Raw genomic sequence first — 243,793 nt, forward strand, 5'->3', positions numbered from 1 at the left:
AAGTAATTTTCTATCTTTTTCTTACTGACGGTCCCCTAAGTTCTAGGAACTTCAGACTCCATGATACCTGGATGCCCCATGTGAATGAACCTAGAGAAAGAAGCCCACAAATATGGGCTTGTCAAAAGTGGAAGAAAAAATAAGCATGTTGTCTCTGAAATGCAAACCAAAACTACAGGTGCCTCCTCACACTGGTCAAAATGGCCATCACTGAAAAGTCTAGCAAAGATTGAACAAGATGGTGGAGGAGTAGGTGGACATGGACTACATCTCTCTCCACAAATGCATCAGAAATACACCATCAGACACAGAAGTGCTTACAGTACACCAGCCAGGAGCAGACAAGAGTACCTGAACACCAGGAAAGAACATGTAGAACACGACAAACTCGCGATCAAGCCCTGAGCCTTTGGAGTGGGAGCACCGACTCCAAGACCCTAGACTACCAGAGAACTCCTAACCCTAGGGAATATCAAGCAGTGAGAACTCCCACAAGGAAACCACTTCAATACAAGACCTGGCATCACCCAACTACCAGTAGCACCCTGCGCAGGACGCTTCATCCAAACAACAGAAAAGACAAAAATACAAACCCAATCATCAGCAGACAGGATTAGGGAAGCACTCAGCCCTGCCCATCAGAGGGGGGAAAAAAAACTCAGCACAAATCTCACCCTATATAAAGCTTACACAAACCACTGGACCAACCTTAGGAGGGCAGAAACCAAAAGGAAGAAAGAATTCAACCTTGAAGCCAGGAAAAAGGAGACTTCAAAGACACTAAATCTAAAAATAATAGTGAAAAGGCAGAGAAATACTGCACAAATGAAGGAACAAACTAGAAACATAGAAGTCCAAATAAATGGAGAGGAAATAGGCAAACCACCTGAAAAAGAATTGAGAATAATGATAGTAAAGATGATCAAAAACCTTGAAAATAGAATGGAGAAAATGCAAGAATCAATTAACAAAGACCTAGAAAAATTAAAGAATAAACATACAGGGACAAACAACACAACTACTAAAATTAAAAATACTCTAGAATGAATTAATAATGGAATATATGAAGCAGAACAATGGATCAGTGAGCTGGAAGATAAAATGGTGCAGATAACTGCTGAAGAGCAGAATAAAGTAAAATGAAAGAAAAGAACTGAGGATAGTCTCAGAGATTTCTGGGACAATATTAAATGCAACAACATTTGAATTATAGGGTTCCCAGAAGAAGAAGAGAAAAGGGAAGGGTATGGGAAAAATTTTGAAGAGATTATAGTTGAAAATTTCCCCAAGATGGAAAAGGAAATAGTCAATTAAACCCAAGAGGGGCAAAGACTCCCATACATGATAAACCCAAAGAGAAACACATCAAGACACATTCTAATCAAACTAACAAAGATTAAACACAAAGAAAGAATATTAAAAGCAGCAAGAGAAAAGCAACAAGTAACTTACAACAGAAACCCCATACGTTTAACAGCTGATCTTTCAGCAGAAACTCCGCAGGCCAGAAGGGAATTGAAGGATATATTTAAAGTACTGAAAGAGAAAAATCTACAACCAAGATTACTCTACCCAGCAAGGATCTCAAACAAAATTGATGAAGAAATAAAAAGTTTTTCAGATAAGCAAAAGTTAAGAGAATTCAGTACCACCAAACCAGCTTTACAACAAATGTTAAAAGGACTTACATAGTCAGGAAATATAAGAGAAGAAAAAGATCTACAAAAATAAACCCCAAACAATTAAGAAAATGACAATAGGAACACATATTTCAATAATTATTTTAAATGTAAATGGATTAAATGCTCCAACCAAAAGACACAAACTGGCTGAATGAATACAAAAACAAGACCCATATATATGCTGTCTATAAGAAACCCACTTCAGACCTAAAGATGCACATAGACGGAAAGTGAGAGTATGGAAAAACATATTCCCTGCAAATGGAAAGCAAAAGAAAGCTGGAGTAGCAATTCTCATATCAGACAAAGTAGAACTTACAGAATATCACAAGAGATAAGGAAGGACACTACATAATGATCAAGGGATCAATCCAAGAGGAAGACGTAATTGAAATATTTATGCACCCAATATAGGAGCACCTCAATACATAAGACAAACACTAACAGACATAAAAGGAGAAATCGACATTAACACAATAATTGCAGGAGATTTTAGCACCCTAGTTACACCAATTGATAGATTATCAAAACAGGAAATTAATGAGGAAACACAAGTCTTAAATGATACATTAGACAAAATGGGTCTCATTGATATCTTCAGGACATTCCCTCTAAATGCAGAAGAATGCACCTTCTTCTCAAGTGCACATGGAACATTCTCAAGGATAGACCACATATTGGGTCACAAATCAAACCTCAAGAAATTTAAGAAAATTGAAATCGTATCAAGCATCTTTTTCAACCACAACACTACAAGACTAGATATCAAATACAAGAAAAAAAAAACTGTAAAAAACACAAACATGTGGAGATTAAACAATACATTTCTAAATAACGAACAGGTTACTAAAGAAATCAAAAGGGAAATCAAAAATCTCCTAGAAATAAATGACAATGAAAACACTACAACTCAAAACCTATGGGATGCAACAAAAGCAGTTCTAAGAGGGAAGTCTATAGCAATACAATCCTACCTCAAGAAACAAGAAAAACATCGAATAGACAACCTCACTTTATACCTATAACAACTGGAAAAAGAACAAGAAAAACCCCAAAATTAACAGAAGGAAATAAATCATAAAGATCAGAGCAGAAATGAATGGAAAAGAAATGCAAGAAACAATAGTAAAGATTAATAAAACTGAAAGCTGGTTCTTTGAGAAGATAAACAAAATTGACGAACCTCTAGCCAGACTCATCAGGAAAAAAAGAGAGAAGAATCAAATCAAAAAAATTAGAAATGAAAAAGGAGAGGTTACAAAAGAGAATGCAGAAATGCAAAGGATTACAAGAGACTCTTATGAACAACTGTATGGCAATAAAATGGACAGCCTGGAAGAAATGGACAGATTCTTAGAAAAGTTCAATCTTCCAAGACTGAACCAGGAAGAAACAGAAATTATGAAGAACCAAATTACAAGCACTGAAATCGAAACTGTGATAAAAAAAAATCTCCCCCTAAATCTCCCAAAAGCCCAGGACCTGATGGCTTCACAGGAGAATTCTATCAAACATTTAAAGAAATGCTAATGCGTATCCTTCTAAAACTCTTTCAAAAAATTGCAGAAGAAGGAACACTTCCAAACTCATTCTACAAGGCCACCATCACTCTGATACAAAAATCAGATAAAGACAGCACAAAAAAAGAAAACTACAGGCTAATATCACTGATGAACATATATTCAAGAATCCTCAACAAAATTTTAGCAAACAGAATTCAGCAACACGTTAAAAAGCTCATACACCATGATCAAGTTTGGTTATTCCAGGGATGCAAGGATTTTTCAATATATGCAAATCAATCAATGTGATACACTATATTAACAAACTGAAAGATAAAAACCATATGATAATCTCAATAGATATAGAAAAAGCCTTTCACAAAATTCAGCACCCGTTTATGATTAAAACTCTTCAAAAAATGGGCATAGAAGGAACTCTACCTCAACATAGTAAGGCCATATATGATAAGCCCACAGCAAACATTATTCTCAATGTTGAAAAACTGAAAGCATTCCCCCTAAGATCAGGAACAAGACAAGGGTATCCACTCTCACCACTATTATTCAACATAGCATTGGAAGTAATAGCTACAGCAATCAGAGAAGAAAAAGAAATAAAATGAATCCAGATCAGAAAAGAAGTGAAACTCTCACTGTTTGAAGATGAAATGACACTATACATGGAAAACTCTAAAGATAGTATCAGAAAATTACTAGAGCTAATCAGTGAATTTAGCAAAGTCGTAGGATATAAAATTGATACACAGAAATCACTTGCATTTCTATATACTAACAAAGAAAAATCAGAAAGAAAAATTAAGGAATCAATCCTATTCACCATTGCAACAAAAAGAATAAAATATCTAGGAATAAACCTACCTGAGGAGACAAAAAGCTGTATACAGAAAGTTATAAGACTTTGATGAGAGAAATCAAAGATGATACAGACAGATGGAGAGATGTTCCATATTCCTGGGTGCAAGTGTGCAAGTGTCCATCACTCAGTTGTGTCCAATTCTTTGCAACCCCATGGAGGCCAGTTTCCTCTGTCCATGGGATTTCCCAGGCAAGAATACTGGAGTGGGCTGCCATTTCCTTCTCTGGGAGATCATTCCAACCCTGAGATTAAACGTGGTCTCCTGCATTGCAGGCAGATTCTTTACCATTAAGCCACCAGGGAAGGAAGAATCAATATTGTAAAAATGACTAAACTACCAAATGCAATCTACAGATTCAGTGCAATCCCTATCAAAGTACCAATGTCATTTTTCACAGAACTAGAATAACAAATTTCACAATTCATATGGAAATACAAAAGACCCTGAATAGCCAGAGCAGTCTTGAGAAAGAAGAATGGAGCTTGAGGAATCAAACTTCCTAACTTCAGATTATACTACAAAGCTACAGTCATCAAGACAGTATGGAACTGGCACAAAAACAGAAATAAAGACCAATGGAATAAGACATAAAGCCCTGAAATAAATCCATGCAACTATGGGTACCATATTTTTGACAAAGGAGGCAAGTATATACAATGGGGAAAAGACAGCCTCTTCATTAAGTGGTGCCGGGAAAACGGGACAGCTACATATAAAAGAATGAAATTAGAATACTTCCTAACACCACACACAAAGGTAAGCTCAAAATGGATTAAAGACCTAAATGTAAGATCAGAAACTATAAAACTCTTGGAGAAAAACATAGGCAAAACATTCAATGACATAAATTAAAGCAAGATCCTCTATGACCCGCTTCCTAGAGTAATGGAAATAAAAACAAAAATAAACAAGTGGGACCTGATTAAACTTAAAAGCTTTTGCACAGCAAAGGAAACTATAAGGTGAAAAGTGAAAGTGAAGTCACTCAGTCGTGTCCTACTCTTTGCGACCCCATGGACTGTAGCCTACCAGGTTCCACCATACATGGGATTTTCCAGGCAAGAATACTGGAGTGGGTTGCCATTTCCTTCTCCAGGAGATCTTCCCAACCCAGGGATTGAACCCGGGTCTCCCACATGGTAGGCATTGTAGGGAGACACTTTACCATCTGAGCCACCAGGGAAGATCCAAATATTTCTTTGAGCCCCTTTTTTTTGGCGGGGGTAGGGGGCAAGAATACTGGGCCAAAGCCTTTGACTGTGTGGATCACAATAAACTATGGAAAATTCTGAAAGAGATGGGAATACCAGACCACCTGACCTGCCTCTTGAGAAATCTGTATGCAGGTCAGGAAGCAACAGTTAGAACTGCACATGGAACAACAGACTGGTTCCAAATAGGAAAAGGAGTACATTAAGGCTGTATATCGTCACCCTGCTTATTTAACTTCTATGCAGAGTACATCATGAGAAACGCTGGACTGGAAGAAACACAAGCTGGAATCAAGATTGCCGGGAGAAATATCAATCACCTCAGATATGCAGATGACACCACTCTTATGGCAGAAAGTGAAGAGGAACTAAAAAGCCTCTTGATGAAAGTGAAAGAGGAGAGTGAAAAAGTTGGCTTAAAGCTCAACATTCAGATAACAAAGATCATGGCATCTGGTCCCATCACTTGATGGGAAATAGATGGGGAAACAGTGGAAACAGTGTCAGGTTTTATTTTTTTGGCTCCAAAATCACTGCAGATGGTGACTGCAGCCATAAAATTAAAAGACGCTTACACCTTGGAAGAAAAGTTATGACCGACCTAGATAGCATATTCAAAAGCAGAGACATTACTTTGCCGACTCAGGTCTGTCTAGTCAAAGCTATGGTTTTTCCTGTGGTCATGTATGGATGTGAGAGTTGGACTGTGAAGAAGGCTGAGTGCCGAAGAATTGATGCTTTTGAACTGTGGTGTTGGAGAAGACTCTTGAGAGTCCCTTGGACTGCAAGGAGATCCAACCAGTCCATTCTGAAGGAGATCAACCCTGGGGTTTCTTTGGAAGGAATGATGCTAAAGCTGAAACTCCAGTACTTTGGCCACCTCATGGGAAGAGTTGACTCATTGGAAAAGACTCTGATGCTGGGAGGGATTGGGGGCAGGAGGAGAAGGGGACGACAGAGGATGAGATGGCTGGATGGCATCACTGACTCGATGGACGTGAATCTGAGTGAACTCCGGGAGTTGGTAATGGACAGGGAGGCCTGGTGTGCTGCGATTCATGGGGTCGCAAATAGTCAGACATGACTGAGCGACTGAACTGAACTGAACTGAACTGAAGAACACTGGAGTGGGTTGCCATTCCCTTCTCCAGGAGATCTTCCCAACCCAGGAATTGAACCCGGGTCTCCCGCATTGTAGGCAGACGCTTTGCCATCTGAGTCACCAGGGAAGGAAACTATAAGCAAGGTGAAAAGACAACCCTCAGAATAAGAGAAAATAACAGCAAATGAAACAACTGACAAGGATTAATATCCAAAATATACAAGCAGCTCAGATAACTCAATACCAGAAAAACAAACAACCCAATAAAAAAGTGGGAAAAAGACCTAAACAGACATTTCTCCAGAGAAGACACACAGATGGCTAACAAACTCATGAAAAGATGCTCAACATTGCTCATTATTAGAGAAATGCACATCAAAACTACAATGAGATATCATCTCACACTAGTCAGAATGACCCTCATCAAAAAGTCTATAAACAATAAATGCTGGAGAGGATGCGGAAAAAAGGGAACCTTCTTACACTGTTGGTGGGAATGTAAATTGATTCACTATGGAAGACAGTATGGAGATTCCTTAAAAACACTAGAACTAAAACCACCATATGACCCAGAAATCCCACTCCTAGGCATATACCCTGAGGAAAGCAAAATTGAAAAAGACACATGTACCCCCAATGTTCATTGCAGCACTGTTTACAATAGATAGAATATGGAAGCAACCTAGATGTCCATTGACAGATGAATGGATAAAGAAGTTGTTGTACACATACACGATGGAATATTACTCAGCCATAAAAAGGAATGCATTTGAGTCAGTTCCAAGGGGGAGGATGAACCTAGAGCCTATTATACAGAGTGAAGTAAGTCAGAAAGAGAAAGATAAATATCATATACTAATGTACATATACTGCATCTAGAAAGATGGTACCGAATATTTTATTTGCAGGGCAGCAGTGGAGAAACAGACATAGAGAACAGGCTTATGGACACAGGGGGAGGGGAGGAGAGGATGAGATGTATGGAGACAGTAACAGGGAAGCTGACATTACCATGTGTAAAATAGACAGCCAACAGGGATTTGCTATGTGCCTCAGGAAACTCAAGCAGGATCTCTGTATCAACCTAGAGGGGTGGGATGGGGAGAGAGATGTGAGGGAGGTTCAAGAGGGAGGGGATATATGTACACCTATGGCTGATTCATGCTGAAGTTTGACAGAAAACAACAAAATCCTGCAAAGCAATTATCCTTCCATTAAAAATTAAATTAACTTTTTTTAAAAAGTCTACCAATAACAAATGCTGGAGATAGTTTGGAGAAAAGGGAACTCTCCTACACTGTTGGTGGGAATACATTAATAAATTGCTGTAGCAACTATGGAGAATAGTGTGGAGTTTCCTCAAAAAAAAACTAAAAATAGAGTTGCCATATGTTTCTGCAGTCCCACTCCTGGGCATATATCTGGGGAAAAAAATATAATTCAAAGAGATACATGTATCTCAACATTCACAGTAGCGCTATTTGCAATTCACCAATACATGGAAACAACCCAATACCCATCAACAGATGAATGGATAAAGAAAGTATGGTACATGGGTACAGTGGAACATTAGCCATGAAAAGGAACGAATGCCATTTGCAGCATTGGACCTAGGGGCTTCTCAGGTGGTGCTAGTGGTAAAGAACCCAGCTGCCAGTGCAGGAGACAGAAGAGATGTGGGTTCAGTCCCTGGATTGGGAAGATCCCCTGGAGGAGGGCATGGCAACCCACTCCAGTATTCATGCCCAGTGAATCCCAAGGACAGAGGAGTCTGTGGGCTACAGTCCATGGGGTTCCAAAGAGTCAGACACGACTGAAGCAACTTCAGACACATGCACACAGTTGGACCTACAGATGATTATACTAAGGGAAATAAATCAGAAAAAAAGACAAATACCATATGATATCACTTATATGTGGAATCTAAAATATGATGCAAATAAAATTATCTATGAAACAGAAAGAGACCCACTTACACAGAGAACAGACTCGTGGTTGCTATGAGGGAAATGGCTAGGGTGGGGATGGACTGGGAGTCTGGGGTTAGAAGATGCAAGCTATGACATATAGAATGGTTAGACAGCAAGGTCCTACTGTAAAGCACAGAGAACCGTATTCAATATCCTGTGATAAACCACAATGGGAAAGAATACACACACACACACACACACACATATAACTGAGTCACTGAGCAGAAATTAACAGAACACTGGAAAGCAACTATATTTCCATTAAAAAATAAAGAATAAATTTCAAAAATTGTGTTGTCTCTGCAGCTAACACAGGAGAGGACTTGAGGAAGGCAGTGGGCAGCAGTGATTCAGCCCTGAGGAGCTGCAGTCAGCGAGGTCTGACAAGCCCTTTGGTCCCTTGATGGCTTTCAGCACACCCTTAAAGTCAAGAGACAGCTCCTTCTTCTGACTGGAGGGAGTTGCAGGAGGTTGCACTTGGCTGCCTTTACTTCTGAAACCAGGAAAACAGGGCAGGTGCTAGAGGAGGAGACATGGAGGTAGGGGGGTGAGGAGGAGGCAAAGACTCAGGACAACCTTGGGATACAGCGGGAGAGGGCACCGGCGGGGGCCAAAGGACAGAGCTCTGGGGAATTCTGGAAACCGTCACGCCCCTGCGAATAGCACTGAGCTTGATCGCGAGGCGGCTCTCTCCCACCCTGTTCACCTTGATTCTGTGGGGAAAGACTCACTGGGGTGTTTCTCACTCTCAGTTGCTTGGGAGGATTACCGGCTCACCTCCACACCTAGAGATTCTGATTGGATTGTTCTGGGATGAAGTCTGGGCAGTGAGAATGCTTAAAAATTCTCAGACGATTCTCATTTACAGCCAAGATTGAAAACCACTGCCTTAGTAACGTTTAGCACACTTGACAGACATTATACACCAAAAACGTAAGACTCAACAAGACAAGTTTCTCTGTGGTTAATGTCTAGCCTAAGGAAGGGAAATGTTACTGTCCTGCCTAGTATTCGCATGTCTGTCTGGTTTTTCCTTTCCTCTGGATATGTGTTTTCTTTGGAAAAGACATATAGGACGAATCAGCATCTTAGCAGCTAGCTTGTAGGCTTACTGTGTGGCAAACATATGAATTATCAAGTTTCATCTTCAAAACAACTCCATGACGTAGGCACTCACATAATCCCCATTTTACAGATCAGAAAACTGAGCTGCAGAGAGAGGAAATAACTTTTCCATGGCCGTCTAGATAGAGCACCAGAGACAGAATCACGCAGGCACCTTCAAATCCTCTGGGAGGCGACCTCTCCTCTAATCTAAGCGAGACTGACCATACCACTCACTAGAAACTCTCAGCTACCCTTTCCCTGCCTTTTAGAAACTTCAGGATCAAATGCCCTCAGATCTCTTTCTAATGTGTTTACTGCTTGGCTTAATTTGTTGATCCCATGTAGGAGGTGGCAATGGCATTGGCTATAATCCAAAACTGATGCTACAGTTGCCTTGAAAAATGAAAGTGTTAGTAGCTCAGTTGTGTCCAACTCTATGAGATCCCATTGACTGTAGCCTGCCAGGCTCCTCTGTCCATGGAATTCTCCAGGCAAGAATACTGGAGTGGGTTGCCATTCCCTTCTACAGGGGATCTTCAGGATCCAGGGATCAAACCCAGGTCTCCTGCACTGCAGGTGGACTCTTTACCATCTGAGCCACCAAGGAAGCATGGTTGTCTTGCTGCTGCTGCTGCTAAGTCGCTTCAGTCATGTCCGACTCTGTGCAACCCCATAGAAGGCAGCCCATCAGGCTCCCCCGTCCCTGGGATTCTCCAGGCAAGAAGACTGGAGTGGGTTGCCATTTCCTTCTCCAATGCATGAAAGTGAAAAGTGAAAGTGAAATTGCTCAGTCATGTCCGACTCTTAGCGACCCCATGGACTGCAGCCTACCAGGCTCCTCCATCCATGGGATTTTCCAGGCAAGAGTACTGCAGTGGGGTGCCAGTCTTAGATGGATCCAAAATGTTCCTTAAACTTGGTCAGAATACATGTGGCCACTCACAGATGAAGGAGCCTCCTACAAGCCAGAGCATCTTCCCTCAAGGTCAAGGGTATGTTCCCCACTTCTGCAATAGATCATTGTTTCCACAATGAAGTACAGACACTCCATGGGGTGAGACTCTGTAACATTCCCTGAGACAGCTTCTGTTAGCTCCATATTTATAGTCAAATGAAAGTCAGCCTTCTACTATTTCCTTAAACTAGTTATTTTTAGCTGCATACACGAATCTGTGCTCTTGCAAGCAAACTATAAAAAGCTGATCTCTGCATGCTAATACAGTACACAGGAATTTTTTTTTCTAAGCTAAAGATTTTTAAAGGTAAATTCAACCCAAGGAGCAAGGAGTAGTTGGGTTTTCACCACAGACATGGCCTGAATTTCTCTTTTTTTCCAGTGTTTGTCAGTTTTGCTGGATCTTTTTGATGGCTTCCTTCAGCAGCGTAGCCGCTCTTTTCATAGTTCTCAAGTGCTTCTCGCTGAGTGATGGACGTCAATGTGGCTTCTCTATTCTCCGCTCAAAAAGAGCCTGCTGCTTTGAGTGCTTCCAAATCATCAGTAAGGCCAGATTTGTCAAACTGGCACTTGGGCAACCTGCGTGTAAACAAAATACTGGGAGAATGAGGAGGTGAGTCCCACTCGGTACCACTGGGCTCGGGGAGCTTCAGGCTTGGATATCTGCGGATGGCTTCATTATCAAACCAGCTGTTGTCTTCGGTTTGCAGGGGTGTTGGGACAAACATCAGAAAAATATGTTTAGCACTATCAATTTTACCTCCAGGACGTGGGATTAGAGGATGGGAAATGCAGTGGATAGGAAAATTGTTACTGTTTGCTCTAATACACTTTCGTGCCCCTTGAATTTTATTGGTCCTGTATTACTCTTACTATTGAAAAATAAGAAAACAGAAACCAAACCATATCAGAATCATCAAACACAGGAGTGCCGGGAGCCAGTGTGAGGAATCCCGCCCGTGACAAGGTCATGAGGAAGGAAGCTGACATACGCAAGGCGTGCTCAGACTTCAGGGACCCCTCTGGAAATTCCTAAGCATGTATCCCAACAAAAATCTGCCGGCTTTTGTGCTCTGCTTTTCCGCTTTTCTGATATTCTCTGGAAAAAAGTCAATTCAGGGTTTTAGTCTTCTGCATTTGAAAGGGATGTTTCAGTTAAACCCCTCTGATAGCTCTCTAGCCTGCCTAACAGGTTCCCCAGACCTCTTACAGCTTGTGAATTGCTTACAGCCCCCCAACCGCGGGAGGCACAAAGCTTAAAAGCGTCTTAAAGATAACAGAGCCTTTTCTAAAGAGTTAAAAATTATATTGGTAGAGGGTTTTCACTGTTGACTCAATGACGGCTGCCAGGCCTCCATATTCTTTATCTTTTAGGCACCTGGAAGGATGTTAATGTAAGCAGGATGTAGAAAAAGATACATAGTAGTTTTGATGTGAGCAACACTAGACTTTTGAGTTAATTGCTTCTCTTTTGCTGTAAATCACTGTACTCCCTCGACTTGTTATAAGTTGCTGTATCCTTGCTGTGTAAGAATGTAACTTTATTTAGTGCTTTCTGAGAGTGGCACCAGACCTTGGGAAGATCAACACAAATAAGTCTTCTGGTTGACAAACCCTTATCAGAAAAAAGGCTGTAAAATGTTAATTGGCCCTTTTGGCTGGAAGATGATGTAAATTACCTAAGACTTGTGTAAACAATTAGGTATGCAGAGAGAAAAGCCTGGTTTTGATAAGAGTCTGGACTGCTAACGCTGCATAACTTTGTGTTACCCATTGATCTCCATGTTTTATCAAAAGTATAAAAGGCCTATTGAACAATAAAGGATGGGACCAGTTTCTCGGACCAGCTTCTCGGACTAGTCTCGGCCTGGTTTCTTGGGAATCTGGCTCCCCCCGTGTCTCTCTCTCTCTTTTTCTCTCCCTTTCCTTCCCTCTGCTCTTTACTTTAATTTCAGGCTGAATTTCCATCTGGGGCGCGGAGGCTCGCCAGGTCTACTTATTTGCCCTGGCTGTAAAGACCCGCGTGAAAGGGAGCTTAAGGCGAGGCACCCTTAGATATTCAAGTGGGCGCCGGTGGCCCAACGTAGATGGTGCAAATTCCTTGTCTGGAATTTTATTGGTCTTCCACGTAAACCAACCTATTCAGCCCTCTTCCTCCACTTAATCTTCCTACTACACTATAGTTTCTTAATCTAATCTTATATTAATAAATAAACAAGCCTTTCCACACCAACGCCATCCACCCTTCGAATTCCCTGGATCAACCGGGGCTGGACCCCGGCACAGGAGCATCTGAATCCCAATGGTTTGAGTCAAGGACTGGTTTGCCTGTGACCTGAGGAAGACAGGCAATGGTTTTTCCAGGTCATGTATGGAAGTGAGAATTGGACTATAAAGAAAGCTGGGTGCAGAATCGATGCTTTTGAACTGTGGTATTGGAGAAGACTCTTGAGAGTCCCTTAGACTGAAAGGAGATCCAACCAGTCCATCCTAAAGGAGATCAGTTCTGAATATTCATTGGAAGGACTGATGCTGAAGCTGAGTCTCCAATACTTTGGCCACCCGATGCGTAGAACGACTCATTTGTAAAGACCCTGATGCTTGGAAAGATTGAAGGCAGGAGGAGAAGGGGACAACAGAGGATGAGATGGTTGGGTGGCATCATCGACTCAATGGATGTGAGTTTGGGTCAACTCCAGGATTTGGTGATGGACCGGGAGGCCTGGCGTGCTGTGGTTCATGGGGGTCACAAAGAGTCGGACACGACTGAGCGACTGAATGGAACTGAACCGAACTGAAGGAGACAGTCCCTGCAGGGCACAGAGCCGTGGGACAAGCCCAGCCCCGCCCTCAGCCTACCTCTTGACAGGCAAGATGTGTTGCAGCGAGGTGTCCCCTCAGCTTGGGCCCCCACACTTTTCAATGAGCTCTGGAGGTGGGTACTGATTAGTGCCACCTAAAAATGAAATAAAACATCACCTCAAATAAAGCATAAAATAGTATGAAACTCAAAAACAAAATGAAGTAAAATAAAGCACAAGACCAAAATCCATTAAAGACCTTATCCATTAAGACATAAGACATAAAATCAATTAAAGTATAAAACATATAAAAAAATAAAGTATGACAAAATAAAATACAAAACAAAAAAGTCCATTGACATAAAATCAAAAAGACATAAACAAAGCATAAAATAAATACAAAAATAAAAATAAAATACAAGTAAAATAAAAGTATAAAATGAATTCTATTTGGTATAAGCAATATAAAATAAAATCACAACATAAAAGAACAGAACAAAATATGAAATGAACCTAATGTGATAAAACATGTAAAATAAAATGAAATTAAAACAGACTGGAAAAATAATCCTCGAGCCTCCTTCTCCCTCAAAGAATCACTGAGTCTTCAGTCATTGTTACAATTCCTTCTTTGTCCTCTTGCAAAGGTAAGGAAGCTCAAGGTTCACTGACCTTTCTAGAATCACACAGCTCTTGAGCGGCAAAGCTTAGATTAGAACCAAGTCATTAATGTCCATGTCTCTCAAGTTGCAGAGGCACGCGTGCTGTGTCTCTATTTCTAAGGCGTCCATCAGACTGCGTTTATTCCCTCCATGACAGCAGAGCCTCGGGTGACAGGATGTCATACCCGCTTCTAAACTGAGAAGCTGATGTCTCCCAGCAAAGAGGGCAGGAAGGCCTCCCATGTCACAAGGAGGCACCCACACATGAGTTGTTTGGGACTTCGCACAGTTGGACAAAGCCCAAGACAAACTCCTGCAAATACCCACCCTCCAGTCCCTACCATCTGCATCATCATGCGAGGATACAGATTTGGTGCCAGTTGCCCATAAATCTCATCCAACTTGTTCTGACTGCAAGTGAGGGAGTAGGACAGGATACAGGGAAGAATTCTGGCCAAGAGGCACGGTCACAGCACGTTTCACCAGTACTCCAACCTGAGATGGGAGGCTCCAGATTTCTGTCCTGTCTCCCTCATTTCCTAGAAAATCCCTGAAAGCTCTTGCTACTCAAATTATGGTCCCTGCACCAGCAGCATCAACCAGGAGCTTATTTAAAATGAGGACTGTCCACTTTTGCTGCACAGAGAAATGAACAATGTTATAAACTGACTATACTTCAGTGAAATCTTTTTTAAAAAATGCAGACTCTCGGGCCCCAGCTCAGACGCACTGAATCAAAATCCAAAGTTTAACTAGATCCCCAGGAAAAGCATGTGCATGTCAAAATCTGAGAAGCACCGTTGTATAGCAGTGGATTCTGGGTCACCGGACAGAGCAATAACAGTAACTATTCTTTATGCACATACAGCAGTGGTGCTTCCACGCACATATTTGAACATAGGCTTCACAAACAGAGAAGAGATTTTTATCCTCATTCTGGTAAACGACAAAATCAAAAGATTCAGTGGAAACCTGAGGCCTCCCAGCCACCAGACAAGAAGCCAGCACTAAGCTTGGCACCGTGTCAGGGCAACATAGCTTAGGGTTTTCAGGAAGCAGGGTGCTCCCTGGGGTCTCCCCTAGAGGTGGAGACCATGGGGCAGCCTACAGCTCAGCAAGGGTGCAGGCATGGGCACCCACCCACCCATATGCCAGGCTCTGTGCTTGCCTCTTCCCACCTCACCCAGCATCCCCATCTGCTCACTTTTTAAGAGGTTCAGGAAGGCCCACGTGAAGCCCAGGCATAAGCCACCTCCGCCTCTGAGACCCCTTCTAGGCGCAGCAGGTGCTGCTCCAAGGGGGAGCTGGCCACGTGGACCAGGTCTGCCAGCTCACGGGTCCCCACGCCCAGGCCCAAGGCCAACACAAACAGAGTGATGCCCCTGCAGTTGGCCTCCAGGGACAGAGTCCTTAACTTCTCCCAGTCCCAGCTGCTGGTCTCACTGGCCACGATGGCAAAGAGGACCTGCGCCCTCCGGAGCAGCAGGGCAGCCAGAAGCACCTTCTACAGAGTCCACTCCAGGGCATGACCCAGGGCCGGCGCTTCCCACAGCAGGTGGCCCGCAGCCTCGCGGACGCTCCTCTGCATCTGGGTCCGGTGGCCATACGCGTTCAGGTGGAAGCACTCGAACACAGGGGACCGCCCCTCTCCAGGCCAGAAGCCAGGGGCCGTGTGCATCACCAGGGCCATGCGGGCTCCACGGGGAGACATGCTTGGCTGCCTAGCCACCTCCAGCTCATCGAGCAGGGTGTCCACCAGGGTCAAGGCTGTGCAGTAGAGGTTGGCGCCCATGCCCCGGAAGCCATCCACCACGAAGGCAATGTCCGCATCCACTTGCAGAGGCCCAGGCCTGCCCCGCCCGCACTCCAGGGCCGGGAGGCACTGATCTGTGGAGGAGAAGCGGGGTTACCACGTGTCCCTTCCCTTTCCAGGCAGACAAGCTTCCAGGCGCTCAGTAGGGAGAGCCGCTGCTGAAGGCTGCCTGCCTGGGGATGACTTCGGCCAGCAGATGGGCGCTGTAAATAAACACCCCTGGTTTTCAGAAGAAGAGCTGAGAGTATATCTGATTCCACAGTTAATGTTTCTAACCACTAGGCCACATGGCTTCCTAATCCCTCGGTTCAGAGCCCCTCTACTTGGTACAGTCAGGCCAGCCTCTTACTGGGTGTGTGGCCTGGGGCAGATTACTCAGATTTCTCATCTGTCTGATGGAGATAGAACGTGAGAGAGAGAGTGAAGTCGCTCAGTCGAGTCTGACTCTGCGACCCCATGGACTGTAGCCTACCAGACTCCTCATCCATGGGATTTTCCAGGCAAGAGTACTGGAGTGGGTTGCCATTTCCTTCTCCACTGATGGAGATAATGATACTCATAATAATAAACCTGCCTTATGAAGCTGTTTGTGCAGTTTTTAACTTTAAAGTGAGTTAATATATGCAAGTGCTCAGAACAAAGCTCAAGCTCCATAAACCCCAGCTGGGTTTTTGCTTGTGCAGGAGAGGGTAGAGGCCCAGACGGACCACAGCATTAAACAAAATAATGAACGGGAAAGAAGTTCATCAGCTGTAACACGCCCTGTGAACAGCAGTTCCTGTATCTGACCAGGTTTTCAGAGCCATGCCTCTCATGACAGCTTTAGGACTTAGGGTGGATCCAGTAGAGATGGCTGCAGAATTCCCTTTCGCTTTCCTGTCCAGGACTCGGGCTGGCCCCAGGGGAAGGTGGTGTGCAGGACAGCTCTTCACGTGTGGGTGTGCGTGGGTTTCAGCAGCACTGCTTCTTCTGTGCCCAGGCCGGTGTGAGGTGTGGGAAGCTGGGGTCTTTCCGAGACCCTGCTGGTGGCCAATGGCAGTTCCAGGCCGAGAACTCAAGGCTCTTGACCTGAGCTCAGTGGTCTGCCCATCACACTAACGGGCCAATGAGGAAGGGACACGAACCCAGGCATATCCAGGGGCCTTGGCAGGACAGGTAAGGAGGCGGAGGGGCCGGGATGAGAAGCCAGGGAGGGGGAGGGACCGGATGGCGGGGCATTTGCTGACACTTGCTCTCCAAAGGGGGCAGGCACCGGCATCTCTGGCTGACTGTGGCCACAAAGGAATGCTGTGTCTGAGACGCTCCAGCCCATTCTGACTTCCCAAGAAAAACTGATACACATCTGCGGAGCAGAGCTGGCTTGTGGCCACCAGCTAATTCACCCTGCTATGAAGACATCAATCCGACCAGCAGCGCCATCCAGGCTTACCGTAGCAGAGGGTGCAGGGGGCCATGCGTTCCACACACTGCTGGCTCTCCGTCTCCCAGACACACAGATGAAACCTGTTGCTTCCATTCGCCTAGTGCCAATGCATACACGAGGTTATTGTTAGTGGAGCTAAATCTCAGGCCATAGTTTTCATGCACCTTCCAACTCAGGTGAAAAAAACATTAATATGATATTTTTAAAGAACATGTGTAACTCTCTAGGTCTATATAATTTGGCATTTATAGTCCAGCTATTTATAGTCACTTAGTTCTCTAGTCCTAACCTGGAGGCTGGACTATACCATCAGTGCGGGTGCATGAGGTGTGGCCACGTGTATATAACTCAGCTAACGTCAGGTGTATTGGAGTGAGGGTAAGGGAGTTAAGACTTCAGTCATTTATAAATCTGTAAATCTCTAAGGATTGTCCGTGGTGTGTGATGCAGTGTGGTGGGAGTTATTAATCATGAACACGCAGACCCTTCAAGGACATGGTCACAGATCTAGGTCATAAGCCACAAGGATGGAAGGAGGCAGAGATCATCAGAGAGGCCAGAGCTGGTAAGAGGGAGGGGGAATCAGGGAAGGTTTTGTAGGGATGGAAAATCCATTTATTTCCTTCACAGAACCTTTCCTATAATGGTTAATTTAATAACTGATATCCGGTTTAAAAGACAAATTGTATTAACAGTAATGAATCCAGCAAGGTCCGTGTGATAACTGGCTAGATAATCAACAAACTTATTCTCTCTTCTTCTGAAAACCAGACTACATTTCCATCCTTCCCTGCAGTCACTTGGACCATATGACCAGGGTCTAGCCGACAGCACGGAGGTGGAAGCAGTGAATGCCATTTCCAGGGTATGGAAATGCCACCGCCTCCTTTGCCAGCCAGCTGTGGAGGATTCAGAAAAGGCCTTGAGGCCCTAGGGCATGATGGAGTCACTGATAGAAGGAGCCTGGGTCTGATGCAGCAAAGTACCCTTCCTTTCACCCACACCCCGAAGGAACCCGCGTCACCAGTGACAGATGGAGAAATAACACTTTCTGGTGATGAGCCCCTGAGACTGGGGCAGGCATGCTCTGGCTGATGCAGGCTCTTTGCAGGGTTTCCCCCTTGTAATGATTAGGAACACTTTCATATTATCTCTCTCAGGAATTGAGGTGTGGTTTGCAAAGAGCTAGATAGCTAAGCTCAGTCATGGCCATGTGCTTTTCCACCCTGTCAAAGCATGTAGGACCGGGACTTCCCTGGTTGAGAATTTGCCTTCCAGGGCAGGGGACACAGGTTCAACATGCCCATGTGGGGCAGCTAGGCCCGTGTACCACAGCTACTGAGCCTGTGCTCCACAAGAGAAGACCGCACGCTGCAACTAAGGCCCAGCACAGCCAAATAAATATATAAAATAAATTATTTTTTTTAAGCATGTAGGACAGTACTCCCTGGGAGTCAGCCCTGCCCCTTGCATCCCTTTGGCTGGGGCCAAACAGACTCAGCCCTTCCTCTGGTGGCAAGGTGCTCAGCATACAAAGATGTCGTGCCTGTCCTCAGGGAGCGAGACGGGCAGGGCTTACTTTGGAAAAGAACATTCTGGAACACACACTCCTTACAGAGCATTCACTCTTTCTGTTAGGACTGCTGTCTGTCCCCAGCGTGATCTTTCACAGTGAGCTTCCCTGAATGAAAAACGCTTGTGGGGAAAGAAATATCGAGAGTGGAACTTTTGTTTATGCTAATATAACACAAAACAGACGTGAGAACATTCCTAAGTCTTCCATGCTAAAAGCCATCTGAAATGAGGCTTTTTCCTGACTTAGACATTCGAGTCAACCAAGACTGATGAAACGGCTACTAGATGAAAGACATAACAAACCATTTGGAGACGCAAAAATGACAGAGCCACACCTTCAGAGAGCTTAAAACCTAAGTGGAAGGATCAACAAACAATTTTCAAGAAAGAAAGAGACCCCATAACACGTTTTCGTAACACAGGAACCAGAGATGTATTTCAAAGCAGAAGAATAAAGGGAACCTGATGAGGATAGTGACATCTGGCACTTTTGGGAGAATCAGCAGGACCCTTAACTGGCAAAGAAGCATTATGGTGGGAAGAAACAGCATGCACAGGTGCCCAGAGATAAGCAGTGGTTTTCATGATTCTTCTCAGCACCCTCCACCCCCAGAGACTGGAGAAGACACTTTCCAACAGACAGCACATCTGAAACCCTGCAACAACCCAGCCAGATGGAGGGAAGCTGAGATGAGCAGTGAGTGCAGAGCTGCCAACACCCAACATTCAGATCCATTCCACATGATCAGATCTGAGTATCGACCAAACTAAAGTAGACGTAATAAATCACCACTAGAGACAACAGTGGCACATAAACAGCTTTACTAGAAATCACATGAGGCCGTCTGGAAGGCTTCTGAAACCAGGATCCACAGCAGTGTTCCACGAGATATGAGAAGACTGGGGTAACACTGGGAGCGTGGACTTTCCTCCAGGAGTTGTGGGGAAAGGCTTACCTGGTGAATATTATGCTTAAATCGTGGGGAACATGGTTGAAGTGTCTTATAAAATGCAAAATTGATGGGACGTTTAGAGGTAGTATGAAAGACTTCAAATAAATTCAAGCATACCCTCAAGTTTGTATTAATATAAAGGAAAGATTCACAGGAAAACTTCTAGGCAGCACCAATGGAACTAGGTGCCAGGAGCTCAGGTCCTAGTCCTTGGTTTGCCAGAATTGGCTGGGTGGCCTCGGACAAGCCTTTGGCCTATTTCCTCAACAACAGAATTTGGGGTAGGAGTCAAGGCTGCTGAGGTTTCTTCCTGTCTCAACACAGCCTGGTCCTTCATTAGTGTCCTCCGTATCTGCCATGTTTGGAACACGGTGTGAACTTTCTGCTCAGAGCAGCTCAGCTCTTCCATCTGCTGTTCTGCCAGCTGGAGAAAAACCAAATTCAACTGAATTGGAATCACTACAGAATGTTTATTTTATTTTATTTTTTAACTCTGAGGAAGAATACTTTGATGATAACACTTAAAATTTTTTACCATTCTTGCAAAGATCAAATTGTGGGAAGAAGTACACAAAGACGCAGCAGAGGTCTGTGGGGAACACTGATTCACTTTAGACTCAGCCGCATCTAGCTGTTGTTCATTAACATCTCATTACTTTGACTTGGGGCTTGCCAGCACAGTCGCTGATAAGGTAGACAAGATGATTCTGAAGAAGGCTCAAGCAGAGAGATCTTGCGGGAGGGAACTGCAGCGTGAGAAGAGGAGCCCGGCTTCACGATCCCCACTGCAGACGCCCATCCGTGCCAGAGGAGGAAACCTCACCAACAGGGCACCGGAAAGGCAAGCCACATGGCGTGCTGACAGCTCGGAGCTGCACTGCAGTTTGAATCAGCGCCTCTCATGACGCTTTCCCTCTGAGTGTCCAGTTGTTCTCTGATGAGACTGAAGTGCAGTGAAGTGAAGTCGCTCAGTTGTGTCCGACTCTTTGCGACCCCATGGACTGTAACACACTGGGCCTCCTCAGTCGGTAGAATTTTCCAGGCGAGGGCACTGGAGTGGGTTGCCATTTCCTTCTCCAGGGGACCTTAGCTGGGTACTAAAGACGGGTGAACTCCGGGAGTTGGTGATGGACAGGGAGGCCTGGTGTCCATGGGGTCACAAAGAGTTGGACACGACTGACCCGGCTGAACAGAACTGAACTGAAAGACAGAGTGCATGGGGGAGGGGAGGGGAAGGATAAAGCGCAGGGATTTGGATAAACATTCTCTTTTTTTTAAATAGAAGGAAACAGGCAACCTTCAAACCTCAGCACCCAGCATTAAAGAACACCCTGTGGGCCCTGAGCTCAAGAAACCCACAGGGTTCAAATCAATACTTGACTGCTTTTGGGCTGAGTTCCCAGAGGCCACAGGACAGCGCTGTTTCCTGGGGCTGAGCTGGAGGAGGCTCTTGGCTCAGGCAGATGGGAGGGGAGGGGATGGAAGCAAGTACTGAGAAGCAGGAGTAGCCATGGGCCAAGGAAGGGCTGACAGGACCCCAGGGAGGGAGAGTTAGAAACCATCTGGATTCTCGTTCCAGCTCCAGGCAGGAGGCATGGTCCTGCCAGGAACGCCATGAAGCTGCTGGCTCTTCCTGGACTTCCCAGCAAACGCTGGGGGTCGACCTTGGATTGGGGGTGTTGAGTGACAGAGAGGAATTGGGGAATCAGACCTCCAGAGTGCGGATTCAAGACTGCATCATTTAGAACAAGTCAGTTCAGCTCTGACCTTCCTCACTTCCTCTGGAAAATGTTTTATCATAATTAACTTGCATGATTAGTATGAGGATCAGCCCAAGACCCCTCAGACTTTACCACTCATGGGAACCACGTGGGGATCTCATTAACGATGCAGAGCCTGGTGGATTGGGTCAGGGAGAAAGGTTAAGATTTGGCATTTGTCACAAACCTGGGTGAGACTGATGGGTTGCTGGTCCCGTGAGTTGCTGGGTTGCTGGTCCCGTGAGTTGCTGATGGGTTGCTGGTCCCGTGAGTTGCTGCTGGGTTGCTGGTCCCGTGAGTTGCTGATGGGTTGCTGGTCCCGTGAGTCGCTGATGGGTTGCTGGTCCCGTGAGATGCTGATGGGTTGCTGGTCCCATGAACACACCTTGAGGAGTGGGGAGTAATGAAGACAAAGCATGAAAAGCATACAGCATGGTGGCTGGAACGTCACAGGTGCTGTAAATAGATGGAAGCTTTCCACTTTCACAGGTGGTTACGGGGCAAAGGCGCACTAGTGATGCCCTTGAGGAGACAGCAGTAACAGTGGCCTGCACTCTGTGTACACAGAAAGTGTCAGTGGTCCCGGCAAGCACTACCTCCGGTAGCTCTCACAGCAAATCTGTGAGTTTATCCCCATTTCACATGCGACCAAACTGAAGCGCCAGTGACAAATCACATGTCCAGATTACACAAGGGCAAAGCCAGAGTTCAAAGCCTCACTGCCTAATTCCTTTCCTTGGCTTCTGATCCTGGTGGTAGCGATCTAGTCAAAACCAGCAGCCCAACAAGGCCTCAACAGCAGGTCATCTGATGGCCTCTGGGTGTCTGTCTGGACAACCCAGCACATCCTTCAGAAAAAAAGGAAAGTGAATGTCCTCCTGCAACTTTTCTGAATTCTAAATTGTACCATTTTTAAATTCCTCCCCCCAAATCCCTTCGGCCTTCCTGTTAATATTTTCATCTTCCACAGCTAATGGCTTTGTCTCCATGATAGCCAATTCTTAGGATTTTTTTTTAAGAGCAATATACAGAAAGAGAAATAGAGCCAGTTCATAAATCTTTCTCACAGTATTCTTGTATGTGTGTGTGTTAGTCGCTCAGTCGTGTCCGACTCTTTGCGACCCCATGAACTGTAGCCCACCAGGCTCCTTTGTCCATGGGATTCTCCAGGCAAGAATACTGGAGTGGGTTGCCATTTCCTTCTCTTGTATAGAAAAAACTAATTAATACACAGGAGGAGCTGAAAACTTCTTGACTATCTTATTTTCCTATTTTTGACTTTTGAATTAAAATCTCATTGTGAATGGGGATTCCAGACCCTGAGAAACTTATTTTCTTCTCTGTGCCTCAGTTTCATCATCTGAAAAAAATATCAGTCATCTCTTTGAGTTGTTGTAAGGATTAAATGAATCTATACATGAGAAGATCTTTGAATAGCATCTGGATCAATAACTATGAGCTATTTTAAAAGCTATTGTTTCAAAGGAACAAATGCTAGGTTTTTTATAAAGAAAAATGAAATTTAAAATGAGGCACACAAGTTGCATTTTCCCTGTAATGCTCCATTTTTAGACTTTAAAAGCGGATGTAAATTAAGTCATATTTTGGGACACAAGGCAATTGGATATTTCTTAATGGGATTCAGCACAAATAGCCCAAGTGTTATAATATCGCTTTATTTAGAGCTCAGGTTGATAAAATTGATGGCTTAAGAAATCTTTCCAACATGCCCCACAACTTCCAAGCATGTTTAAATAGACTGAGCAATTAGGGCATCAGTTTATACAATCATTTTAAATTGAACAACCATCATTTTTTTGAGAAGCATTAGAATAAAAAGTTTTTCTAAAAAATAAAATAACACAGAGATGAAAGACAAAAAGCCCCACAGATCATCCGATGGAGCCCTCGGGCAGATAATTCAGAAGGAAAATTGCAGGATATTCTCACTCTCCTAACTCAATTCCACACAGGATAAAGCACAGAGCAGGGGAGGGAATGGGATGCAATGTGCCTGGCTGAGAAGAAATGAGGATTTTCTGAAAGGCTCTGAGGATGTGATCGTCCTTTTTATGGTTTATCTCCTTGCCAGTGTCACCAGAAACAAGGTCATTCACTACATTTGAGCTAGCAAGTGCCGCCGAACGTCCTTTCTAAATGTTAAATTTAGGGCCCAGAGCGATCCCTCCACATCTTGGGACAAGAATATGTCTAAGGAATGAAGAGGAGAGTGGAGCAACAACGACAGCAGCGGATGGAACTGAGATGCAAGCACCTTGCAGCTGGCAGGAAACGGAAAAGCTTTCGCGCGGTGATGGAAACTATCGACAGAGATGAAAGGCAGCCTACTGAATGGGAGAATATACCGCACACCGTATATCCAACAAGCATGGAAAGAACGCATACGACTCAGCACTGAAAAAAACCACTGACTACAAAGTGGGCAGAGGACCTGAATGTTTTTCCAAAGATGTACAGATGGGCATATGTCGAAAGCCACGTGAAAAGATGCTCGACATCACTAATCACCAGGGAAAGCAAAGCCACAATAAAACATCATTTCACACCTGTCAGATTGGTTATCATAAAAACAAAGAACAGGTAAAGATGTGGAGAACGGGGGAGCCTCGTGCACTGTTGGTGAGAATGTAAACGGCGCAGCTACTGCGGGACAGTACAGCAGTTCCTCAAAAAACTAAAAATAGAACCAGATGGTCCAGCAACTTGGTATTTACCCAAAGAGAACAAAGTACGCATACAAAAGATATGTGCACACTTGTGTTTGTGGCAGCATTACTTACAACAGCTATGAAATGAAAGCAACCCAAGTGTTCCTCAATAGATGAACGAATAAAAAAGATGTCGTGTGTGTGTGTGTGTGTACACTTCCCCGGTGGCTCAGACAGTAAAGAATCTGCCTGCAATACAGGAAACCCAGGTTCAATCACTGGGTCAGGAAGATCCCTGGAAAAGAGAATGGCTACCCACTCTTGTATTCTTGCCTGGAGACTTCCATGTCCATGAGGTCACAAAGAGTTGGACATGACCGAGTGACTAACACTTTCATTTTCACACTTACACATATATCCACGGACGCAGGGGACTATTTATATATACAGGCTTCCCAGGTGGCACAGAGGTGAAGCATCTGCCTGCCCATGCAGGAGGTGCAAGAAACACGGATTCAATTCCTGGGTTGGGAAGGTTCCCTGGAGTAGGAAATGGCAACCCACTGCAGTATTCTCGGCAGGGAAGCATCATGGACAGAAGAACCTGGTGGGCTACTGTCCATGGTGTCATAAAGAGTAAGACACGACTGAGTGACTAACACATTGCGTGCGCGTGCACGCACACACACATACATGCGCACACACACATAGAGATGTGTATACACACACACGGAATGAAATATTCGCCATAAACAGAATGAAATCTTGCCATACGTGACAACATGGATGGACCATAATAGCTGGTATTATGCTAAGTGAACCAAATCAGATGGAGAAACAAAATTACAACATGATTTCACTCATGTGGAATTGAACAAACGAACAAACGTAACAAAACAGAAATAGACTCGTAGATACAGAAAACAAACAGGTGGTTGCCAGAGAGGGGTGTGTAGGGGGATGAGAGGAGTCGGTGAGGGAGGTTAAGACGTACAGACTTCCCATCACAAAATAAATGACTCACAGGTATGAAGTGTAGAGTTGGGGGGACGTAGTCAATAACTACACAATGTCTTTCACGGTGACGTATCATGACTACACTTACTGTGCTGACCACTCTGTAATGTATAAAAATTGCTTGAATCACTATGTTGTACACACCTGAAGCCAATAAAATATTGTAAGTTAATTATACTTCAATAAAAATAACAAGGCGTAACTTGTGTCTTGGCAAAATTCTGTTAGCCTTTTCCCTCCTTCATTTTGTACTCCAAGGCCAAATTTGCCTGTTACTCCAGGTACCTCTTGACTTTCTACTTTTGCATTCCAATCCTCTATGATGAAAAGGACATATTTTTTGGTGTTAATTATAGAAGGTTTTGGAGAAGGCAATGGCATCCCACTCCAGTACTCTTGCCTGGAAAATCCCGTGGACGGAGGAGCATGGTAGGCTGTAGTCCATGGGGTCGCTGAGGGTTGGACACAACTGAGTGACTTCACTTTCACTTTTCACTTTCATGCATTGGAGAAGGAACTGGCCACCCACTCCAGTATTCTTGCCTGGAGAATCCCAGGGACGGGGGAGCCTCGTGGGCTGCCGTCTATGGGGTCACACAGAGTCGGACACGACTGAAGTGACTTAGGAGCAGCATAGAAGGTTTTGTAGATCTTCATAGAATTGGCCAACTTCAGCTTCTTCAGCATCAGTGGTTGGGGCATAGACTTGCATTACTGTGATGTTGAATGGCTTACTCTGGAAACGAACCAGGATCATTCTGTCTTTTTGAGACTGAACCGAAGCACTGCATTTTGGACTCTGTTGTTGACTGTGAGCGCTACTCCACCTATCCTAAGGGGTTCTTGCCCACAGTAGCAGACATAATGGTCATCTGAATTAAATTCACCCACACTCTTCCACTTTAGTCCTCTGGTTGCTGCAATGACCCCATCAACAGTACAAAAAGGCATTTTAGTTCTCTGATTCCTAAGATGCCGATGCTCACTCTTGCCATATCCAACTTGATCACGTCCAGTTTACCCTGATTCATGGGCCTAACATTCCAGGTTCCTATGCAGTGTTGTTCTTTAGAGCATCAGACTTAAATTTCACCACCAGACACCTCCACAACTGAGCGTCATTTGCTCTTTGACCCAGCGGCTTCATTTTTCCTGGAGCTATTAGTAATTGTCCTCCCCTCTTCCACAGTAGCAGGCTGGGCACCTTCTGACCTGGGGAGTTCTTCTTTTAGTGCCCTATCTTTTCGTCTTTGTGTACTGTTCATGGGGTTCTCGCAGCAAGAACACTGGAGTGATCTGCGTTTCCCTCCTCCAGAGATCGCATTTTGTCAGAATTCTCCACTATGACCCATCCATTTGGGGTGACCCTGAATGGCATCACTCATAGCTTCACCGAATTACGCAAGCCCCCTCACCACTTCAAGGCTGTGATACATGAAGGGGAGAACCACACCAAAAACACACTCTGGTCATAATAAACACCATTTCCCAACAACAACAGACCCTTTCCAACAGTCCCTTTCCCACGTCTTTTTCCAACACAAGAGATGACTCTACACATAGAAATTACCAGATGGTCAATACCAAAATCAGATTAATTATATTCTTTGCAGCCAAAGATGGAGAAACTCTATACAGTCAGCAAAAACAAGACTTGGAGCTGACTGTGGCTCATTTCATGAGCTCCTTATTGCAAAATTCAGGCTTAAATTGAAGAAAGTAAGGAAAACCACCAGGCCATTCATGTATTACCTAAATCAAATCCCTTATGATTATACAATGGAGGTGATAAACAGATTAAAGTGACTAGATCTGGTAGACAGAGTGCCTGAAGAACTATGGAAACAGGTTCCTAACATTGTCCAGGAAGTGGTGACCAAAACCATCCCAAAGAAGAAGAAATGCAAGAAGGCAAAGTGGTTGTCTGAGGAGGTTTTACAAATACCTGAGAAAAGAAGAGAAGCAAAAAGCAAGGAAGAAAAGGAAAGATATACCCAACTGAATGCAGAGTTCCAGAGAATAGCAAAGAGAGATAAAAAGGCATTGTTCAATGAACAGCGCAAATAAATAGAGGAAAACAATAGAATAGAGATCTCTTCAAGAAAATTGGAGATATCAAGGGTACATTTCATGCAAGGATGGGCATGATAAAGGACAAAAACAGTAAAAACCTAACAGAGGCAGAAGAGGTGGCAAAAATACACAGAAGAACAATGCAAAAAAGGTCTGAATGACTGGGATAACCGTGGTGGTATGGTCACTCACCTAGAGCCAGATATCCTGGAGTGTAAAGTCAAGTGGGCCTTATAAAGCATTACTGTGAACAAAGCTAGTAGAGGTGATGGAATCCCAGCTGAGTTATTTAAAATCCTAAAAGATGATGTTGTTAAAGTGCTGCACTCAATATGTCAGCAAATTTAGAAAATTCGGTAGTGTCCACTGGACTGGAAAATGTCAGTTTTCATTCCAGTCTCAAAGAAGGGCAGTGCCAAAGAATATTCAAACTATTGGACAATTGCACTCATTCCCCATGCTAGTAAGGTTTTGTTAAAAATCCTTTAAGCTAAGCTTCAGTAGTATGTATACTAAGAACTTCCAGATATACATGCTCGGTTTAGAAAAGACAAAGGAACCAGAGATCAAATTGCCAATATCTGTTGGATCATGCAGAAAGCAAGGGAATTCCAGAAAAACATCTACTTCTGCTTCATTGACTAAGAGAAAGCCTTTGACTATGTGAATCGCAACAAACTGTGGAAAATTCTTCAGGAGATGGGAATACCAGACCACTTACTTGTCTCTTGAGAAATCTATATGCAGGTCAAGAAGCAACAGTTAGAACTTTACATGGAACAACTGATTGGTTCAAAATTGGGAAAGGAATTTGATAAGGCTGTAGATTATTTAATTTATATACAGAGCACATCACGGGAAATGCTGGGCCACATGAATTACAAGCTGGAATCAAGATTGCTGGGAGAAATATTTACATTAGATATGCAGATGATAACACTCTTACAGCAGAAAGCAAAGAGGAACTAAAGAACCTCCTGATGAGAGGAGTGAAAAAGCTGCCTTAAAACTCAACATTAAAAAATCTAAGATCAAGGCATCTGGTCCCATCTCTTCATGGCAAGTAGAAGGGGAAAATGTGACTGATTTCTTTTCATGGGCTCTAAAATCACTGCAGATGGTGACTGCAGCCATGAAATTAAAAGAAGATTCCTTCTTAGAAGGAACGTTATGACAAACCTAGACAGCATATTGAAAAGCAAAGACATCACTTTGCCAACAAAGGTCCATACAGTCAAAGCTATGGTTTTTAGAGCAGTCATTTATGGATGTGAGAGTTGGACCATAAAGAAGGCTGGGCAACAAAGAATTGATGCTGTTAAATTGTGGTGCTGGAGAAGACTCTCAAGAGTCCCTTGGACTGCAAGGAGATCAACCCAGTCAATCTGAAAGGAAATCAACCCCCAGTGATCATTGGGAGAACTGATGCTGAAGCTCCAATATTTTGTCCATCTGATATGAAGAGCTGACTCATTGGAAAAGACCCTGATGCTGGGAAAGATTGAAGACAAAAGGAAAAGAGGTCGGCAGAGGAAAAGATGGTTGGATGGCGTCACTGAGTCAATGGACGTCAGTTCAGTTCATTCACTCAGTTGTGTCCGACTTTGCAACCTCATGGACTGCAGCATGCCAGGCCTCCCTCTCTATCACCAACTCCTGGAGCCTACCCAAACTCATGTCCTTCTCATCCAACCATCTCATCCTCTGTCATCCCCTTCTCCTCTTGCTCTCAATCTTTTCCAGCATCAGGGTCTTTTCAAATGAGTCAGCTCTTCACATCAGGTGGCCAAAGTACTGGAGTTTCAGCTTCAACATCAGTCCTTCCAATGAACACTCAGGACGTGTCTCCTATAGGATGGACTGGTTGGATCTCCTTGCAGTTCAAGGGACTCTCAAGAGTCTTATCCAACACCACAGTTCAAAAGTATCAATTCTTCAGCGCTCAGCTTTCTTTATAGTCCAACTCTCACATCCATACATGACTACTGGAAAAACCATAGCTTTGACTAAACGGACCTTTGTTTGTAAAGTAATGTCTCTGCTTTTTAATATAGTGTCTCGGTTGGTCATAACTTTCCTTCCAAGGAGCAAGCATCTTTTCATTTCATGGCTGTAATCACCATCTGTAGTGATTTTGGAGCCCCCCAAAATAAAGTCTGTCACTGTTTCCACTGTTCCCACATTTACTTGCCATGAAGTGATGGGACTGGATGCCATAATCTTAGTTTTCTGAATGTTGAGCTTTAAGCCAACTTTTTCACTCTCCTCTTTTACTTTTATCCAGAGTCTCTTTAGTTCCCCTTCACTTTCTGAATGTTAAAGTTGTCTGAATGTTGAGCTTTAAGCCAACTTTTTCACTCTCCTCTTTCACTTTCATCAAAAGGCTCTTTAGTTCTTCTTCACTTTCAATGGACATGAACTTGAGCAAATTCTGAGAGATAGTGGAAGACAGGGAAGCCTGGTGTGCTGCAGTCTACGGGGTAGCAAAGAGTTGGACATGACTTAGTGACTGAACAATAACGATGTGTCTCACTCTGTCCTTACTAATCGATTCAAGGCAGTTACTGAGAGTTGCCACCACCCCCTACCCATTCCTGTCCAGACATCCTGGGAGGCAAGAGGGACTGCTCCTCAGTATCTTAACTTTATTTCTGAAAACTAAAGATATTTTGTCCATCCTTCTCAACAGTTCACAAGCTGTTGCAATTTTACCTATTGATTCCTAGAAGCATATTCACAGCTATGTCAATAAAATCTCTCACCTTCCACACAAACTGTACACCCAGCCTTCAGAGAAAACTAAATCGTCCAGTACAGATGACTTTTTTAGCTATCAGATTGAACCATATGACATTTCCATTTTTGCAGGTCAGAAGCAGTTGAATAATGCCAGTGGAACATAGCTCAATCTGATACGCATCAGCCTCCTGAAATCACTTAAGAAGGAAATCATCTTTCATTCTTATAAATCATCCCAGATGTTCCATAAGAATGTTTTACATGGGTTTTAGTTAGAAAAGTAAAGTTTAGAGACTAGATCGATGAATACATTGTGGTACATGTAGCACACCAACACTTGGTTACCGAAGGGGAAAAAGGAAGGAGGGATAAGTTAGGAGTCTGGGATTAGCATATGCACACTACTATATACAAAACAGATAAACAGTAAAGATCTACTGTATAGCACCGGGAATTATATGCAACACCTTGTGGCAATCTATAATGGAAAAGAATCTGAAAAAGATTCATATATATATGATATGCATATTCATATTCATATATATATATATATATCTGAATCACTGAGCTGTATACCTGAAACACAAAACTATAAATCAACTATATTTCAATTTCAAATAATAAAGTGTGGTATATACATACACTAGAAAACTTTAGTTTTAAAAAATTACTCAATAAAAAATTAAACCATATGGATGAACAAGAGAACAGACAGTAAGTTGAGTGAAAGTAGCCAGATACAAAGAGATACATGCTGTAGGATTCAATTTGCACAAAGGACCAGATCACGTGAAACCATTTGATGGTGACAGAAGCTGGGAAGGTCATATGAGAAAACATACAGAATGCCTGAAGTATTCCATTAGCTTGAACTATGTCTTGGTTATTGGGCTTTAAGCACATATAAAAACCCACCTGGCTGTATCCATAAAATCACTACCCCTTATCCACTTTGTATACGGATTTTATGTATGCGTGTGCTGAGTGCTCAGTCATGTCCAAATCTTTTGAGACCCTGTGGACTGTAGCCCACCAGGCTCCTCTGTCCATGGGATTTCCCAGGAAAGAATACTGGAGTGGGTTGCCCTCCAAGGATGGCCACTGGGCACCAGCAGTTACGCTGGCAGCAGAGTCTGTAATGAGACATCCCCCTAATCCTGCACCTGTCTCCCCCACACACATATACGCCAGTTTCTGGAGAATTCTTCCCCTGACCAGCTCTCACTCCCCACAAGGTAAGCACTAACCCCTGGACCCCTGCCCAGCCTCAGTCCACCACTCACCGGCAGGTCATCCAGGAGGCTGTGGTCCTCCGTGCAGGTGATGACCACAGCAATGATGTCCAGCGCGCTGAGCTCTAGCATGGCGGTGCTGATAGAACCTGCATCCCGGGTCGGGCCCGCCTTGAAGAACACTGTCACCTTCCTCAGGAGGCGGCCCGCACGCACGCGCTTGAATACGTGTCTAGCCACAAACCTCATGGCGTCCCCAAGGCGCCGGCTGAGCAATGACCCTGCCAGCGACAGCCGCCTGACCGCCCGTAGGATTGCGGGCCCCGCCTTGCGGTCAGAGAGGCAAACCAGGTGATCGGTTCCATTGCTCTCGGAGACAATGGCCACCCACGCACCCGCGGGGCAGTTACTCCCACTGATTTCCGTCTTCATCAGAGAGACAGTAAAATGTCTCTCATCCTCTCAAAATCCAACCAGGAGACGTCATCTGACATATCCAAGGCGAAGACCACCTTGGTTGGGAACGCTGGGCTTCTGGAAACATCTAGACATGTGGAGACAGAGTTAGGACTGTCTGCAATGCCTGTACATGGGTAAAGGCCAGAATGGATATTAACAAATGTTGTTTACCTTCTGAACAGGCTGGAAGGGAAATGATTTGGGAGAGAAAAGAGGACATTGTTAATTGACATAGGCAAAGACACGTTTGCCAGCATCAATATGAAAACCATCTCCTCTGAGAAATCCAAGCCTCTGTGACTCCCGCCTGAGTGTGGCAGAGACCTCAGCTTGCTCTCCAATACCCACTGCCCTCTTTTCCCCATAGTAAAAGAACGCCAGTCTCTGATTGGCTGTGTGGCTGCCTGGAACAAAGACTACATTTCTCAGTGGGATAGCATCTTACTCCAAAAGAGTATACTTTTCCTTTCCTTTACCTGCTGGTGCTGAAGCTTGACAGACATCTTGGGTCATAAGGTGATATGGGAAACAGCACCCCCGCCCCAACGCCAGAATAGGAAAATTTATATTATAATACATAATTTATATTATTATATGTTATATAATTAAGAGCCTGTACCCCTGAGCACCACGACAGTCCACCAACTCCAGACTGACTGTCTCAGGCTCTGATTCAAGAACTATGTTTGTGTGCCTGCTTTTGAGCTGAGTCACACTGTACTGAACTTAAATATAATACACTGAGCTACTCGGAAACTATATATACACACACATATGTATATACACACCCATCTTAAACCATATCTATAATAAAACACAATAATATTAGTAATTAAGTATTAATGTTGTGTCTGTTAGCTGCTCAGTCTTTGTGACCCCATGGACTGTAGCTCACCAAGCTCCTCTGTCCATGGAATTCTCCAGGCAAGAATACTGGAGTAGGTTACCATTCCCTTCTCCAGGGGTTCTTCTGACCCAGGAATCGAACCTGGGTCTCCCACGTTGAGGCAAATTCTTTACTCTCTGAGCCACTAGTGAAGCCCAAGTATTAATACTATATTGTTGTTTACTAATTTATGTATTAATATATTATTAATAATTATTAATATGTTGCACATATTATGTATAAATGTGTGTACACAAGCAATATATTTTTATGGAAGATACTAGAAAACAAAAATTAAAATCACCCTTAATTTATCATATACATGTGTATATATGTATAATTTGTTTGGGGGCTGCCATGGTGCCTTAGCAGTGAAGAATCCCCCTGCCAATGCAGGAGACTCGAGTTTGACCCCTGGGTCAGAAAGATCCCTGGAGAAGGAAATGGCAACCCACTCCAGTATTCTTGATTGGGAAATCCCATGGACAGAGAAGCCTGGCAGGCTATAGTCCATGGAGTCGCAAAGGGTCAGACACAATTAAACAACAACAACACATGCTTTGTTTTATTTTATGAGACGTGGAGCTTATGATATGTTCTATACTGAATCTTTTTTCACTTCATATATGATGAACATCTATTCTTTCCATCAGTAAATTTAGAGCAATATCATCTGGAGAACTATGATATCTCATGCCCACATCCCTTTGTGATGAGAATACTTGAACCTTGTGTATCTGTCCAATTACAGCCCCAAATGAGTCTCTACAATTATGGCTCTTGATAAATATATTGTCCAGTGGCTTTTCAGAAAAGTTGTGCCGATAGACATGCCTACATTTCTCAACCTTGGATAGGAACTTTTTTCTCATCTTAAAAATATTTCCAATTTGAAACAAAAAAATATCTTATTTTAATTTGTATTCTTTGACTGCTTATGAAGTCAACCATGGTTACAGGTACATTGTAATTTTTATTTCCTGAATCCTCCACTCATGTGGTTGACCCATTTTCAGTCTAAAAGAGTTTTTTACACTCAGGTTTAGCAAATTATGAAGTGTCTGTTTTTGTAGGTGAAAATGATTGAGTAGCAGTGATTTTATATATTTCAACATGATGGAGTAAGGAAGTTAGGGCGTTTCCCTGGGTTCACGGCTTATATTGCATATGTTTTCCTTTTTTTTTTTTTTTCCTGTTTATTTTTTACTTCACAATGCCTCTGAATGTAAAAGGAGTTTCACGTTTAACTTTGAAACTTTTTTCCTTTGTGGTCAAGATAATGGTATTATTCTTTATGATTTCTAGGAGAAAAAAAATCCAGAATATTTCTGAACAGCAACTGAATGGGAATGGACAGAACGTGGGAGAATTAGTGTAAGAGGGGTGGGACGGTTTTGGAGAAAACCCGAACTAAGCAACTTGCCAAGTTAACGTTCACTTCCTATTGCCGGTGTATATTATAGAGTGCAAATATCCTGGAGCACATGGAAGACAGTCAATGAACTTCAATCTGGGAACATGACAAACATTACTTAAGATCTGATGATTCATAGTTCCATTTTTAAAACACAAACGTCAATTTGAAAGGACACATTAGTTACTGAAGGTTCATTGTTGATCTCCCTTGTTTAATGGACAAAATAAAGGAACAGAGTTTCTCTTTGCCTGTTTTGTGTTAAGAAACACGAAGAAGAGCAGGTGTGCAATTATTATTGTGTGAGGGGCCATGATGTAGTGGAATTTTTCTTCGCTGTTGAGATAGCATGCCTTTTGTCCATTTCATGTGTTTTAACTTCATTTTATTGAAGTATAGTTTATTTATAATGTCATGTTAATTTCAGGTGTACATAAAGTAATTCAGTTATACACACATGTATATATATATATATATATATATTCTTTTTCATATTTTTCCCTTGTAGGTTATTACAAAATATTGAGTATAGTTCCCTGTGTTATATATGGTAGGTCCTTGTTGGTTATCTATTTTATATATAGCAGTATATTAATCCCAAATTCCTAATTTGTTCCTCCCCATTTCCCCTTCAGTTACTGTAAGTTTGTTTCATATGTTTGTGGGTCTATTTTTATTTTATAAATAAGTTCAGTTGAAACTTTTTTTCTTAGATGCCACATATAAGGGATATCATATGAGATTTGTCTTTCTCTGTCTGACTTACTTCCCTTAATATGACCACTTCACTATAATACCACATTTTTTTTTATCCATTCATCTCTCGATGGACATCTAGGTTGCTTCCATGTCTTGACTATTGTAAATAGGGCTGCAATGAACACTGGGGTGCATGTGTCTTTTTAAAGTGTGATTTTCCAGATACACACCCAGGAGTGGGGTTGCAGGATAGTGTGGTGGCCCTGGTTTTAGTTCTTTAAGGAACCTCCATACTGTTCTCCATATCATCCACTTCATTGCTGAGATCATGTTGAAGAAGGTTGCTTACCCAAGCGGGAACTGAGCCGAATATATTATAAATGAGAAGACCCTCCCAGGATGGACCATGCTTCTCCAAATCCCAGGTGACTTACGCTCCCAGAGCATGGTCCATCCCCACTTCACACCGCTGACTCCTTTTGAGGCTTTGTAACAACTTACGGCAATTTTCAGGAGCGAACTTGATGATTTCACAGGGCTGTTAGAAAGATGGTACAATAGAGAGTATTTAATTTGAAGCATATTCCTCCTCAACCTCATGACTTAGAAACCTTATAAGGAATCAGTGCCTATCTGATGCTTTTTAATCCACAACAGAAAACCCAAAATTTGTCACAGCAGATGAAACTTTCCAGAAGTTACATTTCTGGATCCAGTGGACATTTTAAATATTTTATATCTAATACGCTGACCATATTATTACAGATAGAAAGATAAGGGGAACCCTTCTTTTTTTTCTAATCTGCTTAACAAAGGAATGGAATCAAATTTGATTTTGAAGAAGTTTAATCCAGGAATCTCAGCACAAAAAGCAGAGGAATGCCTTCAATCCTTGGGTCTCTACATTAGTGAATGCTGTAACATTTCTTCAGAGTGACAGCCAAGACGCTCCACCCTCAGCACCTCCCCTAGAAACCCTCACTGCTGCCTTGACCCCTTCCTCTCTGCTCTGTCCTCTTCTCCAATCAACCCCGTTACTTTCTGCTCCTCAGTTGCTCCACGCCCTTCCCTACCTCCCACCACTGTACTTTTGTACTTGGGACATGAAAAATAATCATAAGGCTGAAATCCTTTTCAGGTGCTCCGTAAGACACAGTGGCCTGTGCTATATACTATGTGTTGGCTTATAAATACTCTATAAGCAAGCTTTTTCATTAATTTATTTTTTATTGAAGGATAATTGCTTTTCAGAATTTTGCTGTTTGCTGTCAAACCTCAACATGAATCAGCCGTAGGTAGACATATATCCCCTCCCTTTTGAACCTCCCTCCCATCTCCCTCCCCACGCACTTCTCTAGGTTGATACAGAGTCCCGTTTGCAATTTACATACGGTAATGTAAGTTTCCACGTTGCTCTTTCCACACATCTCACCCTCTCCTCCCCTCGCCCCACGTCCGTAAGTCTGTTCTCTACGTCTGTTTCTCCACTGCTGCCCTGTAAATAAATTCTTCAGTGCCATTTTTCTAGATTCCATGTATATGTGTTAGAGAGTGAAGTGAGTCAAAAAGAGGAAGATAAATACTGTATAAGCAATTTTTGAGCTTCACAAAAAAAGCTTGTTTGTTTTTTTGCACAGGGGTGAAAAGTGAAAGAGAGTGAAAGTCTCTCAGTCGTGTCCAACTCTCTGCGACCCCATGGACTATACAGTCCATGAGATTCTCCAGGCCAGAGTATTGGAGTGGGTAGCCTTTCCCTTCTCCAGGGGATCGTCCCAGGTAGACCTCAAAGTCTTCCTTCCGTGCCAACCAGTATTACTCAAAAACATCCAGATTTTAAATATTATTTACTCCTTAAAATATTGTTTAAATATTTAAAATATTATTCTGTTCCTTTTACTTGATTTGGCTATAATCAACTAGAGTAAAATCTATAAACTTTAAAGTATCAGGAGAACTTACAAGAGGAGAAATTAAAGAATCTTTACAGATTTCTATCTTGTGAAGTGGAAATGTTTGTGTTTTAAAAAGAATAAAGTTTAGAATTAAAATCTTCACACCCAGGAGAAACAACAGATTCTGTAGCCATTTCAGATACTGGAATAATCAGATAGAGAATATAAAATAACTATGCTTTGTATGTCTGAAGAAATAAGAAAGATTCTTGAAAATATGAAAAAAAAAAAATCTTCACCTACCATCATATCTACCACACCTTTGGGACCCTTGATGCCCTGGAAAAGACAGAAATGGGTTTCAAATGCAAGATCTTGGAAGCCCAACACATTATTCTGAAGACTTGGCAAGAGAACTTGAGAAAGTTTACCAAGGTACAGAGACCACACTTTGCCTCTCTTTTGGGCCGGAAGTTCTGTCTGGCTCCATAACGAAGGAGGTCAGAGTGCCTAGGAGAGGTGTCCCAGACCTCAGAGTTCAGGGTGCCCAGGGAGATGCTGCAGAAAGACCCTTAAGAGACCAGGTCATTTTGAGACCAGGCCACAGTTGAGGATTAAAATCAGGAAAAGGTCATTCAAAATTCCAGGACCACTGATAGGCAGTGCTAAAGTGGACCCCAGCCCTCCCCTTTCCCTCCCCTGCCACCCACCACCACCCTATCTGTTCTCGAGCACACACAAGTCTCCCCTGGAAACCGTCCCAACAGACTCGCCCAACTCCAGCCACCCTGGGACTCTGAAGACCTCTGTTCTTATTTGGGCTCTGTGAGGCAGTCAGTTGTGACTTCCTGCAGTTCACTATAACCTCCTCAGCCTTTGTTTCTCCATCTGTAAAATGGGCATGGTAGTCCCTCTACTTTTAAGATTTTTTAATCTATGTTTAAGATTTTTGTGCACCTCTCCAGCAAACACTAAACTGCAGTGAAGGCCCCAGGTTCAACCCACTGCTGACTCACTGCGCCTTCCTTCATGGATGAGAGTTTGGCTTCGTAGGATGAAGTGTAAGACAAAATGACAATCACCTCAAGTTTTTTTCTTTCATACCAAGTGACCTGCCAGGGAATTTTATAAATATCTGTGGACCTGTAACATTGTCAGTTCAGGAAAGATTTCATAAATGTCATATTTTGTTAGGATTTCTTTCTGGTTTTTGCATAGATGTTGTCACTCATCTTGTTTACAATGATAAGCTCACTCTCCAGTGAACTTTATGTATTATTTTTGCATTTAGACAGATTCATGAATCTTCAGGCACTCTAACATCTTCCCCACATTTAAGTCAAACTATCTATATTTAATAAATACCATACTGTGTAAGGACTTGAAGCTAACGTCCTCTAATGCAAGTTTGGCCTATTCCCTATAAAGCTCCTCCTGTGCATTTTTTTTAATTTAAATTATTTATTTTAATTGGAGAAGAAATAAACATTTTAAATGCACAGGATGGTGCACTGGGATGACCCTCCTGTGCATTTTAAATGTTTATTTCTTCTTAGAGATGCCTCTAATCAAATCCTTATTCACTTTTATTTTCAAATAAAAGAAAGGAGAAGTCCATGTTACCACTGGTCCTGGAGGGCCGGGGTCACCTGGAGTTCCAGCAAATCCAGGAAGTCCAGCATTACCCTGAAGATGACCAAATCAAAGGAGTAAGCACCCCCCTTGAACACGACTTGATTAAGACCAATAGACCCACTTTGAGATTCCAAGTTGTCCATATATGCGAGGTCCAATGAGTCTGTTGTGGACCAGTTAGTGGAGTGAGACACACAGACTGGGGGGAGGCATCTCTGTGAGAACTACTTGAGTCCCCACCGTACATAACATAACCGCAGTCAATGTGTGTGCATTCACACAAATACTTCCAAACAGAGTCTTAAACTCTGTCTCAGTCCTCAGCTGAGACCCGTCACATAATTAAATGAATGCAGGAAATGAGTCTTGAGGGTCAGGCATCAAGAGAAAGGAAAAGTTCCTATTAGCTTCTGATCTTTAGTGTCTCCGAAGCAGTCTATGCTGTCCATGGACTCGCTGCTCATCTTACAAGTATTTGAACTGATACTGAATTATCTGCGTGTACCTGACACTTTATCTTTTTAAATTTTAAACAGGAGACAGAAGTTTAACTGAGAAAGGTAATATCAGCCAGTATAGTCAAGGCTGTGGTCCTTCCAGCAGTCATGTACAGATGTGAGAGCAGGACCCTAAAGAAGGCAGAGCACTGAAGAATTCATGCTTTTGACTGGACTGTGGTTCTGGAGAAGACTCCTGAGAGTCCCCGGGACAGCAAGGAGATCAAACCAGTCAATCTTAAAGGAAACCAACCCTGAATATTCATAGGAGGGACTGATGCTGAAGTCTGAAGCACTAGTCCCTTGGCCACCTGATGCAAACAGCTGACTCCTTGGGGAAAAAAAAACCCCTGATGCTGGGAAAGATTGAAGGCAGAAGGAGAAGAAGGCAACAGAGGATGAGATGGTTGAGTGGCTTCACCAGCTCAATGGACATGAACTTGGGCGAACTCCAGGAGATGGTGACAGGCAGGGAAGCCTGGAGTGCTGCAGTCCATGTGGTCGTGAAGAGTCAGACATGACTTGGTGACTGAACAATGACAATATTAGCCAATAGCAAGTCAGGTTAGACATAGATCAAATTTTTCTTTATGTCCTTGCCAGTCTATGAAAATGCCAATCATAAAGGGCCCGGACAATACACACTCTCTTTCCATTCTTCCTTTCTACACTGAATCCTAGTCCATGTTTTCCCAAAAGACCTAACTCCCTAATGTGGAAGTCTTAGTCACTCAGTCGTGTCTGACTCTTTACGGCTCCATGGACTGTAGCCTGCCAGGCTCCTCTGTTCCTGGAATTCTCCAGGCAAGAATACTGGAGTGGGTAGCCATTCCCTTCTCCAGGGGATCTTCTCAACCCAAGGATCAATCTCCAAGGATCTGTCTCCCACATCGCAGGCAGATTCTTCACCATCTGGGCCACCAGGGAAGCTAAGCACTACCAAGGTATGTGGTATCCACCAATTACTTTTTCCAAGAAGGGCTGCCAGTGATTGTGGATCTTCAAGATAGAATCTTCCAAACCTGAAGATTTTGATGGTTTTCATGATCAACTCCCTAAAGTACAGTGAAAACATGATTCCAAGTCCACCAAGATGGCAGCCGCATTCTTGAGAGTCTAGTTCTAGAATACCTAAGAGAAAGTCAAGGCTTAGAAGAGTCTTTAAGAAACAGTAATGTTTGTCCTGCGGCTAAACCATCATTTTTTAAATAATGTCTAGATTTACCAAAGACAAGGGTACCCCCGAAGCTGCTCTTTAAAAGGCTGACACTGCATAACTGAAACTCCAGCTTGAATTTTCTGTGTGGTTTGGTGAGCTGCTTCTGCATTCCGATGATAAATGATAATTTATTAATTATCATTAAGTGGGGAGTGGCCAAGAAAGGTGTAGAATATTCTGAGGAGGACATAGGCTTCCTGCTAAAAAAAAACCCATTAACCCAGAAGAAATGGAGTCCTGTGAGTCATGATGTGGCCTCTGTAGATATGGGGAAATTCCTTTGGTTCTTACCCTCTTCCCTTTGATTCCCTTTGCCCCCTTCTCTCCTCGGTGGCCTGGGTCACCATCTTCTCCCTTAATAGAATCAAAAGCAGAACCACGAGTGTAAAGAAAAATAAAGGGCAAACAAATGACACACGCTGCATACCAGATGTCAGGGCCAAAAAGACATCTTCTTACTTGTGCACCAGGGTAGCCAGGAAATCCAGGCTCACGCTAGTGTCAGAAACGAGATAAGGGCTTTGCTTAGTGTCGTGATCAAGGCTTTCTTTGACATTCCTTGGGGGGGAAAGAAGGAACTACAATTTCGAGGAAACAGATTCAGAAACCAGTGCCAGAAAAAACAACGATCGCAACGGCTGTTATCTTCAGCTCCTCCCCAGTGGCCATATTTCCCTTCTACAATTCAGTGCAAAACAATGTGCACAGGATTATTACAGATTCCTCCTCCTTCCATGATGTATTGTGTAATGCAACTTTCTCCTTGTGCATTTTTTATCTATCCGTTTAAGTAACCAGAGGTATGATCCAATGGAAACCAAGGGAAGGGCCACTAAATTGCTGCAGGAAAGAAGGTGATCACTGCCAGACCCAAGACATGCTACTACCAAGCAAGCATTCAGTCAGCGAATATGTATGTAGCAGCTACTGTCTGCCGGACATGTCTCTAGGCATTGGGAATTCCATGGTAAAAAGAACAAAGAGCCTGCCATCAAGGAACTTACCTGCTAGAGAGAGAGGGACATACACTCTGCCAGGATGAGATCGATGCTATTCCGGAAAAAAAGGATTAAGGAATAGACAGTGACATGTAGGGGTGAGGAGTGTTTAACTATTTTATATAAGGGTGTCAGGCAAAACCATTTTGGAGAGGTGGCATCTGGGTAAAGAATTCTTCCATTATTCTTCCAGTAAGAATTATGGAAGCAAGCCAAACAAATGTGCCAAAGAAGAGCATCCAGGCAGAGGAAGGAGTTATGTGAAAACCATAGACAGGAGTATGAAGAGGTGCCAAGTTTGAGGAACAGTGAAACAGAATAGGGGGAAGGGGAGGGTGGGTTTCAGAGAGCCTTGTAGGTCACGGGACAGTGCGGTTAACTCTGAAAGCCATCGGGAGCCACGGCTGGGCTTTGAGTAAAGAGGTGACATGATCTGACTCTGTATCTTAAACGTGGCTCTGGTTCCTTCAAGCAGAGCTAACCAGAAGCGCAGAAGCAGGGAGAACAGTCAGGTGGCGACGACCGCTGTTAAGGTAGTGCAGCGTGCTGGCTTAGCCCCGGGGCGGCACTGGCTGTGGTGAGATGGGATGAAGTCTCATCCCATGCATGGATTTTGAAGATAGACTCACCCTCATGTGCTGGTGGATTGAACGCCGGCAGGGAGGAAAGGAGACTTTGATAAGCACCTGTCTTGAGTAACTGGGAGGAGGCAGTCTCTGCTTCCCATGCTGGGGAAGGCCGGGTGAAGGGCAGGTGGATCAGTTTTGACTGACTGCAAGGATTGAGAGAGAGAACTTTGGCCTGGAGTCCAGGGACCTTTCAGGAGGAGGTGAACATTCTCCCCATGCTTTCCTTAAGCCGTGTGCAACAATGTATCTTGCCCGAGAACTGGACTTTCTTTAGGTCTGGAGTTGATAATTACGGAGTGAGACAGTGTCTTACTCTTAGAAATGCTTTTCTTAGACTCTATGTTAACCATTATAATTGTAACAAAGCTTGCCTGGGAATGGTATCTCAAGACTCGTCCCCCTGATTACACAGCAATGGTATATCTTGGCCCCAGACGTTGCTCAGAAGCTGTTCTCCCTGGCTGGTCTCGCGGGTTATTTTAGGATGTCTGCCTTGGGGGAGAGTTGGGTGGAGCTCTTACAACCTCCAGGTATTCTTTTTCTCTATTCTCAGCCGTCAGCTGAGAAGTATCCAATGCCCTGCTTAAAATAGTGGGGGTGGGTACTCTTTCTACCCCCTTCTGATGTCTGTGCCAGAAACTGTTTTTCACTTTTTCTTTTTTCTTTTTTTTTCACGAAAAGTCAGACATGGCTTTTCACTTTTTCTTTTTCACCTTCACTTTAAATAAAAATCTTTGCTTCACAAAGCTCTTGGTACCTGAGACTGTCTTTGGTCCCGGAGTGAAATTTTATGCTTCAGAGATGGGGAATTTGGCAGCACCATTCACCGTAAGCGATCAGCATCATGGCTCCCCAGGTGGCACTGGTGGCAAAGAACCCGCCTGCCAGTGGCAAGGAAGGAGATGTAAGAGAAACACGGTCCATCTCTGGGTCGGGGAGATCCCCTGGAGAAGGAAATGGCGACCCACTCCGGTACTCTTGCCTGGGAAAATCACAGGGACACAGAAGCCTGGTAGGCTACAGTCCATAGGCCGCAAAGCGTCGGACATGACTGAAGTGACTTAGCGTGCACGCAGGTGTGATGATGGTATTGTACATTTTTAAAGGATATTTAGAGATGCAAGCTGAAATATTTATGCATGAAATATACAGTCCTGAATATTCATTGGAAGGACTGATGCTGAAGGTGAAACTCTAGTACTTTGGCCACCTCATGCAAAGAGTTGACTCATTGGAAAAGACCCTGATGCTGGGAGGGATTGGGGGCAGGAGGAGAAGGGGACGACAGAGGATGAGATGGTTGGTTGGCATCACCGACTCGATGGACGAGTTTGAGCAAGCTCTGGGAGTTGGTGATGGACAGGGAGGCCTGGCGTGCTGCAGTCCATGGGGTCGCAAAAAGTTGGACATGACTGAGCGACTGAACTGAACTCATACACTACCAGGAATTTACTTCAAAATAATTGGGAGGAGGATGAAGAAAAGTGGGTGAGACCACAAATAAAACAAAACTAAACTGGCCAAGTGTTTCTCTTTGTTTGAACTAGGTAATGTGTACATCGGAAGAGGGGTCATCACATTTGCATCTTCACTTATATATATATATGTTTGGATTTTTCCATAATGGAAGATTAGAAAATGAAAAAGGAAGAAAAAGTTGGTTGGGACCTGCCAATTTTCATGTACCTATTAGATAACCAAGGGAAACATATTTGGAACTTAAGAGACTGGTCCAGGCTAGAGAAGTAAAGTGAAGATCGGAGGACGGATGCACTTGACTCCATCAGTCAGGTCATCTCAGGAGTAACTAAAGAGAGAGAGAAACGTGAGGACAGAGTCATCTCGAGTCTCCAGCATTTAATGCTCCAGAACATTGAGAAGGTCCAGGCAAGAGCAGCCAGTGAAAACCAAGGAAGTGGTGTGTGCTGGAAGTTGGGTCGGGGAAGGTTTAAAGATCAAGCCCTTTTGATCATCTCTGCCAAATGCTGCTGAGACGTGCTGCACAATGTGGGCAAAGGACTGACCCAGGACTTAGCACCGCTGTTCCTCAAACGCAGCGCATATTTACCACGACTGACGCAGATGTCGTGGGAGGGGAGGGCCAAGGAGTGAAGGCTCAGTTGTCGTCAGTTGCAGAGAACCAGAGGAAAGAAGGTGGTGTTTCCAAACCGTGGCACTACTGACATTTTAGACCTGATGATTCTTAGCCGTGAAGGGCTATCCTGTGTATCACAGACATAAAACGGCATCTATGGTCTCCAGCTACTAGACGCCAGCAGCATTCCTGCCCCAGTTCAGACAACCAAAACATCTCTAGATATTGCCAGATGCCCCCTGGAGGGTAAATTCACCCCCGCGTAAGAACCACTAGTAGAGACTGCTCCTCCCGAGAGTTTTATAGGAGAGGAATGGGGCAATGGGAGTTGAGCTAAGTGAGGGAGGGGGGGGGTTTTGTTGGTGGTGGTTTTTTGTTTTCGTTTTTGTTTTTTTTTTGGTTTGGGTGTTTTTCTTTAATCTGTTTGTTTGTTTTAGATGAGGGATATTTCCACCTGTTTGTATACTGATGGGAATGGTCTATGGCAAGGGAAGAAAATTTAATGATGCAGGAAAGAAAGGTGACTGTTGCAAGAGCCAGGGCTTTAAGGAAGCCAAAAAAAAAAAAGAAAGAATGGAATTCGGTCCACAGGAGGCAAGCAGGCAGCCTTCACGGTGGGGGATGCACGCAGCGGCTTTCTCCTCACTGATCTACTTACTTAGTGAAATAGGCGGTACAGCCACCTGCTGAAAATGTAGAAGACAAAGCAGGTCTTGGGGGCTTGAGGGGAGAAAGGCGGGTATGAAGTCGTCAGCTTGGAGAGGAGAAGCGTGAACCAGCCAGGAAAAGGCAGTGGGCCAGGCAGCGTAAGAGCCTGAGGGGGACTGCGGCGTCCTGCCAGGAGGAAACGCAGCAAGCGCAAACTGAAGCCCTGTGTCCCACAGCAGTGACTGTATCACAGTGAGCACGGACTGCCCCCGCGCTTAGCTCACGGCTGGCACCTGGCTCCAAACATGCCGCTCTGAATTCCAGCATCCTTTCTATGCAAACTCTAGCTTAGAGAAGAAAGATTTAATTTGCCAAGATGGGGCTCCAAAGGCTAGCTTCTACACTCAGATCTGGCTCAAGCTGTGTGACCTTAGGTAGGTCGCTTCACTTCTCTGAATCTCCATATTCTTATCTGTACACTGACAAGGCTAAACTAGATGTCCCACCATTCCACAGGTATTTACTAAGCACTTAGGGCACTCGGGGCCCTTTTCTGCTCGATAAAATGGCAGTGGTGCCATCTGGCAGCCACGAGGAAACGAGAGAATGGCAGGAAAGTCAGCCCAGAGTCCTGTTCAGCAGCTGAGCACCACTGCACAGCCCAGTGACTTGTTGTTTTGTGAGACAAGAAATGTAACTTGTGGACTGAAGCCCCCAGAATAATTGTAGTGAATGCCATTTGATTCAAGCTTCATGTGGCTTCCAAGCTGCAAAACCTCTGTCACTGAGGTTTTGCTAAAATACCAGATTCTCACAGGAGGAAATATTCACATATACTTATTGAGCACCTATTTTCAGCGCCAGGCTCTGTTCCAGCAATACAAAAATGAATAAAATGTCTAAAAAATGAGACAGATGAATGTATTACCAGAAATAGACTCACAGACACAGGAAACAAACTTACCAACGGGGAAAGGCAGAGTTTGGGATTAACGTTTGTACTCTACTAACATCTATTTCTGCTTTATTGACTATGCCAAAGCCTTTGACTGTGTGGATCACAATAAACTGTGGAAAATTCTTCAAGAGATGGGAACACCAGACCACCTGACCTGCCTCTTGAGAAATCTGTATGCAGGTCAGGAAGCAACAGTTAGAACTGGACATGGAACAACAGACTGGTTCCAAATAGGAAAAGGAGTACGTCAAGGCTGTATATTGTCACCCTGCTTATTTAACTTATATGTAGAGTACATCATGAGAAACGCTGGACTGGAAGAAACACAAGCTGGAATCAAGATTGCTGGGAGAAATATCAATCACCTCAGATATGAAGATGACACCACCCTTATGGCAGAAAGTGAAGAGGAACTAAAAAGCCTCTTGATGAAAGTGAAAGAGCAGAGCGAAAAAATTGGCTTAAAGCTCAACATTCAGAAAAATTCATGGCATCTGGTCCCATCACTTCATGGGAAATAGATGGAGAAACAGTGGAAACAGTGTCAGACTTTATTTTAGGGGGCTCCAAAATCACTGCTGATGGTGACTGCAGCCATGAAATTAAAAGACGCTTACTCTTTGGAAGAAAAGTTATGACCAACCTAGATGGCATATTCAAAAGCAGAGACATTACTTTGCCGACTAACGTCCGTCTAGTCAAGGCTATGGTTTTCCCTGTGGTCATGTATGGATGTGAGAGTTGGACTGTGGAGAAGGCTGAGCGCCGAAGAATTGATGCGTTTGAACTGTGGTGTTGGAGAAGACTCTTGAGAGTCCCTTGGACTGCAAGGAGATCCAACCAGTCCATTCTGAAGGAGATCAGCCCTGGGATTTCTTTGGAAGGAATGATGATAAAGCTGAAACTCCAGTACTTTGGCCACCTCATATGAAGAGTTGACTCATTGGAAAAGACTCTGATGCTGGGAGGGATTGGGGGCAGGAGGAGAAGGGGATGACAGAGGGTGAGATGGCTGGATGGCATCACTGACTCGATGGACGTGAGTCTGAGTGAACTCCGGCAGATGGTGATGGACAGGGAGGCCTGGTGTGCTGCGGTTCATGGGGTTGCAAAGAGTCAGACACAACTGAGCGACTGAACTGAACTGAACTGAAACCTGGGGGCTTTACTGGTGGCTCAGACAGTAAAGAATCTGCCTGCAATGCAAGAGACCCAGGTTCAATCCCTGGGTCAGGAAGATCCCCTGGAGAAGGAAATGGCTACACACTCCAGTATTCTTGCCTGGAGACTTCCATGGACAGAACCTGGCAGGCTACAGTCCATGGGATCTCAAAGAGTCAGACACAACTGGGTGACTAACACACACGGCTAAACGTAAAATAGATGACCAACAAGAGTCTATGGTATAGCACAGAGCACTATACTCAAAAACGTGTAACGAGCTATAACGGAAAAGAATCTGAAAAAGGGCAGATTTAGATAGATAGATGAGCCACTTTGCTGTACACCTGAAACCAACACAGCAGTGTAAATCAACCACACAGCAATCCTTTTAATAGATTAATTTAAAAATAAATAAGTAAAACACTTAACACTTTTAAAAATGAATAAGATGCAAGCCTGCTGGCAAGTTCACAAAATGGAAGTAGCTGCAAGGATAAATGATAATCCAACCTAGATGGGGAACCTGCTGTAGAAACATGAACACTGGGCTTTAGGAACACAGGGCACAGCCCAGTTTCTGTCTGGAGAAGCCCAATAGGGCATCCGCAGAAAGAAGCTGACACTTGAGTCGGTCTAAGAACGTGAGTAAAAACGGTCCAAAAGAAGGAGATGGGGAGGCCATCCCAAACAGAGGCAAGAGCATTTGCAAAGACAAGGAGTTGCAGTGGTCCTGGCATGCACAGAGCTGGGGTGGGGCTAGGAATTTGTTTTTTAAATACGGGAGTGACAAAATCAGCTTTTATTTTTTAAGGAGGAAACTCTGGCAGCTATGATATATGTCATAAAAAAAAAATACACAGAAACCATTTCTGGTACACCACTTGGGTAATAACTCTTATTCTAGTGAAGTAAAATAAAAACTACCATTTTCAGTTGAGAATAATCTGCAAGGTAACCCTCACCTTTGTTCCTTTTCTTCCTGGATGTCCATATCCATCTGGACCAGAAATACCCTAAGAAAAAAATACGTGATGAGTTGTAGGGTCATCCACAACAACACTTGGTGGATAATAGTCTCTGAACTCTTGGACAAACCAGCAGGGCAAGGAGGTAGGGAAGGCAGAGGGGCTTGGCAGAGGTTGGGGGGATTTGGTGGAGATGTCTCCTACCTCTACAGAATAAACACTAGATGTCCTTCACAGGATAAGGAGGGGACAAGGGTTTAAAACTTTAAAAGACCACAAAATAAGTAAGTTTGCGTGTGTGTGTGTGTGTGTTAATTTTTTGACCACCTCTTCATCAAAATTCTGACCTCAGCAAGATGCTATTTTGGTTGTAGGAAGCCAAACCACTGTACAAAGTTCCCCCTTGGGCTAAAGTTGCTTTGTTTGCGGGATAAAATCACAACAGAAGAAGCCTCAGAACTGGTAAGTCTCTAGGGATAAAGACAACCTGGGGAGGAGGGGTGGACAGAGCCAGTGTGGATCATATGATATCCCCAGATAGAGCTGAATGTTTTCCACTTAAAACACTGGTTCTATAAGTGACCTTGGCCAAGTTACTCAACCTCCTCATCTGTTCAGTTCAGTTCAGTTCAGTTCAGTTGCTCAGTCATGTCTGACTCTTTGCAACCCCAGGAATCGCAGCACGCCAGGCCTCCCTGTCCATCACCATCTCCCGGAGTTCACTCAAACTCACGTCCATCGAGTTGGTGATGCCATCCAAGCCATCTCATCCTCTGTCGTCCCCTTCTCCTCCTGCCCCCAATCCCTCCCACCATCAGAGTCTTTTCCAATGAGTCAACTCTTCACATGAGGTGGCCAAAGTACTGGAGTTTCAGCTTTAGCATCATTCCTTCCAGAGAAATCCCAGGGTTGATCTCCTTCAGAATGGACTGGTTGGATCTCCTTGCAGTCCAAGGGACTCTCAAGAGTCTTCTCCAACACCACAGTTCAAAAGCATCAATTCTTTGGTGCTCAGCCTTCTTCACAGTCCAACTCTCACATCCATACATGACTACTGGAAAAACCACACCATGGGGATAATATCATCTACACAGCATGATTTTTCTTTGAAAGGCTAAGGGGAACTGTGCATGGAAAGCACTTAGCGTGGTGCCAAGCACAGGGAAAGTGCTGATTCACGCCTTGTTCTGCTTCTGGTGGCGGCTGTAGCACTGGTGATGCTGGCAGGGGAGCGGTGGTGGCGGTGGCTGTAGCACTGGTGATGCTGGTGGGGAGCGGTGGTGGCAGTGGCTGTAGCTCTGGTGATGCTGGTGGGGAACGGTGATGGTGATGGTGATGGAGATGGTCGAGGTGGCGCTGATCCGTGGTAGCGGTGGTGATGGTGACACTGGTCACGGTGACGACACTGATGACAGGGGAAGCGGTGATGCTGGAATTCCACACGGAGGTGATGACGGCGGCAATTACGAAAATGTTGGTGATTCTACTGGGATCTATACTGTGCATTCAGACGGTGAGCCTCTTGTAATAAAGAGTCAGTTCAGAACTTTCTGTCTATTCTTTGCTGAATGAACAAAGACTGTACCCAAATCAACCAAGAAGATTTTTTTAATTTTAAGCCACAGAAGTTATGGCAATGAACTAAGATGGAAAGTTTGAAATTTTAGGAAAGAAAGAAAAATAATGCAAAAAAAAAATTGCCAGAAATAAATTACTGAAGTGGGGAAAAGATGTGAATGAGGCTCAGCTGCTTTGCTCCAGCTTCGCTCTGCTCAAGGACATACAAGGCCTTCAGCATCTGTAACCCCAGAGGCCCAGACTGTATGTTTCGGAGATGTCCCCTCTGAGGGGACACCTTCAAGAAAGGCACTGCTCTCCAGTGTGGCCTGTTCCAGGGACAGGCCAGCATTATTTCAAGTCAAGATAGTCTAATCAACGGTGTTAACCTTATCATCTAACTTGAGTGTAGATGCATTTGATAGTAATCCTATTTTTTTCCCCTTTCCACATTTAAGTTTAAGCTTCTTAGGCCTATTTTTGTTTCTTCTGCTTGCTAAAAAAAAAATGCAAGTTCAATGCTGAGGGAAAAACAGCAGCCGGTCCTTCCTACTGTAATGAAAGAAATCTCAGAAATATGAGTCGGAAAGACGGCATTACTCTGTAACAGTGAGGTAGCAAATTGAAAATAGTCATGAAATAACTAACTTGCTCTCACCTTCAGAGTAGTGCCTCAGGTAAAAAGGCACAGCACTGCAGATCATCTTTGGTCTCCAAAGATGATGACAGGCTCTGAATAATCAAACACAGACCCCTAAAAGTTTGCAACTCTGATTGGCTGTCTTACTTGTTTTTCTGGGAAGAAAAAAATGTTTCATAACATCTTTGTATTCTCGAAGACTCAAAAGCTTGTAAAATATCTTTGTCGAACAGAAGAGTCTTTTTGGAACCTCCCTCTCCAAGAATAAATCCCAATATATCTTTGGAGTCTTTATTGACATAAGGAGTCTGGGAATCTTTGAACTATGGAGATTTAAAACAGCTCTATTGATGATTCATGTCATATTTGTAACCCCAAGTCTTCATCAGGAATGTTAGAATTTTGTGTGGAGCAAGAACATATGGCATGAAATTCTATCAGGAGTCCAAAACAGAGAAACTAGACTTACAGTTTTCCCTCCTGGTCCTTGTAGACCTGGCGGTCCTCTTTCTCCTACAACACCAAGCTCTCCCTTTTATGCTGCTGCTAAGTCGCTTCAGTCGTGTCCGACTCTGTGCGACCCCATAGACGGCAGCCCACCAGGCTCCCCCATCCCTGGGATTCTCCAGGTAAGAAGTTAATTTTCTAAATTCAATCAATTTTATGTCATTTTCCACAGAGATTTTACATTCCTTTTAAGTCCTCGTGACATCGCCCTGCAGTCTAATGTCAAATCTTCCTCTAGACTTTGCGAAATACCAATAACTTTATTACAGTGAAGATTTTGGCATTGAAAATCAACAAACCAGGTATGCAGCACCAGTTACAGAATTTTATATTACTACAGCTTTTTCTAGGTGTTAGAATGTGAATGGACACTGGTGGGGAGTCTGTGTGTTTACCTAATCATCGACGTGTCCGTGTCTACTGATGTATGTGACCACCTGCCCATCCATCTTTCTATATGGCTGTCTAAGCATCTTACCTTCTTGGTCTCCATCTATCTAACTACAAGGTAATGAAGAGTCGATATCATCACCAAGCACATCAGTCTCTCACACTGGAAATGATCGTGTAAGGAGATATTCACATGAAAGAATCCAGTTGCACGAGGAAGAGTGTGCTTTCTGACACTTACCTTCATTCCCCTTGGGCCATCTTTTCCTTTTGAACCATTTGGGCCTGGAGGCCCAGGATTCCTCTGTAATAAGACCACAACCCAAATCAGCTGTGATGTTTGAGAACAATTAATTTTATCCTCCAAAGTGCATAACATGCACATTTAACCTCTGAGCAGGGGACTGAGGTGAGGGAGCAGGGTGATCGATGCAAGAGGCCACATACTGCAGATACCAAGATTTGGAGGAATCACCTGACTACCAGAGAAAAGCACCATCTGATTAAGAAATTGGGAAGGCAACTTTTACCTACTCCAAACAGAAAATATGATCAAGTGAGAACGAAAATGATATGATCAGTTATAGGCCTTGACCTTTCCCAACCAAGAGAGAGATGGCGTAGGCCATTTTGAATCTCCAGATACTTTCATCCCTGGCCCACATGGTGCTGCTTGGGTTTTATAAGCTGTTCTCAAATGCTCCTTCCACAGCATTCTGACCACCTGTTTCAACCTGATCAGACCCTCCTATGAACCACGCAATAGCGAGGGGAGGAGGCACTAAAGAGGCACTAGAAAGACCCAAGTTGGGGGCCAGTTCAGCCACTTACCATTCAGGTGAAAAGTCGTTAAATCCCTTGGAGCCTCAGTTTTCTCGTCTATAAAACTGGGATGCTTTTAAGTAATGCTTCCTTATATGTTTACGAGGAATAAATCAGTCATTTATGCCCCTTTGATAGTATTATTTCTTGTACCACAGGTAAGTATGAGCTTGTGTTACACACCCTTGTGGCTCAAACGGAATCTACTTCATTGCTGTATTCCCACAATCCTACATACCCTTAGAGTAGAAGGGGTACATAGCTGGCGGTCAGTGTCTATTTCCTCAAATTAACTATTTCTAGAAAGTCCTGATAGCCACAGATCCCAGAACAAACAGTGTATCTTTACATTATTTGTCCAGGGACACACAGGTCTACGAACTGGCCATGGGGAATGAGCAGCTGTGTTGAGCCGTGAGTTTGTCAAACCTACCTGAGCACCCACTAAGCCTTTTTCTCCAAAACTTCCTGGTGGGCCTCGCCTTCCTCTTGGTCCCTGGTCCAGAGATGACATTAAAATTCAACTAGTTTTTATAGAGTTGTTTATTTTCCATGTAACCATAAAATCGCCTTGGATGCCCAGGGAAGCACAAATGAGTGGGGCTCTGACCCACCCCAATCGCACTCATCACACTGGAGTCAAGCAGACACTGCGCCCTGAAGCACCCACAGCTCATTCATTCCACACACCCTCCGTCTAAGCAGTATGTATATTCTTAACCACTTCTCCAGTTGAATGTAATGAACACTAAAATTTAAAAATTGATTTTTTCACTCAACTAATTTTAAATCCTCAACTAAGTTTAAACCTTAAAAGGGAAATGAGAAGAGTGGCTGGGATATTGATCTCCTTTGAAAAATTGACTGTGTCCTTATCCACACAGGGGTTAAGGGATAGAGTTTGCATTCCAGTATTATCAAGAACCCAGACACAGGGCTTCCCTGGTGGCTCAGAAGTTAAAGTATCCACCTGCAATGCGGGAGACCCGGGTTCGATCCCTGGGTTGGGAAGATCCCCTGGAGAAGGAAATGGCAACCCACTCCAGTACTCTTGCCTGGAGAATCCCATGGAGGGAGGAGCCTGGTAGGCTACAGTCCATGGGGTTGCAAAGAGTCGGACACGACTGAGCAACTTCACTTCACTTTCAGACACATTTTAACTGGCTTGATCTCACTGGGCAATTGCCGGGGAGTTCTTCGTTTTCTCTCCAAGCTATTTGGCTTTACTGATTTTGACATTTTAATTTTTCTTTAGCATTCTGAGAAATGCTTTCTCATTAGAAGCATGGATCCTGGCTTCTATACTCCTAAGTGAGGTATTGTAATCATCTGTTTAAACAGACCATCATATCCACACCCCAGTGGGAAGGCGAGAATCAAGGGAGGTTTTCTGGATTATCTTACTCATGATCAGCCCCCCTTATGTTCAGCCATATAATACAGTGAACTTAAAGAGGCAGTCCAGAACACAGCAGAGGTGGGGGAGGTGGGGCCCACATTTGAATTAAGCCAGTGAGAAAAAGGAGATCCAAAAATATTTCTCAGTTGTTTTCCCTTAGGCTCAGACAATACTTCATATTATAAAATACATACAATCTCTAATTACACTTTGGTGACCCATTTCTTTTGTTAGCACCTTAGTCAAGTCAAAAAGACAGCATAAACCTTCTCAAATGACTATCTGCCACTTATACGAGTTTCAAAATTACGGAGATTGATTCAATGTGTTAGTAAAAAATGTTGTTTAAAATTTGTCCTTTTGAGGATCCTTGGAAACAGTTTGGCTTTCCAAAGAAAGATGCAGAAAGTGTTCCAAAGAGGTTTATAGAATGACAGATTTGGATTACACTTTGAAGAGTTCAAAAGAACTGGTTGAAAGTGTAATTTCTGGTTATCACTCAATAGTTTACAATACCCCACTGAACTGGAACTCCTGAATGACTCACACATATCTGTAAAGTTCAGTTCAGTTCAATCGCTCAGTCATGTCTGACTCTTTGCGACCCCATCAATCGCAGCATGCCAGGCCTTCCTGTTCATCACCATCTCCCGGAGTTCACTCAGACTCACGTCCATTGAGTCCGTGATGCCATCCAGCCATCTCATCCTCGGCCGTCCCCTTCTCCTCCTGCCCCCAATCCCTCCCAGCATCAGAGTCTTTCCAATGAGTCAACTCTTCACATGAGGTGGCCAAAGTCCTGGAGTTTCAGCTTTAGCATCATTCCTTCCAAAGAAATCCCAGGGTTGATCTCCTTCAGAATGGACTGGTTGGATCTCCTTGCAGTGCAAGGGACTCTCAAGAGTCTCCTCCAACACCACAGTTCAAAAGCATCAATTCTTCGGTGCTCAGCCTTCTTCACAGTCCAAATCCCACATCCATACATGACCACAGGAAAAACCATAGCCTTGACTAGACGGACCTTAGTCGGCAAAGTAATGTCTCTGCTTTCGAATATGCTATCTAGGTTGGTCATAACTTTTCTTCCAAAGAGTAAGCGTCTTTTAATTTCGTGGCTGCAGTCACCATCTACAGTGATTTTGGAGCCCAAAAAAATAGTCTGACAGTTTCCACTGTTTCGCCATCTATTTCCCATGAAGTGCCATGATCTTCATTTTCTGAATGTTGTGCTTTAAGCCAGTTTTTTCGCTCTCCTCTTTCACTTTCATCAAGAGGCTTTTTAGCTCCTCTTCACTTTCTGCCATAAGGGTGGTGTTATCTGCATATCTGAGGTTATTGATATTTCTCCTGGCAATCTTGATTCCAGCTTGTGTTTCTTCCAGTCCAGCATTTCTCATGATGTACTCTGCATATAAGTTAAATAAGCAGGGTGACAATATACAGCCTTGACATACTCCTTTTCCTATTTGGAACCAGTCTGTTGTTCCATGTCCAGTTCTAACTGTTGCTTCCTGACCTGCATACAGATTTCTCAAGAGGCAGGTCAGGTGGTCTGGTATTCCCATCTCTTTCAGAATTTTCCACAGTTTATTGTGATCCACACAGTCAAAGGCTTTGGCATAGTCAATACAGCAGAAATAGATGTTTTTCTGGAACTCTCTTGCTTTTTCCATGATCCAGCAGATGTTGGCAATTTGATCTCTGGTTCCTCTGCCTTGTCTAAAACCAGCTTGAACATCAGGGAGTTCACGGTTCACATATTGCTGAAGTCTGGCTTGGAGAATTTTGAGCATTACTTTACTAGCATGTGAGATGAGTGCAATTATGCGGTAGTTTGAGCATTCTTTGGCATTGCCTTTCTTTGGAATTGGAATGAAAACTGACCTTTTCCAGTCCTGTGGCCACTGCTGAGTTTTCCAAATTTGCTGGCATAGTGAGTACAGCACTTTCACAGCATCATCTTTCAGGATTCGAAATAGCTCAACTGGAATTCCATCACCTCCACTAGCTTTGTTTGTAGTGATGCTTTCTAAGGCCCACTTGACTTCACTTTCCAAGATGTCTGGTTCTAGATGAATGATCACATCATCAAGATTATCTGGGTCGCAAAGATCTTTTTTGTACAGTTCTTCCGTGTATTCTTGCCACCTCTTCTTAATAAAGTACCCTCTATATACTTAATAATGCTCAATAAACACTTTGCTGATTTTTCCTGAAAAACTGAATCCAATTTTAATGAAGGAAATACTATTTAAGTAATTTGCATACACAGCCTCAGAGGCAGTAGTTAAGAGCATAGATTTGTAACTAGGCTGACTGAATTTCAGTCTCATCTCTGTCGCTTACAACACTATGTGAGCTTGGCCAACTTGCCTAATTTTTCTATCCCCACTCCATTTCTCCCCTGTAAAATGGTCATGATAAAACTTCCCCCACTGAAGGATTAAAGGAGCTAATACAAGTGTTTGGGGCCATACATAGGACCTAGTAATTGCTTAGTAAATATTAGCTACTGCAATTTAATCTGCCCAGAAGAGAGGCTATGAAATTTTCTTTGGGAGGCAGTTTCCTTTGGGAAGGCAGCATCCTAGATCATGCTGATATATGTCAAATCCTATCAAAGAACCTAAGTTAAAATTTCAAGCAAATATTCTTCAGCATTAAAAACAAGTTCAGTGATACAACCTGTGAACCTGGAGACCCAAGCTCTCCTTGGGAACCCTCTTCACCAGATTCTCCACGCACACCCTGTCAAAATGAAAAGAACTTGGCTGAGTTCACCAGGCATCTTCAGTGTTCCTGGAAGGCAGTTTTCCTTGCAAGATGGCACTTGAAAGCAGTAAGAGAAAGACAAAAAGTATCTGTGAGTCTGCGTTCAGTCATCCTAGGATCGGGGTTGAAGAGGAAATGAGGAGGCCCCACCTACTTGTTGGGAAAATGAAAAATCATATTCTTATTGTCTTTCCTAGCCTCCTTCCAACACCTAAGCTAGTGATAGAATAAAAAGCACTTTGTTTAAACGACCCAAACTCCCATTTTACATAATAACTGGTTCTTAAAAGCTCATCCACTCCTTTTAAGGGCTGTGGGCTAAATGCTTACTGGTGTTAAGGATCTTTACCCCATTTGAAGAGACTCAGAATGTTGAGCTCAGCAGCAAGCGTGACATTTTGGAACAAAACACAAAAAAAGCACACCAAAAAAATCTCAAAAAAAACTGGCTTTAAAACCCTACAGAGTCTTATAGCATGAAGCTAGTTTTCCAGGCAAGGGATGATCTGTTAAGATGATTCATCTGGTAACCAACTTAATACCTCCCTCAAATGAATACGCTCATTTCTACAGAGAAGATACACTTTCCACGACTGAGGGTGATAATCTACTTTGTGAATGATGCTGCCTTCTTTCTCACGTTGCTCACAAGTTGCCCAGATTACTGATTACTCATAGATTTACAAACAGAAGAAATCCTATACTCAGAATTAATCCATCCGTGGACCCATGATTTGTGTTTCATCAGTTTTTAGACCATTCAGATAAATGGGAGGCACGTCTGTTAGTCTTTACTGTTGAGTCATTATGTTCTTTAAGAGCTGATGTCTAGATTTATAAATGTGGACCAGGTTTGAAGAGGCATGAAGCTAGCAATGTTGAAACTGGTTGAGAAATGTTGCCTAATCTGCATATCACATTAGTGACATCCATGGTGTAACATGTCAGAAAATGACATGGTTGTAGACAGCAAAGCCTAAACTCTTTTATTGTAACTCCGTGCCTACACACTTTTCAATATTTTTTCATGGAACTGTCGTTAATTTACAATGTGGTGTTAGTTTCAGGTGTGCAGCAAAGTGACCCAGTCATAAACCTTACACGTTTGAGCATATTGGAAGCAATCAGTTTTGTCAAAGAGCTTTATGAGTAACGAGCAATAGGCAAACAGAACACAAAGCAAATGGGGAGAGAGGATGACTCAAGGAAGACCAAAATTAAATAGCCGTAAGTACTATGTATCAGTCACCATCTGAACAGCAAATTGATTGGACCAAAAGTGGAGAAAATACGTATATTGTAAGATGAGGTGGGGGGCGGGGCAGCATACGGAGGAGATGGACAGGTTAAAAAATATTCTTCTCCTCCACTGGAAGAAATCAAAAGGAAAACATCTAAAACTGAAAACCAAGAAATAACAAAGGAAGCATGCTGTTTAGGAAAATGGCAAAAAAAAAAAAAAAAGTACCAAAAGGAACAGCCCCACAGGATGAAAATGAATGCTCCTGAATCCCTGGGAAAAAACAGGCAGGGAGCCATTTTTCACGACCTGCTTGTGAGTGCAATTGGACTTTAAATTTATGCACAGGCTCCGCTCTGGTTTAAATTACATAAAAAGGAAGGATACAGGAGGTTGAGTTTAGTTTAGGGAACCAAAAACCCAAGACCCATCTGAGAAGAAGACCCTCTGTCAATGGCTATTTGGACACCACTGCACATAGCAAACGTATTAAATAACTCAAGAGTCGGAAATTCCTCCCACCAAGTAGAGCCACTGAATTTCTCTGAAACCGAGCCTGGTCAACTCACAGTCTATCTCTTTCTGCCTTGTGGGGGAAAACAAACAATAAGCTAAAATGACAGTCCAAGACATTATTTCTTTCGCAAGTGTTGAAACTGAATTCAAAGCACAGAAACGATCTATTTAAGAATTTATTTCGAGTTTTAAGAGTTTACGAGAAACAATACTTTAGCTGGTGTCAACAAAACTTGTTTGGACATGTGAGGCTTGGGATTTCTCAATAGCGATGCCTTTGCAACATGTGTGATTTGCAGACGCGCAGGCACACTCACTCGCTCACCCATTCCTGATCTCAGAGATGACTGAAATCAGCCTCTGACTTCTCCTTCATCCTCAAACATGAGACTTCTAGAAAAAAAATGCCAGCACAGCATGATCAGAATCTGTTAGAAAGGAGTGTACCTAACAAATCTTACTCCACTTTGTACAAAAATTTCCAAGAGTAGCCTTGATCTTTGGATTTTAATCCAAAGCTATGTGGCCTCTGACAACAACTTCACTTTGCTAAACTGATATTTCCTCTCTTGGCCATAAAAAGTAACTAATGATGCTCATAACTCCTGGGGCTGCAGAAAGGTTTACATGAGGCCATAGAAGTGAAAGTCTAGTGCAGTGAGTGGTACTGGATAAGCGCTCAGTAAAATCACAGAGATATCCCGTTCCACCTGCAAATCATACCATTCCTTCTTTGGAAATAGCAAGATCTCAGTCTTTTACCTTTATTTAGTGACTATGAGATCCCTTTATGCACCCATCGAAATGGAAAAATCATTACTTCAGAGGTAAAAGCAACCCTTTGAGGTATTAGCTTATTTTCCATCTAAATGAGATAGCAGGTTGGAGAGGCAGCAGGGAACCATTTAAACTTTCCTTTCTTCTGGGGAACTTCCCAAGGATGATACAGCCTCCAACAACCCAACCAACATTCCCCTTGACCTCAGAGAGGATTTAGATGAAATAACCATATATGTGGAACAAAAAAAGCAACTCTCCCCAGCAAGCACTGACCTTCAGCCCTGGCAGGCCTTGTCTTCCTCTTGAACCCTAAGGACAGAAGGGAAGCAGAGACCTCAGAGAAGGGAACAAGCCAGTTTTCAGCCCAGCCTACCTTGCTCCTCCACAAAAGCAGATGAAATGCATCCCATGAGCAGCCACACCTACCTGAGGGCCAACATTCCCTATTTCCCCTGGAGGTCCATTAATTCTAGAACTTTCCTGGAAAGCAAAAGGTAAAGGGAGGACTGATTTAGATGTCTGGGTTGACTCTCTAGAAGTGGGCTGTCCCATAAGGAATCCACTAACAAGCCCAATGTGGCTGAAAGTGAACGCTAAAGTCTCTCAGTCGCGACCAACTCTTTGCAACCCCATGGACTGTACAGTCCATGGAATTTTCCAGGCCAGAATACTGGAGTGGGTAGACTTTCCCTTCTCCAGGGGATCTTCTCAACTCAGGGATCAAATCCAGGTCTCCCACACTGCAGGCAGATTCTTTACCAGCTGAGCCACAAGGGAAGCCCAAGAATACTGGAGTGGGTAGCCTATCCCTTCTCCAGTGGGTCTTCCCGACCCAGGAATCGAACCAAGGTCCCTTGCATTGCAGGCAAATTCTTTACCAACTGAGCTCTGAGGGAAGCCCTCAGTAAGAATACGTAAATTGGGAAAGTATATGAAATGCAGAAATGAAAACATTTTATGCAAAGCTGTCCTTCCAACTGTTATTTATAAAAGATGAGCTTCTAAAACAATTTACATATTCCACAATATAGTATAAATGCTTATTGAAATTATGTTTATCAGAAGTTTTTAAGGTAGAAAAAAATGTGCTATCATGTTGTTCTTTTCAAGTATGCTAAATTTTATGAAAAAAGAATTTATTCCAAATAAGGAAAAAGACAAAATGATGATTCCTCACTTTTTATATTGTTTTGGGACATTTTTTAATAAGCTCATGGAATCCTCATCTGACTTTTTCACAGAGAGGAACTTTGCCATCAACACAGATTCAATAGACTGATGGCTTTCTTAGTTACTGGAACTATTGATTTTTTTCTCTATATTTTCCTTTCCTGAATTTCAAAGTATCTCTAATAAGTGTTACTTTTATAACATGAATTTTTAAAATAATAAAGTAGGTCGTATGAGGGAAAAGGCTTTACTAAAGCACTCTCACAATTGCTCTAGATATAATATTCTTTCTTAAACTATCATTTTCTCATTTCAATATTATTTTTTTTGCAGCCAGCATAGTAAAGGAACCATTTGGGCAGATGCTAGAACCATTGGATAAAAGATTGTACAGAAAGAAGAAATACAGAGTCTCAGAGTATCACTTCCCAGGCTGGTTAATCTTGGAAAGAGAGAAAAGCATGTTCACACTGGATAAATCTGGTGAACATTATCTTAATTAAGTGACAAAATTAATGTACCAATAATGAAACAGCCAGTAAAGAATCCACCTGTAATGGGGAAGACACCAGTTCAATTCCTGGGTTGGGAAGATCTCCTGGAGGAGGACGGCAACCCGCTCCAGTATTCTTGCCTGGAGAATTGCACGCACAGAGGAGCCTGCTGGGCTATAGTCCATATGGGGTTGCAAAGAGTCAGACACGACTGAGTGACTAAGCACAGCAATTAGATAAATAACAGTGTCTCTTCTACTGACAGAGAAGGATTCAGGATTAATTAATCTCCTTCCAAAAATGTTTAGCCTGGCTGGCTACAGTCCATGGGATCATAAAGAGTTGGACAGGATTGAGCACACACACAGGTTCATAAGGAAACAATTAGAAAAATCCTTATTGAGGGATATTTAGCAAAATAACTGGTCTGGAATGTCAATGTTGTGTAAATAGACAAATAACTGGGAAACAGTTGTGATTAAGATACCTCGGAGCCAAGACAATGCTTGGCTGGGTCCCAGAATAACAATAAAAACAGCCATAAGGGCATTCCTGGAACAAGTATGGAAATCTGAACAGAGACTATATATTAGAAAATAATTTTGCATCCATATAGACATTTTTTAATGACTCTAAATAGTCATCACAGTGATGACTCTACTGTGCTTATATAGGAGAATGTCCTTGCTCTTGAAAGATACATGCTGAACATTCAGAAGCAAAATGCCGTACTTCCAACTGATCCTCAAATGACTCAGCAGAATATACACATATATTATCTATGTATTTGTACAGAGAGACATTAAGCAAATATGGCTCAATAATAACAATGGGTGTTCACTACGCTATTCTTGAAACTACAACTTTTTTCTGTAGCTTTAAATTTTTTCAAAATTAAAAAACTGGGAAAAAATGAATACAAGTTCATCACAGAATATTTCAACAATTCAGAGAATAAGATTAAGAAAAAGAACTGTATAGCTGCTGGGTGTTTATCCTTCTAGGATAAATAGATACAGATACATTCTACCTATCTGGACACTTTGCTGAACACAGAGTTTTGTAATCTGTTTTTTTTCACTTGAGTATTATACCATGGATGTTTTCCTCATTACGAAATAGTTTTCTAAACTATTTTTCATGGCTTAATAATAGCCTAACATGTGAAGGGTCCCACTGTTTATATGAACAACTTGTCACTGGACTTTCAAGCATCGAAGTGATTAAACGTCTCTACATCGGGCATCCTTGGAGCTAAATCTTGGAGTTGGTGCATAATAAACTTCTGGATAAATTTCTAGAATTGTGAGGACTGGATCCAAGTACACACACACCTTAAGCCATGGCAGACACAACTGTGGCTACACAATGTTCTCTCAACCCTTCCTTCCTCGCTAAGAAAACCTCAGCTTTGTTTGCTGCAACAACACACCAGGTTCCAAGGAGCCAACTTACGACGGGTCTACACCAGTCTTCACGATCTCATGTCCTTTGGCAGAGACTTGCTTTCTCCGGCTCTCTTTAAACGGGGTGAGGGTGGGTGGGGAGCACAGGGCCCAGCCAATGGGCCAAATGAGCTCTAAAGAGAATATCGCTTGTGTACTCTGGTGAGGAAAAGCCCCTTTCCTTCCGGCATCTTACGGGCATCTTATGCAAAGGTGAAGATGAAATGCTTTATAGTGTCAAGCCCAAGAACCACACTGAGGATGGCACTGTGAAAAGAAAGGGGCTGAGTCCCTGAGCACACTGCTGGGTTTTGATGACATCATTGAGCTAGTGTAACAGACCTGGAGTCACCTACCCCTGGACTATCAAACATATTTATTAGCTAAACACTGCCAGTCAGGCTTTCAGTCACTTGCATATTAAAAAAAAAAAAAAATGAAAAACAGCAGTCCTAATGGATGAGTATTATCTGATTGCCTTCCAGAAAAATCATATTGGTTTTTGTTTTCCCCAGAAATGTGAAACCATGACCAGTTTCCCCTTGCTTCCCCAAACACTAGGCGCATGGTAGAGTTTCTCTTTCCAGATTACACTGAATCTGCACTTCACGTCAACTCAGAACTAACACCAAGGAAAGACTGCTCTCCAGAGGGCTCCCTTCTCATAGCAATTCACAGGCTACAATGTCAGCTCAGTTCAGTTCAGTCGCCCAGTCGTGTCCAACTCTGTTTGACCCCATGGACTGCTGCACGCCAGGCCTCCCTGTCCATCACCAACTCCTGAAACTTGCTCAAACTCGTGTCCATTGAGTTGGTGATGCCATCCAACCATCTCATCCACTGTCGTCCCCCTCTCCTCCCAACTTCAATCATTCCCAGCATCAGGGTCTTTTCCAAGGAGTCAGTTTTTCCCATTAGGTGGCCAAAGTATAGGAGTTTCAGCTTCAGCATCAGTCCTTCCAATGAATATGCAGGACTGATTTCCTTTAGGATGGACTGGTTGGATCTCCTTGCAGTCCAAGGGACTCTCAAGAGTCTTCTCCAATACCACAGTTCAAAAACATCAATTCTTTGATGCGCAGTTTTCTTTATAGTCCAACTCTCACATCCATACATGACTACAGGAAAAACCATAGCCTTGACTAGACGGACCTTAGTCGGCAAAGTAATGTCTCTGCTTTTGCATATACTATCTAGGTTGGTCATAACTTTTCTTCCAAGGTGTAAACATCTTTTAATTTCATGGCTGCAGTCACCATCTGCAGTGATTCTAAAGCCCAAGAAAATATTTAAGTCTGTCACTATTTCCATTGTTTCCCCATCTATTTCCCATGAAGTGATGGGACCAGATGCCATGATCTTCGTTTTCTGACTGTTGAGTTTTAAGCCAACTTTTTCACTCTCCTCTTTCACTTTCATCAAGCGGCTCTTTACTTCTTCTCTTTCTGCCATAGGGGTGGTGTCATCTGCATATCTGAGGTTATTGATATTTCTCCCAGCAATCTTCATTCCAGCTTGTGCTTCCTCCAGCCCAGCGTTTCACATGATGTACTCTGCATATAAGTTAAATAAGCAGGATGACAATAAACAGACTTCACACACTCTTTACCCAATTTGGAACCAGTCTGTTGTTTCATGTCTGGTTCTAACTGTTGCTTCTCGACCTGCATACAAATTTCTTAGGAGGCAGGTCAGATGGTCTGGTATTCCCATCTCCTGAAGAATTTTCCACAGTTTATTGTGATCCATGCTGTCAAAAGCTTTAGCATAGTCAAGGAAGCAGAAGTAGATATTTTTCTGGAATTCTCTTGCTTTTTGATGATCCAGTGTATGTTGGCAATTTAATCTCTGGTTCCTCTGACTTTTCTAAATCCAGCTTGAACATCTGGAAGTTCATGGTTCACATACTGTTGAAAGCTGGCTTGGAGAATTTTAAGCCACCAGCTAGCTGCCTGCTTACCTAGCTATAGGGGTGACTTCTGTTATCTGAATCTATTCAAAGAATACGTAGTTAAGATCCTTTTCTGAGCTCTGCATAGTAAAAAGCATAGGGAACCTAGATGCAGTATGTTACGGCATTGCATCAGTTGCAGCTCTTGTTTGCACACACAGTTTGGGGATCTGGTGTTCAAGGTTAATAACCCTCAGCTAAAGTCGGCCATGGAGGCCTCTGAAAGCTGTGAGGAGGCTCTCTGCCTGGCTGTAGTGCTGTGATAGACACACACTACACAGTTTGTACAGGGGCCTGACTTTCTTCCCAGCAGTGAAACAGGAGCAAACCACAGTTTATATGGATCAGGTCCTTTCACCCACTGACTCCTGGAAATTTTGAAATGATTTCTCTAATAGTCCAACTTTGCCCATGAGGAAACCGGGACCCACACGGGTTAAGAGTCATCTCCCTGCTGTTCCCTTAGCTCAACACTATAGCTGATAGAGTGGCTGGCTATTCACAGGGCCTCTGATCTCAACTCACCAAAGAAAATCCTCCCAGCTGGTCCAAAATAGCTGCAATTGACAGAAGCATGGGACGTTCTTGCAGCAAGTCATGACAATTTTCTCACATAGCTACATAATAATGATCTTGTTACAAACTGGATTTTATTCAGTACCTGGATATGTAGCAAAGGGTTGTGAACCAGTCATATTCCAGCAGAGAGACCCACAGTCGTAAGGTTCGTCAAAGGATGCAAACTGGAGTTCAAAGTAGTAGCGGTTCCTCTATGGTTATATAAGCATTTACTATGCAGACTTCATTCCTGGAAACTGGGAATGATGAATTGTGAGGATTGGGTTATTTTTATCTTTCTCCAAGTAATGCCTTTTAATGTCTAGGACATAAAAATCTAAAATTAGCTTCCAACAAATTTAGTGTCTGTCAAGGTCTAAAGTCCTTTTGCTTCTGTGATGATGCCTGTCAGAATGCTTCTAGTATTTAGAAGTAGACAAGGATCTTATCTTTACAAATGACTGGTACCTGATACACATCAGTTAACACAGGCAGTAACAGAAAGCAAGCCAGCAGTGTAAAACCCTGAGCATCGTTCAAATTATAAAATTGGAGAATTTTAAAACTGGAAAGATCTTAGGCATCCTTGAGTCTAATGGTTTCATTTTGGAGATGAAGAAACCAAGGACCCGAAATGTAATTAACTTATATTATTAATGCTGTGTTAAATAAGATTTGTTAAAAAAAATAAAAATAAAAAAAACCTTAGAGGCAAGGATATAGGTGGGGATTAGCATTCAGAGTTCCTGTCTCTGTGGATCATGGAGTCCTACAGGTTTGGTCTCTGGTTCTCTACATTGATCCAGCCTGAATGCCCAAGTCTTCTGCAGCAGCTAGCATCTGCTCCCATGGGTACCAGTATCCCCAGGCAAACAAGAGACTGGCTTACCTGGCGTCCACGCCTTCCTTTTTCTCCCTTAGGGCCTTGGATGGAACTATCAACTCCAGGTTTCCCCTGAGAAAATGACAGTTTCTTAGCTCAACTGGACAGAAAAGACAGGAAAAGAAAGTACAGGAAGAAAGATTGAGGGGGAAAAAAAATAAAAGGTACCAAAGTGGTGTCTTTTCATTGTCTGGATCTGCTCAATCATCCCCAATACCCAATGCAACTAAAATTCCAAGCTCTTTAAGAACCCAGATGTTCTATAAGATGGGTTTTCTCTCAAATCTCTTATTTGTTGCAATACTCAGATAGGCTGAACAGACGCCTCATTAATGAGTAATTCATTGTTCTCTGCTGTTGTGACCAAGAAGAGTTCACAGTCCCTGGATGAAAGCAGCAGAAACCGCTCAACCACCACTCACAGGATCCCCCCTCAGCCCAGGCGCTCCATGCTCTCCACGTTGTCCGGGTGGTCCCGTCAAGCCCTTAAATCACATTAAAAGACAAGTGTCGCTTTTTAAAATCACCTATTGCCTAAAAGGAGAGGAGAAGTGAAACTTAAATTAAAAGAGCAATTTAGGACTTGAACCTTAAAGGATTTGCTGCCAAAGAGGTAAGGAGACACAGAAAAAAAAAAGCATACTTTCATCGGAAATCTGTGACACGCCTGGCCCTAGATGTATATTACCTCATTTAACACTGACAACTCAAGAATTAAACCATCTGTGTATGAGGAACTTGGACCTCATCTCCCCACCTCCAAGTCCCTGGGTCTTTCCATAGCTTCCTGATGCTCCTTCATATACGCACATGTAAGAAAAAAGAAGAAGGCTTTCTTCATCACAGATGTGCACAGCGTTAGCAGAGCAAATGATCTCATGAAAACAAAAAAAAGGAGGAGAAAGAGACAAAAAATGCTTGCAGAGCTCCTAACTGCTGTCAATGGGGAACCAGAGACGGGGAGCCACTTGGCTATGAGACTATGACATAATATGCAAATGGTTGCTTCCCTTAAAATCTGCTGTTAAAGGTACCATCTCTGCGTCCTAGTTCCTACAGAGCCACAGAGTCGGAGCGAGCCGCTCCACTGCAGGAACCTTCCACAGAGTGTGTTACGTACACGGTGATGGACAGGGAGGCCTGGCATGCTGCAGTCCATGGGGTCGCCAAGAGTCAGACACGACTGAGTGACTGAGCTGAGCTAAACTGATGGAGGGTACACACACTCTGGCAATAGTGACGTGGGGCACCCCCTCTGAGATCTGGGTCTCAGGCGCACAGGAAAAGGATATCCTCTGGGCTCTACAAGAAGCCACCACCTCATGTTACTGGAGACCCCTCCTCAACTCGTCCCTGGCCTGATATAGTGATAAGAGGGAGTTCATGACTTTAAATTCCCATCCTGCTGATTAATTTACTAGCAAGGCAAATTTATTGGACTTCTCGAAGACAGTCTTTTCTCTTGTGAAAATGATACACCCATCTTATTAGGGCTGTTACAGGGCGTCAATAGAATAATAAATTAAAATGCTAAGTATAAAATCTGGCGTATGGTTCCCATTTTGTTTTGCCCAACATCTAGCTCCTCCTTTGGCTGACCCAGATACTGGCTTCTAGAGTGATCCTCCACACCGATGGCTTTGAACATGTTCTTCCTTGCCTATAAACCTTCCTGCTGAAAGTTTCTAGGCCAGCTGATAGCCTGGAACACCCTGTATGTACCTCTCATAGAGGTCAGAGTGCAGACTGTCTTGACTTCCCGTGTTCCCTGGAATGCCTGAGTTCTGCCTGCCCTCAGCACATCCTCAGAAGCCCACAGGACATCAGGAGGGAGGTCTGGGCTCGTCCCCTTCCTCCTTCCTCACCATCGGGTTTTACTAATCCTTTAAATTGCCTCCCATCTTCACTTCCTCAATGAAGGCTTCCTGGCTGCACAGGCTGGATCAGATGCCCCTGAAATTTACCTCCTCTTCATGTGCTTATCTCAGCAGTAATCTTACATCTATTTCCATGACTGTTCCATTCATGTCTGTCTTTCCCCATAAAGGCCAGTTCTGAGACACACTTACGAGACATATTTATGACTGAGACATATTTATGATTGAGACATATTTATGACTGAGTGGATGAAGAAGGCCGCTCTCTTTTAGACTCCTCTCCAAGTCACTGCGTGCTCCCATTCTTCTTCATTTGCACCTTTCTTACAGATTTTATTTTATCCTATCTTGTGTTAGAGTTCTTCCTCTACAAATCCAATCTCCTGCACCCAGCTCTTTGTTGGTCATAACCATGGCTTGTTTACCTTTGAACTGTCTCTCTACCAAAATGCCCTGCAGATAGGAAGCACTTGAAGGGCGTTTACTGAGTTGAACAAAATCTGGCGGAAACTGAAGGCTCTCCAGTCTTGAAGGAAGTACGGTGTGCCCCACCTTCTCCATAATTTTGGTCTACAAACTACAGGTTGGAAATTGAACCTCAATAAAAAGCCATGCCTTGTAACTCTCCATTTTACTTATCAGGAAATCAATGCATTATTCTAATTCCATGAGGGTAGGTACAAATAAATAAATAAATTTCACCCCCTTTATCCAATCAACAGAAGCTGATTATGGTGCTGTGCCCTTCAGGCGGGATTCCATAACTGACTAGTGATGTCTGCCAAGGGCACAGGAAGGGGGAGTGGCGATACTTACATGGGTATCTGCCTTCCCTTACACAGAGCAGTAACTTCAAGCAGATAGTGCAAACAGTGCACACGGGAAGAATGTAGAGAAGGGGGAGACCACCAGACTGCCAGGGCCAAGGAGGGTGTCACAAGGCAGAAAGAGAGAAGACGGAAAGTGAAGGAAAAGTGATATTCAAATAAGCACTGAAGATGGAGGCAGGGAGGAGATGGCGGAGGAAGAGAGTGGGAGCCTGGGGTTAGCAGAATGCAAACTGGTATACATGGGATAAACAACAAAGTCCTGCAGGATCGTACAGAGAACACTATATGTGATAAACCAGAAGGGAAAAAATATGAGAAAGAATAAAACACATATGTATAACTGAATCACTCTGCCATACAGCAGAAATTATCACAACATCCCAAATCAATTACACTTCAATAAAGTTTTTAAAAATCTTGTAAAAAGATGGAGGCAGGGAAAGGGCATTCAAGGATGGGGTGCTTGGCGCAGGCTGAGACACAGAGGCAGGGACACAGAAGGAACCTTCAAGAGACAGTAGGAAGTACAGTCTGGCTGGGAAAGACAGGTTCCTGGCCGAGATTAGAGAAGGGTGCGGTTGAAAGGCCTTGGACGTGAGATGAAATCCTTGGTGACGGGAGCCACAGCAAGCTGGTGAGACAGGGAATGACTCGTGTAATAAACCACAAAAGGCAGGCAACTTGGACTACCTATTCTTCTCACTATCAGCAGAGCCAGGCCTTCAGCAAAGATTCCAAATACGCATCTAATATCTATTGCCCTCTAACTCCCAGTCTAGTATAAAGTCACTAGGTGATTCTTTCCCAGAGCTTAAAAATAAGCTGTCAAGGTAAGTTTACGCTGCAGGAATATGAAAAATAGGAGAGAAGGATATCCTCACACTTTACCCTATTTCCTCGATTCCCTTTTTCTCCTGATGACCCTGGGACTCCACGATCACCCTAGGAAAAGAAAAAGAAACACGCAAAGAATTCTCGTTACATTAGCCACACCGGAAACTTTTTCACATGCTTTCACATTCTAGACAAGAGCAGGAAGTTCTAAATCTGACTCTACAACAGACTAGACATCCTGAAAAATCATGCCTTACCTACATCTATGAGCTGATAAAGAAAAAGAGAAATCCTTAGAGTTCATAATAAAGAGAAAGCAGGAATCTGGGGAAGCAATAGCCTTTGGCTTCCCTAAGGACTTCTGATCATTCTGCAAGTATGTGGTGTGAAAACCACATTTATTTTAATGCGCTTCCAGGAGGCAGAGCCACAGAGTGCATGGCAGAAGCACTCCACTCAGGCTTCAGCGACTTCTTGCAGATAAAGTTCCATCAAAAATGAGTTTCAATCAAAAGTCACAACACACTGAGGAAGAAACCAGCAGAACCAACAGACAGCAAATCTGACTTGGAATGACTAGAGATAATCAGAATTACCGCATCTTCAATACATTTACATAACCAAAAAGAAAGAGTAAAACAGCCACTATATTTTTTATTTTTGAAAAAGATCAAGCAGATTGGAGAGAAAACTCAAACAGAACTTCTGGAAGTGAAAATTAGAATAACCAAAATTAAAAATCCAATTGGCAGGTTAAACTGTATGTTAAACACAAATGACAAAAGGATTGATGAGCTAGGAACTGAAGAAATTATTCAGCATCCAGCACAGAAAGACAAAGAAATAGAAAATGGAAAAGAGAGGCCAAGCTATTGAAGAGAAAATGAGAAGGTCCACAAACTTTCAACTAGGCTTCCCGAAGGAGGCCATAGAGAAAATGGGAAAATGAAAACCTCGAAATGATAATCGGCTAAGGCTCTTCCAAAACTTAAGAGAAGGTACCAAAGCTCAGATTCAGAAGCCTAATAAGCCCCATACAGGATGAGTGAAAAGTAACCCACGCCTGGACCCAAGATTGCAGAAACTGGAAACAAATGGGAATCTGTGAAGTAACTGGCATTTTTTAAAGATTGCTGACAAAGGAACAACCATTATTTGATAGATAACCTTTATTTTCCTCCACAAGGACCCTTTAATTAAAGGGTCCAATACTCAAACGATTTAATCAATACATATAAAACAAAAGTGAAAAAGCAAAATAACTGTGGTGAGAGGAGGTTCTTCCAAAAAAACACTCTGTCTTGTCAAGCACCTTGGGAATCTGTCATTTTGGTCACCTGTCCGCTCACACATGGACACTCCCTTTGACCCACCTGTATCCCCAGCTAACTCCAATGTCTCCTCTAGGGAAGGTTCCATGTTAGTCCTGGGCCTTGCTGGGGCCTCACACACTGACCAAAAGGCTAATAGGTGAACAGGTGTGCAACGCGACTCCTGCAAGGAAAGGAAGTGAAGTCGCTCAGTCGTGTCTGACTCATTGTGACCCCATGGACTGTAGCCTGCCAGGCTCCATCCATGAGATTTTCCAGGCAAGAATACTGGAGTGGGTTGCCATTTCCTTCTCCAGAGGATCTTCCCAACCCAGGGATCGAACCCGGGTCTCCCACATTGCAGGCAGATGCTTTACCGTCTGAGCCACAAGGGGAAAGCTACCGCCTGGCTAAGGAGAACTAGGCCGGAGGCAGTCTCCGTGGGGTCTCCGCCCTGCCACCACCAACTGTGAAACACCAGCGGGCTTGGAAAGATCCCTTGGAGAGCTCGGCAGCATCAGATAAAGGAGAGATAGAACTCACGGACAGAAGACAAGCAGCACTGAAAGCAAAGAGCATAGAGCCGTTTCCCTGAAACTTGGTTTTGATAGGAAGACAAGAAAAGCAACTTTCCACCGTACATAAAAGCTTCCCCCACTCAGCTTTGCCTGCCCTGAGCTCCACACTTCCTCAGTCCCTGGGATTCGAACAGCCGGTAGGCACAGCCTAAGGCAGCCACTAGACACCCTCAACAGCTTCTCTTCTCCAAGTTCCACCTGGAGGATGAATTTAGTTTCAAAGTTCCTTTTAAACCTTTTCACACATGCAAATGTAAAGCTATAGTTTCAGCTCTTAAAACGTGGACATCCACCCCGTTCTTCTGTTCTGTTGGAACAGAGGCAGAGAAGCTAAAAATGGGGAGCAGTCTTTCCAAAGATGAGTTGAAGGAATGCACTGAAATGAGACGTTGTTTAGGAAGATTACTTCCCTGGTGGCTCAGGTGGTAAAGCCCCTGTCTGCAATGAGGGAGACCTCGGTTCGATCTCTGGGTCAGGAAGATCCCCTGGAGAAGGAAATCGCAACCCCCTCCAGTATCCTTGCCTGGAGAATCCCATGGACAGAGGGGCCTGGTAGGTTACAGTCCATAGAGTCACAAAGAGTCAGACATGACTGAGCAACTTCACTTTCTTTCACTTTCTTTAGGAGGATTAGTAAAGACCCTAAATAGACTGTGCACATTTATAAGAAAAGTCATTCTAATTCAGCCAGACAGAGCCAGTGGCATAGCATGTTGTTACTGTTCAGTGGCTCAGTCGTGCCCGACTTTTTGCAACTTCATGGGCTGCAGTATACCAGGCTTCCCTGTCCTTCACTATTTCCCAGAGTCTGCACAAACTCATGTCCATTGAATCAGTGATGCCATCCAGCCATATCATCCTCTGTCATCCCCTTCTCCTGCCCTCAGACTTTCCCAGCATCAGGGTCTTTTCCAATGAGTCAGCTCTTCATATCAGGTGGCCAAAGCATTGGAGCTTCAGCTTAAGCATCAGTCCTTCCAATGAATGTATGCTCAGTCCTTTGTCTGAGTCTTTGCAACCCCATGAACTGTAGCCCACTGGGTTCCTCCGTCCATGGGATTTTTCAGGCAAGAATATTCCAATGAATATTCAGGGTTGATTTCCTTTAGGATTGACTGATTTGATCTCCTTGCATCAAGGGACTCTCAAGAGTCTTCTCCAACACCACAGCTCAAAAGTATCAGTTCTTTGGTGCTCAGCTTTCTTTATAGTCCAACTCTTATATCCATACATGAGTACCGGAAAAACCATAGCTTTGACGACAGACCTCTGCCTTTTCACATGCTGTCTAGGTTTGTCATAGCTTTTCTTCCAAGGAGCAAGCATCTTTGAATTTTGTGGTTGCAGTCACCAACCACAGTGATACTGGAGCCCAAGAAAATAAAGTCTGCAACTTTTTCCCCATCTATTTGCCATGAAGAGATGGGACCGGATGCCATGATCTTAGTTTTCTGAATGCTGGGCTTTAAGCCAGCTTTTTCCCTCTCCTCTTTCACTTTCATGAAGAGGCTCCTTAGTTTCTCTTCTCTTTCTGCCATTCAGTTTAGTTCAGTTCAGTCACTCAGTTGAGTCCAACTCTTTGCAACCCCATGGACTGCAGCACACCAGCCTTCCCTGTCTATCATTAACTCCTGGAGCTTGCTCAAACTCATGTCGGTGATGCCATCCAACCATCTCATCATCTCTTGTCCCCTTCTCCTCCTACCTTCAATCTTTCCCAGCATCAGGGTCTTTTCCAGGGAGTCAATTCTTCATCAGGGTTCAGCTTCAGCTTCAGCATCAGTCCTTCCAATGAATACTCAAGACTGATTTCCTTTAGGATGGACTGGTTTGGTTTTCTTGATGTCCAAGGGACTCTCAAGAGTTTTCTCCAACACCACAATTCAAAAGCATCAATTCTTCAGCACTCAGCCTTGTTTATAGTCCAACTCTCACATCTATATATAGCTACGGAAAAACCATAGCTTTGACTAGATTAGAGTAGTATCATCTGCATATCTGAGGTTGTTAATATTTCTCCCAGCAATCTTGATTTCAATTCTAAAATTAGCAAATGTCATTCGTCTAAACCTTACTACAATCTGACTGCAGTTAACACTACCTCAGACTAACTTAAACCCACGAGTAGGGCTGCATGTAGGAAAATGAAGGGGAGCTAGGGGGAAGGCGGAGGAGTCACGCAGCCAGACCCCCGAGACGCAGAGTACACTGCTGGTGGGCCTCTGGGGGGGGGCGGGGATGGGTGTCTGCAGAGAAACGTCTGCAGCTCAGAGTGATTTGAATATTTCCCCCCATTCAGATGAGTCCCACAGTCCTTTAAGTTATTATCTTGATGGATAGAATAAAATATATCCAGATTCTGAATTTTTTTATATCTAAAGTCAGGCCATAGAATTCTTCAGTAGCTTGGGCACCCATTTTCTCTACCACATCATCATCAAACAAAAGCTAGAAGCCATGACTTTTCACCACAGTAAAATGGACATAAAGCCACGATTAGGAGCGCTGTCCCAGTGGACCGACTGCCAGCACAACCAGGGCGTACACGCAGGCCAGATGCTCCATGTCACTGCAGGCGTTGGAGAGCTGCAGTCCCAGCAGGAAGACCACCTGCTAAGATCGTTTGGTGTACGTGGAGCTGCTCCACGTACTTGTACCGCTCGACGTGCAAGGCCAAAGTCATGGGCAGCTTTCTGACGCGCATCCTTTGCTGGGCCTGCAACCTGCTGCATGACAAAATTCCTGTCCACAACAGTGCTTCTGTGTTGCTGAAGTCTCTCAGACAGGCAGCAATAGATATATTCTGCTCCACATGGACACAAAGGTCAAGAAAATCTTCATCTTTTGCTACAAACAGTTTCACAGCTCGAGCATCAAGTTTCATGGGTGAGTGCTCCCTGAGAAATCTCATGGACACAAGTGAGTTCTGGTTTATCATTCTCTGCTGGTAGGCTGAGAATGGGGTCGCTGAGAGTCGGATACGACTAAGCGACTTCACTTTCACTTTTCACGTTCACGCATTGGAGAAGGAAATGGCAACCCACTCCAGTGTCCTTGCCTGGAGAATCCCAGGGACCGGGGAGCCTGGTGGGCTGCCGTCTGTGGGGTCGCACAGAGTCGGACACGACTGAAGCGACTCAGCAGCAGCAGCAGCCGCAGTTCCTTCACACGGCCATTTTTTATCCTCTCATTTAGTTTCTTCTCTCCCTGCAGGATGTTCCCGTTCAGCAAATGATTTAAACGTTCATGAGCATCCTGCTGCCTGTAATTGTCTAAGAGATCGCTTTCGTGTCTCAACCTCGAAATGCACTTCTTTGGTGGGGTCACATTAACCTTCTCCAGAGTGGCAATGCTGTGGAAACGGTCTCCCAGACAGGTCAACAAGTTTTCCTTCTTTCTGGGTTGGGCCTTGTATGCCAGGACATCCTCCCAGAACCTCCGGTGGGAGTTCAAGGCTGCAGCACGGAATCACAGCAGCATGTGTTTCTGAAGTTGATCAATTCAAAGCATTGTTCATTGATCGGAAACTGCACTGAATCAATGTCTTTTTCCAGAGTAGAGGCATTGGGTGCCCTTTGAGGCACCACTCAAAATATTTGAGAAGGAGGAACACAGGTGTCCTTCTCTGTCAAATCATCACAGAATACTGCAAGCATATTATAGGTGGAGGCAATGTTTCAGACAGCCATTAGTCTAAAGGTTACAGTGATCCCACACCACCGTCTTTATAAGGTGAAAACAGGACTGGCCACAGTGGAGTGTTCAAGGGGAGGCCAGGCATGGTGGTCCTGGCAGTGGGGAGGTGAGCTAGGGTTAAGCTTTCAGCTTGATGGATAACTTCTTAACAGCAAAAGCGAAGGAGAGAAGACAATAGAAGCCCAGGCGAATACAAAAATCACATTTCCAAGGTCTGAGAGGAAATAGTTTACCAAAGAACAATCTTTCAAGTAAAAGTGTGAAATCATGAAATTATTTTTTTCAGATTAAAAAACAACCAAGGAGGTTTACAAGCTTTATTAAAGAAAAACTCCAAAAGGTGTACCTTAAGCAAAAGAAACACCATCTTTTCATGTTCCTTTGAAGGTATCAGTGATAGCAACAGAAATGAGGGTAAAGCCAGATAAGGATCAACTAAATAAAACCATAATTATAACAAAGTCTCATTTAGTAGAAATTAACAAAATAAAAAGACAGAACTAAAATCCTGGACAATAATATGTGAAATGGGAGTTAAGTTTCTAAGGCCCTTGTGTTTTGAAGATAATAGCAAATATGTAAAGTAACTTTCAACATTGTTAAGCATGCGTCTTTCCTTACATTTCCAGACCAATCGCGACAACCGTAGAGACTATTAATGCCACACTAGTGGGGGCAGAGAGGGGCTGGGGACACAGAATGAAGGCTTCGTGTACCTGGTCTCCATGCAAGCCATCAGCACCCTCCTCACCAGGGTTGCCCTGCGGTGCAAAGAAAGAAGAGAACATTAGGCAAAGAGGACCAGGGTACGTGTTCTTGTTCTGATGTTAATTTCTTTGCTAAGTTTGTTCTCAGTTGGTACAAGAATCTAGACCTCCTGAAACAACGTTTATATACTGCATTCAAGCATTAAAAAGCAGTAATTATTTTCTTCCTGAGGTGGATAGTAGCTCTATGTACTGTTTTTCCTGACAGCTCAGCTGTTAAAGAAAAGGAACTCAGATTTTGAATGGACAGAAAGACTTCCTTTAAAATTTTTACGCTGGAACAAGTACTGTAACTCCCTCACAAGACTGAATGAAACATTCCTCACAGGTTGTCTACATGCTAACATTGGTCCTTTTGCCATTGGGTATCTTTTTTTTTTTCATAGTTTTACATTCTTTTATTCTGAAGCTAAGGCACACAAAAGCATCCTGAGAATATGCCACTGACTATTTTTTTAGTTTAAAAAGACTGGAAAATATCCCTGAATTAATCTGCATAATTGAAACTTGGATGATTTCAGAAGAATTAGGAATTAAATGAGCGTGTATGCATTTTGAAAGACTTAAAAAAAAAAACTTCTTTAGAAAAGAACTGAAACACTGGGGCTAATTAGTGATGAAAGTAAAAACTGGCAACTGTATTGTGATGGTTCATCAAGCATTCCATCACTTTCAAATTATGGATCCTTCATTTTGCCAACTATCTCAGTGAATGAAGTCGCTCAGTCATGTCCAACTCTTTGCGACCCCATGGACTGTAGCCTACCAGGCTCCTCCATCCTTGGGGTTTTCCAAGCAAGAGTTCTGGAGTGGGTTGCCATTTCCTTCTCCAGGGGATCTTCCCAATCCAGGGATTGAACCCAGGTCTCCTGCATTGTAGGCAGACGCTTTACCATCTGAGCCACCAGGGAAACTCTTTTGAAGAAAAGAGTTTATAAAGCATCTTTTGAAGAAAAATATTTGAAGTTCTGCAAGCAGAATAAGATGCATGTCACATATGTGGGATGGTTGGTTGATTTACTCCTACTGGCCACACAAGGAAATCAAGTTTCAGGCATTTTTTTAGCAAACATATGGCTGAGTTAGAGAATGAATATGAGCACACGAAACTGCTGGGCTAAAATTACATGCTGTGTTGGGCACAGGCTATAGGGGTGGATCAGAACCAGGAGATCTGAGTAAAGGAGTTCTATCAATGGCAATGCACTCCAGTACTCTTGCCTGGAAAGTCCCATGGACGGAGCAGCCTGGTGGGCTGCAGTCCATGGGGTCACTAAGAGTCAGACATGACTGAGCGACTTTACTTTCACTTTCCACTTTCCTGCATTGGAGAAGGAAATGGCAACCCACTCCAGTGTTCTTGCCTGGAGAATCCCAGGGATGGGGGAGCCTGGTGGGCTGCCGTCTATGGGGTGGCACAGAGTCGAACACGACTGAAGCGACTTAGCAGCAGCAGCAGTAGCAGTCCCTTCCATCTCACTTCTCCACGTCTCACACTCCACTACCAGAGTTTACTTTGGTCCCCTCCCAACAAACTATTTACATTGGATTTCTTTGCTCAGGCTCTACTTCTACTTTCAGGAAACCCTCCCTGTGAGAAAGAGTGAAAACACCACAGCTATGTTGAAGAATTAAGATTTTCCTTAAATTCAAGGGATAAAACAGAGGCAAGGAAAGAATGCTGCAGCTCAAGTTCACACTCACCTTGGGACCTCGTGCACCCCAGCAATCTTCCTCACCTCGGGGTCCAGAAAGCCCTCAGGGGCCTCTTTCTCCCTGTGGAATAATGACACACACAGAGACAACCCAGCAGCTATCTCAGCCACCCCCCAATCGGCTCCAACTAGCGATAACGGCCATCCGAATGACTAAAATACGACAGGATCCTTACAAGTCCTTTCACGTCCTCTAAGACCCGACTGGATCACCTGCAAGGCAATCAGAATGTTCATCCAGCAACGGCCCACACTGCTGACTCCAAAGCATGCAAATCCAAGATATCTAGATTTTTAATCCATTCAGTCAAGCCACACTGGGAAAACTTAAGCACTCAAACAAAACAGAAGGTGTGCTTGAACATTTCCTCCAGGCAGCTGAAACCAGATGAGTGTTTCCCTGTGCTCCACAGAGAATAAATCACAGTGTGACTCTCTCCTCTTGGTGAAATCCCGCTCACCCCTAAGGTGCAGACCATATATCACCTCTTCTCCTGAGAGGCTGTTTCTGCTATACTGTGTCGCTATCTGTTTTCTGTGTTATATTCCGGCTGTAGTAGGAGTTCTTAGAGACAGGGACAACGTCTCACTTCTTCGTCTCTGGGTTTCCAGCCATAAGCATACTGCCTGGCACACAGGATCATTCAATCAAGACTTTTTGAATCCTGCTAACTAACTAACTAATACTAACTAATATGATTTGATTTAATACTGGAGGCAAAGGGGGATGGTAAATATCATGCCTTTTGCCAAACTGATTCAAGGTAAAGTAGCAAGAGGTGTATATCCCATGAGGCTTTCATCAAAAGAGGGTCTGCAAACATGAACAGCTGACTTTGACTTAATGAGGCCAGATAACTTCCCTACATACACTGCCCAGGACAGTACAAGGGAACATGGGTCAGTGAGAGGTGCTCTGGGTCTAGAATGAAAGGACCTGGGATTGGGTCCTATTGTAATGAGAACAAACTTTGTATTCTGTTACAAGTATAGGGCTTTCCAGGTGGCGCTAGTGGTAAAGAACCTGCCTGCCAATCCAGGAGATAGAGAGATGCAGGTTCGATCCCTGGGTCTGGAAGATCCCCTGGAGGAGGGAAAGGCAGCCCACTTGGCATTCTTGCCTGGAGACTCCCATGGACAGAGGAGCCCAGCGGGTGGGCTATAGTCTATAAGGCTGCAAAGAGTCAGACCTGACTGAAGTGGCCTAACACATACCCCCATACAGACAAGTAAATCGCTAAAGGATGTCACCTATAAATTGGACATAGCAGCCTCTCTCAGGGAACCCTACCTCCCATGCCTGTGTATGCATGCTCAGTTGCGTCTGACTCTGCAATCCCATGGACTATAGCCCGCCAGGCTCCTCTGTCCATGGGATTTCCCAGGCAAGAGTACTGGAGTGGGTTTGCCATTTCTTCCTCCAGGGACCTTTCTAACCCAGGGATCTAACCCAGGTCTCTGTGTCTCCTGCACAAACCACAAATGTCAGATTTTTTCCCCTTCTCTATACAAAATTAAAAGGTTCCTTTTAAATCTTGTGCTGTCATGATGACACCTGGTTCTGCCTAAACTTAACTTTTCTCAAACCATTAGCTAACCAATGCATTTTTCTTATGGAAATGTTCTTCTTAAGCTATGTTAGCAAACTATGTATTTGCCTTGGAATCTGCCTTTCTTCGAGTAGGTTCTGCCTAAGACCCAAAGCTTCAACAGATAATGGCTCAACAAACCAGTACATCTTACTCATGGAAATGTTCTCTTAAGCTATGTTAATGAAACAATCCATTTGCTTGGAAATCTGCCTTTCTTTAAGATTCATGTCAACTGTTCTGTGGCCAGGGATGACTCACCTTGTGCCAATGCCATCTCAAAATGCATGTTGTGGGAGAGGCGCCTGATGCATCTCTCTCAGTTTTGAGGTGATTCTTTAACAGATACATAACTCCTTGATAAAAACTAGCAAGAGGGCACTCTTTTTGCCCCCTTCTTATGCCTATGTCAGAAGCTTCCTCTATCCTTTATATTTTAATAAAACTTTATTACACAAATGGAAAAAATGCAAGCTGGAATCAAGATTGCCAGGAGAAATATCAATAACCTCAGATATGCAGATGACACCACCCTTATGGCAGAAAGTGAAGAGGAGCTAAAAAGCCTCTTGATGAAAGTAAAAAAGAAGAGCGGAAAAGTTGGCTTAAAGCTCAACATTCAGAAAATGAAGATCATGGCATCCGGTCCCATCACTCCATGGGAAATAGATGGAGAAACAGTGGAAACAGTGTCAGACTTTATTTTGGGGGGCTCCAAAATCACTGTAGATGGTGATTGCAGCCATGAAATTAAAAGACACTTACTCCTTGGAAGAAAAGTTATGACCAACCTAGATAGCATGTTCAAAAGCAGAGCCATTACTTTGCTGACTAAGATCTGTCTAGTCAAGGCTATGGTTTTTCCTGTGGTCATGTATGGATGTGAGAATTCGACTGTGAAGAAGGCTAGGTGCCAAAGAATTGATGCTTTTGAACTATGGTGTTGGGGAAGACTCTTGAGAGTCCCTTGGACTGCAAGGAGATCCAACCAGTCCATTCTGAAGGAGATCAACCCTGGGATTTCTTTGGAAGGAATGATGCTAAAGCTGAGACTCCAGTACTTTGGCCACCTCATGCGAAGAACTGACCCATTGAGAAGACTCTGATGCTGGGAGGGATTGGGGGCAGGAGGAGAAGGGGACGACCGAGGATGAGACGGCTGGATGGCATCACCGACTCGATGGACGTGAGTCTGAGTGAGATGGTGATGAACAGGGAGGCCTGGCGTGCTGCGGTTCATGGGGTCGCAGAGAGTCGGGCACGACTGAGCGACTGAGCTGAACTGAACACAAAAGTTTCAAGTGATCAAGCCTCATCTCTGACCCCAGATCAAAATCCTCTCCTCCAGAGGTCAAGAATCCTGGCATGGCTCACAGCTCACGGCTGCAACCTTTCAACAGGAAACCTCCTGACCAGGCTCACCTGTGGGTGACTGCAGGAGGAATAAGCTAACACTTCCCCTCTAGAAGCTGACAGGAACCTGGAGGTGTTTGACTTTAATCCTTCCCCTTTCAGCATAAAAGAGGCCAGAATTCTACCTCAGGCAAGACAGTTCTTTGGGAGATGAGTCCACTCTCTTCTCGGTCTGCCAGCTATACAAATAAAGTTGCTATTCCTTGCCCCAACAACTCATCTCTGAATTTATGGGCCTGTCATGAGGTGAGCAGCATAAGCTTGGACTCAGTAACACCAATTCTGCTTGTTTTGTGAGTACATTACTCTGTAAATTAGTTTCCTCCTCTGATAAAATTTGATGAATCTGGGTAATAGTGATTCTTCTGATTCTTTGAATCATTTGTAGGATTGCTGCAATGAATACATGAAATGCTACCTTGGAAGTACTCCTCAAATTGCATGGAGAAGGCAAATGAGGTGTTTTACACCTAACAGACAGCAAGAGATAATAAGACAAGCACAGGTTCTGGCTTCAGACAGATGTCGGTTCCGGTACACCTCCAACCCTTTGAGGAGTTCAGGATTTGGGGGTCCTGAGCCACTTGTCTTCTTGGAGGGCCTTGAAATAAAGCTTTCTCTGCTCCAAGCTGGGTTTTGGTTTGTTTGGCCTCACTGTGCATTGGGCACACAGACTTACATTCAGTAACAATTACGCTGGGTGAAATAAGACAAAAACACGGTATGATTCTGTTTAATGAGGCACTTAGGGTAGTCAGCTTCAGAGAGACAGAGAGGAATAGTGGCTGCCAGGGGCTGAGCAGAGAGGAGATAGGGAGTTAGCATTTAATAGGTACAGAGTTCCAGCTTGCAAAATGGAAAGCTTTCCGGACAAGGACAGTGGGGATGACTCCACAGCATGGGGGCACTCACCCCCACTGAGCTGAACGTTTAAAAGTGGCGGCGATATAAGGTTGATATGTGTGTTTCATCACAGCTGAAAATTAGAAAGAAGAGTGTGAAGGAAAAGACCCCCCACTCCTATGACTTCTATTTTTAGTTTGTAAAGTTCCACTTGATGTACAGATAGGATTGTGTGGGGCTTTTTCTTTTTTTAAAATTAGTCCTCAGAAAAGAGTATTCCCAAATTTGAATCTTCCAAAGTCTTTACAAAGTTTCTCATATTTGGAAGACCCTCTCCATTACTTAACTTTGAGCAGCATTGTATTGACACCCAGCATTGTATTGACACCCAGTCAGAGAGTTAATCTGAGACATTTATGGGGTGTTTGGAGAAGGCAATGGCACCCCACTCCAGTACTCTTGCCTGGAAAATCCCATGGACGGAGGAGCCTGGTGGGCTGCAGTCCATGGGGTCGCACAGAGTTGGACATGACTGAGCGACTTCACTTTCACTTTTCACTTTCCTGCATTGGAGAAGGAAATGGCAACCCACTCCAGTGTTCTTGCCTGGAGAATCCCAGGGATGGGAGAGCCTGGTGGGTTGCCATCTATAGGGTCACACAGAGTCGGACACGACTAAAGCAGCTTAGCAGCAGCAGCATAGGGTGTTTATGGAGGTCACCCAGCAGATGAGTTTAAAAAGGAACAAAAAGGGCTGGGGAGTTTGGTGGTAAGGAACTCTAACAGACATTATTACAATTTAAAATGTTAGCTACCATGAAACAGTGGCACTAATGGTAAAGAACCTGCCGGCCAGGGCAGGAGACATGAGAGACAAGAGTTTAATCCCTGGGATGGGAAGCTCCCCTGGAGGAGGGCGTGGCACCCACTCCAGTATTATTGCCTGAGAATCCCCATGGACAGAGGAGCCTGGAGGGCTACAGTCCCCAGGGTCGCAAGGAGTTAAACATGACTGAAGCACTTGAGCACACACCTTGAAATAAGACTTGTAACAATCACTTTTACAAACAATAAATTTGTGATTACACAGTGGAAATCATAAAGATATTCTTAGAAGAAAAGTGATCAAAGGGTTTTTGAAGCTGAACGTAAAATGTGCAAGGACAGTCTTCAACAACAGACTTAAAAGTGAATACAATATACTCTAGAAAGCCAGGTGACTTGCTTCCACGAAGTGGCTTCAATAAAGCTAAAGTAACTGACAGAGAAACTATATGGGAAGAATTTTTAATAAAATGGTTTGATAAAACATGGGAAAGAGAAAAAAGAGTAATTTCTAATTTAGTATACTTTTTACATAATGAAAGACTTTAAAATGTTTATGTGTAATTAAGTTAAATATTATAAGTAGACATTGGTCTCATTCACCTACATCTCTGGAAGTTCATTTTTTCGAACTGGGCAAAACAATTTTAGGATGTTCTCATGAGAAAAGAACAACTTCCCTGGTGGCTCAGATGGAAAAGGGTCTGCGTACAATGCAGGAGAAAATAGGAATTGTCTTAAAATGGGCATATATGTTAAATTGTTAAATTGTTTTGAGAACAAAATTCGGGCTTACTGAATTTCTTATTCAGAGTTTAGTTCTATCCTGTTTAAAAATCGGTGTTCTATTGCTCACAGCAGTTGCTTTATTAAAGCTAACAATTATAGTCATGACTTAATGGAAAAAAGTACATCACTAAAAGCTGTTCAAATGTTGGACTGGTGCAAGTTATTACATGAGAAATGGAATTAGAAGAAGAAAAGTATCTTTATGTTGCAAATGAAAAGAAAAAATGTATATACAACGGATAGTGTGGTGCCTCTGGCAGGTAGGAAGCTCTTGACAAATGTTACCTGTTTTTGTTACTATGGAAGTGATGTAACTATGTTTTGTGACTTTAGATAATATGACTGATTTGACATAAACAAAGACTTGATCAGTGCCTAGTAAACCACCATCTCATTATGGGATGTTCAGTCACTGAGTCGTGTCCAACTCTTTGCTACCACGTGGACTGCAGCACGCCAGGCTTTCCTGTCCTCACTGTCACCTGAAGTTGCTCAAACTCATGTCCACTGAGTAGACGATGCCATCCAACCATTTCATCATCTATCACCCCCTCTCCTCCTACCCTCCATCCCTCCCAGCATCAGAGTCTTTTCCAATGAGTCAACTCTTCTCATGAGGTGGCCAAAGTACTGGAGCTTCAGCTTTATCATCATTCCTTCCAAAGAAATCCCAGGGCTGATCTCCTTCAGAATGGACTGGTTGGATCTCCTTGCAGTCCAAGGGTCTCTCAATAGTCTTCTCCAACACCACAGTTCAAAAGCATCAATTCTTCAGTGCTCAGCCTTCTTCACAGTCCAACTCTCACATCCATACATGACCACAGGAAAAACCATAGCCTTGACTAGATGGACCTTAGTCAGCAAAGTAATGTCTCTGCTTTTGAATATGCTATCTAGGTTGGTCATAACTTTTCTTCCAAGGAGTAAGTGTCTTTTAATTTCATGGCTGCAGTCACCATCTGCAGTGATTTTGGAGCCCCCAAAAATAAAGTCTGACACTGTTTCTACTGTTTCCCCATCTATTTCCCATGAAGTGATGGGACCAGATGCCATGATCTTCGTTTTCTGAATGTTGAGCTTTATTTAAGCCAACTTTTTCGCTCTCCTTTTTCACTTTCATCAAGAGGCTTTTTAGTTCCTCTTCACTTTTTGCCATAAGGGTGGTATCATCTGCGTATCTGAGGTGATTGATATTTCTCCCAGCAATCTTGATTCCAGCTTGTGCTTCTTCCAGCCCAGCATTTCTCATGATGTACTCTACATAGAAGTTAAATAAGCAGGGTGACAATATACAGCCTTGACATACTCCTTTTCCTATTTGGAACCAGTCTGTTGTTCCACGTCCAGTTCTAACTTTTACTTCCTGACCTGCATATAGGTTTCTCAAGTGGCAGGTCAGGTGGTTTGGTATTCCCATCTCTCTCAGAATTTTCCACAGTTTATTGTGATCCACACAGTCAAAGGCTTTGGCATAGTCAATAAAGCATAAGTAGATATTTTTCTGGAACTCTCTTGCTTTTTCAATGATCCAGCAGATGTTGGCAATTTGATCTCTGGTTCCTCTGCCTTGTCTAAAACCAGCTTGAACATCAGGAAGTTCATGGTTCACGTATTGCTGAAGCCTGGCTTGGAGAATTTTGAGCATTACTTTACTAGTGTGTGAGATGAGTGCAATTGTGCGGTCTTTGGCATTGCCTTTTTTGGGATTGGAATGAAAACTGACCTTTTCCAGTCCTGTGGCCACTGCTGAGTTTTCCAAATTTGCTGGCATAGTGAGTGCAGCACTTTCAGAGCATCGTCTTTCAGGATCTGAAACATCTCAACTGGAATGCCATCACCTCCACTAGCTTTGTTCATAGTGATGCTTTCTAAGGCCCACTTGACTTCACATTCCAAGATGTCTGGCTCTAGATTAGTTATCACACCATCGTGATTATCTAGGTCGTGAAGATCTTTTTTATACAGTTCTTCTGTGTATTCTGGCCACCTCTTCTTAATATCTTCTGCTTCTGTTAGGTCCATACCATTTCTGTCCTTTATCGAGCCCATCTTTGCATGAAATGTTCCCTTGGTATCTCTAATTTTCTTGAAGAGATCTCTAGTCTTTCCCACTCTGTTGTTTTCCTCTATTTCTTTGCATTGATCGCTGAAGAAGGCTTTCTTGTCTCTTCTTGCTATTCTTTGGAACTCTGCATTCAGATGCTTATATCTTTCCTTTTCTCCTTTGCTTTTTGCTTCTCTTCTTTTCACAGCTATTTGTAAGGCCTCCCCAGAGAGCCATTTTGCCTTTTTTGCATTTCTTTTCCATGGGGATGGTCTTGATCCCTGTCTCCTGTACAATGTCATGAACCTCATTCCATAGTTCATCAGGCACTCTATCTATCATATCTAGGCCCTTCAATCTATTTCTCACTTCCACTGTATAATCATAAGGGATTTGATTTAGGTCATACCTGAATGGTCTAGTGGTTTTCCCTACTTTCTTTAATTTCAGTCTGAATTTGGCAATAAGAAGTTCATGATCTGAGCCACAGTCAGTTCCCAGTCTTGTTTTTGTTGACTGTATAGAGCTTCTCCATCTTTGGCTGCATAAAATATAATCAATCTGATTTCGGTGTTGACCATCTGGTGATGTCCATGTGTAGAGTCTTCTCTTGTGTTGTTGGAAGAGGGTGTTTGCTATGACCAGTGCATTTTCTTGGCAAAACTCGATTAGTCTTTGCCCTGCTTCATTCCACATTCCAAGGCCAAATTTGCCTGTTACTCCAGGTGTTTCTTGACTTCCTACTTTAGCATTCCAGTCCCCTAGAATGAAAAGGACATCTTTTTTGGGTGTTAGTTCTAAAAGGTCTTGTAGGTCTTCATAAAACCATTCAACTTCAGTTTCTTCAGCGTTACTGGTTGGGGCATAGACTTGGATAACTGTGATATTGAATGGTTTGCCTTGGAAACGAACAGAGATCATTCTGTCGTTTTTGGCATTGCATCCAAGTACCGCATTTCGGAGTCTTTTGTTGACCATGATGGCTACTCCATTTCTTCTAAGGGATTCCTGCCCGCAGTAGTAGATATAATGGTCATCTGAGTTAAATTCACCCATTCCAGTCCATTTTAGTTCGTGGATTCCTAGAATGTCAACTTTCACTCTTGCCATCTCTTGTTTGGCCACTTCCAATTTGCCTTGATTCATGGACCTAACATTCCAGATTCCTATGCAATATTGCTCTTTACAGCATCGGACCTTGCTTCAGTCACCAGTCACAGCTGGGTATTGTTTTTGTTTTGGCTCCACCCTTTCATTCCTTCTGGAGTTATTTCTCCACTGATCTCCAGTAGCGTATTGGGCACCTACTGACCTGGGGAGTTCCTCTTTCAGTATCCTATCATTTTGCCTTTTCATACTGTTCATGGGGTTCTCAAGGCAAGAATACTGAAGTGGTTTGCCATTCCCTTCTCCAGTGGACCACATTCTGTCAGGCCCACTGGTCTTGGGTTGCCCTGCAGGCATGACTTGGTTTCATTGAGTTAGACAAGGCTGTGGTCCTAGTGTGATTAGATTGACTAGTTTTCTGCGAGTATGGTTTCAGTGTGTCTGCCCTCCACTATTAATGTACCAGCTAACATAGAACTGGAGATAACTACAAATCCTAATTTATTAAATGGCTCAAAATGACCTGAGAAGACAAGCTGGAATCCTGTACCTCTGCTCTTCTCCAGGATAATCACAGACAATAAAAATTTAACAGAACAAACAACAAACAAGCAAAAATAAATAGGACTTTGGTTCCTGAAGAACTGAACTGCTTAAGGACATTCCATAATCCATGCTTATTTTAAAAAGATAATTCTATACAAGTACTCTTTTCAATTGATTTCTTTTCAACATTTACTTATTTGGCAAGGCCAGGTCTCAGCTGTGGCTTGAGAACTCTTAGGTGTGGCATACGGGATCTACTTCCTCACCAGGGATCAAACCCTGGATCTTCTACACTGGGAGTATGGAGTCTTAACCACAGACCACCAGGGAAGTCCCTCAGTTGATTTCTGAATTACCAAAGGCACTGAAAAGTAGTGATATTCTTGAGATTTGTTGTTGTTCAGTTGCTAAGTCATGTCAGACTCTGCAGCTCCATGGGCGATAGCATGCCGGCAGAGAAGGCAATGGCAGCCCACTCCAGTGTTCCGGCCTGGAGAATCTCAGGGATGCGGGAGCCTGTTGGGCTGCCGTCTATGGGGTCACACAGAGTCAGACACGACTGAAGCGACTTAGCAGCAGCAGCAGCAGCAGCAGCATAGCATGCCAGACTCTCCTGTCCTTTACTGTCTCCCAGAGTTTGCTGATTCATGTCCACTGACTCAGTGATGTTATCTAACCATCTCATCCTCTGTCATCCCCTTCTCCTTTGCCTTCCATCTTTTCCAGCATCAGGGTCTTTTCCAATGAGTCAGCTGTTCACATCAGGTGGCCAAAGTACTGGAGCTTCAGCTTCAGCATCAGTCCTTCCAATGAATATTCATGGTTGATTTCCTTTAGGATTGATTCTTGAGATAGTAGAATCAAAAATGTTCATTTAATACTCTAAAAAATTGGCTCTGTCTTTGACACCAATCTGCTGGGAAGTTCAAACTCTGCCTCCATTATTTCCCATCTGTGCTTCATAACCTCTCTCTTATTTTTCTCCCCTGGAAACTAAGTATCATAATGAGAGGGCAACAGGTAGGAAGGCTGCTGCTGCTGCTAAGTCACTTCAGTCGTGTCCGACTCTGTGCGACCCCATAGATGGCAGCCCACCAGGCTCCCACGTCCCTGGGATTCTCAAGGCAAGAACACTGGAGTGGGTTGCCATTTCCTTCTCCAATGCATGAGAGTGAAAAGTGAAAGTGAAGTCACTCAGTCGTGTCCAACTCCTAGCGACCGCATGGACTGTAGCCCACCAGGCTCCTCCGTCCATGAGATTTTCCAGGCAAGAGTACTGGAGTGGGGTGCCATTGCCTTCTCTGGTAGGAAGGCTAGGGCTCCCCAACTGGAGGAAATAATCTGTAAGGGGCAGACTTTTTTTCTCTTTCTCTATGCAAAATTAAAAGGAGGTTTCTTTTAAATTCTTTGTTGCCATGAGGACACCTAGTTCTGCCTGAACTTAACTTTCTTCAAACCTTGAGCCTACCAAAGTGTTTTTCTTATGGAAATGTTTTTCTTAAGCTATGTTAATGAATTATGTATTTGCCTTGGAATCTGCCTTTCTTCAAATCTGTGCCACCTAAGACTCAAACCTTGAACCAATAACAGCTCAACAAACCAGTACATCTTACTCATGGGACTGTTCTCTTAAGCTATGTTAATGAAACTATGCATTTGCTTGGAAATCTGCCTTTCTTTAAGATTCATGTCAATTGTTTTATGACTGGGGATGACGTACCTTCTGCCAATACTATCTCAAAATGCATATTGTGGGAGAGGCGCCTGATGCAATTCTCTCAGTTTCGAGGTGCTTCTTTATCTGATTAGCAACTTGATAACAGATATATAACTCCTTGCTAAAAACTAGCAAGGGGGCACTCTTACTGCCCTCTTCTGATGTCTGTGTCAGGAGCTTCCTCTATCCTTTTCATACTTTAATAAAATTTTATTACACAAATGATTCCAGCCTCATCTCTCAGATCAAAATCCTCTCCTCCGGAGGTCACACATCCTGATGTAGCTCACAGCACACAGTCGCAACCTTTCAATAACAGCATCTGCTCCACATGGGGTTGATGTAGGATGGTTGGGCTTTATGCATTTCGATTTTTAGAGCCCAAGAAGAGGGAATCTGTCTATACTTCCACCTTTTCCCCTTCTATTTGCCATGAAGTAATAAGGCTGGATGCCATGATCCTAGTTTTTTAAATATTTAGTCTTAAGCTGGCTCTTACACTCTCCTCTCTCCTCCTTCACCCTCATCAAGAAGCTCTTTAGTTCCTCTTCGCTTCCTGCCATTAGCGTGGTATCATCTGCCTATCTGAGCTTGTTGATGTTTCTCCCATCTATCTTGATTCCAGCTTGTAACTCATGCAGTCTGGTTTTTCTCATGATGTGCTCAGGGTATCAGTTAACCAAACAGGGTGACAGCAGACAGCCCTGTCGTACTCCTTTCTCAACCATGAATCAATCAGTTGTTCCATACAGGGTTCTAACTGTTGTTTGTTGACCCTCATACAGCTTTCTTAGAAGACAGGTAAGATGGTCTGGTATTCCCATCTCTTTACGAGCTTTCCACAATTTGTCATGATCCACACAGTCAAAGGCTTTAGCGTAGTTGATTAAACAGAGGTAGATTCTTTTCTGGAATTTCCTTGCTTTCTCTTTGATCCAGCAAATGTTGGGAATTAAATCTTTGGCTTCTCTGCCTTTCCTAAACCCAGCTTGGACATCTGGAAATTCTTGGTTCTCATAATGCTGAAGCCTAGCATGTAAGATTTTAAGCATGACCTTTCTAGCATGGGAGATGAGTAGAATTGTCCGATGGTTAGAACATTCTTTCTGGCTTCCCTGATAGCTCAGTTGGTAAAGAATCCGCCTGCAATGCTAGAGACCCAGGTTTGATTCCTGGGTCGGGAAGATCTGCTGGAGAAGGGATAGGCTACCCACCAATGTATTCTTGGCCTTCCCCTGTGGCTCAGCTGGTAAAGAATCCGCCTGCAATGCAGGAGACCTGGATTTGATCCCTGGGTTGTGAAGATCCCCTGGAGAAGGGAAAGCCTACCCACTCCAGTATTCTGGCCTGGAAAATTCCATAGACTGTACAGTCCATGGGGTCACAAAGAGTCAGACACGACTGAGACTTTCACTTCACTGGAACATTCTTTAGTAGTACCCTTCTTGGGAATTGGGGCAATTGACCTTTTCCAGTCCTGTGGCCACTGCTGGGTCTTCCAGACCACTGCCTTGTCATGGTGATGGGGCTCGCGTAACTCAGTGAAGCTATGAACCATGCTGTGTAGGGCCACCCAAGACAGACAAGTCATACTGGAGAGTTCTGACAAAACATGACCCACCGGAGGAGGGAATGGCAAACCACCCCAGTGTACTTGCAGGGAGAACCTCATGAACTGTATTAAAAAGACAAAAAGACTAAAAAATAAAGAACAAAACTAGACACACAATTAATTCTAATTATTTCTAAATGCCATGAACTGATATCAGACATCTGTGGGCTACATTCATCTCACACCCTGCCAGGTCTGAGCCACTAGTTTCTGCTTGCTTTACCCCTTCCCGTCATTCCAGGGCGTCTCACCAAGGAGAGGGGCAAATACTGACCCCTGGGACACAGTGGTGAGCAAAAACAGACACCACCTCCTGTCATGAGGCTGCAAAAATGCCAGTTCCCCCAAACTCCTGGCGTATCCCTTAAGATGAGTAGATACACACTACTATGCATAAAATAGACAACCAACAAGAATATGCTACATAGCACAGGGAACTGTATTCAATATCACGTAATAAACTATACGGGGAAAGAATCTGAAGAAGCATATACATGTATATGCACGAAAAGCACTTGGCCGCACACCTGAAATTAACACAGCATTGTAAATCGACTCTCCTTCAATAAAAAAAGAAAATAAAAATATTAATAATTTACTTAAATTTGTCATCAATAAACAAAACCTCAGTGTGATGGCAGTTTCCTCATACCTACATTAATGAGAGAATTTTCTAGAATTGGAGAAAGCGTGCCTACAGACTTTGCTCTGGAACTGTCAGTCTGCCAGTCTTGAATCCTTGCAAGCCACGTGGCAGAGACTGGGTGACAAAGAGGGGCCAAGAGTTCTTACCCAAGAGCTGTGCTGTGCTCAGTCCATCAGTCGTGTTCAGCTCTTTGCAACTCCATGAACTGTAGCCCGTCAGGCTCCTCTGTCCATGGGGATTTGCCAGGTGAGAATACTGGAGTGGGCTGCCATGCCCTCCTCCAGGGGATTTTCCCAACCCAAGGACCGAACCCAGGTCTCCTGCACTGCAGGCAGATACTTTACCGTCTGAGTCACCAGGGAAGCCCAAGAATACTGGACTGGGTAGCCTAGCCCTTCGCCAGGGGATCTTCCTGATCCAGGAGTCAAACTGGGGTCTCCTGCAGTGCAGGCAGATTCTTTACCAGCTGAGCCACCAGGGAAGCCCACAAAAGAGCTAAGTACCCCTTAATCACATCTCACCACCGCAGGTGGGTGTGAAGTTGATAAAGGAAAAAGTGCACAAAGTTAGAGATCAACTAAACCCCACGGTGTTGGTGGTATGGCCACCCGTTCACTAGGACTAGATCAGGAGAGTTTGGAACTAAAAAATCTAAATTAGTACCCACTGGAATGACTAAAATTAATAAGGCTGACAATATGAAGTGTCAGTGAGAATTTGGAGCAACTGGAACCTACATGTAGCTGGTGGGAGTGTAAATTACTATAATCATCTTAAAAAGCTGTCTTTAAAACTGATCATATGCATATCTTCTGATTCAGCAATCCCCTTCCCAGATATCTACCCAGGAGAAAGGAGTGCTTGTGTCCACTAACAGCCAGGTATAAAAAACATGTACTTAGCAACTTTATTCATCACAGCTCAAAACTGGAAACAACCAAATGTCTACTAAGATGAGAGTTCCCTGGTGGTCCACTGGTTAGGCAGGCCTTCCCCAGTGGCTCAGCAGTAAAGAATCTGCCTGCAACGCAGGAGACCCCGGTTTAATCCCTGGCTTGGGAAGATCCCCTGGAGAAGGAGATGGCAAGCCACTCCACTATTCTTGCCTGGAGAATCCCACGGACAGAGAAGCCTGGTGGGCTACAGTCCATGGGGTCGCAAGAGTCGGACGTAATTGAGTGACTAAACCACCACCAGCACCAGCGGTTTAGGGCTGAGTGCTTTCACTGCCAGGGCCTTGGTTCAGTCCCAGGTCAGGCAACTGAGATCCCATAAGCTGGGAGGCACAGCACCAAGAATGGAGTGATAAATTATCCCATATGCACACAAATGAATATCATAGTTTCAAAAGCTAAACCAAAACTATGGATAAATCTCTAACATACAATGATGAGTTAAAGAAACCGGACTAAAAGAGCACGCAACTGCATGAACTCAAATAACAGGTAAAACTAATTTACAGCGAATGAAGTTAGAACAGCTGTCACTTCTGGGAGAAGGGAGATACTGCCTAAGCAGTGACACGGGGGAGTCTTCTAGGATGTAGGAGATGTTTTCTATTTTAAATTGGGTGCAGTTAAGTGGGCACACAAATGGAAGCATTTATTAAGGTATACACATTAAGACTGGTGCACTTTTCTAAAGGATTATTGTAACTAAATTTTTAAAGATTGAGAATCCTTATGGCATATGTAATTTGGAGCTGGATAGACTAGCAAAATAGTGACTATTACTAAATTTTATAAGAAATTGTTCAGGCCATTGACTCCTATAGCAATCCCTAGAACGTGAGGGAGGGGACTTTGGGAAGTGATACATATATATTAATATTTATTTGTTGCATCTGTATGTTAATTGCTCAGTTGTGTCCAACTCTTCGCGATCCCACAGACTGTAACCCGCCAGGTTCCTCTGTCCATGGAATTCTCCAGACATGAATACTGGATTGGGTAGCCATTCTCTTCTCCAGGGGATCTTCCTGACCCTGGGATTGAACCCAGGTCTCACGCGTTGCAGGCAGATTCTTTGCAGTCTGAATCATAGTATATCACTTTCCAAGGGATTATGAATATTCTTTGTATATCACTTTCCAAGGGATTATGAATATTCTTTGAACATCACTTTCCAAGGGATTATGAATATTCTTTGAACATCACTTTCCAAGGCATGTGTGTGCATGTTTCATTTTTTAGAAAAACAAACATAATTCGGCAAACACAGGGGTAGTCTGCTCAGAGCTCCAAGAAAGAACTCAATGCCCAGCTATGGCTAGCCACTGACCTCCAGATGTTAACCCCTTCACATCTGCTTCAGTTCTCAGCAGAGAGCATGCTTATCTCCGAAAAGCCCCCAGCCAATAACCTAGCAAGGCAGCAATACCAGGCATGGCCACGTGTGCCCAAAGCGGGAGACACCCCCAGGGCAGTGCTTGCTGGGAGTCCCCGTGAGACTGAACAGCTATTGTCAGGCCTGCATGGCAGGCAGACAGCTCTCCTTCCCAGGCTTTATTCCTCCCACTCTCTCTCACTAACTTTCCAAGTAAGGTTCCTTTTTGTCCATTTCAACCTCTCATTTTTTCATTTATCTTTAATGAGAGGATAATTGCTTTACAATGTGGAGTTGGTTTCTGCCGCACAGCTACATGGTGAATCAGCCATAGCGTTAGTAGCTCAGTCGTGTCCGACTCTTTGCGACCCCATGGACTGTAGCCCTCCAGCTCTTTTGTCCACGGGATTCTCCAGGCAAGAATACTGGAGTGGGTCACCATTCCCTTCTCCAGGGGATCTTCCTGACCCAGGGATCGAACAAGGGTCTCCTGCGTGGCAGGCAGATTCTCTACTGTCTGAGCCACCAGGGAATCAGCCGTAGGCACACATATATCCCTTCCCTCCTGAGCCTCCCTCCTGCCTCCCCATCCCACCCCTGCAGGTCATCACAGAGCCCGGGCTGAGCCCCCCATGCTGCACAGCAGCTCCCCACAAGCTGTCTCGCTCACACATGGCATCGCATACACTTCAATGCTGGTCTCTCAATCTGACCCACCCTCTCCTTTCCCGAGATTCCCTGAGAACCCAACATGTGACATACGAACAGAACACCGCCAACATACTGCTTGAGAAGCAAATGTTCCAGTCTGAAATGCACTGATGGAAAGTCTTAGGATAATGCTGCCAACAAAAATATATTAGCCGTGTCGATGGAAATAATCAGTAAGCAATCTAACAGGAAAGGAAAAGAGTTATTTATGCACCAAACTGAGAACTGCTGCCCTGGGATGCAGCCTCTCAGATAACTCTGAGGAACTGCTCCAGAGAAGTATGGTATATCTTGTCAGAAAAACAACATCAAACAAGTCAAGGATACCTTCCTTAGGTTTAAAAAAAAAAACAGACTGGCTGCACCCAGAGAGTCAGCATGACCTTGGTACCTGGGAAGGGAGTCTTATCATCAAAGGAAGACCAGCATTGTATCCCAGGAAGGGAGGCATTTAATCTGTTCTTTATTTCTGGTCAGTGTTCAATCTTCTTTAATAATTAAATCAGCAAAAATAATCAAGTGGCCAAATTATTATAACTGCTAAAATCCCCAGATTGTGTGTGTGTGTGCGCATGCACGCACATGTTTGACTCTCTGCAACCACATGAATTCTGTAGTCAAGTCCAAATTTAACTGGCTTGAAAGAGATTATTCAGAAAATGATTAGTTGTCACAACAGGAAGCAGTATCATTTTCTCTTTTTCTACCTGACTGCTATCACTTTTCCCAAGAAGAGTAAATTTTCATTCCTCTAAGTCAGTTATTTAATCTGAACCTCCCTATCAATTTCTACCATGTTCTATGAACATCAATTATTTTCCTTACTGCTGCAGGAAAAAAAAATCCTTTAAGTCTGAATTTATTGTATATTCCCCAAATTTACTGTATCTCTTTTCAAGAGAAAGTTCTTGTTCTCAAATAACAATTTCTTCAAAATTCATATAATTTTTATGCTTTTGGCTAGTTTTATTTTTTGAACTAATTTTTTAGAGTATAGTTACTTTACAATGTTGTCTTATTTCTACTGAATGCATGCAATTTTAGTGTTATTATTTATGCTATTATGCCTTTGAATAAATAAATGAGTGAATAAAAAAGTTAAAGCAGATGTGTAATGTATGTTTCATAGGCCACAAACAGCCTGCTCAAGTTAGCATAAAATTTTAGTTAAATCATATATAAACCAAAATGACTTCCTCGTACCTCAAAGTGTAAAAATTTATTTCATCAGCCACATGCGTAATTCTAAATTTTCTAGTAAGCATAATGTTCCATAGAACAAATATTTTAAAAAGAAACAAAACCGGTGAAGCTGGATTTTTAAATATATTTTATTGAATCCAATATATTTAGCATGTTATCATTTCAACAGGTAATCAGTAGAAAAATAATGAGATATCTTGCTTTCTCTTTTGTGCTGTCTTTGAGATACGGTGTAAACTGTATGATTCAGCACGTCTCAGTCTGGACTAGGCACACTTCAAGTGCTTCCAAAGAGGAGACATCTGCCCCAAACCGAGACTGGGGAGTGTTGGTGACGAAGGGAAAGCGTGGAAATCACAGAATCAATCAACAGAACTGCTTCCTTCTGAAGGTCTGATGAAGGAGCCTCACCACACCGGCCCTTCTCTGTTTCACTTCTGTGGGGTAAATCATTGTGCATGCCGCTTCAGTCGTGTTCAACTCTGTGACCCCACGGACTATAGCTCTCCAGGCTCCTCTGTCCGTGGGGTTCTCCAGGCAAGAACACTGGAGTAGGTGGCCACGTCCTCCCCCAGGGGATCTTCCCGACCCCGGGACCCAACCCGAGTCTCTTACGTCTCCTGCATCGGCAGGCGGGTTCTTTACCACTAGCACCACCTGGGCAGCCCTTATCCCATAGGCAGATCATTATCAGATATCAAACTTGGGCTTGCTTCCTCAGACTCACGACGGTGCGGCCACTTGACACGCCATTGTCCTTTTCATTTCTACTTCCGTCACCAGGCAGAACCATCAGTGACATTGTTGCCTACATGGGTAACCCAGCCGTTGTGCTCTGAGGGCGGCCGAATGCTGTCCAGCGGGAGGAGGTGGTCGTGGACCTCTTTGGGGATCTCGAAAATTATGGACTGTATTTCAGGGAAAATAAAAGTCAACAGAATTTTGCATCTAATTGCATGGTATTCACAATACTCCTGAAGCAGTATATGCCCTCTAGAAAGTGAAAGAAAGTGAAGTCGCTCAGTTGTGTCGGACTCTTTGCTACCCCATGGACTGTAACCTATCAGGCTCCTCTGTCCATGGGATTTTGCAGGCAATAGCACTGGAGTGGATTGCCATTTCCTTCTCCAGCGGATCTTCCCGACCCAGGGATCGAACCCAGGTCTCAGATCATCTATTTAGTCTCCAGTTTAGGTAGCGCTTGTGGTAAAGAACCCAGTCTGTCAGTGCAGGAGACTGGGGTTTGATCCTTGGGTCAGGAAGATCCCCTGCAGGAGGGCATAGAAACCAACTTTAGTATTCTTGTCTGGAGAGTTCCCTGGACAGAGGAGCCTGGCGGGCTACAGTCCGTACAGTCGCAAAGAGTCAGACACAACTGAAGCACACACGCAGTCTTTAGTTTATTATTTCTTCCATAGAACGAAGTCCAGTTACCGTTAAATACCAAGCAAGGTCTCCCATGATCCAGTCCCTGCCACTGGCCTTGTCTCCTGCTGCTTGTCCACTGTTCACAGGCGTCCCTGCATTCGTTTGAAATGACGTTGACTCGCTTCGCTGTTTCTCTCTGCATTCACACATTTTGTTCTCTCCACTAAAAGCCCTTTCTCGCTTCCCAGGTGCATCCCTCTGCAGCTCAAACATCACCTCTGAAAACCTCCCCTGACTCATCTTCTTACCATCATTAAGTCAGTAACTTCTGCTATGCATACGCTCCCATGCAATACTTCTAACCTCACATTTGGTACTCTTTGATACAACCGTTTGCTTAAATGTCTGTCTGCTTCCACAAAACCGTGAGCATCTTTAGAGTAGAGCCTGTGTTTTCCACACTGTATTCCTCTCACCTTGCATAGTATCTGGAATCAACTGATGTTGATAAAATATTGTGTACAAAAATAGAATTATCTAACCTTCAGAAACAGCTTAAACAGTGAGATGCTGGCAGATATGTACAAATTTCACATATTCATCTTATACCAAGGATATTTGCTTCGGTCTTGAAGAAAGCTTGATTTCCCAGAAAGTTTAAATGTGAGAAGAAAAAAAGCATTTTTCTCTGCCTATTCTTTCCCTTTTATTTAGAAGTGAATTTTGGATGGTTCTTTAAAAAAAAAATCAAGTCAACAAATATTAAAGGAACACCACCTCTGTTGAGAGCACAGTTTCCTCTGTTATCTGGTTCCTTCCTGAAAAGCCGTGTACAAGTCCACAGCCATGTGATGTACCAGGACACGGGGAGACAGGAAAAAAAAAAAAAAGGAAATGCTCAGTAACCTAGGAGCTAGCTGATGACTCACTGAGATGGAGAATTTTGTTAACATGTCAAAGGCAGGCAATCTTGTCCACATTAGGTGTCCTCATTGCTGTGTGATTAGAAATTACATTATTCCATAGTTAAAATCATAAACTGATAAATTTTGTTACTTTTAAAAATTTTATTTTATTGAAGCATAGTTGACTTACAATGTTGTATTTATTTCTGTCATACAACAAAGTGATTCATATATACACACATACATTCTTTTTCATATTCTTTTCTATTATGGTTTATCACAGGATACAGAATATAGTTCTCTGTGCTATACAATACAGCATTGCTGTTTATTCATCCTATATATAATAGTTTGTGTCTGCTAAACCCAAACCCCCAATCCTTCCCCATATCTTCCCCCTTAGCAACCACAAATCTGTCCGTGAGTCTCTCTTTCATACCTGAGTTCACTGCATCATATTTTAGATGCAACATTTAAGTGATGTCATATGTCTGTCTCTTTCTGACTTACTTCACTTAGTGTGATAATCTCCAGGTTTTACACATGTTGCTGCACATGGCGTTATTTCATTCCTTTTTATGTCTGAGTAGTATTCCACTATGTAGCCATTCATCTGTGGATGGACACTTAGGTTGCTTCCATGTCTAGGCTATCGTAAATAGTGTTGTTACCGACACCGCTAGGTGGTGTTTCGAGGACAGCGGGACTTTGATGAGCTCCAGTCTCAGTGCAGAAAGAGTTTGCCAAGACGCAAAGTGATAGATAAGTGGTTTATTAGACGAGGATGCTTGTGGGACATGCAAGTGGGCGTAAAAGAGGGGAACACACCTGAGAACTTAGTGGGCTACAGTTTTAAAGTCCAAGGAAAAGTAGGCTGGGGGAAAGACCACCTTCTTCCTCACCTTGAGTAGAACATCATGATTCTATTGTCAGCTCTTCCTCCACGTCAAGCTGGGGAGTTTTCTTGTCCCCATGTAATCAAGTGTGGACTGTCATGGCACAGAGAAATGAACAAAAAGGCAGTAACATATACTACAAATGGTAAACCATCTCACGTTTTAGTATAATCTCACCCTTTGCTTACACTTTTGTTTTTAATGCATGCAGAGAACCGTGCCCTGGGAATCACTAACTTACTGAGCTCACTGCGAACGATGTGGGTCTCAGGCTGCTGTCGCTTCATGTTTGGGGCATGTTTCAAGCTTCTGTTGTGTGGTTTTGCTGCTGAGCAAATCTGCTTGGTTTTGTGGCTAAGCAAGCCTGCTTCCTTGGGTAATCATTAACTTACAGGGTTTCCCCACTTTTTCTTTCCTTACAACCCCCAGTGGGATTAACTATTAAATCACCCACACCGTCCCTTTATTCTGTCTCTATCACTGTGAACATTGGGGTGCATGTATTTTTTTAATTATAATTTTGTATAAATGTTACCAAGTCCAAGCTTGCTCTGCTCGCCACATGACAGGTCTATGAATCTGAGAGATGAGCGTTGAGGCAAGGAAAAGGGCTCTATTTCAAAAGCCAGCTGACTAAGAAGACATCATCCTAGTGTCTCAAAACAACCACCTTGTTGGGGTCTGGATGCCAGGTTCTTTTATAGAGTCAAAGAAAGAGAAGCAATGAGGGATTAAAATCAAAAGGCAGAACACAGAGGGAGAGGCGGTGAGGAAGTAAAGGGAAAAGGGTCTTCAGTCTCGCAAAACATCTCTGGGAAGGGCCAAGATTTGGCAGGCTTTCTTACCTCTCCTTGCTATTCTTTGGAACTCTGCATTCAAATGGGTATGTCTTTGCTTTTCACTTCTCTTCTTTCCACAGATATTTGTAAGGCCTCATCAGACAGCCATTTTGCCTTTTTGCAGATCTTTTTCTTGGGGATGGTCTTGATCCCTGCCTCCTATACAGTGTCACAAACCTCCTTCCATACTTCTTCAGGCACTCTGTCTATTGGATCTAGTCCCTTAAATCTATTTCTCACTTCCACTGTATAATCAATCGTAAGGGATTTGATTTAGGTCATACCTGAATGGTCTAGTGGTTTTCCCTACTTTCTTAAATTTAAGACTGAATTTGGCAATAAGGAGTTCATGATCTGAGCCACAGTCAGCTCCCAGTCTTGTTTTGCTGACTGTATAGAGCTTCTTCATCTTTGGCTGCAAATTACAGATACCAAGGGAACATTTCATGCAAAGATGGGCTCGACAAAGGACAGAAATGGTATGGACCTCACAGAAGAAGAAGATATTAAGAAGAGGTGGCAAGAATACACGGAAGAATTGTACAAAAAAATCTTCACGACCCAGATAATCACGAAGGTGTGGTCACTCACCTAGAGCCAGACATCCTGGAATGTGAAGTCAAGTGGGCCTTAGGAAGCATCATTATGAACAAAGCTAGAGGAGGTGACGGAATTCCAGTTGAGCTATTTCAAATCCTAAGAGATGATGTTGTGAAAGTGCTGCACTCAATATGCCAGCAAATTTGGAAAACCCCACAGTGGCCACAGGACTGGAAAAGACCAGTTTTCATTTCAATCCCAAAAAAGGCAATGCTAAAGGATGTTCAAACTACTGTACAATTGCACTTATCTCACATGCTAGCAAACTAATGCTCAAAATTCTCCAAGCCAGGCTTCAACAGTACATGAACCATGAACTTCCAGATGTTCAAGCTGGATTTAGAAAAGGCAGAGGAACCAGAGATCAAACTGCCAACATCCGCTGGATCATGGAAAAAGCAAGAGAGTTCCAGAAAAACATCTATTTCTGCTTTATTGACTATGCCAAGGCCTTTGACTGTGTGGATCACAATAAACTGTGGAAAATTCTGAAAGAGATGGGAATACTAGACCACCTGACCTGCCTCTTGAGAAACCTGTATGCAGGTCAGGAAGCAACAGTTAGAACTGGACATGGAACAACAGACTGGTTCCAAATAGGAAAAGGAGTACATCAAGGCTGTATATTGTCACCCTGCTTATTTAACTTCTATGCAGAGTACATCATGAGAAACGCTGGACTGGATGAAGCACAAGCTGGAATCAAGATTGCCGGGAGAAATATCAATCACCTCAGATATGCAGATGACACCACCCTTATGGCAGAAAGTGAAGAGGAGCTAAAAAGCCTCTCGATGAAAGTGAAAGTGAAAGTGGAGAGTGAAAAAGTTGGCTTAAAACTCAACCAGAAAACTAAGATCATGGCATTTGGTCCCATCACTTCATGGTAAATAGATGGGGAAACAAGGGAAGTAGTGACTTTATTTGGGGGGCTCCAAAATCACTGCAGATGGTGACTGCAGCTGTGAAATCAAAAGATAATTGCTCCTTGGAAGAAAAGTCATGACCAACCTAGACAGCATATTGAAAAGCAGAATATTACTTTGCCAACAAAGGTCCATCTAGTCAAAGCTATGGTTTTTCCAATATTCATGTATGGATGTGAGAGTTGGACTATAAGGAAAGCTGAACACCAAAGAAGTGATGCTTTTGAATTGTGGTGTTGGAGAAGACTCTTGAGGGTCCCTTGGACTGCAAGGAGATCCAACCTAAAGGAAATCAGTCCTGATTATTGATTGGAAGGACTGATGCTGAAGCTGAAACTCCAATACCTTGGTCACCTGATGTAAAGAACACACTCATTGGAAAAGACCCTGATGCTGGGAAAGATTGAAGGTGGGAAGAGAAGGGGAAGACAGAGGGTGAGATGAGTCTGAGTAAACTCCAGGACATGGTGATGGACAGAGAGGCCTGGTGTACTGCAATCCATGGAGTTGCAAAGAGTCGAAACGAATTGAGTGACTGACTGAATTGAACTGAGGCTTTGGAAGGGGTGTGTTAATCTCTTCTCTATCTGTAGCCATTCACAGGTGAGCAGGGTTAAATTACTTCACTATGAGTCAAACAAAGGCACTTTAGGTTCACAGTCAGGCAGAGGGGCACAATCCTTTCCTTGTTGTTCAGTCACTCAGTCATGTCCTACTCTTTGTGACCCCACAGACGGCAGCACGCCAGGCTCCCCTTTTCTTCACAATCTCCAGAGTTTGCTCAAACTCATGTCCACTGAGTTGGTGATGCTGTCCAAATCCAACCATCTCATCCTCTGTTACCCCCCTCTTTTAAACTTTAAATATAAAGTTATTTATTTTAATCGGAGGCTAATTACTTTACAATATTGTATTGGTTTTGCCATACATCAACATGAATCCGCCACGGGGGTACACGTGTTCCCCATCCTGAACCCCCCTACCACCTCCCTCCCCGTACCATCCCTCTGGGTCATCCCAGTGTTACCCCCTTCTTATCCTGCCCTCAATCTTTCCCAGCATCAGGGTCTTTTCAAATAAATCGGCTCTTTGAATCAGGTGAAAATATTGCAGCTTCAGCTACAGCATCAGTCTGTTGCTGCTGCTGCTGCTAAATCACGTCAGTCGTGTCCGACTCCGTGCGACCCCATAGACGGCAGCCCACCAGCCTCCCCTGTCCCTGGGATTCTCTAGTGAAAAACACTGGAGTGGGTTGCCATTTCCTTCTCCAATGCATGTAATTGAAAAGTGAAAGGGAAGTCACTCGTCACGTCTGACTCTTAGCAACCCCATGGACTGCAGCCCACCGGGCTCCTCCGTCCATGGGATTTTCCAGGCAAGAGTACTGGAGTGGGGTGCCATTGCCTTCTCTGCTCAGTATCAGGCTTTCCAATGAATATTCAGGGTTGATTTTCTTAGGTTTGACTGGTTTGATGTCCTTGCAGTCCAAGGAGTATCCCCCAACACTACAGTTCAAAAGCACCGATTCTTCAGTGCTCACCCTTCTTTAAGGTCCAGCTCTCACACCATACGTGACTACTGGAAAAACCATAGCTTTGACTAGACAGACCTTTGTCAGCAAAATGATGTCTCTGCTTTTTAATATGCTGTTTAGGTTTGTCATAGCTTTTCTTCAAAGGAGCATGCGTCTTTTAATTTCATGGCTGCAGTCACCATCTGCAGTGATTTTGGAGCCCAAGAAGATAAAATCTGTCACTTTTTCCACTTTTCCCCCATCTATTTGCCATGAAGTGATGGGCCCAGATGCCTTGGTCTTAGATTTTCGAATGTTGAGTTTCACTCTCCTCTTTCACCCTCATCAGGATGCTCTTTAGCTCCTCTCTGTTTTCTGCCATAACGATGGTGTCCTCTGCATATCTGAGGGTACTGATATTTCTCCTGCAGTCTTGATTTCAGCTTGAACTTCCAGTCCAGCATTTCACATGATGTACTCTGCATATAAGTTAAATAAGCAGGGTGACAGTGTATGGACTTGATTTAGGAATACTCCTTTCCCAATTTTGAGTCAGTTCGTTGTTCCATGTCCAGTTCTAACTGTTGCTTCTTGGCCTGCATGAGGTTTCTAAGGAGACAGGTAAGGTGGTCTGGTATTTCCATCCCTTTAAGAATTTTCCAGTCTGTTGTGATCCACACAGTCAAAGGCTTTAGTGTAGTCAATAAAGCAGAAGTAGATGGTTTTCTGGAATTCCCTGGCTTTTTCTACGATCGAATGCATGTTGACAACTTGATCTCTGGTTCCTTTGCCTTTACTAAATCCAGTGTATACCTCTGGAAGTTCTCAGTTCACATACCGTTAATGCCTAGCTTGAAGGATTTTGAGCATTACTCGCTAAGATGTGAAATGAGCACAACTGGATGTCAGTCTGAGCATCCTTTGGCATTGCCTTTCTTTGGGATTGGAATGAAAACTGGTCTTTTCCAGTTCTGTGGCCACTGATTTTTCCAAATTTGCTGGCATGTTGAGTGCAGCACTTTCACAGCATCATCTTTTAGGATTTGAAATAGCTCAACTGGAATTCCACCACCTCCACTAGTTTTGTTCATAGCAATGATTCCTAAAGCCCACTTGACTCCTCACTCCTGGATGTCTGACTCTAGGTGACTGATCACACCACCGTGGCCATCCAGGTCATTAAGACCTTTTTTATACAGTTCTGTGTATTCTTTTTTCGTTTTCATTTTTTAAATTTATTTATTTATTACCGAAGGATAATTGCTTTACAGAATTTTGCTGTTTTCTGTCAAACCTCAACATGAATCAGCCATAGGTATTCATATATCCCTTTCCTTTTGAAGTTGTGATATATACAGAATGGCATATTACTCAGCCATAAAAATGAACACATTTGAGTCAGTTCTGAAGAAGTGGATGAAACTAGAACCTATTATACAGAGTGAAGTTAGTCAGAAAGAGATCGCTAAATATCATATTCTAACACAAATCTAGAAGAATTGTACTGAAGAATTTATTTACAGGGCAGCAATGGAGAAACAGAAATAGAGAAAAGACTTACGGACATAGGGAGGAGAGGAGAGGGTGAGACGTATGGAAAGAGCAACAGGGAAACTTACATTATCATATGTAAAATAGATAGCCAACGGGAATTTGCTGTATGGCCCAGGAAACTCAAACAGGGGCTCTGTATGAACCTAGAGGGGTGAGATGGGGAGGGAGATGGGAGGGAGGTTCTTCTGTGTATTCTTGCCACCTCTTCTTAATATCTCCTGCTTCTGTTAGGTCCATACTATGTGGACCTAATGATATGTTAGGTATGTTAACAGTATGTTATTGTGCCCATCTTTGCATGAAATTTTCCCTTGGTATCTCTAATTTTCTTGAAGAGATCTCTAGTCTTTCCCATTCTATTGTTTTCCTCTCTTTCTTTACAATGTTCCCTGAAGAAGGCCTCTTACGTCTCCTTGCCACTCTTTGGAACTCTGCATTCAGATGGGTATGTCTTTCCTTTTTTCCTTTGTCTTTCACTCCTCTTCTTTTCCCAGCTATTTGTAAGGCCTCCTCAGACAACCATTTTTCCTTTTTGCATTTCTTTTTCTTAAGAAGAAGAGTCCTCTGAGACAGGTCATTATGTATGATTATAGTAACAACAGCAACGAAAAGCAACTCAAAAGAAACATTTCCCAAGTGGAGTCAGAACTGGTTCTTCTTTGCAGCACAGGTGTGTTAATACACCCAGGAGCGAAACTGCTGGATCATGTTGCAACTCTACTTTCAGTTATTTGAGGAATCTCCATACTATTTTCCATAGAGGCTGCACCAATTTGCATTCCTGTCAAGAGTGTAGGAGGGTTCCCCTCTCTTCACATCCTCTCCAGCACTTGTTATAAAATGTATTACTTCTACTACTATACAGTATGCATTCCTTCTACACATAATACATGTTTCTGGCATTCTGAAAAATTAAGCACTGAAAAATTATGGGGAAAAACATGGCTGTGAGTGGAATACTTAGAACCTAAGCAACTTTGTCACCAAAGCCCTACAAAAGAGATCATTGTTACCTTGAAATAATTACCTTGGCAGTTTTCCTTAATGTCTAGAGGCTGCCTTGGAAGATATTGGTAAATGCACAAACACACCATGTGGGGATTCTGGATGGCATTCTGAGACAAGCAGGGGCTCTGTCCATTGTCTGAGCCAGTGGCTGCTCTTACGTAGGGTCAGCAGAGAAAGAGGTACAGCCATCAAGCAGGGTGCAAGAGAGGCGTTCATTGTCAATTTGCTTCAGATGGAGCTGAAAAGGCTTCCGCCTGGGTAGTAGCCATCTGAGAGCTTCGCCTTTTGTTTCCTGCTGAGGTTTTTAATTCTGCTTATATAACCTGGCTCCCCTTGCCTAGGAAAAATTGTGTATAAACCAACACAATTGCAACCGATTAGACAATAGGAAAATCTGCTATAGCAAAATATAATTGCTCTGGGAAAATGGGGAAACAATCATATTTTCAGTTTCTACTGAATAAGTCAGTTTGAGATCCTGAATTTGATATCACGACACATTTCACATGTGGACAAAGAAGGTCAGCAGCCATGTCAATAAACAAAGGATGCTGAGGCCGTCAAGCCATCAAGCCAGCAGCCACCGTAGCCTGCCCTGACTGTATACCCTGAGAGGATTCAGATTGGAGAAAAGCAGGATACTGGCTCCAGGTAGCTGAGATACATATCAAAAGCTGACTTCAATGAGACCAAACTCCTGCATCTTCACATACATAGGAAAGCACTAAATTCATTAACTTGAAATGTCTGGTTTTTCTTTAATTAATAGTAATCTTTTGATGTTACAACTACCTGAATTTTCTTGCCAAAATCCTATGCATCCTGGCTTCTTCCTTACCTCTTCAGAGCTGTTCCCTCAGAGCCATCTGTGAGACTGTCTCCCAGGCTTAAGTCCTCAAAAAGTCCACCAAATAAAATATAATCTTCAACTTTTAGGTTGCGGTTTGTTTTTAAATCAGCACACCTTTGGGAATTTGTAGAGTGGAGGCACTTTTAAGTGGCTACCCAGAAAGAGATTATGAGTGCTATTTTAGATGTCAGCAAAGTGGATGCCATAATTATGAAAACAATTAGGATCCTATCACCTATCATCTAGTCCCAAGGACTTGTTACTTCCTTTGCTGGAAACAACATAAACAATTCTTTCTTTGTCACAGATCCTACAATCAGTTGGCATACTTAACTACACTGTATAATAAAAAATTTGTTTCAATTATGAGATAAAAGTTACTAGGTGATAGAAAGCATACCAATAATCTGAATAGGAAAATTAAATGTGATGAAATGCTAGCTCTTAATAGATGGTAAAGCACCATCTAAAAAAAAGACAATTTTTAAGGGTTCTCAGTCCTACAGACATAGTGTTAACCAAAAACTGGGTTTGCCTCTTGGTGAGTATCGAGCCAATAGGCACAATCAAACCGAAGAGCAGAAGAAGGAAGAATTTGTTATTAGTTGCAGCAAGTAAGGAGAATAACAAAGATCTTTCCCAAAGCAGTGTCTCCCTGAACAGCAAAACTGGGGAAGTTTTAAGCTCAGGGTATGTGTATATTCACGAAGGGGCTTGGCAGAGGAGAATTCAGCATAGAATTTTGGCAAAGGCTGACAAGAGTCCAGGCTTTAGTTAACTGAAGTAAGGAGGCTCAATGTCATCATTCCATCTTCCACCTGTGTGTGGGGTCTCTGTTTCTGCAATCAAGGATATAGTTTTATGAATATCCTTTGAGGAGGCACTAGGACTCTGATTTATCTCTGTACTATTGTTTGGCTGCCTTTTTTCTGTTCCTGCATGCCTTTGTTCCCTTAAGATCGTTAATTACTGAGATATGTTCAAGGGCAAACAGTGAGGCCAGGCTTTGATTATAAAATGACTTGGGCCAAAAATGACTTCTCTTATGTCAAGAAAACCATTCCTTGTTCTCTTTGTCTGGGGACCCCCTAACCTATCTGCTTATAGTAGCAATTTTGCAGAAAACAGTTACTCGTTCTGTGGCTGAGAGATAGTGAACAAGGACCATCTGAGAAACTTAGGCAAGAGCACAGGCCCTGGAAGGCTGAGCTGCAGGTCTCTTTGCAGACGGTGTGTTTGCACGGGGATCTGCATTCTATCAGAGCAACTTGCTGGAGGGTCTGGGCAGGGACTGGCTCATATGAGAATCCTGTTTCCAGCCATCACAGCATGAGCTTGATCTCGCCATGTACATCAGCTTCAGGTGTGGATGAGACCCTTTGGGTGTAATTCACTGGGTGCTGCTCCTTTAATACGAGTTCTTGAATTAGAGAGCTGTTGACTAAAGAGACAAGTCATCAGCTTCCTTTCCCCTCCCCCATCACACCCAACATACACCCTATACAAGACAGGTATGGGATGGCCACTACAGAAAACCCCATTCAAAAGCAGGTGAGGAAGGGGAGCTACTGCGCACACTTACTCTGAAATCCAGCTGTCTGTGTAAGCAGCTCTTTGCAGGAAACTGCCCTCAGTGGGAGTCTCTTTCCTTCAGCAGAGCTGTATTGTCACTGCTTTCAAACCAGGCACCCCCACGCTCTACGCATCTCTGGCCCACGCACACCCTTCAAATCTTTTAATCACACACTTTGCCTTACTTGCTGGTTCTTTCCATAGATCCAGGAAGTAAAAAGGAAGAATACGTAATTAACAGATGACCAGATCTCTTTCCTTGCTCTCTCTTCGGTGATCTCACAAACGGCATGAACAATATAATATCTCGATGAAGATCACAAGGAGTGGACAAGCCTGCCCAAAGTGGGGCATGGCAACAGCCCTGACCTCCTATCTCAGGGATCAGCCAAGATGGATCTAGGGTGGCCGTTTGAAGCAGGATCTCAGTTCCACCGCCAAGGATTGAATCCAGGCCATGATGGTGAATGCACCAAATCCTAGCCACTGGACCCACCAGGGACAGTTAGCTAGGAGCAGAGCCCGGGCTCTTTGTCTGCTCTGAAGAAGGAATTCAGCAAAGAGAAGGAAAGTAGTGAAATCAGTAAAGTGTTTATCAGGAGAAAAAAGAAGCACCTGCAGATGGACATGCAGGTGAGTTCAGAGAAAGAACCGAGGGCTTATACGGGGGAGGTTCTTCTGGGTTTCCTTTGGCCAGTCACCTTGCTCTGTCTTGCTTTGAGTCCATGTGTGGTCTGGCTCAGGGCCCTCCTCTGTGTGCAGGGGCATCTTTTAGCCAAGATGGATTCCAGATCAAGGGTCTCCGGGAAATTGACCGAACACATTACAGCGCGACGCCCGCTCCCTTCTCTGACCCCTGAGAAACCTTTCTGCACACGTGTAGTGTGGGAGGTCTCCTTGGCCTCAAGGATGAGAAACATGTGGTCTCTTTATCTTTCATCCAAGCAGGACTCGGCTCCTCCTTGCCCCAGCCGCTATCTTTATCGTTAAGTATCTGTCCACAGGAGACAGACTCCAGCTGCTCAGCCTAAGACCCGTCTATCTCTTCTCAAAGGATTATTCTTCTTTTCCCTTTAAAACTTTCAGGTTCAAACAAAATCTTCAGAGGTGGTTTTTGATTACACTGAGTCTACCATCTCTACTCCACTTCCAGCATTCTGGTTAAAAGCAACTTTTCTTTCTACCAACATTTTTCTCTCTCTTGAGCATTGATTTTTGAGTAGCAAGCAACCAGATCTGATTCAGTAACTTCTGGGCCTCCAATTCCTTATCAAGACTCAATCCTACTCTCAGAGGGTTGGGTCCTTTGAATTCCAAATTCTGAAGCACATCTGGCTCCAAGGATGTGGAAAAGGATGGTTGGCCCGCACTCATAGACTGTAAGAAAAGGGCCTGGTAAACACTCACATTCTCTATTAATAATGGAGATTTTTCACGTGCCGCTTCTGTTTCCCCACAGAGATCAGTCTCCAGCAAGTGAGATTCCAAGGAGCTCAGAGGCAAGACTGTTCCAGGACCACACTTTCTGCCTCTGTGCTGACAGATGATTCCCTGAAACAGCCGCAAGAGTAACAAGCTTGCTCAAGTGGAGTACGGCAGAGCCTTGGCAAATGTCTCATATACTCCAGGCGCTGTGCCAAAGGCTTCATCTCATCCAGCCTTCCGGAGGCCTTATGAGGTAGGTGCTAACCTCCCCATCTACGTCGGCCCACTTGTACCCATTTAGACGAGGAAACTGAGGACTACAGATATTGCAGGGTGCTCAGGTCTGCCAACTAGAAAACTGCAATAAACATTGTGACATGACTTTCTCTGTCGATTTTCTGGTCTTTGCTATTCTGGTGGAAATTTAAGATGCTGAACTCTCAACTTTGTTTCATGAAAACTAAACGTGTAAGACTGCTGGACTGTTACAATTTCCTGCTCAGATACTACACAGTAGATTTGCAAGATGCTGCCATTAGGAAAAACCGGGTGAAGGGTATGTGGAATCTTTCTGTATCGTTTCTTACAACACACTAATTTAAAATTATTTCAAAATAAAAGTTTAATTTAAAAACCTGAAACTGTCCTACAAAGATGGCTTCCCTAGACTTCTTTTATACCTTTATGGGAGACAATGCCTTTGGCAAAGCAATGAGAAAACTGAAGGGTGAGGTGATAATGATGATTTATTTCATTATTACTTCATTGATCTATGTAGTCCATCCACCTTCTGTTTTCCTATCTTAGTATTGCTTGAGCACAGATTGGAATTATTAATAATTAAGTTATAGAATGATACAATAGCAAAATATTATAACACAGAGAGAAAGATCCCCAAAGACTGCTTAGATACTAAAAGGTAGCTTTGATCTCTAAAGAGTCCCAATAGACCCATAAGATAATTGCTAAATAGAATGATAGATTTTAGAAAGATACATGCATAGATCAATACATGATAGATAGGAATTTTTTTTTCTTGGTTCCTTGGAACAACTTAATGAAGAAGAAGAAAAGTCAGTGAAATATCAATCCATACAAATAACTGAAATTCCTCGATAAAGCCACTCAGAAACTGAAATTGGGTCTAGTAGCCCGTAACGGTGTCCTGAGGGTGGAGATAGAATCCAAACCCTTAGCTTGGCCAACAAGGCCCCACGTGTCAGCCCCTGATGCTCGCCACCTCCCTGGACTCTCTCCATCGTGACCCTCTCACAGTCTCTGCTCCGGCCTCACTGGCCTGCTCCTCAATCCTGTTCAGTCTTGCCACAGGGTCCCAGTACAAGCTGGTCCCTCTTTCTCGAGGCCCACCAAGCCTGGGTCAGTTTCTTTTTCATAAGCTCTTACAGGATGGAGTTACTACCTTTGGGGTGGTACTCTCCACCTGTAACTGTTGATTCACGAGTGGGTTTGTTTTTTTTTATTGGAGTCCGTCTCCCCTGGGAGGCCAAAGGGCCTGTGAGAGGAGCCCTGATCCCATCCCCACACGTTATTGCATCCACAGCTGACAGCGGTCACCTGCCTCGTCCCTGAGAAGCCTAAAATTATGAACAGGAATAAAGTTCAGGCCAGAGGAACAAAGACGTGGCCCGAGGTAGCTGCCCCTCTCCATTGCTGGCTCATGCCAAGGTCTGTGCTCCTTTAAGGATCAGGGGTCTTTTAATACTCAATTTCGAATTTCTGGCTTCTCTTGTTAAAAGAAAAAAAGTTCTGTGACCATATTCCCTTGAACTGCCTAGAGCTGAGCAGTGACGGCTCTGGTTAGAAAGGGAACCTACTCTCCAACTCAGACGTCCACTCCCAGCCTGCTTGTCCTCTCTCCTTCTTGCCTCACAGATGCAGCTGCAAGCCCCATAGAGCTGCAGGGAGGCTTGGCACTGTGAGTCACTGTGCTCTTCGGGGATCCTGGTCAGCATTTTAAGAGAATGTTGGTTGAAAGAGTAAATCAGGGCTTCCCTGGCGGCTCAGTGGTAAAGAACCCACCTGCCAGTGCAGGAGACAGTGCCGACCCCTGATCCGGGAAGATCCCATGTCCTGTGCAGCAACTAAGGCTGTGAGCCACAGCTACTGAGCCTGTGCTCTGCGCCTGGGAGCCCCAGCTACTGAGGCACGCTCCAGCCTCTGCCAGGCATCGAGAGGGGCGGCCACAGTGAGAAGCCCGCACACCGCAGTTAAGAGACGAGAGAGGCCACCGCAGTGAGAAGCCTGCATACCGCAGTTAGAGACGAGAGAGGCCACCTTAATAAGAAGCCCGCACAGCAACAGACACGTCTCAGCCGAAAATAAATAAAATGATTGTTTAAAAAACGTGGTTAACTGGAGAAGGGAAAGACAAACCATCAGTAGTCTTTCGTCAAGAACCCCGCAAACAGTATGAAAGGCAAAAAGATATGACACCGGAAGATGACCCTGGATCAGCAGGTGTGCAGGCGCTGCTGGGGAAGAGCGGAGAGAGAGCTCCAGGAAGAATGGAGAGGCCGGACCAGAGAAAAACACTCAGTTGCAGACACGTCTCTCGGGGAAAGTATAGTCCGATGCTGTAAAGAACAATATTGCATAGGAACCTGGAATGTTGGATCCATGAATCACGGTAAATTGGACGTGATTAAGCAGGAGATGGCAAGAGTGAACATCGACATCTTAGGAATCAGTGAACTAAAATAGATGGGAATGGGTGGATTTAACTCAGATGGCCACTATACTTACTATGGTGGGTGAGAATCCCTTAGAAGAAGTGGAGTAGCACTCAGTCAACCAAAGAGTCTGAAATGCAGTACTTTGGTGAAATCTCAAAAACAGCAAAATTATCTCAGGTCGTTTCCAAAGCAAACCATTCAGCCTCACAGTAATCCAAGTCTATGCCCCAACCACTGATGCATAAGCTGAAATTGAACAGTTCTATGAAGACCTACAACACATTCTAGCACTAATACCAAAAAAAAAAGATGTCCTTTTCATCATAGAAGTTTGGAATGCAAAAGTGGGAAGTCAAGAGATACCTGGAGTAACAGGCAGGTTTGGTCTTAGAGTACAAAATGAAGCAGGGCAAAGGCTAACAGGGTTTTGTCAAGAGACCACACTGGTCATAGCACACACCCTCTTCCAAAAACACAAGAGAAGACTCTACACATGGACATCACCAGATGGTCAATACCAAAATCAGATTGATTATATTCTTTGCAGCCAAAGATGGAGAAGCTCTATACAGTCAACAAAAACAAGACCAGGAGCTGACTGGGGCTCAGATCATGAGCTCCTTATTGCAAACTTCAGACTTAAATTGAAGAAAGTGGAGAAAACCACTGGGCCATTGAGGTATGATCTAAATTGAATGAAGAATAGATTCAAGAGATTAGATCTGATAGACAAAGTGCCTGAAGAACTGTGGGTGAGGGTTCATAACATTGTATAGGAGGCAGTGACCAAAACCATCCCAAAGAAAACAGAAATGCAAGAAGGCAAAACAGTTGTCTGAGAAGGCTTTACAAATAGCTGCGGAAAGAAGAGAAGCAAAAGGCAAAGGAGGAGGGAAAGGAATATGGAACTGAATGCAGAGTTCAGAGAATAGCAAGGAGAGATAAGAAAGCCTTCTTAACTGAGCAATGCAATGAAAAAGAAGAAAACAACAGAATGGGAAAGACTAGAGATCATTTCAAGAAAATTAGAGATACCAAGAGAACATTTCATGCAAAGATGGGCTCAATAAAGGACAGAAAAGCGAGGACCTAACAGAAGCAGACGATATTAAGAAGAGGAGGCAAGAATACACAGAAGTGCACAAAAAAGGTTTTAATAATTCAGATAACCACAGATAACTGGAGGTTAGTGACATTGTACAGGAGAAAGGGATCGAAACCATCCCCAATAAAAAGAGATGCAAAAAGGCAAAATGGCTGTCGGAGAAGGACTTACAAAAAGCGGTGAAAAGAAGAGAAGTGAAAGGCAAAGGAGAAAAGGAAAGATATACCATTTGAATGCAGAGTTCCAAATAGCAAGGAGAGATAAGAAAGCCTTCCTCAGTGATCAGTGCGAAGAAATAGAGTAAAACAATAGAATGGGAGAGACTAGAGATCATTTCAAGAAAATTAGAGATACCGAGGGAACATTTCATGCAAAGATGGGCTCAATAAGGGACAGAAATGGTAGGGACCTAACAGAAGCAGAAGATATTAAGAGGTGGCAAGAATACACAGGAGAACTATACAAAAAAGATCTTCATGACCCAGATAATCACGATGGTGTGATCACTCACCTAGAGCCAGACATCCTGGAATGTGAAGTCAAGCGGACCTTAGGAAGCATCACTGCGAACAAAGCTAGTGGAGGTGATGGAATTCCAGTTGAGCTGTTTCAAATCCTGAAAGATGATGCTGTGAAAGTGCTGCACTCAATATGCCAGCAAATTTGGAAATCTCAGCAGTAGCCACCGGACTGTAAAAGGTCAGTTTTCATTCCAATCCCAAAGAAAGGCAATGCCAAAGAATGCCCAAAAAGTGAAGAGGAACTAAAGAGCCTCTTGATGAAAGTGAAAGAGGAGAGTGAAAAAGTTGGCTTAAAGCTCAACATTTAAAAAACTAAGATCATGGCATCCGGTCCCATCACTTCATGGGAAATAGATGGGGAAAACAATGAAAGCAGTGACAGACTTTATTTTTGGGCTCCAAAATCACTGCAGATGGTGACTGAAGCCATGAAATTAAAAGAGGCTTACTCCTTGGAAGAGAAGTTATGACCAACCTAGACGGCATATTAAAAAGCATAGACATTACTTTGCCAACAAAGATCCATGTAGTAAAGGCTATGGTTTTTCCTGTAGTCATTTTTGGATGTAAGTTGGACTATAAAGAAGTCTGAGTGCCAAAGAATTGATGCTTTTGAACTGTGGTGTTGGAGAAAACTCTAGAGAGTCCCTTGGAATGCAAGGAGATCCAGCCAGTCCATTCTAAAGGAGATCAGTCCTGAATATGCATTGGAAGGACAGATGCTGAAGCTGAAACTTCAATACTTTGGCCACCTGATGCGAAGAACTAACTCAGTGGAAAAGACCCTAATGCTGGGAAAGATTGAAGGCAGGAGGAGACGGGGACGACAGAAGATGAGATGGTTGGATGGCATCACCGAGTCGATGGACATGAGTTTGAGTAAGCTCCAGGAGTTGGTGATGGACAAGGAAGCCTGGCATGCTGCAGTCCATGGGGTCGCAAAGATTTGGACACGACTGAGTGACTGAACTGAACTAAACTGAACCACAGATAGTGCTGCACTCAATATGCCAGCAAATTTGGAAAACTCAGCAAGCGCCACAGGACTGGAAAAGGTCAATTTTCTTTCCAAAGCCAAAGAAAGGCAATGCCAAAGAATGTTCAAACTAATATCCAATTGTGCTCACTTCACATGCTAGCAAGCTAATGCTCAAAATTCTTCAAGCTAGGCTTCAACGGTATGTGAACCAAGAACTCTCAGATGTCCAAGCTGGATTTAGTAAAGGCAGAGGAACCAGAGATCAAATTGACAATATCCACTGGATCATAAAAAAAGAAAGAGAATTCAAAGAATCCATCATCTATGCTAAAGACTTTCACTGTGTGGATCACAGCAAACTGTGGAAAATTCTTAAAGAGATGGCATTACCAGACCACCTTACCTGTCTTCTTAGAAACCTGTACGCAGGTCAAGAAGCAACAGTTAGAACGAGACGTGGAGTGACAGACTGGTTGAAAATTGGAAAAGGAGTATGTCAAGGCTGTCACGAGTTGACGAGGCTGTCTGTTGTCACCCTGACTATTTAACTTCTATGCAGAGTACCTCATGCGAAATGTTGGGCTGAATGAATCACATGCCGCGATCAAGACTGCAGGGAGAGAAATATCAATAACCTCAGACAGGCAGATGATACCCTTCTAACAGCAGAAAGTGAAGAAGAACAAAAGAGCCTCTTGATGAGAGTGAAAGAGGAGAGTGGAAAAGCTGGCTTAAAATTCAACATTTAAAAATCTGAGATCAAGGCATCTGGGCGCATCATTTCATGGTAAATAAATGGGCGGAAAGTGGAAACAGTGACAGATTTTATCTTCTTGGGCTCCAAAATCACTGCAGACTGTGACTGCAGCCATGAAACTAAGACGCTTGCTCCTTGGAAGAAAAGCCGTGACCAACCTAGACAGCGTATTTAAAAACAGACATTATTTTGTTGACAAAGGTCCATCTAGTCAAAGCTATGGTTTTTCCAGTAGTCATGGATGGATGTGAAAGTTGAACCATAAAGAAGACTGAGCGCCGAAGAACTTTGGTTTCGAATTGTTGTGCTGGAGAAGACTCTTGAGAGTCCCTTGGACTGCAAGGAGATCCAACCAGTCAACCCAAAGGAAATCAACCCTGAATATTCATTGGAAGGACTGATGCTGAAGCTTAAGCTCCAATACTTTGGCCACCTGACTCGAAGATCTGATTCACTGGAAAAGACCCTGATACTGGGAAAGACTGAGGGCAGGAGGAGAGGGGGCGAGAGAGGATGAGACATTTGGACGGCATCACCCGACTCAGTGGACGTGAGCTTGAGCTAACTCTGGAGGTAGTGAAGGTCAAGAAAAGCTGGTGTGCTGCAGTCCATGGAGTCGCAAAGAGTTGGACATGACATGACTTCAAGACTGAACAACACCTACAATAATTTAAAAAAAAAAAGAAAAAAAAGAGTAAATCAGTAACCATAAATATCTGTGTGGTTAACCTTCAAACAGCTGCAGTGCCATATGAAAACACACGGGGGCAGTGTGGTCTTATAAATTCACAAATCCATCGTGGCCGGTAATGCTTTGCGATTAACAGGATAAATTGTCCTACAAACCCTTCTTGTTTGGTTTTTGGCTTTCAGTTCTTAATGAACTTGTTTGTTTGGTGAGATGGCAATGTACTGCTGTGTCCACATAAGCCCTTTCTCAATTTTCATTACCAACCAGACTTCAAATTCAGGATCATCTGAGTGTATGTGCATGTAATTAGGATGTGTATAATATTAAGATGATCTAAAACTAGGAGATATGAGGGCATGTATATATAGTTAGGATAGATCTTAAAATTAGAATAAAGAAAAAATTAGAGGACAGAATTAGGATATCTGTATATTTCTGTGTACATGTATATATATATATACGTATTCTAATTTTGTCTTTCTTCTAATTGTGTGTAATAGATGTATAGCTTCTAATTTTAGATATATATTTTATTAGAATATATAATTAAGATATAAAATATATTACATATAATATGCAAATTACATATATACTCCACTAATATATAATTAACTTAGGTTATATAAAAAATTAAGATATGGGTATATAATTGGAATATATTTAAGATATGTAATTGAATTATATGGATATAACTGAGCTATATATACATTTGGGGATATAAAAATAATTAGAATATGTATGTATAATCAGGTTGAACTATAGGAAATTGAAGATTTCAGCAGATATTCAACTGTTTTTGACCTACAAAAATGGCAATTTTATATGCTCAAGCTTAATATTTCAAATGGACCAAAGTAATCACATTTGTCGTGTATGTGATTGTACAATCACATTTTGTACAATTTTCCCCTGGAATCTTTTGTTCTCTTTTCTAGCTCCAGTGTCCTCAATCTGTCAGTGATTTGAAAAACTGGTCCGTGATCATGTTGTGTGCAACTCTAGCCGGGAAACAGGAGCCAGTGATGGTTTTGCTCTTCCTCTGTGGGAGGTCACAGGGTGCTGTTTGTAGGAAAGGACATTACTTCATTTTTCCAATATAGGTAGACCTCATTTCATTACACTTCACAGATAGTGGGTTTTTTTTTTTTTTAACAAATTGAAGGTTTGTGACAACCCTGCATTGAGCGAGTCCATCAGCACCGTTTCTCCATCAGCATCTGCTCACTCGGCGTCTCTGTCACATTCTGGTAATTCTCCCAATATTATGAACTTTCTCATTATGATATCTGTCACAGTGACCTGTGATCAGTGATCTTTGATGTTACTATTGTAATTTCGGGGGTGCCGAGAACTGTGCCCGTATAAGGTGGTGAGCTTAACCCATTAATCTGTTATGTTCTGACTGCTCTCTCCTCCTCTCCTGAGGCCTCAACAGTATTGAAACTAAGCCAGATAACAGCCCTGCAATGGCCTCTAAGTGTTCAAGTAAAAGGAAGAGTCGCATGTCTTCATTTTAAATCAAATGCTAGAAATGATTCAGCTCACTGAGGAAAGCATGTCAACAGCCCAGACTGGCCAAAGCCTCCCTGGTAGCTCAGATGGTAAAGAGTCGGCCTGCAACATAGGAGACCAGGGTTTGATCCCTGGGTCGGGAAGTTCCCCTGGAGAAGGAAATGGCAATCCACTCCAGTATTCTTACCTGGAAAATCCCATGGATGGAGGAGCCTGACAGGCTTGGCGGGCTACAGTCCATGGGGTCACAAAGAGTCATACACGACTCAGCGACTAATACTTTCACTTTCATGGAGCCAAACAGTTAACCAAGCTGTGCATGAATACAAACGGAAAGTGCTTGAAGGAAATGGAAAGTGCTGCACCAGTGAACACACCAATGATAAGAAAACGAAACAGCCTTATTGCTGGTATGGAGAAAAAGTCTGAGTGGTCCGGATAGATCAAACCAGCCACCATATTCCCTTAAGCCAAAGCCTGATCCAGAGCAGGACCCCAACTCTCTTCAATTCTGGGAAGGCTGAGAGAGGCAAGGAGGCTGCAGAAGATAAGTTTGAAGTTAGCAGAGGTTTGTTCATGAGGTTTAAGGAAGGAAGCTGTCTGTCTCCACAATATAAAAGTGCAAGAAGCAGCAGCAAGAGCTGATGTAGAAACTGCAGCAAGTTATCTAGAAGACCCAGCGAAGGCATGCACGGAGGTGGCCACCCTAAACAAACCCCAGATAAACTCTATTCTCAGTCACAGCCTGCTGCTTTTTCAGTTAACAAACTCCAGCACCCCTCCCTCTGGGACATGGTGCGAGGGCCCCTGGGCAGATTTGAGTGCTGCTGCTCTGGGCCTCCTAGCCCCCAACTCACCCCACTCTCAGCAGTTACTAAAGGCTGTGTGAACTGTCTACACACAGGGTAGGCTGTCTGAGCCATTTTGTTTTTACCCCGGTGTGTGGCCAACAGAATCCTTACTATTTGTTGACTGAAGTAATACGTTACCATTACTGAGCGGGCAGCTTTAAAAAGAGCAATAGCATGCTATCACCGCTGCTGCTGCTGCTAATATTACACTTTCACTACTACGTTACTCCGTCTTCTACAGCAGCTCAGATGGTGATGTTTCCAAAAGCCTCTGCAAGCCTGGATTTCACAAGAATGCTTCCACCTGTGAAGTGTGTGTAGGAAGGGAGCCAGGGATTCAACAACAGCATGGGCTTCCTGAGCAGGGTTGTGACCAGTCTTCTGGAGCTCACCCCTCTCTCTGGGTCTCTCCCAGCTCTAGGGCGGAGGTGGGGACTCCCACTGCAGGGTGAGCGCATTTTGACCAAGAACTACTGAGTGCTTCAGTTCAGTTCAGTTCAGTTCAGTCGCTCAGTTGTGTCCAACTCTTTGTGACCCCATGAATCGCAGCACACCAGGCCTCCCTGTCCATCATCAACTCCCGGAGTTCACTCAGACTCACGTCCATCGAGTCCGTGATGCCATCCAGCCATCTCATCCTGGGTTGTCCCCTTCTCCTCCTGCCCCCAATCCCTCCCAGCATCAGAGTCTTTTCCAATGAGTCAACTCTTCGCATGAGGTGGCCAAAGTACTGGTGTTTCCGCTTCAGCATCATTCCTTCCAAAGAACACCCAGGGCTGATCTTAATGTTGAACAAATTCTGCCCTGGTAAATGTCACAGACAGACCTGATGGAGCACGTGGAAGTAACAGAGGGCATCCCGGGAGATGTTCCCTGAAGGCAGCTGTGATGAGGCTCCACCACCGCACTCTAGACAATCCAAGATTGCAGAACATAAGGCGGGCGTAAAAATATCAACTCTTTCCCTATATACTGGCAAAAACAATCGGAAATTGAAACTTAAAAAGGCATTTAAAATAGCATTAGAAATATGAAATGCTTAGAGGGAAACCTGTCCAAAGATGGATACGTAAGACCTGTGCCCTATGGAACACCGCTGAGAACAGTAAGAGATGACCTGAATACACAGAGAGGTTTACCATGTTCATAGATTGGAAGTCTAAGTGGGGCTAAAGACTGCAGATGCTTTGAAGCTTTGACTCCCTTTTACCCAGCTCTGTCTTACTCTCTCTCACTGTCTCTTGTCTCTTCATTGTGTCACTCCGTGCCTGGCATCAAGCAGGTGTTCAGCGTTCAGTGAATAAATCAACAAGGAATAAGGGAGTAAATGAGAGGGTACCAAGAGGGGTCACAACTGCCCAGGAAAGCTAGAAAAGCCCCCTACAAGGTGAGCTGGAGTTCCGCAAGCTGAGATGAGGGGCTGGGGACTAGACACAGAAGTCCTCTTACGAGCAGTTAAAACTGTCATCTGCTGTAGCTTGGGGATCCGTTTCTACCAGGGCTGCAGATACCTTGGAACACACTCCGAGCTCCTGTTCTGAAGGCCCTTCTACCCTCTGTTAAGGAATTTCTATATCATTGTTCAAACTCAAGATGGGAAAGGGCACATTGAGTATATTTAGTAGGGGAGTTCATTCAGTCAACATTTTGAAATACTTATTTAGCACTTGCACCAGACAAAAGCTTGGACTTAATTCTGGGATAAAGCTGGTGAAGATAGAAACCATCCCTGCTCAGTTATAAAACTGTTATAGCTAATGATAGGAACCATCTTTGTGCCAAGCAGAGTCGAATTCTCCACCTGTGCTGTTTACAACAGTCTGATAAAATAGTTATTATTCTTAACTTCAGTAAACATGAAGGGACAGCTAAAACACACATTTAGAATGCACAGTGTGATCGATTTTGACATCACCCACCAATAAGACATAAAACATTTCCATCATATCCAAAGTTTCCCTTATCCCTTCTCAGTCATTGATGTGATTTTGTCACTGGATGGGACCTCTCTGAGGGCCTGAGAGTGGGCCCTTGTCGAACACTCAAACGAATTGTCCAAGGAGCTACGGTACTGACAAAGCAAAAGACTTTATTGAAAAGTGGCGCTGGAGCGGAGAGCAGCATGAAGGAGACCAGGAGAGCTGCTCTGCCTTGTGGTCCGCAGCCTCAGGTTTTCTGGTGGGTGGGGTTAGGTGAGCTGGGATTGTCTCTGGCCAGTCATCTTGCTCATGCCCTCATTCAGTCTGACGCAGGGCCCTTCCTGATGGCACGTGCATCCCTCAATCAAAATGATTTCCAGCATGAGAGAGTCTGGGAGGTTGGCAAGAGATTTTATGGACTGGTCTCTTCTCCCCTTCTTTGGAGGAGGAAATGGCAAACCACTCCAGTATTCTCGCCTGGAGAATCCCATGGACAGAAGAGCCTGGCAGGCTACAGTCCAAGGGGTCACAAAGTCAGATGCAACTGAAGCGACCAACACACACTTCTCCCCTTTTCGGCCCCTCCTGGGTTTTCCCCAGGTTGGTTTTGGGCCGTTCTTTGGCTTTATGTTCTTTGAAGCATCCTGAGATAGGAGACTTAAGGTGTTATTATGGTGCCCAGTCACGGCAGGCAGTGTTGGTCAACTGTTCCCTAACAACTTCTCACATTATTGGTAAGATTTGTCTTTGCCGGTGTTCCTTGCAAACAAAGTAATGCAGTCTGTTCTCTCACATCTTGCTTCTTTGACTTACAGTGAATTTTGAGTTTTGTTCACATCACGGTGTCTTTCGTTTTTGTTGTTATTTATCTGTTTTTTGGCTGCACTGCGTCTTTGTTGCTTCGCAGGAATGTTCTCTAGTTGCAGTGAGCAGGGGCTACTCTCCAGCTGCCGTGCTAGGGCTTCTCATTCTGGTGGCTTCTCTTGCTGTGGAGTACAGACTCTAGACACCACCTGGGTTTCAGTAGTTGTGGCACACCAGCTTAGTTGCTCCCCAGAACGTGGGGTCTTTCCCGACCAGTGTTATTGAAGGAGGAGAGAAACAGGCCATGCTGACTCCATCTTGAAAAAGAAGGAACCTCCTCCATCTTGCACTTTCAGTGAGCTTTGGACTATGTGCCTGGTAGCCACGGGCATAACATACCTACGGCTGAACCGGCCTCCCGGACTGATAAACACCAGATTCCATACTAAAATTCCCCACCACCAAAAAGAATGTAATAATCCCCTATGTAGTCAATAACCTTTATAATCTTTATGGCACGCACTGGTATAGGCTACAATGTATAACCAGCTGACCCTTCTGATTGTGAATCATGGCTGTGACCTGACTGTATCTCCCTTTAACACTTTTCAGGCTAGGTTTAACGACTCTGGGGATGTGGGCTTGAGCAATACACCTAAGGTATATAAGGTTTTCACAAAAGTCGCTCGGGGTTCTTGGCTAAGAGGAGACTCTGCCTTGGGCCCACTGGTGTGATAAACTGCACTCCACTATCTGCACTGTCCTTCTGGGTGAGTCTGTTTCCTGGAACGCGAGGCTACAACAATACACCCTGTGTCCCCTGCACTGGCAGGCAGATTCTTATCCACTCCACCAAATAGGAAGTTCCTTTATTAGTATTGCTGAAGTCAGAGCTTTAAGAGAGAAAGAAATTAATCAGATAATCACCTGTGTCATGACAACAGCATTAAAGTTAACCTAAGGATAAGAACACAAGAAAACGTATTACCTTGCTTGACAATTCACTCAATACCATACACTCGGGGAGGTACACAAGATTAAGACTCACATGATTAGAAACCTTATAAAAGTATAACATAAGGACCCTTTGTCCTTACTTCACTTCCCTCATTTAAAAAAGTCAACTCAGATGAGGGCGGGAAGCGCAGCTCATCTTCCCTGGATACTAAGTAGGAATGATGCTAAAGCTGAAACTCCAATACTTTGGCCACCTCATGCGAAGAGTTGACTCATTGGAAAAGACTCTGAGGCTGGGAGGGATTGGGGGCAGGAGGAGAAGGGGACGACAGAGGATGAGATGGCTGGATGGCGTCACTGGCTCGATGGACATGAGTCTGAGTGAACTCCAGGAGTTGGTGATAGACAGGGAGCCCTGGCATGTTGCGATTCATGGGGTCGCAGAGTCGGACACGACTGAGCGACTCAACTGGAGACCAGGCTCCCTGAGGCGCATGCGCGCCCGCTCCAAGTCTGGCCAGCAACAGTCCTCACTCGCACAGTTCCGTCAAGAGGTCGGTGAAGCTCGCGGCGGTGCCTACGTGGCGCCGCTTGGGCCTGCCCAATCCCCGGAGCCCTGGTGGTCACGTGCACACGGCGCGGCGCATCCGGGCCCCGCCCACCGCCCGCGCCCTCCGCCGAGCCGGGGCCTCCCTCAGTCGCCTTGGCTCCCAGAACACCTGCGCGGGCCCGGCTGCGCCTGCGCATTGTGGCCGGTGGGCCGGTCGGGGAGCGCGGCGGCGGCGGCGCGAGGGTGCCGGTGGGCTGGGAGCCCGGGGTGGGCTGTTGGCCGTCCTCCCTCAGTCGGCGGAAGTGAGCTCCGGCTCGCCTTCTGCGCGACCCGGGACCTCTCGCGGCCCCTGGTCGAGCGGCGGTCGGCGACGCAAGGAGGGTTCCGGCGCGGGGTGGCCATGGACTCGGCGGCGCTGGAGCGGGACGCGGTACAGTTCGCGCGGCTGGCGGTGCAGCGCGACCAGGAGGGCCGCTACGCGGAGGCCGTGTTTTACTACAAGGTGGGCCGGGGGCGGGGCCGGGGCTGGGGGCGGGGCCGGGGGCGGGCCACCTCGGGCCGGGGGCGGGGCTGAGGCGCCAGCCCGTCGGGGGCTCGGTCGCGGCGGCGGAGGCGATCTCCGGGCTCGACGCTCCTGAGGGCGACGGCGGGGCCGGGCGCTCGGCTCCACAGACGTGCGCTCGCCGCCACGGACGGGCCGGAAGCACGCGGGAGAGCGCCGCGAGTCAGTGAAGAGGAAAGCATTGCGCGTCCTGGTGCATGACTTCCACACGTCTCCATCCCCCCCAGTGTCTGTGTACACATCCTTTTTAAAAAAGAAACTGGGGTCAGATTGTCTGTGCTTTTTTTAAAGCTGTTCATTTCATTTGAACTTTTAAGAAAATTACGAATTTTTTAAAAGTTTCCGGATATGACTTTGTTATCAATGATAATATTAAGGGCTAGATGCATGGTATCCCATTATGTGGGTATGCCGTCGTTTCTTTACAGACTCTCCTGGCCATTTTAATGTGCATTCTGTTTCTTCAGCATCGTAATATCCTTGTAGCTAATGCTTTACACGTTTCTGTGATATTTCTTTTGGATAAATGGCTGAGGCCAGAATTAGAGCCCGCCCCCTCCCCCCGGTCCACTGTCTGCTCCCCAGTTCTGAGGATTTGCAGACGCACACTTCTCCAGCCCCAGTCGTGGCCCATCCCCACTCCGGTGGAGGGAGCTGTATCCTCTAAAGACCGTCTCCTTTTCTTTTAGGAAGAATGTCAGGCTTTGAAAATACAGTGGTAGTCATTTTTCTTCTATAAACCTGTATGCTACCAATAATGTGTAATTTTCTTTTCTCAGATTAATGTTTGATTGCCTTCATTTTACAACCTGTGTTTAAAGACTTCTGTTGTGTTTCAGAGCCATTCTTTTTGAACTTTTCTTTACAATTTCATAATGGTGGTATTTCTTTAAAAGTAGGACTGTGTTGTATTAGTTTTGTGAAATAGTGACAAATGTTCCTAAGTAAACATAGTGCCATATGAAATAGCTTTTTCTAAAGTGAAAGGAAATCCTGTGCAGTGCCTTCTGTTTTGCTGTAGAATTACGTACATGTTGTTATGAAGAGTTTCTTTTCCTGGAGAGAATCAGCAGAGTGATGGTGTTTCTATTCGTGTAAACTGTTTCAGATATTTAGTGTTTTCGGTCTTCATGCTGTTCTCTTTGGGATTCCTTGTTAATCACTTTCAAGTGTAAATGAAATGAGCAAAGTAAAGTTGATACCAACAGTTACAAAAACTGGCTACAGTATTTACATATACAGTTATATTTTCCTCCCTTGAAATATCTGAATTGCAGGATCTGAGGAGAACATATCTTTTCTACCCCCAATTTCCATTTGGATCAAAATTGTACTCTTCTTATTGATTTTGTAGGTTCAGAGAAACGATTCCTCCAGTAACTGGATTCAAAAAGGGATGGCTTCTTTGGATCCAGATATTGAGGCATGAGGTTCCTTGAAATGTGTCCATTTAGATGACTGCAGGGAAGGAGGTGGTGCTGAGGGGAGTCTCTCTGTGGTAGTGCTGGTCACCCTCCTGGAATGGTGATGGCGAGAACGGAGACTTTTCCTCACTAGCACAGCCTGACTGGCCAAGGAGGTCATGGAATAACTGGAAAATGGATCCAGGTGTTCTTAATTAAAGTTTCTTTCATTCAGCTGAAATCTGCCTTAAAATGTCTCCCTCTTTGACAATGTTTTCTTTGGAGAAAAAACTTTGCTTGCCATAGTGAGACAATTAACGTTTATAATCGTTTGTTGATATTTATGAGTATTGTCTGTTCTGATGTTTTCAGGACTCAGATCACCTTTTCACAGTATGTAGTTTCATCTGACCTACTGCATTGAGAAGAAGGAAAACAACGTAAATCACAGTTATTCTAAGATGTTTAAAATCAGCCCCTTCTATTTGACTTTGTAAAGTTTCAACAGTCTGAGAAAATTGGGAGCATTGAGAACTGAAAGAAGTAGTAAAGGACTATATTATTCATTTACTTTATGAAAAAATTTTCTCGTATCTTAAAGACATTCTTGTTTTATCATTCCTAGAAACCAACCGTGAGTTAGAAAGTGGTAAAGAAAACTCAAATTGTAATTCATCTGTTAGAGTCCTTTGAATTCTTTTTTTTATTTTTAGGAAGCTGCACAAGCTTTAATTTATGCTGAGATGGCAGGATCAAGCCTAGAACATATTCAAGAAAAAATAAACGAGTATTTGGAAAGAGTGCAGGCCTTACATTCAGCAGGTTGGTAAAGACTGCTAACCATGTCACTATTTTTTTTTTCTTCTTTCCTATCCCATCTTACTCTTCCCTTATGTTTCTCTTTCCTTTTTGTTTTCATCTTTGATTCTTGATCTTCACTTGTTTGCTGCTCATTCCTCTTCTGGTAATCACATCTTTGAAAATCGTAATATGAAAATAAGTGATAGATCTGTGAAGAGGAACCTCAGAGATCATGTCATGTGATATCCTAATTTCCCAGAAATGGACATGAATCATCTGCATTCAAACAGTGTATCATTGGCAAAATCGGGATTAGAATCCTGTTAAAATCTGCCTTTAAATATCTGTCACATGCCCTCTCCTGTTATTAAAATAAAATGACTCTCTCTTCAGTGTCTAAAGACATCAGCAGTGGGTTCACAGTCTTTACTGCATCAGTATCCTCAACCTCAAGACCTTAGCTAAACTCTTATTTTAGAGAGTTTGCCAACATATCTTGGGAAAGTGACATGTAAGCAGAAACCTGGAACAACCTGTTTGTTTTTGTAAGCCTCATGGCAAATGCTGTGGCACAAGTTCCCAGGCTTAATGTTCATAGTTCTGTTAGAAGTAAAAGGGTTCTTGGCAAAATCTGTTGTTTACATGGTAGGAAAGAAAATGATCATCTGTTGATATTTTGTTTCAAGAATATATTCATGTCACTGAGGACTCTTTTTTGACCTTTTTTTCCCTGTGGCTGTCTAATAAAGCCACAAACTTAGAGAGGTCTTAGTCAGCATTCTCTGACAGACTTTGTGCTACTTTCTACCACTTACTCTGAACAGATAGTAGAAGTTATAACCAGCTTATAGTTAAGATAAAGTAGATTTAATTGTTGGGTTTCTTATTATGACAATCCCCTTACAGACACAGTATTTCCTTTTAAGACAGTGCCCAGAAACTGCATGCATTGACAGGTGAACTATTTGTGTCAAGCTCTCACTTGATACAAATTTATACTGATGCATATATTCAAAATACCATGGAATTCAGAGACACTTCATTTTCCTTGCTAAGTAAATGAAGTTTTTAAATTTATAAATGTGATGTTTATATGATACTCAGATGCAGAATGAGATAGCCCTAATCTCTTGAAAAATGAAAACTTGTCAGTAAAACAGAAGTAAAGGATTTTTAGAGTGTAACATACCTTAAATGTTTTGCCAACTTTTTGACCCATTTTGTTCAGCAAGTGAAAAATAATCTGTAGGGAATTAAATGATTGACTTAGTTATCATTTCATGCAGAAGAGTTCTTTATCAAATAAAAATCTTGTTCTTAATCCCAGTTTTTAAAACAGATAGAATCTGCTGACAGTCAAGAAACTTTGAGAGATGACATGACTTTGTGGGTAGGGAAGGTAACCCAGTTTGAATTTCACTAGTGAAGTATAAAAAACTCAAGACTTGGAATTAAAAGATCTAAGTTGAGTCCTTGCCCTTCCACTTATAGCTGTGAAACCATAGGCTGGATAGTCATTCTCAACTAGAATCAGTTTTGCCTCTCAGGAGACATTTTACATTGTCTGAAGAGATCTTTGTTGTTTATATTAGGGGTCAGGGTGTAGTATGCTGCTAACATCTGGAGGGCAGGGACAGTGCTACAGGGAAAATTCTAAAATGCATAGGACCGTCCACAGCAAAGAATTATCCAGGAGAAAATGTCAGTAGGGCCAAGGCTGACATTCAAACCTTAAGCTGAATATTTTAACATTCATTTAATAAATGGGATTAGTATAATACATGGCTTAAAGAGATATTACTGAGGATTATAGTTTTTTTAAAAGATCAAGCACAATTTTGAGACAAAATTTAAAGCTTTTTTTAAAAACATTTATTGAGATATAATTCACATACCATAAAATTCAACTTTTTATAGTATACAGTTAAGTGGTTTTTAGTGTATTCCCAGAATTGTACAGCCATCACCACTATCTATCTGCAGACATTCTCATCACCCTAGAAGAAACCTCTTAACCGTTAGTAGTCACGCCCCATTCCTCCCATCCCCTTGGTGTTACTAAATTTGTCAGTCGTATCCAACTCTTTGCAACCCTGTGGACAGCAGCATGCTAGGCATCCCTGTCTTTCACTATCTCCTGGAGTTTTCAACTTCATGTTTATTGAGTCAGTGATGCTATCTAACCATCTGTCTCCCCCTAGGCCCTCAGTTCAGTTCAGTCGCTCAGTCGTGTCTGATTCTTTACAACCCCAGGAATCGCAGCACACCAGGCCTCCCTGTCTATCATCAACTCCCGGGGTTCACTCAAACTCATGTCCATCAAATCGGTGATGTCATCCAGCCATCTCATCCTCTGTCGTCCCCTTCTCCTCCTGCCCTCAATCCCTCCCAGCATCAGAGTCTTTTCCAATAAGTCAGCTCTTCGCATGAGGTAGCCAAAGTACTGGAGTTTCAGCTTTAGCATCATTCCTTCCAAAGAAATCCCAGGACTAATCTCCTTTAGAATGGACTGGTTGGATCTCCTTGCAGCCCAATGGACTCTCAAGAGTCTTCTCCAACACCACAGTTCAAAAGCATCAATTCTTCGGCTCTCAGCTTTCTTCACAGTCCATCTCTCACATCCATACATGACCACTGGAAGAACCATAGCCTTGACTTGACGGACCTTTCTTGGCAAAGTAATGTCTCTGCTTTTCAACATGCTGTCTAGGTTGGTCGTAACTTTCCTTCCAAGGAGTAAGCATCTTTTAATTTCATGGCTGCAGTCACCATCTGCAGTGATTTTGGAGCCCAAAAAAGTAAAGTCAGCCACTGTTTCCACTGTTTCCACATCTATTTCCCATGAAGTGATGGGACCAGATGCCATGATCTTCGTTTTCTGAATGTTGAGCTTTAAGCCAAGTTTTTCGCTCTCCTCTTTCACTTTCATCAAGAGGCTTTTTAGCTCCTCTTCACTTTCTGCCATAAGGGTGGTGTCATCTGCATATCTGAGGTTATTGATACTTCTCCTGGCAACCTTGATTCCAGCTTGTGCCCAGGTTTCTCATGATGTACTCCGCATATAAGTTAAATAAGCAGGGTGACAATATACAGCCTTGGCGTATTCCTTTTCCTATTTGGAACCAGTCTGTTGTTCCATGTCCAGTTCTAACTGTTGCTTCCTGACCTGCATACAAATTTCTCAAGAGGCAGGTCAGGTAGTCTGGTATTCCCGTCTTTTTCAGAATTTTCCACAGTTTGTTGTGATCCACACAGTCAAAGGCTTTGGCATAGTCCATAAAGCAGAAATAGATGTTTTTCTGGAACTCTCTTGCTTTTTCCATGATCCGGCGGATGTTGGCAATTTGATCTCTGGTTCTTCTGCCTTTTCTAAAACCAGCTTGAACATCTGGAAGTTCACAGTTCACGTATTGCTGAAGCCTGGCTTGGAGAATTTTGAGCATTACTTTACTAGCGTGTGAGATGAGTGCAGTTGTGTGGTAGTTTGAGCATTCTTTGGCATTGCCTTTCTTTGGGATTGGAATGAAACTGACCTTTTTCAGTCCTGTGGCTACTGCTGAGTTTTCCAAATTTGTTGGCATATTGAGTGCAGCACTTTCACAGCATCATCTTTCAGGATTTGAAATAGCTCAACTGGAATTCCATCACCCCCACTAGCTTTGTTCATAGTGATGCTTTCTAAGGCCCACTTGACCTCACATTCCAGGATGTCTGGCTCTAGGTGAGTGATCACACCATCGTGATTATCTTGGTTGTGAAGATCTTTTTTGTACAGTTCCTCTGTGTATTCTTACCACCTCTTCTAATATCTTCTGCTTCTGTTAGGTCCAGACCATTTCTGTCCTTTATCGAGCCCATCTTTGCATGAAATGTTCCTTGGTATCTCTAATTTTCTTGAAGAGATCTCTAGTCTTTCCCATTCTGTTGTTTTCTTCTATTTCCTTGCATTGCTTGCTGAGGAAGACTTTCTTATCTCTCCTTGCTATTCTTTGGAACTCTGTGTTCAGATGCTTATACCTTTCCTTTTCTCCTTTGATTTTTGCTTCTCTTCTTTTCACAACTATTTGTAAGGCCTCCTCAGACAGCCTTTCCTTTCCTTGGGGTTGGTCTTGATCCCTGTCTCCTGTACAGTGTCACGAACCTCCGTCCATAGTTCATCAGGCACTCTATCAGATCTAAGCTCTTAAATCTGTTCCTCACTTCCACTGTATAATCATAAGGGATTTGATTTAGGTCATACCTGAATGGTCTAGTGGTTTTCCCTACTTTCTTCAATTTCAGTCTGAATTTGGTAATAAGGAGTTCATGATCTGAGCCGTAGTCAGCTTCCGCTCTTGTTTTTGGTGACTGTATAGGGCTTCTCCATCTTTGGCTGCAAAGAATGTAATCAATCTGATTTTGTTATTGACCATCTGGTGATGTCCATGTGTAGAGTCTTCTCTTGTGTTGTTGAAAGAGGGTGTTTGCTGTGACCAGTGCATTCTCTTGGCAAAACTCTATTAGCCTTTGCCCTGCTTCATTCCGTATTCCAAGGCCAAATTTGCCAGTTACCCCAGGTGTTTCTTGACTTCCTGCTTTTGCATTCCAGTCCCCTAGAATGAAAAGGACATCTTTTTTGGGTGTTAGTTCTAGAAGGTCTTGTAGGTCTTCATAGAACTGTTCAACTTCAGCTTCTTCAGTGTTACTGGTTGGGGCATAGACTTGGATTTCTAAGGTATTGAATGGTTTGCCTTGGAAACAGAGATCATTCTGTCGTTTTTGAGATTGCATCCAAGTGCATTTCGGACTCTTTGTTGACTATGATGGCTACTCCATTTCTTCAACGGGATTCCTGCCCGCAGTAGTAGATATAATGGTCATCTGAGTTAAATTCACCCATTCCAGTGCATTTTAGTTCGCGGATTCCTAGAATGTCGACGTTCACCCTTGCCATCTCTTGTTTGACCACTTCCAATTTGCCTTGATTCATGGACCTGACATTCCAGGTTCCTATGCAATGTTGCTCTTTACAGCATCGGATCTTGCTTCTATCACCAGTCACATCCACAACTGGGTATTGTTTTTGCTTTGGCTCCATCCCTTCATTCTTTCTGGAGTTATTTCTCCACTGATCTCCAGTAGCATATTGGGCGCTTACTGACCTGGGGAGTTCCTCTTTGAGTAGCCTATCATTTTGCCCTTTGATACTGTTCATGGGGTTCTCAAGGCAAGAATACTGAAGTGGTTTGCCATTCCCTTCTCCAGTGGACCACATTCTGTCCACTGTCCCTAGGCCCTAGCAGCTACTAATCCTGCTAATCTTTAATCCTAATAATCTATTTTCTGTTTCCATGGATTTGTCAGTTCTAGATATTTGTTGTAAATGGAGTCATCCAGTACGTGGCCTTTTGTATCTGACTTCTTTTATTTAGCATAGTATTTTTAGCATTTGTCCTTGTGGTAGCATGTCTCATTTCTTTTTATGGTTGAATAATATTTCATTGTGTTAATATACCACATTTTATTTATCTGTTCATCAGTTGGTGGACGTTGGCTTGGTTCCACCTTTTGTCTGTTGTGAGTAATGCTGTTTTTGTGTGGACATATTTTTTCAGTTCTCTTGAAACCGAGAAGTAGAATTACTAGGTCATATGGTACCTTTGAGCATATCAGTGGCTCAATGGTAAGGAATCCACCAGCACTGCAGGAAACTCGGGTTTGATCCCTGGGTCGGGAAGATCCCCTGGAAGTGGGCATGGCAACCCACTCCAGTATTCTTGCCTGGAGAATACCGTGGACAGAGGAGCCTGGCAGGTTACAGTGTATAAGGTTGCAAAGAGTTGTACCTGACTGAAGCGACTGAGCACGCATGCACACACGTGGTCGCTTTATGTCTAACTCTGAGGAACCGCTAAACTGCTTTCCACAGCAGCTATACCATTATACAATTATACCAGCAATGTTCTTTTTCCTTCACAGCCTTATCAACACTTGTTATTTTCTGTCTTATTTTAGCCATCTTTCTGGGGATAAAATGGCATCTTACTGTGGTTTTGATATTCATTTCCCTGATGAGCATCTTTTCATGTGCCAGTTGGCTATTTGAATATCTGCTTTGGAGAAATGACTATACAGATTCTTTCCCCATGATATAAGTCAGGGTTCTCCAGAGAAACAGAACCAGTAGGGTGTACATAAAGAGATTTATCACGAGCAATTGTCTCATGCAGTTATGGAGGCTAAGACGTCCCACTGTCTGCCCTCTGCGAGTTGGAGACCCAGGAAAGCCAGTGGTGTGGTTCAGTCTAAGTCCAAAGGCCTGAGAAGCAGGGGACCTGATGGTGTGAGGTGCAGTCCAGGGCCAGGGAAGACCCATGTGCCAGCTCCCACAGTCCTGCAGTAGGCAGGTTCTCCCCCTCTGCCTTCTGCTCCGTTCAGGCCCACAGTGGGCTGGATGATGCCCACCCCCGTTGGGGAGGGCACTCTGCTTTCAATACCAACTCTAAATGCTAATTTCATTCAGAAGTGTCCCCATAGGCTCCCCAGAAATCTTGTTTAGCTAAACAACTGGGTAACCTGTGAGCCAATCGAATTGACACAGGTTGATGAGATAATCACCACACCCGTTTTAAACTGGATTTGTCTTTTTGTTGTTGAGTTATAAGAGATATTTACATATTCTAGATGAAAGTCTCTTATGGATATGTATCTTTATATTAAAAACAGAAGCACTTATGTCTAACAGCAATAAAAATATAGCTTACTCTGGACCCTGATGAATAGGAAACAGCATGAATTTTATTATCAAGGCCTAGTAGATTATATAATTATTGCCTGTACTAAAAAAAATTTAGAACATGATTGAGTTTATTTAGATCTAGTGTTTTCTAAGTTTAGTCTTGTTTTTTGTGGGGAGAACGCTAATGTTCATTTTACTTTTTTAAATGATGAAAAGTGTTAGTAGGGACAGAGAAGAGTTCAGGGAAAATTTAAAGATTTCTTGCTAAGTTTTTTACATGAAGGATTACAGAATTTTGGTAGAGTGTATTAAAATGACATGTTGTTCCCTGGATGTATATGTAGGTATGTGGCTTTTTTCTGATCCTAGTGCAGTCAAAGAGTGCAGATCCTTTGAAATCAAAACATCAGTTGGACTTAGAGCGTGCCCATTTCCTCGTGACACAAGCTTTTGACGAAGATGAAAAAGGGAATGTTGAAGATGCTATAGAACTGTATACAGAAGCTGTAGATCTCTGTCTGAAAACCGTATGTATAATAATACTTACAGTTTAAGTTTGGTGGAATTGTCCTAAGAAATTTCTCCTTACTAGTGCATTTTATGTAACAATTCATTTAAAAAAAATCCTATTATTATAGATATAACTTAAGTTATATCTTCATTAAAAGATAATGGGATATGTATATATGTGGCTGAGTCCCATGACTTTTCCATGAAACTATCACAACGCTGTTAATTGTCTATACCCCAATACAAAAATAAGTTTTTAAAAAAAGCTAATGAAGAGTAGAATTAATAATGGATTTTTAACACCTTATAAGAATTTGACAGGGTTAATTGAATCACTTGGCAATTGTTTTTTTAAATTACAGGTAGCATTTTTGACCATCTTACACTCCTGTAACTAAAATTAACTTATTACAGGAAGAATTCATCACAATCTGTGAATTTAAAATAAAGTTCCTGTGAGAGGGATGAATTAGGAGTTTGGGATTAACATATACACACTACTGTATATGAGATAGATAAACACCAAAGACCTACGGTGTCACACAGGGAACTAGACTCAATATCTTAACAATAATCTATAGTGGAAAAGAATTTGAAAAAGAATGAATGTGTGTATGTATATAACTGAATCAGCCTATTCTACACCTGAAACTATCGTAAATCAACTATACTTCAACTTTTTTAAAAAAGGGAAAAAAATTGGGTTCGTCATAATAAAAAAAATAAAGCTCTTCCCCCTTTTATTCAGTTTGATACACTAAGAAATCAGTTAGTGGTTTTGGAGAGCTGTATTAATTTACAGTATGGAGTCTGCGTGCTGAGTGGTTTTATTCTTTCCTGAGGAGAAGCAGTCAGCTCTGAGAGGCATCTGGTGTGTAAGAGTGAGCAGTGCACTGATAGGAGGGTGTGAGGCAGGAGAGAGTGGGGTTGTCAGTATTCCGAGGGCCAGCTGTTTGTCCCAGGTCTCTTATCCAGAAGAACCGTCTAGCCTCATTTCTGTAGGTACCTGAGACTGCTGGTAAGTGCTGGGGGTTTCCGTCTTAGTTACCTACAGTGCAGCATTATAATTCGACGTCTGCACGCGCAGCAAAGTGATAACCACCGCAGGTCTGGTTACCTTCCATCCCATGCACTTGACCCCCTTCGCCCATTTTGCCCGTCCCCAGCCCCTTCCCCTCTGGAATCCACTAATCTGTTCTCTGTGTCTGTGCATTTGGTTTATTTTGTTTATCTGTTTTGCTTTCAGACTCCACGTATAAGTGGAGCTCTGAGGTCTTCTGACCTTTCACTTAGTGCGGTAACCCCGCTCTGCTGGGGCTCCCGCCGCCCAGCCTTCTGCAGCACCGTGATTTTTCAGTTGTGTCCCACTTACCGCTCGTCCACATTAAGTGGTCTTAGGGTTTACCTCAGTGATGAGTTTCAACACAGTTTTAAGTGATACCTTTAAGGATAAAAATAAAGTGTCTTGGTTTATTCTCATAATGTTTACAAGTGTAATGTGCATTGTAAGTTTCTTATTCTTAGAAATATCATGGATCAAGCAGATTAATATGCTTCAGAATGTCTCTCTCTCTTTTTCTTAAGTCTTATGAAACTGCTGATAAAACTCTGCAAAATAAGCTGAAGCAGCTGGCTCGGCAGGCACTAGACAGGTGAGTTTGGCTCCTCAGCTTTGGTCCCTGCAGCGTACAGTGTGACGCGTTTATCCGAATGTATGGGGGAGCTCGTGGTAACAAACCTGACATCCAGAGCAAGTCTCCCTTCTTTCTCTGCGTGAATTTGCTCCTCCCTAATTCCCTGCTGCTTTTTTTCCCTGTGTCATTTTGCCTTATTGGATGGCAAACTCCCTAGGGGAACCGAGCTAATTCATCGCTGTGTTCTCATCCCTCCTCTAAACTCAGAAAGTAACAAATCAGTCAAGAAATGTTTCACTTAGTTTTTGCGGTGTCTAAAACAAAAACGGTTATGGTATTTAAAATGGAAGACTTCCCTTGTGTTGTGTAATATGAGACTTCCGAAGAGAAAGCTTGAAGAGAGCCTTCCAGAGCCACTACGAGAAATGGAGACGTTGAGAATGAGCCAGCCATTCACATACTGCACATCGCATATGCGTGAAGCTCCCTTAACTCTTTGCTGGAATGTGGGCTTTTCACTAAGGCCTGTGCTCACCATTCTGTTTAAAATTGAAATCTCCTCTGGTACTTCCATCCTGTTCGCTCTGTTGGAATATTCTTTCCCATAACTCTTTACTGTTTTCTAAGGTATATAAAATTGATCAGTTTGTCATATTTGTTATCAGTATGTGTGTCTTTTCTAACCCCTGCCCTCCAAATATAAGCTCTGTGAGGGCAGAGAATTTCGTCTTTGTCCATTGCTGTAACGAAGCACCTAGCAGAGTGCCAGACATCCAGTATGTGCTCAGTAAATATTGGTTGAGATAATGAGTATGTTTGCACAAGAGAATTATACCTCTTGTACAGACAAAGCATCATAGAGGAAAAGAGTGGAATGGCATTCATAGCTACAGCCTGAGTTAGTACAGTACCTCCTTCTGAGGCTCAGACTGGGGAGCTGTGCTACCCCCAGCCCTTCTTTTGCGTTGAGATATAGGGCTCACCCCTCCTTTTCATACTGTCGTCTAGCATCATTTGTTTCTCCAAATTCATGGAGCTGTGGGCACTTGACATACCGTCAGCTTCTCCCTTTTGATGTCTGTCACCAGTCAGAATCACGGATGGCCCCTGCTACCTGTGTGGGTAATTCATCTCGTATTCTCTGGGTGCGCCCTCAGCACAGGGACACGGGCCAGTCACGAACGCTTCCTGTGAGGATTAGTTCAGAAGAATGGATACACTCTAGGGAGAAGATAGCATGACGTTTTTATTTGCATACAGTTTCAGAGTGTTAACAAAACTGCTAAATCGCACATAAGGACCTCAGATTAAAAACTTCCGTCTTTTAGCTTGTTAGTTCTTTGACAGGACAAAGTCCAAAAGCCTTTAAACGCCAAGTGAGGTCTTCCGTGCTCCAGTCCCTGCCCCGGCCTCGTCTCCTGCTGCCTCGCTTGTGCACTGTTCACAGGGGCTCCCTGTGTTCTCTTGAAATCAGTGTACCCCGCTCCACTGTTTCACAGATCTGCGCATTTGCTCATGCTCTTCTCTCTACTCAGAACCCTTCCCAGCTCCCCAGGTCAGAGTTTTACCGCCGAGTGCAGCCCAAACGTCAGTTTGGAAAAACACTCCCTGACTTGCCCTCTTCCCATCATTAAGTTAGTAACTTCTGCTGTGCACTCGCTGGCGTGGAGCGCCTCCAGCCTCACGTCCCACTTCTGATGCAACTGTCTTTCCCTGCAAACCTAGGGGTGCCTTGAGAGTAGGGATTGTGTTCTATACATTCTTATATCCCCCTTACCTTTCATAGGATCTGATAATGCTCTAAGTGCTTAATTACGGTTGTCAATAAAATGCTTGCAAAAATACCTTACCTCTGGGAGTAGCTTAAGTAGTGAACTATTGACTAGAATGTAAGAATTTTAGATGGTAATTACCTTAGGGATGCCTGACTGTTCTCAGAGTAAATACTGTGTTCTGAAAAGCTTAAATGTGAGGAGAAAAACTAGAGTGGTGTTTTTGTGCCTCTATTACAGAGCAGAAGCATTGAGCGAGCCTTTAACGAAGCCGTCATGCAAAATCAAGGCAGCAAATACAAAGCCAAAGCCACCTCCGACGAGAGCACACTTTCCACTGGGAACTAATCCCTTCCTTGAAAGACCTCAGCCATTCATAAGTCCTCAGTCATGTGACGCACAGGGACAGAGATACACAGCAGAAGAAATAGAAGTTCTCAGGTGAATCGGTTTATGATTTGGTGTAATGACCAACTTTGTTAACATCAGTGCAGATAACATTATGCTCTTTGGGTTTGATGAGTCATACATCTTTGTTGTAATATGTCATGCTATTATCATGTAATTGTAAACTCACACAGTCACAACTTGAAATGTTCTTTTATATTTTAGTATTTGCATTTCCTCTAGATGTTTTTTTTTTTCCCTGAAAATCTTAACACTCTTCAGAGTTGAATAATTTTATGGGGCAGAGTAGAACTGTGGCAGCCCTTTCATCACCTCTGCAGCCTTGTGACCAGAGCCCTAATTGCTACCTTGATACAGCAGTCTAGGCCGGTCAGCAAAGGGCAGCCGTACGCTTTGAATGCCTTCATATATTTCTTAAAAGGGTTGCAAAAAAGAAAGCAAAAAGAGCCAGGATATGTGACAGAGACCTCATTGCAAAGCCAAAACTGTATACTTTCTGGCCCTTAACAGAAAAAGTTTGCCGTCACCTGGGCTGGGAAGCCAACTCAGTTCTGGAAGCAGCTCCAGGCGATACTAAAAATGCAAAAGAACGAGATTGTGGAAACCTTTGATCGCATCCTGAGGCGGTGCGGCGGCTCCTCTCCTGGGCTCTGAGCATCAGCCAGCTTAGAGCTGCGTGTATCGTCAAGTTGCTCTTTCTTCTTTTTTTTTTTTTTTAATTTTAAAATCTTTAATTCTTACATGTGTTCCCAAACATGAACCCCCCTCCCACCTCCCTCCGCATAACATCTCAGTGGGTCATCCCCATGCACCAACCCCAAGCATGCTGTATCCTGCATCAGACGTAGACTGGCGATTCAATTCTTACATGATAGTATACATGATAGAATGCCATTCTCCAAAGTCATCCCACCCTCAAGTTGCTCTTTCTGTTAGTCTCCTGCAGTTGTGCTGGAACGGTTCCTTCCTCTGCAGCAGCCACCTGAGGGCATTTTTCCCTTTTCCTGCTGAAGATTTTACTTCTGCTCCTAGAAAAAATGGTGCTGTCTGCCTAGAAAAAATCGCTTTTGAAACTAACTACACAACACAAAGCGGGACAAAAAGAGTGGTTTTGGACCTGAGACACAAGTTAATAACTGTCCAGCGCTTTGGCTACCCAGTCCACGTGCTCCCTTCTGCACACGTTTGAAATTCCACACTACTACAGAACAGCTCTGAGTTTGTACCTAACAGGACGCAGCTGTCCTCCACGCAAGTGCAAAGCTCTCCCCATCTCAGGATGAGGATACACACAAATGTTACATTCGTGTGTTAACTAGCCCTCAAATTCAGTCATAGTCTCACTGCATATTGTTACCTGGAGGCTAACTTGTGAAGTTACTCTGCAACGCCTCCTAAATAAAATGCGGGGAAGGAACAGAAGGAAATAGCTAATATGTACAAATAAACATGTGACCCAAAACAGGGAGAGAATATACAAAGCTCCTACAAGCCACGCTTAAATTTGTCAAGAGGCCGTAACTCTTATCTGTGCCTCTTTCTTCGTCACTACCCATTCCTTAGTCTCATAACCAGAACATATAAAGAATTTATTTCCAAGAATCCTTTGAATCCTCAAAGCAACCAGGCAATTGCTTTCTTTCTCTAGGCTGAGGATACAATTCACTTTGTGTCCTGGGGACAATTTCATTGCCTCTGGTGTAAGCCTATTTTGAGATAGTTGTTTTGTTGTAAAGGATGGTAGTCTCAAAAGAATAACTTTGGGATTAAATTGGAGTAATTGTTTTTTGGTATTCAACTATTTCATGAAAATTTTGTTCAAATAAAGTTACCAACATTACATGAGATTATCAGTTTAATTTTATTACAATGCCATACCTTAAATTTTAATAAGTTTAAATAAAATTGATGATTAATGTTGACATTTACTTTAGATTTTTTATTATTTTTTAATAGGACAACATCAAAAATAAATGGTATTGAATATGTTCCTTTCATGAGCATTGATCTGAGGGAACGTTTTGCTTATCCAATGCCTTTCTGGTAAGTAAGCACTATTGCAATTCTTACTTTCAAAATTGTTATAATTTTTCAGTACTTTTCCCATCTGCTGAAGTCCAATTAAATCCATAGCCTTGAAATTAAAATTTATAATAAAAATTCTGAGTGGAAAAGAGTCAAGGCTGAGGGAAGGAAGCAGGACCACATGGCAGGAGTGCCTCTGGCCTTTTCCTGGTGACAGGACTGTGGGTCTTCTTTAGGCTAGGTTATGTCTAACATAGATCCTAGTATAAGAGAAGTGAGCAGTGAATAAATATTTGTCTAATTTGTCTTGGACCACAACAAAAATGCAAGTCAGCCACGGCATTGCAATGGAAAGGTGGGGAGAAATGACAAGGTTGTTGTTTACTAAGAAGATCCAGTTCAGAAACAGGGTTCATTATGAAGGTGTTAGCATAGCCTTCCAGAACAGTGGCAGCTTATGTCAGGAACCTTAAAATCATTGTTTCAGGACTCCCAGGTTCTAGTCATCCTAAGGAAATCAAAATTGGGCCAAAGATGTCTATCATAAGAGCGCTTATCAGAGTGTTTGTTACAGCAAAAAATTATCAAAACAAACTTGGTATCCAGAGTGCTTGAACAATAGCATGTTCATATTATTCTGCTACATATTATGTTATCTACAAAAAAAATAACTCTTTGAACAATATAGGGGAAATGTTTGTAATATATAAATTTTAAAAGATGGAAAATTATGAATATATAATATCCAAATTTTATTCTTTTTCATGTATTATAGACATACAGAATGAAATGATGTAAGGTGATAGGTCAAAATGTTTACAGTGGTTATCTCTGCTGCTGCTAAGTTGCTTCAGTCATGTCCAACTCTGTGCGACCCCATAGATGGCAGCCCACCAGGCTCCCCTGTCCCTGGGATTCTCCAGGCGAGAACACGGAGTGGGTTGCCATTGCCTTCTCCAATGCATGAAAGTGAAGGCGCTCAGTCGTGTCCAACTCTTAGCGACCCCATGGACAACTCTTAGCGACCCCATGGACTGCAGCCCACCAGGCTCCTCAGTCTATGGGATTCTCCAGGCAAGAGTACTGGAGTGGGGTGCCATAGCCTTCTCCGGTGGTTATCTCTAAGCAGCAAAATTAGGTGATATACTTCGTAAACCATTTTTATTTTTTAAAATTTCTGCCATTAGCCTATTTATTATCAGAAAGCATCAGGGAATTGAATGCTTATTGTGCACAGAATACATAAAGACTATAGAAACAAGGCCTGATCTCACACATCCGGTGCTTGTCGTTCTTGGAGGGGCAGAAGGTAGACGTCTCAAGGCCAGAAGTTACCAGCATGAGGTTTTCACTCAGGCACCTGTGTGATACTGGTGGTTGATCTGGATCTAGGAAATGCTTGTTGGCGCCCCACTCCAGTCCTCTTGCCTGGAAAATCCCATGGATGGAGGAGCCTGGTGGGCTGCCGTCCATGGGGTCACGAAGAGTCAGACACGACTGAGTGACTTCACTTTCACTTTTCACCTTCATGCATTGGAGAAGGAAATGACAACCCACTCCAGTGTTCTCGCCTGGAGAATCCCAGGGACGGGGGAGCCTGGTGGGCTGCCGTCTATGGGGTCGCACAGAGTGGGACATGACTGAAGCGACTTAGCAGCAAGACACTTTCAGCACTAACATCAAGGGCACAGATCCCAGACCCATGCTTTCCAGCGTCATAGCCTCTGTGACACCATGCAAGCTTTTCAGTCTGCTTCAGACTTTAATAATAGAATCCACCTTCTGGTGTTACTGTGATGATTAAACGAGTTAATAAATGTAAAGCACTTATAGTGGTGCTTGTTCTATAGAAAGCACTTTGTAATAAGAATAAACTGTTAGGAAATAACTGTCTTGCTGAATACTAAATTATATAATTTAGCTGTACATTTCAAATACTTTAAAAATGTTTGACCAGTGATTTCACTTCAAGAAACCAATTCTACTTATGAAAATGTGAATCAATTATTCTAGGATGCTCTTAAATGGTAATATCCAAGTAGAGATATAAGCTTGTAGTTCCAATCTTTGTGTAACAGGTGAAGATAAATCATGTTTTTAGTGCTCATACAACAGAATGTCCCTGGAAAGAATTGTATACACTCATGAATAATCAAGTTTTCAAGAAATTAAGTAACACAGGAAAATCCTTACACTGTAATTAAAAATATAACTGTCTTATAACTATCAAAAATATAACTGTCTTACAACAGTTGTTAAAATGTAACTCCCCTAATTACCTGGAAAATGCCATGGACAGAGGATCTTGGTAGGCTACAGTCCATGTGTTTGCAAAGAGTCGGACACGACTGAGCAACATCACTGCCAGAGCTGGGATTGTGTGTGACCCCTTGCTCTCTGCTTGTCCTGCACGTAGGAACCTGAGCTCCATGAGGACAGAGAGTGTTTGCCTACACGGTGTCCCACGAGGCAGGTGCTCAGTGAATGCTTACCAAGGTAGTTAAATTTTAAGAAAAATCAAGTAAAATTAAATGCTCTAACTGGCAAGATTTTTCCTTTCTTGTTTTATGGATTATTTCACAGAATAATCAGAAGAAATAGTAACAGTAAACATTTTAAAATTCAAAGAAAGAAAAAAAATTAAAAAAATAAAATTCAAAGATAGCAGACTGATGGCAAAAGCTCCCCAGAGTATGAATCTTTGGTTAGAAAGATTCAGTTCAGTTCAGTGCAGTCGCTCAGTCGTGTCCAACTCTTTGTGACCCCATGAACCGCAGCACGCCAGGCCTCCCTGTCCATCACCAACTCCCGGAGTCCACCCAAACCCATGTCCATTGAGTCGGTGATGCCATCCACCATCTCATCCTCTGTCATCCGCTTCTCCTCCTGCCCTCAATCTTTCCCAGCATCAGGGTCTTTTCCAATGAGTCAGCTCTTGGCATCAGGTGGCCAAAGTACTGGAGTTTCAGCTTCAACATATTCCTTCCAGTGAACACCCAGGACTGATCTCCTTTAGGATGGACTGGTTGGATCTCCTTGCAGTCCAAGGGACTCTCAGGAGTTTTCTCCAATACCACACTTCAAAAGCATCAATTATTCGGCACTCAGCTTTCTTCATAGTCCAACTCTCACATCCATACGTGACTACTGGAAAAACCATAGCCTTGACTAGATGGACCTTTGTTGACAAAGTAATGTCTCTGCTTTTGAATATGCTATCTAGGTTGGTCATAACTTTCCTTCCAAGGAGTAAGTGTCTTTTAATTTCATGGCTGCAATCACCATCTGCAGTGATTTTGGAGCCCCCAAAAATAAAGTCAGCCATCATTTCCACTGTTTCGCCATCTATTTGCCATGAAGTGATGGGACTGGATGCCATGATCTTAGTTTTCTGAATGTTGAGCTTTATCTAATCTTTTTTAGAAAGATTGGTTGACTAATTTTTTTCTTTTCTGGCCATGTATTATAAATTATAAAGTATTTTAAATATTTCAAAGTTTTAAGAAAAATTTAGTAATTCAGTGGTGACTTTTGAGAGAACAAGTATTAAGGAGTCTGGGATTTACTGAATTGTAGTTCATATGGCAGGGTAATAATATTGAGTAATTTGATTATAGATGTGAGTCAGCCTTATTTTTTCTCCTCAAACTTTTGTGATGGCGGTTCTTGAATTCTTCTAAATTCATTCAGCTCACTGTATGTTACCAGTCAGGTCCCGACACTACACGGGTACAAATTGCTGCCTGGAATGCTAGTGGTTCTATGAGATGTATGAGGTGATCATCAAAAAAGTTTGAGAAGTGTTATATACCATATTATGCTCTAAGAGATTTCCAGCAAATACTGGCTTACTAAAGGTTTAGAGGTGTCCTTCCAATGGAAAAAAAGAAAAAATACTTCAGCCAGGAGTTTTCAGATCACACATCACCGCAAAACCCTCTTTTTCCTAATGTCTGTCAACATTCTGCTTTTAAAAAAAACATTTTTTTTCAGGTTGCGTGGCATTCACCTTATATCATCCTATAAATCTTTCAAAACCAGGCTTGTTGCCCTTGCTCTGGAAGCACTTTGAAGAACGGCAGACTTAAACTTTTGTGCTGTACATTAATTATAGAGAGATACTTCACGTGGATTCTGGTCCCATCACTTCATGGGAAATAGACGGGGAAACAGTAGAAACAGTGTCATACTTTATTTTTGGGGGGCTCCAAAATCACTGCAGATGGTGACTGCAGCCATGAAATTAAAAGACGCTTACTCCTTGGAAGAAAACTTATGACCAACCTAGATAGCATATTCAAAAGCAGAGACATTACTTTGCCGACTAAGGTCTGTCTAGTCAAGGCTATGGTTTTTCCTGTGGTCATGTATGGATGTGAGAGTTCGACTATGAAGAAGGCTGAGTGCCGAAGAATTGATGCTTTTAAAGTGTGGTGTTGGAGAAGACTCTTGAGAGTCCCTTGGACTGCAAGGAGATCCAACCAGTCCATTCTGAAGGAGATCAACCCTGGGATTTCTTTGGAAGGAATGATGCTAAAGCTGAAGCTCCAGTACTTTGGCCACCTCATGCGAAGAGTTGACTCATTGGAAAAGACTGATGCTGGGAGGGATTGGGGGCAGGAGGAGAAGGGGATGACCCAGGATGAGATGGCTGGATGGCATCACGGACTCGATGGACGTGAGTCTGAGTGAACTCTGGGAGTTGGTGATGGACAGGGAGGCCTGGCGTGCTGCGATTCATGGGGTCGCAAAGAGTCGGACACGACTGAGCGACTGAACTGAACTGACTTCGCATGTATTCCCTACACATTTTGAGTAGAGAGTAATGGATAAGATGCTGGGTTTGGTACCAAAGACCTGGGTATCTGATACCCTTCCTTCTATGTCTTAGCTCAGCAGTGTCACAGATTGATCACTTAAAACTTTTTCTAAAAAATTTGCTCTAATAAAATGTTTTGAAGGTCAAATGAATAAGATATGTAAAATATTTTGTGTGATGCCCAGCACATGTTTAGTCTGTGGGTACGTGCTCAGTCGTGTCTGACTCTTTGTGACCCCATGGATTGTAGCCTGCCAGGCCCCTCTGTCCATGAAATGCTCTGGGCAGGAATACTGGAGTGGGTTGCCATTTCTTACTCCAGGGGATATTCTTGACCCAGGTATCAAACCCACGTCTCTTGCATCTCCTGCATTGGCAGGCGGATTCTTTACCACGGTTGCCACCTGTGTATTACTCAGTAGCTAGGTATTCTCATTATTAGTCCTGCAGAGATGCGTTTGTCAAGAGCCGACATAAAGATCTGTAGCTTCCTTGCTTTTCTTGAATGAATCAAATGGCTCCATTTTATTGAAACTGAATTTCTTGAATATAACCGTGCTAAATTTAACTTTTAAGGTATATTCTTAAGATAAATATAAAAGTGTTTAATTGCTCTTCTGTTGTCAGTTGTCTGTGTACCTTTTTTTTAAATTGAGGTGGATGATCAGATTGGATTCAAAGTCAAATATAAAAAGCCAAATTTGACCAGAGAGTTTTTTTAGAATTCACTGTATAGCTGTGATCACTATACCAAAAAAAATTCTCTGGGAAATTTAATCTTGTTTTTAAGTCATTTTTTAAGGTTAATTTTATTATTAAATTTTTATTATCACCTCAGTGATAGATGTGGCAAGTTACCATTATCACCTAAACAAAAAGCTACATTTTCTAAATGGGTACGACCAGAAGACCTCACCAACAATCCTACGATGATTTATACTGTGTCTAGTTTCAGCATAAAGCAGGTAAACATTTATTTTGTATAATTTTATGTGAAAAGCTAACATTTTAAAGTAATTTGAATATACATTTGCCCTTTTTTTTAGATTTTTATTTATTCAGATTCATTAGTATGATTGGAAAAATTATTCATTTTGCATTTGACTTAGACATACTGAGATGTAATAACTCTTGAACAGTTAAATAGATTTTTGTGCACCCTATTGATATATGCTTGCAGATGAGAATAATTGAGAATCTGAATTTTATGCTTGATGAGAGAATAAATAGAAAAGATAAAAAGGTATTGGGCTTATTTAAAACACTTCAGTGGCAGAACAACTCTGTGACTTGATTGTAAACTTTATTAATGACACATTAGCCCTGAAGTCATAGATTTTTTTCACATTAGTATGAAAATAATGCTCCTAAAATACTGTGATTCAAATTTTTTGATGTGCGTATTGATTTTAATTTGTCATATTGTAATTAACCAACTTTTTAAATGCTTATAATTTTTTATTAACCAATTTTTAAAAAATGCTTATAATTGTTTGTCATTAAAAAGTGTAATTCAATTGAATATGCTTTTATTCATTAAAAATACATCATGCATATTTAATTATTCTAAAGTAACTTAATTGAAATACTTGTTTTTCCAGGGATTTGTACAAACAAAATATGTATTAGTCGGCACTATGGCATTTCTATTTATTATTTTGCTATTCAAGCAGCACTCAAGATATTTAGTATAAAAGGCTCTAGATGCAATCCTTAAATATTGTGGTAATGTTGAAATTGCATGAGTAAATGGATGTATTAATAATTCTTATTAACAGACAATAGTATCAGATTGTTCTTTCGTGGCATCACTGGCTATCAGTGCAGCTTATGAGAGACGATTTAATAAGAAGTTGATTACAAGGTAAGATTTTATATTTGTCCCTTTACCCCTTTTCATGGAATTGTCTCTTACTTGGAAATAGAAGCTTAGGTTTTGTCTGCACAGAAAGGGCATATCACTTAGCACTGTTACGGCCTTTGTGTGTCAAGCAGATGGTTTGGGAGTGTGGAGGGATTTGCTAAGACAATCTAAGAACATATGCACATATAGTTAAAATAATATAAATGAAATAAATGAGATTGGTCAAATTAAAACCGTATCATATTTATAATTTGACTGTACTATATAGTAGCCACAAGTCACATGTGGATATTACACACTTGAAGTGAGCTAGTCTGAATTTGGACAGGCTATAAGTGTGAAATGGATCAGAGTTTGAAAACTTAACACAGAAAAGAAATCTATTGAAAAATGTCTCAAATTTTTACATCATTTATTGAGATAATGTTTTTAATGGGTTACATAAGACATTAATATAAAACATATAATACAACATATAGGTCTGTAATATAGTATAACATAATATATATATAACATTTTTGTTGGCTAGAACAATGTACTGAAATGTTACTATGAAATACTTTTTCTTTCAATTTTTGGAAGTTTTATTAGCTTAAAATTATTCATTATAAAAATTAAGCATTATAATTTTTTTGTACAGCTTTTCCTGAGTTGTTTTTGTTATGTTAAGTCCTGAAAGAACAAAGGTAAATAGATACAGACCTTAGTTTCAAGTCATTTGCCATCTTGGATAAACAGAGCTTGTAAATAAATCTTACGCAGTTTGAGAAAGAAAATTGATATTGATAGTTTCTATGAGTATCTTACTAGATAATTTTATCTGTCTATTTATCTAACTTTATCTGTCAGAGTTATAGTTTCTTTAGTTGTGGTTAACTGAAATGGTCTCTTTATGTTTTAGAGCCAATAGTAGATTATTTTAACTAGTTTAAAGTATATCCACTTACTAGAAAATTTATTAGAGGATATAATTAAAAAGAGCATTTTTCAGAATATTATGAAATGTATGATCTCGTAAGATACTGTCTTCATTTATTTATATTAAATAAAAACTTTGAGGTGAAATTCTTTTTCCATTACAGGTCTATTATAGACAAATATTCTTACATTTATTTTTGTAAAATTACTAAGACAATAGCATATGTCTAAATAAAATTAATATTCTGCATAGTTTATATTGAATATTAATGTTGGTATTTCACCATTTCTTTCCCTTACTAAAGCATAATTTACCCTCAGAATAAGGATGGTGAGCCAGAGTACAATCCTTGTGGAAAGTATATGGTAAAACTTCACCTCAATGGTGTCCCCAGAAAGGTGAATAACGTTTCTCTCCATATCAACCCCTTCTCTCTTCCCTACCTTTGAATCTTGAGTACAGTCATTAAGAAATGTTATTTATGTAAACATTTAAAAAGTCAGTTTAGTTTATTTTGACTCTGTGATATTATACATATTACTACCAATAACATCATCAATAATAATTAAAAATAAAAAATTGTGGCAGGCATAAAGTCTTTTAAAAAATGAGTTTGGAAAAATTTATAGAAAGCTCCAAGAAGTAGCATTGAGCTAATGATTGCTTATGCTTAAAATGAATTTTAATCTGGTGGTCATTAATTACCTTTTTGATTAAAAAGATATCAGACACAGTGTGTCCATTAGACAGTCCATTAGAACAGTTTGTGTGTGTAAATCGAGATGTTAAGACACTTTTAATATTGTTTTCCTTTGTGAAATATGTACATAGTTTTAAATTGCAAATCTTTCTTTAAGGATTCTGAACCATGTTGTAAGGGCCTTGTATTGTTAGGATTCTCTAGCTCCTGTCAACTCATTAAGTCCAAGGATCAACATTAGTATCACTTGGGAATTTTGTGGGGCTTCCCAGGTGGTGCTAGAGGTAAAGAACTCACCTGCCAATTTAGGAGACATAAGAGACATGGGTTTGATTATCTGGGTCGGGAAGATCCGTGGAGGAGAGCATGGCAACCCATTCAATTATTTTTGCCTGAAGAGTCCCATGGACAGAGGAGCCCAGGGGGGCTACAGTCCATAGCATTGCAAAGAGTCGGACACGACTGAAGTGACTTAGCATTCATGCACAAAGGAATTTGTTAGAATTTCTGAACTTGGCCCTCATCCTGGACCTGCTGAATCAGAATACACATTTAAACAAGATTCCATACTGATTTTAGTGTGGGAAGCTTAGAAGTTACTCTCTAGTTGAATAAGAATCAAACTTTAGGGTGCACTGAATCATTTGCAGTGCTTGTTAAAAAAGATTCTTGGGCTCTACCCCCAAAGCATCTGATTCAGTAGGTCTGCAGAAGGGCTAGAATTTGCATATCTAACAGGTTTCTAGGTGATGCTGTCTGAGAACAACCTTTCAGAATGACTGCTCTAGCTAATTTCTGAAGGACTAAACAGAATTATTGAGAATGGTTTTTCTGAACTATAATTTGTAAATAATCTCTGGTTTAAAGAATCTTTCAAAATGCAGTTGCATAGTTTTTCTATTAATAAATCAAAATTCTTTTTATCCTCTTAATTCCCAAATCACTTTATAATGTGAATTAGAGGCTGCATGTTTGTGGTGATTACTTCTATGCTTCTGTATTATTTAAATGTATTAGTTAGCCATAATGTTTTACTACTAAGTATAGCATGAATCTTTTTGCAGATTTAGGGTACTATTTTTATTTACCTTAATAGTAAGAGGCCCTTTTGTAAATTATTTTAGATATAAAGTACATTTCTAGAATCTGTAATAATTTTGTTGGTAGATCCATAACATTTTCCAACCAATTAGCTCCAAGTTAATACCTGAGAGGGAGATTAAATTGTAAACCTTAAGAAAGGCATCACAAAACATTTTATAATTGATCAGTTTCCAGAAATATGAAACTACCATTATCTTAGTAATTGACATAGCATGCCTTTTATTTTATCAGTATAAGAGGTATGGAAGTTTTTTGATAAAAAAGGGTTTAAGATATTTTGTACCACCCAAGGAAACTAATGTTCTCTTTCTCCAGGTGATAATTGATGACCAGTTACCTGTTGATCACAAAGGAGAATTGCTCTGTTCCTATTCTAACAACAAAAGTGAATTATGGGTTTCTCTCATAGAAAAGGCATACATGAAGGTCATGGGAGGGTATGATTTCCCAGGATCCAATTCAGTAAGTAAGAAGGTGATCCAGACACGGGCTTATGCTACCTAATATGATTATTCTCAGTTTGAAAGATTGTAGATGATGTATTTGGCTTAAATGAAAACATTATCAGCCCCTGAAAAATATTGATCAGTAGTTATTATGGGAGTGCATGTTTTGTTTTACAAGATTATTTGCATGTTGTATAGATTTAGTATTCAGGAAAGCCTAAAGTGTATGTGTCTACTGTTCTGGTTGGATACAGGGCCACATAAATGTAGTGTACCTTTCCAGAGAACCCTCTGCAAATCTAAGGGATGAGTCATATTGTCATCCTTCTGTGTTTTGTTTTTTTTTTTTTTAATAAATTCAGGCTCAAGGACTTTGGGGTTAGTTTATCCCAACCTTAGCACAACTTTATCTGTAGTGTTCACTACAGTGTCCTTTAGTTGTCAACTACAGCCTTACACGAGAAATTATTCAGACTAGCATGACTTTAAATTATAACGCTAATCAGCCTATAGCCTTAGAAAAGGTGTTTACCCTTTCTTAGCTTCTTTGCTTGTCTGTAACATGAGGATAATACCCACCTCTCAAAAACTGTAAAGGTTAAATAAGGTAAATATATGCAAATCACCTGTTACTCATACCTGGTTAGTATACTAGCCCAGTGCCTGGCCTCCTGCTGCTGCTGCTACTTATAATGCTAGTCAAAGAATGTATAGGTCATAGTTAAAGGTTCAGTTCAGTTCAGTTGCTCAGTCGTGTCCGACTCTTTGTGACCCCATGAATCACAGCACGCCAGGCCTCCCTGTCCATCACCAACTCCTGGAATTCACTCAGACTCACGTCCATCGAGTCCGTGATGCCATCCAGCCATCTCATCCTCTGTCATCCCCTTCTCCTCCTGCCCCCGATCCCTCCCAGCATCAGAGTCTTTTCCAATGAGTCAACTCTTCGCATTAGGTGGCCAAAGTATTGGAGTTTCAGCTTTAGTATCATTCCTTCCAAAGAATACCCAGGACTGGTCTCCTTTAGAGTGGACTGGTTGGATCTCCTTGCAGTCCAAGGGACTCTCAAAAGTCTTCTCCAACACCACAGTTCAAAAACATCAATTCTTTGGCACTCAGCTTTCTTCACAGTCCAACTCTCACATCCATACATGACCACTGGAAAAACCATAGCCTTAAAGGTAGAAGGATGTTAAAAAATTTCTTCCCAGTCTCCATGTTCAATTGCTCTGTCCTTCAAATGCTTCCCTGGTGGCTCAGATGGTAAAGCATCTGCCTACAAGGCGGGAGACCCGGGTTCAATCCCTAGGTTGGGAAGATCCCCTGGAGAAGGAAATGGCAACCCACTCCAGTGTTCTTGCCTGAAGAATCCCATGGATGGAGGAGCCTGGTGGGCTACAGTCCATGGGGTCACAAAGAGTCGGACACGACTGAGCGACTTCACTTTCGCTTTCAAATATTTTTAGTTTAGCTTTCTAATCCATTGCCTGTTGATTTACAGAATCAGCTTAGAGAGGGAATGAGCATAAATGCAACTGTCATCATCATCATCAAAGCAGTTTTTTCTATTAAATGTTTTGAGTTTTCATCAGATATATCAGTAAATGTATTCTGGAAAAGCAGCGGAGAGTGTGAGGAAATGACAGGTTTGTGCTTAAATCCAGGTGGGAATTTGAGTTAAGTAAGAGGTTTATTTTTCTGAAGAGGAAAATGCAACGCACCCAATAGTAAAAGATTTATTATCCCTGGAGAGGGAAATAGCAACCCACTCCAGTATTTTTGCCTGGAAAATCCCATGGACCAAGGAGCCTGGCGGGCTACAGTCCGCAGGGTCGCAAAGAGTCGGACACGTCTGAGCACAAACATACAAGAGATTCATACAGATAGAAAAAACTTACTCCCTTCTGAATTATTCCTATCAGAATCATCGTATCAGATCAGTGAGATTTAATAGCGTACCCTGGGGACTTATATTTAAGATCCTGAAAACCACAGTGACAGTCCTGACTGGGTTTATGTTGCAGAACATTGATCTTCATGCCCTGACTGGGTGGATACCAGAAAGGATTGCCATGCATTCAGACAGCCAGACTTTCAGCAAGGATAATTCTTTCCGAATGCTTTACCAAAGGTAAACACTTCTCTCTCTCTCTCTCTTTTGTACTAAAAGAGGCCATTTAAAAACTTCATGTCTTGTTGAGAATGGATACTGCAGAGGCTGTCCTTCTCAGTTATTAGGGAAGTTGTGTTTTTAGAATATTCACTTGATGCACTCGCTCCAGCCAGCCCTCGGTGATGCTTGCGGTTAATCCAGATGGTAGATAATCCAGAACATTTGGATAAAGGAATATTGGAAAGACTATTTTGTACTTCCTGAGTACTTACCAATTTGAAGGAAGGTGGGAAAAGAGGAGGGTGAGAACATAAAGATAGCTTAAGCCTTAAATGGATCATCCATGTGAAGAGCTGGAAAACTGTCTGTACAGTAATACACATTCAGTCTTGAAACCAGAAAGCTCAGTGATTTGACGAATAAAATTACACAGCTTTGGGAAAAATGCATTTGGTATTTTCCGTCTTCACCTTTGTTTGTAAGTCATTTGAAAATTTAGCATTTATTTTTCTTCAATGATAGGTTTCTGAGAATTAGTTTGTCTAAACCTGAGAGGGAAAAGAAATAAATGTGATAGTTTTTTCTGATTTGCTATAAAATAAAACTGTACTTCTCTGGTGGGTGTTGAAAATAGCCTGTTTTAGAAAAGATTTCCACTTGGTGGAAATTTTGATGTAAACCACAAGATGAAAGGAAAGATGGTGTAATCTGAGGTCCGGATGTGTTCACCTCTGGTTGTTGATCTGTTGGGCTCATTCCAGATTTCACAAAGGAGATGTCCTCATCACTGCGTCCACTGGAGTAATGACCGAGGCTGAAGGCGAGAAGTGGGGCCTGGTCCCCACACACGCATACGCTGTGCTGGACATCAGAGAATTCAAGGTTCCGCCTCACGTTTCATTTCCCTTGCTTTTCTTGTTTGCTAGTAAGACATTGGAAGCATTCCAAATAACATATGAGCTTTTTAAATACTGAGAAGTCAAGATTTAGACCGAGTTTGAAAACCATTCTGCCTATTACATTAAGCTTGACCTCTGCCTCTCCCATTGGAGACGATGAATAAAAAGGTGGGAAATGGAAAGACAGTGGCAGTACAGACGTTGACAGTGGGACGGGAACGCTGTACGCCTCTTTTTTTAGGGTTGAGGTGAACACATGTCCCTCGAGGCTCTGGGCTGTCTGTTGGCTTTGGTGCTCAGACACAGTGTCAGACGGTAGAGCCTTCAGTGAATACTTGTGCTCGGACGAAAAATAAGAGGATACCTATGAATAAGGAACATGCCAGTGGGTTTGCAAGTGTCTTCCTAGCAGCCCTTGCTCTAGGAGGCCTTTTTCAGACCCTTTCTCTGTGTTCTGATATTGGCACATTGACTTTATTACTTCTCGTGTTATTGGTTAGTTTTTTTCATTGAAAAATATGTCTGTACGATAGATTAGAAAATATAAACCTCATTAAGGAAAGAGCTCTCTTTCCCTGATGGTATAGAAACTAAGCTGTCTAGTTACTGAAAAGTTTAACTAGCTGTATAGTCAGTTTTCCTGCTTAAACTTACAGAAAGAAGTAGTGATCAATCACCAAGAACAGGGTACTACTGTGTTTTTAAATTGATTTTCTCATGTGGCACATGGAACTATATGAATCATCAAGGCAGTAGAGATGTGCTGCAGCATTTAAAAATTTATGGTCTTAAAGCCACTGCTGTACCACTAACCATCCTGTATAGAATTGTCTCTCCCTTTAAAAGTGGTGTAAAAATTGACTGCATAACGAAAAAAAATTTTTTAATTTATGTGAAATAAACTGAAATATCTGTGTTTGTTTAGGAATGTATCTTGCCACAAAAACCAAGTAAAACATTGGGAATAACAGTTGCTATTATTTAATAATAATTTTACTGTTAGAATATCCTTTGAAATAGATGTTAATGAATGTATCTGGCAAGAGATTTAAATTTAGACAATGAAACAGTATGAAAGTAAGCTTGAATGTGAGAAAAATTTCTGTAAAGATACATCATTTACTTCAAGCAATAAGTATTTGTTCTGATTGTTTAGGAGAAACTGGGAAAATAACATATTTAAGAGAAAAACAGGTACCTGTGGTTTGACTTGAAAACAAAGCATTAAAAAGTTATTGAATCTCGGTGAAGTAAGCTTCTCAAATAATAGCCTTGTTAAGAATCAGTAGCATTATTCACACAGTATCAATTTGGCGTGTCGGTTATTGTATAATGATAAAGGTTGCTTGTGTTTTTTATACTTTATTTTAAATCGAGGTGTGATAGATGTGCAGCCCTGGGTGGTGGAGAGCACGGTGATGTGATGGTTCCGTACATCACAAAACAGTCGCCACAGTCAGTCACCATCTGTCCCCATGCGAAGTCATCACGGTGTTATTGACTGTAGCCCCGGCGCTGAACATTTCCTCCCCACAGCCTGTTTATTTTGTAGCTGGCCGTTTGTGCCTCTTTGTCTGCCTCGCCTGCTTTACTCACGGCCCCCTCTCCCCATCCCACTCAGGCAGCCGCCCGTTTTTCTCCTGTATCTGTGAATCTGTTTCTATACTCTTTGCTCACTGGCTTTGTTTTTTAGATTCTACACATAAGTGAAATCATACGGTATTTTTCTTTCTCTAACAGTTTCACTTAGCATAATACCCCCAAGATCCAAGACAAACGGCAAGATTTCATTCTTTTTTAATGGCTAACATTTCATTGTGTATATGTCTACCAGTTCTTTTTCTTTATCCATTCATCCATCAGTGGACACAAGTTGCTTCCGTATCTTGGCTCTTGTATATAATGTTGCAGTGAACGTTGGTGTGCATTTGTGTTTTTCAGATTAGTGTTTTTATTTTCTATGGACAAATGCCCAGAAGTGAAATTGCTTGATCATATGGCAGTTCTGTTTTTAATTTTTGGGGGGTCCCCATACTGTTTTCATAATGCCTACACCCATTTCACATTCCCACCGAAAGTGCATTTCTTTACATCCTTGCCAACGTTTGTTATCTGTTGTCTTTTTTGCTGTAGCTGTTCTGACAGGTATAAAATGATACCCCATTGTGGATTCCGTTTACATTTTCCTGATTAGTGATGTTGAGTATCCTTTCATATATGTGTTGGCCATCTGTGTATCTTCTTTGGAAAAAATGAATGAGCAAGTCCTTTGCCCATATTTAAAATTAGGTTCTATTTTTCTCATGTTGAGCTGTATGAATTCTTTGTATGCTTTGGATATTATCCCCTTATCAGATACATTATTTGCAAATATTTTCTCCCATTCAGTCGGTGGCCTTTTCATTTTGTTGATAATTTCCTTCACCTTGCAAAGTTTTGTAGTTTGATATAACATTATTTGTTTGTTTTTGCTTTTGTTTCCCTTGTCTGAGGACACAGATATAAAAATACTTCCAAGGACCATACTGCTTATGTCTTCCTCTAGGAGTTTAATGGTTTTAGGACTTAGGTTGAAGTCTTTAAATCCATTTTGAGTTTATTTTTGTATATGGTGTAAGATATTGTTCCTGCTTCTTTTTTTTAACATGTAACTGTCCAGGTTTCCTAACACTATTTATTGAAGAAACTTTCTTTACCTCTGTGTATTTTTGACTCCTTTGTCATAAGTTAGTTATAAGTGTGGGTTTATCTCTGGGCTCGGTACTGTTGCACTGATATATGTGCCTGTTTTTGTGCTTGTACCATATTGTTTGGAGTACTGTAGCTTTGTAGTACGGTTTGAAATCAGAGAATTGTGAGACTTCATAGCTTTGTTTTTCTTTCTCAAGATTGTTTTGGCTCTTTGGGGTCTCTTGTGTTTCTGCACCAGTTTTAGTTATTTGTTCTAGTTCTGGGGGAATTGTCATTGGTATTTCAGCAGGGATTGTAGTGAATCTGTAGGCTGCCTTGGGTTGTGTGGGCACTTTAACAACATTAGTTCTTCAGTCTGAGCATGATGTCGCCTCCCATTTGTTTGTGTCATCTTTCATTTCTTGCATCCGTGTCTCACAGTTTTCAGAGTGTAGGTCTTTCCCTTCCGTTTTGTTCCTTAATACTTTATTATTTTTCTTGCGATTGGAAATGAAGCTATTTTCTTAATTTCCCTGATTGTTGTTAGTGTATAGAAGCATAACAGATTACTGTATATTAATTTTGTATCCTATAGCTTTACCAAATTCACTTAGTAGTTCTAATAGCTTTTTGGTGGCATCTTCAGGATTTTCTGTGTATAGTATCATGTCTTGTGCAAACAGTGACAGTTCTGTTTCTTACTTAACAATTTGGGTTCCCTTTCTTTATTTTGCTTGTCTAGTTGCTGTGGCTAGGACTCTGAATAAAAGTGGCAGGAGTGGACATCTTATCTTGTTCCTGATCTTAGAGGCGATGTTTTCAGTTTTTCACTGTTCAGTATGAAGTTAGCTGTAGGCTTGTCATATATGGCCTTTATTATGTTATGGTCCCTCTGTACCCACTTTGTTGAGAGTTTTTATCATAAACAGATGTTGAATTTTGTTAAAGCTTCTTCTGCCTTTATAGGAATGACCATATGATTTTTATTCTTCAGTTTGCTTATGTGATGTTACCCCTTGATTGATTTGCAAATGTTGAATTGTCCTTGCATCCATGGGATAAATCCCACTTGATCGTGGTGTGTGACCTTTTAATGTATTGTTGGGTTTGGTCTGCTAATATTTTGTTGAGGATTTTTGCATCTTATATTCATCAGTGATACTGGCCTGTGGTTTTCTTTTCGTATGGTATTTTTAGTTTTCGTATCTGAAATGCTGGTCTTTGAGAATGAGTTTGGAAGCATTCCTTCATTTTCAGCTCTTTGGAATACTTTGAGAAAGATAGATGTTAATTCTTCTTTAAACATTCAATAGAATTCACCCATAAAACTATCTGGTCCTGGACTTTGTTTGTTGAGAGTTTGTAAATTACTGGTTCAGCTTCATCACTGGTAGTTGATTGGTTCATGTCTTAATGTTTCTTGCTGATTCCATTTTGAGAGATCGTATGTTTCTAGGAATTTATCCATTTCTTCCAGGTTGTCCATTTCACTGCTGTCTAATTGTTTGTAGTAACTTCTTATGATCATTTGTGCTTCTGTGATGTCAGTTGTAACTTCTTTCTTATTTCTTATTTGACTTATTTGGGCTGTCTTCCTTGATTAGCTTAATTAAAAATTTGTCAATTTTGTTTATATTTTCAACAAACCAGGTCTTAGTTTCACTTTTCTTTCTTTCTTTTTTTTTTAGTTTCTATTTCATTTATTTCTGCTCTCTTCTGTATGATTTCTTTCCTTCTACTAACTTACGGGTTTTGTTGGTTTTTTTTTTTCTAGTTCCTTTAGGTATAAAGTTAGGTGTTTGAGGTTTTTCTTTATTTCTGAGGTAGTCTTATATCACTATAAACTTCCCTTTTAGAATTGCTTTTGCTGATTGTGATTGTTGTGTTTCCATTTTTATTTATCTCAAGATGTTTTTAAATTTCATCTTTGACTTCTTCAGTGACCTATTAGTTGCTTAGCTCCTATATGTTTGTGGTTTTTGCAGTTCTTTCTTGTGGTTGATTTCTAGTCTTGGATTCTTGTGGTCAGAAAAGATGTTTGATGTGGTTTCAGTCTTTTTAAATTTTTTGAGACTTGTTTTGAGGCCTGATGCGTGATTTGTCTTGGAGAATGTTCTATGTGCCCTTGGAAAGGATGTGTATTCTGCTGTTTGGGAATGGGATGTTCTGTAGATATCTATTAAGTCCATTGGGTCTAATGTGTAAGATAAGTGGTTTTCTTAATGATGATTTTTCTGCCTAGGTGATTTATCCATTGATACAAGTGGCGTGTTACTACCTCCTAGTAATATTGTGTTACTGTTCATTTTTCCCATTATGTCTGTTAATATTTGCTTTATGTATTTGGGTGCTCTTATGTTGGATGCATATGTATTTAAAATTGTATCTTTTCTTGGATTGATCCATTGTCTCTTGTTACAGTCTTTGTTTTAAACTCTATTTTGTCTGATACAAAGTATCGCTATCCCAGCTTTCTTTTTGTTTCCATTTACATGGAATACCTTTTTCCATACCCTCACTTGGAGTCTGTGTGTGTCTTTAGATCTGAACTGAGTCTCTATAGGCAGCATTTATATGGGTCTTGTTTTCTTTATTTTTTTATTATTTATTTTTATTTCCTTTATTCACTGTATGTCTTCTGATTTAGTCTGTTTACATTTAAAGTAATTATTCATAGGTATTTGGTCATCGTTTAGGGTTATTTTTATAGTTTTCTTTGGTTCCTTTCTTCTTTTGTTCTCTTTCATTATAATTGATGACTATCTTTAGTGGATTCCTTCCTTGTCTTTTCTCTGTGTGTCTATTAGAGATTTTTGACTTGTGGTTACCATGAGGTTTGTGTGCTCTATGCTGGGCTCACTCAGTCATGTCTGACTCTCTGTGACCCCATGGACTGTAGCCTGCCAGGCTCCTCTGTCCGTGGGATTCTCCTGGCAGGAATCCCATAGTGGGGTGCCGTTTCCTCCTCCAGGGGATCTTCCTGACCTAGGGATTGAACCCATGTCTCTTATGTCTCCTGAATTGACAAGCAGATTCTTCACTACTAGTGCCACCTGGGAAGCCCCGAGGTGTGCGTATAACAATGCATATGTATCATGCGTGTGTGCATATGCATACATTTACACATGATTGTTTTAAGTTCATGTCCTTTTAAGTTCAGATGCGTTCTGACAACTATGCGTTCTTACTGACACTGTCCACATTCCATGTTTCTGGCATCGCATTTTACATCTTTTTGTTTTATGTGTCCCTTCAGTTCAGTTCAGTTGCTCAGTTGTGTCTGACTCTTTGTGACCCCATGGACTGCAGCACACCAGACTTCCCTGTCCATCACCAACTCCCAGAGCTTGCTCAAACTCATGACCATCGAGTCAGTGACGCCATCCAGTCATCTCGACCTCTGTCATCCCCTTCTCCTCCCGCCTTCAGTGTCCCAGCATCAGGATCTTTTCTAGTGAGTCAGTTCTTCGCATCAGGTGGCCAAAGTATTGGAGTTTCAGCTTTGGAATCAGTCCTTCCAGTGAATATTCAGGACTGATCTCCTTTAGGATGGACTGGCTAGATCTCCTTGCAGTCCAAGGGACTCTCAAGAGTTTTCTCCAACACCACAGTTCAGAAGCATCAATTCTTCGGCACTCAGCTTTCTTTATAGTCCAACTCTCACATCCATACATGACTACTGAAAAAAAAACATAGCTTTGACTAGACAAACCTTTGTTGGCATGTATGTATCTCTTACCATACTTTTAAGTTATGTATGTATCCCTTAACCATACATAGTGTGGATATAGATGATTTTGCTGCTTTTATTTATTAACCTTTCTACTAGCTTTATAAGTAATTTATCTACTGGCTTTACTCTGTGTAGTGTTTGTGTGTGTGTGTGTGTGTGTGTGTGTGTGTGTGTGTGTTTGTGTGTGTGAATTATTCAGTCATGTCCGACTCTTTGTGACCCCATGGACTGTAGCCCACTGGGCTCCCATGTCCATGGGATTCTCCAGGCAGGGCTGCTGGAGTAAGTTGCCATTTCCTTCTCCTGGGGGATCTTCCCAACCCAGGGATCGAACCCTGGTCTCCTGCATTGCAGGCAGATTCTTTCCCATCTGAGCCACCAGGGAAGCCCCCTTTATTGTACGCCTACGTTTACCAATAAGATTTTTCCTTTTGTAATTTTCTGGTTATGGCCTTTTCTTTTTCACTCAGAGATGTGCCTAGAGATGTAAAGTGGGTTTAGTAGGGCTGAACTCTTAGCTTTTGTTTATCTGTGAAACTGTCTTACCTTTTTCTCAAATCTAAATGATAACCTTACTTGGTAGAGTATTCTTGGCTGTAGGCTTTTTTTTCTTTCAGTACTTTTAATATGTTGTGCCTTTCCCTTCTGACCTGCAAGGTTTATGCTACAAGTCGGCTGATGGTCATATGGGAATTTCCTTGCTCTTCTCTTGCTGATTTTAAGATTTTCTCTTTGCCAGTAATGTGTCCTATTTTAATTGCAGTGTATCTTGGTGTGGACCTTTAAGTTCTCTACCCCTTTCTCTCTTCTCCTTCTCAGACCCCTGTGATAGGAATGATAGGTCAATATGCTTGATGTTGTCCCAGAAGTCTCTTAAAGTATCCTCATTTTTAAAAATGCTTTTCTTTCTCCAGCTAGGGCAGTTCCCGCTTCTCTGTCTCCCATCTCAGTGATCCATTCCTCTGTACCATCTGATCCAGCACTGATTCCTTCTAGTATGTGCTTTTTATTCCCACTATTGTATTCCTCAGCTGCTTGTTTCTTTTTTGTATTCTCTAACTATTTATTAAACATCTCACTGTGTTCATGCATTCTTCTGAATTCACTGAACATCTTAATGATCATTACCTTGAACTCTTTATCAGGTCGATTGCTTAGTTCTTCTTCTGGGGTTTCTTTCTTCCTTCACTGGGGACATTTTCTTCTTTTGCCTCTTTCTGCCTCGTTTTGTTTTTGTTTTTATGTGTTAACTATGTCACTTGGGTTTCTTGGTCTTGGAGAAGTGGAGACGTCCCTGTGGAGGAGACGTTCTGGGGGCCCGGTGGCACGCCCCTCCGCTCAGCCAAGCTCGGTGCCCGAGCAGTGCCCTCTACGGGTTGCATGGGCCCCTCTGAGGGGCTGACTACCACGAGCCCAGTTGGATGCCAGGCCCTGCCTCACACACAGGCTGCCAGCCACAGGTGGGCACAGTCAGGTCCCAGAGCAGCTGTCTGAGCAGCCCGGGGGGTGCCTAGAGCTGGTGCTGGCGTGTTGATGGGTCAGGCTGTGTCCCATGATTAAGGCACTTTGGAGCGTGTGAAGACGGAGTGAAGTGTGGCCTGGTGATGGGTTTCTTTACCGTGATAACACTCACATTCACGTCAAAATGCTATGAAAGTTACTGAGCAGAAACACAACCAGCCTGAGCAGGCTTCTCACATGATGGAATTGGCTCCGGTTTCCTTTTGAAAGGTTGCTGCTGTGAGCCCCATGTTATGCCGGAATTCATGATCTCTGGAGGAGAGGATTTCAATCCGAGTTCAGAGATGAAGCATGACTACTTGGAGCTTTTGGTATAGCGAAGTTTTATTAAAGTATATAGCTTCTGACAGACATCAGAAGGGGACAGAAAGAGTGCTGGTTTTTAGCAACCTGTTTTATGTCTCTTAGCAAGCCGTTAATCAGACAAGAGACTTCTCGAGGCTGAGAGAGTTTCACCAGGCCCCTCTCCCACAATACGCATTTTTGAGATAGGATGGCAGAGGTGTGTCATCCCCTGGCCATAAATCAATGGACAGGAATGCTGGTTTATTGAGCCATCATCAGTCCAAGGTTTGAGAAAAGGAAAAAAGTTAGTCTTAGGTGGAACTATCTTGAAGAAAGGCAGTTTCCAAAGCAAACACACAGCTTCATGAATAGCTTAAAAACATTTCCGTGAGAAAAACATTGGTTAGCTCAAGGCGGAACCAGGTGCCCTCAGCACAGAATTAGAAGACGCCTCTTGATTTTGTGCAGAGAAGGAGAAGAACTCTGCCCCTCGCAGTTTGCTTCCTCCGGCCGCCGGGGCCCCGGCCTCCCTGCCTGTCGCCCTCTCCTTTGTCTATGTGGTCTCTTTGTAGTCAGGGTTGATCTCTTCCGAAAGGCTTCATCATCTGTGTTCGCATTTACGGGCCTTTCTTTATGATCTTTGGGTACAGATTGAAAGAATTCCCTGGGTTCATCATTTTTATGTGATTTGTGCTATCAGTTTTGAGATACCTTTTCTATTTCAAAATCCTTCCCTATTGATCCATTCAGGCTTTTTTCTCCAGAACTCCTTCATGCCGATTTGCCTCCTCTTTGACTAAAGCTGCTCCCAATGTTACATCATTTGTGACTTTCTTTACTTAGTGATATTTTCATATTAATACTTGAGTGAAAGTGTTATCCTTTTGTTTGACTGCCTCAAACCTCTTATGTATTTTACGATCTTCACTGTAGTCTCAGTTATCCTTGTTTGAGTAATATTTTTGTCTCCTTGGGGTAATATTCCATAGTCTGTTTTGATGGTACATCTCCATTTTAAGCTGCTGTCTTTAAACTCAGACAGATCTTCTGAAGGGATCCCTGAGGCTTTTCCTTTGCTGCCACTTGGAAATACCTGGACATGGAATGTTTCATCATAAACCTGATTACTTTCTTAGTTCTCTAGCATTTTATTCCCCCATTCAGGTTCCTCTGAATTGCTGGTTTTCTATCCAAACAAAATTTGCAGCTGTGCCTTCGTGCCCTTGAATGTCAGTGATACCTGGGACCTTCCTCTGAAGCTTAGCAGCAATTCCTGTTTATACTTTTTACTCCTTAATACTCCTTACGTTAAAGAGTGATGAAGTCCTGGAATAAAGAGATGTCCTGCTCATGTAGAAATAGGTTTCTTGCGTCAGAAAGGAGTTCAGCATTTGTTGGCTGATGTGTGGCAGGGGCAGGTGAGGCACAAATGATACAGAAGAGACTAAGAACAGAAATTGTGCTGCTGAGCTTCCCGGGAATGCGGCCTTAGAGAAATTAGTTTGATTTATGTCCAAAAATCACATCTATCCCAGGCCATGATTTGCCACGTTTAAAATGGCAAAGAAATGTGTGTATGTGTGTGTGTTTTTAAATATCTTCCAAATTGTTTGGTTTGTGACATCATTAGAAAAAGAATGCAAGTTTCTAAGTTGACTCCTTGAAATAAGACAGATCTTTTGGATTTACACGCTCTTTTGTTCTTCTGAGTCAATATGATCAACTCTGTAGACACACCCAGTATTTATTGAGCGTATATGGTGTTCTGTAAACTCAGTAGAGACTTCTGAAACAGGATAATAACGTTAACCATTTCAAGGATTTTTTATAGTTGCATTGGGGAGACGAGACTCCTGCATTAGAAGTAGGAAATGATGCAAGATAGGATATTGTTTGTTGTAAACTAACGTAATACAGATTGTTAGCCCTGAGAACTTTAAAGGAGAGGTAGCAATTAAAATGAGAAGGGGCTTCCCTGGTGGCCTCAGTGGTACAGAGTCCGCCTGCCAGTGCAGGAGACGCAGGTCTGACCCCTGGTCTGGGGAGAGGCTGCATGCCGCGGGGCAGCTCCTGCGCCGCAGCTACTGCACTTGTGCTGTGGGGCCTGGAAACGCAGCAGCTGAGCCCACACACTGCGACTGCGGAAGCCCCCGCGCTCCAGGGCTCGAGCTCTGCACCAGGAGAAGCCCCCACCGTGAGAGGCTGTGCACTGCGCCTGGAGAGCAGCCCCCCCTTGCCAGAGCCGGAGAAGGCCTGTGTGCAGAGGAGGGTGCTAAAGAGCATCCGAAAGCAGAGCAGTCAGAGGGGACCCGAGGGCCCGCCAGGAGCGGGGCAGCGTGAGCAGAGGCCTTCAGGGTGGGGACCGAGTGCGGGCCGCTGGCGGGGCCGAGAGCAGGGCCGGGGAGGGCCAGGCGTGGGGGCGGGGCGGGCCAGGCGTGGGGGCGGGGCCCTGGGAACCTGCAGGCCAGAGCAGAGGAGGCCTTGAGAGGACAGGAGACACCTCACGCTCTAGGGCAGCCTGGCCCAGAGGCACTTCCTGCCCGGATGAAACATTCTGTGCCCGTGCAGTGTGATACCTAGCTCCCAGGACGCTTGGTCCTTGAGCTCTTACTGTGACTACTGTGACTAAGGAGCTGATTTGTAAACTTAATCATCTCTGACCACGAGTGAGTAGTGATTAGGGACAGATAGCGTACCTCTAGAGATAGGTAGCCGTTTACAGCTTCTGATCGGATATGGGACTCAGTCAAGTGCTGATTAAAGAATAGTAATTTCAGATTCAAACTGCATCCTCACTTGGAGAATGATATACCTAATAAAAATAGGGTAAAACTGTTTTATAACTTTGTTATCTCCTGGCTTTTTTAATAGGGGCTTCGATTTATCCAACTGAAAAATCCTTGGAGTCATTTACGTTGGAAAGGAAGATACAGTGAAAATGATGTGAAAAACTGGACCCCAGAATTGCAAAAGTACTTAAACTTTGATCCTCGAACAGCTCAGAAAATAGACAATGGTAAATAACTTTTTAGTCTAATAATACGTGTTTAACATGCTTTAACAGTGTAAAATGTACTCAGCTGACGAGTCAGTCAGGTCTTTTCAGACTAACAAAGACATCTAATTTTTAGGGATATTTTGGATTTCGTGGGATGATCTCTGCCAGTATTATGATGTAATTTACTTGAGTTGGAATCCAGGTCTTTTTAAAGAATCAACATGTATTCACAGGTAACTTTTTTGCACATTTCAAAATATGCTTCATAGTAGTGTCCCTTTTTTCATTTAAAATGAAATTATTTGGGAAGACTAGTATTCTCGTTTTATCACGCCCACAGAGGGCTTCCCTAGTAGCTGAGCTAGCAAAGAACCTGCCTGCCATGCAGGAGACCCCGGTTCATTTCCCGGGTTGGGAAGACCCACTGGAGAAGGGATTGGTTACCCACTCGGGTGTTCCTGGGCTTCCCTGGGGGCTCAGCTGGTAAAGAATCTGCCCGCAATGTGGGAGACCTGGGTTCCATCCCTGGGTTGGGAAGAGCCCCTAGAGGAGGGCATGGCAACCTACTCCAGTGTTCTTGCCTGGGGAATCCCCATGGACAGAGGAGCCTGGCGGGCTGCAGTCCATGGGGTCACAGCGAGTCGGACATGACTGAGTGACTAAGCACACCGCATGCATAGAGAACTGCCATGTAATAGTCACTCTTCGTATGCTTCTTGATTGCGCCAAAAGAAAACAATGAAACCTTATAACCTGATTGTATTTGAAGCAAAACTTTTTAAAATAGCGTCTCAGCTTAGCTCTGTGAGAAGTTTAACTGCGACCTCCTTGCCGATGTTGTCTCTTAGTACTTGGGACGCTAAGCAAGGACCGGTGAAGGACGCCTACAGCCTGGCCAACAACCCCCAGTACAAGTTGGAGGTGCAGTGTCCACAGGGGGGCGCCGCGGTCTGGGTTTTGCTTAGTAGGCACATAACGGACAAGGTACTGGTACCCTCCTTACATCCCACGCAGACATTCTTTCAAACAGTTAGACCAACGTGAGCGAGTTACGCAACTTGGCCACCAGCCTGTTTCCTTTATATGAGTGGCTCAAAAACAGTGTTTCCTTAGATGAATGAACGTTTTCCTCAAAGGAAATTGATAATTTACAATTATACACGTCGAATCTCTTTCAGAAATCATGTATGAAGAACAGCAAGAGGGGGTCTGTGCTTTCTAGTGAGAGTTTTAGTGTTAATTATATACACTTTAGATCTTAAGAATATTAACATAGAAATATGCTAAAGGGGTTTTGGAAATGCTGATGCATTAGGCCTGGTTTTATAAAGGGTAACCATAATTTTAATGGTTTTTAGAGTGTTTTTGTAGTACATTGCTTCATACAGCATGCTCATATACTGAAATTACAGTTTAATTGACATATTTTATAACACTAAACGGAAATGCTCTTAAACTTAGAAATAATCTCCTCCTCACCTACACACACACACACAGGAACATAGTGAGTCGATTTTCCTAACCATATTGAATTCTTTGTGCTTTTAGGATGATTTTGCAAATAATCGAGAATTTATCACAATGGTTGTATACAAGACTGATGGGAAAAAAGTTTATTACCCAGGTATGTTTAGTAAACAGACATTCAAACAAACACTAAAATTCTATTTGTGTGGTTAATTTGAAAAATGACAAATTTTGTGTAGGTAATACAAATAAATTAATAATTATGCTGATAAGACTAATAGAAACCGCTCACACAGATGTGTGGCTATTTATACTACTTGTGTGTGTTATTTTTTTAAATTTAGAGACCTCAGGAATTTGGAATTTCTGCACTCTCGTCGCACATTGCTGTCAGAGCTTTATTTCTAAAATGTAAATCCTATCTTTTTCTCTGATCAGAAAATCTGTGGTTTTCTGTGGACTCTTGGATAAGGTCCAGGCTCTTGAGTGAGATGTCTGAGGCTTTTTATACTCCGGCCTTCTCCTTAAGGCACCCTCGGCGCAGGTCTGGCTGCTCCTGAACACATCACGCCCGTGTTGCCCTCTTCTCTCTCAGTTCTTCCACCAAGAGTCTCTTCTCCCTGGCCTCTTCCCGCATATTCCTTTTCCTCTATTCTTTATAATGAATGTGGTTAAGATCCAGTTTATGTTATTTCCTCTGTGATAACCTTCCTGCCAGATACAGTGAATCTTCCCCTAAGGCATTGACTTACTGTGTTGAGACCATTTTGCTTTCACGTCAAAAGAAAATTTTTTATCATTTACTGCGTGGTAGGAACTACTGGTTTATATTCTAGTTTAGGAGACAGAAAAAAGCTTAATACTGACACCTGTGTAGAAAGAAGTAACATAGGGTGTTCATGACTGCTTGTTCACTTTGGTTGGGTGGCCGTGGAAGGCCTTTTGAGAAGGAGGAAGAGAAACTCTGAATGACGAACAGGAGTCATTTGTGCAAAGACAGAGGTAAGAGCATCGCAAGCAGAGGAAACAGCCAGTGCAAGGACCCTAACATGGGCCAAGCATGGATGTTTTCTGGGAAGAGAAGGAAGACTCGGAGGCCTGGGCAGTGTGGTGTCAGAAGTGGTCAGATGTATGCAGGCCTAGATCACGTGAGGTTCCGTCCGCCCAGCCCAGGAAAGGGTCGGAATTTTGCTCCAAGCATGATGGAAATCTTTGGAGGGTCTCAGGAAAATGACATTATCTCATGTGTGTATGTGTTTTCTTTTTAAGAAAATTCTTTGTAGAATATATTTGAGGGGACAAAAAATGGAAGCAGAGAACCCAATTAGGTGATTTTTATTTCTGTGAGAAGCGACGGTGGTTTGAACTTGTGGTGGTAAAGTGGGGATGAGGAGGGGATAGGTTTGCATTTGGTTAGGATTGTCAGGACTTGCTGGGTTAGTGGGGAGTGGCAGGAGTCCAGGACGACGCCTGTATTTTTGGCCTGAGAAGCAGAAAGGTGTAACGCTGACTGCGATGCGGTAGCCAGGCAGGGAGCAGATCTGCCGTGGAGTGGAGCAGAAGTTAACTTTGGGTCTCGTTAGATTTGAGATCCCTGTTAGCTCTCCCGTTGCTGTAACCTACTGAGATTAGATTAGAGACAGGTGGGCTTAGCGGCCCGGCAGCATCTTTGACCTTGACAGGGACAGAGTGGCCACAGGTGGGCTGGGATCCCAGGGGAAAGGATCGGGCGGGCCTGAGGTGAGGCTCTCTCAAGAAGGCCATGTGGAGGAGCAGGCGCGGATGGCTAAGGTGGGGTCAGAAGTGGAGGAGCAGGCGCAGATGGCTAACGTGGGGTCAGAAGTGGAGGAGCAGGCACGGATGGCTAAGGTGGGGTCAGAAGTGGTTTTGTTGAGTTTCATTTTGCTTGATCTTAGGAAAAGGTGGCCTTCTTCCCCCCCTGCACCGAGGGTATCCTGAGGTTCTCTGGGGTGGGCACGACACACAGTCGGTCCAGTGATAAACATCAAGTTAAACAAGCCACATTTTCCATGTTGGTCATTATACATCCAAAACACAAAGGTTGTGAGTTACGATCCTAGCGTTAACGTGTTACACGGCTTTGAAATTTCAAAGAACTTGTTACTCTTTGTGCTTGGATTTTTAAAAAAACAGTTTCCTTCCTCTCTTATACAGAACGACTTTGCCACTCCAGGGCACTTTCTGGTTTACAGTTTTATTTTGATCACGATACTTGGAAGTAAATTGGACTGTTCTCCACCCGACAGAAAAGTAAATTGAGACATAGGTCAGACTGTTCTGGATCACAGACGTGCCAGTCCTTTTCCCCCTCACACTAGACCGCACCACCTCTAAGCACAAGAGACTTACTATGTTTGAGATACTAAAATTTTTTCTACAAGTTACATTATCAATATTCAGTGTTTCTAAATAATATCAGCAATATAGCATTGATCTTAAATGACTTAATTGAGATGCATGAAATGACTTTATTCTATCAGCCTTGACTCATGAGCCTGTCAAAGAATATCTCAGGCAGCATTGCCTGTAGCAGCAAAATCCTGGAAATAAACCAGATCTCCACATCATCTGGACACCTAGATGGGGAAGCATAGACACAGTGTGTCCGCCTCACATGATGGCGTGTGCTGTTGCACATGCAGATTTGAAAGGAGTGAACCTGTGTAGACCAACACGGATCCCAAAAGCCTGAGTGAGAAATGAGGTGCAGAACAGGACACACACCGCTTGTTTCTTTAGTCACGAGTGTGTGTGTGTGTCTCTGTGTGTGTAAAAGTCCGCAAAGATGCCCATCAAATCCATCAGCGTGGAATGGAATAAGACTTAATGGTGGTGGTTAAAGGAACTGTTTTACAAAGAAACTAGTGTGACAAAAAAGGATAATTGAATCCTGAGTGCTAGAGGATATAGATAACGTGTTTATATACTTCTTTGTGTCTTTTTAAAAAATTTTCTCAAAAGGAAAAAAGAAGTTAATGTTGATTTTAAAATCCTCTGCCAGGAGAGAAAAATAAGACACAGGCAAATAGCAGGGATTATCATATACCTCGTTGAATGTGTTCCAAAAAGATTGCTTTCTGTGTATTAGAAATTATTTAATTTTCAAGTTTTAAGTTGTTTAAAGTTTTAAATTGAAATTGTAATTCTTTAATACCATTGTATTTTAAACACAGAATTAAGGGGATGTCCATCCATTTAATTATTTTTCCTACCGTCAACCATAAAACTTAAAAACTACAGAGAGTAAAGTCCCATCTTCTGTAAACCCACTTGTTTATTCGCAGCTGACCCACCTCCATACATTGATGGGATTCGGATTAACAGCCCTCACTATCTGACTAAGATAAAGCTGACCACTCCGGGGACCCACACCTTTACGCTAGTGGTTTCCCAGTATGAAAAGCAGAACACCATCCATTACACAGTACGGGTAAGTAAGCCAGCTCGACAGAGTGGTGATAGAGAGCAGTAGCGCCTCTGCTTGTGAGGTTACCTACAAAAGGCTTATTTATGAAGATTGACCTTTATACACTGCTGAGTGTGTATTTATCTGTATAACAGTTTTGTTAAATTATGACGGTGATTCATGCAGAAAATAATGTTTTTGAACAGTAACAAAATGTTTTTATTTTGAATGACATTTTGAATGAATATTTTAGGTTTTAGAGTAGTGGTTTACTCCCGAGGCAGTGTGGTATATTGGACCAGTAAACTCACAGAGCAATAAAATCTCCTTTAGTCTTCATAATACTTTTATTGACTTAAAAAAGAAAACCTTGAACTTAGTGAAAGGAAATTTACTGCCTATAAACATATTGCTCTCATGTAACTGGGAAGGTCATTGTAATTATCTTCTTCATAGATTTGTTTGCCGTAACTTAGTAAAGAAGCTCAAAGGAATAGATTCTTAGTGATGAAAGGGACACTGGGGAGCTGCTTTCTTAAGATGCAGAAGCCAAGGCCTGGGGGGTTGTGGTGTGTCCCGAGCCTCGGTTGGTGGCAGCGGAGCCAAGATAAGCACCCTGGCCACCCACCTGCAGTCCTGATACAGGAGGCCCACAGAATTGGGGCTGTCAACTACCCCAGCTGATTTCTTAGTCTTCCAGAACATTCTAAAATGTAAGTATACATTGTATCACTATAATAATTTTTTTTTTTCACTCTAGGTATACTCAGCATGCAGCTTTACTTTTTCAAAGATTCCTTCCCCGTACACTGTATCAAAACAGGTAAAAGAGATTTTTTTCCTTGGGTCACAGTCTCATTGAAGTCTTAGAAGTCCCTTTTTTTTCTTTCACATTTAACAGTTTCTTACAAAGTAAAAACATTGTAGGATTTGACTGTAAGTATAGTCTCCAGTCCGGGTTGGGACACACGAACTTCAGTGAGCTCAGAGTGATCCTGTGGGGAAAAGCTGAATTCAGAGAAAGAAGATGCGTGCAGACCTTGGTCAGCAGGGACGGCGGCGTGCAGGAACCTTTTACGCAGCATTTGAGACTGATTCTACAGGGTGGGCTGGACGTGGGCAAGAGGATTTGAGGGGGAATCCTTGGCAGGGAGGACTGGAAGACGGGGGGTGGAGACAGGGCTGAGACAGCAAGGTGGTCGGGCTGATTGGAGAGTCACACTGAAGAGACAGACGATGGAACCTCCTTGGAGAGCTGCCTTTTTTCTTTTTAAAGGCGCAGAGGAATTTTATTGTCTTTAAAGCAGAATTCTAGAATGTGAAGTTTTGTTAATACGAAGGCTTTGTTTTATTAGATTAATGGAAAGTGGAGTGGTCAGAGTGCCGGAGGATGTGGAAATTTCCAAGAGACTCACAAAAATAACCCCATTTACCAATTCCATATAGAAAAGACGGGGCCGCTACTGATCGAGCTAAGAGGACCAAGGTTTGTGATAAAGTTAACTTTCTTAAATTAATGATACTGTGCTAAAAATGAGCTTAGTGGAACAGAATAGGGTTTTGAAACATATTTGTATGGACACTTCACCTGTGATTAAAGACAGTATAGTGAGGAAGATGTGCTGGAATAATTAATATCCATGTACAAGAAAGGTGATCAGGCCTCTGACTCACATCCTGTCTAAAATTCAGTTCCAGGTATCTTACTGAAAATAGGAGATAATAGCCTCAGGATAAGGAAAGACATCTCAAGACAACAAGCACATGAAAAGATTTGTAAATATCCTACATTAGTAAGAAAAAAGTCTGTAGGTTTTAAAAAATAACAAAAATAAAACCTTTTAACAGGCATGTCATAAGAGAAACAATCCAAACAGCCAATAGATTGTAAGAGCCAAAATTTAGAAGAGCCAGTGTTCATCAGTGGCTTTTAAAAGACTATAAAATAGTCATGCGGTAGAGTCCTACATAGGAGAAGGCAATGGCGTCCCACTCCAGTACTCTTGCCTGGAAAATCCCATGGACGGAGGAGCCTGGTAGGCTGCAGTCCATGGGGTCACTGAGAGTTGGACACGACTCAGCGACTTCACTTTCACTTTTTACTTTCATGCATTGGAGAAGGAAATGGCAACCCACTCCAGTGTCCTTGCCTGGAGAATCCCAGGGACGGGAGCCTGGTGGGCTGCCGTCTATGGGGTCGCACAGAGTCGGACACGACTGAAGCGACTTAGCAGCAGTAGCAGCAGCAGAGTCCTACACAACAGTAAAAATAAAGAACAGCTCCCCACAACAGGCTGGGTGGGTCTCAGGACGGAGGCTGAGCTGAGCGACGGAAGCCACACAACCGTGTGTACTGTGCTCCCACTTGCACGAAGCCAAGAGCAGGTGGAGCTGCACTGCCACGGAGGATGCGCTCAGGCCGCCACGCCGCGGGCAGGGCGGGAGGGCAGCAGTAGACGAGCTTGCACTGGGACAGAAGCCATGACCAGAGGGCCGCACGGGGGCTCTCCTCAGGGTGCTGCCGCGGGGACAACTGGGCGTCTGTTCACTTCTGCTAAGCTACATATGTTTCACGTGCACTGTTATATTTCTTGTGTGTTGTGCTGTATTTCCCAGTTTTAAAAGGTTTAAAAAAGAGAATACAAATAAAAATAGTACCAGCTTCTAAATAAAACTAGGCTTTATTTTGCCTGCCGGTAATTACAAACTGTTTTGAAAGAAACTAATAATCCTTTAGATAGGACTAAGCTATTTTTCTACAATCATTTTCAAAAATGTTACCAGTTTGATAGGCAAAACAAGGTACGTAGTTGCCTTTTTGTATTTCATTTCTAGGAAGCTTGAATATGGAAGAATGTTTATTGACTGTGTATTTTTTCTCTCTTCATATATTTATTCATATCTTTTGCCCATTTTTCTGTTGCACTGGTCATGTTTTTAATTGGAAGCATGAATAGGGTATGTATGTAGAATATTAACTCGTTCACATATTTGCAGGCATTTTTCCCAGATTTTTTCCCACATAACAAAAAATTTTTTTTCATTATAATCAAACCTGTTTCTTTTGGTTTATTTTGCTGTGGCCAGGAAGTCTTGCCCTAATATCAGTTTCACTGTGCTTTCTTCTAGTTCTTCTGTGGTTTTTATTCTTTTTTAAATACATATGGATTGTGTTTTATATTTGGTGTGAAATACAGTGTAACAATTTTTTTTTCTAAGTTTTTGTCATCACCACCTGCGTAAATAATCCTTTCCCTACTGATTTGGAACGTCACGTCTACCATAGGCTAATTCTTCTATAAATTTAGATTTTATTTCAGGGTTCTCTCCTTTTCCTTTTTTTTTCTTTTTTTTTTTTTTGCCTAATACATTATTTTAACATTATTCTCTGAGAGCCTGTGATAAAAATACAGTCTTTTCTAAAGTAAATTTCGTAAAATGTCCACCTTTATGGCTTCAACTTATAAATGACATTTTCTGTAATTAAGAGTAAAAATGGTATGCATGTGCCTCAGAGTGCTGTTTCCTCCTACTGAAGCTTTAGAAACCTGTACTTAATAGTCTATCTGCACTTTAGGTATAGTGATTTTGGGTCTATGTGTGGGACGACTTAATAACAGCAGTGATGTACTCTTTTTTTACTGCTAGGCAGTACAGTGTTGGATTTGAAGTTGTAACAGTTTCTGTGGTGGGAGACCCTGGTCCCCATGGGTTCCAGAGGAAGTCCAGTGGTGACTACAGGTAATGCTGGCTTTTTGATTGCTGATTCACACTCTGCCTTCTGGGGCATCATCACTTAAGAACCTTGGTTCTCGTTTTCCCTGAACACAGGTGTGGGTTTTGCTACCTGGAACTGGAAAACATACCTGCTGGGATCTACAATATCATTCCCAGTACTTTCCTGCCCAAACAAGAAGGACCCTTTTTCTTGGACTTTAATAGTATTATCCCCATCAAGACGACACAGCTGCAGTGACAGAAGCCGCAGCGATCGCTGGGTCTTACGCTCACCAGACATCAGCTCTCGAGGACACTGTAACGCAGCAGTCAGAACAGAGCGGAATCTTCAAAACGCTCCTGGGGAATCTGGCGCTGAAGTCAGGCTGTGTGGTGAGAACTGTATGTAGTCAGAATTACCCTCTGTCGCTCAGCAGTACTGTTTACGTGGTTGTGTGTGTACACAGGGTGGGCTTGCACTTTGGGGCCGTGTTACATGAAAGCGTGTAGACGATCGTAAAGGTTAGACGCAGTCAAGCACTGAGATGGACGCCCGTACCAAGACCGCATGAGGGAAGTGCAGGCTCACGGAGCAGAACGGCGGCAGGGATGCTTCTCTGGAGAACTTACTTACGCTGTGTTTGTCTTTTGGCAGCACATGTTGTAAGGTAAACCTGCTTGTGTTGTTAACTCTCCTGTGTGTCCTGGGCAACAAATGACCAAATGAATTGTGTTACCATGAGATTTTAGTTCTGTGTTATTTATGACTTTAAGTGTTTACTGTTGCCCAGAGGTCATGAAAGGATAGAGTTTAAGAAACACAGTTGACTTTATAGCGTGGAGATGCTCCTGCTTAAGAGTGACGGTTGCTGAGGCTGGACACCTGTCTCCCATTGACTCACTGAAGAGGACTAAGGTATAGTCATCAGTGCCGTTTTATCAGGTTGAGGAAAGCAGTAGTCTGAGACACTGAAGACATCACAATTTAGTTTGGATAGCCTTCCTTTAAATTGCTCCATATAGTTCAGTGTTCTTACGGTAAGAGCACTCTAAAAAAACATGATTAAGAATTTAATACATGGTGATTGGGTCGCAAGATACTGTTATGTGTAAATTCCCCATTGTTTACATAAAAATCCATTAGAGTAGAATGATGCTCAGTCAAGATTTTAAAGATCTAAAAATAGTGGAATTTTTCATCTCTATTAAAACTTTTGTATTTCTATTACCTTTAATCGAAATAAAATGTTTATACTTATGGAAACTGCATAGTTTAACCTAGAGAAATTATTGAAGAACTTCATGTGGTATGTTCCATCTAAAACAGAACTCATGACTTGCATGAAAATTCACATTTTTTACCAAAAAAAAAAGTATTCTTCATTCAAGCTAGTGGCAGATTGTTGTGTTAGTGAGATTTCATTTTGGTAAATACTTCAGTGCTTTCACTTTTAACATACTTTAGGTGGACTAATTTTCCGTGACTTTAAAGAAGAATCTAAAGTATAACAGGTGTATTTATTATAGGCATGATTTGAGCCTTGTGTGTTAAAGATCTTATCTTAGATGCAAACTGTGACCTAATCCCTGCCTTCAAAACCCAATGGGGGAGACCTGTATAAACAGTTACGGTATTGCAGTGTGAATTCTGTAGAGAGTTCTAAACAGAGCGCACGATGACTAACTTTGGTTGGACCGATACAGAAAGAGAATAGAATCAGCTGGGGAGCTTTTCAAAGCCCAGTGCCCAGGGCTGCCCACATCACTCACCAGCCCCTGCGGCTGAGACCTGGAGACGCCCAGGCCTCCAGCCTAAGCGCTTGTCTTTGTTTCGAGCCCACCGTGTCTCCATACTGCTCAGCTTCAGTAGCAGCAGAAGTGGAATTCCAATTCACACCTGCTAATCAGGGCGTACACTGTTAGGACCCAGGACCTTAAGTGAAAATAAGAACAGGTGACCAGTGCACACATGCTCCTCATGCCAAGAGGGCTGCCTCGGACAGAAGATTCGGGCAGTATCAGGATTCCTTATCTGAAGTCACAAAAAGACATTTTCTTAAGCCATTTTTATTACACTCAAGGTATTAAGACAAGTACAAAATAACCTTGTAATTAGGATACTGTATCAGTCATTAAAAAGAGGACAGTGTGAAGAGATTTACAAATGACATATATATATATATATAAGTTGACAGACGTGAATGGGTTTTTTTTTTCCTTTTAGAAATGCTGTTTTCTTAACAAAAAAGGACAAAATACAATATTCTAAATATGGGTAGCCATGGAAACAAGAAAAGCAGTGCTACAACACTGAACACTGTTAGCATAACAGACACGATCGCTTCTATCAACAGCCTCTGCCACCCTGTGCCCCCTCCCTTTCCTAGCTGTAAGGGACAGTTTCCGCTTAAGAAATACTAGTGCAGCATAACCCTTAAATAACTGTTTATTTTTAAAAGTTACAGCCTACAGAGAAACCAACACCTCGTCGACCTAGAACAACACTGGCCACCATTGCTCATGCACGGGCCTTAGAATAAGTCCCCTTGGCTGGTGGGGTGAGGCTTACGTGACAGGACTCCTCCCCGCCCGCAGCCACAGGCTCCCATCCGTGACAGGCCCCTGCCCGAGTCCCCCCATCCCCACGCGGCATTCACTCTTCCCACCCCAAAAAGTGCAGCTCATGGCAACCTTCGACAAACAAAAGTATTTTAACGGGCGTCCCAGCAAACACATTTTAAACGCCCCCGTCTGAAAACCAGAGATGATGAAAATGAATTCTGTTCTTGGATTTTTTTTTTTTTAAAGCCTTCACTGGATCAGAAAGCGTTGTTGCAAATATTTGAGTTTCATTTGCGTGCACTTGTTTTCCTTTAGATACCACCCCCCCCCCACCCCGCCCCGGGATCTAAAGGAGAGAACAAGGCCGTTTTCCCAAATAAGTGGGCCCTTGAGTCTGCTGGGGGCTCAGCTCCCCGGGCCCTCGGCTGGCTCAGGGTCTTTTCTGGGAACAGGTTACTGCTTGCATGACACCGTGACAGGGACCATTCCAACAAAGGCCGTGGACCCGGTCACAGCCCGCCCGCAACTGACTGCACGGGAAAACACGCCAGCCCAGGAGCACTCACCCCGCAGACAGACCTCCAGCCCTCAAGCCCACTGAGGCCTCACTCGTGCGGTTTAGAGGAAAGGGCTGGGATTTGGCATATATTTTGTGATTATTGGCACAATGTCCTCCGTCCGGTTCGTGTATAAACACTGGCCCGCGCCAGGGCCAGGGCGCGTCAGCCGATCTGCACCACGTGTGTGTCCGTGAGGCCCGCACGCCTGGGGCCCCGCAGGGACAGCTGCCGCACCCCGTCCTCCAGGGCCTGGCCCGCGGGCTTCGGGGGGCTCCTGCTGCCGTCGCCGCTGCTGCTGCCTAGCCTCCGGTGGCTACCCACCTTGTCACCCATCTTATTCTCTGCCCCCTCTGCTCTGTCCCCTGTGGAAACAGAAAGACCCTGCAGTGAGTCCTGACAGTCCCAGGGGTCACCCGGGCCCCCCCACAGCCAACCAACCAGCTGCACCTCCAGACGCCCAGGGGGCACAGAAGCACCTCCGCCACAGCATTGCCTCCACCACAGCAGCGCCTCCTGCTTTCCCTCCCTGAGAAGCTGTAGACGTCCCTGACCCTCGGAGATGAGACCTGTCCTACACTAACAGCCGGGAAACAGAAGCCTCTCCAGCGGGGGTGCCTGTCCAGAGGACTGTTGTCATGAGAGAGCGAATCACGTCGGGAGCCACACTGCGGCGCGTTCAGAGAGGCCCTGATCACAACATCCAGCCTGGGGTGGTTCCTGCCTCCCCCCCAACCCAGGGGGCTGCACTCACCTCGCTCCACCTCGCACTCGGGGGATGAGGCCCCGCTGCACTCGCTGCGGGGGCCCAGCCCCGGGAACAGCACCCCGAACTCTGACAGGGACACCGGGCTGGGCAGGTCCAGGCTGGCGGGCCGCATAGCCGCAGGGAACTGCTCAGGCATCTCTGACGGGCTCGTGGGCCCCGAGCTGAAGCTGGACAGGGACTGGGTTTCCGAGTCATCCTCAGACACAAAGGCGCTACAGTTGTCATCTTCGAAGGCCTCGGAGGCCACTGGGAGCGGGGAGAGAGAAGAGCCATCACTCAGGTCTGACTGAGGGCCACCCAGTCCCTGACACACCCTCCAGGCATCCCCACTGCAGAGACAGGGCCAGGCAGCTGCAGGACCCGGCCACCGGACCCCAGAGAAAAGGGCCATGGCCGCCTCAGCTCGCGAGACCAGACTCCAGAGCACCCTGAAGGGAGGAGGCTGGACCCACCAACGGCCAGGGTCCTTAACGTCACTCTGCAGCCCCTGTCCCAGAAGTCACCATCACCAGACACTGCCTGAGGTGGAATGGAAGGCGAATTCAGCCTCAGGTCCGGTTTTTCTCCACCCCGGGCCCCAGAACGGACCCCCATGGGCACAGGAGGAGGGCAGGCCTGCGTGACGTGTCCTAATGGAGCCAGCCAGGCCTCGGAGCTGCCTCCTCCCACGGAAGGAGCTGCGGGAGCTCTGACGGATAGTCCTGCATGGGGTCTCTGCTAGGACCTCGGTCACCTTCTGAGTAGCTTGCCATCTCATGAGTCCACGGAGATCACCGTTTGCCACAAAGGAACACAGTTCCCTTGCAGGCCTCTGTAGCCTGTGCCTCACTCGGTCTGTGGGCCGTTCTGAGGCCAGAGACAGCTTGCAAGTCACCTCAGCTCTGAACAACATCCCAGTCCCGTTTCCTCCTCCCCTGGCTTTAAAGACAGTCTGAAGCGTCCCATGGAAGTACTATTAATGCTGGGCACACAGAATGGGCTCAGACCTGAGTTCACATCCCATCTTTGCTGCTTGCTTGGTACCCTTGGTTAAGTTACTGAACATCTCTGAGCTTCATGTCCCTCTCCACACAGGGTTTACGAGATGAGGTACACTAAAGGACTCATCCCTGCTGTTCAAATTACAGTTTTCTTTGACCTGGGCCCTCACACTTGAATGTTTGTTGCCTGAATTAAGGCACTGGGCTGGATGAAGCACAAGCTGGAATCAAGATTGCCAGGAGAAATATCAATAACCTCAGATAGGCAGATGACACCACCCTTATGGCAGAAAGTGAAGAACTAAAGAGCCTCTTGATGAAAGTGAAACAGGAGAGTGAAAAAGCTGGCTTAAAGCTCAATATTCAGAAAACTAAGATCATGGCGGCCAGTCCCACCACTTCATGGCAAAGTAGATAGGGAAACAGAGGCTGACTTTCATTTTGGGGGGCTCCAAAATCACTGCAGATGGTGACTGCAGCCGTAAAATTAAAAGACGCTTACTCCTTGGAAGGAAAATTATGACCAACCTAGACAGCATATTCAAAAGCAGAGACATTACTTTGTCAACAAAGGTCCGTCTAGTCAAGGCTATGGTTTTCCCAGTAGTCATGTATGGATGTGAGAGTTGGACTGTGAAGAAGGCTGAGCGCCGAAGAATTGATGCTTTTGAACTGTGGTGTTGGAGAAGACTCCTGAGAGTCCCTTGGACTCAAGGAGATCCAACCAGTCCATCCTAAAGGAAATCAGTCCTGAGTGGTCATTGGAAGGATTGATGCTGAAGCTGAAACTCCAATACTTTGGCCACCTGATGCAAAGAACTGACTCATTTGAAAAGGCCCTGATGAGGGCAGGAGAAGAGGGAAACAGAGGATGAGATGGTTGGATGGCATCACCAACTCAATGGACATGAGTTTGAGCAAACTCCGGGAGTTGGTGATGGACAGGGAGGCCTGGTATGCTGCAGTCCATGGGGTCCCGAAGAGTTGGACACAACTGAGCAACTGAACCGAACTGAGGAAGGATCATGGGGAAAAGCCAACAGCCAGTATTCCTCAGAAAAAGCAAAGCCGGGCATGCAGACAGACAGGGTTGGGGCGGTAGGGTGGGTTTCCGAACTGACGTGGAAGGAACTACAGCAGCCCTCTGTATCCACTTCCCAGGGGTGGCCCTGGGAATAGGTCCCCGCGCTCAGACTCCACGTGTGGAGTGACCCCAGGGGCCAGCGTGCCTTCAGTCAGTCCTGACCACCCCTCTCTCTAGCAGATAGCCAGGACCATCACATGCCCCACTTTACAGGGGAAGGAATGGGAAGTCAGGCCTTGGCCCACGTCGTGGCAGGACGGCCAGGACTCGAATCAGAGCCGTCCCCCAAGTCCCTGTGCCCCGACGGCGCTCCTTCCCTGCAGGGCTTCTCAGAGCCTCGGATGCCGTAGTAAGTGCTTGGAATCTCGGGGGTGAAAGCGCGTCACTTCCCAAACTTACCTAAGCGCAGCACGCTGACTCAGGATGCTAGCAGCGCCCCAGTGAACGGGCGCCGGAGCAGGGGACACAGGCCCCAGACTCACCGGAAACGGCGTCGGCTTCGGGCTTGCGCCCAGACAGGCCCTCGGCGGGCACAGCTCCGCCCTCGGCGCCGACGCCGCGCCCACGGGGCCCCATGGCGCCGGAGCGCCGCCGCTCGTGGATCTCGTCTGAGATGGTCTCCAGGTTCCGCAGCGCTGTCTTGTACTCGCCCTTGGCCAGGGCCAGCTTGGCCTGCAGCTCGTCCACCGTCTTCTTCAGCTGCTGCTCGAGAGACGCGGGGGGTGGGGGGTGAGCGAGGCCGCGCCCCCGCCGGCTCCGGGGTGACGGGGTCCCTCACCCCTCAGGACGCGGCCGGGGACCTGGCCCCCCTTCCGCAGGGCGCTATGCACCAGCGCTCAGCCTCCAGTCTGGTGACCACCCTGGCTCTACGCCCAGAAACGACCCGGGCCCCCGCTCCCCGCCGCCAGAGGCAGCGGTGGGGGTCGGGCCGCCTGAGCCCCGAGCCATGGACCTCACGCTGCGCGGCGTCGGAAGCCCCCGGCGGGCGTGTGGAAAGCCGGAGGGCTGGGCCCGCCCGCGGAGCCTCGGTTCGGTTGGTCTAGGGTGGCCCGGGGAATCCGTCCCGGCGCTGGCAAGCTCCCTGGGGCCGTGCGGAGGACCACAGACCGAGGACGCTTCGGCCGGAGGCATGCAGAGGCTCCGTGGGCTGCAGAGAGCACCGCGCCAGCAGCCGAAGCCTCGGTCAAGAACGTGTCTCCTGACCTGGCGGCCGTGGGGCCGTGTGAAGGCCCACTATAGAAAGGGGGGACTCGGAGGACAGACATCGCCTACCCACCCGCTTCAAAGCCAAAGGCCACACGTACCTCAAGCTGCAGGTAGTACTTCGCCTTGAGTTCAAAGTAAGGCCTGCGGGAGGCAGACAGAAGGAAACCCGTGAGAGCTTGGTCAGCAGTGACCCCCATGCGCGGGGTGTCCGGGGCAGCGACTGAGCCGCCCACCAGCGTTTACTCGGCTTCAGCGGGGCCGTGAGGGCAGCGGGGAGAGATCCAGCTCCCGGGCCTGACCCATAACAGACGCTCACCCAGGGCAGAGGCGCCAGAAGGCCGGTCTCCAGACACAGGAGCCCCGCACGCGGGCCGGGGCCCCCCCCCGGCCGGGGTGCTAAGGCCACAGGGGGCGCCCAGCAGCGAGGGGGGCCCCAGCTCCGCCGAGCTCACTCGGGGAGAGGTACCGAGACTCACTGGGCACAGCGGGGCCTCCACCAGCGGCGGGGGGGGGCTCGGTTGGCCTCCGGGACTCCGGGTAGGACTAGCGGATCGCACGCAGAACCCCCAGGCCACATGCCAGGAGAGCGTGGGAGAGGCCAGCACGCCCTGGGCTCTGGGCCAGCCGGCGGGGACACACCGGCTCCGTTCAGGGGCTTGGGGGTCGGCGGAACGTGAGGAGGCGAGCACTTTATTCTTGAGCCCCTCAACCACCGCGAAGCTTGGGGGTCTGTGGCTGAGCAATCGAGGCCATTCCAGGTCTCTGCTTGGAGGCCCAGCAATTGTGAGGAACGCAGGGAGCCTTCCCCAAGGTCATTGTCAGATAATACACAGGAGTGGTGATGAGAAGAGCTGGAGAAAAGCTCCACTGAAACCGGTCTTCACAACATTGTAAATCAACTAACAACAGTTCAAATAAATAAATACACACAGACCTACACACACATTAAAAGAAAATTATTCCTTTGGGCCCATCTGTGTATGCATGTAATTTGTGTCTGACGAATTGTGCTTTCAATGTCTTTTGTGGCCTGCCTTTATTACATATAAATGTGATGAACATATTCATATACTAATGAAGACAGAACCCATGTCATCATGATTTTAACTGCTAGAAACTAGTCTGATGTGTGGAAGTGTCAGGGCTTATTTAACCAAAGACCCTACTGTCGGACAAGTTTAACTGTTCCTAATCTTTAATACTGTAAGAAACTTTGGAAATACACATCCTGTCGCCAAAAAAAAAAAAAAGAAAGGAAACCAGTCTTGGGCCGTTTCATCAGCTCTGGGTCTCTGAAGGATGTGTAGTATCTACAAAGCTCACCCGCACTGTGCGGACAGGTAAAACTGAGGGGAAGGATCGTGTCCACACCGTCAGCCACAGAGCCAAGGGCACACAGCCCTGAGTTCCCCAAAATGCAAGTGCAGCCCAGGGCCCAGGTAACGCCCTGCCCTTGAAGATTCATTCCTGTGTGCTCCCAGGGGGTCACGCCGGGAGGAGCCCGGGGGATGCAGAGAACGCAGTGGGAGCCGGGGCAGGCACTGCTGGGGCCACGGGAAAGGCTGAGACGTGCGGGAGGAGAGCAGCCCAGCCCAGGGGCCCGCCCTCCCGGCTCACTTGGACTTGTTGATGGCCCGCTTGAGCTTCTTCTCCAGCTGCCGCATGCGGCCCATGGCCGCGTTGTAGCGCGCCGCCGTCTCCTTGTGCACCAGCTCGCTCCTCGCCTTGGTCTGCTCCGCCTCCATGACCTGAGGGCCACAGCAGAGGGGGCGGGGTCAGCGCGCCACACCCAGAACGGCCCCCCGCGGCAGGATCACTTACTCTCTGTGTTTAAAAAGGTGAGGAATCTGGGATTAACATATACACGCTACTATATGTAAAGGACATCAGCCACAAGGACCTCTGTATAGCATACGGAACACTACCCCATATCTTGTAATAACCTATAATAGAAAAGAATCTGAATATACATACATACAAACATACATATCCATGTATATGTATACAACTGAATCACTGTGCTGTATAACGGAAACTGACACATTATAAATCAACTGTACTTCTGGTTTTTTTTAATAAAGAAAAATGTAAAAGTTAAATGAGGAAATTAGTGGGGAGACAAAGATTAAACAAATTTGCAAAGAAAAGAGGGTTGCCCTTCCCGACTCATCCATTCTGGAAAAGTCATTTCAGACAAGATTAAACAGCCCAATCGGCTGAGGCGACGAGCAGGAAAAGGACAGAACACCATGAAGCACCCTCTGAGCCAGTGGGTGTCCACTTCCGCAGAGTGGCCACCCTGGGCTCCTCCTGTCCCACCGCAGGTCAGGAGCCGACGGGCGGGCAGGTGACATGAGAGGGACTCGGACATCAGGGGCCTGGGAGCCCTCCAGAGCCAGGTGTGTGCATCAGGACAGCGGGAGAGTGAGGACCTCAGCCGTCTGGCCCCTTCCCAAACGTTCCGACTTAGCTGGTGGACGCCGAAGAATCCAGGATCCAGAAGGATTAAGCAGAAACAGATTCTGAGGTTCACACAGTTTTTTGTGGCCAGAAAACTCGTCAGCTAGAACGCTGGGGGGAACATTTTCAAAATGAATTCAAAACCCAACAGTCCAGGGCCCTCTGTGGGGGCCCAAAGGCACGTTCCCAGAAGCAGGGACCGTGTCGGTTCTCTCCCCACTGACCTAGAAACGCATCAGAACAAAGCTGGCTGGGAGGAGAGAGGATGCAGGAGAGAAAAAGCAGTTTGGACCACGGAAATGGCTGCAACTTCCTTCCCACCTTCTACTTACAACTCACCCAAGTACGGGGTGAACTAGAAAAGCAGTAGCAAGGGGGGGGATAAAGGGCCAGCTTTTTATTTTACCCAAAGAGCAGCCAGGAGGAGCCCAGAGGGCCCTCAGATCGCTGGTCCACCCTCTCAGACCCCGCAGGACAGTTTCAGGAGGACACCACCCAGGAGGCAGCCAGCAGTCCGTTACCTGCCCCGGGAAACAGCCATAGTCAGCTCAGGGTAGTTTCCTCATGCACTTAAAATTAGGTTTTTTTAAGAATCAGGAGAAACTCTGACATGAGCAGAAAACATCAAGGCATCCTGTCTATTGCCCTCTTCTCCAGATTATCCCTGCTTTTCGTTGTCTTGGAGCTGTTTCATGACCCTACAAGTTGTGGGAAACTGATAGTAATACAAATGATTCTTATCCCTAGAAATCAAGAGGAACTGTGTGGAGATGCATTTGCTTATTGCTTGCCCTGTAAATACTGACAAATTCTGTATCTGCCTGTTAATTCACTTTGGCACTCTTGAACTTAAGCGTGAGTGTTTTTCTTCTGAATTCTCCTTTCAGAGAGCTGTAACATCAGATTAGTTCCATCCTTAATTAATGCGTTAAATAAAATATTTTATAAGAGAACACTTCATACATATCAGAATTAAAGCTTTACCTTCTTTTAATATATATATATATATATATATATATATGATTTTAACAATGGTTTTAATGCTTGAGATACTTTTACAAACAGAATTAGAACAAAGTCAGAGAGGGAAATAGGGAACCAAGACAAGCTTGCTAAAATGACCTCTCAATCAAGATCAAGGGGCTTGGGAAACCCTTCCGCTTGGCTTCTCACATCAAAGACATCACAGAGACATCAGAGGCGCACAGAACCTCACCAGCTTGGTCACTTAAGAGAAACAGCAGTAACTCTTCAGTCTAAAGCTGTAAGGATTTACTGCTGTAACCTTTATGAAGACGCGAAACCCAAGCCTATCAGACAGGTGAAGACATGCTGTGGAGACCGGCTCTACTACAAGAGGATTCAGTGCAGGGTTCACCTTTAAGGACCCGTCTGAAAGCATAACGATTTTTTTAATAGTTTTTTGATATGGACTGTTTTTAAAGTCTTTATTGGATCTGTATGATAGTGCTTCTGTTTTATGCTTTGGTTTCTGGCCGCGAGGCATGTGGGATCTTAGGTCCCCAACCAGGGATGGATCCTGCACCCGCTGCCCTGGAAGGTGAAGTTCTAAACACTAGGCCGCCGGGGAAATCCCTGAAAGCATTTTAAAGAGAGACCTACAAAAGCTGAGATTTGAGGCTACGGTGAAGAGCACCCGCTGCAAGAAGCAGGGATCCCACCAACTTTGCCTTCGTTTTTCCTTGGTCCTTGGTCTGCAAAAGAGCTTTCTAAAGTTAAGCCCTTGGAAGAACCCAAGCACTTGGCAACGTTGCCAGCTCAGACTGAGGCGGCAGCAAGCACCCAAGCTCCTGCCTCAGCCCCACCGGCCGCGCCTACTACCCCCGCCCCAACTTCCAGACCCCACATGCACCCAAGCTCCTGCCTCAGCCCCACCGGCCGCACCTACCACCTCGCCCCAACTCCCAGACCCCATGTGCACCAGCTCCTGCTATTAGAGGAGAGCCCCGCACTGTGCTTCCTGCCTCCAGGCAGAAAGTCGCCAAGCGGTTCACCTTGGTTACGTCTCCTCGGCAACTCAGCAGCCCCTACAGCCTGGAATCGGGTGTGAACTGTGCGCCCAGGGATGAGAAAGCGGCGGGCAGATGCTGGGAAGGTGGAGACCGCGAAAGGAAGCGAAATGCAGAGGTCCCTGCAGGCCTTGAGGTGCCCAGACACACATGCAACCCAGACCCGAGGAGCCAGCGCAGTGCCCAGACCTCCATGAAGACCAGGCTACTGGGCCTGGACTGCGGGCCCTGCTCCCAGCTCTGCACCATGCTCTTCAGTTTACCACCAACAAATTCAACTCAGAGCCAAGTACACTGAGGAAGCACATCCTGTGTGCCCGGAGCACGCTGGAGACCAAGCCCTGGACCGCCAGCCTCACGGTGCAGACACACAGCAGCACCACGCCCCTCAGGCGGCTGGGATCCAAGTTGTTGGGGCTACCTCGGGTCGGGGTGGGGGGCAGGGAGGGGGCAGCAGCAGAGGCTGCGCAGGGGGTCTCAGTGCAGGGTGCTGGGGGGGTGGGCTCGGTGCAGGGTGCTGGTGGAAAGGCATGAGTGAGGAAGCCCTTAGGGGGGTTTAGCACAGCCAAGCATCCACTCTCCACGGGAAGCATGCAGCTGCCCGCCTCCTTCCCAGAGCTGACAGCCTCCCAGAGAAACCACTGTTTTCTGGCTCCCCACGTCCCCTTAGGGGACTGTGTTACTGGGCTGACCCCTGGGAGCACCAACCTCTGTGGATTCTGACAACGAAGAAGTCAGCCTCCCTGGGGTTCCCCCAAACCCACAGACACGCACTCCTGCCCCCTACAGGTTGGTTCCAGATGCCCAACAACCGACCACCCGCCACTGCCCAGTGGGAGGGTTTGGGGCCCAAGTGGCTGGAAGAGCCGCAGCCCCGGGCCCGGCGGCCAGCGGGCAGTGAGGGGGACCTGGAGGGCACGCCACGCAGCCGCCCCCAGTGCTCAGGGGCCCGAGGACATGGAGAGTGGGCGCCAAGCAGGCGCCCTACCGGGAGCACAGGGCAGCCCAGGCCCTCTGCCCACAGAGACACAGACTCTGCTCACACAGACCCTGCCTGCCAGGACACCAGCGGGCACCGAACGGCTGTGTCAGCTGGGCTGGGGGCCCTGCCGGCAGAACGACCCAAACTGGGCTCCTCGCCTCGCTGTCCACCTCGCCCAACCCTCTCCCAACCACACACCCTCAACCCGAGCATCCCAGATCCAAGAGCAGGGGCCACTGCTCCCAGGAAAGCAGCATTGTGGTCCCCTCAGCCTGTTCATTCCACCTTCTGATTCTTCCTGCGGGCCTGGACGCGTGGGCCCAAGGAGGTGGCATCTCAGGGCCTTGTGGGACAGATGGTACCCGCCCACCAGCACAGGAAAGCGGGCCTGACAGCTCATGTGCCTCCCAGGGTGCAGGACACACCCCAGACCTCTCCTCCCAGCAGCTGCTGCTTCCTAACAGTTCACGCCCCACCCACGACAAGCCACGTGCTCCTCCTCCTCTCTGGCCTCTCTGCACAGACATCAGGAGGGCCGACGGCTCCCTCCTGAGGGTGGAAAGCTATCACCCCCCTCTTAGGGCTGCTGCTCAGCCATACCAGGTGGAGCTGGGGGAGCAGCCAGCATCGGCTGCCTAAAGTCTGAGTGGGAGCAGCAGGGACTGCTCACCCCCAGGGAGGCCCCTCAAGTGCACTGCAGAGCTCAGCTGACCCCAGCACTGAGCGCAGGACCGCTCCTTGGTCCCCGCCTGGGGCCCTGCACGTGGCCAAGCAATACAGACCCCGGGGCTCCCACAGCGACCACAGCAGGGGCCGTCACTCAAAGTCTGGAGGAACAGAAGGGACACCCAGCGGACCCTGGGGAAGGGGGTGTAGGGACCGCAGGGTCCTTCCACCATGCCTGGGGTGGGGGCCACCCCGCCCAAAGCAGGGCCACTTTCTCAAAATGGCCTGGACCCTTCTGAGCTCCATATCCTTCTCTGGACGCTTCTGTGGCACTTTGTTCAGCAGAAGAGGTCCTTTCTCCTGAAGAAGCAGGCTTCCTGGAGGACCCAGGAGTCAGCTGAGGCCGGGGACATATTCTAAACCTTTCGCTTTGTCCACCAGCACTCAAGAAGCCCAGCTGTGCCAGGGCCCTGGGAGGGCAGCTCACAGCAGAGCCACCAGCGGGCGTTTCTGCCCCACCCGCCACAGCCACAGAGCGTGCCCCCTCCCGGCTGGGCTCAGGAATACGGGAACACGGTCCCAGACAGCTCTGCCGTGCGCTCTGTCTCTTGCTGGTGCCACTCTCCAGCCCTCCTTCTCCCTCCTCAAGTCAAGGAGCAGCAATCTAAGCCCCATAAAACTGGGGAGGATCGAGGGAAGAGGGCCAGGAGCCCCAGGGTGGAAATCCTGGCCGGTGACCCAGGAAGTCTGCTCATCTGCAGAGGTCATCCCCACAACCAAGAAATCGTCAGCGGCCTCAGTGAGAGGACACATCAGATGACCCTCCCAGGGCCCTCGGAGGCCCCATGTGATGCCAGGAGGCCCAGGGCCGTCTTGGACAGCTCCCTGGGTTGCGCACTGCACAACCCCAGGGAGCACCATTTACAAAGACAGGCGTGAAAGGTGTTCTTGGCCATCAAGGCCTAACCATCACCATCTACTATGGCCCTAGGACTTAACAAGTAGGAGAAAAAGCAGAAATATGTTCCATTATTTTTGTAAAGAACACATCAAGTGATTTCTGTGATGAGTCCTAAGTAGCTGATATGGATCTTGGTTGGCGTAGAAGGGAGGGCGGGAAGAAAAGGCAGCCCTTCCATGAAGTTCCTGGAAGGAGTTTCTTTTCCCCCATCCTTTTCGCTCTGTCAAGCTACTTGTAAATTTCCAACACTCCCGACCTCCCTTTGGCGTTCCCCAGCGGACCCAGGAAAGCTGTCCCGGCCTGCATCTGGCTTCCCAGGCCTTGTGCCCACCAGGAGGCAGGAGGCTCCAGGCCACACAAGCCCAGTCAGGGGTCTGGGCTTTAGGGGGGCAGCAGTAGTGGAGTCAATGTGAATTTGACACCAAGTCCCAGCCCTTTTGTGAGTCAGGCGTTCCATTTAGGGAAGCTCAAGGCCATCTCTAATTATGTCCTGCAGGACCTGAGCCCACAGCGGCAGGTGAAACTGGAAAAGTTCTGTTCTAGCCCTGCAGGCAGCCTCTCGGGGAGTCCAGACCCGGCCTGCACCCCCACCCCTAAGTCACCCCACATCCAAGGCCTCAGTTGAAACTACTGAAGCCACCGCTGTCGCCTCAGCCAGCTCCCCAAGCAAACCAGCCAGAGGAGGGGGAGGAACACTGAACATCCCGCTGGACCCTTTGGAGCCTGGGCAAGTCAGGAAGAGGCGGTAAGTCCAGCGACACCCATCACTGCTGATACTCAGCCCTGTGGTCAGAGAGCAGGTCCCAGAGCTGCTGAATGATGCCCCATGATGACCTCAAACCCAGCAGGCACAGCCAGTGGCCCACAGCCTGCAGAGCCCGCTTCCCACAGGCACCCTGGTTCCCCAGACCGCACCCAGCAGGCACCCCGGGGGTTCAGGCCTCAGCCGCCACGGCCTGCCTCTCACTGAGGGCACACAGGCCCCAAGACCAGTCCTGCAGGTCATCCAGATCATCCACGCAGAGCTCCAAACCCTGACAGACCCTGGGACTCAGAGGGAGGAGGCCCTGGAGGAGGACCGGGGATCCCCTGGGGAAGCCCACACTGGTCAGGACCGTCAAGGATGATCTGAACCAGAGGGACCTCAGATGACAAGGACGCGGCCGCTACGGCTGGCACCAGGGGGCTGTCACCGGGGAGGACGGCTTAGTTCCAGGGCTGCGGAGTCCCCCGGGACATGACCACTTGTGGGCGAACAACATACCTGCTTGCTCTGCTCCAGGAAACCAGTGAGGAATCCGGGGGCTGAGAGGCACGCACACCCCGGGGACACAGGAACCCGAGGCGGGGGCAAGCCCAGCCCCCTCCGCGCCGCGCGCCCACCCTGCCCGCCCACACGCAGATGCAACGCAGGCCCACACGCGTGTGCACGTGCACAGGCGCGCCCCATGGAGACTCATACCCTCTGGGTGGCATGGTTCAGCATCTCCTGCCAGGCTGAGTCGAACTGCCTCTTGTCGTCCTCCAGCAGCCGCTGCTCGGCCAGGGAGATGGTCTCCTTGGCGGCACGGAGCACCTCGGTGGCCCTCTGGAAGTCCTGCGTGGCTCGCTGAGCCTCCAGCTGCGCCTGCGCAGGAGAGACCTCGTGAGACCGCGGACCCGGACCCATTATAACTCCCCGCCCCGGAAGGCGGGCGTCCCGAGGGTCTGCACGGGCGCGGTCCTTCTCTGCCCGTGCAGCCGGCGGACAGGCCGGGCACCCACAGGCACGTGCAGACGCCGGATGGGGCGCGTGGAGGGTCTTCACAGCCTGGGACCCAGCGGACCCAGACGCACCGGCCGGCTCTCGATCCGAGTTAGAGACAGCAGAGTGGCCCACGTGCGGCAGGTGAGCCCAACCGCGGGCCTTCACAGAGATGCCCTATCTGCCCAGGGGGCCAAGGGCAGTGTCCCCAACTCTGGGAGTTGGTGATGGAAAGGGAGGCCTGGCGTGCTGCGATTCATGGGGTCGCAAAGAGTCGGACACGACTGAGCGACTGAACTGAACTGAAGGCGGCCTTCATTAGATACTGGCTCCGCCAGCTTGGAAACTGCCCATTCCCACGGTCTTGGAAACAAGGCCGGGGGAGCCCCTGCCGAGGCCGCCCCATACCAGCCCACAGCTGGGCACCAGATGTTCGTGCTGGGTGCAACAGAGGCGAAGCTGGTACACAGGCCATCAGCTCAACCCTTCATTAAAAAAAGAGAAAAAAACAGGGCCGGAAGAAGCACAGCCACGTGTTAAATGTCACAGAGCTCCTTGGGAGCCGGCCAGGAGACCAGAGCCCCCGACCCCCTGGCAGGGCTGTTTGCATTCTACCACGAGGTGTCTGCTCCCTGGGTAGTGTTACCAATGGCACGATCGCAGGCAACCGGACAGTCTATCCATGAATCACAGACAGTCAGAGGGGCCGGTGAGGACCAAAGACCGCACGGGAGCCCCCACCCGGGATGCCCACCAGCCAGTCAGCTGCAGAAACTGTAGATGTCCAGGGGTCTTGACCATCCAATGCCCGTGCTCCCACTGGGGGCGGCTCCAGATCACAGAGAGAGCCCGCGGGACGAGACTGGCCCAGTACCTGACTGCCCACAAACGCTCCATGTGGGTTCAGATGGCTGGGAGGAAGATCACAGCAGCTACTGTTGGAGCGTCCACTAGGAGTCAGATGGTATACGATGAGCTGTTCTGGGCCAGGCCACACTAGGATCTCAGAATTACCCTGGGAGTGAGTCCAAGTGGCATCCTGCCTTGTGAAGGAGACCAGCTCAGAAAGGTTAAAGAAACTGCCCAGGGCCACACAGAGAGCAAGGGTGGGTCTAGAGTCAAGCCCTGACCCAGGGCTTAGTGCAAAACTTCTAAAAAAATGCCACCCGCTGGGCTACACACTGCTGAGCCAGCGCTGCTCCAGCGAGGCCCCTCTTGCTGCTTCTTATCCCGGGGCCACACTGGCCACTGCCGAATAGACGAGGATGAGTAGGGCGCAGGGGAGGGTTGCAGGGAGAAAAGATGTTAGCCCCCAAGGACAGTGCATTTCCCTGCCACAAAGTGGGGGTGCGGGGGTGCAGGACCCCCATGTAAGAGCTCAGCTCCTTCTCAGTCAGGAACCAGAGGAGCCGAAGGTGGGGTCTTCAGAGGCTGAGGCTGCATGCTCTTGAGCGGGACCTCTCCTGCACCCCAACACTGCTCCCTCCCCTTGGACCCCACTCCCAAGGGAGCGTGGGCCATCACCACTTCATACCCGCTCCCCTCACAGGCCTCCAGACGGCTTTCCCTATCCCTGTCTAAGAGCCTGTAGCACTTGAAACCCAAAGGGATGCTCCAGGTTTAGTGAAGGAATGAGTGGGCTCCATCTGCATACACCTCCCAGCACGCAATGGCAGCAATCACGGATCCACAAGACTCTGGTGTGAAATGGACACAGGGCGCCCACGGCCTCTCAGAGAGGCCTGGAACGTCCCTGACCCGGGCAGGCAGCACTGGCCCTTTGCTGGCCGTGGGGCCTCCGGGAGACACTGCAGGGAGGCCTGGCTTCTGCAGCCCGAGGGCTCCAGCTGGGACAGCTCCCGCTCCATGGGACTCAGGACAAGGGCCAGGTGCCTACTGCACCAGGCACCTGGTGGGGAGAAGCCCCCATCTTTGCTTTGTTTTTTTAAGGTACAATTTTGTCCTTGTCTCTTAAAAAAAAAAAAATTATTCATTTGGCTGCACCTGGCCTCAGTGGTGGCACATGGGGTCGAGTTCCCAGACCAGGGGTTGAACCCAGGCCCCCTGCCCTGGGAGCGCGGCAGAGTCCTAAGCCACTGGAGCACCAGGAACGGCCTTGGCCTTGCCTCCTCACGGGGACTGTGACATGTGCTGCTGGGAGAATTCAGCCCCCAGCTAGAGGCTTGTGGACAGAACCCCAGAGGCTTCTCTAAGCCACCCGAGGAAGAGGCCAGGCCCTCAGAGGGAGGGACGTCCGGGGGAAGATCAAAGCGGGCAGGAGGCAGGGCAGCTGCTCTAGGTTTCACTCAAGCCCCAGTCGTCCATTCTGAGTCATCCTAGGGATGGGCAGTCACCAGAGCCTAGGACGTTCGGTTCCAGAAACTTCCCCCTTCCACGCCCTTCCAGATGTATCTGAGGTTAATGGAAGAGTGGACAGAGAGGGGCAGCAGCCACTTTGACCCTGAGGATGTTCTGGACACAAACACTGTAATCAGAAGCATCTTCTAGACAGAGTGCCGTGCAGCCCTTTCAGTTGCTTGATCATTTCATACCCAGTGTTCCTAACTTTTTTCATGTGTATTTAGTCAAAATCATTTTCACTTGGATCAGTTCTTTCCAATTTCAAATCAACCTGAACCATTCAGCAGGTTCATCGACAAACTTTACTCATTACAGCCCATGCCATGAGTTCTCCATTATTTCTGTCAAACAATTCTCCTGGAATAATTTTTTTACAGATCTAAGAATTGGTTGAACATATGGGACATCAATTTTTAATCAGTCCCAAATGTTAGCATGTATAGTTTGAGCCATAATCAGTTAATATTAAACTGTATAATATAAAACATATTAAACAGTATTATTACAAATTAAATAAAAGATCTGTGGTTTGTATTTCTCATTACAGAAATATGAGAAAGCCTTGAGTAGTCTTAAGAGACATCATTCGGGGCCTGCAGCTGGTTTAATGGAAGGCCCCAAAGCTCTTCAATAAATGGCAAAAAAGCCACAAGGGATGAAAAAAAATCAAGGTCAAATAGTTTTATTCTATCCTGGGGTTAAAGATGAGTTGTTTAAAAACGAAAATTCAAAAGCTATTATCTGCTTCAAAGTAACACAGAAGTGAGAGCTAAGGGGTGGGGTGGGGGGAGGTAAGGGTGAAATATTGGCCAATGGATTAGTTTTTACAGAAGCTGGAGAAAGGGTATATGTGGCCCCACTACTCAATATTTATGTGAAATTTTCTATAATAAAAAGTAAGTAAAGCTATTCTCAGTGGCAATTACCTACTTACTGTTCTCTGGAACGGCAGTGTCAGGAGCCACTGGTCACAAGTGGCTACTTGCATTAAATTACAATGAAATAAATAAAGTTTTCCATTTTCCCGGTTGCGTCAGCCACACTGAGGCGACCCAGGCTGGTGAGTGCTCGTGAGTCACACATGGCTATTGTCCCACACTGGCCAGCGCAGACTCAGAACACTTCCAGCATCACAGGAAGTTCCACTGCCCAGGCTGACCTAGACACGGGCCCACCATGAAGGAAAGCTGGTGGAAGGTCTCAGCTACCATCCACCAGCTCTGGTCTGTGTTCATTGAAACAGCATCTTCGCGCTCATCACCACTAACTGTTAGAGAAAAGCAGATCAAACCTACAAGGAGGCAGCACCTCCCATGGGTGAGAATGGCCATCGTTAAAAAGTCCACAAATTTGTGCTGGAGAGGGTGTGGAGGGAGGGGAGCCTCCACACTGTCGGGGAGCATGTAGATCGGGGCAGCCACGCGGAGAGGCGTGTGCACGCTCAGTCGTGTCCGACTCTTTGTGACCCTGTGGACGGCAGCCTCCCAGGCTCCCCTGTCCATATTTTCAGTCAGGAATACTGGAATAGGTTGCCATTTTCTCCTCCAGTGGAGAATAGTATGGAGGCCCCTTTAAAAAACCCCAAAATAGAGCTGCCGTAAGATCCAGCAATTCCATTCCTGGGCATATATTCAGAAATGAAAGTTGCTCAGTCATGTCCAACTCTTTGCGACCCCATGGACCATACAGTTCATGGAATTCTCTGGGCCAGAGGACTGGAGTGGGTAGCCTTTCCCTTCTCCAAGGGATCTTCCCAACCCCGGGATCAAACCCAGGCCTCCCGCATTGCAGGCAGATTCTTTACCAGCTGACCCATCAGGGAAGCCTGGGCATCTATCCAGAGAAAACTCTTAAGTCCCAAGGATACATGCTCCCCTATGGTCACCCAGCACTATCCACAACCTAATCGCTGTTCAGGAAGCAACCGAAGTGTCCGTGGACAGATACACAGATAACGAGGTATATATGCACAATGGAGTATCGCTCGGCAGTCAGAAAGGGTGAAATAATGCCATTGGCAGCAACATGGATGGGCCTGGAGAGTGTCATACTAAGCAAAGTCAGAAAGACAAATAGCACGTGACACACTTATCTGTGGGATCTACAATATGATACAAATGAACGTAGTTACAAAACAGAAACAGACTCCCATACGGAAGGGGAAGGGGTTGGGGAGAAGTGGAGTGGGAATCTGGGATTAGCGGAGGCGGACTATGAATATTACATTATCGACAGCACAGATGGGCCAGGTCCTCCTGTATGGCACAGGGAACTGTATTCCAGACCCTGTAATAAACCACAATAGAAAGGAATACAGGAAAGGACGGATGTATCATCTCGCTGCACAGCAGAAGTTAACAAGGGGCTTCCCAGGTGGCACAGTGGTAGAGAATCCAGCTGCCAACACAGGAGACCCAAGGGACGCAGGTTTGATCCTTGGGTCAGGAAGATCCCGTGGAGAAGGAAATGGCCACCCACTCCAGAATTCTTGTCAGGAAAATTCCGTGGACAGAGGAACCTGGCAGGCTGCAGTCCGTGGGGTTGCAAAGAGTCAGACATGACTGAGCACACACAGACATTAACAAACACTGTAAACCAGCTATACTTCAATAAAATAAAAATCCCCAAAGCAGCATTTTCATCCTTGCTTTGTATTATACACAATCACACAGTTAAAAACCTGTAATAAGGGAACCCTGGGATACACCGTGTTGAGACCCTGGGTGTGGGGAAGGCCCAGCCACCCGGTAGGGAGCTATGGCCCAGTTTCTGGCAAGACGATGCCCGCCTCCACTGGTCATCCAGGGCTCCAGACTGACCAGGGCTAGGTCTGACTCCAATTCAGCTAGGAGCTTCGGGGAAGTTCACCTAGGATGGAGCCCAGCGCCTTCTTTCCTGGGCCACGTGTGGGCCTGCTCTTGACCCCTGGGACCAGCACGCCCCTCTACAACTGCCCCACTCAGGGGCCGCTTGCCCCGGGCCACCGGTGGGCACCACCTGCCTCCCTACAGGAGGCCTGCAGTCCAGCCAAGAAGTGCCGGTAGGAGGGGGCACGGGGTCTTAGGCCAAGTCAGCAGGTCGAGCAGGTCAGCTGCAGCGTCTGTGACCTTCACACCCTGCCCCCCCGCGTGACCACAGCAGATTCACACAGGCTGCCAGCCACACAGGCCCCCAGAGCAAAGCCTCGCTGCTGCTACAGGGACCAACAGACGCCGAGCCTCTCCCCCACCACCCCAGCCAGGAGGGCGCCCCCCAACATACCCTACCCCCACCCCAGGGCTTCCTCTGCCTCCCACGCTCCAAGCTGGTCAGGCTCCAAGCCGGCAAGAGTCAACCCAGGTCAGGCCCGGGCAGGAGACGGTGCCCGAGGCCAAGGCCCCGTGGCCCACCACTGTCGCACCCAGACCCCCGGCCCAGGGCGCTCAGACCACCAAGTCTTCGGGTTCAGCGAGACAGAAACGATGCAAGCATTTTCGTTTTACAGAAGAGAAATCCAGCGCCTAAGAGCACCGAAGAACTGATGCTTCAGAACTGTGGTGCCGCAGAAGACTCTCGAGAGTGCCCTGGACTGCAAGGAGAGCCAACCAGTCCATCCTAAAGGAGACCAGTCTTGGGTGTTCATTGGAAGGACTGATGCTGAGGCTGAAACTCCAATACTTTGGCCACCTGATGCGAAGAGCTGACTCACTGGAAAAGACCCTGATGCTGGGAAAGATTGAGGGTGGGAGGAGAAGGGGATGACAGTGGATGAGATGGCTGGATGGCATCACTGACTTAATGGATGAGTAAACTCTAGGAGCTGGTGATGGACAGGGAGGCCCGGCGTGCTGCGGTCCGTGGGGTTGCAAAGAGTCGGATGCGACTGAGCGACTGAACTGAACTGAAGACGTGAATTGGCCTGCTCAAAGGGACAAGTCACGTGCCGCCTCTAACTCCTGCAAACGTGCGCTAACTCAGGGAGCCTCTCTGCTGTGGAGGGGCTCCCAGACTCAGCAGGGCTGTACCGTCCTCCCACCGATGTCCATCTCTGCCTCCCCTGTCACACCCGTCAGCCCCAGAACTCAAGAAGCACAGCACCTCCAAGCCTCAAGGTCAGGGAAGCTTCCCGGGGAAACCCAGCACAGAGCCAGACACGACAGGGGGCCTGGTCACGCTGAGGATGTTGGGGGGTTGCTGCTGAGTGTGGGCCCCCCGCTCTGCAATGACAGCCCTTCGAGCTCATCAATATGCTGCTGGCTTCCCAGGGGGAGGAGGGTGCATGGGAGCCGGGAGGAGCCTGGATAAAGCACGGGGTGCTAGGGTGAGATCCACACTCCCTCAGCTCAGCCACGGTCGGTCATATCCCCGCGACTGCAGAGGCCTTGGCAAAGCGCTGCCCCTGCCGGCACCCCCTACCCTCTCCTTCCTCCCCGACGGGGGCCAGCCAGCCCTCTGGGGGCACACAGTCCTCTTCCACCTGGGGGCTGTGAGCATAGATGCCAACCTTGCCAGGGCCTGCTCTCCAGAAGGTGGTCCCACCAGGAACGTGCACAAACAGGGCCCCTCGTGGCTCTCCAAGCCAAGGGACCCCAGCTCTTCATAGACCACAGTGCCAACAAAAGAAACCTTTCTGCCCTGCACCGAAGAGGCACTGACCGCCCGCACAGCGGTCAGTGAGGCAGCGTCCTGCACCCGAAGAGTGGGGAGCAGCAGGCCTCAACAGTGACCACGGACGCAGGCCTTGGACCTCGAAGAGGTCACTGGACTTCTCAGACCGGAACACCGAGGCCGCTGCTCACTCCCAGGGAGCCTGGTTCCACCCAAGAACTGAAGACTCGCAGTTACAGCGGGAATTTTTGAGGCCAGGGTCTGGAATGCGGTTTTCTGTCTTAAAAACCATGGACAAATGGTCCAGCAGAAGGGGAGCTTACCCCTGAGCTATTGTGCTTTCGCTGCCATCTCTACTGTCTACACTGGCAAATTTTCCATAATAAAAAGCTTATAAAATTGCTTATTGACGCACTTCTTAACCAGCCGTTGCTTCGTTATTTATCGACCACACAGTTCTCTCCTTACACTCAGAGTATGTCACTGGTTGAGTAACAGCATCACATGAGGGAAAAAGGGGGGGCCCACACCATTTATCAAATGAAAAACATAACTGCCATTTCCAGTCAAATGTTTTAAACCAATCATGAGAAAAGACATTGTTCAAACAGCCAGGGAAATCTGAAAAAGAACTGGGTATGAGATGGTACAAAAAGAACTTTTATCCATTTTGTTAGATGTAAAAATGTGATACTTTTAAGGTTTCTTATCTGTTAGAGATAAACACTTAAGTATTTATGGGTAAAGTGATACAGTATCTGTGAAGAGCTTTAAAATAAAAACTGGGGAGTCTAAGGAACACAGTGATTTCAAGATATTAACCATTGCTGACGCTGGTGAGAGGCACTTGGGTTCACTGATATATTTACTTTTGTGTATACCTCAAGCATTCCATAACAGAAAGGGGTAAAGTATTTTTTGAAGCCTTTGGTCCATCAGTTACCATTTTTGCTATTTACCTGCCAAGTAGTTTTTTTTCCAGTAGTCATGTATGGATGTGAGAGTTGGACTATAAAGAAAGCTGAGCACTGAAGAATTGATGCTTTTGAACTGTGGTGCTGGAGAAGACCCTTGAGAGTCCCTTGGACTGCAAGGAGATCCAACCAGCCCATCCTAAAAGAGATCAATCCTGAATATTCATTGGAAGGACTGATGCTGAAGCTGAAACTCCAATACTTTGGCCACCTGATGCAAAGAACCAACTCATTTGAAAAGACCCTGATGCTGGGCAAGATTGAAGGCAGGAGAAGGGGAAGACAGAGGATGAGATGGTTGGATGGCATCACCGACTCAATGGACATGAGTTTGAGTAAACTCTGGGAACTGGTGATGGACAGGGAGGCCTGGCGTGCTGCAGTCCATGGGGTCACAAAGAGTCAGACACGACTGAGCGAATGATCTGAACCTGCCAAGTAATTATAAAACTCCAGAAACACTGCTCACTATTAAAAAGAAATTTGGGAAACCAAATGTATTTTGTCAAGGGTAGTCCTCATGAAAGACAAAATTTAAATAAATAAATATTAGAAAAATAAAACACCTGTAGGACTGCCAATGAGGGGAAGTAAAGGGCCAATTAAGAGATATACAACACTGAGGGGATCTGGATCCCTCAAACCAACCCCCTCCTACCCTGTGCAATCTTGAAATACAATGTATCAAAACTGTAGAGAGTCCTACACTAGCCCCAGATATCCTGTGAGTGGCCAAACCACTGCAGCCATGCAGAATTTCTCATCTCCAATCTCGATCTCATCGGCTGTGACTGAAAACCTCAGCTCTCTCTCTCTCTCTCTCCCCCGGGGCAGAGGCGGGCGGGGGAGGAAAACACCCACCTACAATGACAAAGCACACTGTCAGCACAAAGTGCTTCCAAGCAGGGCAGCAATCAAGCCTGCCCCGCCCTGCACCTCACTCCTGTTGCCAGGAGGATAAAAGGAACCAAGACAAGAGTGATTTCAGACCTCTGCGGGACCAAGATTCACTTACAGAATCCAGCCTACAGCCCTGTTGCTAAGTGTTGCTATATCCATTTGACACCCAAAGAAACAGAGGTTAAGGAACTGATCCAAGGTCACACAGCTAGGAAGGAGACTGCAGCAACCTCAATGTTCATCAAGTGATGAACAGATAAAGAAAATGTGGTGTAGATATGCAATGGAATATTACTCAGCCATAAAAAGAATGAAATAATGCCATTCGTAGCAATATGTGTGGACCAAGAGATTATCACACTAAGCGAAGTCAGAGAGAGGAATAAGACATAATATCACTTACACGTGGAATCTAAAAAATTATACAAACGGACTTATTTACAAAGCAGAAACACACACAAAGACACAGAAAACAAATTTATGGTTACCAAAGGGGGTTACACCCTTTGGTAAATTTATGGTTACACTTCCCGCTCTGTACCAAGGGCCAAATGGGCTCCACAGACGTTTCCAGCATCTACACAATGAAAAGAAACGGGTTCAAGAACATGTCTCCTGCCTCCGAGATGAGAAAGACTCAGAAGCTGCTGAGGGGAGTAACTGTGGACGGCCCCTTCTCTGCCAGGCTGGGATCCACAGCTAGGGAGGGGGAGGAAGGGACAGATTAAGAGTTTGGGATTAACAGATAAAGACTACACATGTAGCCGATAAACAAGGACCCACTGAAGAGCACAGGGAACTATATTCAATCCCTTCTAATAATAAGGGAAAAGAATCTCAAAAAGAATATATACATATACACACTACACGCACACACACACATATGCATTAACTGAACCTCTGCGCTCTACACCTGGAAGTAACACGATACTGAAAATCAGCTACACAGGTCCCAGGACTGCAGGGTCCCGGAGAGGAAAATCACCAGCCGAAGCCATGCACTGCTCCACCTCTCCGGCAGGGGGCTCACGAGACCCTGATGAGAAACCCCAGAAGCCACCGGCCGCCCTCAGCTGGACACACGGCCTCCACAGGGCCATCTGCACACCCAGCTCTCTGACCAAGACGTTCTCTCCATCGAGTATCCAAAGCTGGACGAGTCCTGGCAGACCGGCCCACCTCCAGCTCTGTACCAAGGACCAAATGGGCTCCACAGACATTTCCAGCATCTACATGATGAAAAGCAACGGGTTCAAGAACATGTCTCCTGCCTCCGAGATGAGAAATACTCAGAAGCTGTTGAGGGGAGTATCTGTGGACAGCCCCTTCTCTGCCAGGCTGGGATCCACAGAGGGGCTCATCACCTGGGCAGCTTCCTGCCTCCAGCAGTCCGTGTCCCCCTCACACAGCTGCCTGGTTCCACTCCCAACGGGCAGGGGACACACCCAGTCCAGACAAAGTGACTTCCTTTAACTCACTGGGCAACGAGGGAAGGATGGTTGGGAAGCCTTCTCAAAGCTTTTTACCCTTGACCTAAAAGCCTGGAAGACACGCACAGAGGGGCCCTGAAGGGAGGGGAGGAGGAGGGCGAACAGCAGGATGCTCAAGCCCTGGACCACCAACACAGGCTGGGCGGCCAGACACCCGGGCAGCTCTCCAGGCCGAGGGCCCACGGAGCTGGTGCTGCAGCGTTAAGTAAGCTCACAGGGAGCTGCGGGATCTCTCTACAGAGCATCACCCAGCGACCCGGGGAGCCTCAGTGATGGAGAGACCATTACTGAACGTTTCATTCCCCAAGCCCAGCCAACGTACACTGCAGATGCCTAAGAAATGTCTGTTTATTACTCAGCCACAGAAAAGAACAAAATCGCGTCATTTGTAAGCAATGTGGATGAACCTAGAGTCTGTCACCCGAGGGAAGGAAGTCAGAAAGAGAAAAATACTAGGTATCAACGCATGTATTTGGAATCTAGAAAAATGGCGCTGATAAAGCTGCTTGCAGGGCAGGAAGAGAGATGCAGACACAGAGAACAGACTTGCGGGCACAGCGGGGGAAGGAGTTCAGTTCAGTCGCTCAGTCGTGTCCGACTCTTTGTGACACCATGGACTGCAGCACGCCAGGCCTCCTTGTCTATCACCAACTCCCGGAGTTCACTCAGACTCACGTCCATCGAGTCGGTGATGCCATCCAACCATCCCATCCTCTGTCGTCCCCTTCTCCTCCTGCCCCCAATCTCTCCCAGCATCAGAGTCTTTTCTAATGAGACAGCTCTTCACATCAGGTGGCCAAAGGATTGGAGCTTCAGCTTCAGCATCAGTCCTTCCAATGAACACCCAGGACTGATTTCCTTTAGGATGGATTGGTTGGATCTCCTTGCCGTCCAAGGGACTCTCAAGAGTCTTCTCCAACACCACAGTTTAAAAGCATCAATTCTTCGGTGCTCAGCTTTCTTTATGATCCAACTCTCACATCCATACATGACCACTGGGAAAACCGTAGCCTTGACTAGACGGACCTTTGTTGGCAAAGTAATGTCTCTGCTTTTTAACAAGCTGTCTAGGTTGGTCATTACGTTTGTTCCAAGGAGCAAGCGTCCTTTTATTTCATGGCTGCAGTCACCATCTGCAGTGATTTTGGAGCCCCCAAAAATAAAGTCTGTCACCGTTTCCCCACCTATTTGCCATGAAGTAAAGGGGTAGGAGAGGGTGGGACAGACTGGGAGACCAGCAGGTATACACGACCGCAGACAGACGGCTCGTGGGAGGCTGCTGTCTAGCACAGGGGACTCGGCTCAGTGCTCGGTGATGACCTGGGGAGGGGGATGGATATGGATAATACAGCTGACTGCTGTACAGCAGAAACACAACAGTGCAAAGCAGCCACCCTCCATACTGAAAAATGTAATGCCTGCTTACACCAGGTACCAATGATAAGCCACGAACGACTTCCTGGTGGTCGGCCATCCTAACGCACCTTGTGATTTTCTTCTGTGGCTCCCACAATTAAATCAACGTCTCTCTGGGCGCACATATGCTCAGAAGTGTCCGTTCACATGACGTGAAAACTCACCTGAATAAGGACCTCACTGCACATACTAAATCATGAGGCGGGAACGCCATTCTCTCAGGATCTAAATAGTTCTCCTTCCACTGGACCTCACCTCCTCCAAGCTGAACAATATATAATGCAGGTCCCAGTGGGTCTTTGGGAAATTCCTTCCTGGGAACTCACGGGACCGAATTTCTGTACTTCTAATTACAGCATTTTGCCATGTTATAAGACAGTATAGGTGGAAAAACACTTTGGAAATTTCCCAAATATACTGCCAGCACATCTTGAATGATTTTATCCTTCACTTGGCCTTCTTGACCAGACAGCCAACTCCATGAAGGCAAGGATGCTTTCTGTACATCCGTGAGTCCCTGCCAGCAGGACAGTGAGGTGGAAACGGTGCTGTTCCCAGCCCTTCGTCAGTCAGGGACCTTGGCTGCCCCCTTCCCGCTTTCTCCAGGCCTCGGGCTGCCCCGGATGGTATGGCACCAGAGCTTGCCAGGGACACTTAAGCACAGCCAAAGGAGTAACTGATTCACTCAGAGGTCATCCCCTCCCCACCAAGCCCTCTTCTACCTCCGAGTTGGTGTGACTTGGCTCAGTTTTAACTACCAGCTCAAGATGAACCCAAAAAGGACTCAAGGTCAGGGGGACACAGATGAAAATGAACGGTAAATAAGGAAGGAAGTGAAAGTAAACACACACACCCCTCCTAGCTGGCTCAGTATGCGGGAGAGCCAGCTGCCCCTGGCCAGAGGAGGCCATCGCCAGAACAGGACCCGGGCACACACACGCTCAGAGCCCACGCCGCTTGGAGCACCTGGAGAGCTCTGGGGCAGACAGGAGCGGCCTTGGGACAGGGCGCGGCGGGGCCTCTGGCTCAGGAGGGCCAGCTGGGCCCCGGCTGGCTTTCTACTGGGGACTGCCAGGCGAAGCTGGTCTCAGGGACTCGGGGCCTCTCCCAGCCCTAAGCGCTTGGGAACAAATCACAGCCAGTGGAAAGGAGAGAGAAAAGACACACAGCAGGAAAATCCAAGGTCTCGGGGCTGAGACTGCTCTACCTGAAGCCGCTGTGTGACTGCAGCAGCCGCAGGGCCCCCTTCCCGCAGCACCCGTCTACCCTCGACGGAACCCCAGGCACCGCAGGGAGGCAAGATGCAATCTGAGGCCTGAGGAGCTCATATTTGGGGGCAGGCGGGTTTCTCAGTCCTGTCAGAAAGGTTAGGAGCCCCCGATGCAGAGCTCAGGCTGCCTGGGTCAAACCCCGGCCAGGCCACTTGCTAGCGAGGGACCCTGAGCATCTGAACGCCCTGTGCCTTGGTTTCCTCAGCTGCATAACGTGGACAACAGAAGCCACCTCGTGGGGTTGCTCTGAGAGGCAAGGGAGTTAAAACATGCGAAGGAAATAAAACCACCACCACCATCACCACCGTGTAGAACACAGAACAGGCAGACATGAGCAGGACAGAAGTGTCAGCTTTTTATACCAGCAAGCAGGTCTCACGCTGCAGTATTAGCTTATCGTGTGGGTTATCATTAACCCACGGGACAGGGCTGACCCTCAAGGGGAGCTGATGATTACACCTTGAAATGCTGTTTATGATGTACACACCCAGGTGCATATGTGTGTTCTCAGAGAATGACATCCACACTTTCAGGAAATTCTCAAAGCAAAGCTGAAGGAGACCTCAGCTCCCTCAGCACGAGGGAGCCTGCAGAAGTCTCCAGAAGGTGCACTGACCGGTGCCTTCATTACATCAGGCCATCAGGCAAAGGGTGAAAGCTTCCGGCAGAACTGTCCACAATGATGGAAGTGCCCTCTGTCTGCAACGTCCCCAAATAGCCACCGTCAGCAACCTGTGTTGAGTGAGCATCTGATGTGTGGCTGGTGAAACTGAAGGACCGACCTTTGAGTTGCATTTCATTTTATGATTTATATTTAAGGGGCTACTGGCCACTGTTCTGAACCTCGCAGAGCTAGTCAGTATGGCAGGAAAACATCCCAGGCAACGAGAACAGGGTGTGCATGGATGCAAAACCCCTTGATGGACCCCGAGGTTGTGAGCAAAGCAACACAATGCGGCCGGCAGCTAAGAGTGGTGGCTGGGGCAGGGGGTGGGCACACACGGGCTCAGCACGCGCAGGAGCAGACGTGGAGGGTGGAGGGGCTACGAAAAGCCTTGCGTGCTCTGGTCAGATCTGGGCTTCACACAGAGATGGAAGAAGCGCTGTGTCAGGCAGCTTTCTCTGGAGAAACAGAACCAATGGGCCGCGTAGACACCGCTGGTCCTCGACTCATGACGGTTCAACTTATGATTACCCACTTCACGAAGGGGCAATCGTGATACCCAGTCAGTACACTTACTCTGAAGGTGGGCCTTTCTCGGGGCGAGAGATGTGAACCACGACCCTCTCTCTAATCCTACGCAGGGCAGATACGGCCCCGAGATCACAAGGGTGAACAACCCGCACTCTGACAACCACCTGCGCCCAACACTCCGTTCAGTTTTTCCGTTCCAGTACAGTGTTCCATAAATTCTGTGAGACAGTCAACCCTTTATGATAAACTAGGCCTTGAAGACTCTTGAGAGTCCCTTGGACTGCAAGGACAGCCAACCAGTCCATCCTAAAGGAAATCAGTCCTGAATATTCACTGGAAGGACCGATGCTGAAGCTGAAACTGCAGTCTCTCGGCCACTTGATGGGAAGAGCTGATTCATTTGAAAAGACCCTGATGCTGGGAAAGATTGAAGGTGGGAGGAGAAAGGGAAGACAGAGGATGAGATGGCTGGATGGTATCACCAACTCAATGGACATGAGTTTGAGTAAACTCCAGGAGTTGGTGATGGACAGGGAGGCCTGGCGTGCTGCGGTCCATGGGGTCGTAAAGAGTCAGACACGACTGAGCGACTGAACTGCCTGCCTGACTGAGGCCTTGTGTTAGAGGGTCCTGCCCACCTGCAGACTAGTGTGTGTGCTCTGAGCACACGTCGGGGGCTGGGCTGAGCAAGGATGTGCGGGAGGCTGGGCATGTTAAGTGCACTTGCAACTGATGATATTTTCAGCTGATGACGGATTTATCAGGATGTCATCTCGCTGTAAACTAAGGAAGATTTGTGCATAGAAAGAGATTTATTTTAAGGAACTGGCTCACATGATGATGGAGGTTAGAGGTTCAAAATCTGCAAGCTGGACCAACAGGCTGGAGACCCAGGAAAAGGCTGATATTGCAGGTCAAGTCCTCAGGCCTCTGCTGCACAAATCCCCCTTGTTCACGGGGAGGGGGCTTCCGCTCTAGTCCAGGCCTTCAGCTGATTGGGTGAGGCCCACCATACCATGGACGACAATCTGCTTACTGAAATTCCATGGGTTTAAGTGTGAATCTTATCCAGTAAATCCCCTCACAGAAAACTTCAGAATAATGTCTGACCATCTGGGCACTGCAGTCCAGCCAAGTTGACACATAAAAGTAACCATCACATCCGCTATAGTTTTTGAGCAAGATTATCAGCAGAACTGTCTCTGTCAAGAGTCAGTCAAGAGGTTAGGGAGGGACAAGTGGAGAAGGGGGCACCGGGAGGCAGGAATATCAAATGAAAGGCAGTTTCAAGAATCCAGGCAAGACACGAGGGCTTCCAGCAAAGAAGTGACAGTGGTTAATGAGTCATTTTAATTTGTATGTACTCAAAGGAAGTATGAATGGGTTCTGTGACTCAACAAAACCACACACACACACACCCCTTTATGAAAAGCTGGCATTTCCTCCCAGGACTCCAGCATAAAACAAAAGGAAGGAAGCTTTCTGCAGAGCAGAAAGGGATGGAAATGATGGAGCAGAGAGATACAGGGCATGCGGCATTTCCCGCCTCAGAGCAGTCCTGCGCTGACTCTGGGTTACCTTCACCCACTTCAAACCCTTTCCAACCCAGAGCCTCTCTAGGAGATAAATAAACCACAGCACAGATGTGGCAGAGTTGGTTAGCTGCCTCCCAAGACCCACGCTTCCCTCCGCCCTTAGAAACAAGCTGCTAGCTAAAACCCTCCAAGCCAAGCCTTTTTGCAGTCCCCACGGCTGTGCCCAGGCTCAGTGGGAAAACACCTCTCGGCCTTCTCTGTTCAAAGGGAACCTCTGCTTGGCTGGCTTGAGCCTGAGATCAAGAGACTTAAGTTCAAAGAATGAGCGGACGTGCAATGAAAGGGAAGCAGCGTGGTTCTCTGGGACTTTCAGGCAGACTCTTAGGTTAGAAGGGGCATCCCTCCCTTCCCCTTCCTCTCCTCCAGTCTGAAACACAGAATGTGACGGCTGGAGCTATCTGGACCATGAAGGGACTTTTGAGGATAGGACTCACGTGCTAGGATTGAGCAATAAAGATGAGGCTGGATCTCAGATGACCCTGGACTCACAGCAAGAGTCGAGATTGCCTCATTCAGGCCTTTTTTCATGTGGGGGAAAAAAAAGGATTCTTGTGTGTTTTGGCCACTGTTTTTAAGTCCTCTGTTGCTTGCAGCAAAATGCGGTTTCCATTTGATAGAGTATGAGGCCATCATTTTGTGCATGGTTCAGTTCAGTTGCTCAGCCGTGTCCGACTCTTTGCGACTCCATGAATCACAGCACACCAGGCCTCCCTGTCCATCACCATCTCCCGGAGTTCACTCAGACTCACGTCCATCGAGTCAGTGATGCCATCTAGCCATTTCATCCTCGGTCATCCCCTTCTCCTCCTGCCCCCAATCCCTCCCAGCATCAGAGTCTTTTCCAATGAGTCAACTCTTTGCATGAGGTGGCCAAAGTCCTGGAGTTTCAGCTTTTATAAATTTCAGAACTGTAGGCTGTAGAGGTTAATCTATGTATTTTCTTACAGGCTTGGGATGGAGATGGGGCCAGACTGAAGAGGACCCTATATAAACTAATACAGTACACTTAATTTCCTTCCAACCACCACCCTCAAGAGAGCCCGCTACACATGCCTGCAGCTGCCCTGCTTGAGGGCCCAGGCCAGTATGAAAACACCCCCCAGCTGTCTCTGTACCAAGAGAGCTGGCTTCAGCCTGAGATCAAGAGACCTAAATTCAAAGAAATGAGAGAACCTTGGAAGACACAGCATGATTTTTAGAAATAAAAAAGGCCTGGCGCCATCTCTGCCGTATTGCTTTGCCAAGAGGCTGAGGAAGACACTTGAGACGTAACAAATCGTTGAACAGGTGGTATTTTTGTTTTTCACTTCCATTTAAACCGTTAATACGTCTCTGAAGTGAGGCTTCCTAAGTCAGCCAATCACCACCTTGAAAGTGAAAGTGTTAGTCGCTCAGTCGTGTCTGACTCTCTGCGACCCCATGGACTATAGCCTGCCAGGCTCCGCTGTCCATGGGATTCTCCAGGCGAGAAGTCTGGAGTGGGTTGCCATTCCCTTCTTCAGGGGATCTTCCCAACCCAAGGATCAAACCTGGGTCTCCTGCACTGCAGGCGGATTCTTTACCAGGTGAGTCCCCCTGGAAGCCCCAGATCATTTCTTTAGTTGAAGCAAAGAGGCACTCTTTCCTCTATGAGAATGCACGCATTCCCAAGGGCCTAAGTAAGTTCTAAATAGAAACATGAATAAACAAGCTAATGAATAAATGATTAAACTAACAAATAAAGGCACTCAAGACAGGGAAGGGGAGCAAGACAGGGAAGGGGAGCAAGCCGGAGGGAGGCTGACCACGGACAGTGGCTGGGGAAGTCGGAGGAAGAACAGCTGGAAGCCCACCTTCTGGAACATCCCTCAGAGAAACCCAGCGGGTGTGGCCTCCCACGAACCCCCATGAAAGGCAGCAATCAAGCCAGGGAGGGTCAGGAGGAGACAGAGGGGCTTCCCTGGAGGGTCCAGGGGCTAACACTCCACACTCTCACTGCCTGGGGGACAAGTTTGGTCCCTGGTCAGGGAACTAAGATTCTGCATGCCTCGTGGTGCAACCGTAAAACAAGAATTCAATATGAAAAAGTAAATATTAATAAATTTAAAAGAAAATTTTAAGGACAGAAAAAAATCTCAGACTCAGGCAGCTATCTGAGAAACCCCATTTCCTCCTAGAAGCACCAAAGGCTGGGCATGTTTTAGTTATTTGGAATCCTAACACGTCAGCCTGCCGGGTGGCAAGGTGGGGACAAGCCTCCACGGCTGTGAGCGCTGTGACTGCGGGGGCCCCAAGAACAGAGGCTGACTCTGAAACTACTCTATCCATCTGGCCGATGACTCAAACCACAACTCGCCTCCTCGGCAGGGCTGCCAGATTTAGCAAATAAAAACACTGAACTTCGAGGTCCACCTGAATTCCAGGTAAACAATCTGTTTCAATGAAATGTGTCCCAAGTATTGCATCGGACAGAAAGATGCTTAAAAAACGAACAAGGATTAGGAACTCAAACTGACCTGGGTGTCCTGTGTTCTTTCTGCTGACCCTACCCCTTTAGGGCTTAAACTTCACTAGAACCTTCCGCCACGCATGAGAGGAAACTCGCCTGTGGCCTAGACACCTCACCATCTCCTTCTCACTGTGACGGGGGTGGTTCCTTCACACACGTTTTAAGAAGCTCCCACTGTGTGATGAGCCCCGAGCTGGGACTCAGCCGCACCACCAGGCCCAAAGCAGAGCATCCCAAGCCATGCGGGTGTTTCTAAGCAGAAGGACTTGAACATCCAAAGACCGTAAACCTCGAAACCTCGTCAGTCATCAACTTCTCAGTGTGAATAAGCCCATCAGAGCCTTAGACGGGAAGTCTTCCTAGAAGGGAAGCGCGGACATGAGGTCTTACTGGGAGGGGGGCAAGGGGAGAGGAAAGGAGCACAGAAGGGCAGGCAGGGGGCATCCCCAGGTGAGGAAAGGTCAGTCAAAATGCTCTAGAGGAACGCTACCATTGGCTGGGGACCAAATCCTGTTGCCTGGCAACATAAAAGGCCTACTCACGTTGACAAAACTGGTAGCAAGAATACTCTGCTACCCATCAACTGAGAAGCCAGTCACCCTGCTGCTGCCTCCGAGGGAAGGCCCATGATTTACAGGAGGGGGCAGAGAAGACAGATGAGAAAAAGAGAACCGTTCAAGGAGGCTCGTGGTTTCAGATTCAGCGCAGAACTCCACCCCCGCTGGTCTGCGGTGACAAACCGCAGCTGTCAGCTTTGAGCAGCACTTACGGGAAGCGGGCAGACCTCAGTGAAAGGCCACTAGAGGAAAAGGGACAGTCCCCAGGAAGACCCCCGACCGACCAGGCGTTAGGAGACAGTGCTCTGGGATCACAGCTTGCCACCAGCCCCGATCCTGGCTTCCTGCTGCCCTACCAGGCAGGAAACAGTCAAACGCAGGTAAAGATGGTCCTCGAACCACAGGAGAGAAAACCTCAGGTCAGCCCCCTCCCTCCCAGCCATCAGCCAGGGGAGAACGTCCATCCGTCCATCCGACCGAGGCACGGCCAGGTCAGCAGGAGGGAGGGCGGCTCCAAGGGGAGTGGAGGGCATAGACCCTTCCCAAGGGAGCCTGGAGACCCTCTGTCCATCAGGAGTCTTCACCCTGGGTCAGGGGGGCCACTCCTCCTCCCCCCGCCCCCCAAACCCCATCCCGACAGGAGAGTCAAGGCTTCCCAAACACAGCTGCTCCTTCCCCGGAATCAGCCACCAGGACTGCAAGGCAGGACCCGGTCCTGCGGGCCCGGGAAGGTCAACAGCACACCCCCCACCTGCTGTAAATCCCCAGCCCCATCACCCAGCCCTCAGCCCGGGCGCCCGGGGGACGCGGTTCCCAGGACCCGGGCTGCAGCCACCCCATGGGAATGTGGCCAAGGACGTCAGTGACCCAGACCTCCTCACCCGGGCCCCCGGGGAGCGCTGCCCACCCCGGACAGACATGGGCTCAGCAGAAACACAAGCGAAGAGGACCCAGGGAGGCAGGACGGAAGGACACTGGGGTCCCAGTGGGGGAGGGAGTTTCACAGGGCCCAGTGGTTGGCAAGGGCCCCCCAGTTACCCCAGGGCAGCAAAGGCAGCCCTGCAAGTCGATGGCTTCTCTTACCTGCTCCCCCTGGGACATGCCAGGCTGTGCTCAGGCCTGCCGACCGCCCCTAAATGCTGTTGAAGCGTCAGCAGTGGCCTGCCACCAAGAGGAGGGAGACGAGGGTTCAAACCTTGGCTCCTCTCCATGGGACCTGTGGTCCAGACACTCTCCTTACCTCCCAGAGCCTCAGTCCCTGTCCCCTTCGCTGCCTGGCAAACCTGTGTAGCAGCTATGGGTTCATGCCCATAAGGGACCCACCCCTGGAGGCCTGGGAGCCCCACAGATCCTAATAAAGGGGGGCTAAGGGAGCCCTTGATTCACCCAACTTCTCTAAGCCTCAGTTTTCTCCTCTGCAAAATATGTTTTTTAAACGTGCTACCTGGAGCTTGCACAGCATTTGAGAAAGGGCCTGGGGTACAAAGCGTTGCAACTCTCCTTCCCCTCCTCCCGCCGTCCTTGACCTCTGACCACACACCGTCCTCCAGGTAAGTGTCCCCTCCATGCTGCTGACACCCAGCCCCCACCATCCAGCCATCTCATCCTCTGTCATCCCCTTCTCCTCCTGCCCTCAATCTTTCCCAGCATCAGGTTCTTTTCCAATGAGTCAGTTCTTCAAATCAGGTGGCCAAAGTACTGGAGTTTCAGCTTCAGCATCAGTCTTTCCAATGGATATTCAGGACTGATCTCCTTTAGGATGGACTGGTTGGATCTCTTCACTGTCCAAGGGACTCTCAAGAATCTTCTCCAACAACACAGTTCAAAAGCATCAATTCTTCGGTGCTCAGCTTTCTTCATAGTCCAACTCTCACATCCATACATGACCACTGGAAAAACCATAGCCTTGACTAGATGGACCTTTGTTGACAAAGTAATGTCTCTGCTTTTTAATATGCTGTCTAGATTGGTCATAACTTTCCTTCCAAGGAGCAAGCGTCTTTTAATTTCATGGCTGCAGTCACCATCTACAGTGATTTTGGAGCCCCAAAAAATAAAGTCAGCCACTGTTTCAACTGTTTCCCCATCCATTTGCCATGAAGTGATGGGACCAGATGCCATGATCTTCGTTTTCTGAATGTTGAGCTTTAAGCCAACCTTTTCACTCTCCTCTTTCACTTCCATCAAGAAGCTCTTTAGTTCCTCTTCATTTTCTGCCTTAAGGGTGGTGTCATCTGCATATCTGAGGTTATTGATATTTCTCCTGGCAATCTTGATTCCAGCTTGTGCTTCTTTCAGCCCAGCGTTTCTCATAATGTACTCTGCATATAAGTTAAATAAGCAGGGTGACAATATACAGCCTTGATGTACTCCTTTTCCTATTTGGAACCAGTCTGTTGTTCCCTGTCCAGTTCTAACTGTTGCTTCCTGACCTGCATACAGGTTTCTCAAGAGGTAATTCTCCACCTAGGGAAGGTCTTCTGCAAACAAAGCCAATGTCCAGATTTCCCAATAAAGAAGACTACATTGGGGATTAACATGGGAATTGAGGGTACTTGGCAGTTTCCCCTCATTGAAAACGTGATTTCCCTGCCGTTCAAGGTCCCAGCACTCGCCCATCCTTTTGGGCTTGGAGGGCTTTCCATCAGGAACAGGTAAGGCAGCTGCCCTCTTCTTGCTCTCTGCCAGATTGTATCTTCACAAGCAACTGAGTTCTTACCTGCCCTGCCTGACGTCGCCCTTCTATCAGCATCTTCCACATCCCCTGCCAATTAGCGGAGGACTGTTTGCCCCCACTGGGCATTTTTGAGGGTGGTGGTGGTGTTTTAGTTTTGTTTTTTAATGTAGCAGATTCACCTTAGAAAGGTATTCTTTGATGGCAAAATACATCTGGGGCAATAACTTACATTCTTTTCCTTTCATCCAGTGCTTTACAGGAACTAACTTACAATCATCGTGCTAAACTGCAAAAATGGCCGTAACCCTTCGCAGGTGCCTTGCAGATGGAGTTTGTCTTTTCCCCCCCTCTTGCATTTGGACGGGCCATGTGACTTACTCTGGCTAACAGTACATTAACAGATGCGATGCAAGCAGAGGCCTGAAAAGGGGCTGCCCTTTCTGCTCCTGGGGTCTCAAAGAGTTGGACCCGACTGAGCGACTTTCACTCACACTCACTCCCTTTCTGTTCCTAGAATCCCAGCACCATATGAAGAAGCCTGCACTAGCCTGTTGGATAAGGTGCCTGTCAGCCAGCTACCCAATACCTCAGCTGAAAACCAGCCAACTCCGTGACAGATAAAGCCATCCCAGGGGCCTCCCTGATGGTCCAGCAGCTAAGCATCTCCCTTGCAATGCAAGGGACACTGGTTCAATCTCCGGCCCGGGAAGATCCCACATGCTGCAGCGCAAGTAAGCCCGTGTGCCGCAGCTCCTGAGCCTGCATTCTAGAGCCCGTCCTCCGCAACAAGAGGGGCCACGGCTGTGAGGCGCTCTTACACTGCAAAGAAGAGCAGCCACCACTGGCCACAACTGGAGAAAGCCCGCCTGCAGCGCAACCCAGCACAGCCAAAAAGTAAAGAAACCTTTTACAGAGCAACCAACCCCCGGCCAACCCATCGGCTCACTGTATACTCATGGGATCAGCCAAAGGCTGAGATCAGAAAACTGCCCAGCAAAACCATCAGATAAATAAATGTACAAAGCCACTGAGTTTGGTTTGTTTCACAGCAAAAGCTAACTGATACACAACTCCATTTTTCTTTTTTCTTTTGACCACGCTGTACACCATGCAGGGTCTTAGTTCCACGACTGGGAGCAAACCCAAGCCACCTCCACTGGCAGCTGGGAGTCTTAAGCAGTGGACCCCCAGAGAAGTCCCTACAGCTCCATTTTAGAGATGAAGACACTGAGGCACCAACATTAGGCAGCCTGCCCAGGTCCCACAGCTATTACGTGGTAAGCTGGGATTCAAAGCCAGGCAGTCTGGCTCGGAGGCCAAGCTTTGCCAGCTGTCCTACAGTTAAGTCAGCTAAGCTTCAAACATTTCCCCTCCCACCACCTCCCCAAAGAAGGTTAAAGGACTGGACGTGGGCCCCGTAAATACAAAACGGGCAACTGTCAGCACTGAATAACCCTGACTACTTTGCATTTGTGCTGCACTTCAGAGTTGCAAAGTCTCCTGACACACTCGAACCATTTTAAAAATAACAAAGGTGGCCTGAAGGTTTGCGATCACAGGACTCGATCTGACTCACAGGAGGGAGATGAGCTGAATGACTATCACAGTGTGGTCTACACAAGCAGTGGGAACACCATTCAGCCTTAAAAAGGGGATGAAATTCCAACACAGCCACCATGGGTAAGCCGTGAAGACACGATGCTTAAGTGAAAAAACGCCAGTCACAGAAGGCCGAACTCTGCACCAGTCTTCTTTCCTGGGGTACTTGGAGGAGTCACGACCACAGGCACAGAAAGCAGAATGGTGGTCGTCAAAGGCTGGGGCAAGGGTGTGGTGGGGAGACTGTTTACAAAGTGCAGGCTACACCTCGGGAAGATGATAAAGTTCTAAAGATGGACGGTGCTGAGCGCTGCCCAACAGGAAGAATGTACTTAATGTTACTGAATTGTGCACGTGAAAATAGTTAAAACGGTAAAACCTATGCTAAATGCAGTTTACCGTAATTTTTCAAGAAGGAAAGCTATAACAAGGGTTGGGACGGGCAGTGACGATATGATAGGCTTGGGGCCACTGTTAGACTATTTAGAGCCCGAGGAGCAGCAGAAGCACGAAAGTGTCGTTCAGGGCCGAGTCACAGGGCTCCACCCCCTCGTCAGAACGTCCCGGTCACACACAGGCTAGACGGGCTGGCAGATATGTCAAAGCCACCTTAAAGACAAGCTCTGGCTCACAGACAAAAACCCTCAAATAAATCAAAGTCTGTTTCCTGCCCCGGCTCAACCCAGGGGAAAAAAAAAAAAAGTGTCCTGCTTCCTCTTAGCAGAACTCAGATTAGGTTCTCAAGATCACAGGGCTGGATCTGACTCATGGTAGGAAAATGAGTTGACATCAGGAACAATAAAGTCAGTGCAAATTACTGATGAGCAGACACAATTTCTAATGGCCCAACAACCACAGATCTTTGCAAACTCTTTTTGGAAAACCAAGCTGTATATAAGTCTTACCCTTTATAAATCTCCGTTGTTCCCCTGAGACTATGGATAGACGGATGATACAAGCATTCCAGACATCATGAAACCATAAACAGTATTATCTCTTTTTTATTTTCAAGAAAAATTGTGTGTATGTGTTAGTCACTCGGTCATGTCCGACTCTGCGAACCCACGGTCGCCAGGGTCCTCTGTCCATGGGATTCTCCACGCAAGACAAAGGACATATATAAATATTAACAGGAGGTATGGGGGCTTATTTTCTTCTGAATTTTCTAAAAAAAAAATTTTCTTAATGAAGTCTAAGGTCACATGGGGGCTCCCTGGGTGGCTTAGTGGGGTAAAGAACCCGCCTGCAATGCAGGAGATACGGGTTTGATCACTGGGTTGGGAAGATCCCCTGGAGAAGGAAACGGCAACCCACTCCAGCACTCTTGCCTGGGAAATCCCATGGACAGAGGAGCCTGGTGGGCTACAGTCCATCGGTTTGCAAAAGAGTTGGACACAACTTAGGGACTAAACAACAATAACAAGGTCATATAGGGATTCCGTCATCAAATATTATCTTATTTAAGTCATGAGAGGGGCTTCGCTCGTAGCTCAGCTGGTAAAGAATCTGCCTGCAATGCAGGAGACCCCGGTTTGATTCTTGGGTCAGGAAGATACCCTGGAGAAGGGATAGGCCACCCACTCCAGTATTCTTGCCTGGATAGTCCATGGGGTCTCAAAGAGTCAGAGATGACTGAGCAACTTTCACTTCATTAAAGCCAAAGGACACCTCCTAACTCTCATGGTCTGTGACCATCACTGTTTCACTGTATTCAGATCACTGTTCCCACAGCGATGAGGATGCTGAGGCTCTGAAGGTGCCTTATAACACACTTGGAGGAGATGCTCTGAAGGCATCTCTGACACCATTGCCGCTACACACAGTCAGAGGGGCTTGCAAATATATGCAGGGGCGGAGGTAAGAGCAGAGGGGGAGAACAGGGAGCCCCACTTCGCAGCAGCTGGAGGCAGGCCTGCCCCCTTCGCCACCAGGAAGGTCTGAGGACACGGACGCACAGACAGACCCGGCCACCTGGCCAAGCCCAGATGGCCCACTGTCCACAGAGATGAAAGAAGGCACATCCGCGCCCAGCCTTGGCCTTCGAGGGCCATTCCAGTTCCTCGGCCAGAGACCAAGGTCCCCGGAAGCTGAGGTGCAGGGGAGACGTTGAGCCTTCTCTGCCCTTCTTACTGCCCACTTGTAAGGAGGAAGGAACTTGCGGAGGGGGTGGTTTGCAGGCATAAAGCTGGGCAGGATTCCCCGACATTCATCTTGGGCTCTGCCAGCTGATGGAGAGCGCTCAGCCCCAGGGTCTGTACCACGTCATGAGGCCTGACGACTGCGCGGCTTGCCCGCGGGACTCGGTCACCGCGTGACCACGGCTCTCACCGGCCAAGAGATGAGAGGGAAACACAAAGCCACGATTCACGACTGGCCAGCAGGAGTGCCCGCCCAACCCAGCTCCCCGCTATCTTCCATCTAAGAGGACTGGGTGCAGAGAAAAGGGAGTGGTGTGAAATCTATTCCAGGTGTGTCAAAGCCAACTGGGGACTCACCCACCAAATCAGATTTGAATCAGCCCAACCCAGATGGAGCCGGATTTGCCAGTCGGCTCACCTAGCCACACGGCAGGGGAGAAGCTGCAAGGAATGCAACAGTGAAAAAGGAAAGCTCGGCATGCCAAGGGAGGGCTGGGAGGAACATCTGGTCAACCACTCATTCACTTACTGGCTCATTTGCTCCTTCTGAATGCTGGCACTGCCGACATGGAAATGACCCAAGCAGACCAAATTCTCTAAGTCTGGAAATTTCTCTAAGACCAAATTCTCTAAGTCTGGTAGTGGGATTTCACTACCATAAATAAGTGGATGGTAAGAGGTCACAGGCTGAGAACTGCTATGGAGAAAAGGCCTATCAAGGAACGGGGTTTGGGGTGATGGAGATGGTGGGCTGGCGGTTATCATTCCAGTGTGAGCCCAGAAAGGCCTCATTGATTAAAAAGAAAAGAAAGTGAAGTCACTCAGTTGTGTCCAACTCTTTGCGATCCCGTGGACTGTAGCCTACCAGACTCCTCCATCCATGAGATTCTCCAGGCAAGAGTACTGGACTGCGTTGCCACTTCCTTCTCCAGGGGATCTTCCCGACCCAGAGATCAAACCCGGGTCTCCCACGTTGCTAGCGGATTCTTTACCCTCTGAGCCACCATGAAGTGTCACCTGAACAGAAGCCTGAAGGAGATGGGATGGACCAGGCAAATCCTGCCGTTAAGACAACACACAGAGGGACAGAGGGACGCGCAAGTTCAAAGACTCTGAGACAGGATGAGGTTTGGCACCAGCTCAGCCAGAGGAGGTCACCGCCCATCAGCCAGGGCTGACAACCTGACGGGCCCACCTCAGAGGCCACTGAACACAGAGGTCCCTTCAGCAGTTCTGCTCCAAAATCTCAGTGCTGGGGACCCAGTGGGGAAACTCCCAGTGGGGATGCCACTACCAAGGGTCCAAGGGGATGCTTTCACAGGCCGCTGCAAAGTCCCCCGACGGCACAAAGACCTCTGGGGCCTCAAAAGGCCCAAGGATTCAAGTGATGGAACCTTTCAGAACAGGGGATTTCGTGCCCTCCTCAGGACTGACCCAATGTTTATAGTATCAGAAACGTCTCCTCCAATTTAAACAGAACCCTTCACACTACGAGGTCAAGACCACTACCACCCTGGGACATGGTGGGTGAGACCCGTCTCCCAATAGGGGGCACCTTGAAGGCTGTGACACAGGGCACCCTGGAGGGGGGGTGCCTCAGGGTCAGGGGCTTCTGGGGACTGGTGAGCACCTTCTGGAGAAGGACTTCTCCCTGGAAAGCTGAGAGCCCGGGTGGAGCGCAGAGGGAGGGGGAGAGCAGAGTGGCTGAGATGCAGGCTTCTCGCAGGCCAAGGCGCCCGGGCCCTGTGACGTCACACAGCCCAGGGCAGCAGGCCAGGGAAGGGCGGGTTTCAGGCCGCTCCGTCCAGGAGCCAAGGCAGCGTCTGCGTCAGGTTCCAAGCAGAAAGCTCAGCTCAAGGTGCAGAGCTGCAAAACCCAAGCCTGCAGCGAGGATCTGGGCAGAACCACCAAACATCCAAGGGCTCCCCGCTGAGACGTCTGCGGGGCACCCGGAGCAGGGCCAGGGAGAGGAATGCCCACGTCCTGGCCCCGGGTCCTCCGTGGCTCGTCTTACTGCATTCCTGGGGCTCCCCTTCCCAAGGGCTCCCCTTCGCCTGCTGCCTCCCCACCTCCGGGCCCAACAACACGCGTTGCACACGCAGAGGGGGCTCACAGGGGCACCCGCCCTCGCCGAGCGTCGGGTTACAGGCAGAGACTCGGGGAGGCAGCATCTTCCATCACCAAACGCACGGCAGGGACAGGACCTCACTATGGACCAACTCCTGAGCCCTGGGGGTGAGCCGGCCGGCTCTGCCGTGTTGAGAGCTCTCTTCCTTCCTATTCCTGGAGCCTCGACCTGACCCCAGGAGGCCCTCACACCATGACGATCCGCAAGGACGCCCTCTGAAGCCGGCACCCCCAGCGGCCGCCCCCTTTTCTGGTCTCGGGGCCTCTGTCGCCTGTCTGTGCTCTCGGGCCAAAGAAACAACGTTTCAAGAGAGGGAAACGGTCAGCTCCTCCCGAACCTGGAAGGAGAATTCGACGGAAGGAGCGTTCTTCCTGGGGCTGACAGGCAGTCACTAGGGAAGCAAAGGACAAGCCAGATGTTCTAATCATAGCCTCCCATCCACGTGAGCTGGCCTGGCAGCCTGGGAAGTGGACCAGGTACCAACTCCAGCAGCGAGGCACTGCCCAGTGACCCTGCTCAGTTGTGTGACTCTTTGCGATCCCGTGGACTGTAGCCTACCAGGCTCCTCCATCCATGGGATTTTCTAGGCAAGAGTACTGCAGTGGGTTGCCATTTCCTTCTCCAGAGAAAAGAGCTTTACCATCTGAGCCACCAGGGACGTAATATTACATTGTTAAAAGCTCAGTCACGTCCAACTCTTTCATACTGGAGTGGGTAGCCTATCCCTTCTCCAGGGGATCTTCCCAAGCCAGGAATCGAACCAGGGTCTCCTGCATTGCAGGCGGATTCTTTACCAACTCAGCTATCAGGGAAGCCACTGGTGGCGACATCCAAACGCCAGCACCCACATGGCATTAACAGCACTGAGAGCAGGAATGAAGGCAGGCTGTGGGGTGAGAAAACAAGGCACCATCTCCAAACGCGCCTCCTGACGAAGTCACGGCTCTCCTGTGCCCTGGCCTTCAGCAGCAGGGCCTAGAGGTCAGAGGTGCCCACAGCACCGGGCAGGGCAACAGGCAGACCGGGCGCTTACCTGCCTCGCCACCCTCCGAGCCTCCCAGTAGGGCTTCGAGTCCTCCACGGCCTTGCCGATCTTCTTCACCAGCTCATCCAGCTTCACCGTCGCTTCCACCAGGACAGAGCGGAACTTCTGACGGATGTCCTGCAGACAGGAAATTGAGGACAGAGTTCAGGCTTCAGGAGCCTGCAGAAATCCACTCAACTTCCCCAGAAGGATCCGGAAGGGCCTCCACTCGACCAGGAAGCCTGTGCGTACAAGCCCGTATCAACAACAACAACAGCCCCCGAGAGAATCTGGTGTGATACTGCCAGCATCCCAGCACCTGTGCCGGCTGGTATGGCAGCCCCCCAGCTGTACGTGGCTACTGAGCACTTGACTCTGGCTAGCGAGACGGACAGAAGGAGCTTTTCACTTAGGTCATTTTATTTAGATATGCTTAAACAATCAATGAGGCCATGACCACCGTATCAGACAGAGCAGGTTAGACCGCAAGGCTCCGTCCAGGGGAAGATGCCTAACCCGGTCACCCCGGCAGTTTCAGCCCAAGATGATGGCAGCATTCGTCACGCGCCCATGATGTCCCCAGTCCTGTGACACGGTCAACACTCAACAGTGCGTGCCAATTTCGGGCAGGCCAGATCCCGCGCTCTGCCTCGGGCTTGGCCTCTGCCTTCAGGATGCCTCCTGCGCGGGGGGTGAGATGGGGATAAACACAGCCCACCCCCAGAGAGTGTGCGAGGATGGGACCGGCACAGCTGGCGTGGGCCCCAGGACCCAGAGCCTCAGCAGGCCAGGTAAGGGGGTGGGAGACTCGCCCTTAGAGGGGACTCATGGGGAGCTCCCAGGCATACCATCTGCACGGAGGCCTGAGCACGGATGGGAGGAGAGAAACAGAGTCCAGAGCAGCAGCATAGCCATGCCCACAGCGGAGGGGAGGGGTCGGGCTGGCATTTTCCAGAGACTGCAGGAAGCTGGACGTCCAGAGTGTGGGGAACGGCCAGAGATGAGGGTGGCCACCCCCTCCGGAGACGCCACAAGCCATGCGGGCCTGGACAGGCATCTGGGAGAGGGGAACGGGGGGGCGGGCGGCACCAGGCTTCACCGCACCATCGAAGTCAGGAAACCAGGTCCACGGATGCCCCGAAGAGGAGAAGAATCACAAAGACAGTCTGGTTCCAGCTCTAGGAAGACACTGGAAGGGTCAGCTGGGGCTTCAGAGACCCAGTCCCCTCCACCCTTCCTCCCCCAGGGAGCTGGCCTGGCACGGCCACAGCCTGGGGAGTCTGCGTGCATCAGAGGGGCAACGTCCCAGTCCCCTCCACCCTTCCTCCCCCAGGGAGCTGGCCTGGCACGGCCACAGCCTGGGGAGTCTGCGTGCATCAGAGGGGCGACGTCCCAGTCCCCTCCACCCTTCCTCCCCCAGGGAGCTGGCCTGGCACGGCCACAGCCTGGGGAGTCTGCGTGCATCAGAGGGGCAACGTCCCAGTCCCCTCCACCCTTCCTCCCCCAGGGAGCTGGCCTGGCACGGCCACAGCCTGGGGAGTCTGCGTGCATCAGAGGGGCGAAGTGGGTGCTGGGAGAGGAGGAACAGCACATGCTCACCAGCCGCGGGGGGCCCCCAAGAGCAGCCGGCCACCCCGCTGGTACACACGTGTGCGTCACTGGCTGCAAAGGGGCTGCCTCACTATCTGAAGACTGCTTCTAAGCAGAAGATTATATGGACCTCGTGGGTCACTGGGATAGCTCACGGGGGGTCAGGAAGGCCCTGATCACGCCTAACTTGCTCTCCCCGCATCATTTCGCGCTTGAGCTTTCTAGGTGGGTTTGAAACATACGAACGTGGCCTTTGTCTTACACGAGCATCTCAGCCCCTGGGCACCCCCATCCTGTACGCGGGGTCCCTCCCCCCAGTCCTGTGTCATCATCGGAAGCTGCTCCGCCTCCCCTCTTCTCTGACCAGGTCTGCAGTCACGTGCTTCAGCTACAGCTGCTGAGGACAGAACAAGCTAGACTTGTCCTCCAGAGGACACACCGCGCACGCGCTCGCGGGCAGCCCTGCTGAGCTGCTGTCGGGCTTGACTTGCAGTCCGTGGGAGGCAACGTGTTGGCTGCAGCTCCAGACTTTCAGCAGAGAGACAGAGCTAAACCGGGTTAAACCTCTTTCTGCAAGCTCCGATCAAGTCACTTCTTTACGCATCGTTTTTATTACCTATAAAATGGTTCTTTTCCATCTCATAGGGAGGGCTGTTAGCTCCTAAGAGCTAACACCTAGATCGGGCAACACAGGGCCCCCATTCCTACCTGGCAACCAGAGGCTAGAAGTAGAGGAGAAAGCACCCCTTAGAGACGGTCCTTTCCAGCCCCGTGCCCTGTGCCTGAGCCACGACCAGCCTGATTCACCCGCTGACCTCCCCTCCCAGCCCTCGGAGACTTCTGACTGCCCAGAGCTACTCCTGGCACCAGTGACTGTAAGAGCTGGGTGCCTAACAGCTAGCTCCTGGGCACACAGTAGGTACTCAATAAATGCACACAATGTTTTTTTCCCCCCCGGCATAAAGAGACCCATGATTCTACAAGGGGGTGGCTCTGAGGGGCAGCTGACCCAGGAGAAGAAAACCTGCTTCGCAGACACATCCACACACACAACTGCATTTCCAGGCCACAGGCAGGAAAACCGGGGCCCAAATCAGTCGGCACGTAACCGGGGGTGGGTGAGAGATGGCGGGTCACACCATCTCTCTCCATCCTCTCTGGGAACTGAGAGTCGGGCCCCAAACCAGGAGCCCACGGACCCACAGGCTTTGTGCCCTTGGCTGTATGCTATATACTAAATGGAAAATTTACATAATTTATCCGTTTCAGGAAAACTCATATAATTTTATTTTAATTTAGATTCCAAAGTCCTCATAAAAAAACAAAATTTTTATTTTTTTTAAATCAGATGATCAGGCAACACTGGGCCCCCATTCCTACCTGGCAACCACTGGTTAAAAGTGGAGAAGACACCACTTAGAGACGGTCCTTTCCGGTCCCCAGGTCCTGTGCCTGAGCCATGCCCAGTCCACTTCACCCACTGACCTCCCCTTCCCAGCCCTCAGACTTCAGATTTGCCCAGAGCTACTCCAGGCACCAGCGACTATAATATAAGCCACCTACCTGCGTGAAAGGGCATGCAGGGAACAGATAGCCAGTCTCCCATGGGGCAGACACAGATGCTTTTACCCACCGTGTGTGTGCAGTCACTAACAACCTTACCAGCTAAGGTGCTTCGGTCGCTCTTTCTTTTTAATTGAAGGACAGCTGACTTTCAGGGTTGTGCTAGCTTCAGGTATACAGCACAGAGATCGAGTTGTACCCACCTATCTCTTCTTCCCAGACCCTTCTCCATTCTAGGTTACTACACGATACTGAGTACAGTTCCCCGTGAGGGCCATGGGCGTGATCCACACTGTACCAAGAGGGAAACTGAGGCGCAGCATGACCAGGGAACCTGCCCAAGCTCACAAAGCTGGGAAATGGCGGCGCTAAGATTTGACTCTAGACTTCCTCAAGTGGTAAATAAATAAGCACCACCTAGCGTGATAGGTACTAAAGACCTTGGGCTACACGCTGCAGCAGACACACCCAGGACGGCCACACCCAGAGAGAGTCATCCCAGCCAGGGCTTGGAGAGAGGGGGATTTCACCAGAGAGAGAAGGGGGCATCGCAGCTGAAGGACCAGCAGAGTCAAGGGCAGCAGACGGGAGGGCTGGCGGGAGGAAGGCCACGGGAGCCGCTCCCAGGCTCTGACCTCGATCCCACGTGCATGGGGAGACAGGGTACGTTTCTCGAGTGAGCCTCCGTTTACCCACCAAGCGCCTGCCGTCAGTGATGCCTGAACACCACTCTGCCTCTTCCCTGGGGGGCCCGTGGTTAAGAATCCACACTTACATCACAGGGAGGGCAACCTGCGATCCCTGGTCGGGGAACTGAGATCCCACAGGCTGTAAGACCAATAAATAAATAAATGGATACGGACAGAAAGGAGTTTTTTTTGTTTTTTTTTGTTTTAAAGAAAAGTAAACCTCGGGACCCTGAACAGAACTTTCCAGGTCGCAACAATGTACACGCTGAAGGCTGATTGCAACTTGGTCCTGCGGGGAGGAAGGGGGGCGGGGCAGAGGAGGAAGGAGACTGGAGCCTCCTCTTCCACTGCGGCATGGTGGGGTAAGAACTGAAACGAAAACATCAAGAAGCAGCCACACAAAGCCTGCTGTTTAGAATGACGGAAGTGAATACCTAAATTACCAGCTAAAATACATTAAATGGATCAACTGAATTGCCTCTATGAGAGGGAAACACGAGGCTGGGGTGGGAGGATCGGATCCTAGTTGGGAGGGGTTGTTTTGTCTTGTTCTTTGCCCTTTTAAAAATTTGCAGGAAATTATCACAGTGTATTTGTAAGCAGAACCATCCGCAAATCAGATCTGGGTTGGGGTCCCCACGTGAATCTGGCAGGCAGATTCAGGGACCACCAGCCTGGTCGAGCGTGTGACCATCAAAGGCTGCTGAGTCCAAGAGATATCATTTGACATTAGCGTCTCCCTCCATCAAAGAGGCTGTGCTGCCAGGGATGACGACGCAGGGTTGGCTAGCAGCCAAACAACAACAACTATTCATCCAAGACGTGTTGTGTTAAGCGCTCAACACAAAGCCAGCCTTCTCCCTGATGAAAGAGAGCGGGCCTAGTTCTTCCACCATTCCAGAGGGGCACAGCTGTCCGAGTAATAATTCACCATAAAATCCTGAGGTGTGGGAGCCCACAAAACCAACATCTTCCCTGCTTACCCAGCATAACCGCCCTGATTTTACTGGACCGCACCCTGGTCTCAGAACTGATCCCATGCCTGGCCATCGGTACAGGATACTCCTAGCTTCAGTGATTGTTCAGGGAGGGCACGGGATCCATCAGAATCAGTAAGGTTTCATTCTGGGATTTTTCTGAAACTCTTAAGAGGAAACTTTTTGTACTGAGATGGCTGAGAAGATGGAATAAAAGCTGGAGCAGATGGCAGCCATCCCGGCACCATGAGGGGAGAGCCCACCAGAGGTAGGGAGGGAAGGAGTCCTAGCGAAAGTGAGCTTTTGGACCTAGCAATGCTTTATAGTCTAACCCTAAACTCCACTTCCCCCGAGCCAAAATGGTACACACAGACACACACAATCGTCACCCCTGTTTCATGTTTCCAGCTAGTTGGAACTGGATCTCTGTCCCTTGCAACTGAACTAAGTCTCTTAAAAAAAAATACTGAAAACTACTGTATGCCTTAAGGTAGCCATGCTAATGTACTCAGGGAGGGGAAGGTCAATCACAGTCTATAAGCGGCAAAGTTCTGTAACTAAATACAGGTAATTGCTGGAGGGCTTCTGCCCCAGACAGTAAAGCCACACGCACAAGGACCTTCTGGGGAACTTAATTCAACCCATTCTGTAGAAAGAATTTCTCTCTCTCGCTCTTTTTTTCCCCCCAATTCATCTTAAAGCCAGCTGGCCACAACTGAACTTGTACTTTTTGCCTTACTTCCTAGTTCGAGAAAGGACTCCACCGTGGTTCTCTGTCATCGACAATTACAAGCAATGTGTCTCCCAAGATCAGAGTTGGGGCTGCTTCCCGGGGTGTCCAGGGAGGAGAGCCAACTGTTTTCCCTGCGCTAAGTGACCCACGGATAAGTTCAGATGACATCTCTGGAGAATGAGCAGACCTTTCACCAGTCAAGAAACATGAGCCACACACCGGCCAGGGGTGTTTACCAGCGGGTTCTTTTTTAGATCAGCATTTGAAGGAGTTCTGAGCCATCCCTTGGCTTGGATCAGACCTCAGAGCTTCCGGTCTGAAAACTGTGCCACGTCCATTAGGTGACTCAGACTGAGGGCAGTTTATCCAAGCAAAGAACTGCTGAGGGTGGCACAGTCTCCCCGTGTGAACATGTCAGTGTGTCAGAAGCACGGCCCTGGACCAGACAAGAAACTCTGCCACACGAAGCCTGCACCACGGCGCCTGGGAAGCGGCGGGCAGGGTGGTCACACCAGGGACAAGCCCTTTTTTCTGGCCAACCCAGCCACCTAAGCCTCAATGATCTCGCCTGGAAGCTGAGAAGGGCAGCCTCTTCCCTTCACAAAAGCCTCCCCAGAACCTAGCGAGGTGAGCAAAGGACATCAGGTTTTAAAAATAACTGTCCTACAAACTAAAGTCACCAAACTTCAAAAGGTCCCAAGTCATGCCACTTATAAACACACTGCTCTCTGCTTGTGGAAAGATTTCGCAGGCATGCTCGGAGCCTTACAAAGACCCTGCAGGACAGCATGGCCAGGCTCAGCAAGAAGATCCCCAATCCCTAGATAAGAGACCTCGGCCCGGGAGAAGGGCTGGCCTGGCCCGAGATCTCGCACAGGGAGTGTCAGTCTACAGAGCATCAACAGACCCCACCTGGCTTTCCCTCACCCGAGGTTCTCAAAGTTTGGTCCAGGGAACACAGAGGTAGGGGTCGGGGGTTCCCGGAGACCTTTTCTGGGACTCTGCTCGGTCAAAATCATTTTCCTAATCAAATTCAGTTTAATTTGCCTCTTCCACTTTTGTTCTCTTGTGACTGTTGAGTGGAGTTTTCCAGAGACTGCTTGATATGTGCCATCACGAGAACGAATGAATGCGGGAGCAGAAATGAGAATCCAGCTCTCCTATTAAGCTCAACAGGAAAGAGACTTGCAAAAGCCACAGAATGATGGCTTTCTTTTCACAATTTTTTGGGGGAGGGTTTGGGAAAAGTTATTTTGGTAAGATATACATGCAATAGGTTTATCACTGTCACTTTTAATGAATGAATACAGTTTTAAAAATAAAAATTCATTTTAAAATGAACACAGTTTTTAAAAATGGGTAATAGATGCTACCCATAAAAACAGAATCTCTCTGCAATGCTCAGTGATCACATGGGCACGAAAGGAACCTGGGGCCCAAAAGCGCCAGGTCGGCTGGTGGCACCAAATTACACCCGCCCCACCCACACCCTGGGCCGCCCTGCAGAGACCAGCTGGAGGGGAACACGGGCGTGTGTTCAGGAACAGCGAAGCAGCTATTCCTTCTCAGGCCCTCCTTCACCCCTTCTGATTTCCCCAAGGAGAAAGCCTGCATTTGGAGCCACTCTGCTTCTTCCCATTTGCTCATCTCCCTTCTAAGAAAGGGGGAGGTGGTCAGGCTCAGAGCCTTCCCTGGAAAGGGAATCTGCTAAGAATTTGATAAAGAAACTGATACAATCACTGGAAATAAGAGACTGCTGCTCTCAAAGTCAGCAAGCAGGGCTCATCCACATGACTCTTCGCTGAAAACCTTGCTTGAAACGAAGTTATTGCCCTCTGATGGCTTTTCACTTACAGTCACTGAGTCTCACTTTCAAACAAAGGACAAATGTGAATCCAAGTGGAAAAAAAAAAATACAGAGCAAGAATAAAGCAGAAATTATGACAGAGGCAGAAGAACAAGAGATTTGGGATGTAAAGTCTCTGCAGCAGGAACGCTCCAGAACTCCATAGTGCAAGGCACCATCAGACACGCTCTGACTTCCCAACCAGTTCTAAGGTAACCGACATGGTTTTAATGCTTCTACAGATCATGTTGTTTATTTCCCCCCCCCCCCTCCAATCTGTTCTTTAAGTGCGCTCGTGGCAGCTGCTAAAACACAAAGAAACCACTTTCCTGGGGCTTTGGTGAGAAGGATCAAGCGCCCCCCAGGCTATCTGCAGAGCTTTCTGCAGCACCGGAGAAGCTCTGAGTTTGCGCAGGGCTCGGCAGAGGCCACCGGCCACACGTGGCTAAATGAAAACTTGATGTGTGCCTAGTGCGGCTGACTGGATACTGTACTAAACTGTCATTTTTAAAGTAGAACTCGAGTCGCCCCACAGGGCTGGTGACTGCCATCCTGGGCAGCACAGGTCCGGCTCCTGAACCCGGATTCCGCTCTGTGCTCCACCTGCAGGGATCCGGCCACACTCCTGGGTCCCCTTGCTGCCTGCCCTCCTTGCCTGTCCTGCCCCAGAAGTGGCCATCACAACCCTGGGGGACAGACGGGCAGCCGGGACGATCCGATTTCAGCTCGGGCAATTTGGCACAGAGGCAGAAGCGGAAAGACCGTGCCTGGGGCAGAGCCAGGGTCTGGGGCGCCAAAGCAAGAGGGGCCCGGAGCTGGGAGGAGGGCAGAGAAGGGGTGCGAGGGCAGGAGCCCCCAGGGAGCCAGGCCCAGCCCCACAGGGACCACAGCACCCCTGCCCAGCACCGCACAGGCCCCATCACCCATCAGCAAGTTTCACCCAACCAAGGAGCCTGGGAAGACAGGGGCAAAGGGATGGGAACATACATGAAAAAGAAAAAAAAAGAAAGAAAATGGAGAGAGAGCACCAGGGCCTCCCAGTCAGGAAGCAGCAGAATCACGGCTAGGGCCTGGTGCCCAGCTCCCCGCCTCTACCCACCTTTCTGCCCCACCTTGAACCCCAACTTCTTGGGGCATCTCCCAAACCCACCTTCTTTAGGGACTGTGCCCCGCACGTAAGGAGGATCCTGCTGCCGTGATTCTGACATACGATCCTCTCCCGAGGGCCAGAATGGAAGAAGCCAGAGGAGGGCAAGACAAGGACACAGGTGCCCATGGAGAGAGAAGAGCAGGCGGCAGACGGAGGGTGCAGGAGACGACCTGGGACCCTGAGCCTGACTCTGCAGCCACCCAGCCAGATCCCTTACCAACCCAGCCAAGGCTGCTCTGTAGGGGAGGCCCCCGGCGCAGCAAGTCACCGTGCTGGGCCCACAGGTGCTGGGAGGCTCGGAGCGCCTGCTCAAGGCTCTGCAACGCCCTTCCCTTCTCAGGGGTCCCCCTCCCTTCCGCCTTTCAAAAACCCGTCTTTTATTTAAGCTGCTTGAGTGGTTTGGGGGAAAGTGGAGGGGATTCTAGCCTCAGCTCCAGGCCCAGGGCAGGCCCCAGGCAGCCAGGCGGCTGACAAGGCCAGCCCTGCTTCCTCTTTCCACACCAGCACACCAGCTGTCTGGGTTCTGCACCAGCAAGAACTTCCTCCCACCGAGAGAGGAGAAGAGGAAAGAAGCGGTGCTGGTCAGCATGCTTTCCTGTACAAGCTGGCCTCCTCCGAGGTGTTCAAGCATCTGAAAGCTTTTTTTAGGCCTAAGCAGAACCAAGTTCCTCCCAGGCACAAAGGCTGTGCTCTAGAACTCTGATTCAACTAGAGGAAGTTTCCAAACAAGCAGGTGAGGACCTCTCCCATCCCCAGGACACACAGCCGGCACAGCTACCCTGCCCTGGGACATGCAGCCTTGGCCAAAGTCAAGATGCCACTGCCATTTGCAGGCTGAGTTAAGAGAGTTGGTAGGTCTGGGAATGCAGAAAAGGCTCTTTTTTAAACATTTTTTATTTAAAATAGTTCAGACTTGGGGAAAATGAGGGTAAGATGCAGACATGATGGCCTTTAGCCTGAGACTTTTCAGTGTGTATTTCTTAAAAATGAGGGCATTCTCTTACATAACCAGAATAAGACAATCACAATCAGAAACTTAAAACTGATACACCACCACTAATCTGATCTGTGATTTTGTTCAAATTTTGATGTCCCACCAACATTTCTACAGTGGAAGTGTTAGTCGCTCAGCTGTGTCCAACTCTGCAATCCCATGGACTCTAGCCCGCCAGCTTCCTCTGTCCATCACCAACTCCCAGAGCTTGCTCAAACTCATTTCCATTGAGTCAGTGATGCCATTCAACCCTCTCATCCTCTGTCATCCCCTTCTCCTCCTGCCTTCAATCTTTCCCAGCATCAGGGACTTTTTTAAGGAGTCAGTTCTTCTCATCAGGAGGCCAAGGTATTGGAGCTTCAGCGTCAGTCCTTCCAATGAACATTCAGGGATGATTTCTTTAGGACTGACTGGTTTGATCTCCTTGCTGTCCAAGGGACTCTCACGAGTCTTCTCCAACACCACAGTTCAAAAACATCAATTCTTCGGTGCTCAGCCTTCTTTATGGTCCAGCTCTCACATCAGAGAAGTAGATATTTTTCCAGAATTCTCTTGCTTTTTCTATGAGCCAATGGATGTTGGCAATTTGATCTCTTGGTTCCTTCACCTTTTCTAAGTCCAGCTTGAACATCTGGAATTTCTCAGTTCACGTACTGTTGCAGCCTAGCTTGGAGAATTTTGAGCATTACTTTGCTACCGTGTGAAATGAGTGCAATTGTGTGGTAGTTTGAACTTTCTTTGGCATTGCCTTTCTTTGGCATTGGAATGAAAACTGACCTTTGCCAGTCCTGTGGCCACTGCTGAGTTTTCCCAATTTGCTGGCATATTGAGTGCAGCACTTTCACAGCATCATCTTTCAGGATTTGAAATAGCTCCACTGGAGTTCCATCACCTCCACTAGCTTTGTTCGTGGTGATGCTTCCTAAGGCCCACTTGCCTTCACATTCCAGGATGTCTGGCTCTATCTAGGTGAGTAATCACACCATCGTGATTAACTGAGTCATGAAGATTTTTTTGTATAGTTCATCTGTGTATTCTTGCCAACTCTCCTAATATCTTCAGTTTCTGTTAGGTCCATACCATATCTGTCCTTTATCGAGCCCATCTTTGCCTGAAATGTTCCCTTGGTATCTCTAATTTTCTTGAAGAGATCTCTAGTCTTTCCCACTCTACCCACTGGAGTGGGTAGCCATTCCCTTCTCCAGGGGAATCTTCCCGACCCAGAGATCGAACCTGGGTCTCCTACATTGCAGGAAGACTCTTCACCATCTGAGCCAACATCTTTCACAGCAAAGGAAGAAAAGGTATTTCTCTAGTTTCCCGAATCTGGAAGTGTTCTTCAGTATTTCACGGCCTTGATAGTTTTCAATAATATGAACCAGTTATTTTATAGAATGTCACTTTGGGAAAGACTCACTTTCAAATCATCCTTTTTTGTTGATGTTACACAGGCAGGAGCCACCAGAATGGAATCTAACCAATACAATAAAAAATATGTATGTTTAGGACTTTGCTGGCATTGCAGTGGATAAGAACCCGCCCAGCAATAAAGGGGACATGGGTTCAATCCCTGGCCGGGGAAGAGCCCAAAGCCACCGGGCAACTAAGCCCGAGCGCCTCAACCACTGAGACCGCAAGCTGCAGCTAGGGAAGCCGGCAGTCCTGGAGCCCGCGCTCCCCAACAAGAGACGCCTGCCCACCGCAGAGGAGGCGAGCCGCCGCTCCCGGCAACTGGAGCAAGCCTGCAAGCAGCAAGGAGGGCCGAGCCCAGCCAAGAATAAATAAGTACACTTTTAAACTATTAAAATAAATGTATTTTAAAAACTGTAAACTGTTAAAATATACATATATATATATTTAAATAGCCTAAGGTCCAAAGCACCACAAAGGAGAAAACCCTTTAATCTTCAGGGATAAGGGTCAGTGGTTTGAGGCCTTGGAAGAGGGACAGAAGTTACATAACCACACACACACACGCTCTCGCTCTCTCTCACAAACATACACACACACTCACACACACATACATACACTCACACACACATACACACTCTCACATATACACACACTCTCACACACACACACACAGTGACACACACACTCTCACACAAACATACACACACTCTCACATACATACACACTCTCACATACACACACTCTCAAACATACATATACACTTACACATTTACACACACACTGACACACACACATACACACACTGACACACACACTCTCTCATAAACATACATACACACACGCAATCTCTCTCTCTCACAAACATACACACTCACACACACAAAGCTGAGAAGGCTGACAGGACTTGCTGCTATTTCATTCAGGGCCAAACACATGTTTCTAAACCCACAGGATTCTTTATGTGAGAGGAGGCAGGATTGCTGAAACGGTGGCATTTTACAAGGGTTCAGCCACAAGTGAACTATTTTCCATGTCTACGCTGCGAGGCTTAACATTTCCTCAACCTGAAGCCCTACTTTTGCCCCCACGCTTGCAAATATCGATCTCAGATGGATCATAAAGCTAATTCGCACACTTATCAGGAGTGACGCGTCAGCCACGCACCAGGTGGTCCCGCGTCACAGGTCTGTTTCAGAATGAACACAAGTGTGGGCATCAGGGTGGTGTGGCGAGTTCAGAGCCGGCCTCGGGGGCTCCGGGGACCAGGCAGCACAGCCTCCCTGGAGAGCACGCGCCCCCGCCCAGCACTGCAGGCAAGATGCTGCCCACTCCTCCGGGAGGACCTTCCTCCTGGCACAGCTCACAGAACAGAAGGAAGGGAGGGCGGAGGACGCAAAAGAACCAAAGGTAAAAAACTCTGCTGCTGCTGTGAGAGACACGGAAGGACCCAGAAGAAACGGCTGAAAACGTCAAAAGAGGCTGCTGCTAGCAGATCTGGAAGCGGGAAGGAACGCGGCAGGGGACTTCCATTTTCTCAAGGGCTTTTCTTCGACTGTGCACAAGTGCGGCTTCAATAAGGATCAAGGTTTGGCCGCAGCACAGATTCACCTACGTTTTTTATTTCCCCGTGATCAAGACTGAGGACGACTCAGCCCATCCAGCGTATTGCTAGATTCAAATCAAAATCTGTTCTGCCAGTAAACTGGTACAGCCGCTGTGGAAAAGAGCATGAAAGTTCCTCAGTCAACTAAAAACAGAGCTGCCACCTGACCCAGCAGTCCTACCCCTGGGCATATATCTGGAGAAAACGAAAACTATCATTCAAAAAGATTCATGCGCTCCCTGTGACCACAGCAACGCTATGGCCTGGAAACGACATGAATGCCCTGCAAAGGGGAACGGATAAAAGGACGCGTGTGCAGGTGTTAATGTGGGGGCTTCCCAGGCGGCGCAGTGGCAAATAATCTGCCTGTTTGATCCCTAGGTTGGGAAGATCCCCGGGAGAAGGAAATGGCAATGGACGGAAACGGCTTTCTCTTGTCTGCAAAATCCCATGGACAGAGGAGCCTGGGGGTCACAAAAGAGACAGACGCAACTTGGTGACTAAACAACAATATATATGTGTGTATGTGTGTGTATGCACGTGTATAACGTGTGTTTGTATATATTAATACACACAGTGGAATACTACTCGGCCGTAAAAAAAGAATGAAACCATGCCATCTGCAGCCACATGGGCGGACCTAGAGACGATCGTACTGAGCGAGGTAAACCAGACAGAGACCAACACCATGTGCTATCATTCGTAAGTGCGATCTAAAATATAACACAGGGACTTCCCTGGTGGTCCCGCGGGCAAGACTGCTCTCTCACTGCAGGGGAACTAAGATTCCACATGCCGCACAGTGTGGCCCCCAAATAAAAGAATAAAAAGGACATCCCCGGTGGTCCAGCGGCTAAGATTCCATGCTCCCAAAGCAGGGGGCCAGGGTTGGATCCCCGGCCCAGGGAACTAGAAGCCACATGCAGTAAAGATCCCACATGGCACAGCTAAGACACAGCACAACCGAATAAATATGACAGGAAGGAACTCACCTACACAGAGAAACAGACTCAGAGGCATAGAGAACAGCTCCACGGTTGCCGAGGGGTGGATGGGGTAGAGACGGGATGGAGTTTGGGATTAGCAGGCGCAAACTCTTACATATAATGGATAAGCAGCAAGGTCCTGCTGTGTAGCGCAGGGAATCATATTCAATATCCTGTGATAAACCATAATGGAAACGAATATGAAAAAGAATCTATATATCTGTATAACTGAATCACTTTGTCATGTAGCGGAAATTAACACCACACTGTCAATCAACTATATTTCAATAAAACAAATCATTTTTTAAAGTCTCAGTCATTCACTACCAGGGATGGCAAAGCCTTTGCCCGTCATCTAACTCAGAGGCTGCCATTGCACAGAGCGGGTAACTGAAGCCTTCCCCTCACCACAGATGTATATCTGGCGAGTGTCAGGGCAGAGACTGAACACCTGGTCCCCAAGTCCTAAATCAGCATTCTTCCCCCTCACCAGCCTCGGTGGGGACCTCAGAGGATGCACCCTCGAAACCCACAAACAAACATCTTAAAACTTCAGCGCCTGGGCTCCAGCCTCAGACTCCTGGATTGAAATCCTGGGTCTTCATCCCACTGGCTGGGTGGCCCAGGAGAACTGGCTTGGTCTCTCAGCCCGTGTTCCAGCACCGTCCTCAAGAGCTGCTGTGAGAACTAACCTATATAAAACCACTTAGGACAATGCTTGGAATACAATCAGCTTTTGATAAACAGTAGTGATTTTTATGGAGGTGTTGTTATTCAATAAACAGCAACGGTTAGACAGGAAAGGACCACAGTTGGCTGAACACTTTACACGCTAGGTACAGGGGATACTTTACAATCATCACCTTATTTAATCCTTAACAGCTCTGCAAGATAGGTATTGACCTTCCCCTTCCAAGAGAAGGAAATGAAAAACCTGGAAAAGCTAAAAACCTTGCCAAGACTGCATAGCTTACGAAGAGGCAGGGGGAGGATTCAAATCTGGATTTCCTAAAGGCCCAAGTCCACGCTTTTCCTGTATCAGCTCTAAAACAAGTTTTCTTATGCTTTTTCAATCCCAAGTTTCATAGCATTCAAGTACGATTTGGTTGAACAAGTTCCAACCTGGGCGGGGGGTATGGATCCAATTTCTAGCAAACGCCTACAACACCAGGATCCTATGTCTGCAGTGGGAACGCTAGCAAAATCCAGGGCAGGGGAAGAACGCAGCATGTCAAAAGCTGCCCGAGAGGTTTAAGAACCTTCCCCCTGAATTTATAAAGTGTCTAGCTATTGTACTCCAGGGCCCTGGGCGCCACTAATTTTTTATAATAGGCGTTGAAGCCACGGTGTAATATTCTCTCCGACAAAATTTTAAAGAAATGGGGCAAAGCAGCAAAGAGTCCCTTATGGCAGAAGCTGTGGCACTGCTCAAAATGGCTCGCTGTGGCTTTAATTGCCGCTGGCTGGTTTAAGGTTCACTGAGAGGAACAATCAAAGTCCTTCCTCTGCTGGCTGGTTAACCATTAGAGCTACTCGGCAAGGTCCCACGAGCCGTGGCTGTTCCTGAAGCCGATGGACTTCTGCTGGCTTCGGACTCAGTGTTACCACCCAGAGCATGGACATTCTAAGGGGCTCAAATGCCTTGGCACTGACCCCATCCAGAGATGGAGTTGTAGGCCCGTCCTCCTGAATCTGCTGGGCTCCTGGCTGCCTGGACCAGCAGATCGCCGCGGAAGTGCCGCTGTGGGACCCCCGAGGCTCTAGTGTTTCCACCTGGTCATCCTGAGACACCCACTGGGGGCAGCCAGACACCGCGAGGAGGTCGGAGCACCTGGGACCGCCAGGCTGGGGCAGGAGGATGGAAACAGGGGCCAGCTAAGCCCGCAGCCAAGACGCAGAATCTGCGGCCAGACACCATGGCGGGGGGCTCCTCAGACAACCAGCCCAGCCGGGCCTGCGGATGAGCGCACCCAACTGACATCGTGGCCACAAGTGCAAGAGGCTCCTCCAGCGAGGACCACCCCACGGAGCTCACTCCAAATTCCCGATCCACAAAGCATGGGCAAGAGAAAGCATTTGATTTGGGGTAAAGAAGTTTGGGGGTAATTTGTTAGATACAAACAGGAACTAGGACCATGAGGAAGGACATTTCTTCTTCTTCAAAAAAGCTAAAAACCAGGGAGAAAATGTCAAATCTGCCTGTTTCAAATTTATCAGAATGAAGCTGAAGCTTTTTGTGTGCTAGCAGCAAAAGGGTCAGGTGGACAAAGACACCCGAACTCCGTTCATCACGTTGCGTGTGACTCTGACCCCACACGATAGGCATTTACATTAAGCGGATTCGGCTGCAGTGAGCATACACAGCAGCAGACGTCCCTGTGATTGTCTTCCTGATGGCAATTCCTATCCGTCAGAGCAAACGCTAATGTCTCTTGGATAAGCCAGCAAAACACAGCATAGGAAAAAAAGTCAGGCCAGAAGAGATCAAAATTGTTTTCCATCTTCTTTTAAGGAAATGAAGGAGGCTGATTCTCTGAGCTCTCTAAGAGCACCTTTGCCAATCTGCAAATGACCGTGAGACTCTTGGTTAAGATGTGTTGCATAAAAGGGATACAGCCTCTACTCTAGAAGCATCTATGTGGTGATAGGCAGATGAAGTAACTTTCAGAGACAGAGGGCTGGGTGAAGATACCTGGGATGCCTGCCAAAGGATGAGGTTCAAGAGATGTTTAATTCATCCAGCCAACACACACACACACACACACACACACAAATACACTGCTATGTTAAAAGTCTCTACAATAAATGCTCAGAAGAAAAAACAATAGTTCAACATTAAAAGGCTGTAGCCCACAGGGACCCCTGCTCTCTGGCAACAGGGGGATCTGAAGATTCTCTCAACCGTGGGGACGACAGTGTCGCCAACCCTCAGAGCCCGTCTTCCTTTGAGGTGATGACACCCTAGACACCCTGCAGTCAGAGGGAAGGTACCTGGATAACGCTGGGGACACAGTCGGGTCCCTGTACTGCAGGTCCCCAGGTTCCCACAATGGTGCCAGGAAAGTTCACATACTATCTGCAGAACTGTTTAAAAGGAAGACAGCCGATGTGTTTTCAGACAGCAGACTCCATCTCAACACTGACAGCTATTTCTATATTCTAGCCAACAGCCTGCACTAACATCATTCTCCCTAAGTGACACTACAGTGGCTGACACTGTCCAAGGGCTATATGTACCTGCAAGTCTTTATCCATGCAGAAAGGATGCTACTACTCAAACCCATATACTAAGTTTGAATATCTAAACATTCTTAATACTTGGAATGTTTCCCACTGTTCTATCTTGGGGATTGTTTTGTATTGTTACAAATGAGGGTATCTTGGCTGCAAACAACCCTACAAGGCTTTTAAGGCTCTTTTCAAAGCTCCATGAATTACCACGTTGAGAATTTAACAATACAATAATTCACCAAGCAAACCCACCAACATCAGGACTTATCCACAGTTAGGGCAGGCACTACCAATCTAGAAATTTTTTCCTACCAGCCCTCATCGTTCCTAAAATTCCTTCCATGAAAATTCGTTTGATTCATAAAGATTTCTTTTTATAATAGTGCTACATTCTCCACCCTTATGCCCTGCCTATGAAAATGGTCGTTGCAAATAATGCAGAAGACATTGCGAAATGAAAAAAATAAAATCCTCAGCATTCTTAGCAGTAACCATTAATAACATGTGAGGCTACATGCTTCTGAAACTACGATACTGCTTACCCCAACCCCACCATCAATCAACATGAGTCAAAATTTTTGCAGAATACCATGAACCAGAAAAGTGAAAAGCCACTGGGATGTCACAGCAATGTCAAACGGCAAAAAAGAAAACCTTGTAAAATCGTACTCTCAACTTCTGTGGGCACTTCACCTTAACTGGTAGCAAGAAGAGTCGAGTCCGTGGACCATGCTCTGATTCTCTCTGTTCTAGACCCTTCGTTCCTCATATGCACACGTTCTTGTACTGCAAGTATATATGCTTTCACAGAAACTCTAGCATAGTTTTATACAACCATTTTCCCCACTAGCTTCTTTCCCACTGAATATATGATGGCCATGTGTCCATATCCACACAGCATCCTATTCCAGTGTGAAACACTCTTAAAACTTGAGCATCTCCAAGCAGGGCAGAGTCCTACACCTCCATGAGCTCAGACCTTTGGGACGGAGGGGCTTGGGGGAGGAAGAGGTCACAGGTCGTGCTTTACCAACGCCGCCTCTGTGCCCGGGATCAAGGCTGCCCAGGCACAGCCCAGGGGCCGATGCAGTTCCAGAGCAGGCGCGAGGGAAAAGGGCCCTGCCCGTTCTGCGGGACAGCGTGTGCGGCGGGAGCCACGGCGAGTCCACAGAGAGTCTGGCTCTAACCGTGACTCCAGCCATTCATTCCCCAACTCACTGTGAGCAGGCAGTGTGGGGGATACTGGGGCACAAAGATGGGGAGGCCAAGCCCTTCCTTCCAGGGGCTGAGTCCAGGGCACAGGGAGCCAGGCCGGCACAGAAATGACCAGAAGACAGCCTGAGAGCGAGCGTGAGACCGGTAGCGCTGCTCAGACAGACTTCTGGTGCCAAGCCTCCAGAGACTCTGAGTCAGCAGGTCTGGGTGGGGCCCAGGACCGGGCAATCCCAACTCGGTTCTGCGGTGCAAGGACCACGCCTTGATGGCATTTCTCGAGGGCAGGGGTTCCCCCCCAGGCAACCCCATCCCCTTTTCCCAGGATACTTGCAAGGCTGGAGATGTTCCTGGTGTCACAACTGGGCAGGGGGGCGCAGGAAGTGGTCTCATTTAGTGAGAGGATGCTGTTAAACCTCTTACAATGGACAAGACAGCCCCCCACAGCAAAGAATGTCAGCAAACAGTGTCACTAGCAGAGCTGGGCAATTCCGTGACAGCAAGATACTCAAGGCCTTGGTTTTATCAGCGGAACAGGGAGGATCAGCTTGATCACACACAGTCCTGCTTAGGATTCAGAGATGCAAAGTGCTTAGAACGGGGTCTGGCACACGGGAGGCACTTTTGTTGCCATTATCACTATTATCAGCTCTCGTTGCTACTGAAGAACAGCTAGGGGACAAGGACATTCCAGGAGGGACACAAGCCCTTCCTGCGAGGACCCCACCACGCTACAGCCCTCGCATGCCCTCTCCCAGTAACAGCAGCAACGATATTTACTGACGGCTTACTACACAACCATCAGTGGGATGAGGAGACTGAGGTTCAGAGATGTCGAGTAACTTGCCCCAGGTCACACAGCCATCAAGGGACAGTCTGTCAACATCCATCCACTCGAACATCAAGTGAGCAGCCACTATACACCAGGCAAACCTCAGGAGGAGACACAGCCTAACACAGCGCAGCTCAGGCGGAGAAACAGGTGATTTCCAGAGCCTGTCTCTGACAAAGGGACCTCATGGCAGGGCCCTGGGAAGGAGGGCGGAGCATCTCGCTGGAACCTTCCTTGCATCCATCCTGAACACCCAGCGGGTCCCCAAGCTCCAGGCCAGCCCCGCATGCGGGAAGCCGCGCCCTCCCTGGGGGTGGGCAGCGAGCAAAGCCCTCCCGCACACAACGTCTCCTCCTGCCTCAGGCCCCCCAGAACCCCCAGGCCACTCATGACTCCAATTCACAGACCTGGCGACTCAGGCTCCAAAGCAGCAAGTGCCCCCAAAAGTCAGCGGAGCTCAGGTTCCAGCCACGGCACCTGAAGCCAAGATGTCCCTCCACACACCCCTTTCCCGTGACTCTGGGGTTTTATTTTCCCCCTGTGACTATAAAGGAGTACAAACTCAAAGCAAATAATTCAGAAAACACAGAAAAAATATAAAGAGGATACATCTCACTCATCTCTCCAGCAGATATAATAGCTGGCATGTAATTCTTTCCAGATATGTTTATTCACATAAACATAGTTTTTAGAATAGCATCATGATTCTAAATCACGAACCCATGCTCTTGGAACCTGCTTTTTCCCATTCAGATGCATTTCTTGGATAATAACAAGCTGGTCAACACGTGAAGCCCGGATTCTCTCAACCAGCGCCTGGGCTCGGTATTCATCTGTTTCAGCAACATCCTACTGACAGTTAGGCGGAGTCACAATTCTCCAGCATTTTCAAACAAGGCTGCGGTGAACGCTGCTAGACCTGGATCTGTGCCCAGTTACCCCCTTAGGACAAATTCTTCCAAGTGCAATCGCTGGGTCAAAAGTCACAGACATTCCAGCAGCAACAAGGGGACTGTCACCCAAGCAGGCAGCCCTGAGTCCTACTGATCTGATGGCCAAACTTCGGGTCAGAGCTGGGTGCCCCAGAGGCCCAGAAAAGACGTCACACCCAGCTGGCTACCGAAAGGTCTTCCCCTCCGCAGGCTCCCCTCCCCGCCACGCCATCCAGGCTGCGGGGCGTCTGCACAGCCACTCTCCACCCTCCCCTGCCAGTGGCCGGCCCTCCCGAAAACCCGAGTCCCCAGGCCTCGACGCCAAAGCCCCCGTTACATCAGAGCGCCCCCAACTCCCAAGACCCCGCCCGGGTCCCCCACTCTGTGCCCAAGGCCCCCGGCACAGGGAGGACCCAGCATGAGCCAGAGCCACAGGAGGGCCTCGGGACGGGCTACACGGACGCCTCAAAGGTACTGCGCCCTGCAACCAGATGCCCTCAGAGACAGTCAGCCTCACTGTGCAACACACACACACAGCATACACACACTGACACACACCACACACACAAACAGAGTCATGCAACACACACAACACACAGAGACACACCACACCACACACACAGACGCACACACACAAACACCACACACACATCACACACACCACACATACACACACACCACAGTCATACAACACACACACACACCACACACAGCATACACACACATACTCACACACCACACCACACCCATACACACACAGAGTCATACAACACACACACACCCCACACACACACACACCCCACACACACACACAATCATGCAACACACACCAGACACAAAGACACAGTCATGCAACACACACAGCACACAGAGACACACCACACCACACACACAGCATACACACACATACACACACCACACCACACCCATACACACACAGTCATGCAACACACACAGAGACACACCACACCACACACAGACACACAGACGCACACACACAGACACCACACACACACCACACAGTCATACAACACACACACAACACACACACATACACACACACCATGCACACACACACCACACACACACAGTCATGCAACACACACAACACACAGAGACACACCACACCACACACAGACGCACACACAGACACCACACACACATCACACACACCACACAGTCATACAACACACACACACCACACACACAGCATACACACCCATACACACACACACCACACCACACCCATACACACAGTCATACAACACACACACACACCCCACATACAGTCATGCAACACACACACCCCACACACACACACACCCCACACACACACACAATCATGCAACACACACACCACACACAAAGACAGTCATGCAACACACACAGCACACAGACACACCACACCACACACACCACACATACACACACACACACAGCATACACACACATACACACACATACCACACCCATACACACACAGTCATGCAACACACACAGAGACACACCACACCACACACACAGATGCACACACACAGACACCACACACACATCACACACACCACACATACACACCACACAGTCATACAACACACACACACCACACACACAGCATACACACAGCCATATAACACACACACACCACACACACACAGCATACACACATACACACACACCACACACAGTCATATCACACACACACACACCACATACAGTCATGCAACACACACTACACACACAGAGACACACCACACACAGACGCACACACAGCATACACACACACACCACACCCATACACACAGAGTCACACAACATACACACACCACACACACTCACACAACACACATACACCACACACACACATCTTACAGAAGAAAGTGCTGGGTACAAAGAGATTCCAGCCTCACTCATGCAACACAAACACCCACACACCACACACCACACACACACCACACGCAACACACTCACACCACCCACACACACACTTTATGAAAGTACAAAAAGATTCCAGCCTCACTCATGCAACACACACACACACACACACACACACACACACCCCTTAAAGGAGAAAGTGCTAAGATGTGGCAACACTGTCCTCTGAGAAAAGAATCTCTCTCTCCCCCTGACTTGAGCTAGTAATTCATTAGGAAGAGTCCAGGCTGCTCCCAATTCACCCGCTCTTCTCCCCCACCCCAACCTTCCAAGCTCGGGACAGTTTTTTAAAGAGAAACTGTTTGCTAGTTTTTGGCAAAGGAGAAGGTTGATGCTGGGTGCAGGCCTTCTGTGAGTCTGAGGAACACAGATGTCCAGAATTCGGATGCTTTTTCAAACCGCCTCCACCCAGGCACAGAGGGAAAGAAAGAGCACGGCCATTTACAATGAAGCACCTCTGCCCCCGCTGGGAAGGGCAGGCTGAAAAAGTCAGTGTGCAATGGCTTCCCGAGCCAGAAACATGTGCGTGGGCAACTGGGCCTGGAGAGCCCTTCCTGCTCCTCATCAGCGACCATTTCACCCCAAGACGAGCCCACCTTCCGAGCAGCAGGGTGGGTAAGGAGACACTACGCATGGTGGTGAAAAGCTAAGGAACTGGGCGTGGAATAGTACAAATCCTGATGACAGCCACTTAGAAAGTCCCTGTGCTACCTCTCGTTTCAAACCTTTGAGAACAGGTCGCGGGGTCGGGTACACAGCGTCCAAGTGCATCAGCACGTCTCCCGGCCTGCCGCACCCCGGGGCAAGGCTGCCACAAGCAGAAGGACCACTTATCTTTCTCCAACCAGCTCCCCCCACCCCAGGGCACCGGTGCTCAGCTCAGGAGATGCCCCTCCTTAGCACTGACTGTTCCTCTGGAGGGTCCTTCCCCGCCCCAGGCCCGCCCCCTTCAGACAGGCTTTCAGGGAAGCACACAGTGGGTGCTCAAGAAATACTCCATGAGTTATTTAAAGCTGATTAACCAATGCGCCTGTGGGAAAATACATGTGTTTTCTTTACTTGAAACATCAGGCTCACATTCAAGAGCCTCTCTGATTAAAGGCTGGGCTTCTCTGGTGGCTCAGAGGGTAAAGCATCTGCCTGCAATGCGGGAAACTTCAGTTCAGTCCCTGGGTTGGGAAAATCCCCTGGAGAAAGAAATGGCAACCCACTCCAGTATTCTTGCCTGGAAGATCCTATTGATGGAGGAGCCTGGAGGGCTGCAGTCCATAGGGTTGCAAAGAGTCGGACACAACTGAGCAACTTCACTTTACTTCAGTGTTTCTGCAATTTCAACCTCCTCTTTTGTGAAATGTGCTCTTTAAATAGGGAAGTGTGTCCTTAGAAGTAGTCATGTGTGGATGTGAGAGCTGGACTATAAAGAAAGCTGAGCACTGAATTGATACTTTGAAACTGTGGTGTTCGAGAAGACTCTTGAGAGTCCCTTGGACTGCAAGGAGATCCAACCAGTCCATCCTAAAGGAGATCAATCCTGGGTGTTCACTGGAAGGACTGATGCTAAAGCTGAAACTCCAATACTTCGGCCACCTGATGCAAAGAACCAACTCATTTGAAAAGACCCTGATGCTGGGAAAGATTGAGGGCAGGAGGAGAAGGGGATGACAGAGGATGAAATGGTTGGATGGCATCACCGACTCAATGGACAAGAGTTTGGGTAAACTCCAGGAGATTGTGATGGACAGGCAGGCCTGGCATGTTGTTGTTCATGGGGTCGCAAAGAGTCGGACACAACCAAGTGACTGAACTGAACTTTCTACTTATAGTTAATACAAAATATTGGCTATATTCCCCATATTATACAAACATCCCTGAGGCTACCTTACACCCAATACCCTGTGCTGATAACCACTAGCTTGTCGTCTACACCTGTGAGTCTGCTTCACTTCTGCCATATTCCCCAGTTGGCTGTATTTTTCAGACTCCGCATATAGGCAGTATTACACTGTCTCTGTCTGACTTCTTTCACTTTCGGGTAATGCCCTCCAAGTCCATCCATGTTGCTGCAAATTTCATTTTTCACAGCTGAGTAACATTCCATTATGCATTTATGTACCAAAAACGTTTTGGCTGCACCACGTGCAGGATCTTAGTTCCCCAACCAAGGATCAAATGCAGCGCAAACCTGGATTCGTAACTACTGGGCCACAGGGAGGTCCTGTACCACATCTTTATCCATTCACCCATCAGTGAGCGCATAGGGTTGCTTCCATATTGTGGATGTTGTCAACGGTACATGAGCACCGGGGTCACCAATTCACTGGAATCACTCCGAGTCACGAGGGGGGTGCTGGGCCCTGCAGACCATGATCAAAAAGCAAAGGAAAGAAAACGCGGGCAGCAGAAGCCCCGCCCCAGAGGCCCTGAAATACACACAGTCAGTCGCCGTTATCTGTGAATCTGTCTACTCACTAATCCAGAAAAGACTGTGCCGCTCTACAGCCATGCACGGGCCTGCACAGAGTGCAAGAGGCTCCAGGCGCCCGCGGGGCTGTTCTCGGGGAGGAGGGACTGACCCCTCTGCCCCGCTCCAGCTCTCGTGCTACAAACAGGCATCCTTGACACAGTCCATTTAGTGCCACACTTTCTGCATTTTTGTGCTTTACATTGGTGATTTTGCTGCTTAAAATGGACCCCAAGCCTAGTGCTAAAGGGCTGGCTAGTGTCCTAAGCCCAGGAAAGCTGTGATGAGCCTAACGGAGAAAACACAAGTTGAATAACCTTTGATCAGGCTGAGTCATGGTGCTGATGGCTAAGCTCAACGTGAATGAACCAAAACTACACATTAAATAAGGTGTCTTTAGGGACTTCCACGTTGGTCGAGTGGTTAAGACTTTGCCTTTCCTGGATCACAGGGGTGTAGGTTCCATCCCTGGTTGGGGAACAAAGATTCCACAGGCCAGAAACTCAAAACAGAGAACAGAAACACTATTTTAACAAATTCAATAAAGACTTTAAAAATGGCCCACATTTAAAAAAAATCTTTACAATAAAATCATGTGTATATTAAAAAGCAGAGACATTACTTTGCCAACAATGGTCCGTCTAGTCAAGGCTGTGGTTTTTCCAGTATAGTCACGTACGGATGTGAGAGCTGGACAAGAAAGAAAGCCAAGAGCAGAAGTGATGCTTTGGAACTGTGGTGTTGGAGAAGACTCTTGAGAGTCCCTTGGACTGCAAGGAGATCCAACCAGTCCATCCTAAAGGAGATCAGTCCTGAATATTCATTGGAAAGACTGATGCGGAAGCTGAAACTTCAACACGTTGGCCACCTGAAGTGAAGAACTGACTCATTGGAAAAGACCCTGATGCTGGGAACAATTGAAGGCGGGAGGAGAAGGGGACAACAGAGGATGAGATGGTTGGATGGCATCACCGACTCAATAGGCATGAGTTTGAGTAAACTCCAGGAGTTGGTGATGGACAGGGAGGCCTGGCGTGCTGCAGTTCATGGAGTCACAAAGAGTCGGACACGACTGAGCTACTGAACTGAATGTGTCTTTAAACAGAAACACAAAGTTACGAACTGATCAGTGTACGTGGGGGACCAGCGGCTCACAGGAGCCTAATGAGGTTGAACTTACTGAAAGCCTTTGGTCACAACATTTCCCTCAGGAGCCAGTTTCCCGCAAGCTTAGCAGAAACTCCTGCAAACAAGAAGGACCATCCATGTGCTCAGGTGGCTGCTCCCTGGCCCACACCCATCTGTGCCCGCCCTCCCCTGGCACCCCCACCGCTCCTCCATCTGCCGCTCCGCACACAGGCTCCCTTGTTCCGTTCAGTGTTTTCTGGAGATTCCTCTGTCGGGTCGCTCTTCTACTGGACTCTCAATCCGTAATTACTAGCCACCTCTCCATACCCCAGCCTCAACTGAGACATCAACGCCCTGAGGCAGGGCCTCTGTCTCGAACCCCTATCTGCTTGGATCAGCAGAGGCTGCAAGCCCGACACCAAGGTGGGTGCCCAGTGCCAGCCCAAAGGGACACAGCCCACCAGACAACGGCCATCTGCTCCCCGGTGGGCTCTGTGAGTGTGAGCAGTGTCCAGAGAGCCTGCACAGAGGCTGAAACCCCACCAATTAGACCCGGGCTGCCCTCCTAAACCTGGTTGGTCTGAAGTGAGATGTGCTCTAGGTATAAAAGATGTACAAGACTTCTCTGGGTACAAAAATATATGCAAAACGTGTCACTCGTGGTTTTCCTGTTTTGATTCCACACTGAAATTATTCTATCTCAAAAATTCTGGGTTAAAGGAAATTGGATGGAAATTAGCTCCAGCTGTTTCTTGTTCCTTTTCAACATGGCTGCTAAGGAAGTTTTCATGACGTCCAGAGTTTGCACTATACTCGTCTGAGTCCACCAGAAGGAAATGCAACCCACTCCAGTAACCTTTGCCTGGAAAATTCCACGGACAGAGGAGCTTGGCAGGCTGCAGTCCATGGGGTCGCAGAGAGTCGGACACAACTGAGCGACTAAGCACGCACACCCTGGTTATAATAAGGCCACGGAAAGGGCAGCCGGTGACACAGGCCAGCCTGACCCCCTCTCCCAGCGGCTGCCAAGTGCCCTCCAGAGCAAGGCAGGAAACACCTGTCAGAGCTTCCCGTGACACTCAAGGACCTAAGTGTGTCCAGAAAGGGGCTTCGGAAATCGGGGCTGAAGAGAGTCGAGATGAAACAACTGTGCCTCAGAAGGGGAACACAGCCTGGACAGGGGCCGGCGGGGAGCAGCCCTATAAATATGTGCTGGATGAATAAATCGTGCGTGCATGCTAAATCGCTTCAGTCGTGTCTGACTCTGTGACCCCATGGACGGTAGCCCGCCAGACTCCTCTGTGCATGGGATTCTCCGGGCAAGAATACCGGAGTGGGTTGCCATGCCCTCCTCCAGGGGACCTTCCCGACCCAGGGATCGAACGCACATCTCTTACACGTCCTGCTTTGGCAGGCGGGTTCTTTACCACTAGCGCCACCTGAGAGGCCCTGAATCAATCAGTATTTTGCTAAAAAAAAAAAAAAACACACACACACAAAAATTTCTAACTTGTCTGCTGATATTTGGGATCGCAGGACATGAGAAATGGAAGGGGATCTGAAAAATGACTAGGTTCTGCCGTGTGGCTGACCTGTGAGGACACTGACCTCCATATCCTCCCCTGGAGAACCGGTGGTCCCTGCCTCCCACCCTACCTGCCAGGCCCAGGCCACCTGGTAGAACTGTCTATGATGATGGGGAGTTTTCTCTGATCTGTCCAGTACCAGGCCTACCACGTCCCTGCTGCTGCCGCTATGACTGAGGAAGTGAAGTTTTAATTTTATTTAATTGTTATTAATTTAAATTCAAATAGCCACACGTGGCTAGAGGCGGCCATCATGAACAGCGCAGCTCTGGGCTGCTGTGACAAGGTGGAAGGAAGTAAAGCTTGTAAAATCCTCGGGGGACTCCCCTGGTGGCCCAGGGGCTGAGACTCTGCACTCCCAATGCAGGGGGCCCAGGTTCGAGCCCTGGTCAGACCCCACACACTGCCACTAAGAGCTCGCGCGTCACAACTACAGATCCTGCGTGCTGTAACCAAGACTCACAGCAGCCAGAGAGCGAGACATTAAAAATTTAAAAAAAAAAAAACCTTTTTGGAAACGTCAAACCCTGGTAGAAATGAAACAGGTCATGCTGCTAAATGAATTCCAAACGTGAGATTCTAAGAGATTTCAACTGCCCAACAAACAGTCCTGATTCATCATACGTGCAAAAATTTTCCACACACATAAGGTACTTCACTTGGGGGAGAAGAGGGCTCACAGATGAATCAGAACACAGGAGGAGTCCCTCAGAAGCAGCTCGGCAAACTAGCTTTGCCTCTCGGGCCACCTCTGGCCTCGACATGCAGGGACAAAGCAGGGTTGCCAGGCTGGTGGATCACATTCCTGAGACCTCCCACCCCCTCACCCGGAGGGACCAGCGGCGCCCGCCCCTTCTGCTGACCTTCCCTGCCATTCCTTCTGCTACAGACGCCGGCCCTCCCACAGCTCCCAGACACAAGCTGGGGTTGTCAAACCTGCTGGGAAGTGGTGGGAAAACCGACCACTGCTGGAAAGGGATGGGGGCTAAGTGGGAGCCACGAAGAGTGTCAATCTGTTCACTCAGGTGGGAAGATGCCCATGAACTTCAAATCGAGGTCTCGGCTCCCCAGATTTTTCCAGGCAGGAAAGCACTTCTGAGACTAAACAGCTTTTCTTTGCCATTAAGATCATTAATATTCTACACCCAAGCAGACAATAAAGAAAAAAAGCAGGAGAGTGGAAGGGCGGGGACAGGGGGGCAGCACATGGTTAGGGCCCAAAAGTCAAAAAAGATCTAAGTCTTTTTGAGGAAACACATGATATTTCCAAGTAGCAATGTAAGGAGTCACTGTAAAATATTTAAGAGATTTTGTGAGCTCATTCATTCTTATCCATTAAAGGGCAGAGCTAATTTCCCCCCTCAATCCTTCTAACTTTTCAACAGACTCGTTAACTTTAGGGCTTAAGAGTGTCTAAAGCCCTTGGTTTGGGCCCCTCCGAGTTTCCAGGATGAAAAAACCACGTGAAATTGGATCCTCGTGTGTTCCACCCACAAGCTGGCCTCAGTGGTGTAATTCATTCTGTCGGGCAGCTTGCTATTGCTCAACTTCAAGGAGGGAACGCCAGCAACCACTCTGCAGCTATTAAAACAGAGTGAACCAGCCTGGGGTCAGCAGGACAGAAGCCACCTTCACTTCAGGACCCAGCTCTCTGTACCTCAAGTTCAGTCTCCCGCCTGTTGATATCATCCGTGGATTGATTGAGCTTCTCCAGTTCTCCCTGATGAAGAAAAGGGACAGAAAAAAAGACTTCAGGGATGCTTGTCTTTGGTTTCCACTGTGACTCAGCCCCAAAATCTGCAAAATTACTCTGGTCAGTTTGTAGGAAGAGGAACCAGTCCATATTAATTGTCAAGGAAAACAGTTGTGCCTTGGCTGGAAGAACAAATGAGTGTCAGCATTTCTGAAACCCTTTTCTTGATAGAGGCCTTTTTGAAAATGACTTAAGGTTCCAGGAATTTGTCTTTTCTTAGAAGGTCAATTATTTATTGCAGGTTTGTGCCTTCAGGTAAACCCACCTGTTACAAATGGTTTAGAGGCTAAATCAAAATAATGCTTTCTGCTTTAGAGCAGGAATTTTGCAGAAAAGATAATAAAAGAAAACAAAGCCAAGCCTAAAGTATTGAAATCATGCGAACCAAGGGTGGAATTCTGGCATTAACGCACCCAAAGTTGAGCATTTTTCTGTAGAGAGCATTTTCTTTTCGAACTGCCAATTATTCAAACTACCTAGCTGTTTACAAAACAACTAAACCTAGCTTTAATCCTGATCCTTTAAATATTTACAAGCTAACATTTTGTAAAAAGCGCCCAGCATGAAGTTAACTCTTTTTACTCTGCAAACAAAGGATCTTGTTAACAGAATTCCCCTACCAAGAAAACAAAATGTAGTAGCCCAAACTGATTTTAATAGAATTCCTAATAGGAAGCTTTTTCCACCTGATTTTTATCTTGCTCACCTGCCAGAACAATTCAGTTAAACACAACAGCTGACTTAAATGAGCTTTTTAATAGATCTGCACACTGAAAAACCAATTAGGTCTCCAGAAATCGCAGTTCATGCTGAAAGGCAGGGTTTGTTACAAGTGACTTATGGAAGAGTAGAAAAATGGATCTTACAAAGGGATGTGCTGTGCTTTTTTTGCTTAGAGGGTGAAGAGGTTAAGCTGTCACTTTGAGATCTCGGCTAGGAAATTGCTTTTTAATCATCTCCCGGAGAAATGGAGGCGCAGGAAGCAGGCCAACCCTCTCGCCTTCTCGCGCGTCAGCTTTGCGCACCAGTTGGCCCTGGTTTCTGTTCACACTCGACCTCACAAGGAGGAAAAGCTGGGTTTTAAACCGTTTGAGGCCAGCCGGAGGGCTGCGCCGGGGGTGACAATAAACCCTTCGGTTTGCTAACAATGAATCGGGGCGGGGGGACGGGGGGAATGGCTCCGGACGGTCCCCTCTGCCAGGTGAGGGCTCCGACCCCCGGGCTGGGCGGCCGCCCCACGTGTAGGGAGGTGGCCGGCGCCCACCGCCCCGGGGGCGCGCGCTACGCCGCCGGCCGGGCTCCGGGAGTCCGGAGGTTGCGCAGAGCCCGCGGCGCGCAGAGCCGGATCGGGTACCCCCGAACCCGCCGAGGCGCCCCCGCCCCCTTTTCTCTTTGTTGCACGTCCGCCCCAAGCGCAGGGCACGCTGCGGGCAATCTCCAGGGTCCAACCGGGAGTCCCGGCGATGGAGTCGGGCCGCGTCCGCGCGGGCACCGCAGCCTCCCCAGGAACCGGGCGAAACCCGGCGCTCGGAGCCTCTCCCCCGCAGCCCCGGGCCTCCCCGGGCCGCTCCCCTGCGCGCAGGCACCCGGAGCTGCGAGGCGGGCTGAGCGCGGAGGCCAGGGCCCCCGCGCGCCCCCCGCGCCTCCTACCTGGATCCGGGGGTCCACCTCCTCCTCGTCCGCCAGCCCGGGCTCCATCCCGGCTTCCTCCTCCTCCTCCTCCTCCGAGTCCCGGGCGGGCGGCGGGCGCTCCGCCGGCCCCTCCGGGCGGTTCCGCCTCGGCGCCGCGTCCATGCCGGCTGCGGCCAGGGACGCGCTGGGCTGGCAGCCGCAGGTCGCGCCGGAGCCTCCTGGCCACGGCCGGGCGGGGGAGCTGGGCGCCGCTCGCGGCCGCGGGTCGCCGGGCTCCGGAGGAAGTGGGCGCGGTCGCCCCCTCTCCGCCGCGGCCGTCAGCGCCGGCCGCTCCGCCCCCGGCCCGCCCCGCGCCGCCCCGGCTCGGCCCGGCCGCCCGGGGAACCGCGCTCCGTCACAAAACCTCCCCACCAGCAAGCCCGTAGGTGGTGAAATGGGGGAGCCCTCACCCCAGTT

General features: G+C 45.8%; 2 protein-coding genes and 1 pseudogene across 6 annotated transcripts; 1 reads left to right on the forward strand and 2 right to left on the reverse strand.

The window, feature by feature from the left end:
- Positions 1 to 72,159: 72,159 nt before the first annotated feature.
- LOC138077209 (ubiquitin carboxyl-terminal hydrolase 46-like) lies at positions 72,160 to 96,839 on the reverse strand (annotated as a pseudogene).
- Positions 96,840 to 120,578: 23,739 nt separating this feature from the next.
- CAPN7 (calpain 7) lies at positions 120,579 to 169,798 on the forward strand. Of its 5 annotated transcripts, XM_068988103.1 has the most exons (21): positions 120,579 to 120,680; positions 122,857 to 122,965; positions 130,032 to 130,189; positions 131,757 to 131,824; positions 133,819 to 134,019; positions 135,943 to 136,029; positions 141,669 to 141,795; positions 142,609 to 142,694; positions 143,918 to 144,011; positions 145,733 to 145,879; positions 147,888 to 147,994; positions 148,738 to 148,858; positions 159,956 to 160,100; positions 160,216 to 160,315; positions 160,931 to 161,066; positions 161,631 to 161,706; positions 164,855 to 165,000; positions 165,737 to 165,799; positions 166,332 to 166,462; positions 168,625 to 168,717; positions 168,808 to 169,798. In XM_068988103.1, exons 1-21 carry the CDS (start codon positions 120,579 to 120,581, stop codon positions 168,950 to 168,952), a joined length of 2,442 nt encoding a protein of 813 aa, XP_068844204.1. In that variant the 3' UTR covers positions 168,953 to 169,798. The 5 variants fall into 5 exon arrangements, with proteins under 5 accessions (XP_068844204.1, XP_068844287.1, XP_068844375.1 ...); XM_068988186.1 differs by lacking the exon at positions 133,819 to 134,019; XM_068988274.1 differs by lacking the exons at positions 160,931 to 161,066; positions 164,855 to 165,000.
- Positions 169,799 to 170,856: 1,058 nt separating this feature from the next.
- On the reverse strand, positions 170,857 to 243,499 carry SH3BP5 (SH3 domain binding protein 5). The gene is made up of 9 exons (XM_068971841.1): positions 243,356 to 243,499; positions 241,610 to 241,672; positions 213,104 to 213,232; positions 184,413 to 184,577; positions 177,469 to 177,599; positions 175,950 to 175,992; positions 175,128 to 175,347; positions 172,567 to 172,827; positions 170,857 to 172,177 (listed from the first exon to the last, which is right to left on the reverse strand). Exons 1-9 carry the CDS (start codon positions 243,497 to 243,499, stop codon positions 171,978 to 171,980), a joined length of 1,356 nt encoding a protein of 451 aa, XP_068827942.1. The 3' UTR covers positions 170,857 to 171,977.
- Between the last annotated feature and the right edge of the window lie 294 nt (positions 243,500 to 243,793).

This window comes from Capricornis sumatraensis, chromosome 1, assembly GCF_032405125.1.
Source record: "Capricornis sumatraensis isolate serow.1 chromosome 1, serow.2, whole genome shotgun sequence".
NCBI classification, from domain to species: Eukaryota; Metazoa; Chordata; class Mammalia; order Artiodactyla; family Bovidae; genus Capricornis; species Capricornis sumatraensis.

Excerpts from the sequence above, each read along its gene's own strand:
- CAPN7 (XM_068988103.1), top strand. The coding sequence starts at position 120,579 with ATGGACTCGGCGGCGCTGGAGCGGGACGCGGTACAGTTCGCGCGGCTG. Across the intron at positions 120,681-122,856 it reads AGGCCGTGTTTTACTACAAG|GAAGCTGCACAAGCTTTAAT; the intron begins GTGGGCCGGGGG and ends TTTTATTTTTAG. Across the intron at positions 161,707-164,854 it reads GAAAAAAGTTTATTACCCAG|CTGACCCACCTCCATACATT; the intron begins GTATGTTTAGTA and ends GTTTATTCGCAG.
- SH3BP5 (XM_068971841.1), bottom strand. The coding sequence starts at position 243,499 with ATGGACGCGGCGCCGAGGCGGAACCGCCCGGAGGGGCCGGCGGAGCGC. Across the intron at positions 175,993-177,468 it reads CGGGCCATCAACAAGTCCAA|GCCTTACTTTGAACTCAAGG; the intron begins GTGAGCCGGGAG and ends TGCCTCCCGCAG. Across the intron at positions 172,178-172,566 it reads CGAGTGCGAGGTGGAGCGAG|GGGACAGAGCAGAGGGGGCA; the intron begins GTGAGTGCAGCC and ends CTGTTTCCACAG.